The sequence below is a fragment of the Eschrichtius robustus genome, chromosome 2 (genome assembly GCF_028021215.1).
Source record: "Eschrichtius robustus isolate mEscRob2 chromosome 2, mEscRob2.pri, whole genome shotgun sequence".
Lineage (NCBI taxonomy): Eukaryota > Metazoa > Chordata > Mammalia > Artiodactyla > Eschrichtiidae > Eschrichtius > Eschrichtius robustus.
In genome coordinates, this window is record NC_090825.1 from 158,603,889 (window position 1) to 158,886,890 (window position 283,002).

The 283,002-nt window shown below is 43.4% G+C and overlaps 7 protein-coding genes, 3 non-coding genes and 1 pseudogene across 14 annotated transcripts; 6 read left to right on the forward strand and 5 right to left on the reverse strand.

The window, feature by feature from the left end:
- The first annotated feature begins 28,069 nt into the window (after positions 1–28,069).
- On the forward strand, positions 28,070–55,159 carry ZNF346 (zinc finger protein 346). 2 transcript variants are annotated; one of them, XM_068536426.1, is made up of 7 exons: positions 28,070–28,274; positions 37,965–38,068; positions 38,627–38,719; positions 40,455–40,599; positions 44,592–44,825; positions 51,299–51,392; positions 53,724–55,159. In XM_068536426.1, exons 1-7 carry the CDS (start codon positions 28,100–28,102, stop codon positions 53,809–53,811), a joined length of 933 nt encoding a protein of 310 aa, XP_068392527.1. In that variant the 5' UTR covers positions 28,070–28,099; the 3' UTR covers positions 53,812–55,159. The 2 variants fall into 2 exon arrangements, with proteins under 2 accessions (XP_068392527.1, XP_068392528.1); XM_068536427.1 differs by having other exon boundaries at positions 44,640–44,825.
- Positions 36,129–37,381, reverse strand: LOC137759804 (phosphoglycerate kinase 1 pseudogene; annotated as a pseudogene).
- A 17,893-nt stretch (positions 55,160–73,052) lies between the features above and the next one.
- Positions 73,053–85,293, forward strand: FGFR4 (fibroblast growth factor receptor 4). 2 transcript variants are annotated; one of them, XM_068536428.1, is made up of 20 exons: positions 73,053–73,093; positions 74,660–74,705; positions 75,413–75,556; positions 76,204–76,467; positions 76,557–76,637; positions 76,758–76,924; positions 77,475–77,598; positions 78,119–78,309; positions 78,440–78,578; positions 78,932–79,125; positions 79,233–79,378; positions 79,463–79,584; positions 81,113–81,223; positions 81,310–81,500; positions 81,893–82,015; positions 82,102–82,172; positions 82,406–82,543; positions 82,822–82,927; positions 84,820–84,900; positions 85,081–85,293. In XM_068536428.1, exons 3-20 carry the CDS (start codon positions 75,466–75,468, stop codon positions 85,147–85,149), a joined length of 2,409 nt encoding a protein of 802 aa, XP_068392529.1. In that variant the 5' UTR covers positions 73,053–73,093; positions 74,660–74,705; positions 75,413–75,465; the 3' UTR covers positions 85,150–85,293. The 2 variants fall into 2 exon arrangements, with proteins under 2 accessions (XP_068392529.1, XP_068392530.1); XM_068536429.1 differs by lacking the exons at positions 84,820–84,900; positions 85,081–85,293 and adding an exon at positions 83,026–83,726.
- Positions 85,294–102,610: 17,317 nt separating this feature from the next.
- Positions 102,611–102,716, forward strand: LOC137760309 (U6 spliceosomal RNA). The gene has a single exon (XR_011073273.1). It is a non-coding gene; the product is annotated as a U6 spliceosomal RNA (small nuclear RNA).
- A 5,917-nt stretch (positions 102,717–108,633) lies between these two features.
- Positions 108,634–110,056, reverse strand: LOC137758989 (proline-rich protein 2-like). Its single transcript, XM_068534923.1, has 2 exons — positions 109,369–110,056; positions 108,634–109,334 (listed from the first exon to the last, which is right to left on the reverse strand). Exons 1-2 carry the CDS (start codon positions 110,054–110,056, stop codon positions 108,634–108,636), a joined length of 1,389 nt encoding a protein of 462 aa, XP_068391024.1.
- Positions 109,491–243,451, forward strand: NSD1 (nuclear receptor binding SET domain protein 1). Of its 3 annotated transcripts, none has more exons than XM_068536432.1 (23): positions 109,491–109,571; positions 111,017–111,960; positions 162,714–162,849; positions 172,509–172,681; positions 174,934–177,505; positions 190,973–191,097; positions 192,867–193,137; positions 194,482–194,591; positions 199,277–199,352; positions 201,826–201,944; positions 202,884–203,027; positions 205,689–205,812; positions 212,259–212,459; positions 214,618–214,797; positions 221,590–221,746; positions 223,125–223,330; positions 226,281–226,393; positions 230,506–230,775; positions 232,408–232,524; positions 233,777–233,918; positions 238,261–238,367; positions 240,201–240,405; positions 241,534–243,451. In XM_068536432.1, exons 2-23 carry the CDS (start codon positions 111,034–111,036, stop codon positions 243,162–243,164), a joined length of 8,106 nt encoding a protein of 2,701 aa, XP_068392533.1. In that variant the 5' UTR covers positions 109,491–109,571; positions 111,017–111,033; the 3' UTR covers positions 243,165–243,451. The 3 variants fall into 3 exon arrangements, with proteins under 3 accessions (XP_068392533.1, XP_068392532.1, XP_068392534.1); XM_068536431.1 differs by lacking the exon at positions 109,491–109,571 and adding an exon at positions 109,713–109,889; XM_068536433.1 differs by lacking the exon at positions 109,491–109,571 and having other exon boundaries at positions 111,019–111,130; positions 111,871–111,960.
- On the reverse strand, positions 140,879–140,951 carry TRNAG-GCC (transfer RNA glycine (anticodon GCC)). The gene has a single exon. It is a non-coding gene; the product is annotated as a tRNA-Gly (tRNA).
- A 5,702-nt stretch (positions 243,452–249,153) lies between the features above and the next one.
- Positions 249,154–251,421, reverse strand: RAB24 (RAB24, member RAS oncogene family). Its single transcript, XM_068536436.1, has 8 exons — positions 250,915–251,421; positions 250,763–250,831; positions 250,475–250,553; positions 250,298–250,365; positions 250,110–250,209; positions 249,832–249,882; positions 249,632–249,694; positions 249,154–249,514 (listed from the first exon to the last, which is right to left on the reverse strand). The coding sequence occupies exons 1-8, from the start codon at positions 251,029–251,031 to the stop codon at positions 249,450–249,452; spliced, it is 612 nt and encodes a 203-aa protein (XP_068392537.1). The 5' UTR covers positions 251,032–251,421; the 3' UTR covers positions 249,154–249,449.
- Positions 251,422–251,636: 215 nt separating this feature from the next.
- On the forward strand, positions 251,637–254,901 carry PRELID1 (PRELI domain containing 1). The gene is made up of 5 exons (XM_068536434.1): positions 251,637–251,782; positions 252,356–252,581; positions 253,853–253,966; positions 254,080–254,158; positions 254,369–254,901. The coding sequence occupies exons 1-5, from the start codon at positions 251,691–251,693 to the stop codon at positions 254,515–254,517; spliced, it is 660 nt and encodes a 219-aa protein (XP_068392535.1). The 5' UTR covers positions 251,637–251,690; the 3' UTR covers positions 254,518–254,901.
- A 546-nt stretch (positions 254,902–255,447) lies between these two features.
- On the reverse strand, positions 255,448–259,804 carry MXD3 (MAX dimerization protein 3). Its single transcript, XM_068536435.1, has 6 exons — positions 259,652–259,804; positions 259,279–259,384; positions 258,594–258,623; positions 258,348–258,462; positions 255,730–255,913; positions 255,448–255,655 (listed from the first exon to the last, which is right to left on the reverse strand). Exons 1-6 carry the CDS (start codon positions 259,719–259,721, stop codon positions 255,540–255,542), a joined length of 621 nt encoding a protein of 206 aa, XP_068392536.1. The 5' UTR covers positions 259,722–259,804; the 3' UTR covers positions 255,448–255,539.
- A 13,543-nt stretch (positions 259,805–273,347) lies between these two features.
- Positions 273,348–273,454, forward strand: LOC137760410 (U6 spliceosomal RNA). Its single transcript, XR_011073354.1, has one exon. It is a non-coding gene; the product is annotated as a U6 spliceosomal RNA (small nuclear RNA).
- The last annotated feature ends 9,548 nt before the right edge of the window (positions 273,455–283,002 follow it).

A 283,002-nucleotide genomic window follows, 5' to 3' on the forward strand; every position in this document is an offset into this window, starting at 1 on the left:
ATGAATGAAAATCAAGACACAAAATACCAAAACTTATGAAATGCAACTAAAGCAGTACTTAGAGGGAAACTTACAGCTCTAATGGTGCTATTAAGAAAGGAGAGAGATCACAAATCAATAATCTAAACTTCCACCTCAACACACTGGAAGAAGATGAGTACAGTAAACCTAGAGCAAGCAGAAAGAAGAAAATAATAAAGAATACAGCAGAAATTAATAAAATAGAGGATATAAAAACAACAGAGAAAAGCAGTAAAAACCAAATGCTTGTTCTTTGAAAAGATCTACACAGTTGACAAACATTTAGCAATACTAATCAAGATTTTTAAAAATTCTTAAATTACCAGAATCATGGGACTTCCCTGGTGGTCTAGTGGTAAAGAATCCGCCTTCCAATGCTGGGGACTTGGGTTTGATCCCTGGTCGGGGAACTAAGATCCCACATGCCGCAAGGCAACTAAGCCCACATGCCACAACTACTGAGCTCGCCTGCCTCAATGAGAGAGCCTGCGTGCCGCAAACTACAGAGCCCATGTGCTCTGCAGCCCGCGCGCCACAACTAGAGAGAGAAAACCCGCATGCCACAACTAGAGAAGCCCAAGCACTGCAACGAAAAGACTGCGCCATAACAAAGATCCCTTGTGCCACAACTAAGACTTGATGCAGCCAAAAAAATAAGGAAAATAAATAAATACAATAAATAAATATTTTAAAAAATTACCAGAATCAGAAATAAAAGAAGGACATTACTATTGACCTTACAGAAATAAAAAAAGATCATAAAAGAATTCTGTGGGGCTTCCCTGGTGGCGCAGTGGTTGAGAATCTGCCTGCCAATGCAGGGGACACAGGTTCAAGCCCTGGTCTGGGAAGATCCCACATGCCGTGGAGCAACTAGGCCTGTGAGCCACAACTACTGAGCCTGCGCATCTGGAGCCTGTGCTCCGCAACAAGAGAGGCCGCGATGGTGAGAGGCCCGCGCACCGCGATGAAGAGTGGCCCCCACTTGCCACAACTAGAGAAAGCCCTCGCACAGAAAAGAAGACCCAACACAGCCAAAAATAAAAAATATTTTAAAAATAATAATAATAATAAATAAATAAATAAATAAAAGAATTCTATGAACAACTGTAGGCCAAAATTTTGATAAATTAGATGAAATGGACAAATTCCTAGAAAGACACAAACTAACAAAACTGGCTCCAGAAGAAATACACAATCTGAGTTTATCTACAGTAAGTGAAGAGATTGAAATAGTAATCAAAAAACTTCCCAGAGAGAAAAGTCCAGGCCCAGATGGCTTCATCACTGAATTCTACCAAACATTTAAAGAATTCATAACAATTCTTCAAAAATTATTCTAAAAAACAGAACAAGAAAAGGGAGGGGGGGAATTCCCTGGCGATCCAGTGGTTAGGGTTCTGCGCTTCCACTGCAGGGGGCATGGGTTCAATCCCTGGTCAGGGAACTAAGATCCCGTGTGCTGCGTGGCACGGCCAAAAAATTTTAAAAATAAATAAAATAATTTTTTAAATTAAAAAAATTAAAAATGGAAAACGAGAGAATATTTCCCAAGTCATTTCATGGGGCCAATATAACGCTTATGCCAAAAACAAAGACATCATAAGAAAAGGAAACTACAAACCAATATCTCTTATGTATATGATTGCAATAATCCTCAACAAAATACTAGCAAACAAAATACAGCATTTTATAAAAAGATTTGTTCACCATTACCAACTGGGATTTATTATGTTAATGCAAGGTTGGTTTAATATCTGAAAACCAATTAATATAATACATCACATCAATAATATAATACACCACATCTATTTCATGATAAAAAAAAAAACTCAACAAACTTGGAATATAAAGGAATTAACTCAACCTCATGAAGGACATTTATGAAAAATCCACAGCTAACATCGTACTTAATAGTAAAAAACTAGATGCTTTCCCACTAAGATTTGGAACAAGACAAGAATGTTCACTCTTGCTACCTCTATTCAAAATTACATTGGAGGTTCTAGCCAAGACAATTAGAAAGAAATAAAAGGGACTTCCCTGGTAGTGCAGTGGTTAAGAATCTGCCTGCCAATGCAGGGGACACGGGTTCGAGCCCTGGTCCAGGAAGATCCCACATGCTGCAGAGCAGCTAAGCCAGTGCACCACAACTACTGAGCCTGTGCTCTACAGCCCGTGAGCCACAACTACTGAGCCCGCGTGCCACAACTACTGAAGCCTGCGCGCCTAGAGCCTGTGCTCTGCAACAAGAGAAGCCACCTCACTGAGAAGCCCGCACACTGCAATGAAGAGTACACCCCGCTTGCCACAACTAGAGAAAGCCCATGCGCAGCAGTGAAGACCCAACGCAGCCAAAAATAAATAAATAAATTTATTTTAAAAAATGAAAAAGAAAAGAAAGAAAGAAAAGCCATCCAGATTGGAAAAGAAGAAGTAAAATGATCTCCATTTGCAGATGCAATGAACTTGAATATAGAAATTCCTAAGGGATCCACTAAAAAAATATTAGAACTAATAAATAAGTTCAGCAAAGTTGTAAAAGTTCGGTAAACAAAAATAAACTATACTTCTGTACATTTGCAATGAACAGTCTGAAAATGAAATTAAGAAAACAATTCCATTTACAATAGCATCATAAGGAATAAGATACTTAGGCATAACTTTAACAAAAGACATGTAGAACTTATACTCTGAAAACTGTAAAATGTTGTTGAAAGAAATTAAAGAAGATCTAAATAATTAGAAAAACATCCCATGTTCATGATCAGAAGACTTAACACTTAATATGGCAATGCTCCTAAATTGATCTACAGATTCAACACCATCTCTATCAGAATCCCAGTGGACTTCTTTGTAGAAATTGACAAGCTAATGCTAAAATTCATATAGAGAACCAAAAATAGCCAAAACAACACACCTTCCTATTTCAAACTTATTACACAGCAATGATAATCAAGACAGTGTGGTACTGGGAAAAGAACAGACACACAGATCAATGGAATAGAATTGAGAAGCCAAAAATAAAACCATATATCTATGATCAATTTTTTTTAATAAATTTATTTACTTATTTATCTATTTTTGGCAGCGTTGGGTCTTTGTTGCTGCACGTGGGCTTTAGTTGCGGCAAGCAGGGGCTACTCTTCGTTGTGGTGCGCAGGCTTCTTATTGCGGTGGCTTCTTTTGTTACGGAGCACGGGCTCTAGGCACATGGGCTTCAGTAGCTGTGGCACGCAGGTTCAGTAGTTGTGGCGCACAGGCTTAGCTGCTCCGCGGCATGTGGGATCTTCCCGGACCAGGGCTCAAACCCGTGTCCCCTGCATTGGCAGGCGGATTCTTAACCACGGTGCCACCAAGGAAGTCCCTCTATGAGCAATTTATTTCAACCCAGCCTTGGGACCAAAATTGGATGGTCCAAAGAAGATCACTGGGAAAAGAACAGTATTTTCAATAAATGGTGTAGGGACAACTGGTGTTGGACACTTACTTCACACAATATACAAAAATTAACTCAAAACTGATCAAAGATCCAAACTTAAGAGCTAAAACTATAAAACTCTTGGAAGACAACACAGGGGGGAATCTTCATGATCCTAGATTTGGCAAGGATACCTTGAATATGACATTGAAAGCACAGGCAACAAAAAATAAACTGACTTCATCAAAATTAAAAACTTTTGTGCATGAAAGGACACCATCAAGAGAGTAAGAAAACAACCCACAGAATGGGGAAAAAATTTTGCAATCTGATAAGGGATTAATGTCCAGAATACATATATAATTTAAACTCTTACATCTCAACGATGACAACACACACAAACAACCCAATCCAAAAATAGATGAAAGTCTTGAATAGACATTTCACCAACGATGATATACAAATGCCTAATATGCACATGGAAACATGTTCAACATTACTAGTCAAATCAAAACCACAGTGAAATACCACTTCACATCCATTAGGATGGTTGTTATAAAAAAAAATGGAAAATAACAAATGTTATCCAGGATATGTGGAGAAATTGGAGCCCTACTACATTGCTAGTGGGAATGTAAAATGGTATAGCCACTGTGGAAAACAGCTTGGTAGTCCCTCAAAAAGACAAACACAGAATTACCATACAATCTAGCAATTCCACTCCTTGGTGTACAACCCAAAGAATTGAAAGCAGGGACTCATGATATCCAACATATATAAAGAACTCACACAACTCAGTAGGAAAAAAGCAAACAATCCAATTTAAAAAATGGTCAGAATATCTGAAAAAACATTTTTCCAAAGAAGACATATGGCCAGCAAGTACTTGAAAAGGTGCTCAATATCACTAATCATCAGGGAAATGTAAATCAAACCCACAATGAGAGATCACCTCACATCTGTTAAAATGGCTCTTATCAAAAAGACAAGTGGTAAGTGTTGGTGAGGATGTGGATATATTGGAGCCCTGGTGTACTGTTGGTGGGAATGTAAAATGGTAATAACCACTGTGGAAAATAGTATCAAGATTCCTTAAAAAATTAAAAATAGTATTACCATATGATCCAGCAATTCCACTTCTAGGTATATACCCAAAAGAATTGAAAGCAAGGTCTCAAAGTGATATTTGTAAACCCATGTTCATAGACAGCATTATTTACAATAGCTAAAACATGAAAGCAACCCAAGTGTCCATTGACAGATGAATGGATAAGTAAAATGTAGTGTATACATACAATGGAGTATTATTCACCCTTAAAAAGGAAGGGAATCCTGACATACGCCACAACACGGATTAACCTTGAGGACATTATGCTGAGTTAAATAAGCCAGATACAAAAAGACAAATACTATATGATTCCACTTATATGAGGTACTTAAAGTAGTCAAAATCATAAACACAGAAAGTATAATGGTGATTGCTAGGGGCTAGGGGGAGGGGAAAATGGGAGGTTATTGTTTAATGGGTTTCAATTTTACAAGATGAAAAAAGATCTAGAAATGATGGTGATAATGATTACACAGTATGAATGTTCTCAATACCACTGAACTGGACACTTAAAAAGATAGGGGAATTCTCTGGCCGTCCAGTGGTTAGGACTCCATGTTCACTGCCAAGGGCCCAGGTTCAATCCCTGGTTGGGAACTAAGATCCCACAAGCCTCATGGCATGGCCAAAATAAATAAATAAAAATATTTTTTTTTAATGGTTAAGATAGGAAATTTTATGTTCTGTGTATTTTCCCACAATAAAAAAAAAGTTGGGAAAAAAACAAAAATTCATTGTCTTCACCTCTAAACCTGTAATATATTCCTAATATATTCCTTATCTCTGTTAATGGCTTTACATACTATCTACCTATTCCCTCAAACTATAAGCCTCCTGGGCCACCACCCTGGGCACATTCTATGGGTCATAGAATCTTGACTTTAGAAAGACACTTAGATCCGCTCCCTCCTTTGCCCCTGCCTTGGTTCAGGTCCCTCTCCTGTCATACCTGGAATACTGCAATAGCTTATGCACTATCACCAGCGTTATGTTCAAAACACTAATCCGATCCTATCATTTTTCTGCATAAAAACCTTTAATAACTCATCATTGCCCACAGAATAAGCACAGCTCTCTCAAAGTTTGCCCAGCATAACTTTCCAGGTTTAGCTCCTATCAATTCCTACACTAGGCTCCAGCTGCCGTTCCACAGTGTCACACATACTGACGCCTTACCATCTGTTACACATAGTTTTCCCATTATCTAAAATTAACTTTCTCTCCTCCATATAAAGAATTCTTAATCATCCTTCAAAGCTCAGAATCAACATCTCCTCCTCTTACAGAACCTCCCTGATTCTCCATTCTAAGACACTTGGTTACTTCTTCCATCAGTCAGTCAATAATAACTGAAGGCCAACTATGTGCCCTAATACAAGGTACTAAGGTTACAGTAAACAAGACAGACCCAGGCCCTAACAGTCTAGTAGGGAATAAAAAATAGTACAAAAAAAAATTACAAGCCTGTTAAATGCTATGAAGGCAAATTATGGGAAACTATGGAATATAAGCAGAGAACTTTGTCAGAAGCTATTAGGGAAGGTTTCCCTGAGGAAATATATTTAAGCTTTAAGCTGAAAGATAATCAGGAACCTAGAGCCAAACATCAGTTCTTACTCATCATCATTTACCCAATTAATTATATTGAGTGTCTACTATGGGCCAGATGCTTTGGACATATCAAGGATCAAGAATCAAAATTCCCTGCCTTCCTAGTGCTTGTATTTCATTGATTACATTCTAATTCCTTCATTCATTTACTCAACAAATTTCTATGGAGCATACACCGTCAGGCACTATGTCAAGTGGTAAGAATAAAATATGAACAATACACAAGTCCTTGCATAAGATTACTGTCAAGCTGATTCCAATTTTATATGGTGAATATAATTGCTAAGGCAATCTTGAAGAAGAAAAACAAAGCTTTAGGAAATATGCTACCAGACATTAGGATGTATTATAAAGCTATAATAATTAAGACAGTGTGGGGAATTCCCTGGCAGTCCAGTGGTTAGGACTCAGTGCTTTCACTGCTAGGGCCCAAGTTCAATCCCTGGTTGGGAAACTAAGATCCCCGCAAGCCTTGCGGCATGACCAAAAAAAAAAAAAAAAGACAGTGTGGTTTTGGCACAAAGGTAGACAAGCAGAATATTGGTACAGAACAGAGAATCTGGAAACATACCCACATATCTATGGACATCTGATATATGACGAAGTTGATACCTCAGTGCAGTGGAGAAAGAACGGTCTTTTCAATAAATGGTGCAGGATCAGATTAATATCCACATGGGAAAAAAAGTGAATCTTCCTTCCTACCTCACACCATACCCAAAAATCAATTCCAGGTGGTTTTTAGTCTGTGAAAGGTAAAATAATACATTTTTAGAAGAAAACATAGGATAATATTTTCAAAACTTCAGAGTAAGCAAATATTTCTTAAATAGGACACAAAGCGAGAGCCATAAAAAAATAGAAAAATGGACTATATTAAAATTAAGAACTTTTATTTGTAGGTCAATTATACTTCAAAAACAAACAAACAAACTTATAGAAAAAGAGATCAGATTTGTGGTTACCAGAGGCGGGGGTTGGGAGAGGGGGAATTGGATGAAGGCAGTCAAAAGGTACAAACTTCCAATTATAAGACAAATAAGTAGTAGGGATGTGATGTACAACATGATAAATAGAATTAACACTGCTGGATGCTATATGTCAAAGTTGTTAAGAGAGTAAAATCCAAGAGTTCTCAATACAAGGGAAAAAAATTTTTTTTATTTCTTTAATTTTGTATCTATATGAGATGACAGATGTTCACAAAACTTACTGTGCTAATCATTTCATGATGCATGTAAGTCAAACCATTATGCTGCATACCTTAAACTAATACAGTACTGCATGTCAATTATATCTCAACAAAGCTGGAAGACAAAAACTGCTATTCATCAAAATACATAATAGGACAGTGAAAAGTCAAGCAGCAGACTGGGAAAAGATATTTTACTGTGAAAATATATATATATATATATTCGCCCACAAAGTATTTGTTCACAGTGTCCTTCTCCTTGGGAGAAAGAAAAAGGCAGATAATCCAATAGAAAAATGGACAAAAGAGTTAAACATGTGCTTCACAAAACAGGATACCAAATGGCAAATAAACCTATGAAAGGGTAGTCAGCTGCATTAGTCACTATGTATGCAAATACTCCACCACAGGTAATTTTATTATATACCCACCATCATGACTAAAATGAAAAAGACAGACAATATCAAGTGTTGATGGGGATGTAGAACAATTGCTGCTAAGACTGTAAATTGGAAGAACTACTCTGGGAAACTATTTGGCAGTTTCTACTGAAGTTGAACATATGCATACCATATGACCCAGTGATTCCACTCCTAGGCGAATGAGCACAAAAGTTCACCAAAAGACACATACAAGAATATTCATAGGAGCAGTATACATAATAACCAAAAACTGGAAACAAATCAAATATCCATTTGTGGTATAATGCGTAATTTATTTGTGGAATATGATACAACAGAATACTATATAGTAATGAGAATGAACAAACTACAACTGTATGCAATAATACTGATTATTCTCACAAATATAATATTGGGAAAGAGAAAGCAGACATACACATACAAACATACTGTATGATTCCACTTATATAAAGTTCAAAACAGGCAAAATTAACCTATGGCGTTAGAAATCAGGATGGTCATTACCCTAGGGTGGTGAGGGAAGTATGAGAAGGTGACACAAGAAGGGCTTCTTTCGTGCTGGTAATGTTCTGTTTCTGGATCTGGGTTCTGGTTACACAAGAGCGTTCACTCTGTGAAAATTAATCATCATACATTTATGATTTGTGCACTTTTCTGTATGTATGTCATAATTCGATAAAAATTTACTTAAATGAGTAAAACAGGTATACATTTTTTTAAAACAGACATATATAGGGGCCTCCCAGGATATACTGCTAAGTAGAAAAGGCCAAATGCAAGTCAAGAGAGACACAGAATAGATCCGTGGTTGCCTAGAGCTGGGAGTGGAGTGGGAGTGACATAAAAGTATGCAAGGTTTCTTCTTGGGGTGATAGAAATGTTCTAAAATTATACTGCAGTGATGGTTGCACAATTCTGTGAATATACTAATAATCATTGAAGTGTATACTTTAAATGGTAAATGTTAAGGTATGTAAATTATGCCTCAATAAAGCTTTTTTAAAAGATCAGATATACATAGTTTGCTACATTTTATATATAAGAAAAAGTAGGAGAGAGTTAGAATATATATGTTTGCTTGTGTTTGCAAAAAATGATGAAAGGATAAATAAACAAAAATACATTTAAAGAATAGGACAAAGGGGTTGGAAGGAGGCAGGAATGGACAAAAGGCAGTTTTGACCTTTGCATTATTTATACGCTTCACCTAGTCAAAGAAAAACTTAGGTTTTTTAGGAGTTTGGGATCAACAGACACAAACTACTATGTGTAAAATAGATAAACAGGGGCTGCCCTGGTGGCGCAGTGGTTAGAATCTGCCTGCCAATGTAGGGGACACGGGTTTGAGCCCTGGTCTGGGAAGATCCCACATGCCACGGAGCAACTAAGCCCGTGCACCACAACTACTGAGCCTGTGCTCTAGAGCTTGCGAGCCACAACTACTGAAGCCCGCATGCCATAACTACTGAAGCCTGTGCGCCTAGAGCCTGTGCTCTGCAACAAGAGAAGCCACAGCAATGAGAAGCCTGCACACTGCAACGAAGAGTAGCCCCCGCTCACCGCAACTAGAGAAAGCCTGCACGCAGCAACGAAGACCCAACTCAGCCAATAAATAAATTAATTAATTTAATTTACTTAAATAAATAAATAAAATTTTAAAAATTAAACAGATAAACAACAAGGTCCTCCTGTACAGCACAGGGAACTATATTCAATATCCTGTAATAAACCATAATGGGAAATAAATAAATAAATAAGCTACAAGGATATATTGTACAACACAGGGAATATAGCCAATATTTTATAATAACTATAAATGGAGTATAACCTTTAAAAATTGTGAATCACTATGTTGTACACCTGTAACTTATATAATATTGTATATCAACTATATCTCAATTTTTTAAAATTCCATCCCCTGGGGGAAAAAGCCTAATTTTTAAAAATTTCTTAAATTGAAAATAAATAAAATTTAATAAAATAAACTGAGTTTTAAATTGGTAACTACATAAAGAAAGGATTACTTCAAAGACTTTACCACACAGTATTTTGACTGCACATCCTAAGTGGGACACAATCCAAGAACAAAAAGATCTACAAAGAAATTTTAAACTCCCCTCAGCAGTTTTATTGTTTGTAGTAATTTCAGATTTATCACTTTCGACTGTCTTTATATTGTAGGTTAAAGCAAAGAAATAATTATGTTAATGATATTAGGAATCAACATTTTCAATGAGAGAAATATACTATTTAAATTATATGTAATATATATAATTTAAAAATCAGGGACTTCCCTGGTGGCGGAGTGGTTAAGAATCTGCCTGCCAATGCAAGGGACATGGGTTTCAGCCCTGGTCCAGGAAGATCCCACATGCTGCGGAGGAACTAAGCCTGTGTGCCACAACTACTGAGCCTGCACTCTAGAGCCCATAAGCCACAAGCACCAAGCCCGCGTGCCTAGAGCCTGTGCTCCGCAACAAGAGAAGCCACCACAATGAGAAGCCTGCACACCGCAATGAAGAGTAGCTCCCACTCGCCACAATGAGAGAAAGCCCGCACACAGCAACAAAGACCCAATGCAGCCAAAAATAAATAAATAAATTTTTAAAAATAAATAAAAATAATAAATAAGGAAACCAAATAAAAATACCCTAATGTTAAAATTGAATGGATAATACCAATATGAACTAATTATTTTTAATGTGTATCTTTAAATTCTATCCACCAAAATGGACTAGAAGCAATGTCTCCACATTAACAAAAGGTTTTCTATCATCCAGATTGTGGTGTGTAATATCATTCCCCACTAAAACTGAACAAACAAACAAACAACACAGGGCTCCTTAAAAAAATGTCTGAATCAAAGTCTGGTACATGGAAGAGCACAAGATGAATCTGGAGCAAAAGAAAAAAAAAACTGTTGGAATGATGATCAATCAGAGGCCAGATTTATGAATGTTTGAGGCTCAAAAAGAATAATACCTTTTCCCTTCACCCTTTTCCATTCCATCCACCATCTTTCCCCTCCTTTCCTGAACAATTCAGTTCTAAAGCAATTAGTTGGTACAAAACAAGATAGGCATTTGTACCTGGGATGGGAAGAGCTACACTAACCAAGAACGTAATGATGGAGCCTTTGAAGGGGTAAGGAGAGCGTCCATGTGAGAGAGTTGCCAGGTGAGGAGAGGAGAATCCATAATGGGGTAAAAAGAACATCCTGGCAGAACAGCAGCCTAGAGCAAAGTATCAGAGCCTGACCAGTATGAGCAGTTTGTCCACACAGGGGGCCAGCCCAGCTTGAGATGTCAGAGCCTGACTGGAGTGAGGAAGTTTCCCCCAAAGAGGGGCAGCCCATTTGGGGATACAGAGTCTCAGCAGGGTAAGAAAAGGCGATACAACATGGGATGTGTTAGTGCCCTAGCTCTGTTTACTGAGAAGGCCAGGGAGCACCAACACCCTAATGACAATGAGCACTCCCAGTGCCCAGTCTGTGGCTATTAAATACCATTCTCCACGAAAATGATCTAAGATTCTTTGGAGAAATGGCTGACTCCATTCCATTATATGGCTGGAACAGGTAGGGTATGAGATGAGCCTGAAGCATCTTGTTATGCCAAAAAGCAAAAAATAATGAGGAAACTGTGAAAAGGACAAAGGAGCCAGCTCAAAGGGACTCCTACTGGCCAAATCTGGGAAAATCTGAGCATCAAAATAAATAATAGTAACTGATTATAACTCACTGAATAAAATAGGAAACCATGAGCCCATTTGCATATAAATGAATAAATGGAAAGTTTGATGAAGAACAGGATATTTATACATGGCTTCGAAGTAATTTCCCACAATATACTTATTGATTACAAGCAATACACTTATTGATTATAAATTACAAGACTAATTTTGCATCATCAGTAATAAGATGTATCAAGGTTGTATACGATGTGCAAGGATACAATGATAACACAGCATCACTTTTCTAATATTTCTACCAGAGATGCATAATCTGAGAAAATACCAAACTAAAACTGAAGAACATTCCATAAAATAACTGGCCTGTAATCTTCAAAAGTGTCAGGGTGATGAAACATAATGAAAGTCTAAGGAACTGTTTCAGAGGGTAAGAAATGAAACATATGACAACTAAAAGTAACACATGATTCTAAACTGGATCCTTTTGCTACAAAGGACATTATGAGGACATTTGGCAAAATTCAAATAGCTAATTTCCTGATTCTGATGGTTGTATTTTGGTTATTTGGGAGAATATCCTTGTTTGTATGAAATACCACCAAGGTTTTGAGAAGGATGAGACATCAGATCAGCAACTCCTCTCAATGGTTCAAGAAAGGTTCTTTGTACCATGCTTACAACTTTCCTACACATTTTGGATTGTATCAGAAGCGGGAGGGGATTAAATCAAGGATTCTGTTAATTAAAGATTAAAACACCTCGAATCAATGAAAAAAATCAATTATTCTCTAACAATACTTTTCAAAAAAAACAGAAAAAAACCCATTTCTGCCCAAAGTAGATGTTTAAAGAAGTTCTTACTTTAAAAATTAGTAATTAAAAGTAAAGAGTTAAGCATTTATACCCCTTTCACAGTAGGAAATACATTTCAGGGTAACTTAATAGTCCCAGTTCATGAAGGAAAGCTGTACCGCACAGTAGTATGCCAGCTAATAAAGCACAGAAGGAATAAAATATAACTTTACAAATCCTAATTAAATTATTGACTCAGCAAGGCTTATCAACTGATGTTTAAACCATTATGTGAATGGTTGCTAGAGAATTGTATAAGCATTGAATGCCAAAAAACACCACAAAGATACTTTCTGATCACAAGGGAGGAAAAAAGTACATAATGGAGAGATCAAACTGCTACCACCATAATCCAGTGGTCAATCTTAGCTTCACTATTGGTGAAATAACCAGATATTATGTTATTACATTTTTCAGATGTGATTCAACATGAATCATACAACATTTCCTAAGATGTAGTCTAGCCAGCATGTTTAACTTAAATACGCCAAGTGTTTAGATATAACTTACAGTTAAAGGAAAACAGAGCCAATAGAGATAAAAGCTACACATCACCACAAAAAAGCCACCAATGCATCTCAAACTATCTGTGACAGAGGACAAGATTTGTTTTGTTTGTTAATTTCCAACCCTTACAGCTTGGTCTTAGTGTGCATGACTAGTATGCAGCTTGTACCACATGTACTTCACCACAAAAGTCCAACAACATGTGAAATGGACTATATCCTGACAACCCACTGATTGTGCCACTGGATGCTGTGGCAACAGCAAATTTGCTAAAAAAGTCTTGTAGATGCTTCCCCTCAATTTCTGTACTTACTACCTTAGTATAGATTGTTAAGAAGAGCTCATGGACCATCACCACACCACAAACCATATATACTGATTTTTTTTTTTTTTTTTTGGCCTATGCACCACGTTGGCTTGTGGGATCTCAGTTCCCTGACCAGGGATTGAACCCGGGCCACAGCAGTGAAAGTGCAGAATCCTAACCACTAGACCATCAGGGAACTCCCTCACAAACCATATTTTTAGATAGACTGTTTTTTAGAACAGTTTAGATTCACTGAAGGATTGAGCAGAAAATAAAGAGATTACCAATCCATTTTTTTTTTTTTTTTTGGCCACACGGCATATGGGATCCTAGTTCCCCAACCAGGGATCAAACCCACGCCCCTTTCATTGGAAGCATGGAGTCTTAACCACTGGACTGCCAGGGAAGTCCCTACCAATCCATATTTTAAACAGCATTTTCCTAGGAGAAAGGGCAAAACTGAAGAAGACCAGTCCTAATACACAGTAAAACCAAGAATCCACAGCATCAAGGTAACATGCCAATATCTTATCTTCTTGCCAGGGAAAAATCTAAACCCTCTTGGGAGTAAGATAATATAAACAAAAACATCTCACATTTTTTTCCCCCACAATGTCCCGTACAATGAAAACTTATGAGACATGCTAAAAAAAAAAAGAATAAAACAAACACTAGAAATACATTTCTATTCAACAAGTGAGTCAGATAGGGAATTCCCAGGCAGTCCAGTGGCTAGGACTCCATGCTTTCACTGCCGAGGACCCAGGTTCAATCCCTGGTCGGGGAACTAAGATCCTGCAAGTCGAGCGGTACAACCAAAAACAAACACCAAGTGAGTCAGATATTGAGAATTGTCAGAAAGGGACTTTAAAATAACTATTATTAAAATGTTCAAGAGAATAGAAGAAATGGTGACAGATGGTAACTAGACTTATCATGGTGATCATTTTGAAATATATACCAAATATCAAATCACTGTGTTATATACTGGGAACTAATATAGTGCTATAGGTCAATTATACTATTGGCTATGTCTTAACAATAGCCATGTGTTGGCTATCGTAAATATACTATTTATGATAGCCAAGACGTGGAAACAACTTAAGTGTCCATCAGTAGATGAATGGATAAAGAAGATATGGTACATATATACAATGGAATACTAATCAGCCATAAAAAAATGAATGAAATAGTGCCATCTGCAGCAACATGGATAGACAGACCTAGAGATTATCATACTAAGTGAAGTAAGTCAGAAAGAGAAAGATAAATACCATATGATATCACCTATATGTGGAATCTAAAATATGACACAAATGAACTTATCTTCAAGACAGAAACAGACTCACAGACATAAAGAACAGACTTGTGGTTGCCAAGGGGGAGGTGGGGAGGGACGGATTGGGAGTATGGGATTAGCAGATGCAAACTATTATATAGAGAATGGATAAACAACAAGGTCCTATTGTATAGCACAGGGAACTGTACTCAATATCCTGTGATAAAACATAATGGAAAAGAACATGAAAAAGAATGTATATATATGTATAACTGAATCACTTTGCTGTACAGTAGAAATTAACACAACATTGTAAATCAACTATACTTCAATAAAATAATTTTTTTTCTAAATCTCAGAGAAAAAGAGATTGGCTTTGTGGTTACCAGAGGTGGAGGATGCAGGGAGGAGGAACTGGATGAAGGCAGTCAAAAGGTACAAACTTCCAGTTATAACAGAAGTAAGTACTAGGGATGTAATGTGCAATATGATAAATATAACACTACTATATGTTACAAATGAAAGTTGTTAAGAGTATATCCTAAGGGTTCTCAACACAAGGAAAAAAATTGTTTTCTTTATCTTAAATTTTTATCTATATGAGATGATGGATGTTTACTAGACTTATTGTGGTAACTATTTCATGGTATATTTAAGTCAAATCATTATGCTATACACCTTAAACTTGTACAGCCTGTATGTCAACAATATCTCAGTTATAAAAAGAAAGAAAATAGAATAAAAGTTGAGAAATTTCATCAGATATCAGGAGTCTAAAAATAGAAAATGGAAATTCTAAAACTAAAAATTGCTATATCCAAAACTAAAAATACCACAGGTGGACTTAATGTAGATTAAACATAGTAGGACAGAGGATTATTGAACTAGAAGAAATGACAGTAGAAAATATCCAGACAGAAGCACAGGAGAAAAATACTATGGAATATACTTAGCATGTAAGGGACTTACAGGACATGGTGAAAAGTTCAAATATATATGAGTAATAGGAGTCCTAGGAGGAGAGGAGACAATAGAAGAAAAATAAAATTTAAAGAAATACTGGATTTATTTAAATATTTTCTTTAAGAATTCACATATTTTTCAAAAATTTTCCTATACTACAAAAGATATCAAACCATAGATTCAAGGAGTTCTCTGAACCCCAATCAGGATAAATACAACAAAATAAATAAATATAATAAAATACAAGGACATATCATACCAAACTGCTAAAAGCAATGATAAACAGAAAATCTTAAAAGCAGCCATATATAAAAGATATATTATGATCAAAGGAACAAGAATAAGATTCATGACTAACATTTCAACAGAAACAATGGAAAACAGAAGTGGAATGCTTCAGAATGAAAAACAGCACTTTAAATTGATGGAAAAGGGACTTCCCTGGTGGCACAGTGGTTAAGAATCCGCCTGCCAATGCAGGGGACACAGGTTCCAATGTCTCCACATCTTTGTATTGCTTGTGGGAATAAAAAATGGTATACCTGCCGTAGAAAACAGTATGGCCATTCTTCAAAAAGATAAACATAGAATTTCTATATGATCCAGCAATTCCACTTCTAGGTATATACTTAAGAGAATTGAAAGCATGGATCCAAACAGATATTTGAACACCAGTGTTCACAGCAGCATTATTCACAATAGCCAAAAGGTAGAAGCAACCCAGTGTCCATTGATGAATGAATGGATGGATAAACAAAATGTGGTACATACGTACAATGGAATATTATTCAGCCTTAAGAAGGAAGGAAATTGTGATACATGACGCAATGTAAATGAACCTTAAAAACATCATGCCGGGACTTCCCTGGTGGTCCAGTGGTTAAGAATCTGCCTTCAAATGCAGGGGACATGGGTTCGATCCCTGGTGGGAACTAAGATCCCACATGCTGTGGGGCAACTAAGCCTGTGCACCACAACTGCTGAGCCCGCGTGCTCTGAAGCCCTCACGCCACAAGAGAGAAGCCCGCACGCAGCAAGGAAAGAACCCTCATACCGCAATGAAGATCCCGCGTGCTACAACTAGGACCTGACGCAGCCAAAATAAAAAAACAGGACAAAAAAAAATTATGCTAAGTGCAATAAGCCAAACACAGAAGAACAGATATTGTATGATTCTACCTATATGAAATACCTAGAATACTCAAATTCATAAAGACAGAAAGTAGAACAGTGATTACCAAGGGCTGAGAGTAGGGGATAATGGAGAGGTAAATGGGTGCAGAGTTTCAGTTTGGGATAATGAAAAAGTTCTGGAGATGGATAGTGGTGATGGTTGTACACAACATGAATGTGTTTAATGCCACTGAGCCGTACACTTAAAAATGATTAAAATAGTAAACTTTATGGTCTGTCTACTTTACCAGAATGAAAAATAATTTAAAAAGGCAAAAGAGGACATTTTCTGACAATAAAAGTTGAGAGAATTCCCATTTGCAACAACATGGATACACCTAGAGAGTATTATGTTTAGGGAAATAAGTCAGACAGAGAAAGACAAACACTGTATGTCATCACTTATATGTGGAATCTAAAAAATAAAACAAATAAATGTATATAGCAAACAGAAACAGACTCACAGATACAGAAAACAAATTAGTGGATACCAGTGGACAGAGGGAAGTGAGGCGGGGCAAGGTAGGGATATGGGATTAAGAAATACAAACTATTGTGTATAAAATAGATAAGCAACAAGGATACAGCACAGGGAATTATAGCCATTATGTTGTAATAACTTTAAGTGGAGTATAATCTATAAAAATACTGAATCACCATGCTGTTCACCTAAAACTAATATAATACTGTAAATCACCTATACTTCAAGTTAAATTGTTTAAAAATGTTAAAAAGCTGAAAGAATTCATCATGAGCAGACCTGCACTATAAGAAATACTAAATGAAATTCTTTAGTCTGAAGGAAAATAAGCCAGATGGAGACATGGAACTGCAAAATAGAATGAAGAACACCTGAAAGGGTGACTACGTAGGTAAATACAAATGAATATTGGAAATGAATATTGACAGTTTAAAACAACAAAGAAAATAATGTCTTGAGGAATTTAAAATATACACTGAAATAAAACATATAGCAACAATAGCACAGAAAGCACAAAGTGTTAAACTATTTTAAGTTTCTAGCATTGTTCAGGAAGTGTGAAAAATATTAATTTAGGGTAGATTGTAATGAGTTAAGAATGCATATTATAATCCCTAGAGTAACCACTAAAAGAGTTATCAAATAATAATCAAATATCTAAATAGTTAAATAATAATAAAAAAGAATAAAAAGTAGAATGATAAAAAATCATTGTTCAATACAAAAGAAGGCAAAAAAATGGAATGAAGGAACAAAGAACAGAAAGCACAAACAAAATAAATAGCAAAATGGTAGAAATAAACACACTGTATCAGTAATTAAATTAAATCAAAATGAACTAAAACACTAAATAAAAAACAAAGATTGTCAGACAGGATTTTAAAAATCCAACTACATGCTATTTACAAGTGACACACTTTAAATATAAGGTCATCACAGGGAGATCAGCTCTGTGCTTTGTGACCACCTAGAGGTGTGGGATAGGGAGGGCGGGAGGGAGGGAGATGCAAGAGGGAAGAGATATGGGAACATATGTATATGAATAACTGATTCACTTTGTTATAAAGCAGAAACTAACACACCATTGTAAAGCAATTATACTCCAATAAAGATGTTAAAAAAAAAGAAAAAAATAATAATAATAAATAAATAAATATAAGGTCATCAAGGTTAAAAGAACACAAAAGAACAGGATGAAAAAATAGGTGCCGTACAAATACAAACAAAAGAGAGCTGGCTTAGCTAAATTAATATCAGACAAAACAGACTTTAACATAAGAAGTATTACTAGAGATAAGGAGAGGCATTACACACTGATAAAAGTGTTTGTCTAGCTGAAAAATATGACTTTCCTATTAGTATATTTAGAAATTAAATATAAGAAGCAAGGGACTTCCCTGGTGGTCCACTGGTAAAGAATCCGCCTTCCAATGCAGGGGACGTGGGTTCAATCCCTGGTCAGGGAACTAAGATCCCACATGCCACGGGGCAACTAAGCCCACACACCTCAACTAGAGAGCCCATGTGCCATAAACCACAGAACCCATGCACTCTGGAGCCCGCATGCCACAACTACAGAGCCCACACACCCTGGAGCCCACCCGCCACAACTAAGACCCAACGCAGCCAAAAATAAGAAATAATTAATTTTAAAAAAATATATAAGAAGCAAAAAATAACAGAACCAAAAAGAAAAGTAGGGCTTCCCTGGTGGCGCAGTGGTTGGGAGTCCGTTTGCCAATGCAGGAGACAAGGGTTCGAGCCCTGGTCCGGGAGGATCCCACATGCTGCGGAGCGGCTAAGCCCGTGCACCACAACTACTGAGCCTGCGCTCTGGAGCCCGTGAGCCACAACTACTGAGCCCACGTGCCACAACTACTGAAGCTCATGTGTAGAGCACATGCTCTGCAACAGGAGAGGCCACTGCAATAAGAAGACCATGCACCGCAGCAAGGAGTGGCCCCCGCACGCCGCAACTAGAGAAAGACCACGCAGCTGCGAAGACCCAGCACAGCCAAATATAAATAAATAAAATAAATAAATTTATATAAAAAAAGAAAAGTAGAGAAATCCACAATCATTGCTAGAGACTTGAACACACACGCACGCCCCTCAGTAATTGATAGAACTAGTCAAAACTCAGTAAGGATATAGAAGATCTGAATACACTATCAATTACATTGACATAATTGAATATTATACAACACTATACCCATCAACTGCAAAATATGCATTCTTTTCAAATACAAATGAAATGTTCACCAAATCGATCATATGCTGGGCCGTAAAACAAATCTCAACAGTCTTCAAAAGACTTAAGTCTTATACAGTATGTTCTCTGATCACAATAAATTAAATAAGAAATTAACAAGAAATCAAGAGAGGAGACTTCCCTGGTGGTCCAGTGGGAACACTCCGAGCTCCCAATGCATGGGGCCTGGGTTCGATCCCTGGTCAGAGAACTAAGATCCCACAAGCCGCGTGATGTGGACAAAAAAAAAAGCATATAAAGAAAAAAGACACTAAATTCCCTAGTACCTAAGAAATATCTACTTCATGGAGGATGCTTAATAAATGTTTAATGAATTAAAAAAGTAGGGCAAAATGAAGGATAGAATGAGAAGGTGTAACATACTTCTAATACCATTTACACCAACTAGGTTGGCAAAAGCTAAAGAAGTCGGACAGTACCAAGAGCTGGAGAGAATGAAAATCAATGGAAACTCTTACAGTTTGCTGATGAGAATATAAATTGATACAACCACTTCAGAAAACAATTTGGCATTAGCTTATAAAGTATAACATTCACATACCCTACCACCTGACAATTCAACTCCTAGGTGTGAACCCTAAGAAGCTCCTGCCCAAGTGCCCCAGGAGATAATTATAAGAATGTTAATAGTAGCTCTGCTCACTATAGCAAAAACTGGAAACATCTCAAATGTCCATCAATAGTAGAAAAGATAAGGCTATTGTGGTATAACCACACAGTAAGATATTAACCCACAGCGAAAATGAATGAATCATAGTTGCTTGCAACAACATAGATCTTAGAAACTTAGTGTTGAATGAAAAAGGAAAATCACAGAAAAAAATACAAACAGTATGATACCATGCTTATGAAGCTCAAACACAAAATTAAACAATATGTTGTTTAGGCATACACGTAATTTTTTAAATTATTTATTTATTTATTTATTTATTTATTTTTGGCTGCACCGGGTCTTAGTTGCAGCAGGCGGGATCTTCTTTTTTTTTTTTTTTTTAACCTTTTGGGTTTATTTATTTATGGCTGTGTTTGGGTCTTCGTTTCTGTGCGAGGGCTTTCTCTAGTTGTGGCGAGCGGGGGCCACTCTTCATTGCGGTGCGCGGGCCTCTCACTATCGCGGCCTCTCTTGTTGGGAGCACAGGCTCCAGACGCGCAGGCTCAGTAATTGTGGCTCACAGGCCCAGCTGCTCCGCGGCATGTGGGATCCTCCCAGACCAGGGCCCGAACCCGTGTCCCCTGCATTAGCAGGCAGACTCTCAGCCACTGTGCCACCAGGGAAGCCCCCAGGCGGGATCTTCTTTGCGGCACGCAGACTCTTCGTTGCGGCATGCAGGCGGGATCTAGTTCCCCAACCAGGGATCAAACCCAGGCCCCCTGTATTGGGAGCACGGAGTCTTACCCACTGGACCACCAGGGAAGTCCCTATAATTTTTTTAAAGCAAGGAAATTATAAATACAAAATTCAAAATAATGGTTAGGAAGAGATGAGGTGATAGATAATGTTCTAACTCAGATTGGATGATGACTTCATGAATGTTCATTACATTTTCATTCTTTATAATTTATACGTAATGTTTTATATGTATTAAATATGAACTTAAAATATTTTTTAAATAAGGAAAAAGCAGTAGAAAGGGTGATAGGAGCATGGAGAAATGAGTTGTTTACTTCTTCCTAGAAGAGAGGAGAAGTTAAGGAGAATTTCATCTAGTAGGTGTGTCAGGGGTCCCCAGGTTCAGTGATTCACTAGAAGGCCTCACAGGACTCAGAGTATAATTGCACTCACAGCTATGATATATTATAGTCAAAAGATACAAATAAAAATCAGCGAAGGGAAAGGGGGCATGGGGCAAAGTCCAAAGGAAACCAGGCACAAACATCCAAGAGTCCCTTCCCAGTGGAGTCACATAGGATATAAATAATTCCTCCAGCATGACTATAATACCACTTGTGAAGTGTTGTCTACCAGTGAAACTTGCCAGAGCCTAGGAATCCAGGGTTTTTATCAGGGGTTAGTCGTGTAGGCACTCTCTGCCTACCATGTACCAAAATTTCAGACTCCCAGAAGGGAAGCAGGTGTTTAGCATAAACCATATTGCTAGCACAGTTTAGGCTCAGTGATCCACTCCTATATGTTAGGGTAGTTAGGAACCCTCCTGAAATCCAAATTCCCAGATGCTAGCCAAAGGCCAACCTTGAAAGCAGGACTTTCAAAGGATAGCACTCTCAGTCCTGCTTTATCAACTTTTTTCTGCACAGTTAAGTAATACTGTGGCTGATATTTGAGGTGAAACTTCAAGAAGTATGTCAAATGGACAAGGTAATATGGTGAAAGGGCATTAAAGGTAAAGGTAAAGAGGTGTGAAAAGATGCCCCAGTCGGGGAACAAACCACAGCGCTGAAGTCCTTTCAATATGGGTGGAGCACAAGGCACTTGGGAAAATATTAGAAGAAGGAAGTGGAGAGGGAAAGAGTCAGACTATAATGGGCCTCTTACACCACAGTGGGACATTTTAACTTTGTCCTGCAAGCGATGGGGAGTCATTAAAGTACTGTAGGTGAGAGAGTATAGTACAATGCCTGGCTGAAACAGACTGCTTGTGTCCTCCCAAAATTAAGATGCTGAAATCCTAAACCCCACTGTGATGGCATTAAGAGGTGGGCCCTTTGGGAGGCAAATAGGTGATGAGGGTGGTACCCTCATTAATGGGATTAGTGCCCTTATAAAAGAGACCCTAAGAGAGCTCCCTCACCCTCTCTGCTGTGTGAGGACGAAGGGAGATGGCTATCTATGAACCAGGAAGAAGGTCCCCACCAGACACCAGAGCTGCCAGCACTTCAATCTTGGACGTTCCAGCCTCCAGAACTATGAGAAATAAATGTTTGTCATTTAATCTACTCAATCTATGGTATTTTGTTATAGCAGCCCAAATGGACTAAGACACTGGCACATAATGTAGTAGGTCCTAAGTAAATCCTGTTGATTTCATGTGACTTAAACTACTATGCCAGTTCAATATCTATACAGATTTCTTGGCAATCCTTCAGTAGAGATGGTGGAACTTCATCGATCATTTTAGGCCACTCTAGATTTCCTTAGATACATTAAACTAGACTACATCACTCTGATCCATAATCAGATGCACAGACTATTAACTGAAACTGGTTCTAGGAATTGTGGGATCTAAAACTGGTTCTAAAAAAGCAGGATTTAGGGGGCTTCCCTGGTGGTGCAGTGGTTAAGAATCCGCCTGCCAATGCAGGGGACACGGGTTCGAGCCCTGGTCTGGGAAGATCCCACATGCCGCAGAGCAACTAAGCCCATGCACCACAACTACTGAGCCTGCACTCTAGAGTCTGCGAGCCACAAGCCCGTGCTCTGTGACAAAGAGAGGCCACCAAAAGGAGAAGCCCACACACTGCAACAAGGGGTAGCCCCCACTCGCCGCAACTAGAGAAAGCCCGCATGCAGCAATGAAGACCCAACACAGCCAAAAATAAATAAATAAAATAAATAAATTTTTTTTAAAGAAGCAGGATTTAGGTGATAGGGTCTTCACCAAGATGGAGACTAAAACGTAGTATCAATTTGTTAAATTACCAGGAAAATGTAGTTTTCCGAATAAACTGGTAACAACTACCATTTATTATGTGCCAGGCAACGTGCTAAGTAGTTTATGGAGATTGTTTTGGTTAATCTTCACAACCACCATTTAAGATGGGTATCATTTTCTCATTTACAGATGAAGAAGCAGACTCACAAATGTGAAATAATTTACCTACGGTCACATAGGTCATGGGTGCAGAATGGAGCAGTTGATGTCAAGCTGAGTACCTCACAGCTTTAACTGACTGCTTGTTTTTTTTCTCAGAGATTATTGGGGTTAATCCCCATCCTGCTTGCCTCAGACATCATCTGGGTCCAGAACATCATAGCCATCCGTTGCACCTCATATGGCTCTGAATATCCACCCCTCCTTCCCCAAGGCAACTTGGCAGGGCCTAAAATGGTTGAAATCCCTAGACTGCCACTAGAGTGATAAGAAGAAACAGTCTTATCTGTTTATTCTAACTTGCCATACAGATATGCTCATTTTTTAAGTGGGCTATGACATGGAAAAAGTTGGGAAGCTCTACTTGAATCCAGTCTAATCCTCCTCCTCTCAAAATCCTCTGGAAATCCCAATCTATGATCAGCAAACTCCACTATACCCTCAATCTGTCCTTGGAAAGTCACTTTATTAAAACTTGGCATTCCCTGAAGACACTGCTTCCCTGTATGCAGCCCTGAAGACACTGTAATAAAGATGACCCAGCCTGAGAAATAGACTAGGATTGTAGCAAAGATGTACCCCCGCAGAGTGAAGGCAAGTCGGTTTCTACAGGCAACTATTTTCCACAATTTCCCTCAGGAGCACCCATGCTGTTTTGGATTAATCTCAGGTTCGAATCGAATAACACTTGTTCATATCCTGTTAGTAAAACCTATCTATGGCCACTTGTAACAGCTGGAGATGTGTTTGCAGAGCTGAGAAGTAGAAAGCATCATATGGGGTAACCCAGAAACCATCATGATCCCCACAACTGTGGCTTCTTTGTCCCACCCTATGCACACTAGCCTTGGTTGTTGTATTACTCATGTTTTGTTTTGTTTTGTTTTAATTTTCTGTTTTATTTTATGATGCTTTGACATCTTGGGACCTTGCAGACCAGGATGGAACTGCCCCTCTCAGGGTTTGCTAATTCCTAGAGATAGAAAACCACCTGCCTTCAAGCACACCTTTCATATGCAAACCAACCAATCCAAACCAGTATCCCTAACCACCTCCTTTATGGACTCTCATACACCAAACCAATATTCTCACTACCCTAAATCACCCTAGGGCCAGGTACCAGAAACTAGGGACCACTCCTATGGCCCAGAGCCCTGTTGAAATTATTCAAACTAGTCAACCCAACCTCTTACCTTGCCTCACCCATTCCTTCCTGTGGAAACCACAATAAAGGCTCTGGGCAATGCTATCCCCTCACACCTTCTGCCTCCTGACCAACCTTAGTGCTTCCCCATATGGCCCCGCATGGGCCTCTTGGGAACTGCACATAATAAAACTTTCAATGGCATTGAACTCCTGTGTCATCACTCAGTCACCTCTATAAATTAAGTCCTGGGCACAATCAAAACACTTGTCACTTCCATTACAGCAGTTAACATATACTCTCTGGTATTATGTATAAGTAGATACTTTCATCTCCAGAATTTCATCTCTCTTAGAGTAGGAACCATATTTTACTAAAAAGCTCTGTAGGACTTGCCTGGTGGCACAATGGTTAAGAATCCGCCTGCCAATGCAGGGGACACGGGTTCGAGTCCTGGTCCGCGAAGATCCCACATGCCGAGGAGCAACTACACCCATGTGCCACAACTACTGATCCTGTGCTCTAGAGCCCACAAGCCACAACTACTGAGCCCACGTGCTGCAACTACTGAAGCCTGCGTGCCTAGAACAACAAGAGAAGCCACCACAATGAGAAGCCCGCGCACCGCAACGAAGAGTAGCCCCCGCTCATCGCAACTAGAGAAAAGCCTGCGCACAGCAACGAAGACCCAACACAGCCAAAAAAAAAAAAAAGGAATATAAAAAAATAAATAAAATAAAATTTTAAAAATAAATAACAAATAAAAAGCTCTGTAGTGTGGGTTTGCATGCCCAAGAACACACACAATCAGTGTTTATTCAACTGAAATGTTTGCTGAACTGTGGCCAATTCCTGTCCCTTCACAAAGCCATTTCCCTGGGATTGTTCTTCTCCCATAGCAACAATACACAGTAGAACATGTTGAGAAGTGGTTCTCATTTTCCACAGGGAAGAAATAAAAAAGCCAGCCCCACAAATACAAGGCATCACCTGCACTGCTGGGTCCCAATAAGGAGTGCAGGCCTGGACCAATATTAGAAGCATTTACACAAAGCAGAAAAATGGTGACACGGGCTGTTCAGACACTCGGTGCTGTAGCTCAGGACTCTGCCTCAGTGACACAGGAGACAAATCGTGACAGCATTCATTGAAGAATAAATGGAAATTATTTTGAGCATCTAACTGGATTGGGAGTGGGGAACTGGGGATTATTTATTATTATTTCCAATAATGTATAGCATCTTAAGTATCTCATTTTCAAGATTTGCTCCACTGTGCTTAAAAAAATACATATGCTTGAGTTCTGGGACTTTGACAAAAATGCCCTCTATCCCATGGTATTTCTACCTGAACAACTCATGCTATGCAAATATGAGTAACTAGAAATCTTCTTTAAGATAAATAAGTAACATATAGTCATTGGTTTTTAGGCTGGTCATCTGGTATTGGCAAAAAGACATGGATTTGCAGTCTGAAGACTGGTGTGTTCAAGCACACCAGTGACTGGGCTCTGTCACTAACTAGCTGTGTGACCCTGATAAAACCTTCACCTCTCTCAGTCTTTATTGTCAAATAAGAATCTATCATAAGAGAACCACACTGAGGATTAAACTTTATAATGTATGTTAAAGGTGCTTCATAAACTATAAAGCACTCACAAACATCAGTCATCTATTGCATTGGAAGCTCCAGAGCCTGGCATGAGGCCTGACACAGAGCTGGTGCTCAGTATTTGTAGTCTAAATGAGTAAATACCACTGATGAGCTGTGTGATCTCAGGCAAGAAAAATCTCTCTCCTCCTCCTCCCCTGATACCACTGTCCCCTTTGTTCACTGGACTACAGCCATACTGTCCTTTTTCCTGTTCCTCCTACACAGCAAGCTCAGTCCTGCCTCAGGGCCTCTGCTGTTTCCTCTGCCTGGAACACTCTTCCCCAGCTCTTTGCATGGCCATCCCCTTCTCATCAGTCAGGTCTCAGGCCAAATGTCATTTCTTTAGAGGCTTTCTCTTACCACCCTAATGTTCCTCCCCTATCATTCACCCAATATATACTCGTTTTATTTTCTCCTCCTGTTGACTTGTTTATTACACTCTCCTTCACTAGAATAAAAAACACTCTACTAGAGATTCCCTGTCTGTCTTGTTTACCTGTATTCCAATGCCTAAGACAACATCTAGCTCATAGAAAACTCTCAACAAAAGTTTGAATAAATGAGGTTGGAATAACTTAATATCAAAAGTTTCATTCATTCAACAAATGTTTTGTATGTACCTATGAGGATTCAGGCTCTATTTCAATGTGCTGGGGATTCAGCTGAGAACAAAACAGACAAAAATTCCCGCTTTCTTGGGGCTTGCCTTCCAGTGGGGAAACAAACAATAAAGATAAAAAGCGAAGTACAAACTATATCTGATGATAAGTGTTAAGGAGAAAAAAATAAATAAAGCAGTAAAGGAGGATATGAAGTGTGTTTGGAGGGGCACACAGAAATGCGAGACTGAGCCATGAGGCTATATGGGAGATATACATTCCAGAATGCCAGGGTAACTGGGACAGGAATGAAGGGGTTGGAGGCTAACAAAATAGAGGATGACGTCAGGGAGGTTAAGAGAAGTCAGATTGTATAGGGCCCTGTTGTCTAACCCAAGGACTTTGTCTTTTACAAAGAGTAAGATAGGGGTCCTTCCTGGTGTCTTTTACAAAGAGTAAGATAGGGGTCCTTCCTGGTGGCACAGTGGTTAAGAATCCGCCTGCCAATGCAGGGTACATGGGTTCGATCCCTGGTCCGGGGAGATCCCACATGCCGCAGATCAACTAAGCCCTTGTTTCACAACTACTGAGCCGGTGCTCTAGAGCTGGCGAGCCACAACTACTGAAGCCCACACGCCTAGAGCCCATTCTCCACAACAAGAGAAGCCACCGAGGGCTTCCCTGGTGGCGCAGTGGTTAAGAATCCACCTGCCAATGCAGGGGACACGGGTCCGCGCCCTGGTCCAGGAAGATCCCACATGCCGCGGAGCAACTAAGCCTGTGCGCCACAACTACGGAGCCTGCGCTCTACAGCCCACGAGCCACAACCACTGAAGCCCACGTGCCTAGAGCCCGTGCTCCGCAATGAGAGGCCACCTCAATGAGAAGCCCACGCACCGCAACGAAGAGTAGCCCCCCGCTCACCACAACTAGAGAAAGCCCACGTGCAGCAACAGACCCAACAATTAATAAATTTTTTTTTTTTTTTTTAAGTAAGATGGGAAAGTTTTGGAGAATCTGAGCACCGGGGTGTCATGATATGGCCTGTTATAAGAGGATCGCTGGGGCTGCTGTTTTGGGAATACCTGAAGGGTAAGCGAAGGGACCAGTAAGGATGCTACAATAACCACAGCCAAGACATAGTGGCTCCGGAAGACTGGGGAAGGAGCAGGTGCGGGGTTGGAAGATTAAATTTTGGCTTTTGACAGTTACCTTGGAGTGGAGTTTAGGGGGAGGTCTAGGCTGGGGGTCAGCGGCTGGAACTCAAATGGCAACAAATGTTGCCCTGCTAGTGAAATGAAGATATTCCCACATAACAGAGCCTTCATGCGAAAGAAATTAGGTGTCAAATGCTGACCGGAGCAACGTGAGAACCCTGAGCCAAGGACCGCACGAGCCTGTCCCGGAGGGAGGGGTATGCCGTGGAACCGGCGACCGACTTCCGAATCCACCGCACAAGCTCCGAGGTCCCAGCAGCGTCGAGGAAAAAGAACGGCCAGGGCCAGAACCGCAACGCAGCCTACGGTACTCAAACCTCGCGAGATTTGTTGGCCGGGCAAAGCCATCCTCCCACCCACATCTCGCGAGACCAAGGCTCATGAGCGGCTATCGGCCGGTTAGGGTTTGTGGGGAAGATGGAGTATTCCGCTTTGGGCACCGCGGAGGCCGCGGACAGCGGCGCGGCCCGGCCGTACAACAACTCGGAGGAGCGGGAGGGCCGGGAACCCGACGGGCTGCGCTTCGACCGCGAGAGGGCGCGCCGCCTCTGGGAAGCAGTGTCCGGGGCCCAACCAGTGGGGAGGGAGGAAGGTGAGTCCGGGTGCTTCAGAGGCAGGAAGACACTCGCCCGCCTGCTCCTTTCGCGGAGAGTGGCGAAAGCGCGGGGCGGGGACGCGGACCAGCCCCCGGGCCTACGGTCACACCCTCTGGCGCCCGGCCCGCCCCCTTGCGTGATGCGCCCCGGGACTCCCTGACTCGTGCACCTCACCAAGACTCGGGCGCCTTGTGCCAGCTCCCCTGAAAATCCAGGCCGTGCGCCACAGGATGCGCGCGCAAATGATCAAGGGCCTTCTCACGCTCTGGCCGCGTGGTTCTTTACCCCGCCTTCCTCACCCGCGAGAGCTTACCTCTTCCTCAACTTGAGGACTGGAATCCTCCGGGCGTGCCGTCCACGCCGTTTCGGAGACCCTCAGAACCTTCCCCGCCAGCCCCATAACCCCTTCACCATCCCAGTCTCCAGGTTGCCCCACCCCTAGTGTCTCTTGCCTCTCTTCTCTCATGCCCCACACTTCCGAGGGCTCTAGAAGGCCTTCTCCATACCTCAGTGTTCCTCCTGAACTTGGAGACTGAGCCCTGGCTTACCCCTGTTTCTTGATGTCACCTGTCTCCACCACTTGAATCCCTTTTCTAATATGGGGGCCAGGAGCCCGAGAGCCTGGCCGGGGTATACTATGGCTCCAGTTTGTTGTATCCCACGCTTGACCCAAGGTTGTGGAGAACAGGATAGCCAAGTGCGTCTAGGGGGGGCACTTGTGGGCCGAAGCTTCCCAGCTTGTTCTGCACTTGACCTAGCTCTGGGTAAGATGGAGATAGAAAGAGGAGGATGGAAAGAGCTGCTCTGTGACCCCCTTCACAGTCCTTAGCAGAGCTAGCTGCTTAACTCTAACCCAGAAGTACACAAACTGGGCTTTTGTGCTAATGCTGTCAGGTAATCTGCAGGGAAATCAGATTTCTGTAAAGGTTTGTTTGCTTGCTAAGCAGACTAATCTTGGAAAGTTAATATGTTGCTTGTCAACTGATTGTCCTGGGATAAAATGGAATTTTTGACCACATCCAAGGAAGATATGTTTAAATTTGGGGTGGTATACAGACCTGTACCCTGATGTATACTTCTCCGATTTAAAAACTAGTCTAGTCTGACTCCTAAATTAATAAGAGGCTCCTATCCCCCTCACCCTCATACTTTGAAACTTGTTTGGCACAAAGTTGCCTCTCCTCCGCCCTCCACCGCCCGCAATTTTCCTTTCATTAATTTGACCAACATTCACTAACGCCTGCTCTGTTCCCAGGATTGGCTGGGCATCAGAGCTACAGAGTTGAGAATAATACTGTCCTTGCCCTGGAGGGGCTTGTAGTCTAATCCAGGAAGCAGACACCAAGACAGTTGCAGTGTAATGTAGTGGGTGCAGTGAAGTGGGAAGTCTAAGAGTTGAGGGTACACAAAGAGGAAGCGACCTTTGTCCTTAGGGGATAGGGAAGGCATGCCCTGGACATTGAAGCAGAGAACACAGCAGCTGTGCTCTGGGAAGTGAACTGTTTATGTGTGTATGAACGCACACAGTCATTTAGAACCCAGTTCATTTCCCTGCTCTCCTCACTTTGTCCAATAATTTATTTGAGGTCTAGGTAGATACCTATAACACCAAGTCCTACTCACCTTGGTTTTTTATTTTCTCTTAGTTATAATTTTTGTTTTCTCATTGAGTTATAATTTACATACCATAAAATTCACCCATTGTAACTGTAAAATTCAATTAATTGTAGTAAAAGTATAGAGTTGTATAGCCCTAGTCCAGTTTAGAATATTTCCATCACTCCAATTTGTGCTCCTTTACATTAAATCCCCTCTCTTACCTCCTGCCCTTGGCAACCACTAATCTGTTTTCTGTCTCTATAAATTTGCCTTTTCTGGACCTTTCATGTAAATGGAATCCTATAATATATAGTCTTTTTCATTTGGCTTCTCTCACTCATCGTGTTTTTGAGGTTCAGCCAAATTGTAGTGTGTATTAATACATCATTCCTTTTTATTGCTAAATAGAATTCCATTGTATAAATCTTGCTTTTTTTTATTCTCTAATAATCTCTGCCTTTTGAGTGGGCTGTTTAAACTATTGACATTTAATTTAGTTGTTGATATGGCTAGACTTACTGTCCCTACTTCATGACCCTATGAAAATCAGCCCTCTATGTCACATTCTAGATCTCTCAGCCTCTGCCCGATACCTCTTCTGATTGTCTACAATATGGATACAAAATAAATCCTGCCAATCAGATGCCTTCTCATAAGATTTGGAAGGCAGAAATGCAGTGAAGATCATATTTCTACAGCTATTGTTACTGTCAAGAAAGGTCGTGGAACTATAAGATCTTCTTACATCAGTGTTCCAGCATCCATTCTCCAGCTTCATATGTTAAGAGGCATGTTCAATGACAATGGAAGCGTCTTACTTCCAGCAAGGCTGCAGTGGAGGCCTCAGAGATTGTAGCTCACCTGTTGGAACAGTTATGCATTGTTCCTAGAGACATTTCTGGAAGGCTCAACCTAGTACCTTCAGCCTTTCCAATGATTTTCTAAGCACCTAATTTCCTGTATCAAACCTGTCCCCTCTGGTAATTGGTAATTGGATTAGAATTGTATGTGGATATCTGGGAAACAGGGATTCACATTCAGGCCACCATCTCAGAATTCTGATAATTCATACAAGTTCTTTTTCCCTCTGTGGACCTTAGCTTCCTCCAACCTCATGAACCTCTCACAGATTTTGTGAGTCAGGAATTCAGGAAAGGGTTGGCTGGACAGTTCTGACTCAAGGTCTCTTATGCAGTTGCAGTCAGATAGTGGCTAGAGCTGAAACAGCAGTGGGATGGAACTTCTGGAGGCTGGCCGGGCATCTCTTTTTTCACATAGTTTCAGGGTCTCTCCATGTGATTTCATGCATGGAATAGTTTAGGCTTCCTCACAGCTTGGAATAAAATCACTTACATGGTAGCTGAAGACTTTAAGAGCAAATATTCCCAATTTGGTTCTTTTTTATAATTTCTGTCTTCCATGTGTCTATATGTTGCTTAGTAGTCAGCCAGTGATTCAGTAAACACCTGGAGCCAGTAAAGGCCTCGGTTGGATCTGTAGGTAGGTAGGAAAGTACATTCAAAGTTCAAGCCATTTTAAAGTCAGCCCTGGCTTTTACTTTCTGTCAGGGCCTTTTGCATCTCTTCTGTGCATGTGTACAACCTCAGAGTTGGCCAGGAGTATGTGGCTAACTTGGGCCGTCTTAGGTCCCCACTGCCACACAGTCTCAGCCACAAACATGACACAGCAAAGGCTATAGTAGAGCCTTTGGCCTTTCCTCCTCACCTACCTCTGAGACCATCACTTACACCAACATTATCACTAGATAGGGGCGTTGCCCACCACTCCAAATCAAGTGGTTTCCTCTTCCACAGGGAAGCTATTGGTTCTCACATCCTACCTCTTCCTGGTAGAACCTCTGCACTGACTGAGTGTGGGAGGGGATGAGAGCAGTCCCAGATTCCCGCTCTTCTCACCCGTAGTTCAGCAGATGTACAAGCATAAGTGCTTCCCAGATTGTTAAGTGCCTTTGGTCAATTTCCAGGGTACTGAAGGGATTGTTTTTGTCAGTTTTGTCCAGTGTTTTAGTTGCCTTGGGTGAAGAGGTTCTCCTCACTCTGCTATAGCCGAAGTCCCACCTCCTACTCATTTTATATTCAACTTCACTTCCTCTGCCTGACTTCTAAATTTGGAGGGTCCAAGACTCAGTCCTAGGAGTCTCAATTTGTATCTCCAGCTCTGACCTTTCCCTCAAGTTCTAGGCCTGAATCTCTAGCTGACTACTTGATATCTCTACCCATGTATGTGATAGACCACTCATGTTTAATATAGCCAAAGGAAAAGTCTTTAATTTCTCCTCCAAGGCTGTCTTCCTCCAGTTCTCATCTGTTAGTTGCTCAAATTCAAAACCTAGGAGTTATCCTTGAATGCTGTCCTACTTCACCCCCTACATCCAATCAAAGAAATTGGATGTCAGATCTACTTCCAGAACATAATTCCAAATCCATCAACTTTTCTCATCTCCACTGACAACCTGCCTAGTCCAAATTTCTATCATCTATTGCCTAGAAGACTGCAACAGCCTCTTCCCTGTTCTTCCTGTTTCCATTCCTATTCCCATACAATCTGCTGACACAACGAACAGACTAATCTTTTCAAAACATAAGCCATATCTTGTCACCTCTCATTGCACTAAGAATAAAATCTGTAGTTCATACCATGGTTTATGAGGCCTTATACTCATTCCAAATGATCTGGTAGGCCTCAGGCTCTCTCCAACTTTATTTCCTACCACTATTCTCTCATTCACCATACTCTATCCACACTGTCCTTCTCTTCATTCCCTGCATATGCCAATCTCATCCCTGCCTCAGAGACTTGACACTGTCTCAGGCTGGAAAAGTTTCCCCCAGACGTTCTTGTGGCTAACACCTCCCTAGCATGGTCTTCACTGACTATACTGCCCCATCGTTCTCTACCACTTACTTTGTTTGCTTGTTTTCATAATATTTCTCACTCTCTGTCACCATCTTGCTTATTTATTTACTTTGTACTCTCTCTTATTTGTTGACATGGCCCCAGCACTAAACCCATTGCTGGCACGTAGAAGGCATTCTGAATACATAATTGTGAACTGTGTGAGTGTATTCTCTGAGGCCAAAGAGGTGTATTTCATTTATTCAGCAGGTATTCACCAAGCCCCTCCTGTGGGTTAGGGATTTTATTTTTAATTTATTTTATTGAAGTATTTATTTATTGAAGTATTTATTTTTAATTTATTTTATTGAAGTATTGATTTACAATGTGTTAATTTCTGCTGTATAGCAAAGTGATTCAGTTTCACATATATACATACATATACACATATATTCTTTTTCATATTCTTTTCCATTATGGTTTATCACAGGATATTCAATATACTTCCCTGTGCTATACAGTAGGACCTTGTTGTTTAATCCATTCTATATATGATAGTTTGCATCTACTAATCCCAAACTCCCAATCCATCCCTCTCCCACCTCCCCCTTGGCAACCATGAGTCTGTTCTCTATGTCTGTGAGTCTGTTTCTGTTTTGTAGATAAGTTCATTTGTGTCATATGTTAGATTCCACATATAAGTGATATATGGTATTTGTCTTTCTCTTTTTTTAAAAAAAATATTTATTTTATTTATTTATTTGGTTGCGCCAGGTCTTAGTTGCAGCAGGTGGGCTCCTTAGTTGTGGCATGCGAACTCTTAGTTGGGGCATGCACGTGGGATCTAGTTCCCTGACCAGGGATCAAACCTGGGCCCCCTGCATTGGGAGTGCGGAGTCCCAACCACTGCGCCACCAGGGAAGTCCCTGTCTTTCTCTTTCTGACTTCACTTAGTATGATAATCTCTAGGTCCATCCTTGTTGCTGCAAATTACATTATTTCATTCTTTTTTTATGGCTGAGTAGTATTCCATTGTATATATGTACCACATCTTCTTTATCCATTCATCTATCAATGAACATTTAGGTTGTTTCCATGTTGTGGCTATTGTGAATAGTGCTGCTATGAACATAGGGGTGCATGTATCTTTTTGAATTATAATTTTGGCTGGATATATGCCCAGGAGTGGGATTGCTGGATCATCTGGCAACTCTATTTTTAGTTTTTTGAGGAACCTCCATACTGTTTTCCACAGTGGCTGCACCAATTTACATTCCCACCAACAGCGTAAGAGGATTCCCTTTTCTCCATACCATCTCCAGCATTTGTTATTTGTAGAGTTTTTAATGATGGCCATTCTGGGTCAGGCATTTTATTAGATACTGGGTATACAAAGTCATAAGTGACATGGTCCTTGCCCTGTTTAGTCTTTGGGAGTCAGATTCTGAATATCCTTGAAAGGGAACCCCGTCTCCTTTAATAAAACAAAATCCATCATCTCCAGGCGAGGAGAGAATGGCTCTATCCTGACTCCTGGGTAGCATTTTCCCTTTATGGGCTTTGCATTCTGAGGAGCCTCTCACCCTCCCTTTAAAAAGCTCTGGCCCAGATGTGTTCACAGACCCACTTCTGTTGGTTTCTCTGAGCACAGCTGAGGCAGCCACAGTCTTTCACAAAAATTTACCAAACACTGTAGGAGAAAAATAGGGAAATAAACAAAAGACCCTCAGGGTCAGAAATGTAGCCAGACAACAGCCCTTCTTCCCAAAAGGGCTGGCATAAATAAGCTTTATATCTTGTGGAGTAGGGAGAGGCACCTTAAAAGTTCCCCACCAAGAACCTCCCTCCAGGGAATCTTGCCCACTTTTGGGTCCACAGTAGAAGATAAAACACATGAATTTGCCATCCCCTCACGGTTTTCTAGATTCTACCCCTGCCTCAGATTATCGATGTCATGATAGAACTCATGCCTTGAGTGAGATTTTACTCCCTCCTCAAAAAGTAAAGCTTTGTTTTCCAGGCCCAACAATTAAGCACAGGTTAATACTGTAGTTTCCTATGGTGTGGAACTTGTGTGACACGTTAGGTAATTTGTTTTTTTGGCTGCATTGGGTCTTCGTTGCTGTGAGCAGGCTTTCTCTAGTTGCGGCGAGTGGTGGCTACCCTTCATTGCAGTGCACGGGCTTCTCATTGCGGTGACTTCTCTTGTTGCGCAACACAGGCTCTAGGCGTGCGGGCTTCAGTAGTTGTGGCTCATGGGCTCAGTAGTTGGGGTGCATGGGCTTAGTTGCTCCGCGGCATGTGGGATCTTCCCGGACCAGGGCTCGAACCCCTGTCCCCTGCATTGGCAGGCGGATTCTTAACCACTGCACCACCAGGGAAGTCCGTTAGGTAATTTTAGGTGTTTCAAAATCAGATCAAGAACAGTGAGAAGGGACTTCCCTGGTGGCGCAGTGGTTAAGAATCCGCCTGCCAATGCAGGGGACAGGGGTTCGAGCCCTGGTCCGGGAAGATCCCACATGCCGCGGAGCAACTAAGCCCATGCACCCCAACTACTGAGCCTGCGCTCTAGAGCCCATGAGCCACAACTTCTGAGCCTGCACGCCAGAACTACTGAAACCTGTGCCCCTAGAGCCCATGCCCCACAAGAGAAGCCACCGCAATGAAAAGCCTGTGCACTGCAATGAAGAGTAGCCCCTGCCTCTGCAACTAGAGAAAGCCCACACACAACGAAGACCCAACACAGCCAAAAATTAATTAATTAATTAATTTTTTAAAAAACGAACAGTGAGAAAATTATTCTCTTTTCAAGTCTTTCAATTCTTCCGATTCTGTCTGGGAAGTCATCTCAGTTGGGTGCTACGATATCTTAACACCTCTCCTCACAGTTGCCACTCTCTCTCTCTCTCTTTTTTTTTTTTCTAGTTTCAATGGATATTTTTTATTATTTATTTAATAGATCACCAACTTCTTCTTGCTCCCTACCAACAATTGGAATTTCATTTTGTTTCCATGCTGAGTGGTGAAACAATGACAAAGCTAATCAGCATAAGCTACTTCATAAAGAGAACTAAGCTAACACAGCTCATTTTCTTTTTTTTTTTTTTTTTTTTCATTTTCTTTTAACAGGCATAATATAAATATATGCACTCTAGAATGCACAATGGTTTAGTCTCTAAGAAATTCAAATAGGATCTTAAAGAATGTAGGCAAATCCAGGGTGCAGTAGATGTGAGCTGAGATGCCGTACAACTGTTTAAGGGTTCCTGGCGCTACATCTCTTGGCCACTAGCCGAATCTTGACGGGGGGAGATATTAGCTAATGCCAAGTGGAGATGAAGAAAGTGCTAAGTTGACTTAGAGGCTATGCACAGGAACCAAAAGGCAGGAAAGTACTAAACATTTCTGAGAGCATCCACCCCAGGAATCACTTTACCTTCCAGGAGCTCTAAACCGGCACCACCCCCAGTGCTCACATGTCTGACTTTATCCTCCGTGTTCCATTTGGCACAGCAAGTAGCAGTGTCTCCACCACCTATGATGGTGATGCAGCCCCTGGAAGTGGCTTTTACCACCTCATCCATGAAGGCTTTGGTTCCTCGGGCAAAAGCTTCCCATTCAAATACGCCCACGGGTCCATTCCACGCGATCTGCTTAGCCCGAGCATCAGCCTCAGCACACTCCTTGCTGCTCTCAGGACCACAGTCCAAGCACATCCAGCCAGCTGGTATGCCAGAGGCCACAGTGGCTTGGCCAGTCTTGGCATTCTCATCAAACTTATCAGCAGTGACAAAATCAACAGGCAAGGTAATCTTCACGCCATTCTTCTCAGCTTTGGACATCAGGTCTTTGAAAATCTTGGATCCCAAACAGAGAAGTGCCAGTCTCCATGTTGTTGAGCACCTTAAGGAAGGTAAAGGCCATTTCACCACCAATAATCATCTCACTGTCTTTGTCCAGCATATTATTGATCAGCTGGATCTTGTCCGTAACTTTAGCTCCGCCCATGATGGCCAGGAAGGGTCGCTCTGGGCTCTCCAAGGCCTTGCCAAGTAGTTCAGCTCCTTCTTCATCAAAAAACCTCTAGCCTTCTTTGGCAGATTTACTCCCACCATGGAGCTGTGGGCTTGGTGAGCAGTGCCAAAAACATCATTGACATACACATCGCCTAGCTTGGAAAGCGAAGCTCGGAAGGCTTCTGTTTTGGCTGGCTCAGCTTTAACCTTGTTCCCAGAAGCATCTTTTCCCTTCCCATCTTCCTCCACGTGAAAGCAAAGGTTCTCCAGCAGGATGACAGACCCAGCAGCTAGGTCAGCACAAGCTTTCTAGTCCTTCAAGAACAAAACATCCTTGCCCAGCAGAGATTTGAGTTCTACAGCAACTGGCTGCAAGGAGTACTTGTCAGGCATGGGGACACCATCAGGCCGGCCCAGATGGCTCATAAGAACAACTGACTTGGCTCCAATGTCCAAGCAGAATTTGGTGCTTGGAACGGCAGCCTTGATCCTCTGGTTGTTTGTTATCTTGTTGTTCTTCCTAGGAACATTGAAGTCCACTCTCATGATGACCCGCTTCCCCTTCACATCCAGCTTGTCCAGAGTCAGCTTGTTAGAAAGCGACATCTTGGCAATTCAGTGGCAGCAAGAGGCCGGGGGAAGAGACTGGGGCAGTGACAGCAGCAGAGACTGCGTTTGCCACTCTCTTAATGTTCTTTTTAGAGAGAACTGCAAGCCTCTCACACCAGTATCTGGCTAGAATTGTTTCATTTTTATTGTATTTATTTTTATTGGTATTTACTTGTTTATAATTTAAAGATTCCTTTTTAAAAGAATTTACTTAGTAAAGAAAGTTGGCATAGGGACTTCCCTGGCAGTCCAGTGGCTAAGACTCCACGCTTCCACTGCAGGGGGCATGGGTTCCATCCCTGGTCGGGGAACTAAGATCCCACATGCCATGTGGCACAGCCAAAAATAAATAAATAAATAATAATAATCATTTAAAAAGAAGAAAGAAAGAAAGTTGGCGTACATAAAAGTATAAAGTAAGTTACAGGTGAGGTGGCACGAGAATATAGCATGAGTCATGAAAGCAGTAGGGGAGGGGTGGCTGAGGTTTGCCGATTTAATAGTATGGCATTCCATTACTCAGTGCCTGCGTTTGAGGCAGGGTTCAAAGACAGTACTGTTGAGGCAGGTTTTTAACTCAAAGATTTTTTATTTTCCTCTCTGTAGTGGAACACATGATCCAGAAGAACCAGTGTCTCTTCACCAACACCCAGTGTAAGGTTTGCTGCGCCTTGCTAATTTCTGAGTCCCAGAAGCTGGCACACTACCAGGTATGCCCTTGTACCTTTAGTACTGCTTTATTTTTCCAGACCCAGTGTCAAACCCCCACTTCTCCCTGGCTTGTGCAGTGAATTCCTTTTTAGCCACCCAGGTGTTGCCTCCATGCATGTTGGCTGTGACTTGAAGATTGACTTAATTTTTCTGAGTCTCATTTCTTCCATCCAAATCAGGATCATTACACTTATATGTTCCCATGCAGCTTGGTACAGTAGAAAGTACATGCTTTGGCTTTAAATAGACCTGTGTTTGAATCACATCTCTGTTACTCATCTTGGGCAAGAAACGTCACTATCTTCAGCCTCAGTTTCCTCATCTATAAGATTGAGATGATGATAATTTTCTCATAAATTATTGTGAAGATTAGATTTGACAGCATTTAAGTACTTTTACAGAGTAGGAACTCAATAAACTAGGTTTCTTCCCCCACCCTCTCCTCCTCAAAAGTGTCTGTGAGGATGAATCAGATGAAAATCTAGTAAGTGTTTTTGAGTGCCTTAGACATGAAATGGCATTTAGCTATCTTTGATCTTTTTCCTGGGTTCTTGCAGAGCAAAAAACATGCCAACAAAGTGAAGAGATACCTAGCAATCCATGGAATGGAGACATTAAAGGGGGACACGAAGAAGCTAGACTCAGATCAGGTAATACAGCTGCCATGTTGAGACTGCTCACTTCCTGATGAAGCCAGCAGGCAGGTTGGTGTGGTGGAAGGAACATGGGCTTTGAGTCAGACTGACTTGGCTTCAAATCCTGGCCCTGTCGTGTGACTTGGGCAAGTCTTATTACTTCTCTGAGCCTTGATTTCTTCCTCTATAATAATAAGGATGCTAATGTCAACTACCTTTCAGGATTTTTCCAAACTAAAATGAAGGAAGGTTTATTAAAGCACCCAACACAGAGCCTGGCACATAGTAGGGGCTCAGTAAATGGAGCCATTGTCCGTGGTTTGTTAGAGTAGGACAGCTGTCCATTCCCTACTCAAGAAGAGAAAGTGGAAGAAAGCCAGGTTGCTTGCTTTCTTGAGATCTGGGGGAAAGAGCTGAGTTCAATACTTGAATATTTGGAATAAACAAGTGGAATAAACACTTTTCCAGCATGTTTGCTTTTTGCCTTAGAAATACTGTGAGAATTATGCTGAAACAACCCCAGTCCCTCAGGTGTACCATTATTTTTGTTCCATAGCAGGCTGTGCAAATGTCATGAGATGAAGTCAGCAGACTAGGGCCCAATACTAGCTCTACAACTTAACTGGTTGGGTGACTTTGGACAAGTCACTTAACCTCTCTGTACTTCACCCATAAAATGGAGATAATAGTTCCTACCTCTTAAGGGTATTGTGAGGTAAAATTCCAATTCCTAGTGGATGCTCAGTAAGAGCTTACACTACAAACTGTGCCTCCCTGTCATAGGGACCACAGGTTTGGAAGGGCCTTGCTCATCCCTTCTCCAAATTCACTGGCTCATCCCCTGGCTGCCCTTCTTGTGATTTAGGATCCAGAAAGACAAGATCAACTCTGTGACCCTGGGCAAGTCACTTCACCTCTTTATATCTCTGATCCTTCTACACTTGGAGTGGCCCAGTAGTTCTAATGAGATCAAGGGCCCCTCCCCGTCCAACAAAGAATTATCCAGCCCAAAATGTCAGTAGTACCAAGGTTGAAAAATGCTATATTAGAATGAATACTGTATTCAGAGAGAGGCTGGGAACTCTTAATATAGACTTGAAGTACATTGTTTTCTAGCCTAATCATAATCATGAAATAAAACCCAATGATCTGCTTGTTCATCAAACCCTGAACATCTGCTGTGTGCCAGACTCCAGCAGAGTGCTAAGGATAGGAAACAAAGAGGAATCCAACAGTCTTTGCCCAAATGTTGCACTTTAGTTCACAGAAAAGTCTCCTAAGCTGTGACACTGTCAGTTTGGGGTGACAAGCAAGTGGTATGATAGAGGTCTATTTAATGCACTCCAGGAGTACAGAGGAAGAACAAGATTAGTTCTTCCTGGAATAATCACACAAAGTGGCTTGATAATTGTTTACTGAGTAATTTTCTTGAGTAAAAGTCTCTCAGAAGAGGTAATATTTAATCTGGGCCTTGAAGGCTAAGCAGACATATGCCAGGCAGTAAAGAAAGGAAGATCATTCTAGGCAGCAGGAATGGCCCAAGTAAAACAAGGAAGTAGCAGAGAACAAAATGGGGAATGGTGAGTAGAGCGTGGGATGAAGTAGCTGGAAAAGAATCCAGAAAGGTAGGTTGGGGTTAGTGTGTGAAGGGGGCCTTGAATGCCCATTCTCCTATGGGCAGTGGGGAACCAGTGAAGATTTTCTGGCCGGGCAGTGGCGTGATCAGACCTGTGTTCTTTCTCCTAACCAGAAGAGCAGCAGAAGCAAAGACAAGAACCAGTGCTGCCCCATCTGTAACATGACCTTTTCCTCCCCTGTCGTGGCCCAGTCGCACTACCTGGGGAAGACCCACGCAAAGAACTTAAAGCTGAAGCAGCAATCCACTAAGGTGGAAGGTACTGGTTTTCCTGAGTGGTGCTATGTATCGGGACCCCTCCCGTCCTCAAGGCACCAATGCCAGGTGCTCCCAGAAATGCTCACTGGGGCCACAGACTTGAAGAGGTTGAACTGCTTTTGAGAGCCCTTAAAAATATCAAAGTAGACCCAGCTTCATTGAAATGCATCCTCAGAGTTGTACTCACCTAACCTCCCTTTCTTTGGTTACATCAGTTTTTCTCTATAGAAGCTTCTTAGCCCTGAGCTTTTGTCCTTACAAATAATTATAAGTCAGGAGTGCCAAAGTCCTCCAGGCTATGCACACCAGGAGAGCATTCTATCTCCTGCCTCTCTCACTTAAATTTTTCCCTCCTAGCATCCACCTGCCCTATTGCCATGCATTCCAAGTTAAAAGCTAAATCCTTGTCTTTTTCGTGTGCTCAGGTTATGCCCTGCTCACTTTAATCCTCAAAGCTGCCTGTTCTCCCCAAGACAGGGACTTGCCTTTCGAAGCTGAATACTTCAGTGCTGCCACTACTGCCCAGCAAACTGTATTTGCAACTGCCATGAATTCATTCCCAGTGCAGTGACTTCTAAAATAGCCCCCTTTATCTTGTCACCACTGGGGCTCAGCCTTCACTTTCATCTCATTAACTCCTGACTTTCTGGGATTTTAAACCTCTGCTAACTGCAGTTAGTCAAAACTGAAAGTTCTTTGATCTTTATTTTTTTCTTGGTAATTTTTGCTTCTGTCTTTATTTTGGACCAAGAAGTAGACTATACTATCTATAACACTTGTCCTTTTTTGAATTGCTGTATTATAAAAACAAGACAGTGATGTTTTGGAAGACTTTGAAGATAGGGGAAAAAAATCACTCATAATTATACTCTCTTATCACACCCAAATCTAGTATTCCTGCTATGAAACAAGAGATTAAGTCATGGATGCCCAAGTTTAAATCCTGGCACTGCTATTTACCATCTGTACGACTGAACTTCTTCATGCCTGAGTTTTCTCACCTATAAAATGTTGATAATACTACTTCATAGGTTTTGAGGATGAAATAAGGTATACAAGGAACCTAGGATGTAATAAACGCTCAGTAAATGACAGTTCTCTTTTTTTTTGGCCAAGTGGCCTGCAGGATCTTAGTTCCCCGACCAGGGATTGAACCCGGCCCAGTAGTGAAAACGCCAAGTCCTAATCACTGGACCGCCAGGGAATTTCCGACAGTTCTTATTGTTAGTATTATCACCATCATCAAGATAGCCAGTGAATGGAATCCCCACATAAAATGCAGTAGTTGATCAGGCATCCACCATCTGGAGCATGTCACTGGACTTGCTTATGGTTTGTTCATCATTAAGTTATACTAGTACTAATTGCTTTTGTTTAAAGTCAGTGTTGGTACCATTTATGGTACCAAAAAGATTAAACATTAGACCAAGGGAAATTAGCTTAAGAACAGAACTTTATATGGTCACTTATCTTTAGGTTTATATGAGCTTAACTTTCTATAAATGGGAAAATTCCCTGGAATATGCCCGGTCCAAAGATTCCATATTCAAGGGTTTATGTTTTATATTTACTTTTGGCCCTTGCCACATAACAGGTATGTTTTTATATAGTTATAATCATAGTGCATGTACCATTTTTATCCTGCTTTAACTTTTAATTTTGTAGTTTAAGCACATTTCCATGTTATTACATGAGTTTATAACTATATTTCTGAAATTAAACATTTTTCTAATGTAAAAGTAATACAAGCATGTTGTAGAAAATATGGAAAATATAGATAAATGGAAAGAAAAATACTCATAATTTTACCATTCAAAGGTAACCACTGTTAACATTTTGGAGTACTGTTTCTCCTATAATCTTTTGTTATGTGTATGTGTGTATATCTGTGCGTATATGTGTTTTATGTATGTCTAGATTATGTGTATAAACATAAAATAGTTTAACCTTATTGTTTTTATAAAAACAACGCATACTCATTATTGTTATTTCTAGTTCAAACAATGCAGAAGGTACAAAGAGGAAAGTAAAATACCACCCAAATCCTGCCATCAAGAGAGAAACACTGTTAATATGTTGGTAACATTTCAAAATACCAGTATACACATATAGATTGCACGTTACGTCTTTTAATAATGACATGATCGTATCGTGTATAATTTTCTTTTATGCTCTTTTCACTTAATATAACATTTGTATTTCCCCATGTTATTAAAAACTTTTTCATAAACATTTTTAATGACAATATCCCATCACAGCACATTTATTTAACCAGTCCTCTAATGGTGAACATTTACGTTTTCTCCCTCTCCTTTATTAATGTTTGTAAATAACACTACAGCAAACATTCCTGTAGAATTCTCTTTCCATATTTCAAGTTGTTTCCTGAGAGAAGACTCCTGTAGCTCTCATTTTTACTGGATGTCCATTAAGTGGTTCCTCCAACTTTACTTAACCATTCACCTCTGATGCTTCTCTTCAGTATCTTTTAAAGAAAGACCCTTATGTTTCAGTGATCATGATTATTTCTTTTCTGATATCAAGAATCTACATTCATTGTAGAAAAGTTGGAAAAGACTGAAAAGCACACTTTTACTCAATGCTTTTGGTCTTTTTTCCACACATCACCAGTATGGTTTTTGTTGTTTTACAGAACCGAGGACATAAGAACCAGTTTGCTGTATAGCCTGCTTTTTTTTTTTTTTTTTTAAACTCAACACCACATACTGAATATTTTCTCATATTATTGAATATTCTACAACATGTACCTTACTTTTCCAGTGACTTGCTGAAACAATGACTAAGGAAAATCAATAGCCAGGGAAATTGAGATTTTCTATACTGGAAAACCATTGTGGGAAAAGCCAGCAAGTTTCTTCTGGCTTGTTGAAAATCCTCAAAACTTCTCCCATTGAAGTGGTACAGAGATGAAAGAACATCTGTCTGTGAGTGCTGCTGAGGCCCACCTCTCCTCCACCTTTGGTGGGGGTTCTAGACCACATTTTTAAAGCAGTGGTTACTAGATTGACACCATTCCAGCCACGTGGACTCATTAGTGAGTCATGACATCCACTTTATAAAGCAGCAGTGCAGCCTGCAGTCAGCATCAGGACATTTGTTGGCCCACGGGAGGCTTACATATATGCCCATACCAGGCTCTGATTAACTGAATTCATGGACCACAGCCAGGGATGTTTTCTGAAGGTGAACACATGGACTGTAGCCTTCAGGTCTCCCTGCCACACTCTGGCAGCCTGGCATAGAGGAGAGGACATGGTCTTTAGGGTCACACAGACCTGTATTCACTCATTAGCTGGGTGATCTTGGGTAAGTCATTTCACCCATCTGAGCCTCGGTTTTTCTCTGTATTGTGGCAAAATGACACCTACCTCATGGTATAGTTCTGAGGACCAAAAGAGAAAATATATATACAAATCTCATAACTTAATGTCAATGTCATCCTCTGCTCCCCCACTCAGCCTAGAAGGCAGTGTAGCCTAAAAGGCCCCCCTAGTATAGTGCCTTTTCTAAATGACCCTCCAGGCCCTCAGGCCCTCAGTTTCTACATCTGTGCATTGACTTCCAGATCTATAACTGGGCTACTTTGAGGATGGGAATAAAACACCCAAACTTCTTGTCCCATTTGCTGTGAAGTTCTGGGGAATTCTGAGGGATGAGAAGATTGCAAGCATGTACATCTCTAATCTGTTGTAATTTGGCAACTTGATAGCAGAAGTGCAGAGCCCTCGGAATATAAGAAAATCAGGATTCATGTGCCTGAAGTAGTTAAAGCTGCCGAACAAAGTAGGTGGGCTTTGGGCTCCCCATGTCTTCTCAATTAGAGAAGATTTTCACTGTGTGATTCACACAGGCAGTGCCACACTTGCAGGTGTGATTAGCTAGTGACCCAGCCTTTCTTTGCATTCAGCATACACGAAAGCCTGGCACCTTCTGGGTTTTTTCATTGTTTCTGTTTGAACTCTCTCACCGCAGCTCTGTCGAAACGCCTTACAAACCCTTTCCTTGTGGCCTCCACCTTAGCCTTGCACCAGAATAGAGAGATGATAGACCCAGACAAGTTCTGCAGCCTCTGCCACGCGACTTTCAATGACCCTGTCATGGCTCAGCAACATTATATGGGCAAGAAACACAGGAAACAGGAGACAAAGCTCAAACTTATGGCACACTACGGGCGGCTGGCCGACCCTGCTGTCACTGACTCATCAGGTAAGGGGCCCAGCTCACACCCAGAGCTGGATCGGGGCTTGACTGCTGGGGTTCCCTGGACCACCAAGGCTATGCTTTTCCTCCTTAGGTCTTCTGAAGCAGGCATTGCAAACTCAAATGCCTGCAGAGGCTGGACAGGAAATTTCAATATGTGAAAGAGCGAGGAGGGGATATGATCAGCTGAGGGTATGTGCCTCTCCTAGACAGCTCCAGCCAGTTGTTACCATATCTTTCAGTTTTTCAAAAGAATCTAGAAGCCAGATTTGAATAAGAATTCTCCTGATTTTTAACTGTGCAACTAAATTTTTAAAAGTTTAAACCCTATGTGAGTCAAACCTGCCTGCAAGCCAGATTTGGGGCAAGGGCCACCAATTTGCAACCTCTGATTTAAACTCCCTGTCATCCACATTTCCTGTGTGAAGGCCTCAGCAGCCTCTGCCAGATTTTATAATGTCCTCAGAATCCCTCATCTCCCAGCAGCTAAGGCCCACCTGTGTCCCTGGGATAGCGTGGTGAAGGAGACCACTCTGACTCAGAACATTAGCTACTGCCCTGACCTCCACATACCAGTCAGCATCACAGGAGTGAGCATTCACAAAAAGTTAGGAGCCCTTCCCATCACAGTAGCTACTCACAGCCTATAGTAAGGGTGGGGAGGGGGAGGTTATTATTTTCTCTTTCAGTCAGCAAATATTTATTGAAAACCTGCTGCATTCTCTCATTGGGGTATAGTAGTGACCAAATCTGATACAGTCTCTGCCTTGTGGAGCCTACTTAAGCATTGGTGTGGGTCCCCAGGGCTTCTTCCCCAGGCCATGAAGATGCAGCACCAGACAGACAGCACCATGGCATCCAGGTGCAAGGAAGCTCTTGCTCAGAGCCATCTGTGCTCTTCCCACAATCCTGGAGAGGTGAACACCCAGATGCCATAGATGTTCCAGACCACATATGGGCAAGGGGAACGATCATGCCTCTCTAACAACCCCCCAAACCCCAATACTGACTGATGAGAAGGGTGCAAAGTGGTGGCTATGCAGCAAGGGGGAGATTCCTTTAGCAGGGTGCCAAGGATTGCCTTTCCAATGCCTTTGAAAGACCCTCTTTTAGAAACCTCTTCAAAATCAGAAAGGAATGACTAATATTTATTTACTCGTCCTACATATAGGCAGTGCCTTTCCCTTTAACAGGATCAATCCCATATGCTGAGGCATCTGGAAACTTCAGAACCAAGCTCTTCAGAGCCCTGCTTCACGATATAGCATCCAGCTAGCACAACCCAGTGTTCTCTTGCAGCTAACCCTCTTTTGCTCCAGTTCCTGCCCCAGCTTTACTCAGTCCTGCCCTGGTCGTTCCCTCATTATCTCTTTTCCACTGGCAGGACTGAGGCACTGCAGTGTTTCAGGCTGCTTATCTTAACTTGTGTCCATTCTTTTCTTTTGTCTCAAGCCAAAGCCTCCTTCTTGTATTTACCCTCCTCCATTTATCTAAGCTAAATTACCGTATTTAATCCTAGAACTGTATCCTGGATCCTTTTTTCTGGCTTAAATCATTTGACTTCATCACAGATCAACTAAATTCTTTCATGAAAATCTAGGTGGGGGGAAGGGGTATCACATCCCACTTTGATATTAGTATATACATTATAATTTGATCCCCATAGCATTCCTATAAAATAGTTGTGATTTTCCCACTTTACAATAAAGAAGATGAGACTCAGAGTGACTTGCTCAGGTCATACAGCTGATATGACCTGATGTTAATAAGTGACAGCATCAGTAGGGGTCTGTAGCTCTGTCTGGTTCCAAAACTTACACTCCTCCCTGCCTTCAGCTCTGAGTGTACTTGGCTGTAGGCTCTCCCGAGTCCAGGATGTCAGCAGAGACACTGAGCTCTCTCTGACCCCCTTCTTACTCACAGAGGTGGAATGTTGACCTAGGGTGTGCAAGCAGTGACTTCTGCTGACAGGGGTTCTGCCCTAGCAAAGGATTTAGGTTGTTAGCAGCTTGGTTTTTCCCTGCTGGCTTCAGTCGACCCTTGTTCATTCGTTCTTTCAGACAGTCAGTCATCCTGCACTTACCAATGGCTGCTGTAGTCCAGGCCTTAGGCTAGATGCTCTCACATTTAATTACCTGACTTAATCCACACAACAACTCTGTTGTGCACATTTGATTATCCCCATTTCACAAATGAGGACATTAGGATCAGAAAGATGAAATTGATTTGTTCTGGGTCCCACACTAGGCTGTGGCAGCCAGCATTGAAACCGAAGTCAGGTTCTGTGTTAGGTCCAGAGAATAGTTTCCATGGGGCTTCTGGCAAGTGTCTCATGACAAGTATGGGTCAAATGTGAGATGACCTAGAGTATCCAGATCTCTCCCACCAGGGGTGGATGCAGCATCTACCAAGCAGATTAAACAAGTCTTGGAGTTTGCTTTATACTCCAGGCTCACATTTCTCTCATTTACTCAAGAATGTCAAAAGTAAAACCTGCATATCATTCAGGTCGCCAAATCCTTGCAGCCACCAGAGCTCTCAGCATCCCCTCTGGGTTACATAAACAAGGCAGGTATTGTCCATATTCTTGTGGAGCTTAGAGTCTAGAAGAGAAAACAGGCATTGAGCAATGAACTACAAGTGTGGCAAGCTTTAGAAAAGGAAACAAACAGGATGCTATGAAGATAACTTAAGATGGGGGACCAGGGACAAGAGAGATAGTGTGGGGCAACATGATGCTGGGGAGATGAGCAAGTATCTAGTCATGGCATTGTGGGTCATGTTAGAGATTTGGACCTTTATCCTAAGAGCATTGGGAAGCTATTCACAGCTTCAGCATTATTAGATCGTTCTAGTTACAAAGTGGAGAATGGCTTGCAATTAGGGAGGAAGGGTAGTGGAGAGAGACCAGCAGTGAGACTATTGCAATAATTCATACTGGAGAATATGGGAGGCTGGACTAAGCAGTGGTAGCGGTAGACAGGAGTAGATGGATTCAAGAGGTAGGTAGGAAGTAGAATTGGCCATCCAATGTGAGAGATGAAGGAAAGGGAACAGTCAAGGATGGTGCCCAGGTTTAGTCTGAAGCCATTAGGTGGATAACCAGGTTTTGGCAGCTTGAGTTTAAGATGCCCACGAGATATCAAAGTAGAGATGTTCAAGAGGCAGTTGGATATATAGGTCTAGGCCTAAAAGAGAGGTCTGGGTTAGAGATATTGCCATGTTGGTAGGTCAGAAACTGTTAAATATTGGTAGTTTCATATGTTTTAAGCTAATAAATGGTCATTGAAGTCAGAGAAATAAAAGAGATCCCTTAGAGAGTTTAGAGAGAAAGGAGCAAAGGATCTAAGATTGAGCCCCCTGAAAATTCTGGCACATGCTACAAACATGGATGAACCTTGAGGACATTACTCACAGTGAAATAAGCCAGTCACAAAAAGACAAATCCTGTATGATTTCCTTTGTATGAGATATCAAGAGTAATCAGACTCATAGAAACAGAAAGAATGTGGTTGCCAGGGATTAGGGGGAGGGAGAAATGGGGAGTATAATGGGTGTAGGTTTTTAGTTTTGCAAAATGACAAAGTTCTGGAGATTGGTTACATGACAATGTGAAGATACTTAACATGATGAAAACACAAATTTCTCTAACCCAGAACTGTCCTTTACAATTACTGAATTGTACACTTAAAATGGATTAGATGGTAAATTTTCTGTTATTTGTATTTTACCACAATTTAAAATAATAAAAAGAAATTTAAAGAGAGAAAGAAAGAAAACCAAGATTGAGCCCTCTGGAACTGCCAGTATTAAATGGTGGAGGTCAAACATGAGACAGCAAAAGAAACTGAGAAGGAGCCACCAGAGAAGAAAAATCAAGAGTGCGGCATGCTGAAAGCCAAGGACGGGGAGACTTTGAAGAAGGAAGGAGTCACCAGTTCTGTCAGGTGCTGTTGAGAGGTCAAACATGAAGAGGCCACATAAGCATTCATTTTGTCCATTAAATTTAGATACAGGGAAGCCTCCACTGGCCTCGGAAAGAGGGCGTGTGTGTGTGTGTGTGTTTGTGTGTATAGGGGGATAGGTTGCAAAGTGAGAGACAAGGAGGTGGAGAAGCAGTTGTAGACAGGGCTTTCAAAAGTCTTGGCAGTAAAAGGGAGGAGATACAGGTGCTTTTCCAAATAAACCAGATGTTTAAAAATCAACTCTAGTGACTTATACTTCATAAAATCACAGGGGTAAACCAGAATATCAAACATGTAAAATGAAAATGGATGAGTGTGGGTATTGGACAAAGCTGGTTTTTTAGAAGCAACAATGAATTATTCACTTGCCCCAAATGATGATTTGAATCTAGCTTACAGATCAGTAAACTGTGTGCTGAGATGTACCTCGCATAGGAGAGTCCGGAGACCTGTGGTGCAGAGGGAAAAATGGGGGCTTCACAGACCAGAGGGCAAATCCCAGGTCTGACCCCAGGTCAACCACTTAACCTCCCTGAGCCTGTTTCCTGCTCTGAAAAATGGAGCTAATCACCTATCTTGCAGCACTGTTGTAAGAATCCAAGGGCATAAGTATCCAGAATTTTGGCATGGTGCTTGGTGCTTAATAGATGATAAGAGTGGGCTGTTGTAATCTGGGCATCAGTGACCCTTAACCATTGGTGGTTGTCACCCCCACACCAGCTTCAGGTTCAACTCCGGACCTTGTGGGGAGGGTGATCCTGCTAGTCCATTATGCATCTTTTCCCTGTTAGTATTGAACCATTAATTCTGGCCTTCAGTGTCTAAAAAAGACCTGAATTCTGATTGCAGTAATTTTCCCCTTAAATGCTTTAAAGGGATGTGTCTTCCAGGAAATACCTGAAGATACAAGAGAAACAGATGTAGCTGGGAATGTCTGCTAGCTTATTGGATTGAGGAGATCGTTGGTGTTCTCAGTAGCTGCAGCTGCCATGGAAGTCTGGTTAAAAGATACTCTCCACCTCTTTGCCAGCATCACTCATGGAACTCGTAAGAGTGATGATAAGCCAAAAGTTCACATTTATTGCATACTTACTATGTGCCAGTTGCTTTTATTTGAATCATTACAATAACCTTATGAGGTTGATACTAGTATTAACCTCATTGTATAGGTAAGGAACCTAAGTCTCAGAGAAGCCCCACTTTTACAAATGAGGAAACCAAATCCCAGAGAGATTAAGTAACTGGCCTGTGGTCCTACAAGTAAGAAATGATAGAGCTGGGATTTGAACCTAGGTGATCTCACTCCAGAGCTGTGAGACTTTAGGATGGCAGATGATTCAGAAGGTGTCAGAGGGGTGCTTCCCTGGTGGCGCAGTGGTTAAGAATCTGCCTGCTAATGCAGGGGACATGGGTTCAAGCCCTGGCCGGGGAGGATCCTACATGCCGCAGAGCAACTAAACCCATGCGCCACAGCTACTGAGCCTGTGCTCTAGACCCTGCTCGCCGCAACTAGAGAAAGCCCACGTGCAGCAACAAAGACCCAATGCAGCCAAAAATAAATACTTTTTTTTTTTTTAAAAAAAGGTGTCAGAGGACTCTTGAAGTCACGTGTACAGTCGCCTGTCTTGTGCAGCTAGACCTGGCATGCTGAATAAGTACAGCCTTGGCAGCCAGCCAAGCCTGCTTGCCATTTACTAACTCTGTGTTCTTAGACATGTAACCATGCTTTATTTTCCTCATCTATAAGAGAATAATGATAATGGTTTTCACAGAATAATTATGAGCACCAATCAAAATTATATGAAGTGCATGGCCTATATCAGGCACTTGGTAAACAATAGCTGCTTTTTATTGTAAGTATGATGGTTCTGGTATAATTGGTTTATTGTTGAGTAAAGCTGAGGATCAGAAAGGGGAAGGGATTTAGCCAAGGTCACGTGAATGCAGAGCCAGGAGTCCAGCCCCATATCTTGGTTCCTGGCCCATGCTCTCTCTGCTAGACCATGTGAAGAAAGGCCACTTTGTCATTGGAGCAGCCCTGGTAGTGAGACAGGGTGTCTGTGAGCCCCATGGTAGAGAGACAGATTGATTTTGCTAACAGGCCTCATTAATTACTGTTACTGCAAGCCCAAAGAGAGTGGCGCCTTCCCAGAGATCTCTTAGCTAAAGGCATCCTTAATGAGGCTACTTAGCACAGTCAAGGTGGAAAAGACAGTTACATCAAATGTCACCTCTTTGTTCTAGCAATCTTTTATTTACTCAACAGACAGCTACTCTGGACCAGGCTCAGTGCTGGGACTGAGGGCACAGAGGGGAACGAGGAGGTTCCCAGCCCCAGGCATACATGTGCCCCCTGAGCATTGAGGCCACTGGGATTCTTATCAGGGCCAATCACCTAACCTCACCCCACCCATCCATCCTCAGAAGGGCATTTGCACATGCTGTCAAAAGCAGCAGTCCCCAGGTCCCTTCTTATTGGATAACTAAGCATCTTGACTTTTATGTGTGTTTCAGCCGGGAAGGGCTACGCCTGCAAGACATGTAAGATAGTGCTGAACTCCATAGAACAGTACCAAGCTCATGTCAGCGGCTTCAAACACAAGAACCAGTGAGTAATCATACTTTGAAATTCAAGGGCCTGCAGCAGGAGCTCAGGGCTTTGGAAGCAGAACAAAGCCATGGTACTCCTTGGCTAAAAGGGAATCCTGGCAGTCTTTTCTGCCAGTCAACAGAAGCTCAATCAGTTAACAGAAAGTTCTTCTCCCATCAGCTTCTCCCCAGCCTTTACACCTGTTGGGCTGAAGGTTTTAGTAGAGAAACATAAACAATTCCCTTGGTGGTCTCCTAGATTTTTTGGCTGTTAGCAGTCTGACTAGGGAAGCTCCCCCACCCCCACTCACCACTGGCCTGAAGACCTTAGTCTTCACTGCCATCAATTATGTGACAAGAGCTCCCTCTACCGGTTATTACCAAATATGACCAGGTTCTTTCATCAAATATTGAACACCCTCTGAGCGGTAGCCAAGACAGACCCAGTCCCTACTCTTGTAACCTAACATTCTGATGGGAGGAGACAAACAATAAGCATGTAAACAACCAATAATTACAAATTGTGATAAGTTCTTTGAAGGGAAGAGATTAGCAGAGTCATCTGTTCATGATAATCTTGAAAATGACTAACATTCTTTGTTTGAGCTCCTGGTCTGTTGCAGGCCACATGCCAAGCAAATTCTCTCAGGTAATCCTCACAACAATCCTGGGAAGAAAGGGGTTATTACTCTGATTTTACAGATAGAGGCAACCACCGTTCAGAGTGGTATTATGAGGCAGAGCCATAATTCACACTGAGGCTCGTCTCGCTCACAGCATGCTCCTCCAGGGCATCATGCTGACAAGGGGGTTGTGGCGCCATATGATGTAAACAGGCGAGGTCCTGCCGGGGAGGGCCCACATGGTTCTGTCCCTGCCTCTCAGAAGGGAACTGTGTAGTGTGGACAGTGTGCCACAGCATAACCTTCTGAGATAGGAATTATCCCCGTTTTACAGATGAGGAAACAGTTTCAGGCAGGCAAGTCTGCCGAAATGATTGCTTTGACTTTGGTGATTGGTTCTGCATTGCTTACAGAGCCGAATGAATAAAATTGGTAGAAGCACAGAGTGTTGGGGTCAAAATATCCTTGGTCCTCTCTGCTCTGCCTGAAGTCTCCTCTCCCACACTGCGGCTTTATTGATAGATATGTCTTTAACTGGGAAGATTCTTGAGGGTCCTCTTAGATATGAACTTGAGACAAGCCCTAGCAACCTGGCCTGTGTCTCACTCCTGTTTCAGCATACCTCCCTTGCAGCTTGGCTGGTGGCAATTTTGTCAGACAACGTGGAACCAGTCTGAGCCCTACCCTGGGGCTACCCAGACTTGAAAATGCTAGTGTTGTTTACTGTTTTCTTCCTACACTTCCCAGCTGTGTGACCTTAGGTGAGTCAGTAAACCTCTTTGAGTCTCCAATTCCTTTTCTGTAAGATTATAGTACAATTTGTTGAACACCTAATTCAAGCTCATTAATTTGCACCAGCAGCTCCAAATTAGGACCCCACACACACACTTTACAACCCAAGGAAACCGAATGTCAGGTAGATTAAGTAACTTTGCCCAAAATCTCATGGTTACTTGGAGTCAGACCCAGGATTCAAACCTCTGACTTCAAAGCCCATTCATTTTGCTCTGCCATTTCCAAATGGAGCTCATTATCCTCACCTTATGGGATGATATAAGGGTTAGAGATAATATATGTGAAGTTCTAGTCCTGATAAGGGGAGCTGTTAGAGATAAGCTTTCCTGTTTTGAGCACTGGGGCTACAGTAGGAACCAAGCCCAATGCTGTTGCCTGATCCTTTGGATCCCCCTCTGGTGGTAGAAGCAGATCCTAAACAAGTCCATAAACATATAAGACAATATCAGGTGGTGCTAGTGGGATAGGGATAGAAGAGCCACTTCACATTTCATTCCATGTGATGGGGAGAATGGTCATTCTGTACCGTCTAGGTCATGTAGGGCCCTGTAGGCAGAATAAATGATTTGGTATAGAGGAAACACATGGGCTGCAGTCCTGAATCTACCACACTTAAAAAAAGCTTACTAAAAAAAAAAAAAAAAAGTTTACTGTGGGCAGGTCACTTATACTTTCTGAACTTTAGTTTCCTCATATGTAAAATGGGGATGCTGGTCCCCCCCTTGCAGAATTAGCATGAGAATGAAATAGGATACTGGAAGCAAGACACCCAGCCTTGTGCCTAGCATGCAGTGGCCCTCAGTAAAGGAGAGCTGCCCTGCTTATTACTCCATGCCCTGGAAGAGCTGTACTATCATTGGAATAAGCTACCTGGAATACCATCACAACCACTACAAACTAACCCTGTGCCTTTGTTCCTTCTCAAATTACAGGTCACCAAAAACAGTGGCATCACCTCTGGGCCAGATTCCCATGCAAAGGCAACCCATTCATAAAGACTCAACCACCTTGGAAAACTAGAGGTGTTTCTGTCCAGCACCCCAGGTTGAACCAGCCATGAGCCAACTTTCTGTGACTATGGTCAGCCCTTGGCTCCTTCTTCCTCCCTTCTTACGCCTGGAGAATACACAAGCCTGAGGCAGGAGTGGACCACAGAGAGCCTCTGATTGGTCCAGGCAAATCCACCCCTGCTCCTCCCCTTTGGAATGGGCCCTGTAGGTCAGGATAAGGGAAGCAGAGATCTTGACAGGACTTGGGGTCTCCCAGAATGGTAGTTTGGAGGATGACCTTTCCCCTTCCCCAGCTCCTCTGGGCTATATGTCATGAGGCCCCAGGCCTGTCTTTCCTTTGCAGGTCAGTTTTGGACCAGTCCCTGCAGCTGAAGAACTGAGCTCTCCCTGGGCTCTAGGTATCTCCAGGGAAACCTGGAGCTTTCACGCCAGACCTTGGCCTAGGCAGGAAAGGGCAGATGGAAGTGGCTGCCGCATGGAAACTTGAAGTTAATATGGCACTCCCTCTCCCCCAAAAGAGTGCAAGCTTTCCTGAGCCTGGGATCAGATGCTGGCCAGTTGTACAGATTTCTGCCGACTGTGAAGTCTCCTTCTAGAGCAATGACACAATCCTGGCAGAGCATTGCTATTCCTCTTACCACTCATTCTCCACAGTTCCTGAATGGTGCTAAGAATCTGCAGCAAGTAGGGACAAGCTAGAGCCGAAGGAGGCCTCAGTACCCAGTGGGATCATGGAAACCTCCAATAGAGGCCTTTCCCCTCCTCCATCAGAGGTGCTCTGACACAGGGTCATGTGGGAAGGTCCCCACATGCAAATTCCTTGATGGTTCTATACCCTTAAAAGTCAACTGCCTTGTGCCAGCCAGCTCAGAGGTTAATTGATGCCCTTCAGCCCTGCTAGCCCTCTCCTTCCCCTTGTGCAGCAGACCACCTGCCCAGGTTGCTGTGGTGCTAGTCCTCCCCCATCATCCACCAGGAGATTCTGGGGACCAAGGAGCAGGATGGGCCCCTAAGGGAAGAAAAGAGCTGGTGTAAGTTTCTGCAGTGAGGAAACATACGTTTCCCTGACCCCACACCTAGATTTCTCTAACACTGCTGTGTTTTATGGCCTGGGACTTCACTGGGAGTGGACTTTACCTTGTAGCTTTCAAACAGGAATTCCAGGGAGAGTTACCATCTGAGGTCCCTCTTCACTGGGTCAAAGAAGCCTGCAGCTGGTCTCGTGATCTCCTCCCCACACTTCCTGCCCCTTCGCCTGTAAATGCCTTTATGTATCGTGTTGGGGGGGGGAGGTGTGTGTGCTTATGCTCTATCTCTTGGTCACTGAAGCATCTAAATAAACAATTTCTCCAATGAGCCAGACTGCAACTTAACAGACCTGGGATTTGGATCTAGTTTGTGTGTCTTTACCTTCACCCTCACCCTGCTCAGACTTCCAGCACCCTAAATACTGATTTTAAGACTTGGGACAGAGACAGGCATCCCAGTTGCCTGGCAGCTCTGTAGAAAACTTCCAGATGCCCTAAATTCAATACAAGCTCACCTGCTCATCCACCTCCCCCCTGTCCTGGAGGGCCTCATAGAGGTCTTTAGAAGGTTTAAGCTGGGAGTCTACTTTGTTCGAGATGCTCATGTGGCTGCTGTGTGGAGAAGGAATGCAGGGGAGCAGGAAAGGAGACAGACACACAGGGAGGCCAGAATGGCAGCGTATCCAGTATGGCTCTTTCCAGGCTAACTCCTTCAGGACAGAGACCTAGCCTCATTCATCTCCATTCCCCTAATGTACAGAGTGGTGTGTCACACAGTTTGTTGAATGAAAGAATGAATGAGGATGCATAAGAAGAGATGGCCTTTTCCCGCTCAGCTAATACACAACAGTAGGTTTGTTCCATGGGACTTATCATAGCCCTGGTGATTCTTGGAAGAACCTTTTCCATGACCCAGAAATGAGCTGGGAAAGGAGTGCATGTGATGGAATCAGAAGCCCTTTGTACAATGTTTGTTCCAGACAGCCAAATTTGAGGAGGGTGCCCAGGCAGCCTCAGCTCCCATCCTTCACTCAGCAAACCGTTCTCGGGCACCTGCTCTTCACCAGCTGGGAGAGACCCTACGCAGCTCTCAGCTTCTAAAGCCTAGACTGCCTTAGCAATTTCCCCAGAGTCCTTCTACCCCACCCAAGATGTCACAGTCAGCCCCGTCTACCAGGCAAGGAAGTGAAGGGCAGAGAGGTGAGTGAACTGCCATACTATGAGCCCTTGACCTGCAGGACCTCTTAGTCTAATTTTTTTTTTCTTTTTTTTTGGCCATGCTGCCCATGGCATGTGGGATCTTAGTTCCCCGACAGGGATCGAACCTGTGCCCCCCGCATTGGAAGGGCGTAGTCGTAACACCTGGACAGCCAGGGAAGTCCCAGGACCTCTTAGTCTGGATTCAGGAGTCCCTGCCAGCTGTGTGCCCCGCCCTGTTGGCCTGGGGATGCAGAAATGAACACTCTCTTGCCCTTGGGGAGCTCATACGCTGTTAAAGATCATTATGGCAATAATTAGAGGGTTATACAGGGTGCTGTGGGAATGCATAAGATGCAGGCACTAACTTAGCCAAGGGTATGAAAAAACTGAAGAAGTTGGGAAACTAGCATTTGATCTGTATAACAACCTTTTGAGCTAGGTGATGATATTCCATTTTATAGGAAAGGAACAAAGCTCAAAGAGGTATACTGATTTGCCCAAGGTCTTGCCGCTAAGAAGCAACAACATAGAGAGTGGAATCTGGTTCTCTAGATTCCTAGTCAAGAACCCTTTACAGACAAGGACAGAGTACTTCCCACATGACCTCTGGGCCTGCCTCACTCATCTAGCATGGCCATGGTCTCACAGAGCAAGTAGCCACTTGGCAGGGGCAGCAGCAGAACCCACAAAACAGACTGGACAGGGCTCAATGGTTATTCTATATTCCAAGCCCCACACACACCTCTCATAATTTTACCCAAGATTCCTGGTATATTAGACTCTAGTTATAACTGTAAGAAACTTAGGACTATACTGGTGGCGCAGTGGTTAAGAATCTGCTTGCCAATGCAGGGGACACTGGTTCGAGCCCTGGTCCAGGAAGATCCCACATGCCACAGAGCAGCTAAGCCCGTGCACCACAACTACTGAGCCTGCATGCCTAGAACCCGTGCTCCACAGCAAGAGAAGCCACTGCAATGAGAAGCCCACGCACTGCAATGAAGAGTAGCCCCCGCTCGCTGCAACTAGAGAAAGCCCACGCACAGCAACAAAGACCCAACACAGCCAAAAATAAATAAATAAAATACATAAATTCAAAGAAAAAAAAGATAAACTCTAAAACAAAAAACATATACCAAAAAATAGGCCAAAAGCAGAGCACCAAAAATCAAAGAATATAGAAAAAGAAATATAGTGAATATAACAGAATCTAAGAAAATTCAACTCAAAGCTATATATAAGAGACTGTGTTATAATAAAGTGATCCAGAATGGCTGAAAATGAAAGGTCTAGAAGATAATGGTAATCACCTAAATCTGAATCTCTCCACGTATCATCCCAGAAAAAACCACAAGACCAACAAGGACCAGAAATAACACCATCTATTACCAATGCCTTCAGCATTATTAGGAGACAAAACATACCACAAACTTCAAATAACCAGCGAGCAGAGAAATAAACAACCAATCCTAACAGAGCTCCCACTGCTGCTGCAAGTCTGTGAGTACACAGAACAGAGAAAGGGAAGGCTTAAGAGACTCCATGAAAAATAAGAAAAAGAGATGAAAAACTTAAAGCACAGACAAAATCACCTTCAGAATTAGAATGTCCCACACCAAGTAGCCCCCACTGGCCGCAACTAGAGAAAGCCCGCGCATAGCAACGAAGACCCAACGCAGCCAAAAAATTTTTTTAACTTAAAAAAAAAAAACAAACTTAAAGCAGTTATCTAAAAAAGGAAATTTATTGATTCACCTAATGAAAAATCCTTGTACAGGGACGGCTTAGATTCAGGTTCTGACACTGTCATCAGGAAGAATTTAATCTCACTCTGCTTTCCTCTGTGTGGCCTCTTTCCTGGGCAGACTTTCTCCAGAAGGTGGAGATGGCCACTGGCAGCTTCAGGTTTATATCCTGATAGATTGGTAACTGCAGTGGAAAGAACATCTTTCTCTTGGTTCCAACAAAAAATTCTGGAATTGACTCATTAGCTGGTTTGGATCTGTTCCCATCCCTAAACCAATCGCTGCAGCTAGGGGAAATGGTGCTCTGATTTGGGGCCTGGGAAGGAGTATCCTCCACCTAAAACACATTGACTGAAAGAGGGAGAGATGTGCATCCCTAAAAGAAGAAAGTGTGGAGCTCCTTCTGTACTAAGGGAGAAGAGTGGATGTGGGTGGGCAAAAATAACTGTTGTCAGCCGTACTCAGTGATTATCTTTACTTGACCATTTCTTTAATTTTTTGAGATACAGCATACATTCAGTAATGTGAGCCAATTTTTAGAGTACAGTTTGATGAGTATAGTGTATACACCTGGGCAGTCGTCCTCCAGATCAAGATATAAAACATTGTCAGTTCCCCAGAAGTTTGCCTTGTTTCCCTTCCTAGTCAGTATCCCACAGAAATAAACACTGTCTTGACCTCTATCACCATAGATTAGTTTTGCTTGCTCTTGAATTTATAAAAAGGGACTCATACGTACATCCACTTTTGCTCAGTATTATGTCTGTGAGATTCTTCCGTGTTGTGTGTATCAGAAGTTCATTTTTTTTTAAAAAGTTCATTTCAGAGACTTCCCTGGTGGCGCAGTGGTTAAGAATCTGCCTGCCAACGAAGGGACACGGGTTCGGTCCCCGGTCCGGGAAGATCCTTTTCCCTCTGTGAGAACTCCCTTGGCCACAGAACCAACTACTGAGCCTGCGCTCTAGAACCCGCGAACCACAACTACTGAGCCCACGTGCCACAACTACTGAAGCCTGCGCACCCTAGAGCCCGTGCTCCGCAACAAGAGAAGCCACCACAACGAGAAGCCCGCACACCACAATGAAGAGTAGCCCCCGCTCGCCGCAACTAGAGAAAAGCTGCGCACCGCAATGAAGACCCAGCACGGCCAAAAAAAAAGTTCATTTCTTTCATGCTGTATAGTGTGCCATTATATGAATATACCACAATTTATCCACTCTACTGTTAATGGACAATTAGGTTGTTTCTAGTTTTGAACTATTATAAATAAAGCTATTGTAAAAAATTTTGTATGCGTCATTTGGTGTGTATGTGCACGCATATACCCAGGAGTGGAATTGCTGCATCATAGGGTAGGTATGTGTTTAGCTGAACTAGATAATGCTGAATACTTTTCCAAAGTGGTTCTACCAACTTACATTTCCACCTGCAGTGTAGGAGAGTTTGTGCTCCACATCCTTGTCAGCACTCCGTATTGTTGATCTTTCTAATTTTGACCATTCTGGTGGCACCCAGGAATTTGAATCCAAGGGTCTTGTCTTCATATCAGGACTCCTCTTACTCTGAGCACCCCTGAGATCAGGTTTGAATTTCTGTCGGCTGGAATGTTCTCCAGTGTGGCCCAGGACCCACAATACACAATCCAGAAGGTAAACATCAGAGGAAGCTCCTGCCCATGGTTCTGTGGCCAAGGGAGTTCTCACAGAGGGAAAGGCATCAGCCCTGGAGAGGCAGCCCAGTGCAGTGGCAAAGAACTCAGGCTCTGGAATGGGGCAGCCAAGGATCAGACCCCAGCTCTGCCACTGCAGGGCTGTGTGATCTTGGTTAGTTGATCTGTGCCTCAGGGTAAAACATTAGTACTTACCTACCTTATAAGGTTATTGAGAGAATTAAAAGAACAGATACATATGAAACAATTACAGTGACACATGAGAGATGCTATGTAAATGATGACTACTGTTTCTATCATTGGCCTGGGGAGGTAAGTCTATAGGCAGATGTCATCTGGCTCAGCCCCCTGTATTAAGACTCAGTGATTTATGAAATACCAGAACCTAATTCAGTCTGATTGAGGGAGGAAAAAAGGCAAAGGCGGTTGCCTTTTTGGTCAACATGTTGACCAAAGGCGGTTCTTCCCTGGGCTCCAGCAAGAAGTCATCTTCCACTGATACGGAACTTCGACTTATCTCAGGCACCCCAGGTGCTGCAGCCAATGACACCTGAGGAGAAGATGAAATGGAATCATGCAGTTAAAGCTCTTAGCTCAGAGCTGGATGCACAGCAAGTGCTGGCATGCAACTGCCCCTCAATGCAGATACAGAACTGTGTATGTACCCATATAGCTGCCAGGAGGAATGTCATGGAGGACATTGGTCTGGGATTCTGGATCCCTGGGCATTGGTCTGAGCCCTGTCACCAGCTTTATGTGACCTGAGGCCTAGGTATTTTCTTGTGAACTAGAAAGTGGAAGAAATCACAGTTCTCAGCCAAAGTCCTAAAGAGGTGGTGATGGGCAGGGGTTCTTCCCAGAGATGGTAAAGAAGAAAGACCTTCCCTCATAGCAGCCCCTGTCAGATGAGCTATTCCAACCCCTAACCAGGCCTTCTGATGGGCAGTCAATAGTGTCAAAAGAATAGGAAAAACAATTTCTCCCTCTCACCATCTGTCCACCTAACAACCTCACCTACTCTGCCCTGTGCCAAGCCCTTATTACAGAGAGGGCAGACACGGCCCTGCTCTGACACTCCCAGTCTCGTTGTTCTCCATTAATGCCGCTTCGTCCATCCAGGAGCTTCAAAACCCTGAAGAAACCTTATGGTTCTGTAAATGGGTCAACTCTATAGTGCAATGACCCCACCAGCCACTAGGTGGAGAAAGCTCCTTTTTTTTTGGTGGGACAAAGTAAACCAGCCTCAGGACCCTACTGTTTGTTTGTTTGTTTAATTTTGGCTGCATTGGGTCTTCGTTGCTGCGCGCAGGCTTTCTCTAGTTGCGGCGAGCGGGGGCTACTCTTTGTTGCGGTGCGTGGGCTTCTCATTATCGTGGCTTCTCTTGTTGTGGAGCATGGGCTCTAGGCATGCAGGCTTCAGTAGTTGTGGCACGTGGGCTTAGTAGTTGTGGCTTGCGGGCTCTAGAGCTCAGGCTCAGTAGTTGTGGCGCACAGGCTTAGTTGCTCCTCAGCATGTGGGATCTTCCCGGGCTAGGGCCCAAAACCGTGTCCCCTGCATTGGCAGGTGGATTCTTAACCACTGCACCACCAGGGAAGCCCCAGGACCTACTGTTTAAATTAATGCCAAAGAGCATAGGATGACTTTTCCTGAGCCCCTGTATTTGATATTTCATTTCGCTCTCAAGACTACTTGAAAAGGTTCACTTTAACAGGAGAAACTCAGAGGCAAAGTCTTGCAAAGCTTACACAACTAAGACATAGCATGGCGAGATAATGACCCCCCCATGCTCCCAAGTCTTAGCATAACTTACCAGGTGTCCCTCTGGAAGACACCTCCTCTGAGGACTGTAATTTAGTCACCTGCCTGGGAGTACACCTGATGTCTAGCCAGCTTATCAGCATTTCTTTTACTCTTTTCACTTGGGTAATATCTCTGCTCCATTCTTAGACCCTGTGGTTCTGAGAGACTAAACCTACTTCCTGTTTGCAGGGGTGAACCTGTGGCCCAGACCTGGGCAATCAGAATCATAAGTCTGGAGCTGTTAGTTGCCAACACATCAGGATAGTCTGCCTGATAATTAAGTAAGCACGGAGGAAAACAGAGCTGAGAGATGAGAAGAGACTGATTTCTAATGAGCACCTGGATCCAACCATGCCTGAAGCTAATACTCTTGGGACTTTTTAGTTATGGGTCAGTCAGTTTAAATTGACTTTCTATCAATACAACCGAGAGTTCTGCCTAATACACGCTCCAGCTCCCCTTATCAACCTAAAGATTTCTACTCATCCTGAGATTTTTCAACTCACCCCAAGGCTGTTGGCTGCCCTTCTGTGCTCCCAGATGCCCTGTGCCCCCTCTAGCATTACTTTTAATATTCTGTGTTATGATCTGTTTAATTCCCTGTCTCCTCTTTTTTTTTTTTTAATTAATTGATTGATTTATTTATGGCTGTGTTGGGTCTTCGTTTCTGTGCGAGGGCTTTCTCTAGTTGTGGCAAGCGGGGGCCACTCCTCATCGCGGTGCGCGGGCCTCTCACTATCGCAGCCTCTCTTGTTGCGGAGCACAGGCTCCGGACGCGCAGGCTCAGTAATTGTGGCTCACGGGCCCAGTTGCTCCACGGCATGTGGGATCTTCCTGGACCAGGGCTCGAACCCGTGTCCACTGCATTGGCAGGCAGATTCTCAACCACTGCGCCACCAGGGAAGCCCTCCCTGTCTCCTCTTTTAAACCAGAAACTCTCTGAGGTCAGGAACTGGGTCTTATGCATTACCCTGGGTCCCTGGTGCTCAGCATAGGACTGTGATTATCTTAATAACTGCTTGGTGATTGAGTAAATTAATGGATAAGTGAATAAAAGTGGATATGGGCTGGTGTGGACCATTGCTGGAATTTTCCACAAAGATTTTTTTTTTTTTTTTGGCTGCACGGGGTCTTGGTTGCGGCATGTGGTATCCAGTTCCCTGACCAGGGATCGAACCTGGGCCCCCTGCATTGGGAGCACAGAGACTTATCCACTGGACACCAGGCAAGTCCCTACACAAAGACTTCTTGAAAGAGCTGAGCCTCTAGTGATTATCAGGGTCAAAGGAACCAGGTTGCTGGGTGGGAAGAGAGTGAAAGGACATAGAAGTTATGGGTTATAGTAGATTGTTTCAATAATGGTCTCTCATGATTCTTTGCCTCCCTGGGTCTGTGCCCTTTTGCAATGTGACTTTGTCACTCTAGGCATCAACATAGGGAGTCCATTTCCCAACCCCTTGAATCTAGGCTGGTCTCGAGACTTGCTTTGCTCAGAGAATGCAGTAATGTGACATTGTGCAACTTTCAAGACTAGGACTTAGGCCTTGCAGCTTCCACTCGTGCCACCGTGCAAAGAAGTCTGGGCTAGACTGCGTGGAAGTGAGAGACCACGTGGAGAGAGAAGCCAGCAGTCTGTTCCACATATATGAAGGAGACCATCTTAGACTGTCCAGTCTAAGTGGAGCCACCAGCATAGGCGATCTCAGGAGGTACCAGCAGAACTGCCAAGCTGAGCCCAGCTAATCCACAGAATCATGAGGAATAATAATGTTTTAAATCACTAAGTTTTGGGATGGTTTATTGCACAGTAAAGGATCACAGAATCACCAAGTATCCATACCTTGTTTTGGCCTCCTCGTATCTATTTATCTGTCTTCCTATAATAGGATTTTCCTGGAGGAGCCTCACCCTCAGCTTCTGTGGTCTGGGTGGGGATGACCTCTACACTCCTGGCTTCTGCTAGAAGCTTTGGGAAAGAGTTGCCAAATAGGAGGGTCTTGAGCCCAGAGCTGTTGGTAACCTTCTTTGTCACCTCTTGGGGAGCATCTGCTGGAGAAAGGAGCCCTCAGGAAGAAAAGAGAAGAGAGAATGAGTCATGATCCAGCTGTTCCTGAAGACTGTCCACCCCTGGACTTTAAAATGCAAAAGCCAATCAATTCACTATTTTGCTTAAGCCCATTAGAGTTGGGATATCTGTAACTTGCACCTGAGGGCCAGGAAGTTGGATAGGAGCTGAGCAGTTCCTGGCAGAGGGCTGTTAGGGTAGGAGAGAGGTCTCTGGAGTGTATGGGAAAGGGAATTTATTTTTCCTCAGGGCCTACTGTATGCCAGGATCCTGGAATGAGACACAGTCTCTGTCCTAGAGGACCTAATGGGTTCAAGTGACTAATTACAATTGTGATAAAATACTGGGAAGGAAAATGCCCATACAGCCAGAGCATATATAGGGGGACTGAGTCTGGACTGGGGGTGGGGCAAGGGAGATCTCCCTGAGGAAGTGACATTCACACTGAGACTGGAAGGTTTGAATAGGAATTAGGCTGTGGGTGACAGGGGAGAGGTGCCGGGGAGGGGGACGTGATGTTCCAGGCAGAGGGAAGAGCATGTGCCAAGGCACTGAGGCAAGAAGATGCTTGTCACCTTGAAGGAGGGAGAGTGTGTCACCAGGTAAGGGGAGAGACTAGCAGGAGCCACGTCCCTGAGGATGTATCAAGATTTTCATCAGAAAGCAGCAAAAATAAACTCTAGCTAGTTTAAGTTCAAGGAACTACCAAGAGCACTAAAGAACTGGGCTCGAGCTATATAAACAGCATCCTGCCCGTATCACGTCACAGAACAGGTACAGAAAGGACAGCGTTGTCCCCACCAATACTAAGCACTGGACACTGCTGCCTGTGTCCCTAGTCCAGCTAGCTCAGACATAGGACAAGATTTCACTGCCCTGTGCCCAGGAGCTCAGTCTTGTCACCACAGCCCCCACCAGAGAACATTCCTCCTGGGCCTCCCAAGCCCCACTTGTGGGTATCACTGGCTCTCTGGAGTGGATGGCGCAAATTGGCAGAACCTGGGCCTTAGCTGGGAGAGAAACTGGGGGAATAGCTAGCATTTTCAGCTCCTGTTCTAAGAGGTGAACTCTGCCACAGAAAATGGGGGTATTGCCCAAACCTTAGAAAAGGGTTCAGATGACAAACACCAGAGTAAGATCTGATCTTATGGTGGTTCTAAAATATGTCCATGCTTTTTTAAAAATAGTCCTCTCGGGCTTCCCTGGTGGCGCAGTGGTTGAGAGTCTGCCTGCCAATGCAGGGGACGCGGGTTCGAGCCCTGGTCTGGGAAGATCCCACATGCCGCAGAGCGGCTGGGCCCGTGAGCCACAATTACTGAGCCTGCGTGTCTGGAGCCTGTGCTCCGCAACAAGAGAGGCCGCGACAGTGAGAGGCCCGCGCACCGCGATGAAGAGTGGACCCCGCTTGCCACAACTAGAGAAAGCCCTCGCACAGAAATGAAGACCCAACACAGCCCTAAATAAATAAATAAATAAATAAATAAAAATTTAAAAAAAAAAAAAATCTTCTTTAAAAAAAAAAAAAAAATAGTCCTCTCTTCAGGAAGTCAAGTTCAATTTCCTCTCCCCCACCCCACTCCCCACCCCAAGTGGGCTGTAATTAGTGACTAAATCCTGACAATTAGAATAACATAGGAATGACAAGAGTATGACTCTGAGAGTAAATCATAAAAGACATGCAGTCAGTCTTTCTTGGATCATCAGCCCTGAAGAAAACCAGCTGACATGTCCTGAGGACACTCAAGCAGCCCTGTGGAAAGGCTCACATGGAGAGAAGTGAAGGGCTCCTGCCAATAGTCAGCCAAATGTTTGTTATTTTAAGCCATTAAGTTTGGAGGTAATTTGTTATGCAGTCACAGATAACTAATACAGGTCTTTATTCTAAAAGTAATGGGAAACCATTGAAAGGTTTTAAAGAAATTGGAGCAGTGACATGAATTTGCTGACATGTAAACAGATGAGTAGTATGGCCTAAGAGCCAACAGAGGATGGTGGAGACACAAAAGAGAGAGGAGAAATTTCTACTGGGGAGGATATTTATTAGGAGCCTCTTATTTATAAAGAGTTTTGAGGAAAAAGAAGTCAAATTAGGGACTTCCCTGGTGGCACAGTGGTTAAGAATCACCTGCCAATGCAGGGGACATGTGATTGATCCCTGGCCTTGGAAGATCCTGCGTGCGGCGGAGCAACAAAGCCCATGCACCCCAACTAGTGAGTCCACGTGCCACAACTACTGAAGCCCACGTGCCTAGAGCCCATGCTCTGCAACAAGAGAAGCCACCACAATGAGAAGCACGCGCACCACAATGAAGAGTAGCCCCTGCTTGCCACAACTAGAGAAAGCCTGTGTACAGTAACGAAGACCCAACGCAGCCAAAAATAAATAAATAAAAGTAAATAAAATTTTTTTAAAAATCAAATTAACTTAAGAAAAAAAGTATTTGGCTCACATAAATGAAATGTTCAAAGAGGTAATGGCTTCAGGCATGGCTGGATCCAGGTACACTTCATCTTTTGGCCCTCTTGTTTCCTGTGTTGGCTTCACTCACAGGCAGGCTTACTCAAGCAGCTCTAGGCTTCCATATTCATACTTCAGTAACCTCTGAGAGTGTTAGTTTCCCATTAGTTCCAATAAAAGGCCCAGACTAGCTCTTACTGGCCCTGTTTGAGTCGCATGCATGCTCACCCCAACCCAGTCACAATAGGCTGGAGATGGAATATTCTCATTGTCCAGGTCCAGGGGCACATGCCCACCACAGGAGCCAGGAAGAAGTGTTGGCTCTACCCAAACATCTCATGAATTCAGAGTAAGAGAAGGCCAGGACCTCAAAGAAAATTAAGAGGCTGTTTCCAAAGAGAAGAAAAGGGTTTAAATGTCCAGATCAGCATGGTTAGGAACTGTCTCAGAGAAGAAGGAATGCTTGAGAGGAGTTCAGAAAGCTGAATGGCAGGCATCTGGTGGGATAGCTGGAGGGAGGGAAGGAGGGACAAGCAGGACTCAGGAAGGACAATCCCAGCAACAAGAACAGCAAGTGCAAAGGCACCAAGGTGTGAAAGATCGGGCCTGTTCAGGAGGGCCTGCCTGGAGCTCAGTGCAGCTGGAAAACAGAGAGGGGAGATGGGACAGGAGAGAGCAGTAGACACCAGTTTTGAAGGGTCCTGAGTGCCAGGCTGAGGAGCTGGGGATGCCAGTGGGTGATGAGGAGAGAGTAGTTGAAGCTGAGGAGTGACTTGGTTAGGTCTGTGTTTTAAATACGTCATTGTGGGGCTGATGAGGAAATTGGTGATACAGAGGCTATTATGTGCTTGCCCAATACTCAGGCACTCCTTCTTTTTAATAGACCCAGGTTTTGGGGGCTTCCCTGGTGGTGCAGTGGTTAAGAATCGCCTGCCAATGCAGGGGACACAGGTTCGAGCCCTGGTCCGGGAAGATCTCACATGCCGCGAAGTAACTAAGCCCGTGCACCACAACTACTGAGCTCGCGTGCCACAACTACTGAAGCCGGTGCGCCTAGAGCCTGTGCTCCGCAACAAGAGAAGCCACCGCAATGAGAAGCCCGTATACCGCAACAAAGAGTAGCCCCCGCTCGCCGCAACTAGAGAAAGCCAGCGTGCAGCAATGAAGAGCCAATGCAGCAAAAAATAAATAAAATAAAAATTTTTAAAAATATTTAAAAAATAAAATAGACCCAGGTTTTGTTAGGGGAGACAATGTGTCCACCAGAATGAATGTATGTACTTCCCAGCCTCCTTTGCAGCTAGGCATGGCCATGTGTCACTGTCTGGTCAAAGAGATAACATCAGAAGTTGCTGGGTGCAGATTCAACTCTTTGGGTCTTCTTCCTTCCTCCTGCCTGAACACAAATGTGATGGAAGGAGTTGAAGCTACCGTTTTGCAACCATGAGGGAAAAGTCTAGAGAATTGAAGAGACCACAATCCTAATGACTTCAGAACCACCTTCACCCACCTCCAGACTTGGGGCTAAGTGGGGGATGAATAAACCCTCATTTTGTTTAAGCCCTTGTCATTTAGGTTTTCTATTATTTGTGTCCAAACAAAATCCTACATGGTCTAGGTGGTAATCAGGCAAGGTAGGAAAGAGTGAGGGTCCCTCTGGGGCTTGTTTCCTAATTCCCTTCAGACCACCAACCCTCTAACCCTTCCTGCCCAGACTCTGCCACTTTCCAGCTATCCTGGCCTCCTCTTTTCTCCAAACAAATGTTCATGCCAAGACCCAGAGGGTGTACACCCAAGTCTGTAAAGACCTGAGTCTGGCAAACCATGAAAACTCCCAGACACTCCGTGTCTTAATAAGCCAGGACACAGGCTCACAGTATCTGAGACCAGGAATGAGGGACCAGGGGTGCTGCTGAGATTCTGGGAAGTAGCAGGACTAGCCCAGATAGAGCCTCAGATCCCTCGTAGCCCATTCCCCTCCATCGCACTTGGTCCAAGGGGGCCTTCCTGAGAGCACTCCCAGACTGCCAACATCAGGGGCAGGCTCCCTGCTTCCACCACCAAGGCCCTGGGCAGCCTGCAATTCCTGGCTTTGTTGTTGCCAGAGTAGAAGTTGGATGTAGATGTTCCCACTGGGTGGGGAATGAGGAGGTATGAGGGCTGGAGGAGAGGTGACCTTCACAGTCCCTCCCTTTTGGTCACAGGAGTGTATTTCCCATCCCTTGGAGTGGGTCCTATCTAGGCCCATAGTTGCGAGTATTAGTATTGGCTACTCTTTCCTGAATATAGGCTGTGTGCATGAGAGTTTAGACACATCGTTATCACACTGAGTCCTCACAGAAGAGCTGTTATTCCCATTTTATGGAAAATGAAACTGAGGCTTAATGTTAAGTGACTTATCCAAGGTCACAAAGTTTTCAGCATTCAAACCCTCATCTGTCTGGCTCTAACACCCAGCCTTTCACCACTCAGTTTCTCTCAGTGTCACCTCCATTTTGCAAGCCACGCCAGACCTCCCCAGAGCCTGTGGGAGAAACCAGAAGAGAAAAGGGTTGGAAAAAATGGCAAAATAATAATAATTGTCAATTCTGAGTAGCAACTGTATGCTATTACCCTGTGTACTTTTTCTATATTTTAAAACTTCCTCAAAATAAAAATTGTTTTAAAAGAAAGAAATGAAGGAAAGAAGAGCAGAAAGCACAGGACTGGGTCAGAGGCTGGGGCCAGGCCTGTGCTGGAGTGGGGCCTGGGCAGGGGCTCAGGGCAGCCCTTCTGCACAAGAGCCCCAGTGTTCACTGGGCCCGGCTGCCATCCAAGAACAACATGGTCAGCACCAGGCAGTGTCTACCCCCTCCCCACGACTCTGCTCCCAGGCAGGTGAGGGGTAGGGCCTGGCCTCAGGAGTCCCTCCTGGCCCAGCCTTGCAATCCAGGATTCCAGAGCCTGCCAACCCCTGCCTTGGGCCTGGTACTTCATAGGTGCCCCTTCAATACTTGGCCAAATGGGCAGAGGGAGCAACGCCCAGACCTATCCCCCACAAACACACTCACCTTCAGGTGAATCTCCACCTTTCTGGGCCACAGTTAAGGACGGGGGCAGAAAGTAGGCTGATGTGTTAGCACCTATCAGCCCAGCTCTGCAGAGAGTCACCCTGAGCTCTCCCTCCCCTTTTTGTTTCCAAAAGAGTAGGGTTCAAGTCTCACCTCCATTGTTCACTTGCTCTGTGACTTAGGGCAAATCATTCCATCTGCCTGAGCTTCTGTTTTCTCACCAGCAAAAGGGAGCTAAGGATTCCTACCCCCATTTGGCTTGACGGAAGGATAAAGATGCAATGAATGGATAACATCTAGCCTAGCATGTTTCCTGGCATACAGTGGGAACTCAGCCAAGGTGAGGACTTCTTCCTTACTTCCTGTTCTGGTGAAACCCATTCTCTTAACTCATTCATTTCCTCCAAAACCCCTGAGGAAAAAGAAGTAGGGGGACTTCCCTGGTGGCGCAGTGGTTAAGAATACGCCTGCCAATGCAGGGGACATGGGTTCGAGCCCTGGTTTGGGAAGATCCCACATGCTGCGGAGCAACTAAGCCCGTGCTCCACAACTACTGAGCCTGCGCTCTAGAGCCCACGAGGCACAACTACTGAAGCCCGCACACCTAGAGCCCGTGCTCCGCAGCAAGTGAAGCCACCACAATGAGAAGCCCGCGCACCGCAAGGAAGAGTAGCCCCCACTTGCCACAACTAGAGAAAGCCTGCACGCAGCAATGAAGACCCAACGCAGCCAAAAATTAATTAATTAACTAAAAAAAAAAAAAAAGAAGAAGTAGGGGTGAGCCCAATTTTCTGGATAAAGAAACTGAGGCAGAGACAGCTAAAGACAGGATCACAGGATGGCAGGCTCCTGGGCCCCTGTTAGGAGTGTGGTGTGTGTGTATGTGTGTTTGAAAGAGATTGTCTTTGAGAGAGATTGCAAATGTAACTGGTGAAAGATTGTTTGCAAGAGAGTGAGACCATGAAGGGGAGACAGGTTTGGATGTCTCTCCCAGACCCCCTCCTCATGTCTCCTTCTGTTCTTTGTTTACTTATCTATCTCTCCCCACTACAATGTCAGCCCCTTTATCCCCGGGACTTAGAGCAGTGTATGCCATAAAATGAACCTTCAATAAACGCTTGGTAAATGAGTGAATGAATGAATGAATGACCTTGTGAGAGAGTGTCAGACTCTGCAGAGGGTCAGAGTGAGAGGTTGTGTGTTTGGGAGGGGGGCTGGACAAATGTGTGCAGATGCGGGGGGTAGGGGCAGGATTGTCAGTCTAAAGGACTTGGGCATCTCAGGGGACAGAGATTGCACAACTTGGACTATGAAAGCCTTATTTTGCTTTTGGCTCAGGTAAACCTGGGAAGTGCCTGGAAGCTGAATGAAAGCTATGTGGGGTCCAGCTCCTGCTGGCAGCTCACCCCACCCCCCAACAACCACATTCACTGAGGAGCCAGCAGAGGACCAGCGGTGGGGAGCTGAGTCTCTCCAAGAGTCCGGGAGGTCTGGTGAGGCCCCCTCTGGGCAGGAGGCTCCCATTTGCTGGGCGTCCCCAGTGCCAGGAGCCTCATCTTTCCGGGGTGCTCCAGCAAGGAAGGACCCTGGATGAGGGGAATCAGGACAGTTTTTAAAAGATAACAAACTATTTTCTTGGAACTCTGCTCAGTATTCTGTAATAATCTAAATGGGAAAAAAATTTGAAAAAGAATCGATACATGTATATGTATAACTGAGTCACTTTGCTGTACACTTGAAACTAACACAACTTTGTTAATCAACTATGTTCCAATATAAAATAAAAATAAATAAAATAAAATAAAAATTAAAAGATAACCAACTATTTTCTGATTTATCTTTGGGAGGAGACCATTCTTTTGTTTGAGAAGGAAAAGGGAAAAAATAACTTTAATGGGCCTTTTAGTTATGCAAAGGAAAAGCCTCTGTCTCATTGGGAGTAAGGGCAGAGAGGGCTAGACTTCTCTGCATAACAAAGGGAAAGGAAGCTGCTTCCCCTAGGGCAGTGTCTCCACCAGCCAGAGCACTGACCAGGAGGCGTGCAAGAGACCCCAGTTGAAGGGTTTCCCTTCTCCTCCAGAAGCCTTCAGAGGAGCACAGGGCTTGGACTTAATGTGAGGGTTGGGTAGAGGTCAAGGGTCGGCTAACCTAGGACATGCTCAGCAGAGATGTGCGTGCAGGTGAGGCAGACCTGAGCCTAGAGGAGCTTGGTAGAGCTATTCCGGGTGCACCTATTGTGTACCAGTCACTTGAGATATAATGGTGTGGCCTGCAGGCAGTTCCTGCCTTCTATTTACAGAATTAACTGTTTAGTTACAATTTTGGAACATGTGATGAGGAATTAACAAGTCCTAAATAATCACAGCTAACATTACAAAGCAAGTGCTGTATGTCAGGTAGTGTTCTAAAGGCTTACACATAAGAACATGTCTACTTTTTTTTTCTTTTTATTGAGGTATAGTTGCTATACAATCTAATATATATATATGCCACATCTTTTTTATCCATTCATCTGTTGATGGACGATGCTTAGGTTGCTTCCATATCTTGGCAATTGTAAATAATGCTGCTATGATCACTGGGGTGCATGTACTTTTTCAAATTAGTATTTTCATTTTTTTCCATATACACCCAGGAGTAGAATTGCTGGGTCATATGGTAGTTCTATTTTTAGTTTTTTGAGAAATCTCCATACTGTTTTCCACAGTGGCTGCACCAATTTACATTCCCACCAACAGTGTGTGAGAAGAACATGTCTACTTTTTGCAACCACTTCTTGAGGATGATACTATCATTATACCTGTTTTACTGATGAGAAAATGAAGACACGGGGATGGAGTAACTTGACAAGGCCACGTGGGATGGTGCTGAGATATGAGTCCTGCAATTTGTGCTCTGAATCACTTCACTCTCTGCTTCTTTCCCCATGCTCACAGGAGAGGAAACGTGGAAGAGGAACTGGCAAGTTAAGAGGGCTTCTCTGGGGACATGAGCTGAGACCTAAGAATGAGGTGGAACTAACCAGACCTAGAGCGGAAAGCTCATCCCAGGAAGCGGAACCACATGTGCAAGGCCCAGAGGTAGGGTGGGAGCAAGGAAGAAGTGAATGAAGGCTTCATCTGGAGACGTGGGCGGGGCCAGGTCATGCTAAGAATCTTCTATAGGAAACTATTGGGAAGTTTTGTTTTTTTTTTTTTTTTTTAAAGCTCCCTAGACTCTCATCAACTTGCAGACCTCTCTATCCCTTTCATCCTTCCTCTTTTTTTTTTTTTTTTAAATTTTATTTATTTATTTATATATGGCTGTGTTCGGTCTTCGTTTCTGTGCGAGGGCTTTCTCCAGCTGTGGCAAGTGGGGGCCACTCCTCATCGCAGTGCGCGGGCCTCTCACTATCGCGGCCTCTCTTGTTGCGGAGCACATGCTCCAGACGCGCAGCCTCAGTAATTGTGGCTCACGGGCCCAGCTGCTCCGTGGCATGTGGGATCTTCCGGGACCAGGGCTCGAACCCATGTCCCCTGCATTGGCAGGCGGATTCTTAACCACTGCGCCACCAGGGAAGCCCCTATTGGGAAGTTTTGAAGAGATGGTTGTGGTTGGTACAGTCAGATTTGTATTTTAAATACCACTTTGAAGGTTGTGCGGAGAACGGATGGGGGTGGGGGCAGAGGGGTGGTCTGTATGACGATTGCGCAGAAGACAGAGGAGCCAGGTTAAGCCAAGGTCTGCGGAGGTGGCAGATCTGGACTGCTGGGTCTTGTCCCCTGGGAGGTGAAGAGCGGGGGATGGAGCGATGGACTAGAACTTGGAAGCCAGGCCTGGGTGGGGCAAAAGAGGCGGAGTCTGAAGGGGTGTGCCAGCCGGGATTGGGCTGGCCCCCTAGGGTGCTCGGCGCATTTGGGTTCGAGGAATGGTCTCCAGGTGGGCGGGACGCTGTGCCACCCGCTATCAGGAGCTGGTCTAGGTCAGGCGGGACCAGAGATGGGCGGGGCGCTGGGCCTTTGCAGGCCAAGCAGCTGTCAGGATAGAGCTGGTCCAGGAGGGGCGGGGCCCGAAGTAGGTGAAACCCGAGGTGGGCGGGGCGTTGGGCCGCCCGCGGCCACGCCGCTGTCGCGGGTGCATTCCTGGCTCTCCGGCCGGGGGCTGAGCAGCTCCCGAGCGGAGTCTTCGGTTCCCCTGGGCGCGGGGGTAGGGGCTGGCGGGAGCTGGGACCGGGGCCACGGAGGACCCGGGTGAGTCGGAAACTTGTGCCGGGAGCGGGGCCATCTGGAGGTTCGAGGTGAGCCGGGACCCTGTGCAGGCCCAGGCTGCGCTCCCAGCCGCCAGGGGGCGAGCGGCGGCGGGGCTCCGGGAGCTGACCCCTCCCAGCACTGGGAACCTGGGCGTCCGCTCGGCGAGGGGGTGAAGGGGACGGTAAATCAGTAACCCGCAGCGCACACAGGGCCTTTTGTCCCGCTCTGTCCAAAGAGCACCCAGGCCGCGGAGCTGGTTACTCATTGCCCACCGGGGCGGGGGCGGGCCAGCTGTCCCTGCAGCTCCCTTCAGGACCCGCTGACAGGCACTTCCCCTCAAGGTGGCCGGGTAGGTGTGGAGGAGGAAGAGCGCGCTGGTCCCTCTGCTGCTGGACCGTCTGCGCGCCCCGAATAGAGATGAGGAAGTTGAGGCTCCGAGAGGTGCAGTCATTTGCCCAGGCTCCCCAAGCGCTTGAGTGCGAGAGGCTGGAGAACACAGGACTACTTTATGCCAGAGTCAGGCCCTTCGACCCCACGTGCAGGGCAGTCGGTCGGTCAGCTGCGGCAGGTGACCCGACTAAGGTTCTGAGGTCAGGGTAGCCTGGGGGTGGGAATAAAATCCCTGGGCCTCCCACTCCACTCCCAACCCAGAGAGCTGCCCTCCCTGCAGAGCAGAGCAGAGTGAGGGGATTTCACAGAGACGGGGCAATGGAAACCGGGGGTGGGCACAGAGACAGTGGCATCTGAACCAGCTGGAGAAGTGGGGGCAGAGAGGTATGGGCAAGAGAGAAGACATGCCCGGTTTGGAAAGCCAATGGCTTCCCAGTGCTGAAGAAGCTGACTGTGCAGCCAATGAGATTGACAAGGGCAGGGAGGGAGGCCTTGGATGCTGGATAAACAGTGTGGACTGGATCCTGCTGCACACAGGCAGCCATTAAGGGCTTGTAAGCTGGTGGGTGTTGGGGGGTGGGGGGCGGAACATGGCAGACTTGTAATTTTTAAAACACTGCTGGAGAACCCAGGGAGACGTTTGCAAAGGCCCAAGCTAGAGATGACCATAGCGTGCTCTGGGTTCAGGCAGGGAAGGTGAGATGGACTAGAGAGGGATTGGACAGGTTGTGCTCCAGCTGCGGGGGCAACCCAGGGAAGAAGCAGTTCAAAGGGGGAGATAATGGCTTTGGCCAGGACAAGCTAAGTGTCCCCTGCCTCAGAACCAGAGCTGGACAGGGGGGCAGTGGCTGAGGAGAAAGGGTGCAGTGGAATTCCCGGGCAAGGTGGATCCAGAGACACCAGTGCCACCTGACTGTTACCCAGCCCCAGGTGACAGCCAGTGAGCCCCTGGGACTACACTAGTCACCCTCTTCCCCTGCCAGCTGAGGCTCAGTTTTGAGTGTTCCTTTCAGAGGATGGAGACATCGTTGGTGGCGTTTGGAGGAGGGTAACTAGGTGGGGAGGGAGTGTACATCACACCTGACAGGAACAGCACCCGCAGCGGAGGTGGCTGGCCGAGAGCAGACCAAGGGTGACAGTCATGGGGACGGGGAAGGGGAAGAAAACATTCCAAAATTCTGTGTGCCCAGCCCTACATACATTCTCTTTTCTCCTCAAAGCAGTCCTGTGAGGACAGCAGCCCAGAGAAGGACGGGGACTTGCAAGTTGGTAAGAGTCAGGATTTGAAGTTGGCTCTGTCAGACACTGGAGTCTACATTCTTTACAAGAGCTTGTGTGCCTCTGACGGAAGTGTGGGGACACAAAAAAACAGAGGTAACCCCAGAATGCAATTCTGGTTCAGAATGAGGAAGAACTTTTGCTTGCCATAGAATGTACTGCCTTGTTAGTAGTGAGCACCCTGCCACTGCAGGTATCCAAAGCTGGTCATGGAAATGTCAGCAATGCTGTAAGGAGCGGGGGTCAGATCAGATAACATCCAGATGCTGAAGTTTGGCCTTGTATTGTATTTCAGATTTTTTTTTCGGGGGGGGGGGTTGCTCTTCAGTAATAAATTCATTTATTCAGCAAAAAATAAATTATGTGTGCTGAGAGAGAGCAGAATACGTGTCTCCATTCTCTGCTTCCTTCTAAGGAAAGAATCCCAAGCCTGCCCTTTTTGTGAACTTGTGCCGGGGTCTCAGCAGGACCCAAGGAGAGCAGGAAGCCCAGCCCTGGCCCCGCACCACACAACCTACTGTGGGGAGGCCTTGGGCTCTGACAACAGCAGAGCTGGTTCTAGTCTCTGCCCTGACGCTGCCTAGCAGGGGCTTGGACAAGTTGGCATTTCTTGTCTCAGTTTCCTCATCTGCAAGATAGCGGCGTAGCGCCAACAAAGGTGCACGTCTAGCACGAGTTCTTCGCCCTCTCTGTTTCAGGAAGGCAGTCAGTGGGAGGCCCAGCCTGGGTCCCTGTGAGCAGCAGGAAGGAGATGCGGCTGCTGTTGGCCCTGTTGGGGGTCCTGCTGGGGGCACCTGGGGCTCCAGCTTTGTCCCTTGAGGCCTCTGAGGAAGCGGAGCTGGGTATGGCCTCTAAGATGGGAGAGGGTGGCAGGGGTGGGAAGAGTGGGCATCAGGAGGGGGCTGCTGGCTGAGCAAGACTGGAGAAGATCCTGGCCCAGGCTCTGAGGAGGTGGCAGCAGGCCAGGACCAACCACTGAGACTCAGTGTCTGGCTCCCAGCAAGCATCCACCTATCTCTGTGTCCACAAGAGAGACTGGCCTTGCAGGGTGCAGGGCCCTGAGGTGGGCCGCAGAGCTGGTGGTGAGCCCCTTGGCTGTGTGTGTGTGCGTGTGTTGTGTGTGTGTGTTCTGTGCGCTGGGTGTGTGGCTTGGGAGGCCCAGCCAGCATGTGTGGTGTATGCACTATGAGTGTGATGTGCCCCAGAGGTGTTATATGTGGCACCTGTAGCATGTGCCTTGTGTGTATATGTGTGTTTCTTGGACGGTGGCATGTCCTGTCCAGCATGTGTGCTACGCACCGTGTGTGTGAAATGCACCAGAGGCGTGGCATTTGCCCTGCACATACCGTCTGTAGCATGTGGTTGTGTGTATGTGGAGGAGCAGCGGTGTCCAGCATGTGTCGAGGGGTGCTCCTGCCATGAGTGTGCAGCATGTTCTCTGTATGCAGGGGGCTGACTCAGCTTACTGACCTCTGCCCTCGGCCCACAGAGCCCTGCCTGGCCCCCAGCCCGGAGCAGCAAGAGCAGGAGCTGACTGTGGCCCTTGGGCAGCCTGTGCGGTTATGCTGTGGGTGGGCTGAGCGCAGTGGCCACTGGTACAAGGAGGGCAGTCGCCTGGCACCTGCTGGCCGGGTACGAGGCTGGAGAGGCCGCTTGGAGATCGCCAGCTTCCTACCCAAAGACGCTGGCCGATACCTCTGCCTGACACGAGGCTCCATGCTTGTCCTGCACAATGTCACCTTGGTTGTGGATGGTAAGGGGGTCTGGCAGTGGCTAAGGGGTCCCTGGGGAGAGAAACTCTCTGTCCTGGGCCTCAAATGCCTCCCTCTGTCCCTGACATAGACTCCATGACCTCCAGCAATGGTGATGAGGACCCCAAGACCCACAGAGGCCCCTCGAATGAGCACATTTACCCCCAGCAAGGTCAGTGCGACTCCTCAAGGACTCATTCCCCTGCCTTCCAACTGGTCACTGAGAAGAGATCTGTGTGTAAACAGGTGGTCCTCCTGAGGGCACTGAGTTCTCCCTTCCCCTCCCCGCCAGCACCCTACTGGACACACCCACAGCGCATGGAGAAGAAACTGCATGCAGTGCCTGCCGGGAACACCATCAAATTCCGCTGTCCAGCTGCAGGCAACCCCACGCCCACCATCCGCTGGCTCAAGGATGGACAGGACTTCCATGGGGAGCATCGCATTGGAGGCATTCGGGTGAGTCTCCGGGTTCCCCCACCGGTCCCCTCAAGTCAAACCCACAGTTCTTTCTCTACTGAGGAAGGCAGCTGCAGGGCCCCAGAAGGAGCACTAGACTGTGGACTTGGACAGCTCTGGTTCAAGTTCCCACTCTGCCACTCTCTGGCAAGTGACTTAACCTCTCGACCTTAGCAACTCCATGTGTAAAGTGGGAAGGATCACTGACCAGCAGGTATTAATATGCTTTAGCAGCTCATTCTCATGATGAGACCCTACAGGGTCAGTTCCAGGCTCTAGTCTCAGAGGAAGCTGAGACTCAGAGAGGGCAAAAACTGGTTCAAGGTGGCACAGCTCAGAAGTAGAGCTAAAACTCAAGGACTCGAACTCACGGCTCAGATACTTCTTGGGGCCTTCTCCTTTGTTCCAAGGTCCCTAGCCTTGGCGTGGCCTCCCCAGGGCCTAGAGAGCTTGAGAAGACCCCCGCGGGCAGAATATAGCCTCCTCATGCTCTGGTCCCCTGGATGGGCATGGTTCGGTGGCCCCTCATGGACACTTCTCCTGCTCCCAGCTGCGCCACCAGCACTGGAGCCTGGTGATGGAAAGCGTGGTGCCCTCGGACCGTGGCACATACACCTGCCTTGTGGAGAACTCTTTGGGCAGCATCCGCTACAGCTATCTGCTGGACGTGCTGGGTGAGCGGGCAGGCAAGGCGGTGTCAGGGTGGGAGCCCTGACCCTGCCCTCAGGTGGGACCCAGTCTGGCAGGCAAGATGGACTTTTAGATGACTCACTCAAGCTACTCAAATTGCCCAGGTGGGTCCAAGAGAAGCACAGGGGATAATGTGGGCTTGGAGGAGCAGGGCTCGGCTGAGGGGAAACATGGGAAAGACATCTAGGCAGAGAGCACAGGCTGAGTAAAGGCCATAGGCATAAAGAACACAATGCATTTGTGCGGACGTATATGCCTGGGGTGTGGCATTTAAGCAGAGAGCCAGGCCTGGAGGGTTTTTGAGTGCTAGGCTGAGAAGTTGTCCTTGACCCCAAAGGCAATGGGGAACCATGGAAGGTTTAAACAGTGTAAGAAGGGGATGAACAAGGTCTGAGCTGAGTATCAGGAAGGTCCCTCCCTTGAGCTGGGTGGGAGGCTGGAGGCAGGTGACCAGGGTGCTTCTGTGGGTGCCTGGTCAGGGCTGACGGCCCGGCCCCGCCCCAGAGCGGTCCCCGCACCGGCCCATCCTGCAGGCGGGGCTCCCAGCCAACACCACAGCTGTGGTGGGCAGCGACGTGGAGCTGCTCTGCAAGGTGTACAGCGACGCCCAGCCCCACATCCAGTGGCTGAAACACATTGTCATCAACGGCAGCAGCTTCGGTGCCGATGGCTTCCCCTATGTGCAAGTCTTAAAGGTCCAGTCCCTGCCGGCACCTGACTCTACCATTCTCCCACGGGTGGTAGGGAGTGGTCCCCAGCTCCCTTCCTGGCCGCAGTGTGGCCCCAGGCCCTGCTGTGACCCCTGAATGTGTCCCCCTTCCCCAGACAGCAGACATCAATAGCTCGGAGGTGGAGGTCCTATACCTTCGGAATGTGTCTGCTGAGGATGCAGGCGAGTACACCTGCCTGGCGGGCAACTCCATCGGCCTTTCCTACCAGTCAGCCTGGCTCACGGTGCTGACAGGTGAGCTCCTGAGGGGGCCAGGAGAGGCTGCGGGATTCTGCTGTGGTTCCACAGGGCTGTGACCTGTTGGGTAGATAGTCTTCCTTGGCCTGTGGGGTCTGGATTTGGGATGTGGTGTGTGGATTTGTGTGTTTGATTCTGCTTGTAGCGGTCCCTCTATGCGTGTCCACGTGTGACTGTCCGTGTGACTCTCTGGGGTGTGGGTATGCGGGACGGGGTGTAAATGCAGTTTTCTTGGTGTGTGTCCCTATGTATGTTGGGAGCCATGAGGGCCTCAGTTAGAGGGAGTGGGGCCAGCCATCTGATCACTGACTGGTCAGTTTCTGTCTGTGTGTATGTCTCTCTGTGGGCAGAGGAGGATCTCATGTGGACGGCAACAGCGCCTGAGGGCAGGTACACGGACATCATCCTGTACACATCAGGCTCTCTGGCTTTGATGGTGCTTCTGCTTCTGGCCGGGCTGTATCGCAGGCAGGTGCTCCTCGGCCGGCACCCCCGGCAGCCTGCCACTGTGCAGAAATTGTCCCGCTTCCCTCTGGCCCGACAGGTACCAACCATGCTGTCCCCACCTCTGTGTCCCCGTAGTGAGGCTCTGGGCCAGCTTTCCTGCCTCAGCTTGGCTTCAGCAGACAGACCAGGTCTCTCACTTTGCAGTTCTCCCTGGAGTCAGGCTCCTCAGCCAAGTCAAGCTCGTCCCTGGTGCGGGGTGTCCGTCTCTCCTCCAGTGGCCCCCCCTTGCTTGCGGGCCTCGTGAATCTAGACCTACCTCTCGACCCACTGTGGGAGTTCCCCCGGGACAGGTATGCGGTGCCGAGTGAGGGTGGGGCTCAGACTCTGGGCAGGAATGATGCCCTGATGGCGGAGGCCGCGTCTCTCATCTGCAGGCTGGTCCTGGGAAAGCCCCTGGGCGAGGGCTGCTTCGGGCAGGTGGTGTGTGCAGAGGCCTTTGGTATGGACCCCATCCGGCCTGACCAAGCCAGCACTGTGGCCGTCAAGATGCTTAAAGGTGAGTTTGGCAGCCTGGGGGAGATCCGGTGGCCTTGGGAGTAACAGACGGGGCTCTCAGTGCTAGCGGGTGAGCACTGAGGGCCAAGAGAGGCTATCCGATCCCACCCGTGGGCCTGGGGCCCAACTCTGCTGCTGAGCCTGGCAAGTCATTTCTGAGCTTCAGTTTCCTCACGTGTCACATTGGGTAAATAATAGTCCCTGCCTCCCAGCGCAAGGTTTGTGGAAAGTGCCTGGTGCCTAAAGTCTTAACCATTGGGATGATGATGACTACAAGGGTTTAGGGTGATGGGTTTGATACCCCGTGTCAGCCTTGGCCTCAAATAACCTTATCAGCCTTGAAGGCCTCCACCTCATTCCCCCATGATTCCCCCGCAAATCACACCCTCAGCCTCCCCCAGGCCCTTCCCAGGTCTGTCCCCCTGTGTTCACCACTGTCTTGGAGGACAGCCCAGGCAGCAACCCCAAGGGGCTCAGAGCACACCTGGGACCCACCATCGGGGCCTCTTGCTGCTGTTCCCCAGCCCCCTCTTTAAGAGCAGCCCAAACTGCTGTTCTGCTCCCCCCGGCCCCTCCTCTCTGCACAGCTGGGGCCACCTGGCACTTTCTGGGAGGCAGGGATTGAGAAATGTGCATTGTGAGGTCTGGTGGGGAGGGTATGTCATTGGCCCAGGGCCACAGGTCAGCCCTGGGGGCTCAGCCCCTGGTCCTTAGCCTTCTCAAAAGAAGCTGGAGCAGTGCCTTCCTGGCCTCCCCATCTGCGCCCCACTGGCAGCTCCCTGAATTCCCAGGCCAGATGGACGCCAGGCCTTGGTCAGACAGACCTCAGGTCGCCAGCCCGCTTCCCGCCCCCGGGAGTTCTCACCCCATTCAGGGAGTAACACCAAGCCCTCCAGACAGAGCTTCCTTCCTGTTCAGAGCTCTTCCCTCTCTCTCCTGTTTCCTGGTCCCACTCACTGGCAGGCCTACCACTTTTACAGTTTTTTTGTTTTTTGTTTTATTTATTTATTTATTTATTTTTGGCTGTGTTGGGTCTTCGTTTCTGTGCGAGGGCTTTCTCCAGTTGCGGCAAGCGGGGGCCACTCTTCATCGCGGTGCGTGGGCGTCTCACTGTAGCGGCCTCTCCGGTTGCGGAGCACAGGCTCCAGACGCGCAGCCTCAGTAGTTGTGGCTCACGGGCCCAGTTGCTCCGCGGCATGTGGGATCTTCCCAGACCAGGGCTCGAACCCATGTCCGCTGCATTAGCAGGCAGATTCTCAACCACTGCACCACCAGGGAAGCCCCCCTACCACTTTTAGATCCTTGATCTTGTTGCATCCTTGCAACTGCTATGAGAGTAGGGCACGATCCATTGTCCCGTTTCATACAGGATGATCCTGAGGTTCAGAGAGGTTAAGAGATTGTTTCAAGGCCACACAGCCTAGCAGGAATTCAGGCCCAGACCTTCCTGACTCTGAGTCCAGGGCTCCGTGTCCTGTCCCCAACCCAAAGTCTCGCTTATGTAGTCACCCTGGCTGTCATCCTTACAGACAATGCCTCCGACAAGGATTTGGCAGACCTGGTCTCTGAGATGGAGGTGATGAAGCTGATTGGCCGACACAAGAACATTATCAACCTGCTGGGTGTCTGCACCCAGGAAGGTGGGGTGGGGCAGGGCTAGGGACGGGGACGGTTGGGATGCGGAGCCACAGCCTCAGTAGCTTCCCTGTACCCCTCGCCTCTGTAGGGCCCCTGTATGTGATTGTGGAGTGTGCCGCCAAGGGAAACCTGCGGGAGTTCCTGCGAGCCCGCCGCCCCCCAGGCCCTGACCTCAGCCCTGACGGGCCTCGGAGCAGCGAGGGGCCGCTCTCCTTCCCTGCCCTGGTCTCCTGCGCCTACCAGGTGGCCCGGGGCATGCAGTACCTGGAGTCGCGGAAGGTACAGGCAGCGGGCAGCACTCTGGACCACACCAACTGCCCCATCCCCACACTTTCCTGCCCTGCATTAAATGCCCCAACTTCTCCCTCCCCTTTTTCATTACCCTGTGTTCCTGAGTCCTTCTGTAACCCCTCAGTCCTTCTGTACACAGTTGACACCGCATATCCCCATTCCTTCCTCACATACTCCCTACCACACAGGTAGGAAGAGGCAGTGCAGGAGAGAGGCTGTGGGCCCTGAAGTTAGTTGGCTTAGGTTTCCCCTCTGTGAATCTTGACTTCCTCATCTGTAAAATGGGTGGATGATCCCTACCCCCAGGGTTACTGTGAGGTCCTGTGTGCCTAGCTTCCAGCTGTGCCCTCATAAACCTAAGATCCCTGCCCTGCCCCCAGTGCATCCACCGGGATCTGGCTGCCCGCAACGTGCTGGTGACCGAGGACAATGTGATGAAGATCGCTGACTTTGGGCTGGCCCGTGGCATCCACCACATTGACTACTACAAGAAAACTAGCAATGTAAGGGAGGCAGGGCAGAACTCAGTAGGGGCGGGGCACCGGGACCTGTGGGACTTAGCAGCAATGTGCACTCTTCTCCCCTCCAGGGCCGCCTGCCTGTCAAGTGGATGGCACCTGAGGCCTTGTTTGACAGAGTCTACACACACCAGAGTGACGTGTGGGTCCTAGAAGCTGGGGCCTGGGGTGTCTGCAGGCGATCATTATCCTACCCCACAGAAAGGGCAAAGCTCTTGCCCAGGGTCACACAGCCCTGGGACCTGAATGCGACTAGACTCTAAAAGAAACCTTAATCCCAACCCCCATGGTGGATCATAGCTGTGGGGTCCGCCATCCTAGTCCCAGGGGTAGGGAGTGAAGCTGTGCCCTGCTGAGCCTGGGTTCTGCCTCCAGGTGGTCATTTGGGATCCTGCTGTGGGAGATCTGTACCCTCGGGGGCTCCCCGTACCCTGGCATCCCAGTGGAGGAGCTGTTCTCGCTGCTACGGGAGGGGCATCGGATGGACCGGCCCCCACACTGCCCCCCAGAGCTGTGAGGCCTCACCCCACTCTACCCCGCTTTCCAGTCCTTCGCCTCTGCCCTGACCTTGACCTCAGGGCCTGGCCATAGAGAGTGGTTAGCACTAACTCACTGTCACCACCTCCTCCTCAGCCCAGCAGGGAGGTCCTGGCCTGGTACCCTTCCACTGAATGGCCTCACTTACCCCACGTCAAACCCTACCCCTTCCTCACACCCCCCACCCAGGGCCGTGAGGTCCCCGCTCACCCAGGCCTGAGGCTCCTTCTGACGCTCCCCCACACCTCTCCCAGGTACGGGCTGATGCGTGAGTGCTGGCACGCAGCACCCTCTCAGAGGCCCACTTTCAAGCAGCTGGTGGAGGCACTGGACAAGGTCCTGCTGGCCGTCTCTGAGGAGGTACTGTGCCCCTGTTGTCCCAGGACCCCCCTGTGCCCACTGCCCTCTGGGCCTTGTCCCACCTGACCACCAGGGCTGACCAGCACTGTTCCCCGTAGTACCTCGACCTCCGCCTAACCTTTGGACCCTACTCCCCTGCTGGCGGGGACGCCAGCAGCACCTGCTCCTCCAGCGACTCTGTCTTCAGCCACGACCCCCTGCCCCTGGGACCCAGCCCCTTCTCCTTCCCTGGGGTGCAGACATGAGCAGAGGCACAAAGTTGTATGGGCAGGCCGGCCAGCAGCCTTGGGCCTCCTGGCTGAGCCGCAAGCTGGTGGTGCTTGACCTTGGCACCCGAGGCCCTGACCTAAAGGTACTGTCCCAGATCTCTGGTTCTGCTTTGGGGAGGTCTGTCTTTGGTCCTGGGGTCCCTAGTTGAGACTCCTGCTCTGGCCTCTGGGTCTCAAGCCAGAGTTCAACCCCAGTCTCAAGGCCTTGCCCTTGCCTTGGAATCATGGCCCCAGTGTTCTAATGGCTTGTTAAAGTTCTGCTTGGCCTCCTGGGCCTTGGCACTCGGTCCTTGTTACAGGGCTTTGGTTGGACCTGGCTGTAAGGCTGTCCTAAATTTCCCCACTTCCCTACACCAAGAAAGGTCTTGGGCCTCTGAACCCCATTTCCCCAGGCCTCCCCTGCCTCCCCTCTGCTGCTTATCCCAGCATCTCGGTGGAAAGAGCACTGGCCCCTTTGCTAGCTGAGAGGCTGGAAGCCTGCCAAAACACAGAAGCAAATGGCCTTTTATAAATTATTTTCTTTTTTGCAATAAACCACTGTGTGCCTGCCTGGTGTCTTCCCTGCAGCGGGTGGAGGGGGAACAGGGTGGAGAGATCCCCGAGCTGGGAGTTTTGCCTGGGTGACACAGACTGAGGGCTCCATGCCCGGCCGTGGGTTTACATCCACCTCCAGCTGCCTCAGGGTGGACCCAGGAGCCTGTGTGAACCTCTGTCTTAGTCTGTCTTACCAGCACCATCTTGTATATGTGATAGTGTGAACGAGTGCTAACGGGCAGAGGAGTCCACGCGGCACCACCCACTTGGCAGGACTCCTGTACCCTCTGCATATGTGTATGTGTGTGCGTACCCTGGGACTGTCCCCAAGGGAGCTGGCAGCACCCCTCCCCCATCTGCTCAGCATTAACCAAGCTGACCGTTAACACAGCGTGAAAGCCTGAAACTCAGCTTCGAGGCTGCTGCCCGCTCCCACGCTCTGCGGCTCAGGCTGGGGGCTTGTGGAGGCTGTGCCCGCCCCGTCCCACCCTGGCCAGTTTCCCAGGCAACAGCTGGTTGCCGCCTGGCTGGGCTGCAGCTGTCTCTGCCTGCCTGGTCCTCGCCTGGGGAGGCCATCATGGCCCTGTTCTCAAACACCCTCTTGGGGGTGGAGGGATCAGCTTCCCAGGGCTCTGAGCCTGGAACCTTCTCCAGCTCCATCCCAGTGGTTACTGCTGCTCTTCAGCCCCTGAATCACAAGGAGATAACAGACCCAGTGCCTGGTGCTCTTTTCTGCTCTGCCGGAACAGGGGTGCCCATCCAGGACACATCATTTGTGGAAGCTGCCTGGATTGCCCCCATGGCCTCCCAGGGGGTGGTGGCTGAAAGTACATACAGGGTCAGAAGGGACTGGATTTAAGGATTTGGGACTGGGGCCATCCTGGAAGACTGAGCAGCAGCTCATGGCCATGCTTCTCTTCCTACTCCAGGTCTCCTGACACACCCACTGTGCCCTCTCTGCTTCACCGTGTCCCAAATTGAACTACTCATTTTCCCCCCAAAACTGTACCTCCTCCAGGATGCCCCATCTCAGAGAAAGCACCAGGCCTAAACCCAGGGAGTCATCCCTGACCTCTTCCTTTCCCTTAGGAGCCCTGTTCCCTAATGGATGGAGACAACACTGGACTTGGAGCCAGGAAGTTCAAAGCCTGCCACTTCCAGTGCGCCAAGGCCAGTGCTCTCACTTCTTTGAGTGTCACTTTCTTTGCCTATATGAATGGGGTGCTCCTGCCTTGCCTACCTCCCACGGCTTAGGGTTTAGGATGAAATAGGTCTTGGATGAGCACATGCTTGGGGAAGGACGCCCTGCAGAGTTCACACGGGTCATGCCAAGTGTTTCGCTAAGAACAGGTGCTTGGGGCTTCCCTGGTGATGCAGTGGTTAAGAATCCTCCTGCCAATGAAGGGGACACGGGTCTGAGCCCTGGTCCAGGAAGATCCCACGTGCTGCGGAGCAGCTAAGCCCGTGCGCCACAACTACTGAAGCCCGTGTGCCTAGAGCCCATGCTATGCAACAAGAGAAGCCACCGCAATGAGAAGCCCGCGCACTGCAACGGAGACCCAACGCAGCCAAAAATAATTTAATTAATTCATTAATTAAAAAAAAAACAAAACAGGTGCTTGGCCTTTGCGGTGGCCCTGAGTGTCCCCCTCCCCGCCCAAGGTCTCCTCCATCCCCTTCCCTCCCATTCCCTTGCAGGTGGCTCTACAGGCAGCTTCCAGCTCTTGGCTTATGCTCCCCCTGCACTCAAGAACCCCCTCTGGCTCCCTGGAGTCCCCCCAAACTTTCTGACTGAGCCCCAATTCCCACTGGGGTCACTGGCCAGTGACTGTGTCCTTCACCAGCCTAGCCAATCACGGGAGAGGCCGATCCCTCAGAGCCTGCCTGGGGAAGAAAAGGGTTGGGAGGCTAAGAGCAGTGTGTAAGGACAAGAGGGTGACAAATGAGAACCCCCACTTTCCACTTTCCCACCGTGAGGCCACTGCTGTGCCAGGCTCAGCCACCCACCACTCTCCCTCACCACAGCCTCGCCAGATAAAGATTAGTATCCCCAGTTTAATGGTAGAGAAACTGAAGATGTGATGGGCACAGGGTCACAAGGATTAGGGTCTAAGGAAGGAGATGAGTTGATCTCCCCACCCCAGGTTCCCGGCAGGTCCTGTATACATGGGAGACTCATCAGAGTGACAGGGGCAGCTGCCGCCTGGTAGATCCTGGGGTCCAAGAGGGGCTCAGCTGCCCACCCTGTGCCCCCTCCCTGCTAGCATCCCTGGCAGGCACGTGCTTACTGGGGCCTTTCCACATTCCTCACAGCCCATGTCAGAATGAGACAGATGCTACTAATTCCCCCGTGCAAGCTTTGCTGCTCCATCTCCCCTCCCCCAAGCCTGCTCTGGGCATCATGGCAGCATGTGGAGCCCGACCCCCTTGGTCTGCCTGGGTTCTGAGCAGCTTCCTAGCTAGTGACGCCCGCCTCAGGAGCCTTTCCGAAAAGCACTGGGTCACATCCGGACTCTACCACTTGCTGGCTGCTTGTGTCAGTCAAGGCTCTGGTGGGAGAAACAGATAGACAGCCACTCAGATGTCAGAAGCCAGAGCCAAGGGGCAAGAGGCTGCTGGGAGGGAATCAGCGCCTGGGAGGGAGGGGCAAGCTGGCCACAGTGTGTGTGTGTGTGTTGCTGTGACTGAAGTTACCCTCTCTGAGCCTGAAACACAGGAACAACAACATGCCTTGGGGAGTGGTTGTAAATGTTCAGTCAAAAATGGCTGTTGCATGGGGATTAGGAGGGAATGGCCCCCAGGCCTGGGTTGCCATGATCTCATGCCCTCTTTGTGGCAGCCCTTCCCAGGAAAGCATTCTTGTCCCCATTGCCCAGATGAGGACACTGAGGCTCAGCAGGAAGTGACTGGCCCAAGGTTACATGGGGGCAAATGGGAGAGTTGGTGCTTGGGACCAGGTGCCTGTCCCACTGCAAGGATCATTCCCAGAGCCCTGGTGGCCCAGCCATTCCGAGGACCAGGAGAGGCTCTGGATTTCCATGAAGAAGAGGATACCTGTTAATGGAATATCCATGCACACTGGTGGATGGTCATTCATGACACCCAAGCACAGAGGTGCTGGGCCCAGCACTTTGAGCTCCAGCCCTATGGCCTCCATCCCTGCCACCTCAGGGCCCTCACATGGGCTGTTCCTTCTGGGGGACACTCCTCTTCCTCCCCTCACCCGGCCAAGCCCCACCTGCCCTTTAGATCTCACTTAAACCTCATTTCTTGGGGCAGCCTCCCAAGGACCCCTTCCAAGTTGGGCACCCCCTTCGTGCTGAGCCCTCCTATTCAGAGGCTCTCATTGCTATAGAGAAGGATGCCCACAAGAGTCTCCTTCCCCCAAAGTGTGATCCCCAGGAAGCAAGCACTGTTTTGGTAGTTTTGTTTGTTTGTTTGTTTGTTTTATAAATTTATTTACTTTATTTATTTATTTTTGCCCGCGTTGGGTCTTCGTTGCTGTGTGCGGGCTTTCTCTAGTTGTGGCAAGTGGGGCCTACTCTTCGTTGTGGTGCACAGGATTCCCATTGCAATGGCTTCTCTTGTTGGGAGCACGGGCTCTAGGCGCACGGGCTTCAGTAGTTGTGGCACACACGCTCAGTAGTTGTGGCTCATGGGCTCTAGAGTGCAGGCTCAGTAGTTGTGGTGCACGGACTTAGTTGCTCCACGGCATGTGGGATCTTCCCAGACCAGGCCTCGAACCTGTGTCCCCTGCATTGACAGGCGATTCTTAACCACTGAGCCACCAGGGAAGCCCGCTTTGGTAGTTTTTAAATCAGTAGTTCTAAAATTTTAGCATGTATCGGAATTACCTGGAGGGGTTGGATTGCTGGGTCCCACCCCAGAATTTTGTATTTGGTAGGTATGAGGTAAAGCCTGGAAATCTGCATTTCTAGCAAGTTCCCAGGGGATGCAAATGCTGCTGGGCTGGGGCCACACTTTGAGAACCACGTTTTAAGGAGGCATTCCGTGTTCATGGTTTAAATAACTGAAACAAAAACTTCAATGGCACAAAAGGTTTTCAGTGAAAAACTACCCCCTTGTACCTACTCTCTCTGCTCCCCAGGGAAAACTGCCTCCATTTTCCAAGTCATCTGGCATTGCCCCCTTCCCCTGCCTATGTTCATGTAGCCCTTGATCCAGGTTAGCGGCTACTGTCCTTGCCCTCCCAACTCCCACCCAGGGCAGCACCAGGCAAAAGTGAGGCAAAGTAAAGAGTTGAACAAAGGGAGGGATGGAGGAGACCCACTCTCAGGTACAGACACACTCAGGTGTGCGCCGCCACTGCCCGCCCCTTCCCACACTCCGGGACCCTAACTGGGAGCCCCCCTCCCACCCTGCCACCTGCTGTCGGATTTAGCCTAATCCCAGAGTATGTGTGTGAGGCAGCTGCAGCTCTCTCTGGGGGGAGAGGGCCCCCCTCCAGAGGAAATCTCCTTTTATTCTCTTGCTACCGAAATCTGACCTTCATCGGCACCTGGGCCCCAAGGCTGGGGCCTGTCCCCAAGAAGTGGCTGAGGAGATGGCGTGAAATTGCCAACAGCTGAATTCACCCTGCCTTTCCCTGCTTCCTCTCCTACCCAGTCTCAGCTCACATGCCACAGCACCAGCCCCTTCCAGGCCCCCTAGTGCCAACCTCATGTTCTTGTGCTGGTACTTGGGGCCCAGCCTGACCTGGCCCTACTGATCGCACCCGCTGACCCTGCAGCATATGGCTGTGGGCTTCTCGCAGCTCTCGAACCTCCAGACCATCTTTGTTCCCTTCAGGGCTTGGCTCAGCTATCACCTCCTCCAGGAAGTCCACGCTAATCTCACAGCACAGCCTAGGCATTCTGCCTCTATGCACAACTGGAACAACCCATTTATGGCTCTCTCTGTCTCACTCAGGGCAGGAGCCTCATGGACTCCCCCTCTAAGTCAGGTCCAGTGCAGGGCAGGCCCACAAAGGTTTGTCAAACGACTGAATGACCTGGTAAGGGCAATGATAAGGCTCCTGGTCAGAGAGGCCCTTTCCTTTAACACCTGAGACCCCTATGAAATCAGGTCACAGGAGAGGAGGGAGCCCTTGGATCCTGGGGGACTGAGATTATTATAATTGCTGGGGGACCCACTGCGTGTGCTGAGGAAGGCTTCACCTCACATAGCTGAGCTTCCGCCTCTATGGCGTGGTCCCTTCCAAGCCACCCCTGAAGGCAGACAGGCTAGAAATAAATGATGGATAGCATGGAATTCTCTAGAGCAGCACTGTCCAGGAGAACCGTCTGCAGTGATGGAAATAGTCTCTATCTGTGCTGTCCAATACGGTAGCCACTGGCCATGCGTGGCTACTGAGCACTTGAAATGTGGCTTGTGTGACTGAGGGATTGATTATTTTATTGTAATTAATTTAAATATAAGTTTAAAGAGCTGTGTATTGACAGGACAGCTCTAGAGCCTTCACAAAGGGGCTCTAAGTGTTCTGACGGGGAATTTGCTCTGCGTTACACTGCTGAGGGGAAAATTCAAGATGAAGCAGCACACGCATGTCCCTGTGAAACATGTACCTGCAGTTGTAGGGATGCAATCGCTTGGGAAGGGTGGGCAGGTGGTCACCATGGCTGCTTCTGGGGAGGGGAACTAGGTGGCTGGGGTCAAGGAGGGAGGAGACCTTTGTTTCTTTTGATTTTTGTACCTGATATGTGTATTATTTATTTACAAAAATTGAAAATTGAAATTTTTTTGAAAAAAAAAGAAAAGAGGGAATTCCCTGGCAGTCCTGTGGTTAGGACTCTGTGCTTTCACTGCTGTGGGCCCAGTTTCCATCCCTGGTTGGGGAACTAATATCCCACAAGTTGCACGGCGTAGCCAAAAAAATAAATTAATTAAAAGAAAAGAAAAGAGAAAATACCAGAGAAGAAAAGTATCCCCTCTGAGTACACACCAGTTTCCAAGGCTGCCTGGCCCAAACCTCAGGCTGCCCCAGAGCCAGTTTCAGAGCTTCCAGGGCCCAGCGCCCTCCTACAGAGCCACACTGTCCTCTTGCCACTTCACACACCAGTCCAGGCTGAACCCAGGCCCACGGGACGAAGCCTGAACTGACCCCTGCCCACTCCCCAAACTCCTTGCATACCCCTCCCCCATCGAGTCTCCAGCTCCAGTGAACTTCTTTCTGTTTTTCCACCACCCCAAGTTCATGAGAACCTCAGGGCCTTTTACTTGCGGGTCTCTGCTTGGAATGCTAGTCCACTGGTGCTTCTGGCTGGCTGTCAGAACAAAGGTCATCAGGACTTCGCTGGTGGTCCAGTGGTAAAGAATCCGTCTTCCAATGCAGGGGACGCGGGTTTGATCCCTGGTCAGGGAACTAAGATCCCACATGCCGTGGGGCAACTTACCCTGCGCGCCACAACTACTGAGCTCTTGAACCTCAACTGGAGAGCCTGTGTGCCACAGCTACAGAGCCCACATGCCCTGGAGCCTGTGCGCCACAGCTAGAGAAGAGAAAACCTGCATGCCACAACTAGAGAGAAGCCTGCATGCCTCAACGAAGAGCTCGCACACTGCAACGAAATATTCCGCATGCCTCATCGAAGATCCTGCGTGCCGCAACTAAGACCCGACACAGCCAAAAATAAATAAATAAATAAATAAATAAACAAACTTTTTTAAAAAGTCAAACACAAAAAAGTGATATAGGGCTTCCCTGGTGGCACAGTGGTTGAGAATCCGCCTGCCAATGCAGGGGACACGGGTTCGAGCCCTGGTCCGGGAAAATCCCACATGCTGCAGAGCAACTAAGCCCATGCACCACAACTACGGAGCCTGCGCTCTAGAGCCTGAGAGCCACAACTACTGAGCCCGTGTGCCGCAACTACTGAAGCTTGCATGCCTAGAGCTTGTGCTTCGCAACAAGAGAAGCCACCACGATGAGAAGCCCGTGCACTGCAACGAAGAGTAGCCCCGCTCGCCGCAACCAGAGAAAGCCCACGCGCAGCAACAAAGACCCAACGCAGCCAAAAATAAATAAAATAAAAATAAATAAATATTTTTAAAAGTGATATAAATTATTAAAAAAAAAAAAGAATGAAAGTCATCTCCTAAGAGTGGACTCTCCTGACTGCTCTGGCCAAAGTACCCCCCTCTGTTATTCCATATTTTAGCCCCTTGTTTGTTTTCTTCTGTAATTATCTTATTTGCTCACTCTTTACTAGCTGCCACCTCACTAGAAGGCGAGCTCTGAGAAGCCGAGGGACTGTCCCGTTCACAGTTGTACCTGAATGTCGACAACGGGGTCTGGCGCATGGTAAGTGCTCCCTAAATGTTCACGGAATGAATACGTGTTGAATAAATTTCTCAGATTCAAAATTTAAATTCCAGGCTGGTGAGCTGATCTCAAAGAGGCTTCCCAGCCCCTTTAGGAGCTAAGACAGTGCCCCCCAAAATACACACATAGTCTTGGACCACAGTGATGAGCCCTACAGTATCCACCAAGGGATGGTCGACCCTCCTCTCACCCTCTGATGTGGTGCTGGGAACCCCAAGAGGGCTCAGGACCATCACTGCCCTTACAGCACCTAGGCTCAGGGTGTCTGCCTGTAAGCCAGCATTCTCCCATGCTGTGTCAGGACAGCATGGGGCATCTAAGGAGGGCCTGCAAATCCACAAGGAAAAGACACCTCAAAATACTACAGGGACTTCCCAGGTGGTCCAGCGGTTAAGACTCTGTGGTTCCACTGACCAGGTTCAATCCCTGGTCAGAGAACTAAGATCCCGGTGGCCGTGCGGTGTGGCCAAAAATTAAAAAAAAAAAAAAAAAAAATGCTATGGTGAGGGTATGATGAGGTGATTGAATGACAAGGAAATCAGAGGTTAGCAAGCTTATGAAGAGACCCTGAAACTCAAGAATTATGCAAGAGATGCTCTCACTTTGCACTTATCAGACTGGCAAAAGTTAGCAAGCTACAGAATGCCAGGTGTTGACAGGGATATGGGGGGCCCACCTGGACTGTGGGTGCAGCTATCCCAGAGCCACCTGGGAGCTTTCAGCTAATTATATAAACGAATGTTCTATGATCTAGCAATTTTTCCCTGAATATATACCACCCCCTTCCCCAAATCCTCACACAGGACCACATGGAGAAGTTTGGAGGAGGGGTTGGAGGCAATCTGGAGGCAATCTGGCAATCACTGGGAGATGGATGGATTACACGTGCAGAGGACCCAGTGGATGCACAGCCATGTGAAGGGACCTCAGAAGCCTAGTGCTGAGTGGAAAGGGTAAGAAATGTAGTGAGCTCAAAAGCATAAAGCCATTTGCACAAAAGAAATGAGACAGAGAACACACACAAATGACACAGAGAACACACATGTTACAAGAACACACACAAAACCATTAGCACGGCTGCCTGGGGCGCAGGGAGATAAGAGTGGGGAATGAGGCCCAAAGGGAATTGAAAAGCAAACAAAGGAATGAAGCCCAGGAATGAAGCCCAGGAGCAACGTACACCCAGGGCAGGGGTCAGTGATGCTTTCCAGAGGAGGTGACGTGGGTGACCAAGTTGAAGAAGAAACCACAGAAGAGGGCCGGAAGGCACAGTAAATCAACAAACGTTTATTGAGCACCTACTATATACCAGGTGCCATTCTAGTCGGTGGTTATACCCTGTGATGAAGACAAGCCCCTGCCCTGAGGAGCTGGAAATCTAGAGGTGGGGACAGACATTAAATAAACACCCAGGAAAGCGTTGACTATAATTAACACAGACTCTGAAGATCGATTGGCTGCAGCTGTGAATGTCTACCATGGGGACTGATCCTGATCCGACCTAGGGAAGGGCTCCACGAGGAAGTGATATGTGAGTTGAGGGAGGGGAGCACTTGGCCTTGTGATGACTGGGCAGAAAAGCATTCCAGGCAGAGGGAACTGTCTGCACAGAGGTCTGGAGGCAGGCAGGAGTGGGGAGAATCTGAGCCACTCCAGTTCGGCCAGTGGACAGAGCACACACAGAGTTAGGGAGGACATGCTGCCGGATGAGGCCACACCACAGAGTGCCTTGCAGGCTTCAGATATCACTCCCAGAGGAGTGAAGAGACCAGAGAGTGAGGGGCTACTAGCGCAGATGTGGGGAGATGGGCGAGGGGACTTTTTTAGTGTCTGGTTAGAGCTGGAAACTGGGACAGCACCCCCAAAGGACACATGTGGTCTCCCAAGGTGATGGAAGTAATGAGTCCCAGAGCATCCACAGAGGGACTGTCCATTTCCCCTCCCATCCTCTGGCCTGGGACCAGCACCGTCCTGCACAGCCACATTGCAGGCCCCCATGGTGGCCAGGCGATGGAAAGAAGTGAAAATTGAAGGATGTCTTTAGAATAAGAGGGCTTGCTAATGGTGGCGGGGGGGAGAGGAAGGTGGTCAAGAACTTGGAGGTTCTTGGGCAATGGCCAGGAGCTGGGTAAACAGGCTGGGTCCCTGTGAGTGTTTCAGGGGCCTGACGATGGGCTGCATGGAAGAGGGTGAGGCACACAATGGTGAAAATCTAAGTCAGAATGATGTAACCTGCTTGACCCTGAAAAAATCAAATGGGAGCCAGTACCACCCCAACTCCCCCGTCCTGTGACTTGCATCCCAACCACCCCTTGGGCCCTTGGCCTCCTCCTCTCCTTCCCTCACTCACCTCTTCTTTCCTCTTTGGTCTCTGCACCCTGGGAGGGGTCTCCAGAGCAGGGAACAGGGTGGAGGGGACACGCTGGGGTGATGGTGCCACCTCCTGGAGGCCACAAGAAATGTAGCATCCCGCTTCAGCCTCATGTTGGGTGTGGCTGGGGCCTTAGACTGTACCCATAGAGGTTTTAGGTGGGGATCCTGTGAAGAGATGTCTTTCCTTGCTGGTGATCACGTCATTCCTGGAGGACTGTTCAGTTCTGGGTGCTCCATTTTTCAGAGCGGTGCTGATATGCCCTCTCTACCCTACCCAGGGGAACTGCTGTAACCACCCCTGCTCAAAACCCTCCCACTGCCCTCGGAACTGGGGTCCAAGCTCTTTAGCACAGCACGTAAGGATTTGACCCTGGCCTTAGGCATGCCTTGTTCCTATTAGCTTCAATCCCTACCTGTCCCCCTCCCCCAACACATGCAGCTCCATCCCTTTACACAGGTTGTTCTCTCTTCCCTACCAGTTTTCCAAACTCTACTCCTCTTTCAGGTCTCAAATTCTCCATTCCTCTCCCCAACCCTTAGACCTTCCAGCACCTCCACATTAACTACGCAAAGAGAGGAGGGAAGAGTGTTTCAGTCTATGGGAACAGCATTTGCAAAGGTCTAAGGTGGCTTCGAGGAGATGGGAAGGGCCAGAGACCAGAGAAGGTGACAGAGCTGGTAGGGCTATAGCAACTGACCACACATGGCTCACGGGCAGTGGTGAGGGGCTGAGTCCCCAGCGAGCAGTGGGAGGACAAGATCTTCAGCAGCAAAGGACATGATCAGATGTGTGTTTGGAAAGGCCAACACGAGGTTGCCCAGTGGGAAAGGCACTGGAAAGGCTAGGGTGGGTGTTAGGAGAACAGGTAGGGGCTACATAGGTGATAGTTGATGGGAGCTTGGACCCCTGAGCCCCTACTTTTTGCTGGCCAGGTCCTGAGCTGGGGCTCCCAGTCATTGATTCCAGCCTCCCTAATGGGACCCCAACTTACCCCAGTTGTGTTCCATACCAGCTCTGACTGCCAGCCGTGATACCCTCCCCACTTCTCATCCCTGGTGTTATGTCCCCAAACACTGCCTGCCCCGTGGAGCCAGCACCTATGCCTTGTGGGGGCTGCCATCTCATTTAGAGGAAGACAGGATGCTTGAGCTCAAAGTTGGGAAGTCAGTAGTGAGCAACAGAGGTGGGATTTGAAGTGAGGTCTGTCTGCCTTCTCCACCATACTAGGTGTCCTAGCAGTTATAGGCAGGGCTCTGTCACCTGATGGCTGTGCGACTTTGGGTGGGTCACTTTACCTTTCTCTGCTTCAGTGTCCTCTTCTACAAAATAGGGGCAATCATAGCAAACTGCCTAGCAGGATTTGTGAAGAGTATACGGAATAAATGCCCATAAGGGGTCCAGCACAGCACCAGACACACAGCAGGTGATCAGTACATGGTTGCTGTTCACGTGAATACAGTCGCAGGAACTTAACATGCTTCCTGGGGAAATGTACTTCAGGGTCCCGAATCAGGGGGAGGACAAAGGGAGCTCAGGAGAGGTGGGAAGGGAGGAGAAAACAGAGGGAGCATCTCGAGTCAGGTCTGGAGCTAGATGGCCCTGATTTCCAAGCACAGAGCAGGTGTCAAGGGTACCAGCTCTGAAAAGGCTTGAATGACACAGTGCAGAACCACCAAAAGTTCTACAGTTAGAAAAGGCACAGCCAGTGCCCTAAACCTGGGTGGGATGATTTCTCCTCCACAGGTGATAGCACTGACACTGGAGGCCTGAGGGAGCCTAGACAGCAGAGAGTGCTGGCAGCCGGGAGCAAATTCTCAGGTTTCAGAAAGCCCAAGTCTAGGTAGCCCTTTTCAGGCCAAAGAACCTCCCTTATGTAATTTCCCATCTCGTCACACGATGGCGATAGTGCACCACTGGGAAAATCATCTTTACCTGCTGTCTCTCAGTCAAAACAATAGCTAAGTACCAATGCCTGCTAGGTGCCTCTAAGAGCTCTGGGAAAATCCCTACAAATCTCTATGAGGTAGAGTCTATTCATATCTCCAACTTACAGGTGGAAATGTGGGCTCACAGAAGTCCAGTAGGACCCATATGATCACCCGACCAGGATTTGAACTCTGGTCTGTATGTCTCCCAGTCGGCCTGCAGCATCTGCCTGTCCTAGAATGGCAGCTCCAGGTTCTCTCTCCTGCCCCATCACTGAGCAGTGCTGCCTTTGTGGAGTAGACTGCCCTGGGAGTAGAATATTAGACAGGACAAGGAGGACTTTCACTTCAGCTTTTTCTTGTTTACCTTGTTTATCTCACTTATGTAGCTTTTGCATTGAAGGTGAGGTGATGGGACAGTTCCCATCCCTGGCATAGAGAGGATCTGGGCTGAGGGATGAGGCAACTAACACTGAGCACCTCCTTTGTGCCAGGCACTATGCCAACATTCATTCCTACATGAATTCAGCACACAGTAATGAAGAACCCACTGTGTGCTGGTTACAGGTGACACAGTACTCCCAAGCTTTTGGCACACAGCAGTAAATACTTACATATTTATTTTATATGTAAAGATATGTTTTTAAATATTTATACTGTAAATGAACCCTCAGCTTAACAAATATTTATTGAATGAAACACCTACCTTCAGCCTTAGGTACCAGTGAGACATTCAGGTAGCAAGTTTGGAGCTGCAGGACAAATCCAAGCTAGAGACTGAGGCTCAGAAATTACTGGCATTTAGGAGGTGCCAGTGACCAGACGAGATCCCTCAGGGAGTCTGGGTAAACAATCAGCAAAGACAGGAAAAAGGGGAGGCATGCCCATGATGGGGCGGCACAGAGAAGGGCTTAGGAAAGAGGTAGGAAGGGACCAGACAAGAGTGGGAGCTCCAGGAAATCTTGTCGGTTCCAAAAGGGTCAACAGAGTCAAATGCTGCAAAGTGGAGCAACAAAGATTATGAAATACCACCGGTTTTGGCCAGAGTGGGACTGCTGGTGATCTGAAGCCAGACTTAAGTGGGATGAGGAGGGAGATGAGAAAGGGAGGCCAGGGTCAGTGGAGGGGAAAAGAGGCAGAGCCTGGCTGTAGAGGCGTTGAAATCTTTCTCTTAACAGGGGAAGAGACTACACGATTTGTGGGCTGCCTGGAAGGAGCAAAAAGACAGGAAGGCTTGGAGCTCCAGGGGAGCGAAAGGAGAAAGATGCACAAAAGCGGGAGGAAGCATTAGGGCGGGACCCAAAGCCCAAGAGGAAGGCTGGTCTAGTCTTCTTTTGTATCTCTGAGCGATGGGGCAGGGCTAGTGGCAAATTTTGATAAATAGGCGTAAAGGGCAACCGCTGGCTGGAACTGGGGCATGCCAGACATCGACAGCCTTTTCCCAGCGCGGCCTCACGCATAAGACATCCTTTTCTGAGGCTCCACGCAGGCAGAGCAGATGGCCCAGCCCACCTCCTTGCCTCCTGCTGATTGGCCCGCGGGAGCCACCTGACAGAGCCAGCCAATCAGAGGCGCTCTCCCAGGAATGAGGACCCACGTGTGGTGCAGGGCGGAAGATGAGCTGTTGTGGGACTCCGGGGCTGTGCGGGTGGCGTGGGTACAGCCGTTCTCAACCTCTGCGGAACTTAGAAGCTGAGGCCCGGCCTCCCCCAACCCCGCCCGGTTCCTGCCTATCCGGCTGCTACGACCCCAAGTCCTTTTTGCTAAATCTCCTTCTCTCCTGCCAGCTACTGCGGCTAAGCCGCGCTATGTTCATCCCTGTACCACTGCCTTGACTGGTCCAAAGTGGTGATTTGGCGGAAGACAGACCCAAGTTCCAGTTATCATGTGACCTACGACAGGTGTTTAACATTGCTGAGGCTCATCTGTAAAATGGGATTCTTAATGCCTACTGAGGTGTTTTTGTGAGGATTGTAAAGCCCAGTGCCTGTACACCGTGAGCTCCCAAAAACATTGGTTATATTTTTTATGATTGTTGATATTCCTACCTTTCAGGAATTCACAATCCTCATTACACATGACCTTGTGTTAAGGCTATTTTTTATTCCTCTTCTCTTATTAGAATGTAAACTGCTTGTCCACGGGAATGTGCCTGTATGCCTTTTTAGTCTTCCAACTCCATTATCCCTTCACTTGGTCTGACAAGGGTAAATTTAACCTACAGAAACAGTAGCGGGACAGAGTATACAAAATCATGGAATATATAGCACGGAAAATATCAGCAGTTAGCTGGGGATATTCATAATGCAACAGTGATGTACTGGAAAACAACATCTTAGAAAACTGCCAAGTACCAGCCCTGTGAGCTCAGGCAGATCTTGACCTCTCTGAGCCTCGTGAGAACAATAATCATGACTGTAACAACTGCAGGACTCACCATGTGCTAGACACTATTTGAAGCTCATATTAACATTTCAACAACATCACTTGACAGAGGACACACAGGCACAGAGAGGTTCTATTACTTGCTTAAGTTCACACAGCTATTAAGCGGTAGAGCAGTGGTTCAAGCGAGGCTTCTGGGCCAGAGGCCGTACCCATAACTTCACTGTGTGCTACCTCTTGGGCACCAGCACAGGCAGCTGGCACACTGAAGATCCACTACACAGAACTATGGAGAGGGCTAGGGCTAACAGGGCAAAGTCTTCTGCATCCAGAAACCAAAGGAGGCCAGTATGGCTGAAGGGTGGAGAGGCAGGGGAACAGGGTAGACAATGAGCCTGGACTTGCAGGCAGGTCCACATCTTGCATGGTGTTCTAGGCCACAGTGAGGAGCTGGTGTCAGCACAGTGGAAGCATGTGACTAGGTGTTCCGAGGGCATTTCAGACCCCTTGTTGCCACAGACCTGGGATGCAGAAGGCAACAAGGGCCTCTCTCTTACTGTTAGCTTCAGTCCCTGCCCAGCCTGGAGATCCAGGGCCTATCATATCCCTAAGTCACCTGGCTGTCCCCCAGGGTCCCCTCCCTGGGCAGGGCTAGAGATGCCACTACCTTGAGGCCCCCTCAGCTCCTCCTCTCTGGTCTCTTAATTGCCTTAGGCTCATTAATATGACTAATTAGATAGGCCTTCTGAAATCACCTGCATCCTCCCATTGGCTACTATACAAACCCTGAGATGCCCTATTATTTAAGGCCTCTGCAAGTATCCCTGGGGCTTATTATGAACTCTAGACACATCAACTGACTCTCCAGACAAGGGGCCCAGGATTTGCGGGAGCAGGGAAGCGCTTTTGTTGACTGTCATGCCTTAGTTGTTCATCTCATTGGTCCTGTCTTATCACTAACTCCTCTGGAAACTCCCTGGCATTCTCTTCAGAAAATGTTGCCTGTGGTCATGGGCCCTGTGCTATGGCTTCTCCCCTGCCTCTGCCAGCCTGGGGCCCAAGGCCAACTTCACATGCACCCTCTCTAGCACTTCCCCCCTTGACCTTTCATCTGATAACCTTTTCACCTTAGAACCCTGGAGGGGATCCAATCATGAGTGGAGGGTGCCCACTGGTTAGGCCCAAGCCTGGGCTCCAGACCCAAGGTCACTCAGCTGTCCTCAGCTTCCTTGAGCCTGCAGCCTCTCCCTTCCCTCTCACTTCCTATCTCTGGAGAAAACAGAGGTACTGGGTGGGACCTCTCTCAGTTTCCTTCGCTTCCCACGTAAAACATAGCTGAGGCCCCTTGCCTTTCCCTACGTGTCCTCTGCTCTGTGGCCCATCCATCCACCTATGACCCCATTCATACACCCTGCACCTCCTTGACCTTGGCCCATCCATCCACCTATGACCCCATTCATACACCCTGCACCTCCTTGACCTCAGTGACTTCTCATTATTGTACCCTCAACTTTCCCCTCTCAACTGGCTTCTTCCCAAAAGCATTGTACTTATTTGAGGATTTATTCATTCAATCCACAAATATTTATCAAGCATCTACTCTGCACCAGGCCTTGTTCTGGGCATTGGGAACACCGCAGTGAACAAGTCCTAACTTCTTGGTACTTCCATTCTAGACAGTGAGAAAGATGGAGGTGTGGACCAAAAAAAAAAAAAAAAAAAAAAAATCAGGCAATTAAGACTTTGTAAGTTGGGGGGAGGGATATATTGGGGGTTTGGGATTGACATGTACACACTGCTATATTTAAAATAAAATGCCTCTCCATAAAAAAAAAGAAAAGACTTTGTAGTACTGGCATAAAGATAGATCTATTGATCAATGGAATAGATTGAGAATTAAAAAAGAAACCCATGCTTCTATGATCAATTGATTTTTCGACAAGGGTGCCAAGACCATTATTCAAGAGGAAGAGATGGTCTCTTAAAAAAATGGTGCTGGAACAACTGGATATCCACATGCAAAAGAATGAAGTTGGATCCCTACCTCACACTATAGTAAATTAACTCAAAATAGACCAAAGTCCTAAATGTAGGGGCTAAAACTATAAAAGTTTAAGGAGAAAGCATAGGGATAAATTTTCATGACCTGGGTTAAGCAATGGTTTCTAAGATATTACCAAAAGCACAGCAACAAAAGAAAAAAATAGATAAATTGGACTTCATCAAAATTAAAAGCCTTTGTATTTCAAAGGATACTATCAAGAAAGTGAAAACACAACCTACAGAATGGGAAAAAATATTTGTAAATCTTATATCCAAAAAGGACTTGTATCCAGAATACGTAAAGCATCCTTATAACTCAACAACCAAAAAAGACATTACCCAATTTTAAAAATGCACAAAGAGGGGACTTCCCTGGTGATCCAGTGGTTAAGAATCCACCTTCCAGTGCAAGGGATGTGGGTTTGATCCCTGATCAGGGAACTAAGATCCCACATGCGGTGGGGCAACTCAGCCCACGTGCCGCAGCTACTGAGCACACAGGCCACAACTAGAGAGAAGCCTGCGCACGGCAATGAGGAGCCCGTGCTCCGCAGCAGAGGATCCCACAAGCCGCAACAAAGATCCCTCATGCCGCAACCAAGACCCAACACAGCCAAAATTTTTTTAAAAATGGGTTCTGTTTAAAAAATAATAATAAAAGATCAAAAAATGTGCAAAGAATCTGGATAGACATGTCTTTTTTTAAAATTAATTAATTTTTTTTGGCTGCGGTTGGGTCTTTGTTGCTGCACGTGGGCTTCCTCTAGTTGCAGCAAGCGGGGGCTACTCTTCATTGCGGTGCACGTGCTTCTCATTGTGGCGGCTTCTCTTGTTGCAGAGCTCTGGCTCTAGGTGCGCGGGCTTCAGTAGTTGTGATGCGTGGGCTCAGTAGTTGTGGCGCACCGGCTTAGTTGCTCCACGGCATGTGGGATATTCCTGGACCGGGGCTCGATTCTGTGTCCCCTGCATTGGCAGGCAGATTCTTAACCACTGTGCCACCAAGGAAGTCCCTGGATAGACATGTCTTAAAAGAAGATATACAAATGGCCAATAAACACAAGAAAATGTGCTCAACATCACTAGTTGTTAGGAAATGCACACTGACTGCTAATGGGTACAATGTTTCTCTTTAAATGATGAAAATGCTCTGGAATTAGATAGTGGTGATGGCTGCACAACTTTGTGAGTATATTAGAAACCACTGGGGAATTCCCTGGCAGTCCAGTGGTTAGGACTCTGTCCATGAAATAATTTGTACACAAATGTTCATAGCAACATTGTTCATAGTAGCCCCAAAGTGAAACCATCACTGATAAACAAAACATCAACTGATAAATGAAATGTGGTATATCCATGGAATGGAGTATTATTCAGCCATAAAAAGGAATGCAATACTGCTACATGCCACAACATGGATGAGTCTGGAAAACATCATGCTCAGTGAAAGAAACCAGACATAAAAGACCGCATACTGTATGATTCCATGTATATGACATAGCCAAAACAGGCAGATCTGTAGAGACAGAGAGTAGATGAGTGGTTGTCAGGGCCTGGGGGGAGGGAGAGAATGGGGAATGACTGACTGCTAATGGGCACAAGGTTTCTCTTTAAGTGATGAAAATGCTCTGGAATTAGATAGTGGTGATGGCTGCACAACTTTGTGAGTATATTAGAAACCACTGGGGAATTCCCTGGTGGTCCAGTGGTTAGGACTCTGCCCTCTCACTGCTAAGGGCCTGGGGTTCGCTCCCTGGTCTGGGAACTAAGATCCCACCAGTGTAAGGTGTGGCCAAAAAAAAAAACTTTTTTTAATTAATTAAAAAAAAAGAAAGAAACCACTGGATTGTACATTTAATTTTACTTTTTAAATTTTATTTTTTGGCTGCACCACATGGCTCGTGGGATCTTAGTTCCCCGACCAGGGATTGAACCCCGGCCCCCTGCGGTGGAAGCTCAGAGTCCTAACCACTGAATCGCCAGGGAATTCCCGGATTGTACACTTTAGAAGGGCGAAGTTCATGGTATGTGAATTATATCTCAATAAAAAGAAAATAAAGAAATAAGTAGGGAAAAATCAGATAATTTCAGAGAATGGTAATTGCTATAAGTTACCTCAACAGGAAGATGTAATAGAGTGAACTTGGGTCAATCAGGGGGTCCTCAAGGTGAGGGAGAAGCCAGGTGAACCTGTCTGAAGAGGCACTCTTGAACTGATAGATGGAAAGAGCCCTGGCAGAGCTGGGAGCGGAATCTTCCAGACACAGGAACACAGGCCCTGAGGTGGAATGGTTTACACAAGACCAAGTCCCTTCTGCCTTTAAAAAAAGCCCTCCCTCCTAGCCCCTCTCCAACAGTTGCTGCCTCCTGTTCTACACAGATACGTGTTTTCCAGTCATGGTTTTTGCCTAAGGTCTTCACCTGATGTGAAATCTTTCCAGATTGTTCCGAGCATAGTTGGAGTTAAGGGTACAAATTCCCAGACCTTTAACTTTCATCTGAACTCCTTGCTCTGCCTGAGAAAACACCTCTCTCTAGTTCTTTCAGATGGCTTCCCACTCATGAGAGAAAAGCCACATCTCACCCAGATGAATCTCCCTGAATGGGCACCTCTGGAGAGGAAGGTGCTGGAGAGCCCTCAGAGCTTCCCAAGGACTTACTTCACCCAGTAAACTCAGGGCAAGGCTTTGGCCTTGTCTGTCAGTCCTACAATTAGAACCCAGCAGGGGGATGGTTGTCATGGGGATGCATATTAACATGCTGGTTTTAATTGAGAAGTGGAGTCAAATCTTTTCCGATTGAAAGTCAGTCTGAGTGCTGCTTCAGCAACACATATACTAAAATTGGAACACTACAGAGAAGATTAGCATGGCCTTTGTGCAAGGATGATATGCAAATTCATAAAGCATTCCATATTCTTATATTAAAAAAAAAGTCAGTCAGTTGGCTGAGGGATTTGATGATGGGGCCTGGTTTTGGCATTTCAGACACATGAGAGACGTTTTCTATAAATTGAATCTACAGCCCCAAGGTTTTGATTAAGATGTATTTAAAGCACACATATAGTACACCAAAAATTATATTATTTGTAATATATGACTTAAAATTAGATACCGACTTTCAAAGATGAGTGGGTATATACATATTCTCTTGAAATTCTTTTCTTATAAATTTATTTATTTATTTTTGGCTGCGTTGGGTCTCTGTTGCTGCGCGCAGGCTTTCTCTAGTTGCAGCGAGCGGGGGCTACTCTTTGTTGCGGTGCGTGGGCTTCCCGTTATGGTGTCTTCTCTTGTCGTGGAGCACGGGCTCTAGGCACGCAGGCTTCAGTAGTTGTGGCACGTGGGCTCAGTAGTTGTGGCGCACGGGCTTAGTTGCTCCGTGGCATGTGGGATCTTCCCCGACCAGGGCTTGAACCCGTGTCCCCTGCATTGGCAGGCAGATTCTTAACCATTGTGCCACCAGGGAAGCCCCTCTTGAAATTCTTTAAAGGGGTACTTGATTAAAAAATTTGGAAGACTGGGCAGTCCAGTGGTTAAGACTCTGCACTTCCACTGCAGGGGGCCCAGGTTCGATCCCTGGTTGGGGAACTAAGATCCCTCATGCTGCTCCGCACGGCCGAAAAAAAAAAAAAATTGGAAGACCATCCACTTTACTAAACCCTTACCCCAGAGTCTCGTCCCTGCCTTTATATTACCTGACCTCCTTTTAGTGTTTATTGAATGACTGCTGGGTATAAACTCTGAGCCACCCCATCACTTGCCAGAGCAGGACCTTTTATAAGCCACTGCTTCTTTCTCAGCCTCTGTTTTCATCTGTAAAATAGGATAATATCCTCTTTTTGCAGGGAGAAGATGGGTGGTTGGGTGTAAAATGGTAACCCGTAGGCAGGCAGAAGGTAGAGCCACTCTCCCGGCCACAGGCTGCAGACCTCCCCCTTCCTCTGACTGCATCCCCCCAGAGCCCAGCATTCTTCAACTTCCCCTTCTTCCCCTGGGAATCAGTACGTTCAGAAGTGGTCCTCTGGAGGCTAAGTGTACATCTGAAAAATCAAGTGCCCAGAGAAGGAGAGGTTTGGGGTGGGGGAGGGAGACTGACGTGTTGGGCTGGGAAGCCTGGTGGCATCTGAAGGAGGTGTCTTGTGAGCAGCTGCTCTGTGCAGGCCCTGTCTACATTCACATATTTAATCTGCACAACCACCCCATTTGTGAGGCTCAGGGAGAGGAAAGGACTTGCTGGTAAGTGGCCCCGGCTGCAATTTGAACTGACATCTATCTAAGTCCAGATCCTATAGGCTCTCTTACACTTTCTGAAAGTGTTGTCTGGCACAGAGACTTGTGTGTTCCCCAAACATCCCTGAATCCTTTTAGGGATGGTTTTGCACAATCATTTAGTCCACAATTTGAGCTATAATTCTTCTGTCTTTTGGAGACACAGACTTAGAGAAGAGGGGAGGGGATAGATGAAGCATTAGGAAATGTTTCCCAGCACTTACTCCGATCCTCACAGTCCTGGGCTTGGTCACTGGAGGTCAGAGAAGCATATGCGCTCTGTCTTGTATAAGGGGCTCACCAACTGGCTGGGACCAGAAATGTAAAGCCAATAGCTACTGCAGGGGCTCATTCAGGGAAAAATGACTGCCTGTAAGGGTGGAATCAGTGGAGACTGCCAGGAGGAGGAATCTTCTAAACTGGGCTCTGAAGGATGAGTAGGAGTTTGCATGACAGGGGAAAAAGCAGAGGGACCAGCATGAGTGCAGGCTGGATGGGATGTGGCCTGTCCTGGCACAGTGAGTATACTGGGCAGCCGGGGAAGTGATGAGGGCAGGAGGGCAGGGATTAGTGGGCACTACACACAGGGCTTTCAGAAAAGAATGTTTGAGAGACAGAACAGTTGAAGGTGAAAATTTGAGTCCCTGGGGTGGGGGCTAGGGCTGGGGCTACAGGGTCAGGTTAGCTGACAGAAACTGGCATTTTGGGTAGGAAGGAAACTACTGGAGGGCTGCATGGCTTCAAATGTGGCCTAATCTTCCTCGATCTTAAGTTCCTGATCCAGTTCTGGGGAAACCACTTGGTGAGAGAGAAAGAAAACAATTCTTGGACCCATCACAGGGATGGTTGTGGTGTTCACCAGCAGCGTTTGGGACTAATCACCAAAGGCCTCCAAACCTGGCTGTTTCATCAGAAAGCAGATGCTCCTCCTGTCCAGTGGGGATGAAGAGCTTGCACTGGGAGTTGGGGTTGGGAGTCTGACTTTGAATAGGTCCCGCTTTCTATCTGGAATATGGGGGTCACAAGAGTGCCCATCTCAGGATTAAATGAGAGAGTGTCTTACAGAGTAGCTGGCACAGAAGAGAAGCCACACTGTTATTGTAACCTAACAGTCCTAGCGTATCCCAAGGCAAGGCCCTTGTGTTTCTAGAGGAGGTATCAATCTCTTCTGGACACTGCTGGCAGAGTGAGCTTTCAACTGCACAAATGAGATTCTTAACCTGCTTCTTAACCTTCCATGGCTCCCTGCTGCCTTCCAGATAAAGCCTGAATTCTTTAACTTGACCAAGAAAGCTCTGCACTGTCAGGCCCCTGTGGCTTTCCCCATCTTCATCTGAGGCCTCTTATTGCACTCATCTTATTGAACTACTGCTGCCGCCACGCACTACCCTCTGGCCACACTGAACTGTGGTCAATTCCTCCAAAGCCCGGTATTTCTCTGGGCTCTTCTGCTGGAATCTCTAGCTCATCCCCTCCTTTCTAAGCTATTCCTGTGAGTCCTTCTGGACTCCCTCTGGATGTCACTTCTGTGGAAGACCTTCCCTGTCCCTGAGGCCACCCCAGCTCCCCCAGCTCCCCCAGCACCTCTGGCTTCTCTCTCAGTACTCAGCTCTCTACCTTGTTACTTCTTCTCTGCCTTTCCCACAAGGCTCTGAGGGGGAGCTCAATAATTATCTGCTGAATTAATGAATGAAAGGGGGGGGCAGTTGTAAGAAAAAAGAAGTACACTGGTGGAATGTCTCGACAGGTATCTCTTTCAGCAGGTTAGGAGTAACAGTAATTTACAGATGAAGAAACTGAGGCTAAGGTAATCTCACTTTGCCTGCCACTCAAATTCCTGAGCACCTGTGGGCAAGACACTGTGCTGGGCCTTCTCACAGACAGTACCTGGAAGGCGTGCTGGCTAAGAGCAAGGGATGTGAGGCTGATCACACCAGGTGATAGGACTCTGAGACCTTGCAGAAGGGCTTAATCTTTTGGACCTCATTTCTTCACAGGGCTGCTAAAGGGTTAAAAGAACTCATGCGTGTCAAGTGCCCAGCATGATGTCCAGTACACAGCATAGACTCAGAGAGTAGTTATTGATGCTAGTCTCTGTCTTAAGGATGGGAGGCACAGGCCCAGAAAAGTTCCCTGTGCTGAGACAAGGAGGGCCAGCCACAGCCCTATCCCTCCTTCCCCCACTTCAGAAGCCAGTGTCCTTGTGAGAATATTGGGTCCTGTGGGTTGCCCCAGCCCAGATCTGGCACACATGAGGTGGTTGGCCAGTGCCTGCTAGATAGGAAGGCTCCAGTGGGGGCTACTGTGAATGAGACCTCTGCAGCCATATTCCACTCTAAGAGGCAGGAAGGGACACGAGTCATTCCAGGAAAGTCCAAGAGATTTTCTCTGGGATTCCAGTCTTTTCCCCGAGACCATCAGTAAGCTGTTCATCCCCAGCTGCCTGTCCCCCTTTAGCCCCTACTCCTATTCCGTGGGGCCTGGGAGGTTGGAGAGCGGGGTTCCTCTAGGGCAGGGATGTGTAGAGGTCAGCCCTGGGGGGAACCACTGTCCCGGCCCCTCTTCACACCTTAGCACCTTTATTTAACTGTTTCTTCCTAAGGCCTGGGGCTTCCTAAGGCAGGCATCTCATCCTTTGTTTACCCAGCACCCAGCAATACTGCCTGGAATGCAGGAAATGGTTGCTGAATGAAGCGGTGAAACACATTTCAGCATTCATCAAGTGCTTAGTCTGTATAGGCCCCTAACACTTACTTTCACCTTGCAAGGATCCTCACAGCCACCCTGTGCATTGGAAGCCACAGGTGAGGAAACTGAGGCCTGGGGCTGTTAATCGACAGGCTCAAGGCCATACAGTGGCAGCTCACAGGCCCTCAGGATGGTCGTGGGAAAGTAAAGGGTTGAGAGTAACCTTGAGGAATTGGGGCAACTGGCAGGGGGTAACTGTCAGTCAGAAATGATTGGCTCAAATTATTAGGTGGGAAGAAGGAACCAGTCAGAGCTCCCCCACTGAACTGCCTAGAAGGGATTAGCAGGAGTCACTCCTTAGTAGAACAAAGGGCAGGTCCCTGTAGGGCAGTACCCTGGGGTGTAGACCCAGCTCTTCTCTGGCTGGTCCTAGCACACAGAACACTGCCAACCTGACTTTGCACCTGGGAACAGTCAGGGTACCTCATTCTCTTCAACAGAAGGAGGCCCTCTGGGGTCACGGTGCTCCCCTCATCACTCTGGTTCCAGGGGGCACCTTCCTTCGGAGACAGCCTGCTGCTCTCTTGGCAGGGACTGCATCCCAGCACTTAGGTGTGGTAAGGACCTGTTGTGTATCTCCTTGGCTGGGCTGTGGGCCTTGGAGGGCAGGAGGCTAAGGGTATCCTGAGCTCCAAGACAACTGGGGCCAGTTTTGGGGTGAAGGTTGGAGAAGGCCGAAGGATGAAATTTAGGGAGCTCCGCGCCAAAGCCAATACCGCGCAGAGCAACGCCAAAAGTGGCCTTTCTCCCAGGTGGGCTCACGGTTAACAGATAGAAGGATGGCGGGTAAACACTCCACTGGGGCAATAATTATGCACATTTACTAAGCCCTGGGAGGAATGGTAGTCACGTGGCTCTCGAGGGCGGCGCCCTCAGCTTTGAGATGGAGTTAACTCTAATCACAGAAGGCTTTCTGGAGGAGGCGGAATTTTTATGGCGGTCGATTGTGGTTTTCTCTGAACAGCGAGGATGAGCTTAGCACTCTAGGGACCAGATAGGTCCCGAGGTGAGCTTTTTGTCGGGGAGCAAGCCCGGGGCGGGGGTCGGAGTTGGATCGGGTTAGGGGAAGGGCCTGGGGGGGTCGGCGTCGCGGGGTCAGGTTGTTTGGGTTCCCCCGCTTGCCTTCACGTTGTCTTTGGTGATTGGACGCGCTGCAGCCGCGCTAGGCCGGTGCTGCGGGGCCCCAGGCACTGGGTGCAGGCCTCGAGGTGCCAGGCGCCCGAGAGCAGAGCGCCCCAGGCCAAGGATTAGGCCAGCAGGCTTGGCGGGGCCAGCCCGGCGATCCGCCCTCCCAGCGCTGTTCCGCCGGGGTCCCGATGCCCAGCCCGCAGGGGTGAGGCGCGCGCTCCCCGGGGAGCAGGGTTGCTGAGCAGGCGGCCTGCGCCGGGCGGAGGTGGCACGAGAGGGCCATCTGCCTGGGTGCAGAGAACTGCAGCATCCCCGGTGCGAAGCGCGACCCCTCCGGGCCCCCAGCTCGTGTCCACTGCCCCGCGCGCACTCACCTACTGACGCCCGCCCGCGCCCCCGGCCCAAGTCCCGGTGCCAGGCCCAGACCCGGACTAGGCGCGGGAGGCGGTGCAGGGATTGATTAGTGGACCCCTCCCCCAGCACTCCCCTCGCCCCGCCCGAGGCTGCGAGGACCCCTGGGCCCGGGGGTGGTGAGGGAGCTTCGTCCCCGCGGTGCCCGGGCTGGGGACTCGATCTCACTGGGCGGGGGCCGCACCGCGGCAGGCCGAGGTGCGGGCGCGCTGTCAGACTGCTGCCCGGCTCGGGTGCGGGGGGGGGGGGGGGTGGGCTCAGCGCGGGGGTCGCCCGGCTTCATCCCCCCTGCCGAGGCCACGGCTGGGCGGGCAGTGCCCGGGCCGGTAACCCGACCCGACCCAGCTCCCGGGAGCCGCTCACCCCGCACGGCCGGGCAGGGGGAGGGAGAGGAATGGGGGGGAGGGGGAAGGGAAGGGGTGGTGGGTGAGGGGCTGTGGGGACCGCAGGGCCGAGTCCCCGGCCTGTCTGCGCTGCTCTAGGGTGGCTGCCTTTGGTGCCTGGACGAGCCAGCCCCCTGCCTCGCGGGCGTCGGGCCTGCGGCAGGAGGGAGCCCTGGGGCTGTACAGGCTTGGCTCGGGGAGGCAGACCCGAGCTGCTGCCTCCATTTTGTTTCCTGCTCAGCTTGGTCTGTAGTGGTGGTGGTGTGGGCTTGGGGTGCGGCCGGGCAGGGGGTTCACCTGCGGCCGCGCCTGCTCGGGGTTTGAGGCCTCGAAGACCCCAGCCCCAGCCCCCAGGTGAGCCCCGCGGTAGGAGGGGGGTTGCCTTGGCCTCGGGCCGAGAGGAGCGGGCTGAGGGCAGGTGCCCAGTGGATGGGGAACCAGGGCTGTAACCTAAGATGGAGGCCGGGACTGACGCGGGCCCGAGCGGGGCTGGCGGGGCGGTCGGACAGGCCTCAGCCCGGCCAGGTGCCGCCGGGGCTGGGGCTCGAGACCGGTAGGGTGCTGGAACCGTGTGCAGCCCGGGGCCGGCGCAGCTCCCTGAGGTAGGTGAGGGGATCGGAATGCCACCCACGACGCCCGCAGGCCCCGACACTCCGGGGAGGCGCGCGAGGCCCCTGGGGAGCCCGCCTCAGGCCCCGCCCGGGCAGCCGGGCCGGCCCGTAGGCCCGGGCCGCGAGCTGGCGCGCAGGGGGAGGGGAGGGGGCGGCAGCGGCGGCTCCGCTGATTGGGCGGCGCGCTCGCGAGCCCGACTTCACCCGCCCTGAACCCCGAAGAGTGAGGCAAAGGAGCGCGCGCCGTGGGGGAAGGGGTGCGCGCGCACTCGGGGCCCCAGCCGCACGCGGGCCGGCGCGAAGCGCTCGGTCGCTCGCGCCGCCGCGGGGGCGCGCGCGGTGGGGGTGTGAGGAGGAGGAGGAGGCGGCGGCGGAATAGGCCGGGGCAGGTCGCACTCGCTGCCTTCTCCCCTGAAGAGAGACGCGGGGGGAGGGGGGTGCGGCGAGCGGCTCCGCGCTCTCCCCACCGCTCCGCTCGCGCCCCAGTGTAATGAGGGTCACCCCCTCCCCCCAGCCGGCCCGGGAGGGGGCGCGGGGCACGGTAACTAGTGCGCTGGGGTGGGCGGCGGGCAGGCGCGAGCGGAGGGGGGAGGCGGCCGGGCGGGGAAGATGGTGGTGGCCGTGAGGTGAGGGGCGCGGGGGAGGGCCGGGCGCGGCACAGGGTTGGTGGCCGGCGGCGTTGCAGCCGCAGGCCCCCTCCCCCTCCATCACTACCAGCCGGGCTCAGGCCTAGCCGGCCGGGCCGCCGCGAACTTCCTCCCCGCGCGGCCAGTGCCCCGCCGGCCTCCCGCGCGCACCTCGGCCTCCGCCTCCCTTCAGGTAGCCGGCTGGGGGGCACGGGGCCGGCTGCCCTCCTGCAGCAAACTTTGCTTGGTGCTGAATATTGATGAGTGAGATCGGCTGGGCCAGGAGGTGCTGCCGGCGCTGCGGGAAGGAGCGCGGCCCGGGCAGGCGGCGGCGGCGTCGGCAGCAGCCATGTTTGTCAAGCTGTAGCAGCTGCTGCTGCCCTGACTCGGCTTCACTGGCTGCCTCCGTTTCTCCCCCTGCCGCGTTCCAGCCTCTGGGCCCTGCAGCCGTGGACCGAGCAGGCCTGCAGTCAGAAAGGCGAGCTTCGGGGTGCACCCGCTTCGGCCGACTCGCCTGCGGCCAGAGCACGGCCGCTGCAAAGGCTCCGGCGCCGGCTGGGGCGCAGGGTGCAGCGCTATTGTGACCGCTGCGCCCGAGCGAGCCAGAAAGGATGGGGGGGATAACCTTTTTGTGCAGCGTCCCGGAGCCCCCTTCGAACCCTACAGCCCTCTCCCTTCGGGAGATCCGGCCACAGGACCCTCAGCGGGGGAAGGGAAGGACTATTGCTGTTTGAGATTTGGAAATTTCTACTGCCAAAGGGATTTTAATTTTAGATCAGCCCAACTGTCCACCAGTCTGCAGTGCAGAAAAAAGGGACGGCTGTTTCCATGTGGCAAGATCTGCCCATCTCCGGGAAGATGGAGTTTGCGGAGTCTCTCCGAGGCCATTTTTCCATCGTCAGCTGGGGAACTTTTTCCGCCCATGGAAGTGCAGTAGAACTAGGCTTCGAGGCCACTAGGCCTTGAGAAGTGGCTGCCATTTTGAAGATAAGAGTCAAATGGCCTATTAACTCAGATTAATTGCTGTGTTTTTGGATTCCAGGTTGATGCTGGCCCAGGATGGATCAGACCTGTGAACTACCTAGAAGAAATTGTCTGCTGCCCTTTTCCAATCCAGTGAATTTAGATGCCCCTGAAGACAAGGACAGCCCTTTCGGTAATGGTCAATCCAATTTTTCTGAGCCACTTAATGGGTGTACTATGCAGTTATCGACTGCCAGTGGAACATCCCAAAATGCTTATGGACAAGATTCTCCATCTTGTTACATTCCACTGCGGAGACTACAGGATTTGGCCTCCATGATCAATGTAGAGTATTTAAATGGGTCTGCTGATGGATCAGAATCCTTTCAAGACCCTGAAAAAAGTGATTCAAGAGCTCAGTCGCCAATTGTTTGCACTTCCTTGAGTCCTGGTGGTCCAACAGCACTTGCTATGAAACAGGAACCCTCTTGTAATAACTCCCCTGAACTCCAGGTAAAAGTAACAAAGACTATCAAGAATGGCTTTCTGCACTTTGAGAATTTTACTTGTGTGGACGATGCAGATGTAGATTCTGAAATGGACCCAGAACAGCCAGTCACAGAGGATGAGAGTATAGAGGAGATCTTTGAGGAAACTCAGACCAATGCCACCTGCAATTATGAGCCTAAATCAGAGAATGGTGTAGACGTGGCCATGGGAAATGAACAAGACAGCACACCAGACAGTAGACACGGTGCAGTCAAATCGCCATTCTTGCCATTAGCTCCTCAAACTGAAACACAGAAAAATAAGCAAAGAAATGAAGTGGACGGCAGCAATGAAAAAGCAGCCCTTCTCCCAGCCCCCCTTTCACTAGGAGATACAACCATTACCATAGAAGAGCAATTAAACTCAATAAATTTATCTTTTCAGGATGATCCAGACTCCAGTACCAGTACATTAGGAAACATGCTAGAATTACCTGGAACTTCATCATCATCTACTTCACAGGAATTGCCATTTGTAAGCAGTTTTTGGTACAACTTAAATATATACATAAATGTATATATACAGGCAACTTAAAGGGAAACTATAAAAACCAATTATAACTAATTGGTTTTTTGTTGTTTATCAGTTCACAGATGAAAGCCTATTGCTAATGATAAGCTCTTTGGGGAAATTTTACTTTGATTTAAAAAATCTTCCTCTATTATATGAGTTTGGTTCTTTTTTGATTTTTCCCAATTAACTCTCCATTGAGGACTGGCTAAGAGTTAAACTTAAAGGGCATTTGATTGCGTTCAGATTTAAATGTTCAAGATGGAGGTATACATTTGTTTAGCTTTTTCTTTTTTAAGTGAGCTTGGCTTTGGCTTGCTGGTATCATGAGTACAGGTGAACCAGTTAATTACCTGGAGTCCTGTTTCTGCGTAAGGCATGGCTTATATTTTTAGTTGATGGGGTGACTTTTGCTGCAGGTTGAAGTGCATTTGGGGTAAACATTCAGAGTAGCTAAGATGAGAAGGCCTTCTTGGACATCAGTCAGAATTTAAATTGGGCTGATTTTCCTGAACTACCTGTTGTGCAGCATCCTATGCTTCAGGTAACTGCCACCATTAAAACTTTTCCTAGTTTTAAATTTTGAAGTGTATGTAAATGTGTGGTATGGGTGTATGTGTATAGCAATGGAAAAAAATGTAATTTGAGTTACTCAATAGTGCTACATACTATTGTTAGACTGTGGTAAATGATGAAGTTTTTTTAAAAGTTTGATCTTACGCAGAATTTTTTGACTGTTCCTAGTTAGCTAAATGATCAGTTGACTTCTCTTAGCCTCAGTTTAATCACCTTTAAAATCTGATTGTTTTAACTTGATTGTTAAAAGATTCCTTTCAGCTTTAAATATTTGATTCTGATTTTGTTTTTGTTCAGACACATTGTCATGGTCACCTGTAATGTCACTAAAGAGGATCCCATTTCCTCCCAACATACCGCTGAAATACTATGTAAAGATTTAATCAGAGAAAATTTTATGGTGTGTGATGATAGTTACGAGTGCATTAAACATTCATTTTACTGTATAGCCCTGCTGTTCTTTAAAGTTAGAGTGAGAATGTGGGTGTGTCACTTTTGTTTCTGTTGATTCATATCTTAAATATGCTTTAGTACTCCTTGATTTCTTAGCTTGCAGTTGCAGATTTAAAAAATTTGTTTTGGTAGTAATCTAGAGTCTGTATTGTCCGAGGTATTTTTCAGCGTGGATAGGCTGTATTGGCAGCCTATTGGCAGCTCAGACAAATCCTTCTTCGTGGGTTCACATTGAAATTTATTTTACAGGTATATAGTTTTGTCTTTTTAACTACATAAAAACTTAGATCTGAAGGTGGAGATACATGTTTCTTTAGAAGCATACAAATATAAATGTAAATCTATGTGCTTCTTATCAAAGAAATGTCAGTGGAGTATTGGTTCTATTAAAAACAATTGAAAATACTGGAGCCTATAGAAAGTATGTTATGCATCTAAAATGAGAGTTAACAAACTTGTATAAATGTAGAAAAACTTATTTCAGGTAGAAAATCTAAATCGCTCAAAGATTATGGACTTGAAGAAGCAAGTATCTTTATTCTTTTTTTTTTTTTGCCCCCGCAACCCGGCTGTGCTGCTCGTGGCTTGCAAGAGCTTAGTTCCCGGACCAGGGACTGAACCGGGCCACGGCAGTGAAAGCGCCAAGTCCTAACCACTGGACCGCCAGGGAATTCCCATCTTTATTCTTTCATTCCGGTTGTAGATGAAATCTGTTGCTTTCATTTTCGCCTTTGATGTGTGTATATATATATTTTTTGCCTTTGATATTTTTTAACTAAGGATTTAAAGTGAAGTCAATCTCAAAATGCAAATGTAGTTGAACAATAAGCCTGGGAAAGGTGTAACTAAAAATAACTCTATATAGCCACACACTATTGATGCTTTGAGACTATTCACAGTTGATTGGTTGATGCAGCCGGTATAGAGTGCTTACTCTATTAGATCCTGTGCTCAGGGCTAGAAATTAGAATATCTTTTGCAAATGCTATTTGTCTTTTTTTCTGTTTGTAATATTGTGATAGAATGAGATTCTCCTGGCGAGATTAAGAGTAGTTATTAGGGTTTTAAGCCCTCTGTCTGGAATTAGGGAAAGACACATAATTCAGCATCATATTGCCAGTTGTTTTGTACAACTAGCTATCAGCAGACTTTTTGCCTTCTGTCATAAATGAGCAGCCTCTTCAGTTTACCCTCATGTTCTTCAGTTTTTTCTGTGTACAGTGATGTGAAATGGTTGTCATTACAGTTAATAATCCTGACCTGGTGCTTTTATATTTAATTGGGTTGATACTGTCTAATTTCTGCCAGTGTACATATACAATGTACAGTGCTTTGTACATTGTAGATACTTGAAAAAAATCTTCAAGGAAGGTTGGTCCCCGGAGCTCCAAGTTAAAGCAGTCAGTAACTTACAGTTTATTAAGTGCTTTGGTCTGTATTATCTTATTGGGTCTTCATAGCCTTGTAGTAAAAACAGATGTCATAGAAGACATAGATCAACCTTCAAGGCGCTGGACGTTATTTGAGACAAGACTGAAACCCTTGAAACCATAGAATTATCTGAGTACTCTTGGTTTTCTTTAGTGACTTTTGAAGGTCTCTGACACTCTTACCTGGGCCTGAAGTAACTCCTGGTTTTCTCACTAGGCTGATTGCAGCAGTTGTTTATTTGCTACTCTTCCCCACTTAGATATTTTATGGAGATAAATATAAATAGAGTTAATTTATGCTATGGTGGTATTCATGAATTTGGGGATCCTCAAAGTTCTTAGGATGTAGCCAGCCTCCAGGGTGGTCTGACATACATTTTATATTAGTGATCCTCTTTATCTAAAGAAGAGTGCTAAAAATGAATACACTTAAAATGAGGACTAAAATTTCATAAGTAAATAAGGAGAAAAAGGATTATTTAGGATTTTATATTGAAAAGTAAGATTAAGAATTATAAAAGTAAGTTTTATTTATTTATTTTTGAAAAGACACTTCTATTTTTTTTTTTAAATTAATTAATTAATTAATTTATAGCTGTGTTGGATCTTCGTTTCTGTGCGAGGGCTTTCTCTAGTTGTGGCGAGTGGAGGCCACTCTTCATTGCGGTGCGCGGGCCTCTCACTATCGCGGCCTCTCTTGTTGCGGAACACAGGCTCCAGACGCGCAGGCTCAGTAATTGTGGCTCATGGGCCTAGTTGCTCCGCGGCATGTGGGATCTTCCCAGACCAGGGCTCGAACCCGTGTCCCCTGCATTGGCAGGCAGATTCTCAACCACTGCGCCACCAGGGAAGCCCGACACTTCTATTTTTTTTAATTTTATTTTTTATTTATTTATTTTTGGCTGCCTCGGGTTTTCGTTGCTGCGCGCGGGCTTTCTCTAGTTGCGGCGAGCGGGGGCTGCTCTGCTTGCGGTGTGCGGGCTTCTTATTGCGGTGGCTTCTCGTTGCGGAGCACGGGCTCTAGGCACGTGGGCTTCAGTAGTTGTGGCACGTGGGCTCAGTAGTTGTGGCTCGCGGGCTCTAGAGTGCAAGCTCAGTAGTTGTGGTGCACGGGCTTAGTTGCTCTGCAGCATGTGGGATCTTCCTGGACCAGGGCTCGGACCCGTGTCCCCTGCATTGGCAGGCGGATTCCCAACCACTGCGCCACCAGGGAAGTCCCTAAAAGTAAGTTTTAAACCTTTATCAAAATTTTGATTATGGGACTTCCCTGGTGGTCCAGTGGCTAAGACTCCGTGCTCCCAATGCAGGGGGCCTGGGTTCGATCCCTGACTAGATCCCACATGCTGCAACTAAGAGTCCGCACATGGCAACGAAAATCCCACATGCTGCAATTAAGACCTGGTGCGGCCAAATAAATAAATATTAAAAAAAAATTTTTTTTATTATGATGGCAACTATTTGTTATAATAAGGCAAGAATCAAATAGATTTTTAAAAATTTTGTCCAGCAAAATTGTACCATAGGAGATGGCATACTTTATTTTGCTTCATTTTCTCATTATGATCATAAGGAGGATAAATTTTTGTAAAATATTTAAGGACTTAATCAGTCTTACTGACGTTTTCGTTTTAAAAATATCCACTATGGAAAATTTCAGGTGTATACCGAAGAAGAGAAAATAGTTGAATTTCCATGTACTCCTCACCTAGCTTCAAGAATTACTGATATTGGGACTTCCCTGGTGGATCAGTGGTTAAGACTCCACGCTTCCGCTGCAGGCGGTACAGGTTTAATCCCTGGTTGGGGAAGTTACACATCCCGTGAGGTGCAGCTACTCCCCACCCCCCACAATAAAAAAGAATCACTGATATTTTGCCAGTCTTGTTTTATCCTCTCTCCACTGTGTCATTCACTAACATTTCTTAACCCTTTGATGTTCATATCACTCTTTGAAGCTCCTGTCCTGTATCCTTGTCAGTTGTCACTTGTTTACTGGTTGACCTAGATCAACTTTTCCTTGCCTGTAATTGGGGTGATTCTTCTTTATTATTTACCTTGACTTTAAGGAACACAGCATCTTTTTGCCAGATTTGTTTGCAATTTTACCTTGTAATTGGTTTGCAATGTAATACTAGTTAGTGCTTCATTAGGTAATGACAGACACTGTATTGTACATGGGATGGATGTTTGAATAGAGTCTTTTTCTTGGCCACTTAAAAATAGATATCTTGGGACTTCCCTGGCGGTTCAGTGGTTAAGAATCCGAGCTTCCACTGCAGGGGGCATGGGTTCGATCCCTGGTTGGGGAACTAAGATCCCGCATGCTGCGTGGTGCGGCCAAAAAAAAAGAGATATCTTGGTGTTGTAACAATATACCCCGGTACAATCTTGGAGATCCAGAAAATACTCACAAACCACTCCCTGTACTAAGTTCTGTGCTATGGATGTTTACGTGGTTAAGGAGATCAATGGAGAGATGAATGAAACTTAGAGCTTCAAGGAAGAAGTGGGATTTGAATTGGTCTTGACTGGGTTAGGTTTGGTTAGGTTTAGAAGGGTACTTTGGATAAAGAGAACTAAATGAACATAGTATTTTCAGAAGGTTGGGTAGGATGGGTGTCCTCAGGTAATAAGGCCTAGAAATCCAGACTGTGGCATTTGGTATTGATGTGATAGGAACTGGGATCCAGTGAGGAATTTCAGCTGAGAGGTGATTCGATGAAATCTGTGTTTGGAAAACTTTGGCTGGGAGAGAGTAGAGGCAATGTTAGGATGTAGGAGTCTGTTGCAGTAGTAATTAAAAATTAGAATTGATCAGAGTCAGTAGTAGAAAGAAAGGGGGTAAATCCAAAAGATTATTTCAGAGGAGGGAAAATTGGCAGCCCTTTTAGGGTTGCCTGGATTGGAGGCAAAATTGGAGCCTGGATTTGAGGAATGAAGGAAAGAGATAAGTGCAGACGATGTCCAAGGCTTGTCGTGTTGGTGCCTGAGACAAAAATGATTCCTCAGGGGTTTTCTCCTCTTCCCTTCTCATCATCCCAGCAATTTTCTACTCCCTCCTTTCCTGTCTCCACACGTCTCTGTTTCTGCTCTTTATCTGACTCTGTCCTTGCTGGAGGCCCTGGTTTTATTCATTACTCTTTCCTCTTTCCCTCTGGGATCTTTATTCTCAACCTTCACTGCATCACTTTTTCTGCCTAAAAAGAGAGTGACATCTTCCTATTCTTTTTACTTTTTTTTTTTTTTTTTTTAAACATCTTTATTGAAGTATAATTGCCTTACAATGGTGTGTTAGCTTCTGCTTTATAACAAAGTGAATCAGTTATACATATACAATATGTTCCCATTTCTCTTCCCTCTTGTATCTTCCTATTCTAAAGGAATCTTCCTTTATCCTGTAACCCCTCTGATTATCTTTCCTCTTTACTGGTGAATTTCTTGAAAAAGTTGTCTACTTTGTTTACGTCTCCTTAAGCTCTGTGAATTGGCTTCTGTACTCTGTTGAAACTGTTCTTTTCAGAGTCACAAATGACACCTCCATACTTATCCTACTAGATGTGCAGCATTTTGACCACGACTCCTTTTATGACTGCTTGTTCTCTTTTCTTCATTCTCTGCAGCCTCATCCGCTTTCATTGATTAACTTTACTGCTTCTCTACTGTGTGAAAACTCTCTCAATCTGACTTCTGAGCTTCAGACCAAGAAACTCAAATTGCCACCCGAGTTTCTCTTCCACCTGTATCATACTCACTTTTTTTTTTAAAGCTTTTTAAAATAATTATTGACACTGCTTTTTAATTTTTATTTGTTTATCTATTTATTTGGCTGCATTGGGGCTTCTTTGCTGCGCATGGGCTTTCTCTAGTTGTGAGGATCAGGGGCTCCTTTTTGTTGCGGTGCACGGGCTTCTCGTTGCGGTGGCTTCTCTTGTTGCGGAGCATGGGCTCTGGGTGTGCGGGCTTCAGTAGTTGTGGCTTGCGGGCTCTAGAGTGCAGGCTGAGTAGTTGTGGCGCAGGGGCTTAGTTGCATTCGCGGCATGTGGGATCTTCCTGGACCAGGGCTCGAACTCGTGTCCCCTGCGTTGGCAGACGGATTCTTAACCACTGCGCCACCAGGGAAGTCCCCATACTTACTCAACTTTTGACCCTCTCTCTTTTATTGCCAAACATGCTTTTCCTTCTGTCTTAATGATGGCATCATCCTCCAGTTCTTCTCAAGGCTGGAAACCTTGGAGTCACTTACTTGTTTATATGATCAAAATGCATTTGAGTGCCTCCTCTGTGCTAGGCACTGCTAGTATTAAAAAAGGGAAAGACGTAGACTTGCTTTTAAGGAACTTTACTGTGGAAAACAAGTGTAAACAATGGCAATACAGAATGCCACATGGTCTGATAGGTGTTATAGGTACTATGGGAGTGTGGAGGAAGGCATGCCTGGAGTAATCTGGAAGAACTTCACAGAGGGTTATATGTAATTTGAGCAGAGACATGCCAGTAAGTAAGAAGGAATAGCATATGCAAGTGGCAAGAAATTCTTTGATAGGAGGAATCTGAGAGGAGTGGGGTTGTCAGGAGATAAAGTGTAAATATAGGCCTTGTATTCCATGCTGTAGGGTTGAATTTTTATGCTATTTCCATTCTACTATGATGTCTTTATTACTGGTCTTCATATAGTTTTTCTCTCCAGTCTGTCTGGAGAGACAGACAAAATTACCTCTGACCTCCAAAATGAGAAAACTAGGTCTCTGGTTAAAGCTTTACCTTCAGTGCCTCACTCCTCTCCCCATTTGCCTAACAAATAAGCCCAAATTCAGTTGTCCTCTGTGATAGGACCTCATCCCGACTTTCCCAAATCTCATATGCTACACCCAGGGAATCCTGGCTGGGTTCAGCCAGGCTGAACTGTTAGCCTTTGTCTCCCTGGTGTGATTCATCTTTTTGCATCTTAACAATGTGTAGCATGGTGCCTTCTTTGTAGTAGACACTCATATATTTATGGAGTAAAAGAATGAATGGTGCTAGTACAGAGATACAAGTTGGGAATGGGAGTAAATTTTAGGTAGGAAGGTGATGAGTGGACTGTGAATGCTCATCCTCAATGTACCAAATTTCCAAACTTCACTGATTTTTTTGACTTTATCTCCTCATGCATTTAATTTCTAAGGGCTTTGAATTTGTGCTCCCTGTATCTCAAGCATTCATTTTTCTCTCCATTCTCACATTTAATCTCTTAACTAAAGATATTAAATCATAATAGTTTTAAGTTGGATAGATCCCTTGACAGTGTACTGTGCTACCTGTTTAGTAGAAGTCCCTTTAATCTCTCTGAGGCCCAGTTCCTCATCTCTAAATGGGGCGAATACTGTGTAGCCTACACATTTGAAAGGATGCAACAAGATAATTTATCTGAAGCAGCTAGCACACTGCTAGTTCTGAAGTGTAGGTGCTCAGTTAAGTGATGCCTATTATTACTGTATACCAAGAGCCAAATGGACATTTGGAAGAGTTAGTTGTGAATTTTGAGAAACATATCTTTGCACTTTTGCTTTTTTCTCTGTTCTTCTAAACTCTTCTTGCTTAATTGCTAAGATAAAGGCACTAAGTATTTTTTCTGTTTTTGTTTAATAATCAGGAGAATTTGATCCATTTTTTGTTTGGTAATCAGGAGAATTTAGCTTGGGCCATAGGATCAGTATCTCTCTGCACTCCAGCTATTAAGTAGTTTAACTTTATTACATTGTTGCTTTTTGCTGGTTGTCTTTTGTCATGGATATAAATGTTTCATTTCCACCCCCTGGTTTTCAGGAGAGCCCACCTCTTTTCTGGTGGTGGGTTTGATTGTCATTGAATGATCATTTCTGAAACTTTTTTAATGATCTCAAAATGTGGCCTTTTGAGGAAATTGCTATGAATATTTTTAGTTAGAAAAGTAATATAAATTCATGGTAAAAGTGAAAAATGGAATATTAAAAAAAAAGGAACTTTATTTCTGTCACCCCTCATATGCTCCCTCTTTTTGGGGGGCGGGGGCGGGACCTGCACTATGCAGCTTGTGGGATCCCAGTTCCCTGACCAGGGATTGAACCCTGGCCCTCTGCCATGAAAGCACAGAGTCCTAACCACTGGACCACCGGGGAATTCTCAGTTGTCCCTCATTTTCATTCTTTATATTTTATTAGGATTTTCTTTGTATCTATGTACCTTTTTTATCTTTTGGTAACACAAGTGGCCTGATATACATATTATTGAATACCTAATACGTTGAGGATATCTATTCATATGAGCATGTAGGTAGATCTCCATTTTTTTTTAATGATTGAAATTTTTATTGAAATCACTGTAAGTTCACATGCTGTTAGTTGTGAGAAATAATACAGAGAGATCCCATGTATGTTTTGCTTGATTTTGCAATGATAATGTTTTGCAAAAACATCTAATATCACAACCAGGATACTGACATTGGGATAATCCACCAATCTTATTCAGGTGTCCCAGTTTATGTTTTTCATATTTTTTTTTAAAGAAAATTCTACAGTTCTATAAGGACATATTCCAGATGTCCCTGGTTTTACTTGCACTTGTTTGTGTGTATGTACTATGTTAAGTTCGCTGCATTTTTATCACCTGAGTGGGTTTGTATGTGCACTACCACACTCAAGATGTTGAACAGTTTCAGTGCCACCAGGATATCTTCTGTGGCCCTTTTATATCACACCCATCTTCTTCCTGGCAGTTCCTCCTCCAACTTTTGCCAACTACTAATCTGTCCTTTGTTTCTAAAATTTTGTCATTTCAAAAATGTCCGTAAATGGAATCATGCAGTATATATATAGCCTTTTGGGATTGGGTTTTTTTCACTTAAAATTCCCTGGAGAGTCATCCAAGTTATTGAGTGTATCAATATTTTATACCTTTTTATTACTAAGTAGTATTCCGTGATAGGTATCTACCACAGTTTGTTTAACCATTCACCTGTTGAAGGACATCTGGGTTTATTCTAGCTTTTGGCTATTAGAAGTGCTGTGAACGTTCATATACAGGTTTTGTGTGAACATAAGTTTTCATTTCTCTGGGATAAATGCCCAAGAGTACCATTGCTGAATCATATGGTACTGTATGTTTACTTTTATAAGAAACTGCCAAGCTGATTTCCAGAGTAACTGTACTATTTACATTCTCACCAGTAGTGTATGAGTGATCCAGTTTCTCTTCCTCCTCACCATCATTTAGTGTTTTCACTATTTTTGTTTTAACTGTTTTGATAGTTATGTAATGATATCTCATTATGGTTTTTGTTTTTTGTTTTTAATTTATTTATTTTACTTTCTTTTTTGGCTGTGTTGGGTCTTTGTTGCTACACATAGGCTTTCTTTAGTTGCAGTGAGCGGGGGCTTCTCTTATTGCGGAACACAGGCTCTAGGCATGCGGCCTTCAGTAGTTGTGGCTTGCGGGCTCTAGAGCGCAGGCTCAGTAGTTGTGGTGCATGGGCTTAACTGCTCTGCGGCATGTGGGATCTTCCTGGACCAGGGCTCGAACCCGTCCCCTGCATTGGCAGGCAGATTCTTAACCACTGCGCCACCAGGGAAGCCCTCATTATGGTTTTTATTTGCATTTCCCTGATAGCTAATGATGTTGAACATCTTTCTGTGTGTTTATTTCCCATCTGTATATCCTCTTTGGTGAAATACATTCATGTCTTTTGCCCATTTTCTAATTGGATTGTTTGATTTTAATTGTTTAGTTTTGAGAGTTCTTTATGTATTCTAGATGATCTACATTCTTTATAATGCCTGTATACAAGTCATAATTTTTAAGCATTGTTTCTACTTTTAGATAACTTAATTAAAGAAACAATAAAGTCATACAAACTTGTTTCCCCTTAATAAATTGGAACAGATTTTAGTGTTTTTTACTGTTATTAGATGAAATTACTTTATTAAGGCCTCTAAAGTTCTTTTCACATGTCCAGTGACCTTACATAAAATATCAATACCATAGTACTGTGTTAAAGATTGCTGGAAGGATAAAACCCATTTTGGAGGATGAACAATTATATTTACACATTAGATTAAATTAAAAATAATTACTGGTTATATGATATCCCCTCATATACCAGGCAGAATCTGAAGGTAGTCTTTCTTTGTAAATTACTGAGGGTATATTCCTCTTGGTATCTCTAATTTCTCTTGATGCGGTAATTGGAGTTGTTGGGGATCCCTGGTGAAACTCGGCAATGTGCAAGTTTTATCTATACCCAGTAAAAATAATAGACATCAATGCCATGCTAATTGCCATTGGAATTTTATATCCAAAGGCATTTTTTTAACATTGCAGTTGGTTCAGTGGACAATGTATTGAATCTATTTTTATAATCAGCATATGAAGAAAAAACACTTCCACCATGCCATGATCTGTAAAGAATTGCAGAGCAGTTGAGAGGTAATACAGTTCTGCATTTGAAGTGCTTCCTTTTTTTTTTTTTTTTTTTTTAAATATAGTAGAGCTTTGAGGCAGAAGTGTTATAGTGCAGGTAATTAAACCACTGAAATTAGTTCTTTGGTGGAGTAGATATTAGAGTTTTAAGTAAAGTCTTGGTAGGTACCTTATTAATTTCATAGTAATGTCTGTGGAATTATTTCCTAAGGATAAACTGCTGATAGGGGAATTATCAGGGCAATGGGTTAAATTTTTTGTCTCAGATGTACCTACTTCTGTATGGCTTTCCAAAAGGAGTGTACCATTTCACACAGTTCTAAATAGTGTATATACGAGTACAGCATTTTCCTCCCTTTGATAGCATGCCAACTTTGATAGCATTGATGTTTTAAGTTTTTTACTTCATTAAATAGGTGCATACTTCTACCGCAAGTTTGATTTAATTAATATTGTTGAAAATGATTTCTTTGTTTCTTGTTTGTATTTCTCCTGTGGCCTTTGCTGTCCATATCCTTTGCTGACTTATCTGTCTGGGTTGTAGTGTTTTATAGCTATTATCCTTTTATCTTACAGACATAAATATTTCTTCTCAATCTGTTTTTCATTTTAGTTAATTTTCTATAGTTGTAGAGTCGAAGTTTCATTTTTCATGTATCCAGATCTGTTTGGAGTAGTTTCTTTTATCGATTCGAAACTTCTGTATGTTCGATAAACCAATTTTACACACTTGTAAAAATTTTAAAAAATTCTGTCTGCTAAAGCCTTAAATTGATCTAATAGGGATTTTATTTTAATATCTAGCACTGTGCTGATGATAATTTTTATAGAGTCTTTAATTTTCTTTTTGAAAACAAATTCTTATAGCTGTGGAAGGAATGTTTCCCTTTGTATTAGTTATCTTTTTTTTAAAAAAAATTTATTTATTTGGCGGAGCTGGGTCTTAGTTGCAGCACGCAGGATCTTTTCTAGTTGTGGCATGCAGGCTCTTAGTTGCGGCATGTGAGATCTAGTTCCCTGACCAGGGATCGAACCCAGGCCCCCTGCATTGGGAGTGCGGAGTCTTAACCACTGGACCACCAGGGAAATCCTGTATTAGTTATCTCTTCTGCCTAACAAATTACCCTCAAACTGAGCAGTCTAAAATAATAAACATTTCTCTCACACAGGGTTAGGAATCAGGGAGTGGCTTAGCTGGATGGTTCTGGCTCAGTCTCTCACGAGATTACAAGCAAGATGTCCATCACTGCTGCAGTCATCTGAAGGCTGTAGGATCCTTGTCCAGTATGGCTCACTCATATGGCTGTTGGCTGAAGGAGGCCTCAGTTCCTTGCTATGAGCGCCTCTCCATAGGGCTGCTCACAGTATGTAGCTGGCTTCCCCCCTAGAGTGAGTTGTCCAAGAGAGGAGAGACCTAGCAAGGAGATCCAAGGAGATACAATGTGGGAGGGGAATACCCTGAAGTGTGGATCACTGGGGACCATCTAGGGCGACTGGTTACCACGCCCACCCAATAAGAAATAAGTAGTTTTAAAGGAGAAAGCTTAAGTATACAAAGTAGTGACACTTAAAAAAACTTATTTATTTATTTATTATTTATTTATTTATTTTTGGCTGCGCCGGGTCTTAGTTGCGGCATGCGTGATCTTCGTTGTGGCATGCAGGAACTTTAGTTGTGGCATGAGGACTCTTACTTGGCAGCATTCGAACTCTTAGTTGTGGCATGCATGTGGGATCTAGTTCCCTGACGGGGGATTGAACCTGGGCCCCTTGCATTGGGAGCATGGAATCTTACCCACTGGACCACCAGGGAAGTCCCATTAACTTAAAAAAAAAAAAAAAAAAATTAATTAATTAATTTTTATTTTTGGCTGCGTTGGGTCTTCGTTATTGCACAGGGGCTTTCTCTAGTTGTGGCGAGCAGTGGCTACTCTTCGTTGCAGTGTGCGGGCTTCTCGTTATGGTGGCTTCTTTTGTTGCGGAGCATGCGCTCTAGGTGCGTGGGCTTCAGTAGTTGTGGCATGCGGGCTCAGTAGTTGTGGTGCACAGGCTCAGTTGCTCCGCGGCATGTGGGATCTTCCCGGACCAGGGCTCGAACCTGCATCCCCCCTGCATTAGCAGGCGGATTCTTAACCACTGCGCCACCAGGGAAGTCCTATTTTTAATTTTGATAAAATATACATAGCGTAAAATTTACCATTCTAACTTTTTTTTTTTTTTGGCCGTGCCATGTGGCTTGCAGGATCTCAGATCCCCGACCAGGGATTGAACCTGGGGCCATGGCAGTGAAAGTCCGGCATCCTAACCCTAGGCCACCAGGGAACTCTCCATCCTAACTATTTTGACGTGTACAGTTAAATAACATTAAGTGTGTTCACATTTCGTGCAGCCATTCTCCATAACTCTTTCCATCTTAGAAAACTTACCAATTGAACGACTTGCCACTTCCCCTTCCTCCCAGCCCCTGGTAACCACCATTCTGCTTTCTCTCTCTGAATTTGACTGCTCTGAATACCTCATGTAGAATTATACAGTATTTATCTTTTTTGTGATTGCCTTATTTTACTTAATGTAATGTCCTCAAGAGTTCACCCATGTTGTAGGCCGTGTCAGAATTTTCTTCCTTTTTAAAGATATTCTGCTGTATACCACATTTTCTTTATCCATTTATCAGTCGATGGCCACCTTTTGGCTATTGTGAATAATGCTGATATGAACATAGGTGTACAAATACCTCTCCTGGATTCAGTGGGGATTCTTTTTTTTTTTCTGGGCGCATCATGCAGCTTGTGGGATCTTAGTTTCCCACCCAGGGATTGAGCCTGTGCCCTCAGCAGTGAAAGTGTGGAGTCCCAACCCCACGGGACTGTTTAACATTTTGAGGAACAGCCAGACTGTTTTTGCACAGTGGCTGCACCATTTTACAGTTGTGATTTCTTCATATTCTTGCCAACACTTGCTTTTTTTTGTTTTAAGCCATCCTGGTGAGTGTTACATGTTATCTCATTGTGGTTTTGATTTATATTTTCCTGATGATGTTGAGCATCCATTTATGTGCTTTTTGGGCATTTGTATAGCTACTTTGGAGTCTGTGTTGTTAATCCTTTGCACATTTTTTAAAAATTGGGCTTTTTTATTGCTGAGTTATAGTTCCTTATATATTCTGGATTAAGTCCCTTATCAGATATGATTTGCAAATATTTTCTTCCATTCTGTGGGGTTTTTCATTTTCTTGATGGTATCCTTGAAGCACAAAATTTGTTTTTGTTTTCTTGTTTTTTTAATGTTTTTGTATTTGGCCATGCCGTGCAGCTTCTGGGATCCTAGTTCCCTGTTCAGGGATCGAACCCTGGCCCTCAGCAGTGAAAGCACAGAGTCCACTGGGCCGCCAGGGACGTTCCAAAGGTTTTTAATCTTGATGAAGTCCAATATATCTATTTTTTTTCTTTGCCTTGTGGTGTCATATCTAAGAAACCATTGCCTAATTCAAGATGAAGATTTACTCCTATGTTTTCTCCTAAAAGTTATATTCTTACCTCTTACACGTAGGTCTTTGATGCATTTTGAATTTTTGTATATGATGTGAGGTAGGGGGCCAGACATCTTTTGCATGTGGGTACCCAGTTGTCCCAGCACCATTTGTTGAAAAGACTATTCTTTCCCTATTGAATGGTCTTGGCACCCTTGTTGAAAACAGATATAGATTTATCTCTGGGCTCTTAATTCTGTTCTGTCAATTTATATGTCTATCCTTTTTTTTTTTTAAGATTTATTTATTTATTTCGCTACACTGAGTCTTAGTTGTGGCACGTGAGATCTTCATTGTCGCGTGCGGAATCTTTTTTTTTTAATAAATTTTTATTTACTTAATTAATTAATTTATTGTTGGCTGTGTTGGGTCTTCATTGCTGTGTGCAGGCTTTCTCCAGTTGTGGCAAGCGGGGGCTACTCTTCGTTGCCGCGGTGGCTTCTCTTGTTGTGGAGCACAGGCTCTAGGCGTGCAGGCTTCAGTAGTTGTGGCATGTGGGCTCAGTAGCTGTGGCTCGCGGGCTCTAGAGCGCAGGCTCAGTAGCTGTGGCACATGGGCTTAGTTGCTCTATGGCATGTGGAATCTCTCTGGACCAGGGCTCGAACCCATGTCCCCTGCATTGGCAGGTGGATCCTTAACCACTGCGCCACCAGGGAAGTCCCATGTGCGGGATCTTTAGTTGCGGCATGCAGGATCTAATTCCCTGACTAGGGATTGAACCTGGATCCCTTGCATTGGGAGCGTGGAGTCTTAACCAGTGGACCACCAAGGAAGTGCCTATATGTCTAACCTTATTCCAGCACCACACATTTTTGATTGATGTCGTTTTGTAGTAAGTTTTGAAGTCAGGAAGTGTTGAGTCTTATAAGTTTGTTGTTCTTTTTTTTTTTTTTCTTTTTTTGGCCATGCCACGCAGCTTGTGGGATCTCAGTTCCCCTACCAGGAATTGAACTTCCGTGGCAGTGAAAGTGCCGAATCCTAACCACTAGACCACCAGGGAATTCCCTCTTTCTCATTTTCAAGATTGTTTTAGATATTCTGTGTCCCTTGCATTTTCATACAAATTTTAGGATAACTTATCAATTTCTGCAAAAAAGGGAACTGGAAGTTTGATATTTTGTTCAGTCTGTAGATCATTTTGGAGTTTATCAGCATCTTAGCAACACTGTCTCCAATGTGAAAATGGGGTATCTTTCCATTTATTTAGGTCTTGTTTAATATCTTTCAGTGGTGTTTTGTAGTTTTGAGTGTACAATTCTTATACTCCTTTTTATTTTTTATTTTATTTTTAAAAATTTAATTTTTTTTTTTTTGGCTGTACCACGCAGCATGCGAGATCTTAGTTCCCCGACCCTTTATGTGATTATTTTTATAGTAGGAGTTACTTTCTAAGTTTTCAATTAAAAGCGACTTCCCTGGCTGTCCAGTGGTTAAGACTTCGCCTTCCAGTGCCGGGGGTGAAGGGTTCGATCCCTGGTCGGGTAGCTAAGATCCCATATGCCTCGCCTTGCAGACAAAAAACCAAAACATAAAACAGAAGCAACGTTGTAACAAATTCAATAAAGACTTTAAAAATGGTCCACATCAAAAAATCTTTAAAAAAAAAAAGGTGACTTTTTACCAAGTACATTTTATTGTAACTTTGCATTTCGAAAATTGCTAACATTAATTGAGACAGCACATTCTTCATTCATCACTCAGTTGTTTTTTAGGTGCCATGCATTTGTAAGATGGGAATATGGTGGAAGTTGGGGTAGGACAGCTGTGCTGGGCAGAGAGGAGTATGATTTAGGATTCCAAGGATTGAAATAGCTGCTGCTTTGGGAGAATAAGGAGTTGATTATGGCATGATTTAGGCGGGGAGGATGGGGTAGGAAGGGATGATATTGAAGTTGGGGTAGTTAGGGTCTAGGTCTTTCCCTAAATTCTCCTTTTTTTTTTTTTTTTGTTTAAATGATTGAAATGATATTTTTTTCTGCTTGTATTTGACTTTTGTATCTATTGTTAACCTGTTTCTGTTTCTTAATTTTGACTGCTGCTCACTACGAAAAAGCATAGATAAAATGCCATTAAAAGAAGTCATAAGAACTTTTCTTTATATAGAAAGGGAGTTTGGGATTGTAGAAAGAATGTGGGGGGAGCAGTCCCTTAGAATTACCTGAGAGGCTGTGTCCCGGGCATAAGTTCTCAGTTATGTTCACCAAATAAAACATAACTCTCAACTTAAAAAAAAAAAAAATGTGGGCTTTGGAGTTGGACAGATCTCCCTTTGAGACCAGACTGACTCCTTTGATTACCTTGGACAAGTGACTCTTCACCCTTAGTTTCTTAATCTGTAAGCTGTTTTGAAAATTAACTCCTAGCACAGTGTATTGCACATGGTGTGTATTTGCTGCTGTTAATTATCATAGTTAACATACATTGAGTACTGTCTGCCAGGCAGCTAGTCTCTGTACTAAGCACTTAATGAGTATTGATATTATCTCATTTAATCCTCAGAACAAGCCCACTAAGTTGATAGACAACCATTATTTCAGGTTTATACATTAGGAAATAGAAGCTTAGGGAGATTTAAGTGGTTTCCCAAGTGATGGTGCTGGTATTCTGGCCAAGGCCGTCTGGCTTCAGAGTGTTTTCTCTCTGCTGTGTTGCCTCCCCTGTTGCAAAGGACTAAGGGCACCTTTCATTACATAATGTTATTTTTAGTGGTCTTGTTGGCAGTGGGAGATTAAAATGAGAGGCAGAAATTTGATAGTTTTTCTCAAGTCTGCATGTCAATTTGGCCTGAAAACTTGAATAGAAAGACAGGTGTCATCAGCAAATCTGTCCTATCCTGTACTTCAAAGCCAAATGCAACTTCTATCTAGTATGAGGATTTATTTCTGTCTGACTTCTGAGTTACCTCTGCTTACTAACAAATAACCACAATGTAAGTGTAACTGTGCAGTAATGAAATATTCTTTCAGTTTATCATACCAGATGTGAATGTTCCATTTAAAAAATAGTTTAAGGAAGCTAGACACTTTTTTAAGAATTGAGATAAAATTTAAATAACTTAAAATTGACCATTTAAACCGTTTTAAAGTGTACAATTCAGTGGCATTTTTTACATTTACAGTGTTGTGTAACCATTACTGCTATGTAATTCCAGACCATTCTTATCACTCCAAGAAGAAACTACTTAATCATTAAGCAGTCACTCCCCATTTGCCCTTTCCCCTAGTCCTTGGCAACCACTGATCTTTCAGTCTTTATGAGGGCCTATTCTAGACATTTTGTATAAGAGGAATCAAAGTATGTGGCCTTTTTTGTCTGGTTCCTTTCGCTTAACCATCATGCTTTCAAAGTTTATCCATATTGTAGCACATATCAGCACTTTATTCCTTTTTATGGCTGAATAATATTCCATGGTGTGGATATACCACAGTTTGTTTATCTTTCATCAGTTGGTGGGAATTTGGATTATTTCCACTTTTTGGTTATGATGAATTAATTATGCTGCTGTCAATAGTTGTGTACAAGTTTTTGCTTGAACATCTGTGTTTAAATCTCAGGTATATACCCACTAGTGGAATTGCTGGGTCATATGGTAATTTTGTTTAACTTTTTTTCCCCTTTTATTATTATTTTTTTTGAGGCATGATTGACATATGGAAAACCTGTACATATTTAATGTGTATATCTTGATGAATTTGAAGATAAGTATACACCTGTGAAACTGTCACCATATATAATGCCATATATAATACCATACACTTAACCATAAGATGTAATCACTTAACAGATTTTAAGTATATAATACAGTATTGTTGACCATATGCGCTATACAGTAGATCTCTCAGACTTATTCATCTTGCATAAGTGGAACTATGTACCTTTTGACTAACATGTCCCCGATTCCCCCTCCTCCCAGCCCCAGTAACCTCCTAGCCCCTGATAACCACCCTTCCACTTTGTGCTTCTATGAATTTGACTATTTTGGATTCCTGATATAAGTGGGATCATGTAGAATTTGTTCTTCTGTGTGTGGCTTATTTCCCTTAGTATAATGTCCTCCATGTTCATGTTGTAGCAAGTTGCAGGACTTTCTTCTTAAAAAGAAGGCTCAGTGATATTCCATTGTATGTATATACCACATTTTCTTTATACACTCATTTGTTGACGGACATTTAGGTTGTTTCCATGTCTTTGCTATTGTAAGTAATGTGACAACAAACATGGGTGTGCAGAAAACTATTTGAGATCCTAATTTAAATTATTTTGGATATGTATGGCAGAGTGGGATTATAACTATATGATAGTTATAGTTTTAATTTTTTGAGGAACCTCCACATAGATTTCCACGGTACCCATTTACATTCCCACCAACAGTATACAAGGGTTCCCTTTTCTTTCTGTATTCTCACCAACACTTGTGGATGTTATTTATGTGTTCTGGATACGAGATGTTTATCAGATATTTGATTTGCAAATATTTGTTCCCATTCCATGAGTGTCTTCCCACTCTTGATAGTGTCCTCTTCTACGCAAAGAATTTTAATTTTGATGATGTCCAATTTAACCTATTTTTTCCTTTTGTTGTTTGTACTTTTGGTGTTCTTCCTATGAATCCGTAGCCAAATACTAGGTCATGAAGATTTACTGCTGTGTTTTCTCTAAGATTTTTATAGTTTTAGCTCCTACATTTAGATCTTTGATATATTTGAGTTAATTTTTGTATATGGTGGGAGGTAAGGGGTTCAACTTCATGTTTTAACTAAAAAAATTTTAACAACTTTATTGTGGTATAATCCACATACCATACATATATCCATTTAAAATATAATGTAGTGATTTTTAGTATATTCATTGAGTTGCACATCCGTCACTACAATCTAACTGTAAAAAATTTTTATCACTCCATTAGCAGTCATTCTCCTCAGCCCTAGGCAACCAGCAGTTTATGTTCTTTCTTTATGGATTTTCCTATTCTGGACATTTCATATAAATTAAATCATATAATATATGGTCTTTTGTGATTGAGTTCTTTAACTTAGTGTAATATTTTCAAGGTTCATCCATGTTGTAGCATGTATCAGTACCCCAGTCCTTTTTGTGGTTGAGTAATATTCCATTGCATAGATATATATACCACATTTTGCTATCCATTCATCAGTTAATGGATCTTTGGTTTGTTTCCACATTTTGGCTGTTATGAATGCTGGTGTGAAGATTCATGTAAAAGTTTTTGTGTGGATGTGTGTTTTCTTTTCTTTACTTTTAAAAAAAAAATAATATTTATTTATTTGGCTGCACTGGGTCTTAGTTGTGGCACGTGGGTCTTTGTTGCCGCGTGTGGGATCTTAGTTGCTGCATGCAGGATCTAGTTCCCTGACCAGGGATCGAACCTGAGCCCCTTGCATTGGGAGCGCGGAGTCTTAACCACTGGACCACCTGGGAAGGCCCTCAATATTTCTTTTTTTTTTTTTTTTTCTTTGCCCCTGTGTTTGTGCGCAATGCCTGCAGATGGACACACAGGTGTGTGGACACACAGGTGCATGCCTGCCTGTGTACACACAAATCTGGGTAAATGGCATGTGGCCAAGGACCCCTGGCCATTCATGGTGGACCCTCAGCCATGCACTTACTGAGCACCTACTGTGTGCCTGTCACTTTCCAAGCCCACCATGTGGGTAAGCTCATTGATTGCAATGATTTTCTCCACTTTCCAGACGGAAAAGGTGAGGTCCCAGGAGGACAAGAAACTTGCTTTAGGTCCCACCTGCTGGGCAGGGGTGGAGTTGGGATTTGATCCCAGGCAGCTGGGTCTGCTGTAGACATTGGGGACACAGAGAGAACCCATCTTTGCCCTCCAGGGGATGACATTGTAATGGCAGAGACAGACACTACACAGGTCAATCAGTCAGTAACAAAATGGGAGGTAGTGATAAGTACCCTGAATTTACACAAAGCAAGAAAGAGAGAGAGTGAATTGGGGAGGGGGTGTGGTCATTCAGACTTGGGGTCAGAGGAAGCCTTTCTGAGGAGGTGACTTTGAGGAGAGACCTGAAGGAGATGACGGAGGGAGGTGTGCTGACATCTGGGGGAAGAGTGTTCCAGGCAGAGGGAATAGCCTGTGCAAAGGTCCTGAGGCAAGACCGTGCCTAGTGTGTTGGAGGAAGAGTGAGGAGGCCCGTGTGGCTGAATCAGAGAGAGTGATGTGGAGAGAGGGAGGAGGGGAGGGCAAGGAGGGGATGGGGCAGGTGGTACAGGGCCTCATGGGCCTTGGGGAAGTCTTGGGCTTTTAACTCAATACTTCTTTTAGGATGGGTTTAGTATTGCTGTATTCTTTTAGTATTTGCTTGTCTGAGAAATTCTTTATCTCACCTATTCTAAATGATAATCTTGCTGGGTAGAGTATTCTAGGTTGCAGATTTTTTCCTTTCAGGACTTTTGACTATATTTTGCCACTCCCTTCTGGCCTGTAACGTTTCTGTAGAGAAATCAAGCTGATAGCCTTATGGGAGTTCCCTTGTAATTAATTCTTTGTTTTTCTCTTGCTGCCTTTAGAATCCTCTCTTTAACTTCAGTAGTTGTGGCACATGGGCTCAGTAGTTGTGGCTCGCAGGCTCTGTAGTTGTGGTGCACAGGCTTAGTTGCTCCGCGGCATGTGGGATCTTCCTGGACCAGGGCTTAAACCCGTGTCCCCTGCATTGGCAGGCGGATTCTTAACCACTGCTCCACCAGGGAAACCCTGGCAGGCGGATTCTTAACCACTGCGCCACCAGGGAAGTCCCTGTCATTTTAATTATAATATGTCTTGGTATAGATTTGTTTGGGTTCATCTTGTTTGGGTCCCTCTGTGTTTCTTGTACCTGGATATCTGTTTCCTTCTTGAGGTTTGGGAAGTGTTCAGCCATAATTTCTTCAGGTATACTTTTGATCCCCTTTCCTCTTTCTTCTCCTTCTGGAATCTCTGTTATGTTTAGATTAGCACGCTTTATATTATCATAGGTTTCTTATATTGCTTTCAGTTTTTTTCATCTGGCTTTCTGTCTGCTGTTCTGATTGGGTGATTTCCATTATTCTATCTTCTGCATTATTCAGTCTGCTGTTCATTGCCTTTAGCTGAGGTTTTATCCAGCAAATGAGTTTTCTAATTTTTCTTGGCTCCTCTTTATAGTTTCTAGTTCCTTTTTACAGTAATCTACATTTCTATCGATAGCCTTTTTTTTTAATTGAAGTATGGTTGATTTACAATGTTGTGCTTTGATAGCCTTTCTTAATTCCTTTAGTATTTTCATTACCTCTTTTTTGAACTCGGTGTCTATTAGACTGAAGAGATCTGTTTCATTGTTCCTACTTTCAGGAGAATGCTCTTGATCTTTTAATTGGTAGTGGTTCTTTTGCTTCTCCATTTAACTTATATTTCCCTTGCTCTATGAGTTTAGGAAAACAGTTGTCTACTGTGGTCTCAGAGGGGTATTTTTATGTGGGAGTGTCCCTGTGTAGCCTGCATGGGTTTAGTATTTTTTGGTGCGAGGGCTGTTTTTAGTATGGATGCCTGCCACCTCTTTCCTCAGTGTGTGCTGGCCGATATCCCCTTGATAGGGGGTGTAACTGGTGTTGTGGTGGCCAGAGCCCACACTGGAAGTTGAGCGGGGCCTCCTTTTTGCTCTGTGGTTGTCACAGCCCTGTTAGGGGCAGAATCTGCTCCTTAGTTTTTGGAGTAGAAGGTCCCAGATCTGTTTCTAAGCTGCTGTGTGAGGTCGGCAGGATTGGAGCGCTTCCACTGGGAGAGGAGCCACTGAGTATTCCTCCGCTGGAGCTGTCCACCAGGGAGCGCGCTCTGTGGTGTCTCCTGAAACCCATTGTGTGGGCTCACAAAGTACACTGTTGTTGGCACTGTCCTTGTTCCCGGCTCAATCGTAGGAATGCTGGCAACAGGCCCTGGTGACCCTCAGGCGCTGTGTTTACAAAGCCACCAGCGCAGATCCACCAGCTCAGATCCAGAGAAGTCAGGTACCAGGACTGGAGTAGTCGCGCCATGTGAGCTATGGAAGCAGCCCGGACCCCGGCCCAGCCTTCGCGTGCACACTCCCACACAGCCCACAGCTGCTAAGGCCAAACCTGTCCCAGCCTCGGGGGTACCTGTTGTCTACACAACCTGTTGTCCCACAGGCTCCGAGTTTACAAAACCAGCAGCCTTGCCCTTTTCTTTTTTTTTTAACATCTTTTTTGGGGTATACTTGCTTTACAGTGGTGTGTTAGTTTCTGCTTTATAACAAAGTAAATCAGCTATACATATACATATATCCCCATATCTCCTCCCTCTTGCATCTCCCTCCCATCCTCCCTATCCCACCCCTCTAGCTGGTCACAAAGCACCAAGATGATCTCCCTGTGCTATGTGGCTGCTTCCCACTAGCTATCTATCCTTGCCCTTTTCTTTCTTTCTTTTTTAAAAATAAATAAATTTATTTATTTTATTTATTTATTTTTGGCTGCGTTGGGTCTTTGTTGCTGCACGCGGACTTTCTCTAGTTGCGGTGAGCAGGGGCTACTCTTTGTTGCAGTGCACGGGCTTCTCATTGCGGTGGCTTCTCTTGTTGCGGAGCATGGGCTCTAGGCACGTGGGCTTCAGTAGTTGCGGCACGTGGGCTCAGTAGTTGTGGCTCACGGGCTCTAGAGCACCTCAGTAGTTGTGGCGCACAGGCTTAGTTGCTCTGCGGCATGTGGGATCTTCCCGGACCAGGGCTCGAACCTGTGTCCCCTGCATTGGCAGGCAGATTCTTAACTACTGCGCCACCAGGGAAGCCCCTCTTTGCCCTTTTCTTGATTAGGCATTTGCTTGGTTGTTCCAGACCTTTTTAGTAGTTTCCCCAGTTCTCATAGTTTTTTGTGTAGTTGTTCGTGATAGTTTTTCCCTTGTTCATCTGCTATTTTTGTGGAGGTACTGGCCCTTGAAGTTCCCTATTCCCTCATTTCTTCTGATGTCACTTGAGACACATTTGACTGTTAGAACCTTTCCTCAAAATAGTTTTGGAGTTTATTTTTTGTAATAGTCTTCAGACCTTGTTTTTATTAGGGAAAATCAAGTAAGGATTGAATCTGGTGAAGAAGTTAAACTAATAGATCGCAGTTTAGGTTCTACATGTGGTTTGGAATTAACATGAAAGGTTTTTATCATGTAATACGTAGAATTGACTTGTTAGTGGTAGTTTTTGACAAACTGCAGATAAATCTGGCCACCACCTGTGTTTGTAACAGCCCATGAGCCAAGAATAGTTTTTATGTTTTTGAATGGATGAGACAAAATCAAAAGGAAGATATTTGATAACATGTTAAACTAATATGAAATTCAAATTTCAGTGACCATGTATGAAGGTCTGTTGGAACGTAGCTCTTTTATGTGTTGTCTATGGCTACTTAATGTGCTATGATGGGGGAGTTGAGTAGTTGGGAAAAAGACCATGAAATATTTACTTGTTTGGCCCTTAACAGAAAAAGTTTATCACTCTACTGTGTATATTATCCTACGAGTTATTAAATGGTCTTGTAAGGACAATACTTGTTTACAAGTTCTGGTGTGTATGTCAAAATATTATTTTGTTCATAAGCACATCTCATATTTTAAGTTTTAATGAATGAAAACAGTAATTCACTAGTTAAATTAACTACAAATACAACTTTTCTGGTTAATCGGAAGGCTGTTCATAGGTAGTCTGATATTCATATTGTCATTTGGTTAGCATTTCTTCCTACTCTCTTAATACTTTTCCTTGGTTTTCAGAAAAGTGGATAAAAAGTTCTGTGTTCCCATAATACTGTTACAGCATTTTTCATAATATGTTTTGATTATTGTTCTGTCCTGTATCCCCGAGTAAACTTACAACTTCAAGCTTGGGATTGTGTTGTCTTTATTTTGTATCCTTGAGTCCTACTACAGTTTCTCATAAGTAGGTAAGCAACAAATATTTTTAGGAGGAAAGAATGAGTATTGTTAGAGAAATATCTAGGTCATTTCTCATCTTGATCCTCCTGCAGAGAGGAAAGCTAGGTTTATACTTTAGAGATATAAATTAAAATAAGTAGGGACTTGCCAGAGACTGAGTCAGTTGTAGGAAATTATTATACATTCAAGGCACCAATAGCCAAAACGGTTATCTGGTTTTTAACTCATCAACGTATAGCTTGTACATATTTATTATTTTATTGATTTTGCTTTTGGGCTGTGTCATCAACTGTATGGTCACAAAAGATGAGGATTAGTTTTCTGTGGTGAGTAGAAAGATAATTTGAATGCATATATGTTATAGAAAGTAATAGCATTTAAAAAGTCTTATTCAGGGCTAATTCTTGGAAGGGCAAATAATCTTAAAGCTTTGACAATAATATGTAGTATATCATTTAAACCACGTGGAAAAGGATATTTTGTATGTCATTTAAAATAATAGGCAGGGTAAAGTTTTAAAAAAGTTAATCTCCAGAATGGCAAGTGATATATCCTGTCTGCATTTTACAGTAAAGCTTATTTGCGCCGTGAACATTCAAATTAGAAAATTCTACTTTTTCTTCATTTCAGTGTCTTCAAACTCAGTGTTTTGAAATTGAAGTGTTAAAAACTAAATTATTCTTTTAGGTTTTATCATTGCAAATCCAGAACACTGTCTGCATTTACCTGAAATGTTTAAAATAGGTTTTGTCATTACTTTTCCTGATTAGTACAGTATAAATCTAAAAGGATTGTCTTGGAAGAGCTTATAACAACTTAAAAATGTTTAAAAATGTTTATTTTGCAAAAAATGCTCTGGTGATGAGCTCAGGATTCTTTAACTCCAGAACTTAAGTCCAGAGCCCAGGCCCAACTTTTTGCATAGAGCAAGATGGTGGGTACCCAAACTTTGGGGATCAGTCAGAATTGAGCTTGGCAATTAATGGTGTCACATTGGAAATTTTGTTTTGGGTTTCTCAGTAGTAAATGGAGGTAATACCCACCTATTAGCATTTTTTGTAATTCCATTTATATTACACGTAAAAAGGCTTGGCACATGGTTGAAGGTTCTAAGAAATGTTTTTTTCCTCTAAACCTGAGATTCAACTTGGTCCCAGTTATTAAAATGTCAAGATTTTTCTTTAAAAATTCAAATACTGGCCCACAAACATTGGGTTTTCAAGTTATGAATGTTACCTATTGGCTCAACATACTAACTTGACTCAGTAGACATAAGACCTTTGGGCTCTTCCTTCATCATTCAAATTGGTGTTTGAGCCTATTTGTTCACCAGAAACTTTGGATACACAGTTTCCATAAATCCAACAGGTTTAGCTTTGAGAATCTAAGAAACATGCATAAAGTGTGAAACTTGTTTTCTTTTCCCTTCATATTTGTATCAGGAGCGTCTTAGCACATGCTATGGCTTTCTTTTCTCAACTGCTCTTTGTATTTTGTTATTCCTATTTCTTTGTGGGAGTCAAACCATACACCACTGAAGGAGATTAGTTAAATTTCTGGAATATTCCTAGTAGACTACTGGCAACTGGAGGAGAAAGTGCACACTGGCTATGGTTTTTAAATGTGTGTGACACTTCAGCAGATGCTTTGCACCTTTGTGCATTCAGACTTTTCCTTTGCATTGCATGCTCTGTTTTCCCACCTACATATAATTACGACTTAAAGTTGCTTTATGTTGCAAGGACTGAAGTGGAAGATAAAAACTTTTACAGTATCTCATTATTTTTTTGATCTTTCATTTATTCGTTCATTATTCAACAAATATTGAGCATTAACAATGTGCCAGACAGTGTTTTAAGCACTGGGAATACAGTGATCCTCATGGATCTTCGAGTCCTGTGGGGAAGACAAACAGTTAACAAGGTACTCCACAATACTTATGTAACAGCAGTTAAACTGAGGATTAGGAAGAAGAGAAGTAGGGAATTTCCTGGTGCTCCAGTGGTTAGGACTCCGAGCTTCCACTCCCAGGGGCCCTGGTTCAATCCCTGGTTGGGGAGCTAAGATCCCTCAAGCCGCACCACGGGAGTGGGGGCGTGGGGGGAGGAAGAGGAGAAGTGTAGGGAACTTGTAGCATGCATCCTGGGGAGGCTTGACCTAGTTTGGTGCTCAGGGAGTCTTCCCTAAGAAAGTGATGTGGAGACTGGGAATCCAAAGATTAAGTAAGAGTTAACTGGGACATAAAAGGGGCTGGGAGGGTGGTGATGAGAGTAGGAGAGAGGAATTTTTATTCTTTGCATGCGTTAATATCTTTTAATTTTTATTGAAATATAGTTGATTTATAATGTTTCAGATGTACAGCAAAGTGATTCAGTTATACATGTATTCTTTTTTTAGATTCTTTCCCATTATAGGTTATTACAAGATAGTTCCCTGTGCTTGTTGGTTATCTATTTTATATGTAGTAGTGTATGTGTTTTAATTCCAAACTCCTAATTTATCCCCACCTCCCTTTCCACTTTGGTAACCATAAGTTTGTTTTCTATGTCTGTGAGTCTGTTTCTGTTTTGTAAATAAGTTCATTTGTATCATTTTTTTTTTTAGATTCCACATATACAGGATATCATACAATTGTCTTTCTCTGCCTGACTTCACTAGTATAATAATTTCTAGGTCCATCCATGTTGCTGCAAGTGGCATTATTTCATTCTTTTTTATAGGGGAGAAAGGAATTTAAAGAGCATGTTAGGCAGAGGAACCAGCTTGAGTAAAGGCTACAGTAGTTTTAGTAATTGTGCAAAGTCTGTGAGCTTGTGATTGAATCCTGGGTATCCTGAGGGTCTGCCATTCAGGTTTCCTTTCTTCTCTTCTCCTTCTTTTTTTAAATTCAGTATTAGATTGTGCATTCACACTGACCAGGGTAAGAGGAAACTTTATACGAATGCCCAGATTTTCCTCTCTGCTCTAATTAGACTGTCTCTCAAGATGCCTTCCAAAGAAATATTTATTTCAGTTAAGATTTTAGAGCCATTCTTTTTTGTTTCCTGCTTGAAAATGGCATTACTTATTACATTTGTAACACTTACATGTTTTGTTTATTTTATTTTTTAAAAGATTTTTAAAATTTTATTTATTTATTTATTTTGTCTGCTCTGGGTCTTCGTGGCGGCACGTGGGATCTTTAGTTGCAACATGTGAACTGTTAGTTGCGGCATGTGGGATCTAGTTCCCTGACCAGGGGTCGAACTCAGGCCCCCTGCATTGGGAGTGCAGAGTCTTAGCCACTGGACCACCAGGGAAGTCCCTAAAGATTTTTTTTTTTGGATGTGGACCGTTTTTATAAATTTATTTTTATGTATTTATTTTTGGATGCATTGGGTCTTTGTTGCTGCGTGCAGGCTTTCTCTAGTTGTGGCGAGTGGGGGCTACTCTTCTTTGCAGTGTGCAGGCTTCTCATTGCCGTGGCTTCTCTTGTTGTAGAGCATGGGCTCTAGGTGCGTGGGCTTCAGTAGTTGTGGCACGTGGGCTCAGTAGTTGTGGCTCCCGGGCTGTAGAGCACAGGTGAAGTAGTTGTGGTACACGGGCTTAGTTGCTCCGCGGCATGTGGGATCTTCGTGTACCAGGGCTCGAACCTGTGTCCCCTGCATTGGGAGGCGGATTCTTAATCACTGTGCCACCAAGGAAGTCCCTGTGGATCATTTTTAAAGTCTTTATTGAATTTGTTACAAATATTGCTTCCGTTTTATGTTTTGATTTTTTGGCCCCAAGGCATGTGGGGTCTTAGCTCCCTGACCAGGGATCGAACCCACTCCCCCTGCATTGGAAGGCGAAGTCTTAACCACTGCACCACCAGGGAAGTCCCAACACTTATATGCTTTAAATTTTAAAAGATTTATAATGAAAAGTATTTAAATCAGCCAGTTCCTCTCGCTGGTAATCAGTTATCAGTTCTTGTGTGTTATCCTTTGAAATACTTTATACATATGCAAGCAAATGCATATAATATCCACCCTAGTGTTTTTTTTTGTTTTTTGTTTTTAAATAGTGGTAGTGCTTCCCTGGTGTCACAGTGGTTGGGAGTCCGCCTGCCAATGCAGGGGACACAGGTTCGAGCCCCGGTCCAGGAAGATCCCACATGCTGTGGAGCAACTAAGCCCGTATGGCATGGCTGCTGAGCCTGCACTCTAGAACCCACAAGCCACAACTACTGAAGCCTGTGCACCTAGAGCCCGTGCTTTGCAACAAGAGAAGCCACCACAGTGAGAGGCCCACGTACCACAGCGAAGAGTAGCCCTGGCTCACCACAACTAGAGAAAGCCCGCGCGCAGCAACGAAGACCCAATGCAGCCAAAAATAAAATAAGCAATAATAAAAAAAAATAAGATAAATAGTGGTAGTGCACTATATTATCTTTTTTTCCCCTTTAATTAATTAATTAATTTGGTTGCACTGGGTCTTAGTTGCAGCAGGTGGGTTCCTTAGTTGTGGCATGTGAACTCTTACTTGAGGCATGTGTGTGGGATATAGTTCCCTGACCAGGGATTGAACCCGGGCCCCCTGCATTGGCAGTGCGGAGTCTTAACCACTGCACCACCAGGGAAGTCCCCCTACCTTTTTTTTTTTTTTTTTTAAATTTTATTTAATTTATATTTTTTATACAGCAGGTTCTTATTAGTTATCCATTTTATACATATTAGGGTATACATGTCAATCCCAATCTCCCAATTCATCACCCCCCTCCCCCCCTGCCACTTTCCCCCATTGGTGTCCATACGTTTGTTCTCTACATCTGTGTCTGTATTTCTGCCCTGCAAACCAGTTCATTTGTACCATTTTTCTAGGTTCCACATAGACGCGTTAATATATGATATTTGTTTTAATCTTTCTGACTTACTTCACTCTGTATGACAGTCTATAGATCCATCCACGTCTCTATGAATGACCCAATTTCATTCCCTTTTACGGCTGAGTAATATTCCATTGTATATATGTACCATATCTTCTTTATCCATTCATCTGTAGATGGACATTTAGGTTGCTTCCATGTACTGGCTGTTGTAAATAGTGCTGCAATGAACATTTGGGTGCATGTGTCTTTTTGAATTATGGTTTTCTCTGTGTATATGGCCAGCAGTGGGATTGCTGGGTCATATGGTAATTCTATTTTTAGTTTTTTAAGGGACCTCCATACTGTTCTCCTTAGTTGGCTGTATCAATTTACATTCCCACCAGCACTGCAAGAGGGTTCCCTTTTCTCCACACCCTCTCCAGTATTTGTTGTTTGTAGATTTTCTGATGATGCCCATTCTAACTGGTGTGAGGTGATACCTCACTGTAGTTTTGATTTGCATTTCTCTAATAATTTGCGATGTTGAGCAGCTTTTCATGTGCTTCTTGGCCATCTGTATGTCTTTGGAGAAATGTCTATTTAGGTCTTCTGCCCATTTTTTGATTGGGTTGTTTGCTTTTTAATATTGAGCTGCATGAGCTGTTTTTATATTTTGGAGATTAATCCTTTGTCCATTGATTCGTTTGCAAATATTTTCTCCCATTCTGAGGGTTGTTGTTTCTTCTTTTTTTTTTTTTAAAGCATATTTTATTTTATTTTATTTTTTTACACACACACACACACACACACACTGTATTTTATTTTTACAAGAGATAGACTGACATCAAGCATTGTACATGGATGACCACAACAAAAGCAACAATGATTGCAATTACCAAACACGAAACACACTCATACTATGTCATAATATTGACATTCAGTCCAGTAATCCTCCACTGTAACAGCTCCTTTACTTTGCAGTGAAAATTGATTTGTATATTCTTTGCCTCTGAGTCCTTGTGGGATTTTTTTTTTTTAATTCAAACAGAAAGTCACAAAAATTATACTCATCCTTATCAGTTCACTCAGTCCCATGTAATTAATTTTTTTTTTCATCTTGATCTTTTGTTAGCACTTTTATGAGTTCATCAGTTTTTCATTAGAGTTCTGAAAATGCTTATTCATTCAGTTCAGCAGTACAGTCAGTTACCAGAAACCTGTACTTGTCAGAGTCTTTTCCATGAATTCCTTGAAGATGAAACCCTTTTATAGGAACATATTTGCAAAAGCATCAGAGTACACCCAGAACTGTCTGTAAATGACAAAAGACTTAAAAATGACCACGGTTAAAGATTTGATGAAAGTTCATAATAATGCAGTTGACAAGAAAATTAGTTATTTCTGAGATATACATTTTAAAGTAATAACTAGGATTATGACTTATAACATTATACCAGAACATATAAGATTTTTAGAAATTTCATGTAATGTCTGAAACATTTATATTAACATATTTCCATACAAATAACCCAATGAAAGTTTAGTATTAGTTGTTTTGTTTGTTTGTTTTTTTATACTGCAGGTTCTTATTAGTCATCAATTTTATACACATCAGTGTATACATGTCAATCCCAATGGCCCAATTCAGCACACCACCATCCCCACCCCACCGCAGTTGTCCCCCCTTGGTTTCCATATGTCTGTTCTCTACATCTGTGTCTCAACTTCTGACCTGCAAACCGGCTCATCTGTACCATTTTTCTAGGTTCCACATACATGCATTAATATACGATATTTGTTTTTCTCTTTCTGACTTACTTCACTCTGTATGACAGTCTCTAGGTCCATCCACATCTCAACAAATGACTCAATTTCGTTCCTTTTTATGGCTGAGTAATATTCCATTGTATATATGTACCACAACTTCTTTATCCATTTGTCTGTTGATGGGCATTTAGGTTGCTTCCATGACCTGGCTATTGTAAATAGTGCTGCAATGAACATTCGGGTGCATGTGTCTTTTTGAATTAAGGTTTTCTCTGGGTATATGCCCAGTAGTGGGATTGCTGGGTCATATGGTAATTCTATTTTTAGTTTTTTAAGGAACCTCCATATTGTTCTCCATAGTGGCTGTATCAATTTACATTCCCACCAGCACTGCAAGAGGGTTCCCTTTTCTCCACACCCTCTCCAGCATTTGTTGTTTGTAGATTTTCTGATGATGCCCATTCTAACTGGTGTGAGGTGATACCTCATTGTAGTTTTGATTTGCATTTCTCTAATAATTAGTGATGTTGAGCAGCTTTTCATGTGCTTCATGGCCGTCTGTATGTCTTCTTTGGAGAAATGTCTATTTAGGTCTTCTGCCCATTTTTGGATTGGGTTGTTTGTTTCTTTAACATTGAGCTGAATGAGCTGTTTTTATATTTTGGAGATTAATCCTTTGTCCGTTGATTTGTTTGCAAATATTTTCTCCCATTCTGAGGGTTGTTGTTTCTTCTTGTTTGTAGTTTCCTTTGCTTTGCAAAAGCTTTTAAGTTTCATTAGGCCCCATTTGTTTATTTTTGTTTTTATTACCATTACTCTAGGAGGTGGATCAAAAAAGATCTTGCTGTGATTTATGTCAAAGAGAGTTCTTCTATGTTTTCCTCTAACAGTTCTATAGTGTCTGGTCTTACATTTAGGTCTCTAATCCATTTTGAGTTTATTTTTGTGTATGGTGTTAGGGAGTGTTCTAATTTCATTCTTTTACATGTAGCTGCCCAGTTTTCCCAGCACCACTTATTGAAGAGACTGTCTTTTCTCCATTGTATATCCTTGCCTCCTTTGTCATAGATTAGTTGACGATAGGTGCGTGGGTTTACCTCTGGGCTTTCTATCCTGTTCCATTGATCTATATTTCTGTTTTTGTGCCAGTACCATATTGTTTTGATTACTGTAGCTTTGTAGTATAGTCTGAAGTCAGGGAGTCTGATTCCTCCAGCTCTGTTTTTTTCCCTCAAGACTGCTTTGGCTATTCGGGGTCTTTTGTGTCTCCATACAAATTTTAAGATTTTTTTGTTCTAGTTCTGTATAAAATGCCATTGGTAATTTGATAGGGATTGCATTGAATCTGTAGATTGCTTTGGGTAGTACAGTCATTTTCACAATATTGATTCTTCCAATCCAAGAACATGGTATATCTCTCCATCTGTTGGTATCATCTTTAATTTCTTTCATCAGTGTCTTATAGTTTTCTGCATACAGGTCTTTTGTCTTCCTAGGTAGGTTTATTCCTAGGTATTTTATTCTTTTTGTTGCAGTGGTAAATGGGAGTGTTTCCTTAATTTCTCTTTCAGATTTTTCATCATTAGTGTATAGGAATGCAAGAGATTTCTGTGCATTAATTTTGTATCCTGCAACTTTACCAAATTCGTAGATTAGCTCTAGTAGTTTTCTGGTGGCATCTTTAGGATTCTCTATGTGTGGTATCATGTCATCTGCAAACAGTGACAGTTTTACTTCTTCTTTTCTGATTTGGATTCCTTTTATTTCTTTTTCTTCTCTGATTGCTGTGACTAAAACTTCCAAAAAAACTATGTTGAATAATAGTGGTGAGAGTGGACATCCTTGTCTCGTTCCTGATCTTAGAGGAAATGCTTTCAGTTTTTCACCATTGAGAATGATGTTTGCTGTGGGTTTGTCATATATGGCCTTTATTATGTTGAGGTAGGTTCCCTCTATGCCCAGTTTCTGGAGAGTTTTTATCATAAATTGGTGTTGAATTCTGTCAAAAGCTTTTTCTGCATCTATTTAGATGATCATATGGGTTTTATCCTTCAATTTGTTAATATGGTGTATCACATTGATTGATTTGCATATACTGAAGAATCCTTGCATCCCTGGGATAAATCCCACTTGATCGTGGTGTATGATCCTTTTAATGTGTTGTTGGATTCTGTTTGCTAGTATTTTGTTGAGAATTTTTGCATCTATATTCATCAGTGATATTGGTCTGTAATTTTCTTTTTTTGTAGTATCTTTGTCTGGTTTTGATATCAAGGTGATGGTGGTCTCATAGAATGAGTTTGGGAGTGTTCCTTCCTCTGCAATTGTTTGGAAGAGTTTGAGAAGGATGGGTGTTAGTTCTTCTCTAAATGTTTGATAGAATTCACCTGTGAAGCCATCTGGTCCTGGACTTTTGTTTGTTGGAAGATTTTTAATCACAGTTTCAATTTCAGTACTTGTGATTGGTCTGTTCATATTTTCTATTTCTTCCTGGTTCAGTCTTGGAAGGTTATACCTTTCTAAGAATTTGTCCGTTCCTTCCAGGTTGTCCATTTTATTGGCATAGAGTTGCTTGTAGTAGTCTCTTAGGATGCTTTGTATTTCTGCAGTGTCTGTTGTAACTTCTTTTTCTGAAAAATTTATTTATTTCATTATTTTATTTATTTATTGTTTCTGGCTGCGTCAGGTCTTTGTTGCTCTGTGCAGGCTTTTCTCTGGTTGTGGTGAGTGGGGGTTTCTCACTGTGGTAGCTTCTCTTGTTGCGGAGCACGGGCTCTAAGTGCACGGGCTTCAGTAGTTGTGGCTCGCGGGTTCTAGCGCGCAGGCTCAGTAGTTGTGGCGCACAGGCTTAGTCGCTCCATGGCATGTGGGATCTTCCTGGACCAGAGCTTGAACCCGTGTCCCCTTCACTGGCAGGCAGATTCTGAACCACTGCGCCACCAGGGAAACCTGTAATTTCTCCTTTTTCGTTTCTAATTTTATTGATTTGAGTCCTCTCCCTCTTTTTCTTGATGAGTCTGGCTAATGGCTTATCAATTTTGTTTATCTTCTCAAAGAACCAGCTTTTCTTTTTATTGATTTTTGCTATTGTTTTCTTTGTTTCTATTTCATTTATTTCTGCTCTGATCTTTATGATTTCTTTCCTTCTACTAACTTTGGGTTTTGTTTGTTCTTTCTCTAGTTCCTTTAGGTGTCAGGTTAGATTGTTTATTTCAGATTTTTCTTGTTTCTTGAGGTAGGCTTGTATTGCTATGAACTTCTTTCCTCTTAGAACTGCTTTTGCTGCATCCCATAGGTTTTGGATCATCGTGTCTTCGTTGTCATTTGTCTGTAGGTATTTTTTGATTTCCTCTTTGATTTCTTCAGTGATCTCTTGGTTATTTAGTAATGTATTGTTTAGTATCCATGTGTTTGTGTTTTTTTTTTTTTTTTTCCTTTTAATTGACTTCTAATCTCATAGTGTTGTGGTCAGAAAAGATGCTTGATATGATTTCAATTTTCTTAAATTTACTGAGGCTTGATTTGTGACCCAAGATGTGATCTATCCTGGAGAATGTTCCATGTGCACTTGAGAAGAAAGTGTAATCTGCTGTGTTTGGATGGAATGTCCTATAAATATCAATTAAATCTGTCTGGTCTGTTGTGTCATTTAAAGCTTGTGTTTCCTTATTAATTTTCTGTTTGGATGATCTGTCCATTGGTGTAAGTGAGGAGTTAAAGTCCCCCACTATTATTGTGTTACTGTCGATTTCCTGTTTTATAGCTGTTAGCAGTTGCCTTATGTATTGAGGTGCTCCTATGTTGGGTGCATGTATATTTGTAATTGTTATATCTTCTTCTTGGATTGATCCCTTGATCATTATGTAGTGTCCTTCCTTGTCCCTTGTAGCATTCTTTATTTTAAACTCTATTTTATCTGATATGAATATTGCTACTCCAGCTTTCTTTTGATTTCCATTTGCATGGAATATCTTTTTCCATCCCCTCACTTTCAGTCTGTATGTGTCCCTAGGTCTGAAGTGGGTCTCTTGTAGACAGCATATATATGGTCTTGTTTTTGTATCCATTCAAGCAAGCCTGTGTCTTTTGGTTGGAGCATTTAATCCTTTCACGTTTAAGGTAATTATCGATATGTATGTTCCTATTACCATTTTCTTTATTGTTATGGGTTTGTTTTTGTAGGTCCTTTTCTTCTCTGTGTTTCCCACTTAGAGAAGTTCCTTTAGCATTTGTTGTAGAGCTAGTTTGGTGGTGCTGAATTCTCTTAGCTTTTGCTTGTCTGTAAAGCTTTTGATTTCTCCGTCAAATCTGAATGAGATCCTTGCTCGGTAGAGTAATCTTGGTTGTAGATTCTTCCCTTTCATCACTTTAAATATATCATGCCACTCCCTTCTGGCTTGTAGAGTTTCTGCTGAGAAATCAGCTGTTAACCTTATGGGAGTTCCCTTGTATGTTATTTGTCGTTTTTCCCTTGTTGCTTTCAATAATTTTTCTTTGTCTTTGATTTTTGTCAATTTGATTACTGTGTGTCTTGGCATGTTTCTCCTTGCATTTATCCTGCCTCGGACTCGCTGTGCTTTCCTTTCCCATGTTAGGGAAGTTTTCGACTATAATCTCTTCAAATGTTTTCTCTGGTCCTTTCTCTGTCTCTTCTCCTTCTGGGACCCCTATAATGAGAATTTTGTTGCGTTTAATGTTGTCCCAGAGGTCTCTTAGGCTGTCTTCATTTCTTTTCATTCTTTTTTCTTTATTCTGTTCCACGGCAGAGAATTCCACCATTCTGTCTTCCAGGTCACTTATCCTTTCTTCTGCCTCAGATATTCTGCTATTGATTCCTTCTAGTGTATTTTTCATTTCAGTTATTGTATTGTTCATCTCTGTTTGTTTGTTCTTTAATTCTTCTAGGTGTTTTTAAACATTTCTTGCATCTTCTTTGTCTTTGCCTCCATTCTTTTTCCCAGGTCCTGGATCATCTTCACTATCATTTTTCTGAATTCTTTTACTGGAAGGTTTCCTATCTCCCCTTCATTTAGTTGTTTTCTGGGGTTTTATCTTGTTCCTTCATCTGGTCTGTAGCCCTCTGCCTTTTCATCTTGTCTGTCTTTCTGTGAATGTGGTTTTTGTTCCACAAGCTGCAGGACTGTAGTTCTTCTTTCTTCTGCTGTCTGCCCTCTGGTGGATGAGGCTATCTAAGAGGCTTGTCCCCCTGCCTTTTTTTAATACAAAAAGATTTTATAACTGGATTTTTAAAAAAATGTATTTTATATTGGAGTGGAGTTGATAAACAATGTTGTGATTCAGTTATACATATACATGTATCTATTCTTTTTCAAATTCTTTTCCCATTTAGGTTATTACAGAGCACTGAGCAGAGTTCCCTGTGCTATACAGTAGGTCCTTGTTGGTAATCTATTTCTTTTTTTTTTTTTTTTTCCTGCACTGCACGGCTTATGGTATCTTAGTTCCCAGACCAGGGATTGAACCTGGGCCCTCAGCAGTGAGAGCAGAGTTCTAACCATTGGACTGCCAGGGAATTCCCTATCTATTTTATTTTATTTTTAACAAAATATTTATTTATTTATTTGGCTGTGCCGGGTCTTATTTGCGGCGTGCAGGCTCTCTCGTTGAGGTGCGTGGGCTCAGTAGTTGCAGCACTCAGGCTTAGTTGCCCTGCGGCATGTGGGATCTTAGTTCCCCGACCAAGGATCGAACCCACATCCCCTGCATTGGAAGGCAGATTCTTCACCACTGGACCACCAGGGAAGTCCCTTGGACTTGGTTTTGTGTTTTTTACTTTTAAGCTTCAAATGGACTCTCATACAGAACACCAGTATAGAACAGAAAAAAGATGGAGCTGCTTTAATTTGGTATAGAGAGCAGGCAGGTTTTCTTCTCACTCTCTTGGGCAGCCCCTGAGGGGACCCTCCAGGACACTCTTTCTGAGGAGCACAATGGAAACTACCTTTGGGATGGAGTTTCTTTCTTTCTTCTTTTTTTTCTCTTTTTAAAATACTTATTTATTTATTTATTTGGCGGTGTCGGGACTTAGTTGCAGCACACGGGGTCTTCGTTGCAGCGTGCAGGCTTCTCTCTAGTTGTGGCAGAGTGCATGGGCTCAGTAGTTGCGGCATGAGGGCTCTGTAGATGTGGTGTAAGGGCTTAGTTGCCCCCGCAGCATGTGGGATCTTAGTTCCCATACCAGGGATCGAACCTGTGTCCCCTGCATTGGAAGGCAGATTCTTAACCCCTGGACCACCAGGGAAGTCCCTGGGATGGAGTTTCAACAGAAGGATTTTGAGAAGTCCAGTGGGAGAGATCACCTAAACCAATAAATGTAAAATACATTGTTAGAGGGGGAGAAAGCTTGGTGTCACATGTGGAGGAGGCAAGGGGGAAGGAAGCCACTTACCTATGTTTGGGCTGTCCTGAAATTATTTCTGTTCTTTAGAATAGTCTAGTAGTAGATAATTAATGTTAATTAAAAGTTTCTTTGGAGATACATACTGAAATATTATGAATGATATCTGGGGATTTGCTTCAAAATAATCCAGGTATGAGGTCTGTAGGTCACCACAGCCTGTACCAAAATTCTTGCATCCTGGGCTCTCCATTGTATGAGACGGATGGGGTTGTATGATACTAAGACTGGAAAGACAACGTGGCTTTAGGGAAAAGACACTAGAATAGAAGGCCAGATGTTCTAGTCTTTTTGTTGTCTTGAGGAAATCACTTAGGTGTGGCAAAGAGCTTTTTTTTTCTCTTAAGGTACATGTAAAGTTTAGAGTGAGTAAAAATTGCTCTTGTTTTAATTGCAAAAGACTGTATACAAATAGTTTTACTGTGTTTTCTGAAGGCATCTTTGTTTTAAACATGAGCTAACTCTAGACTTAAGTTTAGTATTCTCTGTTGGTGACTTGCCTTTTAACAGCATTGATTAGTTTTGACCCAGGTAAAGAAGTACAATAAGGAGCATAGATGTATGTGATGTGTCTGGTTTTTTTGAAGAGACTGAGGCATCTTCCGTTAATTGAATTATACTGTAAAGGTGTTGTGAGGAACATTTGCCTGGTGAGAGTTTATGAGCAGAATTCCCTTATTGAATGAAGAGAGTAAGGTCACTAATTGTGTTGAGGTTAAGTACAGTTACCAATACTAAAGGCTGATGTTTTTATTTATTTTTCTGTGTTGTGACCTAGTGTAAAGAGCACAGGCGATTAAACAGAGCACAGACATGGCTCTGTTTGGTAATTGGCCAGCTCACTTCCCATTTCTGAGCCTCAGATTCTACACCTATAACAAGGATATAGTAATTAATACCTGCCTCATTGTCAGTATGAGGTATAAAAGAAAAACAAAATATATAGATATTCTTAGCAGTTTCTGGTACTTGGGGTATCAGATAAATCCTTCCTTTTTCCTGTGTGACTATTGAAATTATATAGTCAGTTACCTCTTGCTTGTGTCAGGATACCTCTTTTTTTATTATCCTGTCTTACCTCTTCTCTCCCCAAAAACAAACTCACTCAGGCCTGTAATTACAATAAAATACTAACTAGCTATATGATGCATTTGTTTTCAACCCTGGCCGTTCATCAGAATCACCTGTGGAGCTTTTTTAAAAAAATTAGTTGCCAAGAGCCTCTCCCCATACATACTGAATCAGAATCTCCAGGCCTGTGGGTGGGTAGGAGGTTCTGTATTTTATAACTCCTCAGGTGATTCTGATGTACAGCCGGGGTTGAGAACCATTGATCTGCTTCCTCTAGCACTCAGAAACAAATCCCTGAAAGGCTCAGACTAAAGCAGAAGTCAGAGGAAAAATAAGCCCCAGGTCATACCCAACAGTTATATAATGTAATGATAAATGAGAATTGCTGGGTGCATAGTAGATTCTCAAACATTGAAAGAAAAATTTATGGCCAGAAAGACTATGCAGAATAAAATTGATTTATGTTGGAGTGATTTGGCACTAGATTTTCTGTTGTAGGGAAAAGGCCTATGGTCAGTGTTTTGAAATTCTCCAGATTAAGAGCCCAAGGATAGCCCCAAACTAATGTTTAAATCATTCAGTTCCAGTATAACATACAGGCATAACAGCATACAACAATTTCTTTTGTTGTGTCAGGCCAGAGAGTACAACTCTCCTCCCTGCTTTAAGCCTTCTGGGGTTGTAGAGGGCTGCATCCTTTCAGGCCTGTGTTCTGCACTGTCACCAAGCCTGTTTTCTTGTGGGTCTGAAAATTCTTATGGCATAAAGCCAAAGGCCTGGGCTAGCAGGAAAGCCTTGGCCTGCATGTTTGTGTTCTACCTCTTGAGCAGGCTGCCCTCTGTGAGCAGCTTCATGCTACATCCAGGCTGGGCTTTCACTAATAGTCTCCTTAGCCTCAACCTTACCGTGTGGTCCTCAGTACACCAGTTTCCATGACCAACCTAGCAGCTGCTCTGCTTTCCAGCTTTCATTGGACCAATTCCCTGCTTTTACGCCGTCCTTTTCCAAGACTTCAGTGATCCCTTTGATCTATTGTCCATGCTTTCTCTTTGATATATTGTTCCTGGATGTAGCCAATAAGCAAGGGTCATTTCTTAGTAACAATTAAGTTTTACACAATAATCTTTAGTCTTTTGCCTTAGCTTGCTGCAGGCTAAAATTGTAATGCTGCCAGAAACCATTTATCTAACTACTCGTTGCTAGATTTTCTTACCTCAGTCTCAGATCCCCCTTTCTTCTCAGTGCAAGTTAATAGACCTAGCTCTGACTCCCATCTACCAGGTAGAGAGGATTGGTGGGAGGAGACTTCAAGTACTCTAGTTCACTCTTTTGTTCTGTGGTTGGTGTGGTGGAGTAGGGTTCAGAAGATGCTGGCCTCTAATCCCTGCCTTTTCTTAAAGGCCTCTAGACTTCTGACAGGGTCACTCTGAGCCTCTGTTTCCTTGTCTGCTGTAAATATGGGATAATAAAATCTGTGCTGCCTACCTTACTTGGTTGTTTTTGAGATTCATATGATATAATGGATGTTAAAAGATCTTTGACAACTAGAATACACACATGCATTTATTAGGCTATGTGGCTGTGAGTGAGGTGGGAGTAATGCAAATGCTTAAAATAGTATTTTACTTTTTATACTATTCTGTAGTTGAATATTTCTTTTGCAGTTTTGGGTTGAGACCGGGAAAGGAAATCACAATTCTTGTAAGGTAGAAGAATTGTAATCACTGACTAAAAATAGCTATCATTTATTTACTTAAATTATTTATTTATTTATTTTATTTATTTATGGCTGTGTCAGGTCTTAGTTGCGGCACTCGGGATCTTTCGTTGTGGCGCGCAGGCGTCTCTCTAGTTGAGGTACATGGGCTGTGTAGCTGTGGCACGTGAGCTTGGTTGCCCTGTGGCATGTGGGGTTTTAGTTCCCCGACCAGGGATCGAACCCGCGTCCCCTGCATTGGAAGGCAGATTCTTAATCACTGGACCCCCATAGCTATCACTTATTTTTGATAATTTGTACTCGATTAAAAATAGAGTTGTTCAGTTGAAACAGCCTGCTACAAAATTGGGGCATTATTATACTACTTTCACAGGCAAAGAAACAAGCTCAGAGAGGTAAAGTAACTGTCCAGAGTCTCACAGGTGGTTTAAGAGCATAGCAGAAATTAAGCCCATGCATTTCTCTATTCTGGCAGTGTGTGTAATTCCTCATTTAATTATAAGCAAATGTAATGTATATAAGGGATTAAGACTTTAAAGACTTAGTGAATTGCAAATGCACAGAATAGTATAGGTATTTATCTTCTTACCCTGCTTTATCTCATAGTCTTGGACAAGTCATTTGGTCCCTCTGTCTTTCACATTCTGTTTGGGAATAGTTTATCCCTCAGAGAGGACATTCATTTTTAATGTTATAATACCATATAAATCATGTAACAGCATTGGAATTGTGTTACTATTTAAATATTTCTAGGTCAGTTATTTGGAAATTGAAATATTTTTGTAAACATAGTGTTAAATGGAGGTTAAGTGCCTATACTGCCATATTAATCCTTAAAGTAGTTTAAATAAATGTACCTTTTCAAAGAAATACAGTGAATATTACAGCAGCTGCTTTTTGAGTTGTAACTATGTGTTAGGCGCTTTATAACTTTATGAAGTATGATTTCAGAGAGCCTAGGTTTTTAAACATTACACTGTGCTCTTAAAATGATACCTTTATACTAATAATTAACATAAAAAAATAAATAGAACCCTTAAATGTTGCAACTTAGGGTAGAATCAGGTTTGAATAGAGGAGGAAGAACAAGTTTCTGATATCAGGGTTTTGAAATAATGTAAGTTAACACCTATAGTGCTAACACATTACCAGCTACTGGTACTTAACATATTAATAATGTTTACATATTAGCTTATTCAGTACTTCCAGGAGCCCTATGAAGTAGGCAATATTAATTGTCCCCATTTTACAGATGATACAAATTAGGCACAGAGACAAAGCACTTTCAGATTTTTTTCAAGGCAGGCAGTTCAGAGGATTATAATGCTTATTTCTTTGGTGCACTTTTCTCACTGTGGTAGGAAATTCTGTCTTGCTGCATTTCTATACATTTTTATTTTTCCCTTCAAAGGAAATGTGTGTTAAAATTTACTTTAAAATATTATGCAACATATACTAAAAACCATGAAATTGGATACTTTAAAGTGGTTAAAAAGGTGGTTTTGTGATATGTATTATCTCATTAAAAAAAACTGTGCACATAATACATGTTCAGTGTACAAAAATTAGAAAATGTAGATAAGCCAAAAATCACTTGACAGTATCCACAGACCCATTTATCATTCTGACCTCTATCCTTCCAGACATTTTTTGTGTATGTTTGTGTATGAAAATGTATCTCTGTAAGATTTGAGATCATTGTATTACATGCCTTTTCCCTTAATATATATGTATAAAATTTCAGTATAGCATTCAAACGTATAGGTGTTCTGTAATTAGCCAAGTCTGTATCCAACATCTAAATTATTTCCGTTTCTTCCATCATTTAAAAAGTGAAGAGATTAAGTTACATTTAAAGTACTGTTTTTCTAAAGTATGCCATGTTCTCTCAAATCATTTCTGAGGTTTTTTTTCTTTTCTTTTTTTTTAATTGAAGTATAGTTGCTTGTTTCTGAGATTTTAGTCACTGCCCTCCATGGCTGAAGAAAAGGCTCTTGGCAAACCAGAAAATGTGTTGACAGCTGCAGAACAGCTTCAGTGGCTTTGCTTGTGTGAATAGACTTTTTAAAGTTAGTTAATGTGTGTGTGTGTTTGTTTGTTTGTTTTTTTGGCCCCGCTGTGCAGCTTGTGGAATCTTGCTAGTTCCCTGACTAGGGATTGAACCCGGGTCCTGGCAGTGACAGCCCCGAGTCCTAACCACTGGACCACCAGGAAATTCCCTTAAGTTAGTTGTTCTTGATAGGGGAATATTGGATTTCCAAAATATTTGGGGGGATGTGAGTTATATTTAAATATTGTGGAAATTCATATGTAAAGTGTAGAATCCTGTGTAAAGAAAATTCTTGTTTATCTTCTGGGAATAGACTGGTGCAATGTTAAAAGCATTTTTATTGGAGTCAGGTTTGATTCCCTGCATTGAAATTTTAGTACTAGTTTTGTGAACCTGGGCAAATGACTTAATTTCTGCCTCAGTTTTTGCATGCATGATATGGAGAAAAACACACTCCTACTCTATTCTTAGAAGCTACTGTGACATCAGAGATAATTCAGTATTAAGTGTTCAGCAAAGTGCCTGAGTTTTATTGTGACCAAATGTAGCTGGCTAGATCACTATACTTAGTACAGTTATTTTACTTAGCAGTTACTCAGTGTGTGATGTGGTTGAGATGCACTTTTAACCCTCTTCAATTCTGACTTGAATGAAATACTGTTGTGAGACTGGGTTGGAGAGTTATTTTGGTTTTTTTTTTAAACTATCTTTGAAGAGGGCTGGGGACCTGAGAATGATTTTGAGCACTCACACATGACTATGAATGCTTCAATTGAAAATAGCTGGGGGGGCTTCCCTGGTGGCGCAGTGGTTAAGAATCTGCCTGCCAATGCAAGGGACATGGGTTCAAGCCCTGGCCCGGGAAGATCCCACATGCCGCAGAGCAACTAAACCTGTGTGCCACAACTACTGAGTCTGCACTCAAGAGCCCGCAGGTCACAACTACTGAGCCCACGTGCCACAATTACTGAAGCCTGCGCGCGTAGAGCCCGTGCTCTGCAACAGGAGAAGCCACGACAATGAGAAGCCCGCGCACTGCAACAAAGAGTAGCCGCGGCTCGCCGCAACGAAGACCCAACACAGCCAAAAATAAAAACAAAAACAAACAAACAAACAATTAAAAAAAAAAAGAAAATAGCTGGGGATGTTTCTAACACACAGTAATAAAACATTAAAAGTGGGTTCCATTTTCACTTGTGCTTAGAAAGGTTGAAGGCAGAGCCAGGGGAGGCAGAGAGGAAGGTTGGTCTGTGACCCTTCCCTAGAACCTAGGGTTAACTCCATAGCTTTCATGAAACCAAATTTGTTAGTGTACCCAGTTTCTGAATAGACTAACAGTTCATGACACCATGATGGATAAATGTTGGGGGAAGAGACACTTCCATTGTAGCAGAATATTTGTTTCGAATAGCCAAAGTGTACCCCCTTTCAAAAATCTGGATATGTGGGAGATTAACTGGTAATCTGAAAGTTGCTTAGAGGACTACAGCTTTTTTTTTTTTTTTTTTTAAGAACTATAGCTTTGAAATGTAATACTCTGTGACTAAATTCTGAGATGCTATCCTTGTCCCAAATTTAGTGCCCATTCCCAAGCCAGGGAGTTTTGGAGAATCTGTTGGCCAAGCAATTCTAGCAGAGCTTAAAAAGAATCCTTACCTGTTTCTACCCCTCAGGACTTAGTCCTCAGGCACCTTTCTCTACTATACTCACTTTTAAAAAAATAATTAATTACTTAATTTATATTTTTGGCTGTGTTAGGTCTTTGTTGCTGTGCACAGGCTTTCTCTAGTTGTGGCGAGCAGGGACTCCTCTTTGTTGCAGCACACAGGCTTCTCGTTGCAGTGGCTTCCCTTGTTCTGGAGCACGGGCTCTAGGTGCGCGGGCTTTAGTAGTTGTGGTTCGCGGGCTCAGTAGTTGTGGCGCGTGGGCTTAGTTGCTCCGCAGCATGTGGAATCTTCACAGACCAGGGATCGAACCCGTGTCCCCTGCACTGGCAGGCGGATTCTTAACCACTGCGCCACCAGAGAAGTCCCAGGTAGTTTTCTTCTAATCCTAGTTTGTTGAGTATTTTTTTATCATGAATGAGCATTGAATTTTATTAAATGCCTTTTCTGCATCAGTGGTGATGATCATGTGATTTTTATCCTTCATTCTGTGAATGTGGTGTATTAAATTTATCTGTTTTCATGTGTTGAACAGTCCTGTGTTACAGTAATAAATCCCACTTTGTCATGGTGTTTTGTTTTGGTTGTTTTTTTTTAATTGAGATATAATGACATAATAGCATTATATTAGTTTCAGCTGTTCAAAATAGTGATTGATATTTATATTATGGATTTTTAATATGATGTTCAACTTGTTTTGCTGAATTTTGTTGAGGATTTTTGCATCAGTCTTTATAAAGGATATTGGTCTAGGACTTCCTTGGTGGCTCAGTGGTTAAGAATCCGCCTGCCAGTGCAGGGGACACGGGCTCGAGCCCTGGTCCGGGAAGGTCCCACGTGCCGCGGAGCAGCTAAGCCAGTGTGCCTCAACTACTGAGCCTGCACTCTGGAGCCCGCGAGCTGCAACTACTGAAACCTGAATGCCTGGAGCCTGTACTCTGCAGCAAAGGCCACTGCAATGAGAAGCCCACGCACTGCAACGAACAGTAGCCCCCACTCACTGCAACTAGAGAAAGCCTGAGCGCAGCAATGAACACCCAACATAGCCAAAAATAAATAAATAAATAAAAATACTTATAAAAAAGGATATTGGTCTATAGCTTTTTCTTTGTCTGACTTTGGTATCAGTAATGCGGTCCTCAAGGAGTAAGTTAGAGAGTTTATTCCTCTTTAGATTTTTTCGAAAAGTTTGAGGAGTGGTGTTAGTTCTTCTTTAAATGTTTGGTACAATTTACCAGGGAAGCCACTGGGTCCAGGGCTTTTTTTTTTTTTTTGGCCACGCCTGACGGCATGCGGGACCATAGTTTCCGGACCAGGGATTTAACCTGCGCCCCCTGCATTAGAAGCACAGAACCTTAACCACTGGACCACCAGGGAAGTCCCTACAGGGCTTTTCTTTGTGGGGAGATTTTTTGATTACTCACAACTGATCAGTCTCCTTACTAGTTATAGGTCTATTCACATATTCTGTTTCTATGTCATTTAGTCTTGGTAGGTTTTGTGTTTTTAGGACTTGGTCTGTTTCATCCGAGTTATCCTATTTGTTGGTGTACAACTGTTGCTACTGCTCTCATAATCCTTTTTATTAGTATAGAATCAGTAGTAATGTCCCCACTTTTATTACTTCCTTCCGTGTGTTACTGTTGGCATGTTATTTCTTTTTCATCCCCTTACTTTCAGTCCCTTTTTTGAATTTGATCTGCAGTGTGTCTTCTAGACAGTGTAGTTGTGTAATTTTTTTTTAATCTTTTCTGTCAATTTCTGCCTTTGAATTTTAAATCCATATACATTTTATGTAAATAATGATAAGGTAGGATTGATATCCGTCATTTTGCTCTTTGTTTTTTATGTCTTGTATTTTTGTTCCTCTAATCCTTTGTTACTGCCTTCTTTTGTGTTAAATATTTTCTAGTGTAACATTTTTTTTTTTAATTTTAATTTTTTTATAATTTGTTTTTTGGCTACGCCCCGCAGATATACGGGATCTTAGTTCCCCGACCAGGGAGTTAGCACCAATATGTTTCATCTAACTGGACATAGAGATATTAGGGAAAGCTGTTCTGAAATGTGCCTATCCGGCCAGTCTAAGCTCAGATGACATTTCTTCACTCTAGTCTTCCCTGATATTCTCCAAGTGCCTTAGGATCAGGAATTCATCTTTGTGTTTCTTGTTGAGCTTTGTATGCAGGTGTTTAGTTGAATTATGGGCTTTACAAGGAGTTATTTTGGAGTTTTTCTTTCCCGGGTGAGATTTTAAGCTCTTCTGAAGAGAAGAGTCATATTGCTTTTTTTTCCACCTTTAATTTTCCCTTGTTGTTATTTTCTCTATTTTCATGTTTGGAAGCCTCACTTTGGTCTGGACTTCTTGCCTGTTTCTAATTTTTTATATATCAAGGTCACTTGGATTTGGATGTTGCTCTTCATTAATAATATGTATTTGTATAGACATTTTTCCCCAATAGGTTTGTATATATTGTTTTATTTGGTCATCCTGGTAAATGAATTACATAGTAAGGAGGAAATTAATGTCTCAGGTTTATGAAAATCTTTACCCATTATACCTTTAATTTAATGAAACTATTTTTTATTTGTGTTTCTCAGTGACTTTATTTTTTTTATCATAGTTTTGGCATAGTTTCTAAATAGTTGGTATATCATATGTGTGGCTGTGTATTACATTTTCAATATTCCATAACTTCATCTGCACTTTGCATATTTCATGGAGTTTTCAGCATAATTTGTTTAACAGGTCCCTTGTTGGATGTTAACTTTTTTAAAAAAATTGAAGTATAGGTGATTTACAATGTTGTGTTTCTGGTGTACAGCAAAGTGATACAGTTATACACAAACACACATTCTTTTTCTGATTCTTTTCTAATTTAGTTTATTACAAGGTATTGAATATAGTTCCCTGTGCTATACAGTATGACCTTGTTTATCTATTTTATATACAGTAGTTTGTATCTGCTAATCCCAAACTTCTAATTTATCCACCCCCCCCTTTCCCCTTTGGTGACCATAAGTTTGTTTTCTATGTCTGTGAGTCTGTTTCTGTTTTGTAAATAAGTTCATTTGTATCATTTTTTAGATTCCACATATAAGTGATATCATATGATATTTGTCTTTCTCTAGGTCCATCCAGATTGCTGCAAATGGCATTACTTCATTCTTTTTTATGGCTGAATGGAATTCCATTTTATATGTGTACCGCATCTTTATCCGTTCATCTGTCGACGGACATTTAGGTTGCTTCCATGTCTTGGCTATTGTAAATAGTGCTGCAGTGAACACTGAGGTGCATATATCTTTTGAAATTGGAGTTTTCTCCGGATATTTGCCCAGGAGTGGGATTGCTGGATCATATGGCAACTGTATTTTGAGTTTTTTGAGAAACCTTCATAGTGTTTTCCATAGTGGCTGCACCAATTTACATTCCCACCAACAGTGTAGGAGGGTTGTTCCCTTTTCTCCACACCCTCTCCAGCATTTACTATTTGTAGACTATTTACTTATTTGTTTGTTTACTATTTATTTATTTATGGCTACGTTGGGTCTTTGTTGCTGCACGCAGGCTTTCTCTAGTTGCAGTGAGTGGGGGCTACTCTTTGTTGCAGTGCATGGGCTTCTCATTGTGGTGGCTTTTCTTTGTTGTGGAGCACAAGCTCTAGGTGTGTGGGCTTTAGTAGTTGTGGCTCCCGGGCTCTATAGCACAGGCTCAGTAGTTGTGGCGCATGGGCTTAGTTGCTCCGCGGCATGTGGGATCTTCCTGGACCAGGGCTTGAACCTGTGTCCCCTGCATTGGCAGGCATATTATTATTATTTTTTTATGTAGAATCTGATCCATTCTTTTTTTTCCTTCCAATTTTTAATTTTATTTTTATTTATTTATTTTTGGTTGCGTTGGGTCTTCATTGCTGTGTGTGGGCTTTCTCTACTTGCGGCAAGCGGGGGCTGCTCTTCGTTGTGGTAAGCAGGCTTCTCGTTGCGGTGGCTTTTCTTGTTGTGGAGGTGCAGAGCATGGGCTCTAGGCACGTGGGCTTCAGTAGTTGTGTCACGCGAGCTCAGTGGTTGTGGCTCGCGGGCTCTAGAGTGCAGGCTCAGTAGTTGTGGCGCACGGGCTTAGTTGCTCTGCGGCATGTGGGATCTTCCCGGACCAGGGATCGAACCCTTGTCCCCTGCGTTGGCAGGCAGATTGTTAACCACTGCGCCACCAGGGAAGTCCCTGTAGACTTTTTAATGATGGCCATTCTGACTGGTGTGAGATAGTACGTCATTGTAGTTTTGATTTGCATTTCTCTAATAATTAGTGATGTTGAGCATTTTTTCATGTGCCTGTTGGCCATCTGTATGTCTTTGGAGAAATGTCTATTTAGATCTTCTGCCCATTTTTTGTTTTTTGTCATTGAGTTGTAGGAGCTGTTTGTATATTTTGGAATATAGAGTCACATTGTTTGCAAATATTTTCTCTCATTCCATAGGTTGTCTAGGATGTTAACTTTTTGTTGTCATAAATAACTGCTTTAGATATCTTTTTACAGTTCTTTTACTTTTTTGGATTATTTCCTTTGGGTTAAAATATTAGGAGTAGAATTAATAGTTATTTTCATTTTCATGGTTCATGGTAGAGCAAGTGTTTCTTTCCTGGTTTTATTATGTCTTAGGGTGCTGATGCTGAATTAACTGACTTGTTTAAGGTGGCACAATTTGTGATAGAGTCAGAAGACAACTCATTACTGCTTTGTGTGGTTGTGTGATTCTGGCTTCTGGCTTTAAGCGGTACCACTCGTGGTCTTTCTTATCCATGTATTATTGAAGCCTTGAGTTTTATGGCTTTACTTCCTGATCACTGATATATTCCTGATATATTACTACTACAGTCACTTTGTAGTAGTAATATATGGCAAAGACAGAACCAGTATCATGTTATAGATTGATTATGGCTGAATTTATCATAAAGCATGTAATAATCATGGGGTTTTATTGTTATTGGATAGTAGTTGAGAGTTTGGGATCCTGAGTTGGACTGCCCAGGTTTGAATCCTATCTCTGCCACCTACTACATAACTATATGACTATAGGTATATAGTAACATAGGAGTAATAATATAGTATCGACCTTAAGAGGATTAAAGGAGGAACAGTGCCTGGTATATAGCAAACATCAAGTAAATGGTAGTATATTTAAAGTCGTTTAGGACTCAGATAAATAAGTCCATATTTATCAATGATTGCCAAGTAAATGATTACAAATCAGATTATATCAGAAATTTATGGGAACCTACTCATATTGTAGTTTTCAGTACAGGGGCATGTAAAAGATTTTTCTATCCCATCTTGGTATCATGGTTTTAAAGTTTCAAAGCCAACTAGCTTTGAAGTAATTTTTTTTTCTGATAACTTACAGAATGATAACAGGCAAAAATGGCCCCTTGGGGCTTGCTTTTCAAAAAAAATGTTTTAAAAGTTGTAGTTTCTGTCTCATTTCCTAGTAACTCTATATACATGAAGAACTAATGACACTATTTTTTCAGTAAGGGTATTCTGTGAGATTTACTTCTCTCTGAATGCACAGTCTTAAAGTTGAATGGTAACTTACAAATCATTGAATTGAGCCCAATACTTTGATATCCTTGAGCCCCAGCTATTACTCATCACTTTTATTTGAATGATTTCAGTCAATTCATTCAGCATATTCTTTATTGGACGCTTAATATGTACTAGGTGGTACTGTTTTGGGCATTAAGGAGGGACGACTGGGTCTGAGGGAGGAACTCACCAAGCCTTTTTCAGGACATGGCATTTATAGAAAATCATAATATTTGTATGCCCCCTTGGAGTAAATGGAGTAGGTTGTCCTTTGTCCAAGTACCTTAGGTGCTGCTTTTAGCTACCCAGAAACAGCTCAGCACATGTGAACTCCTTTGTGTGCTTTATGGGTTGGGGGGAGCTCAGTCCTACTAAACACAAAGCCATCTTCCTCTCAGGGCAGGAGACCTCTGTATTGTTGATGCGGTGTTAAAGGCATGGGTATGGGTTTAGAGCTGAGATGGAAGCATTTGGATTGCAGATTAATTAGGTATTATTTTTGGAGAAAAGATGCAGCCAGGGTCTCTGCATTGGATATGTCCAGGGAGCTTGATTCATATTGTATTGTGCTTGAATGGTATTCCTTGGAGTTGGGCAGTGGACTGTTCTGGATGCAGCCTCTCTTGCATGTCCTGGGAAAAATATAAGTCAGTTGTGCTGACTTTGCAAGAATCTAGCCTGTAGCTTTCAGGATTATTTCAGTAGGCCATTATTGTTAATTAATTAATAAGAATGTCTGTGTTTGAGAAGGATGTAGAGTATCACCTGCAGAAGGGACCACAGTCTCCCCCTCCCCCAGTTTATTGAGATAAAGTTGGCATATAACACTAGTGGGATCAGTCTCTTGACATTGTTAAATTTCTTCCCCTCCCAACCCCCCCACCCCCCCACTCCTGTTGTGTTGTGATCCAAGGACTTGGGCAAAGATATCTTTTCCTTGGGATGATTCTGTTTATCTATTATTTCAATTTTTAGCTCTTTAAAAATTTGAAATAGCTTATTTATTTTCCTAGAATGTAGGTAGTTTACTTATGTAAAGCAAATGTAAATTGAGAGCTACTACTGACTGTATAAAGGGCTGTGTTATAAATAGTTAAGACAAAGTAATTTTTAATTGTACTTATTTTGTAATTGTGGTTAAGCTGGAGTGTTTTTATCTAGTATTCATTGGTAATGCTTTCTCAGAAGGCTAGTGGAAAGATGATATGTTGTTTCAAAAGGTTCTGATTTTTATTGATGCCCCATGTTTTGTCTGTCTCAAGTGTCAGCCCAAGAAAAAGGCTACGCCGCTGAAGTATGAAGTTGGAGATCTCATCTGGGCAAAATTCAAGAGACGCCCTTGGTGGCCCTGCAGGATTTGTTCTGATCCGTTGATTAACACACACTCAAAAATGAAAGGTAATACTTGCAGTTGATTATACATGATAAAATACAGTATGGAATTATCAACTTGCAGTTTCCGTTAGTAATAATTCTTTTTTACCTTTGAGCATTTCGTTAATGAATTGTTATTATGTATTTTATCTTTTCTGGATTTTTTTTTTTTTAATTTATTTTTGGCTGTGTTGGGTCTTCGTTTCTGTGCGAGGGCTTTCTCCAGTTGCGGCTAGCGGGGGCCACTCTTCATTGCGGTGCGTGGGCCTATCACTGTCGCGGCCTCTCTTGTTGCGGAGCACAGGCTCCAGACGCGCAGGCTCAGTAGTTGTGGCCCACAGGCCTAGTTGCTCCGCGGCATGTGGGATCTTCCCAGACCAGGGCTCGAACCCGTGTCCCATGCATTGGCACGCGGATTCTCAACCACTGCGCCACCAGGGAAGCCTAATTTTTATTTTTGGCTGTGTTGGCTCTTCATTGGGCTTTCTCTAGTTGCGGTGGGTGGGGGCTATTCTTTGTTGCCGTGCGCGGGCTTCTCATTGTGGTGGCTTCTGTTGTTGCAGAGCTCGGGCTCTAGGCGCGTGGGCTTAAGTAGTTGTGGCTCACGGGCTCTAGAGCGCAGGCTCAATAGTTGTGGCACATGGGCTTAGTTGCTCCACAGCATATGGGATCTTCCTGGACCAGGGCTCGAACCCGTGTCCCCCGCATTGGCAGGCGGATTCTTAACCCCTGTGCCACCAGGGAAGCCCCTGTTCTACAGTTTTTTCACTTCTTGGAGATTTTTCCATTGAAAACTTTTTTTTTTTTTTAAACAGCTCCATAATTTTCCTCTTTTTGAATATGGTGTACTTTATATAACCATTCCCCTGTTGATGGATATTTAGGTTGTTTCTAATCTTGTGTTAGAAAGATTATACATAAAATATATACGTATATACATACACGTGTGTGTGCGTACAAAACAGTGCTATAAAGAATAACTATGTGTTTCATGTATTCATGTCTATTTATCTGTAGGATAACTTGCTACAAGTAGTATGTTGGATTTTATTTTATATTTTGAATATTAATAGTGACGTGCCCAAAGACCTTTATAGCTCACTGTTTAAAGAAAATGATATCAAACTTCGTGACGTGTTTGGACATTTAAATTCTACTAGTAGAAAATTCTTTTAGTCCTCCCCCTCTACCCTTCCTATGCCTGTGAGACTGATGGTTTCTTACTCATTGTGGTATTCTTTATATGCACTAGTTGGGTCTATGCCATTTGTTCAACAAGTAATAAGTACATTCTATAGGTACTATGCTAGGTATTGGGATCCAGCAATTGGCAAAACATTTTGCTTCCCTTTGTGTATAATTAGAGTCCAGTTAAAGGGTGAAGGCACCAGCAAGTAATCAGACAAATAGATAATTAGTTAACTGAGAGGTGTGTTCAAGGCAGAATATTGATGTACAGTCAGTGATATTAGTGGGGGTACCTAACCTGGACTTTTGGTTCACGGGTAGTCAGGGCCAATTTTGCTAGTAAAATTATCTTTGATCTGAGACCTGATAGGACAAGTAGGAATTAACCAGGGAAAAAAGCAGATGGTTCCAAGCACAGAAAGTAGTATATGTTCAACCCCTGAAAAGGCTGCAGCCCATAGAGTGATGGAAGGTGGTACAGTATGAGGCTGGAGAAATAGATATAGGTCAAATCATGCAGCATTTTGTAGACTTCATTAACAATTTTGTATTTTTTCCTAAGAATAATAGGATACTATTGAAGAGCTATGAGCAGAGGGAGATGTGATCTGATTTGTGTTTTTTAAAGTTCACTGTGAGTGCAGTGTGGAAAATGATTTGGAGGGGGACACAAATAAATCAGAGGAGATAATCAAAAGGGTCATTGCAGGGATTATGGTGAGATTATAGTTGTGAATAGGGAATGAACAACTATTTAGGAGATAAAATCTATATGATTTGCTAATGGACAGATAATGGGGAGTGAGGGAGAATGAAGTCTAAGGTTTCTATATCTCAGGCTGGTTCGCAAGTTTTTAGCTTTACCAGTACATACATAGTGTTCTCATTTACTGAGAGCACTGGAACATCTATAAGTTAGAGGTGACATCTGCTTGTTGATATTAGTCAAAGCCACGGGTAGGGCATGGATGAGATGGCCTTGGGATAAAATATACGGTGAGAAAAAAGGTGGCTCTGAGGAAGCCAACATTTGAGGTCTGTAAGGAGGAGACGTGAGTGTGCGAAAGAGATGGGAGAAAATCAGAGATGGAAGAGAGATCCCAGGAGAATATGGTATTGATGGTGACTAGAGTGTTGTTGTTGTTGTTGTTTTTTGGCGCTGTGTGAGGCATGTGGGATCTTAGTTCCCTGACCAGGGATGGAGCCCACGCCCCCTCCAGTGGCAGTGTGGAATCTTAACCACTGGACCACCAGGGAATTCCCTAATAATAGTTTTTAAAAAGATTCTTCTTAACTTGGTTTATTAGAGCATAGAATTAGTGTAGCTCTTTATAGTACTGAAGGGAACTAATATTTGAATAAACCTATTTGTCCTAAAATTCCTACCCATGACTCTGTCTTCCTCACACCTTCCCTTCATAACCACTCTTGGAGGAATCATCAACTTTCTCCACTTCCAGATGGCCACTCATTTCTGAACGCACTGAAATTTCTCATTCTCTCTTTTTATTCCACTAACCGTGTTCTAAGCAGAGTCATTAGTGACCTGGTAATACAGTGGATACTAGTTTTTAATTTTATGGTTGTCTGGTGCAGGAAAATTCTTCCTTGTAGTAACTATCTATCTTGTTCTTTTATTGATTGATTGATTGATTGATTGATTGATTGATTGGCTTGTGTTGGGTCTTCGTTTCTGTGCGAGGGCTTTCTCCAGTTGCGGCAAGCGGGGGCCACTCTTCGTCGCGGTGCGCGGGCCTCTCACTGTTGTGGCCTCTCTTGTTGCGGAGCACAGGCTCCAGACGCGCAGGCTCAGCAGTTGTGGCTCACGGGCCTAGTAGCTCTGCGGCATGTGGGATCTTCCCAGACCAGGGCTCGAACCCGTGTTCCCTGCATTGGCAGGCAGATTCTCAACCACTGCGCCACCAGGGAAGCCCTCTATCTTGTTCTTGACTTTCATGTTCTCTTCTCCTCCTTCTCCTTTTCCTTCTCCTCCTTCTTTCCATCCTTATTAACTCTTGAGTTTTAACTGTCATCAGTAAACTGAATTCATATCCACAGTGCTAGTATTTCCCCAGGCTTCAGATCTGCATCCCAACTCTATACTTGAAGCTTTCACCAGGAGGTCCTTTAGGCAGTTAAGGTCAGCTTGTTTAAAACTGACCTAGGGCTTCCCTGGTGGTGCAGTGGTTGAGAATCTGCCTGCCAATGCAGGGGACACGGGTTCGAGCCCTGGTCTGGGAAGATCCCACATGCTGCAGAGCAGCTAGGCCCGTGAGCCACAATTACTGAGCCTGCACGTCTGGAGCCTGTGCTCCGCAACAAGAGAGGCCACGACAGAGGCCTGCGCACTGCGATGAAGAGTGGCCCCCGCTTGCCACAACTAGAGAAAGCCCTCGCACAGAAACAAAGACCCAACACAGCCATAAATAAATAAATAAATAAATTAAAAAAAAAGAAAACTGACCTAATTATTTTCCTCCTCAAACCAGTACTTTCTCTTTCATTTCCTGCCTTAGTGAATAAATTACTGCCACTTAGTCACTTAAGGCAAATACCAAGTAGTTACCCTTTCTTCCTTCTTGTGTCCTATACCATTAAGTCTTTTTTCTTTTTTTAAAACAGCTTTATTGAGATGTAATTCATATAGCATACAATTCACCCCTTTAAAGTATACAATTAAGTGGTTTTGGTAAGTCACAGAGTTGTGTAACCAGTAAATTTTAGAACATTTTCACCACCCCAGAAAGAACCCCTTGGGGACTTCCCTGGTGGTCCAGTGGGTAAGACTCCACGCTCCCAATGCAGGGGGCCGGGTTCGATCCCTGGTGGGGGAAATAGATCCCGCATGCATGCCACAACTAAGAAGTCCGCATGCCGCAACTAAAAGATCCCACGTGCCACAATTATGAGCTGCATACCGCAACAAAGATCCCGAGTGCCGCAACTAAGACCTGGCACAGCCAAATAAATAAATATTTTTTAAAAAAAAAAAAGAGGAGGAGGAAAAGAAAACCCATGTCCTTTACCTACCTTCCCCCTAATCTTTTTACCTCCTGTACCTTTGGCCCTAAGCAACCAGTAGTCGACTTTCTGTCTCTATAGATTTGCCTATTCTGGATATTTAATATAAATGGAATCATATAATATGTCCTTTGTGACTACTTTTTTTTACTCAACATAATGTTTTCAAGATCTATCCATGTATCAGTACTGCATTCCTTTTTTTTTTTTTGGCTGCGTTGGGTCTTAGTTGCGGCACATGGGATCTTCCTTGAGGCACGTGGGATCTGTTGTTGCAGCAGCGTGCGGGCTTCTCTCTAGTTGTGGCCTGCGGGTTTTTCTCTCTCTAGTTGTGGCGCGCGGGCTCCAGGGCGCATGGGCTCCGTAGCTGTGGTGCGCAGGGTACAGAGCACGTGGGCTCTCCATTGTATGAAATATTATACATGTTTTATTTATAAATTTATCACTTGATGGGCATTTGGACTGTTTCCATCTTTTAGCTATTATGAACAGTGCTGCTGTGCGTATTCATGTATAAGTGTTTATGTGGACATATATTTCCTATCTTTTGGGTTTATACCCAGGAGTGGACTTGCTGGCACTAATGGTAACTCTGTTTGACTTTCTGAGGTACTGCCTGACTACCCCCCGTCTCCCTGCCCCGGCCGCACCAGCTTGTGGGATCTTACTTAGTTCCCCAACCAGGGGTGTAATCCGGACCCTGGCAGTGAGAGTGCCGAGTCCTAACCACCGGGCCATCAGGGAATTCCCTGACTTTTTAAAAAAATTTATATTTATTTATTTTTGGCTGTGTTGGGTCTGTGTTGCTGCACACGGGCTTTCTCTAGTTGCGGCGAAGTGGGGGCTACTCTTCCTTGCGGTGCGCGGGTTTCTCATTGCCGTGGCTTCTCTTGTTGCAGAGCACGGGCTCTAGGCGCACAGGCTCTAGAGCGCAGGCTCAGTAGTTGTAGCACGCGGGCACAGTAGTTGTGGCTCACGGGCCCTAGAGCGCAGGCTCAGTAGTTGTGGTGTCCGGGCTTAGTTGCTCCGCGGCATGTGGGATCTTCCTGGACCAGGGCTCAAACCCGTGTCCCCTGCATTGGCAGATGGATTCTTAACCACTGCGCCAGCAGGGAAGCCCCCTGACTTTTTTTTTTAATTTAAATTTTTTATATAAATTTCAGGTGTACAGCACCACAAGTCTAATTACCATCCATCACCATACAGTCTCCCCTGTTAACCCATTTTGCCCAGCCCCCTTCCCCTCTGGTAATCATTAATTTGATCTCTGTATATGTGAGTTTTTGTTTGTTCACTTGTTATGTTTTTTAGATACCACATATGAGTGAAATCATATGGTATTTATCTTTCTCTGTCTGATTTATTTCAGTTGGCAAAATACCTTCAAGGTCCATCAGTATCGCAAATGGCAGGATTTCATTCTTTTGTGGCTGAGTAATACTCCATTGTGTATATATACCATATCTTCTTTATCCGTTCATCCATCAGTGGATACTTGGGTTGTTTCCATATCTTGGCTGTTATAAATAACGCTTCAGTGAACATAGGGGTGCATATATCTTTTTAAAAATAATTAATTAGTTAATTTTTGGCTGTGTTAGGTCTTTGTTGCTGCACATGGGCTTTCTCTAGTTGCAGTGTGCGGGCTTCTCATTGCGGTGGCTTCTTTTGTTGCAGAGCATGGGCTCTAGGCACATGGGCTTCAGTAGTTGTGGCGCGTGGGCTCAGTAGTTGTGGCGTGTGGGCTCTAGAGCTTAGGCTCGGTAGTTGGGGTGCATGGGCTTAGTTGTTCCACGGCATGTGGGATCTTCCCGGACCAGGGCTCGAACCTGTGTCCCCTGCATTGGCAGGTGGATTCTTAACCACTGCACCACCAGGGAAGCCGACATATATCTTCTTGAATTAGGGTTTTTATGTTCTTCAGATAAATACCTGGGAGTGGAAGAGCTAGGTCTGCCAGACTGTTTTGAAAAGCTACTGTACCATTTTACATTCTCATCAGCAGCGGATGAGGGTTTTAATCTCTCTATATCCTTACCACCAATTGTTATCTGACTTTTTTTTGTGGTAAAAAATATATGTAACATAATTTTATCATTTTTAAGTTTATAGTTTAGTGGCATTAAGTACATTCACATTTTTGTGCAATTACTACCACTATCCATCTCCAGAACTTTTTCGTATTTCTAAACTGAAACTCTGTTAACAATTTAACAATAACCTTCAGTCCCTGGTAAATACTATTCTGCTTTATCTATGGATTTGACTATTCTAGGTACTTCATATAAGTGGAATCATGCAGTATTTGTCCGTTTGTGTCTGGCCTATTTCACTTAGCATGATGTCTTTAAGGTTCATCCATGTTGTATTACGTGTATCACCCATTTGTAAGGCTCAATAATGTTCCATTGATGTATAATGTTCAGTAATGTTCCATTTTGTTCATCCTTTCATCCTTCAGTGGACATTTGGGTTGCTTTCACCTTTTGGCTATTGTGAATAATGCTGCTATGAACATTGGTGTTCAAGTATCTTTTCTATCTGACTTTTTTTTTTTTTTACATTTAATTTAATTTTATTATTATTATTTTTTAACATCTTTATTGGAGTATAATTGCTCTACAGTAGTGTGCTAGTTTCTGCTTTATAACAAAGTGAATCAGCTACACATATACATATGTTCCCATATCTCTTCCCTCTTGAGTCTCCCCACCCTCCCTATCCCACCCCTCTAGGTGGTCATATTCTATCTGACTTTTAATTAATATCTAGTCCTTTTGATTTGTCTTCTTAAAAAAAAATCTTTCATATTTTGTTCTTTTAATTCCCATTGCTACCACCTTAGTTTAAGTTTTAGTCATCTTGAGTATATACTATTTTGGTAATCTCTGGTCTCCTGAGTTTCCTCTCTGTTTCCTGTTAAATGTGTTATTCAGAGGTCAAGGAGATTTATCTTTCTAAGATGCAAAACTGAGCCTGTGGTTCCATAGTTTAAATGAGGTTCAGGGCCAACAGGATAATGGTCAAACTGTTAACATGGAGGGTCTTAGTGCGGCATGTGGGATCTCAGTTCCCCGACCAGGGATCGAACCTGTGCCCCCTGTGTTGGAAGCACAGAGTCTTAACCACCGACCACCAGGGAAGTCCCAGCGGTCAAACTTTTAACATGGTATCCAAGCTATTCAGGTCTGGCCACTGCTTACCTGCTTAGTTTCCCTTTCCTTCCACTTTATGATTTAGTGTTCTGAACTACTTGCAGTTCCTAGCTATTTCATTCGTTTTATTCATTCATGTCTTTGAGGGTTCTGGGCCCTTGTATAGGAATTCTCCCCTCAACAAACTGTTTACCTTTAAATTTTCTGCTCAGGTGTCCCATTTGTCCTCTAGTTAATGATTTTTCACTTTTAAAAAAGTGAATGTTAACAACTAAGTGTCCATCAATAGATGAATAGGTAATGAAAATGTGGTATATATACACAATTGAATATTATTCAGCTATACAAAAGAATGAAACCTTGCCTTTTGTGACAACATGGATGTACCTGGTGGGCATTTTACTAAGTGAAATAAATCAGACAGAGAAAATATAAATAATGTATGATCTTACTTATATGTGGAATCTAAAAAAACCAAAATTGAAAAAACAAAACCAAGTTCATAGATACAGAGAACAGACTGGAGGAGCAAAATGGGTGAAGGGGGTCAAAAGTTATAAACTTCCAGTTATAAAAGAAATAAGTCACATGGATGTAATGTACAGCATGGCAACTGTAGTTAATACTGTATCGTATATTTGAAAGTTGCTAAGAGAGTAGATCTTAAAAGATCTCATCACAAGAAAAAATCTTTTTATAACTACGTATGGTGACGGATGTTGACTAGACATTGTGGGGGTCATTTTGCAATATATATAAATACCGAATCATTATGTTGTATACCTGAAACTAATGTTATCCGTCAGTTATATCTCAATTTAAAAAAATGCCATCACCAGTAGATACTATCAAATGATAAAATGTAGTGTACTCAAGACATACTTGAAAAATTTTTTAAAAAAGTGAATGTTCATGTTATCGCAATTAACATGCTTGTTTTACCATAATCTCTTTATAATGTACATCTCTTACCCACCAGGCAATGAGTTCTTTTCAGTCCTCTGTATAGTGCTGGCACGTCATAAATGTTCAGTCTGTGTTAGTTGAATTTACTTATTTATAGGAGAATGATTTACTTTTCAGACTGACTTTAAGAACCTCTGTGTGTGTGTGTGTGTATGTATGTGTATATATACACATACACACATTTAATCCCCCTTTATAGGTGGTTTCTATTGAAGTGTTTAGTAGGTAGAGACTAAGGAGTTCAGGTTTTTTTGTTTGTTTTTTTTACAGAACTTGTTTTTAAAATGTACAGTAAAACAAAATTTTACCAGGTTGTAATTCAGTGTGAGTTAAAGTGAATTTTTATATAAAATGATTTCCTTTTCTAAATAGAGACAAATCATTACACCTGTGTAGCCCTGGCTATATTTCTTTTGTGACATTTTTTACTGGTATGAAAAATGCAAAGATGGTAAGTGTGTAGAAGATAACATATACTAGGTAAATTTGATTATAATCTTTTCTGGATGAGATTTGTATTGTTTTTATTTTTGGTAATTGTCTGCATAGAACTTTGGACAGCCAAGAAACTATAGAATAAGTGGATTTTTTGGGGGGAGGGGGCTGTTGAGATTTCCTTTTTTAAAAAAAATTTCTGCAGTTTGAAATATCAAGTTCCACTTTCTCTGCAAAACCAGTGTGTCACTCTGAATTTGCCCTCTCTGAAGTCGTTGGATTTATTATTCTGTCTATAAAATGGAGATTATACTACTTATTTTTTGGAGTTCATTGTTGTGAAGAATACATGCAAAGCACCTAGTGTAGTACCTTGCCCAGAGTAACTATGCCATAAATGTTAGCACATCATATGTGACATGGTGTTGAAACATTTCTTCCTCCTTATATTTTAGCATAATGTTTTAAGAGTTTATTTGGTGGTTAGTTCTTGTTGATTATTATATTTGCGATGCTGTGGCTTATCATATGCCTTTTGTGATTTCTGGTAATGAGGGTATAAAATTTTATAGATTGATGGTAGAAAAAACTTAGTTGTTATATTAATTTGTTATATGATTAGCTAATCAACCTCCAACTGGTTTGGAATATATAGCATATCATCAGACCAAACCACTAAATTCTTTAATTACACTCTTAACCATTTTCTTGTCACATAAATTGAAAATTGAAAATTTACCTTCTATCTGACCTACTTCAGAGTTTCTTGTTCTGTAGGTTTTTTAGCTTGTTGAGTTTTTATTTTATTTTAGTTTTAAGTGAAAAGAGGCTTCTTTGGCCACTGCGATGTGGCTGTTCTCTTGATGATGAATATCAATTTTTTAAAGCAATGACACTGTGGTTTTTATTTTTATCTAGTTTCTAACCGGAGGCCCTATCGACAGTACTACGTGGAGGCTTTTGGAGATCCTTCTGAGAGAGCCTGGGTGGCTGGAAAAGCAATCGTCATGTTTGAAGGCAGACATCAATTTGAAGAGCTACCTGTCCTTAGGAGAAGAGGGAAGCAGAAAGAAAAAGGATATAGGCATAAGGTATTTAAAAAAAAAAAACAAACCTCTCAAATTATCTTCTTGGGGGTAGGTAGGGAGGGTTTACAGGATCAATCAAAGGAAGAAGTATTATATTTTTGGAATATAAGTTATTTCCTTTGGTAGTAGGATATTGGTGAGAAAATTGGCAGAAAGCAAGTTTTTTTGCAGGGATGACATGGGGCTAGCCTTCCAAATATTTATACTCAATTTTTTGAGAAAGGATTTCAGTTAACTTCTGCCATGTCACTTAGATGTGATAGTACAAAAAGGCATGACCAGTCATCTTTGGTTATATCTGATGTATGAAGAAAATGATCATCAAAATGAAATATTCTACTTCTCACTCTCTGGATTAATTATTTCTCTTAAAAATGAGAAAGATAAGACTTTAAACATTTTTGTTTTGTTTGTTGTTTTGGTTTTTGTGTGTAGTTGTTAAGGCTTAAGCAGTTTCAAACCTGGTTATGTTTTAATAAAGAACGTGATGTTTTTGTTTCATATGCTTGATGTGTTAAAGTTTTGACTGTTTCTTTTGATACTCCTTTATAGTCTTATTCTAGAAGGGGAAATAGTTCCTCTTAGATTTGTGTTTCAGACTTTTAGACTATTTTATAAGAATCACAGTTAGGATAATTTTTAGTCAGTATGCAGTCCCTGCTATTTCCAACTGGAGTTCCTTCCTCTCTAAAACTAATGTAATAATATGTACCTTGTCAAACTGTTGTGAGGATTAGAAATAAATATTTTATATGTCATACATCTGATGCTCTGAAACAACTAGTGTGTGCTATTGTTAGGATAGAATAGAAGAGGATAACTTCATCCTTTCTAATACTTTGGGTAGTTGGTGGTGGGGAGGTGTCAGAGTTTTTGTGTCAAGCCTTTAACTATGTAGATTAACCAACCCCCTTTTCAGAGGAGTTCTCTAGGGCTTTCAGGTCCTGGAAAATTGATTTACTATGGTCATTGGTAGAAAGTCAATGGGTGTGTGTTTGTGTGTAAAGTAAACCAGATGATCAGTTTATTGCTTTATAAGAGGAGGCTTCCTGTCTAGTGGCCTTAATTTTTACATGGTCAGCAGAACATGACCTTTCACAAGTATTAAAGTGTTTGTGAACACTAACTGATAGAACCTTGACTGACATTTATTGTATGAAGCCAGGGAGGGAAATAAGAGTCTTGAAAATTAGGTATATTTCACAGAGCCTCATTGTCCTTATGCTGTGAGGAATCAACAAAAGAGCAAGTGTAACTTGTCATATATCCAGGGTGTATTGGTGTCTCTGGACTACATGATTAAGCCCAGGACACTGCTTGGTTATAATCCAGATTTAAAAGAAAATTAATTAACTAATTAATTTTTTTTGCTGTGTTGGGTCTTTGTTGCTGTGCGCGGGCTTTCTCTAGTTGCGGCGAGCGGGGGCTACTCTTTGTTGCGGTGTGCGGGCTTCTCACTGCGGTGGCTTCTTTTGTTGCAGAGCACAGGCTCTAGGTCCGCGGGCTTCAGTAGTTGTGGCATGCGGGCTTAGTAGTTGTGGCGCATGGGCTTAGTTGCTCCGCAACATGGGGGATCTTCCAGGACCAGGGATCGAACCCCTGTCCCCTGCATTGGCAGGCGGATTCTTAACCACTGCACCACCAGGGAAGTCCCTATAATCCAGATTGTATGTAACATGTATAGAAGGATCTTGATTAGCCAAGGGCCTGGTGATAACCAGAGTTCCAAATTTCAGTTCTTCTAGGGCAGGTCTGACTTACTCATTTCTCCAGTCCTAGTTTTTCCACATGCACCTCCTTTCTTTAGCCGTTTGCTTTCTCTTTTATGTAACTGAGCAAGTGCTTGGCCTTCATAAGTCAGGAAGGAAATCTTTATTCTAAGGTTGGAGGGGTAAGTAGGAGTGGTCTGGTTATTCCTTGATTTAGTAATATAATGTTGATTAGTAATGTAATGTTGTAGTGTAATTTATGGTCCACTCTTTTGTGCTTTTAATGGTAAGGGGAGTGGAGGGTTTACGGGATCAATCTTTCTCCAGTGATAGATCTTAGTGGTAGAAGTAGTGTTGAGGAATCCCCATTAGCTAAGTTCTGGGTGAACTGTGGGTGTTAACCACCTGGCAGTCCCATAAAAGAGCCTTGAGGAAGCACAACAAGGCTTGGAAAAGCTTCTGATTTGAGAGGTATTCACTGATCATCTCCCTGTTTCCCCTTCTATTTCTTAGACTAGTGATAATCTTTTTCTCTTTAAATTTAAGGTTCCTCAGAAAATTTTGAGTAAATGGGAAGCCAGTGTTGGTCTTGCTGAGCAGTATGATGTTCCCAAAGGGTCGAAGAACCGAAAATGTGTCACCAGTTCACTCAAGTTGGACAGTGAGGAGGATATGCCGTTTGAGGACTGTACAAATGACCCTGAATCAGAACATGACCTGTTGCTTAATGGCTGCTTGAAATCTCTGGCTTTTGACTCTGAACATTCTGCAGATGAGAAGGAAAAACCTTGTGCTAAGTCTCTAGCCAGAAAGAGCTCTGATAATCCAAAAAGGACTAGTGTGAAAAAGGGCCACATGCAATTTGAAGCACATAAGGAAGAACGGAGGGGAAAGATTCCAGAGAACCTTGGCCTAAACTTTATTTCTGGGGATGTATCTGATAAGCAGGCCTCTAATGAACTTTCCCGGATAGCAAACAGCCTCACAGGGCCCAGCTCTGCCCCAGGAAGTTTCCTATTTTCTTCTTGTGCAAAAAACACTGCAAAGAAAGAATTTGAGACTTCAAATTGTGACTCTTTACTGGGCTTGTCTGAGGGTGCCTTGCTCTCTAAACGTTCTGGGGAGAAGAAGAAACTCCAGCGAGGTCTGGTGTGTAGTTCAAAAGTGCAGCTCTGCTATATTGGAGCAGGTGATGAAGAAAAGCGAAGTGATTCCATTAGTATCTGTACCACTTCTGATGATGATGGAAGCAGTGATCTGGATCCCATAGATCATAGTTCAGAGTCTGATAACAGTGTCCTTGAAATTACAGATGCTTTCGATAGAACAGAGAACATGTTACCTGTGCAGAAAAATGAAAAGGTAAAGTATTCTAGGTATCCTGCCACAAACACTAAGGTAAAAGCAAAGCAGAAGACCCTCATTACTAACTCACACACAGACCACTTGATGGATTGTACCAAGACAGTAGAGCCTGGAACTGAGACGTCTCAGGTTAATCTCTCTGATCTTAAAGTGTCAACTCTTGTCCGAAAACCCCAATCAGATTTTAGAAATGATGGTCTTTCTCCAAAATTTAACACACCATCAAGCATTTCCAGTGAGAACTCAATAATAAAAGGTGGGGCTACAAATCAAGCTCTGTTACATTCGAAAAGCAAACAGCCCAAGATCCGAAGTATCAAGTGCAAACATAAAGAAAACCCAGTTGTAGTAGAACCGCCTGTTGCAGATGAGGACTGCAGTTTGAAATGCTGCTCTTCTGATACCAAAGGCTCTCCTTTGGCCAGCATTTCCAAAAGTGGGAAAGTGGATGGGCTAAAACTACTGAGCAACATGCATGAGAAAACCAGGGATTCGAGTGACATAGAAACAGCAGTGGTGAAACACGTTCTGTCAGAGTTGAAAGAACTCTCTTATAGATCCTTAAGTGAAGATGTCAGTGACTCCGGAATGTCAAAGCCATCAAAACCATTACTTTTTTCTTCTGCCTCTGGTCAGAATCATATACCTATTGAACCAGACTACAAATTCAGTACATTACTAATGATGTTGAAAGATATGCATGATAGTAAGACCAAGGAGCAACGGTTAATGACTGCTCAGAACTTGGTCTCGTATCGGAGTCCTGGTCTTGGGGACTGTTCTACCAGTAGTCCTGTGGGGGCTTCTAAGGTCTTGGTTTCAGGAGGCTCCACTCACAATTCAGAAAAAAATGGAGATGGCACTCAGGATCCAGTCCGTCCTAGCCCTAGTGGGGGTGACTCTGCACTGTCTGGGGAGCTATCTACCTCTCTACCTGGCTTGGTGTCCGATAAAAGAGACCTCCCTGCTTCTGGCAAAAATCGTTCAAACTGTGTTACTAGGCGCAACTGTGGTCGATCAAAGCCATCCAAATTACGAGATGGTTTTTCAACCCAGATGGGAAAGAACACAGTGAACCGTAAAGCCTTAAAGACAGAGCGCAAAAGAAAACTGAACCAGCTTCCAGCTGTGACTCTTGAGGCTGCACTGCAGGGAGACAGAGAGAGTAGGGGTTCAGAGAATAGCTCCTCCAGAGGTGAGGCAGAAGACCCTGGTAAAGAAGAACCCCTTCAATTAATGGGCCATTTAACAAGTGAAGATGGTACCCATTTTTCCAGTGTTAATTTTGATAATAAAGTCAACCAGTCCGACCCTGATAAAATTCCTGAAAAAGACCCCTCTTTTGAAAACAGAAAAGGGACAGAGCTGGAGTCTGAAATGATTAGTGAGAATGATGAACCCACTAGTGTAAATCAAGTGGTGCCTAAAAAGCGGTGGCAGCGTTTAAACCAAAGGCGCACTAAACCTCGTAAGCGCACTAACAGATTTAGGGAGAAAGAAAACTCTGAGGGTGCCTTTGGGGTCTTGCTTCCTGCTGACCCTGTAAAGAAGGGAGATGAGTTCCCAGAACAGAGACCTCCTCCTTCGACGAACATACTAGAGGATGCACTGACAGATCCAAATCATGCCGACTGCTTAGATTCAGCTGGGCCACGGTTGAAAGTTTGTGATAAATCCAGTGCCAGCAATGAAGAGGTGGAAAAGGAGCCAGGAATTCCCAGTTTGACCCCTCAGCCTGAGCTCCCTGAACCAGGTAAGGACTCCTGACTGTGAAAGAAAGGGACTAGAGGAAGTGATGATAATGATACCCTTCTGAAGTTGGTCTGTTTTCATGGAAGGCCTAAGTGTAAGTTGGGAGGGAAGGATTATCACTTGAAGTGAAGAAAGGGCTTTATGTAGAAGGGTCTGAATTTTGAGGACCAAGTTTCCATATACTTTCAGAAATTGTTTTACCAAGAAGCTCTTTTTTCTTTTGCTTTTTGTAAGTCTCAAGAACATTTTGTTTCTGCTCCCCATTTCCTACCTTTTTAAATCTGTGAACTTTTGGGGACTCAATTTGGTATTGTAAGTATTTGAGAGGCTCTGAACCTAAGACTAAAATCTAGTTAGTTTACAGAAAGCAAATAGATTTTATTGAACGTCAGGCTCTCTTGGACTACAACTTAAGGAAGGTCCTCCTGTTGCGTAGACAAAGGGGACGTGCTTTTGACAATATGTAAGTGTTCTGTAGTACTTATCTGAAGGCCTTAGATGTCTTGCATCCCTTCTGGAATGAGGTTTGAGAATAAATTTTTAAAAATCTGAAGTACCAGGGTATCCTTCCTTAGCAGCAGAAGGAAAACAGCAGGAGTCTTTCAAAATATAATATTATACAATATTGTTATTGAGGATAAAACTGACTTTCCTTAAACATAAGAGTTTTCAATGTTGTTTACCGTAGTAGATTCCAACAGCTTTATTGAAACATAGTTCACTGACCATAAAATTCACCTGTTGAAAGTTTATACTTCAGTGGTTTTTTAGTATACTCAGAGACTTGTGCATCCATAAACATGATTAATTTTGGAACATTTGCATCACCCCAGAAAGAAACCTTGTACCCTTTATCAATCTCCCTTCATTTCTCCCCAGTCTATAGATTTGCCTGTTCTGTACATTTCATGTAAATGGAATCATACAATATGTGGTACTTTGTTTTTTTACTTAGCATGTGTATCAACGCTTTATTTTTATTGTGGTAAAAAACACATGAATTCACCCTCTGAACAAGTTTAAAGTGTATATTACAGTATTAACTGTATGCACATTGTTGTATAGCACCATTTATTGAAGAGACTATCTTTTCCGCATTGTATAGTCTTAGCACCCGTGTCAAAGATAATTTGACCATACATATAAGGGTTCGTTTCTGGGCTCTCTGTTTTGTTCCATTATCTATATGTTTGTCTTTATGGTAATATCATATTGTTTTTAATTACATTTATTTATTTATTTAATATCTTTGGCTGTGTTGGGTCTTTCTTGCTGCGTGCAGGCTTTTCTCTAGTTGCAGCGAGCAGGGGCTACTCTTCGTTGCGGTGCATGGGCTTCTCATTGGGTGGCTTCTTGTTGCAGAGCATGGGCTCTAGGCGCATAGGCTTCAGTAGTTGTGGCTCACAGGCTCTAGAGCACAGGCTCAGTAGTTGTGGCGCATGGGCTTAGTTGCTCCGCAGCATGTGGGATCTTCCCGGACCAGGGCTCGAACCTGTGTCCCCTGCATTGGCAGGTGGATTCTTAACCACTGCACCACCAGGGAAGTCCTATCATATTGTTTTGATTACTGTAGCTTTGTAACGTGTTTTGAAAACACAGTGTGTGAGTCCTCCATCTTTGTTCTTTGTCAAGATTATTTTGACTATTTGGGGTCCTTTGAGATTTCATGTGAATTTTAGGATGTCTTTTTTCTATTTCTGCAAAAAATGCCATTGGGATTTTGATAGAGCAGTGACTCTGAAGATCACTTGAGTAGTATGGACATTTTGTTAATGTTAAGTCTTTGAATCCATGAACACAGGATGTCTTTCCATTTATTTGTGTTTTTAATTTCTTTCAGCAGTGTTTTATTGTTTAAGTGCCCAACTCTTTCACTTCCTTGGTTAAGTTTATTCCTAAGTGTTTTTATTCTTTTTTATGCTCTTATAAGTGGGATTGTTTTCTTAATTTCCTTTTTGAATTGTTCATTATTAGTGTATAGAAACACAACTGATTTCTAAAATAAATTTATTTATTTATTTATTTATTTATGGCTGCGTTGGGTCTCCGTTGCTGTGCGTGGGCTGTCTCTAGTTGCGGTGAGCAGGGGCCACTCTTCGTTGAGGTACGCGGGCTTCTCATTGCGCTGGTTTCTCTTGTTGCGGAGCATGGGCTCTAGGTGCGTGGGCTTCAGTAGTTGTGACATGTGGGCTCAGTAGTTGTGGCTTGTGGGCTCTAGAGTACATGCTCAGTAGTTGTGGCAGACGGGCTTAGTTGCTCCGCGGCATGTGGAATCTTCCCAGACCAGGGCTCGAACCTGTGTCCCCTGCATTGGCAGGCAGATTTTTAACCACTGTGGAAGTCCCACAAGTGATTTTTGAATGTTGATTTTTCTATCTTGCAGCTTTACTGAATTCATTTATTATTCTTACAGCTTTTTTGTGGAATCTTTAGGGTTTTCTTTATATTAGGTCATGCCATCTATGAACAGAGATCATTTTACTTTTCCCTTTCCAATTTGGATGCCTTTTATTTCTAGTTCTTGCCTAGTTGGACTTCTAGTATTGTATTAAATAGAAGTGTCAAGAATGGGCATTCTAGCCTTGTTCCTGATCTTAGAGAGAAAGCTTTCAGTCTTTCACCATGGACTGTCATGTTAGCTGTGGGATTTTCATAAATGACCTTTATTTTAGATTATTTCCTTCTGTTCCTAGTTGAGTGTTTTTTATCAGGAAAATGTGTTGAATTTTAGTCAAGCCTTTCTGCATCAATTGAGATGATCATGTGATTTTCTTCCTTCTTTTAATGTGTTGTATTACATTTATTGATTTTTGTATGTTGAACCATCCTTCAATCCCAGGAATAAGTCCCACTTGGTCATGGTGTATAATCCTTTTTAAGCTATCCCAGGAATAAGTCCCACTTGGTCATGGTGTATAATCCTTTTTAAGTGCTGCTGTTGAATTCAGTTTGCTAATTTGGTGAGAATTTTTGCATAAGTGTTCATAAGGGATATTGGTATGTCTTTTTTTTTTTTTCCTCTTATTAGCATGTATTTGTCTGGCTCCCCCCTCTTCCATTTTTTGGAAGAGTTTGAGAAGGCTCGGCATTAATTCTTACTTAAATGCTTGGTAGAATTCTCTAGTGGAGGCATCTGATCCTGGGGCTCTTCTTTCTTGGGAAGTTTTTGATGACTGATTTAATCTCCTTACTACAGGTTTTCTATTTCTTCATGATGAGTGTGGGTGGATTGCATGTTTCTAGAAATTTATCCAACTCTTGTAGGTTATCCAATTTGTTAGCATATAATTGTTCATAGTAGTCTCTTAAAATTCTGTTTCTGTGGCTACCATTGAAATGTCTTCTCTAATTTCTGGTTTTCATTATTTGTGTCTCCCTCGCTCTCTCCATCTAGCTAAAGGCTTGTCAATTTTGTTGATCTTTAAAAAACAAACTCTCAGTTTTGTTTGTATTTTTAAAAAATTCTATTTTGTTTATTTCTGCTCTAATATTTATTACTTCTTTCCTTTTGCAAATAAATTTTGTGCTTATTCTTTTTCTTATTCCTTGAGTGTAAAGTTAGGTTGTTGATTTGAGATCTTTCTTTTTTCTTTATGTATGCACTTCATGCTGTAAACTTCCCTTTTAGTACTTCTTTTTGCTACATCCCATAAGTTTTAGTATATTGTGTTATTGTTTCCATTTGTCTCAGAGTATGTTCTAATTTGAGGGAGGAGATTTCTTCTCTGACCAATTTGTTGTTCAAGAGTGTTAATTTCCACATATTTGTGAATTTTTTATTTCCCAACTGCTATTCATTTTTAATTTCATTCCATTGTGATTGGAAAAGATACTTGGTATGATTTCAGTATTTTTAAATTTGTTAAGACTTGTTTTGTGATCTATTATGTGATCTATCCTGGAAAATGTTCCCTGTGTGTTTGAGAAGAATGTGTATTCTGCTGCTATAAGATTGAGTGTTCTGTATTTGTCTGTTAGGTCGGGTTGGTCTACAGTGATGTTCAAGTTCTCTGTTTTTTAATGTATTTTTATTTATTTATTTTTGGCTGTGTTGGGTCTTCATTTCTGTGCGAGGGCCTTCTCCAGTTGCAGCAAGCGGGGGACACTCTTCATCGTGGTGCGCGGGCTTCTCACTATCGCGGGCTCTCTTGTTGTGGAGCACAGGCTCCAGATGCGCAGGCTCAGTAGTTGTGGCTCACGGGCCCAGTTGCTCCGCAGCATGTGGGATCCTCCCAGACCAGGGCTCGAACCCGTGTCCCCTGCATTGGCAGGCAGATTCTCAACCACTGCGCCACCAGGGAAGCCCCGATTGTTATCTTTTAAAATATGTTTATAATTGTTTATTTTCGTGGTAAATTGATTCTTTTATCATTATATAATGTCCTTATTAGCCTGTAGAGATAGTATTGGCTCAAGTCTATTTTGTCCAATTATGGCTACCTCTGCTCTCGTTTGCATGTAATATCCTTCATCCTTTTGGTTTCAGTCTACATATGTCTTTACATCTAAGGTGATGTTATCTTGTAGAACGAATATAGTTGCATCTTGTTTTTTCAGTCCATTTAGCCACGCTGTGTCTTTTAATTGAGCAGTTTAACCCATTTACATTCAAAGAAATTATTGACAGGGAAGGACTTATTGCCATTTTAATTGTTTTCTGTCTTGCAGCTAATTTGTCCCTCTATCTCTCTTGCAGCCCTCCTTTGTATTTCTTTGATTTTTTTATATTGATATACTTTGATTTGTTTCTGATTTTATCTTCTGTAGGCATTTTCTTTGTGGTTACCATGGGGCTTACATAAAACATTTTATAGTTACAGCAGACTGTTTGGAGCTGGTAACAATGTAACTTCAATTGTGTACAAAAACTCTACTCTTTTACCTCTCCCCATTCCCACTTTGTTATTGATGTCACAAATTACGTGTATTCATTAACATAGTTTTATAATTATAGTTATTTCTTATGTTTTTGTCTTTTAAATTCAGTACCAGACTTAAAAGTGCTTTATATGCCACCATTATAGTATTACAATATTGTATTGGTCTATGTATTTACCTTTGTCAGCTATTTTTATTTTATATGCCTTGGTGTTGCTGCCTAATGGCCTTTTGTTTCAACTTTTAGGACTCCGTTTAGCATTTTTTGTAAAGCAGATCTAGTGGTTATGAACTCAGCTTTTGTTTTACATTTTTTAAAAAAAAATATTTATTTATTTAATTTATAGTTTTGGCTGTATCAGGTCCTTTTTTTTTTTTTTTTTTGGTTTTTTGTGTTTTTTTTTTTTTTTAATTTTTATTTATTTATTTATTTATTTATGGCTGTGTTGGGTCTTCGTTTCTGTGCGAGGGCTTTCTCTATTTGCGGCAAGTGGGGACCACTCTTCATCGCGGTGCACGGGCCTCTCATTATCGCGGCCTCTCTTGTTGCGGAGCACAGGCTCCAGACGCGCAGGCTCAGTAATTGTGGCTCACGGGCCTAGTTGCTCCGTGGCATGTGGGATCTTCCCAGACCAGGGCTCGAACCCGTGTCCCCTGCATTGGCAGGCAGATTCTCAAACACTGCGCCACCAGGGAAGCCCAGGTCCTTTTTTTTAAAAAAATAAATTTATTTATTTTATTTTTTGGCGGCTCTGGGTCTTTGTTGCTGCGCGCAGGCTTTCTCTAATTGTGGCGAGCGGGGGCTACTCTTCATTGTGGTGTGAAGGCTTATTGCAGTGGCTTCTCTTGTTGCAGAGCACGGGCTCTAGGCGTGCGGGCTTCAGTAGTTGTGGCACGTGGGCTCAGTAGTTGTGGCACACGGGCTTAGTTGCTCCGTGGCATGTGGGATCTTCCCGCAACAGGGCTCGAATCTGTGTCTCCTGCATTGGCAGGTGGATTCTTAACCACTGCGCCACCAGGGAAGTTCGCGTCAGGTCTTAGTTGTGGCATGCAGGGTCTTCGTTGAGGCATGTGAGATCTTTAGTTGTGGCACGCAGGCTCTTCGTTGCGGCACCGGACTTCTGTCTAGTTGTGGTGTGTGGGTTTTCTCTCTCTAGTTGTGGTGCGTGGGCTCTGTAGTTGCGGCATATGGGCTCTCTCGTTGTGCTCGAGCTCAGTAGTTGTGATGCGTGGGCTTAGTTGCCCTGCAGCATGTGGGATCCTAGTTCCCTGACCAGGAGTCGAACCTGTGTCCCCTGCAGTGGAAGGCGGATTCTTTACCACTGGACCACCAGGGAAGTCCCAGCGTTTGCTTTAGAAAATTCATTTCATCTTCATTTTTGAAGGACAGTTTTCCAGATTATAGTAATCTTGGTTGAAAGTTTTTAAATTTTAGCACTTTGAATATATCACGCCACTCTTTTCTGGCCTGTAAGGTTTCCACTGGTAATCTAATGTGAGTTCCCTTGTCCTTGACTAGTTGCTTTTCTCACTTCTTTCAAGATTCTCTCTTTGTCTTTGTCTTTTGATAGTTTGATTATAATGTGTCTCACTGTGGGCCTCTTTGAGTTCATCCTGGCTGGAGATCTTCAGCTTCTGATATGGGATGCCCCACTTCCTTTTTCAGATTTGGGAAAATTTTGACCATAATTTATTCAAATTCTCTCCTCCTTTTGGAACTCTCATAACGTGTGTATTGGTTTGCTTCATTCTTTTTTCTTTTTTCTTGTCTGACTTGATAGTTCAAATGACTTGTGTTTGAGTTTGCTGATTCTGTCCTGTGCTTAAGTCTATTGTTTAATCTCTCTATTGAATTTTTCAATTCAGTTATTATGTCCTTTCGTTCCAGAATTTCTGTTTGGTTCCTTTTTATAGTTTCTGTCTTGTTGATACTCTCAGTTGTTCATGTTACTGTTTTCATGGTTTCTTTTAGTTATCCGTGTTTTCTTGTAGATCACTGAGCTTCCTTAATACAGTTATTTTGAATTCTTTCCCATAATTCATAGGTCTCTGTTAGTTTCTGGAGATCTATTTTGATCCTTTGGGCCATGTTCCCTAGTTTCTTCATGTACTTCATGAGTTTTTTCCCTTGAGTTTTTTGGTTTTTGTTTTTGGCCATGCCGTGCAGCATGCAGGAATCTTAGTTCAACCAGGGATTGAACTTGTGCCCCCTGTAGTGGAAGCACGGAGTCTCAACCACTTGACCACCAGGGAAGTCCCCTTCCCCTGAGTTTTATGCGTTTGACACTGGCTTCATACAGGGGAAGACTCACCAATCAGCTTGGCTAGAGATTCTGGGGACCTCTGGAACCTTTTTTGGAGGATGGGCTTCTCTGGGCTTATGTGTGTGATTTCCTAATTAGAGAGGTTTGTCCATTTCTTTTTCAGGAGCTGTAATCTCTTGCTTTTTCTAGTGTTTTTCTGCAGTACTGCAGGTTAGCCATTGCTACTGCAACAAGCTTTCTCACTCTCTTTAATTCTCAGTGGTCCCTAGGTATCTGAAGCATGTTGGCTCTCTATCAGCTCCCAGAAGCAGGCAAAACAGATACTAGGCCCTTGGGCAGTTTTCTAAAAATCTGGATTGCCAAATGCTCCCTTCTTTCCCTCCCTTTGTAGAGAGAAGGCAAGAGTTGAGTGCCTTCTCCCAATCTTACCAAGCCCTGCTGGCCTCCATCTGTGTCACTACAGGCCCTCTGGTTCCACAACATGCTGCCCACTCTTTCATTTGTTTTCAGTGCCCCCGGGAGTCCAAACTGTGTGGCTTCTGTTTGTGCCTCCCAGTCAGGTTAGACAGAAACTGGCCCCTTGGGCGGCCCTATGAAAAGCTGGAATGTTGAACATCCCCACCTCCACTCCCCAGCTTTGAGGGGGAGCTCAGCTGTGCTTGCTTTCTGAGCGGTAATCTCAGATAAAGTGAATTGGCTCTTGTAATCCATTTCAGTGCTATTGTTCTTGGCTTTGCACTTGCCCTGGGGTATTGTAACTTCTTAACTGATTTCTAGAGTACTCATAAAGGTATTTTGATGCATATATTGTTAGTTTGGTATCTCTGTGAGGGAAATAATGTGGGGGGGGCTTTCTATTCTGCCAGCTTGCCGTTGTCTGCTCTTGCTTCATGCCTTTTTAATGCCAAATAATATTCCAGTGTACAAATAAGCCATATTTTATTTATTCTTTCATCAACTGATGAACATTTGGATTGTTTTTACTTTTTGGCCTTTATGAATAATACTGTTATGAACATTCGTGTGCAGTGTTTTGTGTGGATATGTTTTTATTTTTACTGTATACCTAGGAGTGGAATTCCTGGGTCATTTGGTAATTATATGTATAGGTTTTGAGGAACTGCCAGAATGTTCAGTAGTTGTGGCACATGGACTCAGTAGTTGTGGTGCTTGTGCTTAGTTGCTCCACAGCATGTGGGATCTTCCCAGACCAGGGATCAAACCCGTGCCCCCTGCATTGGCAGGCGGATTCTTAATCACTGCACCACCAGGGTAGTCCTCTTTGCTTGTTTTTAAATTGGGCTATTTGTCTTTTTATTATTGAATTGTAAGAATTCTTTACATGGTCTAGATATAAGTCCATTATTAGATACGATTTGCATATACTTTTCTCCTGTTTTGTGGGTTTACCTTTTATATTCTTGATTATATGTTTTGAAGCACAAAAGTTCTTAATTTTGATGAAGTCTGGTTTGTCTATTTTTTCTTTGGTTCCTTGTGCTTTTGGTGTCATACCTAAGTACCCATTGCCTAATCCAGTTGTCTAAGCACCATTTGTAGAAAAGGGTATTCTTTCCCCATTGAATGGTCATGGCACCCTATTTGAAAATCTTTTGACCATAAATGTGATGGTTTATTTCTGGGCTCTCAGTTATTTTTTTATTGATGTGTATGTGTGTCTTTATGCCAGTACCACAAAGTCTTAATCTTTGTAGTAATTAATTATTGTAGCTTTGAAATCAGAAAGTTCAAGTCCTCCAACTTTATCTTTTTTCAAGATTGTTTCGGCTCAAGATTGTTTTGACTTTGCATTTCTGTATTTATTTTAGGAGTTTCTTATCATTTCTGCCAAAAAGCCAGATGGAATTTAGATAGGGGTTGTGCTGAATCTGTAGGTCAGTTTGGGCAGCGTTGGCACTGTAACAATGTTAAGTTTTCCGAACTATCAACAAGGGATGGCTCTTCATTAATTTAGGCTGTCTTTGATCTCTTTCAACAGTGTTTTGTAGTTTTCAGTGTAGAAGTCTTGCACTTCTTTTGTTCATTTTATTCCTAAGTATTTTAACCTTTTTTGATGCTATTATAAATAAAATTGTTTTTTTAATTTCATTTTTGGATTTCCCATTGCTAGTATATAGAAATACAGTTGATTTTTATATATTGATCTTAGGTGTTGCAACCTTGCTGAACTCATATTTTAGCTCTAATCATTTTATTGTGAATTCCTTAGGATTTTCTATGTGCATGATCATGCCATCAGCCAAAAGAGATAGTTTTACTTCATCCTTTCTAATCTGGATGGCTTTTATTTCTTTTTCTTGCCTGATTGCCCTAGCTAGATCCTTCAGTGCATTGTTGAGGGTAAGTAGAGTGAACAGACATCCTTTTGTTGCTCCTGATCTTAGGGGGAAAGCAGCTGGTTTTTCACAATTTAACTGTGATATTAACTGTGATTTTGATAGGTGGCCTTTCAGGTTGAGAAAGTTCCCTTCTGTACCTAGTTTGTTTAGTTTTTCAGATGTTTTTTCTATGCCTGTTGAGATGATTATTCCTGTTTATTCTATTAACATGATGTATTAATTTACAGTTTTCTTATGGGGGCTTGAATTTTCCTGGCCCATCAGGCTGCAGATCCACAGGAGGACCAGTCACAATTTCTCAAGGACTTGTTCTCACTCCTGCTCCCCTTTTACTTTGTGCCGAGGCACCTTTCCTTGTGGTCTCCTGGGGGTTGCAACATGGTTTACTTCTGTTTCACCGTAATTCTGAGGATAGAGCCCTTTGAGGCCAAAGTTTAGTCTCCCTTAAACTTCTGCCTCCTAACAGGATGGCCGAAAAGCCCTCAGGACAAAATCAGTTTCAGGGCTCTACTTGTGTCCCTGGGTTATTACTTTCCATTAGTTTTTGGTTTGTAGTTCTTTACAATTTTTTCAGTTTTTTGCTTCTTTTAAGGTGGTTTTTAATTTTTATTTATTTATTTATTTATGGCCGCATTGGGTCTTCATTGCTGCGTGCAGGCTTTCTCTAGTTGTGGTGAGCAGGGGCTAATCTTCGTTGTGGTGCGCTGGCTTCTCATTGCGGTGGCTTCTCTTGTTGTGGAGCACGGGGTCTAGTGCACGGGCTTCAGTAGTTGTGGCACATGAGCTCAGTAGTTGTGGCTCACGGGCTCTAGAGCGCAGGCTCAGCAGTTGTGGTGCACGGGCTTAGTTGATCCACGGCATGTGAGATCTTCCTGGACCAAGGCTTGAACCCGTGTCCCCTGCATTGGCAGGCGGATTCTTAACCACTGTGCCACCAGGAAGTCCCTAAGGTGGTTTTTTTAAAGACTTTATACAGCATTTTTATTTGCTTTCAACAGGAAATTTGGGCTGAGTAACTTGCCATTATTATGAAGAGTTGTTTGGGTTTTTGCCTTTTTCCCCCCCCTTAAGTTCTTTTGCCTCTGAGGTCCCAGAACTAGGGGAGTAGAGGTATGACAGGGGCTAGTCTCGTTTTCTGGGAAACATCACTGTTTTGAAGAAAAGAAGAAAACTTACTCAAGGTATAATTTACGTACCACAAAATTCACACACTTCAAGTGTTCAGCAAATGGTTTTCAGTAAATTTACTGAGTTGTGCATCCATCCCCATAAATCAGTTTTAGAATATTACACCACTCCCATAAGATCACGCTATCTCATTTATAGTTAGTCCCAGACAACCACTAGTCTACTCTCTATCTCTGTAGATTTGCTTTTTCTGGACGTTTCATATTAATGTAATCATACAGTGTGTGATCTTTTGTGTCTTGGTCTTTTCAGTTAGCATAATGTGTCTGTGGTCTATTTATATCATGACATGTGGCAGTATCTTGTTCTTTATGGCCATGTGCCCAGCACCATACGGGTTGGTACCCATGTCCCAGATGTCATACTTCTTATTCCCAGGGTGCTCCTCACTTTGCACATCCTACCTTGTACTTCGGGACTCCCATGCCAAGCATGCCTTGTGCCTTCGATACCCCATGTCCTGTGCATCCTGTGCCTGGGCACCCCACCTTTCTCTGCACCCCGTGCCAGAAAATCCCACCTCCAGGGTGCCCCATGCCTAGAACACCCCACTTTCTGACTCCCTGTGTCTTCGGGACCCTATATTCTGTGCACCTAGCACCTTGGGCACCCTGGCCTCAGACATGGATGGCTCTGCTTACCTGTCCCCTGGTCCCCAACCCTTGCCTTCCTTTAGTTGCGCCCAGTGTCTTGGGCTCCCACGCTGACTACCCTGGGTGCTGCACTCCTCCACCCTTAACTGTCCCCAGTGCTCTGAGTCCTTTACCTCAGGCCTAGCTCCCTTGGTCCTGGGTATCCTGTGTCAGGCTCTTTAGTTCCTGTGTGCTGGACCAGACCCTGTAACATATACGAGGTAAGGCAAGAGCTAGGGGTGGGGAATTTTATTTTTATATATATATACACACACGTGTGTGTGTGTGTAGAGAGAGGGAGAGAGAGAGGGAGTTCTTATTGTTGAATAGTATTCCAGTGTGTGGATATACCACATGTTACTTACCCGCTTATCAGTTGGTGAACGTTTGGGGTTGATTCAGCTTTTTGGATATTTTATTATTTTAACTGGTATGTGTGCACTCTGTAGTCTAAAGCTATTGCTAGACTTGTCCTATATGAACAATTCATCTCCATTCTGCACAGTAGGTCCTGGTTCTGTGCTTGGAATTGATGTGTATTTGCCAAGAAAGTTAGTGGTGGTGTATTTCAGCTCCTGTTCGGTTTCATGTTTGCTGCGTACCATATATTGAGGTTTGAATGATCTCCTCGTTCCATTGGCTTTTGTAATTTTCTAGCTTTTAATATTCCCTTCCAGTATCAAAAAGGCCATATTCTTTTGTTTCTGATATTCCTTACCTTAGCTTGGCAACCACTTTATGTAGTCTCCATAGTTTTGCCTTTTCCAGAATGTCATATAGTTGGAATCCTACAGTATCTAAACTTTTAGATTGGCTTTTTACACTTGGTTATACGCATTTAAGGTTCCTCCATGTCTTTTCATGACTTGATAGCTCATTTCTTTTCAGTGCTGAATAATGATCTATTGTCTGAATGTACCAGAGTGTATTTATCCATTCACCTACATCTTGGTTGCTTCCAAGTTTTGACAGTTTTGAATAAAGCTGCTATAAAGATCCACGTTCAGGTTTTTATGTGGTTCTAAGTTTTCACCTCCTTTTACATTAACTTGAAATAAACTAAATGATGTGTTACTACTGTTTACTAATGTGAAATTACAGCAGTTAGAATTAGTAAAAAATTCTTTTCCACATCTTGTCCTAATGAAGGTTTTATGGCTTGTTTCCATATGTGCTAGGGAGTAAGAGCCTTTGCCAAGCTTGCTGAGCCTGTGACCTTTCCTTTTTGGTCTCTACTTTTGTGTTTCTTTTATTGAGAGAACACCAGTATTGCCACATTCAAATGAGGCAGGAATAGCTTTCTCTAAGGTCATCATATGATGAAATACTCCTGCCCTCTTGAGTAGATTGTATCCTGCGTTCTGTAGGCATTACGCTCTGTTCTCAAAGAGTTTACAGTATAGTAAAATGATTATAGCATGTTAAGTATATTAAAACTGGGATGAAGTTTTATAGGGAAATTAATAATAGATATTTGTTTCACCATTAATTCAAGGAAAAATGGCATGATACTTTGATATTTTGATCATAAAACATGACAAGAGTTGTTTTTCTGTTTGTTTTTTGTTTTATTTTAAGAAAGTATCCGAAATTCTATATTCTATTTTATCTTTTCTGCCTTTGGCATACATGGCATACATTTTTTAATGTTATTGAGATAATGGTATACATATTATTAATTATATATTTTTGATGTTTCTAATGTGAAACTCACTATAACCATGATATAAAGTATATGTAAAATGCTTTTGAAATTCATGTGGTAGTGCTGATTAGGTAAATATTCTATCATCTATTCATCCAGTATTCTGCATAGTCCAGAGAGATGTTATTTAAAATGTTAATTCATTGTGTTTTTTATGAATTTACCTGATTTAGAATCCATATTTTAATGTTAGCTTTGTCACTGTAGGACACTAGTTTCAGTTTAATTTCGTTAACATTGGATGGGCTGTGTGTGTGTGGATAAGGCAACAAAAGTCTCCTTTCTCCCAAATTTTGCATAGGATAAACCATAGCAAATAGCCATAGTGTTTTTGTGAGTTTCCTATTTCTGTACCTTTGGAAGTACAGAGATAGTTGCATGAAAACGTTGGGTTTCCCTCTGACTTTTTGGTTAATACTGAACTTGTTTCTCCTCTTTTAGCTGTGCGGTCAGAGAAGAAACGCCTTAGGAAGCCAAGCAAGTGGCTTCTGGAATATACAGAAGAATATGATCAGATATTTGCTCCTAAGAAAAAACAAAAGAAGGTACAGGAACAGGTGCACAAGGTACATTCCACCATTTCAACAACCTTTCATCAGTCCTTTTAGGATACTGCAATTTCCCCTTCAATATCATATTTTATCTTCATGGGACAATAATTTCCTTGACTGGGATCTTGTTTTTCAGTTTTTTATTTCCAGCTTCTGGCACAGTACTTAGCCTGTACTAGTTATACAGGAAATGTAAATGAGTCTATGTACTATGTGTGTATAGTGTGTGTATATATAGTATATTTTCCCCCTTTGCTTTCAAAATGTATTTAATGATTTAGGAATATTGTTATGATAAAATGTTTAGTAAAAAATACAGGGTATTAAAAAGAATAGTATGATCCTAATTCTGTAAACAAATGTTATAATACCTTATATGCTTTATTTTTAAATTCAATTTCTTTAAACTCAAAGTATTTTAAAGTAAATTAGAGATATTTTGACTCCATGTCCCTAAATAACATGCACCTCTAAGAAACAACATTTTTCTTCACAACCAGTTTATCATGGTCATATCTATTAAGGTCAGTTTATCTAATAACAAATCCATGTTCAGATTTCCCCAATTATTTCGTAACCTTTACATTTAATTTATCCAAACCAAGATCCAGTCTAGGACTACACATTATATCTGGTTGTTACATTTCTTAAATCACCTTAAATCCAGGACAGTCCCCCCTTTTCATGACCGTATGTAAGCAATGAGAGCAACACATTTAGAGTATCTGCCTTCTTGATTTGTGTGATTGCGTCTGTGTTCCCTTTTAGGTAGTAATTATAAGTAACAATTTGATAGATTCAAGTTAAACATTTTTGGCTAGATTACATGGTAGGTGTCATATGTTGCATGACATTGGAAGGTATTTAACCTCCAGTAGTTCACCGCGGTGACTAACTGATTTCTGTCTTTTGAGTTATGTTTTACCTCTTTTGATCAAGCAGCAGTATATGTATAATTACTTTGGCTCCAAGAGAATGTCCTGTTCCCCATCAGCCATTTCCCTGATGTTTTTTAAAAAATATCAATTGTAGATCCTTTTCTATATGAATAATTTCATTTGGGGTTACAAAATGAAGATTTTCAGATTTTATTATTTCTTCTACTTATATTATCTATCAATCTGTCATTTTATAGTACTGAAATACATGAAAGGCATGTATTGCTTTCCCATTAATTTACCAACTCAACTTTGGAAGTTTATTATTAGCTGCTTTTATCGATGGTACATTAGGGAATCTTTTTTTCTTTTTCTTAGATTATCACTATGGCTTTAATGAATTTTTATAGCTTCAGTGTATCTCAATCCAATGACATTTTTACCCTTTTAAAAAATTATAGTAAAATATATATAACATAAAATTTACAACTTTAACCATTTTTTAGTGTACAGTTCTGTGGCATTCAGTACACCCACATCATTATGCAACCACTACCATTATCACCACTACCCATTATCTTCAGAAATTTTTCATGTCCCCAAACTGAAACTCTGTGTCTATTAAAAAATAACTTCCCACTTCCCCATACCTTTAGCCCCTAACAAGCACCATTCTGTTTTCTGTCTATATGAATTTTACTATTCTAGGTACCTCATACAAGTGGAATCATACAATATTTGTCCTTTTGTGTCTGGCTTATTTCAGTTAGTGTAATGTTGTCTTCAAGTTTCATCCATTTGTAGCACGTGTCAGAATTTCATTCCTTTATAAGTACATTATTCTTTTTGACACTTAAATTATAATGACTTTGGCCTATGGATTCCACGTTTATCTTTTGCCCTTAGGTAAGTTCCCGCCGTGAAGAGGAAAGCCTTTTAGCCCGGTGTCGATCTAGTGCTCAGAACAAACAGGTGGATGAGAATTCTTTGATTTCAACCAAAGAAGAGCCTCCAGTTCTTGAAAGGGAGGCTCCGTTTTTGGAAGGGCCCTTGGCTCAGTCAGAACTTGGAGGTGGACATGCTGAGTTGCCACAGCTGACCTTGTCTGTGCCTGTGGCTCCGGAAGTCTCTCCACGGCCTGCCCTTGAGTCTGAGGAATTGCTAGTTAAAACACCAGGTAAGATGGGGATGGGTCTCAGTATGTAAGTGTGTATAATTAGAGGAAGCAGGAGATTTTAGTATGTTTTGATGGAAAGCCAGTAGTGTATTTCTGTACAGCAAACTACCCACTTTGATTCTGGGAAATCCCTAATACTGGCTAATTGGATATAGTTAATGACCATGAATTGGTGTACTGGCAGGAAGACATATTTTTAAAAAACTACTTTCTTTACAGTGTTATTGCTCTTCATGATTATTGATCAACCACAGTGTGAATCAACACCCAGGATAACAGGGTTTGGGGGAGGGGCACTGCATACTAGTGGAGTAAACACATAAAAATTATACTTCAGAAACTGACTTTACCAATCTTCGTGTTACTTGGGTAGTTGTTTAACCTCTGAACTTGTTTCCTCGATATATAAAATGGAGACTGTGATGCAATGTATAAAGAAATTTACCTGACACATAGCAAGCAGCTGAGTGTAAATACTCCCTTGAAGTTAATTACCAATTTCTTTTCACTTTATCATTCTGTATAAACATGTCACCTGGTGAGAATTGGATCTAAACGTACTGTCTCTAATTCGCCTTCTGACATTTTTCATTTCTTTTTTTTTTTTTTTATATTGGAGTAACCTTCTGACGAGTATTGTAGTCAGCCAAGGAAAATTTTGGATGTAACTTTTTTACATTCCCAACAGTAGCTTGTGATGTTATTCTTTAAAAAGGGATTCCAAGTGTGCATAATCAAGGCAGAATCAAAAAGAATAATAAAGATAGTTACCACCTCATTGCCCATTATGTGCCAAACTCTGTTATTAGGCTCTTTTATATAATTCATAAGAGCAGTCCTACAAAGTAAACAAGTGTCTTTTACTTATTTAGGAGCAGAACAAAAATTCTAATCCTGGTCTATTTATGCCCAGAATTCAGGCTCTACTTTACCTCACTTCTCCTTTTGTTCTTATCACCAATTGATTGCTCTAAAGGGAGTTTTGCCCTTTTGATTTCTCCCTTAGTTCATTTGTGATTTTTAAAAAATGTATCAACATATATGGTTTTTAGTAAGTGTGTATACACACACACACACACACACACACACTCTGACATAACATCCTCACATTAGTTTGTGTCTGTATTGAGAAATATTTTCTTGTTTTATGTTAACTAGTATTTTAGAATAAATAAATTTTTACCATGTCCCTCCCCACAAGATGATGAGAAAAATATTAAAAAATGACTAATCTTTCTGTGAGAGATATATATATATATATATATATATATATATATATGTTTTTTAAAAATTAGCTTGTGCCCAGTTTCTAAATCATCTAATGAAAAGATACATGCATTTCAGGAAATTATGAAAGTAAGCGTCAGAGAAAACCAACTAAGAAACTTCTTGAATCCAATGATTTAGACCCTGGATTTATGCCCAAGAAAGGGGAACTTGGCCTTACTAAAAAGGTATGTTATTTTAGTCAATTCTAAAATAGGGTTGAATCCAGGAAATAGGGTATTTTAAAAACAAATCTTTTAGTAATACTTATGACATCAATGCGCATATACATAGAAATTATAGAATGTCAGAGTACACTTGGTGATCTGAGAGATCCTACATTAAGAGGCTGTTTTGCATTTGTACGGACATGTGTATCACTTGATTTTAGATTTTCTTTTCAAGTGAAAATGAAAAAAGCTTTTACAGTTGAGTAAAGTTTGTGTTTGTTGTAATTTCTTTTCTGGGCTCAAAACCTCTTACCTGATTTCTACTTCACTTCTGTCTCTACAAGCCACTAACCTACTCTTATGCCATTGCCCTGTCTGCATAATACCTCAGAAAAGACCTAGCTCAGCTATAATCCAGGCAGAAACACTTGATCTTCAGTTTTGCAAACTTGGTTTCCATTAGCCAAGAAGGCATCATTAAATTGTAGTTGGAAATAGAAAATGATTTTCTAATTCTATAATGGATGATAACTGGATATTGATTCCTTAGGATACATCCTGCTCTCTTTGTATTTGAGGAGTAACTCAGTGTATATGTTACAAATTCAGTTGTAGGTTGCACAGATTTCCTATTTTAAAAAATTCTTTTTCTTTAAAGAAAAAATGCAGATTGTAATCAAATCATAAATAGAGTTTTTGGAATTCTTTCCTTAGCTGTAGCAAACTTCTATCCTTTAATCCTATATTAAGGCCCCTAGTTTTTAGTCACTCATCTGTAAATGTAAAATTTAATTTATTTGTGTTTTTATACCTTACTTAAAGAGTCACATTATGTACTTTAGTTCCTTTGTTCTTCTCAAAGCAGTTTTATGCCATGGACTTTTCGGTTGTTCTTAGACTCATCTCCTGCCCTCCGAACTCTCTCTGCAGTTTGTGCAACCTTCAGTGACAATGTGTCTCTAACTCACTATCCTCTCATTGTGCCCCACACTCTAGTAAGGCTGTGGTCATCTCCTTCTGCAGTGCTTTCTCTCCTGGATTTATATTATTCAAATCTTAGCCACTGCACAAGATTGTTGGCAGAGGTAGATGGGAAGGGCCAGGGAAACTGGGATTCAGTTGAATGTTTTGAGCGTGGAAGTGACATTTGCAATCAGATGATAAATTTAATGGTATTGTACAAGGTGAGTCATTGGAGGCTGTTGTCTTACTGCTAGAGGTGAGGTGCTGCAAATGTCATTGAAAGTAAGAATTCAGGCGAGTTAAGTGAATGACTCCCCGCCCCCTTTATGGAGCTATAATTGGCATATATAAGTTAATGATTTGAAGGAATAAGATGAATTTTGAATCCTCAATGTTTTTGAGACAGGGTTACTTAAAAAATAGTGTTAATTTGTTTTATAATAACTGTAAATGGAGTATAACCTTTAAAATTGTATAAAAAATTTAAAAATATAGTGTTAATTTGTATGACCTTGCTCTGCCAAGTGCAGTTTTCTAATCTGAAATTTAACTTGTTGTGTTTGTGGGTTAATTTTTTCCCTAAGGGGATAAAAAGCATGATTTAGTTGATAATTTTAATTTATATAGGTGAAAGTGTCCCAGAACTCTTTGAGATTTAATTTACACCAATAAAATGCACAGATCTTAATTGTTCTGTTTGATGGCTCTAGCAGTTGTATATACCATGTTAAGTACCACCCAAACTAAGTATGCTCTATATCTGTCACCCCTGGAAGTTCTCTTGTGCCCCTTTTCACTCAACTCCCCATTCTCATCTCTTCAAGAGGCAAAATTTTCTAACTTCCGTTACCATAGATTAGTTTTGCTTGTTCTCGAATGTCGTATATGTTGTTTTGTTTTTGTTAACTGGCTTCTTTTATTCAACACATGTATTTGAGATACATCCACAAGGATGCTATTTCAATAGTAATTCAAGTACAATTTGCTTGTCCTTTCTCCTGTTGATGCACATTTGCATTTTTTCATTTGAGGGCTATTAATCATAAGACTGGTATGAATATTCTGAGTCTGTTTGTGTACATATATTTTCATTTTTCTTGGTGGTGTAAATACTTAGGGGTGGGATTGCTGGCTCATGAATATATCCCTTTTAAAGAAACTGCCAAACACTTCTCCAGAGTGGTTGTACAACTTCACGTTCCCGCCAGCGGTATATCAGAGTCCCAGTTGCTCCATATCTTTAATAGCATTTGGATTGTCAGTCATTTTAAGTTTAGCCGTTCTAGTGGATATGAAATGATATCTAATCATGTTTTTAATTTGTATTCCCTAATGATTATTGATTTTGAGCCCCTTAGTATGTGCTTACTGGCCATTCCTATATCTTATCAAACAACTGTTCAAGCACACTTACATTTTTGATTGGGCTGTTCATTGTTTTTATGGTTGCTTTTTTAGGAGTGCCTTTATATTTGGGATACAAGTCTTTTGTCAGATATATGTGCTTCAAATACTTTTTCCCAGTCTGATGCTTGCCTATTCATTTCCTTAGTCTTTCATGAGAAAGAATTTTTAAAAGTTTGTTTTTTTGTTTATGATTTATGTTTTGTGTCTATTTCAAGAAATCTTTGCCTACCACATCGACACAGAGATGCACTTTCTGTGTTTTCTTTTAGGAGTTTTCTGGTTTTGATTTATATACAGTTCTTCATTTTTTGAGATGGAGTTTTGAAGTGGATGTCCAATTGTTTTAGCACCATTAGTTAAAAATCTGTTAGCTATCCAATTCTCTGTCTCTCAATATTTTTGGTCTCTTTAAGCATTAGATATAATAACTGTCACTGTTGAATTTCAGCTTTTTTTGGTAGGGAGATAGGCATCATATTTGGTGCTAGAACAAGAGAAAACCAGAATTATTGGTGATGGCTAGACCTGGACCCTGGAGAAAAGTGACCTCTTTTCTGTTTTAGAAGTGAGTTCTGCTATCTGACCTAGTCAACTTCACAGTTAAGGTCCTGCTTACCGTGAGGTATATTTTGCCATCAGGTTGAAACCGTGATTCAGCTCCATCTTGGGACTACACCATGGGTTACCAGGCAGGCTACACCTTGTCTTTGGATGGATCAATCAGTGGGTTAGAGAAAGAGGGATTGTCTGTTGAGGTAGTGGTAACTTAAGAGTGCACAGACTTAATGCATATCCTACCAGATTATGCATAAAGTAAGTTACTGGCATCTTTGACATGTCCTCCAAGGCACTTAACAGAGTTCTGTGGGTTTTTTAAAAAATATATTTTATTATTATCATTATTTTTCAGCCACGCCTCGCGGCACGTGGGATCTTAATAAAAGCACAGAGTCTTAATTACTGGACCACCAGGGAAGTCCCTTTTTTTATTCTAAGCAGAGCAGATGGATTTTTATTCATGTAGTGTAGTGTGTGTGGGGGTGTGTGTGCGTGTGTGCGTGTGCATGCTGTTATTTCTATTTTGGCTTACAAAATTGTTGACATCAGAAATGAGAATTTTTTCTGCATCATTCTCTGACTGTAGTTTTGGGAACATTCTGATTGTTTTTGCATCACAGCTTTTGGGTGAGTGTTAAACGATGAAGTATAAATTGGTTATCTAAGTAATATAGATGGTAGTTTTCTTTAAATTATGCAGTCTGTTTTGTGGGTTTGTCTACTAGTGTTTTGTTCCATTTAACTAGGTACCTAACATTTGCTCCTTCATTTTATTTGACTTCATAAGACTCTGATCTACATTGAACATGAGGAACATTCTTATGATTTATTAATGTATATAATAAGTGTTCAGAAATTCACAGCTGCATTTTATCTTGTTTTAACCTCAGACTTTGGGAACTTCATAGCAAGAATAGCATCCATTATATTGACTTTTGTGGCCACTAAATTTTGTTTTACAGTCATGATGAAGAATATTATTCTTGTAGGAGAAGACATTTTCTTGGAATAGAACTAATTGATACAAGCATTAGTAGTAGGGGAATAAAATGTATAGTGAATTACTCTTGATGTTTAAAGTTTTTCTTGTTGTTTTTTGTTTGTTTGTTTGTTTTTGGCCATGCCACGTGGCTTGTGGAATCCTAGTTAGTTCCCTGACCAGGGGCCCTTGGCAGTGAAAGCGTGGAGTCCCAACCGCTGGACCGCCAGGGAATTCCTGATGTTAAGTGTTTTGTTTTTAGTTTCAGTGTTGCTTTAATTTATATTAATCTGCAGCAACTTAAATTAGAAAGACCTTCCATGATTCAGAGCTTTTTAATATTTAGAATTCATCAGGTAAATAAGTCTGTGTAAAATCCAGTGGCTGTAAGTATAACATTAAGAAGGAAGATTTTAAATACACGGTGGTGTGGAACAGAATTGAGCTGGTGGGTCTATAAGCACATACTTTTTCTCTTTCTCTCCCACTTTAATCAGAGCAGTGTTCTATATCTGCTTTATATATTGGGAGTCTCTGAATAAGCCAGTCGTTGTCCGTAGTCCCCCCACCGGAGTATGTGGTGGTTTTGAGTTTTAGAGCATGAAAAAAAAACCAAATCTGATGCTTTTCCCAAAAAGTTTCTGTTCAACCCTTTACTATTATACTGTTCCTTTAATTGTTAAAAACAGCCAAGATTCTGTATCTTTGGCAATAGACAGTTCAGCTTTTGGCACATAGTATAAAGGGTTTATTTTCTATTCCTTTGTAAAACATGATACATTTTACTTATTTGTAGTGTTATGAAGCTGGTCACTTGGAGAATGAAATTACTGAATCATGTGCTGCATCTCGTTCTAAAGAGTTTGGTGGAGGTGAGTGTTTTTGAGATTTAAGAACTGTATTGCAAAAATAAGTGTGAAGTACCCTGTCAGTTAACGAGAAAAGTTACTAAGCAGGACTAGTAAGGTTGCAAGTTCTAAGACTTGTTTGCCCAATATATGCTTCCTAAAACTACGTATGACACTAGAAAATTGTATTGATTCATTTCCAACTTTATACTGAAATTAGTTAAATGGAATTAGAATTATATTAGTGTTAAGGAAATGTTGGGAACAATAAAGAAAAATCAGCTCCTTAATTTTCTTATTAGATAATTCTCCATACTGCATCATTACTTTCTTGGCTTTGATTCCTATAGGACAGAAAATACAGAATTTGAGTTGAGGGGGAAATTGCAAATCATCTTAAACAAGTCTTTCATAGTCTTACTTTCTTATATCACACCTGTGACCTTTGGTCAATGAACATATGCTTGAAAAAGAGAGCTTACATTTGAGCCTAGTCTATTATGGTTGCTTTCAAAGGCCTTGGGAATCTTCTAGATTAAATTGGAATCTGTTTCCTGGAACCTCTGCTTGGTCATCTTATTTCTGCCCACAGCAGGAATGGGCAGCCCTTCATTCAATAACAGATAAAATAATCATAGTTTAAGTATCTACTCTACCAGTTTCTTTGGGTAAGGACTGTTACCTCTGATCAATCTAAAGCATTACAACGAATTAGGATATTATTCATATTATCCCTATCTTGTAGAATAAGCATGAAGATGAAAGAGGTTGGAAGGGCTGGGGAACTATATCCAGACGTGACCAAATTTATTGCCACACTGCTGTCTCATTATCCACCCTGTGTTTCTCCATAGCAATTCTTTCTATCCCTTTGATCATTTTGTCTGCCTATGCCATTTATTGATTGGTGTCATTCCTGAAATATTAGCTTAGATTTGAGCATGCTACATCAGATATGATCTATCAGCAAAGGGTATTATGGGGAGATTATATTTTACGTGGTCTTAAACGTACACTTCTTTGAATGTGATCTGTGATTATTAAGTTTTTTAGCAAGTAAATTAAGCAATATGTTAACTTATTTTAACCCTGTATGCAATTATAATATAGGTTGGTCAACTTGTTTGCTTGATTTAAAAAAAAAAACTAAAAAACTGCTTTCAAAATAATATCAGCTCTTTCCCTATACATTTGTACTTTAGTTTTCTGTAAAACCTACAACCTGCACTTTATCCTCTGTAAATTTCATCTAAATGTTTCAACTTGTGAGAATTTTGACGCTTTATTCTGCCACCATCTTAACTCTTCCCTTTTAGTCTTAGGCTGTCAGCAGCTTTGATAGCAGAGCTCCATCTCGATCAGGCAGATCAAGAAGAGAGCCCTAAAGCAGTCTTCCAAAGTATTTGATACCTAGCTTAAATATCCTGGAACATTTTACAAAATATCTCTTTAAAGATTCCTCTTAATGTTTCTATAACAAAGAGTTGAAATATGTATAATAAAAAATGAGTGAGAGACTAAATTCCATTTTCTAAATATGCCAAGATTAGGCATTCATATTCAAGGTTATAGTACCGCTGCATGAATACCCTTTTTTTTTTTAATTAAAAAAAAACGTTTATTTGTTTATTTATTTTTGGCTGTGTTGGGTCTTCGTTGCTGTGCGCGGGCTTTCTCTAGTTGCAGTGAGCGGGGGCTATTCTTCCTTGTAGTGTGTAGGCTTCTCATCGCGGTGGCTTCTCTTGTTGCAGAGCATGGGCTCTAGGCGCATGGGTTCAGTAGTTGTGGCACACGGGCTCAGTAGTTGTGGCTCACGGGCTCTAGAGCACAGGCTCAGTAGTTGTGGCGCATGGGCTTAGTTGCTCTGTGGCATGTGGGATCTTCCCGGACCAGGGCTCGAACCCGTGTCCCCTGCATTTGCAGGCGGATTCTTAAAACACTGCGCCACCAGGGAAGTCCCTGCATGAATATCCTTTTGGCCAATAAATGTATTGGTTGGGGGAGGGAGGTATTTTTCTCTCCTGTAAGTCAGATCTTATGTATTTCATGTTTTTGTCTTAATCCTTAAATCATAGAGTGATATAATTTATTGTCTTTAATCTTGGAGGCCAGGTTTTAGTATCTTTTCCTGACTACTAAATGCATTTCCTCCCCATCTGTAGGATATTAAAGTCCTTTGTGGAACTAGAAAGTCTTTCATTTCAATCATATAAAGTGAAATTGCTTTAATAACCTGTATGTTTACTATTTAATCCATATGAGGCAGAATTTATATATATGTATCCATTTCCCCAACTAGTTATATACTAATGGGTAAGTCGTTTTTTTTCCTCTGCTCTTGTTTTCCTAATCTGCAAAGTTAGAGAATTAAAATTAAAATTAAGGTTGGTGTTTACTCTAACATTCCATAATTCTATGAGGTCCCTTTAGTTGAGGATAGGAGTTCTTGGACATGCATGTTATCAGCCAGCAGGTAACACCTGTTTTCCTGTCCTAGGCACCACCAAGCTGTTTGATAAACCAAGGAAGCGAAAACGACAGAGACATGCTACAGCCAAGGTGCATTGTAAAAAAGTGAAAAATGACAGCTCATCAAAAGAAACTCCAAGCTCCGAGGTATTATGCAGTTCTTCATCTTTTGACCTTCCAAAGCGAAGCTGCTTTTCACAGTAGAGGCCACATCCCTTTTCCCTTTGAGTTTACCTAAAAATAGTATTCTGTTGAAACAGCTAGTAGTGATGAGGAATCCTGGAGAAAAAGATGAATCTGATTCTAGTAGAAATAAGTCAAAGCACTATGGCAACTGTGGGTGTGACCTTTTTAAAAGATCACACCCCCCATGCTCTAGGTGTCAGATGAAATGCATAACTGTTTCATCAGGAAGTAAACTTGTTCTAAAACCAGAGAGCACAATATCAAGTAACTGTATAATCCAGATGAACTTGGTATTGCCCTTTAAAAGTTGAGACTGCAGTTAGGGGAAAAACTCATTTGCTTATTTATTGAGACCACCAACTGCTGAAATTTAGAGTAATGTTTGTAAACAGCGACTTTTAGGAAACAGATTTAAAGCCATTTTCTTGAAGAGCATCAGTGCAGCTATTGATGCTATCCCTAGCTTTCCAGTTCAGGTTAAAAGAGAATTAGAACAAGTCAGGTCAGCATCACATATTATGATACAGAGTGTTTCTTTCCAGGACAATTTGAATAGAATGCCCAAGGGGGGCATTATTTAGGAAACACTGATCTTGGAAGGACAAATAAGTAATCAAATAAACTTAAGAATGTTTTCTCTCCCTTAGTGAAACCTTAAAATGGAACAGCTCAAAAAGTTCCAGTGGAACAGCCTCAGAGCAGTTAGTGGCAGGGCATGAGGCGCCCACTACCCGCCCAATCACAGCAGGGTTAGAACTAACATTGCATGCAGTCCGCCCACGTGATTGGCTGAACATCTGTAAGTGCTTAATGGCTAGACAAATAGCAGCCCAGAGGGAGGGGGTCAGATGGAGGAGACATCAATAATATAGATGTGGGACGTTATTTTTTCTCTGCAAGGGAGAACTGATGACACACAGGACAGCTGCAAGCCCCAAGGAGACCGTTGAGGAGGGTGTAGAAAATGACCACGGAATGCCTGTATCTAAAAAACTGCAGGGTGAACGAGGAGGAGGAGCTGCACTCAAGGAGAATGTTTGTCAGGTAGAGAATGTTTGCCCACTTGCATTTGAATTGCATGCTTATCTTTTAAGAGAAGTCCTCTCCCTTTCTCTTGATGACCTAGTCATGGTTAGAATAAAAATTCTCTTGGATGATTCCAGTGGAATCACTTACTTTAAGGATTTAACTCTTCTCTCTTCCCACAAAAAAAGAAGAGAAATATTTAGTGTTGCCCCTGGGTAGATACCCTGAAGTAGGTCTGAGATGGAAGGGGTGAAATCTGTGGTTGCTCAGCCAAAGATAATTTTCCTGCACCTCTCATGGTGTGAGAATGTTTGGGTTTCTAAGGAATTTTTCAAGGAGAATTTTCAACATAGATTGTTGGGTTTGTGTGTGTGTGTGTGTGTGTTTTGTTTGTTTTTGTTGTTGTTTTTGGGGTTTTTTTCTGCTTTAAAGTAGTGACTTTAGAGAACCTACCACCTGTATTTTTCTATTTATTTAATAAACATTTATGCAGTGGTTTTTTACTATGTGTCAAGTGTTTTTCCAGTCACTTTGTAAATATTACATCATTTAGTTATCATAACAATCTCATAAGATAGAGGATCATTATTATCCTTGTTTTATAGATAAGAAAATTGAGGTACAGGGAGGTTAAATAGCTTGCTTGTAGTCACTCAGTGAAGCCAGGATTCAAACCCAGGCAATCTGGGTTTTGAGTCTTAACCACTATGTTGTCTTGCTTCTCTGTGAAATGTGGCTCCACTTTAATGTCAAATGCCTTTATCTTACTTGGGAGTAGAGTCAATTAAATGGATGCATTGGTTATATTCTCTTTTCATGGTCTTGATTTAACCTTGTAAATACTTAAAAACTAGCATATAAAAAGTTGAAAATATTAGTTTGTGTTTTTTTTCTAATTGAAACTGCTAAAAAATAAAATTTCCCCAGGCCTAGAATATTATTATGGCCAGTATAATTTCAACTCAGTTTCTGTGTCTCTTCATTTCACTGCTATATAAAGAAGGTTGATTATATTCAGACCTGCTCCCAAACAGTGTTACTCCTCAGAGACTGTTAGGCCCACAAAGATTGTCATATAAGAAGGTATTGTAACCCATGGTCCTGGTTTGTTTGGATCAGTCTTTGTTTAAATCTGTTGTGCTTGTATAATTTATTAATAGCACCTCCTTTCATGCTCAAGTGTCCTAGTTTGAAGGATGAATTACATGGTCATCCCAATTAAAGGGTTAGTCTGTAACATTTGGTTAATTTGAAAAATTTATTCCTCAGTACCTACTATAATTGAAGTTTTCCTGTTTAAGTGATGAAGGCGAATTTGTTTATCGTACAGGAAAGCTGATGTTGCTGGCACTCTGAATATACAAAACAAAACATGTAACATTTATGGCATTTGTCAATTTTTGGTTATGAATAGTAGATCATGGGAGAGCCAAACATGAAAGACTAGCTCAGAATCCCTTGGGGTCCCCTCTTAATCCCTGGCTGCCTCTGGCCTTTTATTCCCAAAGCTCTCCTACTCGTTTGCTTATTTAAGCTTTGATGTTACGTGGCCAAGACCTGTTCTGTTTCTTTGGGTTCTTGACGATATTAGACTTGCCTGGCCATCTTTCCCCCTTTCTTGTCTTACAGAATAAGTATAAGAGTTTTTTCATTTTTATCATTTTTCTGTTAATCACTATGGGGAAACAAGTCAGGATATTAGAGGGGTGAAAAGTAACAAATGTTGGGAATGTGCAGAATTTTCATAAATCATACAATGTTTTCAAAAGCAACAGATCCCGATCTTTGTTTCCTAAGGCTGTATCATCATTGACACCCTGTTTTAGTGAGATTGTCTCAGAAAGGTGATCTTTCTGATTTTAATATGGTTCTGGGTGTATCTCAAGGATTGTTCAAATCTTAATCAGGGCCCTTCTGGACTGTTATGACCCAAGTCCCAGCTGGCCAGTATCTCTTGCTTGAACCATTGCAGTAACCTCTTTGATTATCTCTGCTTCTCATCTCACCTTTTTACTCTTGAAATTTTTCATGTAGCAGTCATAGGGATCTGTTTTTAGATGAATACCTGATTTCAGCCTTCCCTTGGTATAGCGCTCATTATAATGGCACACCTTTGCAATTAGAATAAAATCTGAAACTCTGTACCGTAATCTGTAAGGCCACACAGTCAGGCCCTTGCTTGCCTTTTTCTTACTTCATTTCTACCACTTCTAACTTTTGTTCACTTTTGTCCAATGACACTGGCTTTCATTGTGATTCATAGGAATGCCATGATTTTTCCTGTCTGTGGGCTTTCTGTACTTTCTGCCTTCTTGGTCCCTTCTTCAGATCATGTGGCTGACTTGTCATTCGGAGCCCAGTCTAAGAAGTCATTCCTAATCACCCAATCCAAAGTTGTTGTTTGAGTGCTCTACCCAAATACTTAACATTTTCTGATATCTTTTGTTTGTTTAATTGTTTACTTGTATCTCTGTATCCTTAGAATATAAGAATGATGGGAGCCAGGGACCTGTGGTACCTGGCATAGAGGAGGTAATCATTAAATACTAGCTGAATGAATGGTGGGATTTTTTGTTTCTGGCAAAGCTGCTTCTTAACTTTTGCTTTAATGAAGACCTTCTGCTTGGGATTTTTAAAAATCTTTTTCTATAGACAGATCTGTTTTCTTTCTCTTAACAGAACTGTGAGAAACTGGGTGAGCTGCTATTATGTGAGGCTCAGTGCTGTGGGGCTTTCCACCTGGAGTGCCTTGGATTAACTGAAATGCCCAGAGGAAAATTTATCTGCAATGAATGTCGCACAGGTAAAGTAGTTAGAGAAAGGTCTTCTTCCAAGGAAGGTTTGAGTTTCAAGTTTTCTAGGAAAAAATCATTTATTGGAGACATTTTTTTTGTGGCAATACTGGGCTAATTCCTGCAGACATAGAGATAGGTGCTCTGTGGTCTTTGCCTTCAAAAAACTCAAGTGAATAATGAATGTATAGTATAATATAGTGCAAAAAGTGTTGTTGTGAGTGTTAAAGTGCTGTGTGAATGAAGATGCACCAGTGCTGCAGAGGAAGATATCTGAGTTTGGTTTTAAGAGAGAAATAGAAATTGGTGTGTGGAGGGGAAGGATAGAAGGTCCAGTAAAGAAAGTATGAAATATTTGGGGAACAGGAAGCATATAGGTCAGTATGTTTGGCGTTTAAGATATTTTAAGATATTTTAGGGAAGAGGTGAGGCATAGGCAGTGATGAGGAGGACTTCTGGGTTACTGATGATATTTTATGTTTCTTGATCTGAGTGGTGATCAAGAAATGTGTTCACTTCATGATTATTTGTGAACTTAGAGTGTGTGCACTTTTCTGTGTATATTATACATCAGTAAAACTGTTTAGCAAAAAAAAGAGAGCTATTTCGTGAGAGTTACAATATACGGATTGGGTCAGAAACTAGGAATGGTCAGGTGAGACCAGCCTGTAAAGCACCTCACAGCTGTGCTAAGGAGATGGCTGTTTTTTCAGCATTATGAATGGATGTTACAGTATGAAAGTAGTAAAGAAATTAGGGTTGACAGTAAAGATTTTATGCTCATAAGTCATTAAAACCGTAGGTGTGCATGATGCTGCCCAAAGAGAAAACGTCTGTAGAGTGAGAAGAGGGCTAATGACACTACTGGGGGATACCCACTTAAAAGGGGCTACTGGAGGGTGAGGAGGAGCTGCTCAAGAAAGAATGTCTGTGAAGCCATTGGAATGGGGTGTCATCAGCAGAGGCAGATGGGGCAAACAGACCAAGGAGGTTCTAGAGTGAAAAGAGGATCTATTGTATTTGGCAGTGAGAGAATGCCTTACTAAACCAGACTGAATGATGAATGGGTAGCAGTATACACTGTTTCTTACAGAAGCTTGACTTCAGTGGAAAAGGGAGCAGTAGCTGAAGGGAGGATGTTAGAGGGTCAGGAGGAAGAACATCTTGAGTAGGATGAAGGTTAAGAATTGTGTAGGGAAATAAATTTCCGTAACAGGAGGGGGAATAACTGGAGTACAGTCACAGAGACAGGAGAGGATAGGCTTGAAGAGATAAAAAGATTAAAAGGGAATGTACCATGTAATTGTGAGGGAGATGAACACTGAAGTTTTTCCTTGGCTTGGTGAGAATGGTGGAAAAAGGTAATTGTTTATAACCTGAAGGGAAGAGTGTAGGCTTAGACTAGCCCCTGTGGGAAATAAGAGATGAAATTAACTTGTGTCTGTAAATAGATGGCCATGTCAGATTGAGTTATTTCATCTTTCTGCTACCACTTTCAGCAGTGTAGGAACAAAAGGTGGAAGACAAGATAGTTGTGGGGTTATTTTGCCTTCTACACACGTTGGGCTTTTGATCATTATGTGCCATATGGTGTCCCGGCCCTGTAAATAAAATTTAGAAACAAATTTTAGATATGTGCATATCTCTGTTGCCCTAATTTTCTTAGAAAGATCTTCTTCTTCTTTTTTTAAAAAAATTTTTTTTAACTTCTTATTTTATATTTGAGTATAGTTGATTAACAATGTTGTGTTATATCAGTTGTACAGCAAAGTGATTCAGTTATACATATACATGTATCTATTCTTTTTCAAATTTTAAATATAGCAGTGAGTACAGTGTCAATCCCAAACTCCCTAACTATCCGTCCCCCCAACTCTTCCCTCCTGGTAACCATAAGTTCCTTCTTTAAGTCTGTGAGTCTGTTTCTGTTTTGTAAATAAGTTCATTTGTATCATTTTTTTTAGATTCCGCATATAAGCGTTATCATATGATATTTGTCTTTCTCTGTCTGACTTCACTCAGTATGACAATTTCTAAGTCCATCCATGTTGCTGCAAATGGCATTATTTCATTCTTTTTAATGGCTGAGTAATATTCCATTGTATATATGTACCACATCTTCTTTATCCATTCTTCTGTTAATGGACATTTAGGTTGCTTCCATGTCTTGGCTATCACTGCTAGTGCTGCAGTGAAGATTGGGGTGCATGTATACTTTCAGACCTTGTTTTCTCCAGATACATGCCCAGGAGTGGGATTGCAGGATGATATGGTGGTTCTAGTTTTAGTTTTTAAGGAACCTTTGTATTGTTCTCCATAGTGGCTGTACCAATTTACATTCCCACCAACAGTGTAGGAGGGTTCCCTTCTCTCCACACCCTCTCCAGCGTTTATTGTTTGTGGATTTTTTGATGATAACCATTTAGAGAGATCTTCTTGCCTTTTGTACCAGTGATCCAGTTTTGCTAGTCTCGTCTTTATTATGATGTGGTATTCTCTGAACCAGGCTAATCTAAGGCAGAACTATTTTTTTAAAAAATCAACTTAATTAGAGGGTAATTTGCCTACTGTAAATGTACCCCTTTTAATGTATGTTTTGATAGGTTTCAATAAAATGTATACACCCACACCAGAAAGTTCCCTTGTGATCAGACCCAGTCAGTCTTTTTGCACCTCACCCCTTCATCCCCATCATCAATTTCAGGTTAAACAGTGATCTGCTTTCTGTTCAGAGCACATTAGATTTACCTTTTTTTTAGAGTTTGTGTCTAGCTCAGCATAATGTTTTTGAGACTCATCTGTGTTGATGTGTGTATCAGTAATTCATTCTCTTTCTTAAAACAGCTTTATTGAGGTGTAATTGATATACAGTAAACTACACAAAGTGTACACTTTGATGACGTTTGGGTGTGTGTGTGTGTACATACACCTTTGAAACCATCACTCAGCATAGTTACTTTGAGATCAAACAACATTGTTGCAGGTATTGAGAATTCATTCTTTTTATTGCCAAGTGGTATTCCATTGTATGGATATAAGAGTTTGTTTATCCACTCATCTATTGATGTACATTTGGATAGTTCTCAGGTTCGGCTATTATAAATAAAGCACTGTGTATCCTTTGTATGGATACACTTTCTTTTCTGTTGTGTCAATATCTAACAGCAGAATGGCTGCATATGGTAGGCTTAACTTTTTAAGGAACATCCAAAGTGCTTGTACCATTTTATATTTCCATCAGCAGTGTGTGAGAGTTTTAATTCTGCCACATCTTCATCAACATTTGGTATTGTCAGTCTTTTTAATTTTAGCCATTCTGACAGATGTGTAGTGGTATTTTATTGTGGTTTTAATGTGCATTTCACTAATGATGAATGATGTTGCACATCTTTTTATGTGCTTATTTTTCTTATGTGCTTTTTATGTGCTTATTTTTCTTTATGTGCTTATTTTTCTGTCTTTGAGGAAGAGTGTTCAAAATTTTCTTTTAATTTGGGTTTTTTCCCCCCCTATAAATTTATTTATTTATTTATGGCTGTGTTGGGTCTTCGTTGCTGTGCGTGGGCTTTCTCTAGTTGGCGAGCGGGGGCTGCTCACTCTTCATTGCGGTGTGCGGGCTTCTCATTGTGGTGTTTTCTCTTGTTGCGGAGCACGGGCTCTAGGCGCGCGGGCTTCAGTAGTTGTGGCTCGCGGGCTCTAGAGGGCAGGCTCAGTAGTTTTGGTGCATGGGCTTAGCTGCTCCGTTGCATGTGGGATCTTCCCGGACCAGCGCTCGAACCCGTGTCCCCTGCATTGGCAGACGCATTCTTAACCACTGCACCACCAGGGAAGTCCTGGGTTGTTTTCTTACTGTTGAGTTTTAAGAGTTCTTTATATGTATTCTGGCTACAAGTCCTTTATCAGATATATACTTTCCAAATTATTCTCCCAATCTGTGGCTTGTTTTTTAATTTTCTTAATGGTATCTTTTGAAGAGCAGAAGTTTTTAATTTTGATGAAGTCTAGTTTATCAAATTTTTTTTAATGGTCTTTCTTAAGCAAGAAATCTTGCTTAACCCAATGTCACAAAGATTTTGTTTTCTTCTGAAAATTTTTTAATTTTAGGTTTCACATTTAGGTCTGTGATCTATATTGAATTAAGTTTTATATATTATGTGAGGTAAAGAGAGGTTATTATTTTTGAGGGTAGAAAATTTTACCCTAGTTTTAGTAAAGATGTATAGAGTAAGAATAAAGGAGTCATTCCTTATTTCTTCTGGGTCACCCTGTTTTCCTATAGTAGGATGACCACACCATAATTTAGGCTACTCCAGTTAAGTATTGGCTGCCAGTTATTCAGTATCAGGCAAGTAGATTGCTTCTTTTCAAATACTTATTTTAAATTTTTTTCTAAAATTATTATTAGTTGGTGATCTCACTGTTTATAAAGATGAGGTGGATTATTTTACTGTGTTCCTATTTCCAGCAGGTGCCAAAGGCAGGATTCGTGTTCAGGTCTGTCTGTCTCTCAAGCCTGGGCTCTTTCCTTTACATTGTTTTGCTTCCCAGCGAGAGGTAGATTTTTTTTTTTTCTCTTAAACTTTTTATTACAGAAATCGTCAGACATATACAGAAGTAGAGAGAACAGTATAAAGAATCTCAACATATTCATCACTTAGCTTCAGTAGTTATCAACTTCTTGCCTCATTTTACTCATATAGTTCAAAATATATGTAACTAGCATATTTTTTTAACACTTTAAAAATATATATCCATTGTATACAGTGACTCCTATGTGTCCTCAACTACCCAGTCCCACTTTCAAATTTTCCCACTTTGTCTCAAAATATATTGTTTTATAGTGTTTTGAATCAAGATCCAAATAATGTCCCTGTATTGTATTTTTTAATAAAAAAATTCATCTCTTAAACTTCTCTTAATCTACAGCAGTACTATTCCCCTCACCCAATTTTTTTTGTTTTTTTACAACAAAATATGTTTTATTTAACCCAGTATATTCAAAATATGTCAGCATATAATTAATATGAAAATGACTGAAATTTTTTACATTCTTTTTTATGTGCTAGGTCTTCAAACTCCAACGTGTGTTGACACTGACTACACATCTCAATTTAGACAAGTGCCATTTTAAGTGCTCAGTATCCAAGTGTGGTTTCCCTACTGGGCCTGTGCTAAATCAAACCTTACTTGTCACCCCTACATGACAAACCTTATTGCTGGATCCCAATAACTGCACATATTTGAGGGACCCCTCACCCAATTTTTTAATGTTCTTTATTTCTTGAGACAATGGTCATTTGTCTGCCAAGTTTTCTACATTCTAAATTTGGCTGATTGCATCCTTGAGGTGTCCCTTTAACTTGTTCCTCTGTCCTCCGTATTTCCTGGAAACTTGTAGTTAGATCTAGAGGCTGGATCAGGTCAAGTCAATTTTCCTTTGGCAAGAATACTTTGTGGGGGATGTCTACTTCCTATAGCATCACATCAGCAAGCATGTATTAAATTTCCCACTTAATAGGGATATTAAGATTGTTCAGTAGGTTCGTGTTGTCATACTGATCAGTCTATTGTAATGTTCTTCACTATGATATTGTGATTTTTAATAAATATATATTTGGTCTTTGTCCAGTTTCTGGCGCAGAGCTCCTGAAACCCTTGAAATTTCCTAAGTGATGAGGGCTATAAAGATGTATGTCTTTTTTTATGTTAATGAGAGATGACTTTTGGAACTAGCTAAGGATGGGAGCTGGTTGCCAGGAGAACCAACCCATGTGATTAGAGGGTTCCATCTCCCCCTGGCCTTTTTGGAGGGGAGAGTGCTGGAGGTTGGATTAGTCCTCAATTGCCAGTGATTTAATCAATCATGCCTATGTAATGTGGCCTCCATTAAAACCCAAAAGGATGGGGTTTGGAGAGCTTCTGGGTTGGTGAACACATGGAGATTAGGGGAGAGTGGCGTGCTTGGAGAGGCCCTGGAAGCTCTGAGCTCTTTCCCCATACCTTACTCTATGCATTTCTTTTAACTAGCTGTTCCTGAACTACATCATTTTTTTAGTAAACTGATGATCTAGTAAGTAAAGTGTTTCTCTGAGTTCTGTGACCCACTCTTGCAAGTTAATTGAACCCAACCTCTGATTTATAGCCAGTTGGTCAGAAGTACAAATGACAAGCTTGACTTACAACTGGTAAGGGTTGGGGTGGGAGGCAGTCTTGTGGGACTGAACCCTTACTTAATCTGTGGGATCTGATATTATCTCCAAGTAGATAGTGTCAGAATTGAGTTGAATTGTAGGATACCAGCTGGTATCAGAGAATTGCTTTGTGGTGTGGGCACCCTCCACCCCCACCCCATGTTGGAATTTGGTGCAGAATTGTTTACTCACTAACTTTTCACCTAATGGTTTAGCATTGAGTGAATTCTTGAGTTAGTATTAATTTGTTTCTTCCTGTTTCCTAGGAATACATACCTGTTTTGTATGCAAGCAGAGTGGGGAAGATGTTAAAAGGTGCCTTCTGCCCTTATGTGGAAAGTTTTACCATGAAGAGTGTGTCCAGAGATATCCACCCACTGTCTTGCAGAACAAGGGCTTCCGGTGCTCCCTCCACATATGTATAACCTGCCATGCTGCTAATCCAGCCAGTGTTTCCGCATCTAAAGGTATGGGTTTCTTGTGTAGACCAATCTAATTATAGAACCTCGGTCTCATTGGCAATGGATGTTTCAGATGCTATCTGGCATATCTCTTCATAGCCTCTAGCTTTTTTCAGAGTACCAGCATTTTATGTGAGAGATAAGAGAGTAATGGACAAATTTAGCAGTCACCACATTTTTACATGTGCTTTATGCAACCCCCGGCATTATGTGGTAGTTTTAAATATTTGGAATTCATGTGACATTTAGTTTGAAAAGGTGTTCTGCTGGACATCTTGTTTTGTTTTGCTCTGTTCTGCGCCACGCCATGTGGCTTGTGAGATCTTAGTTCTCCAAACAGGGATTGAACCCGCGCCCTCTGCAGTGAAAGCACAGCATCCTAACCACTGGTCCACCAGGGACTTCCCTCTGCTGGATGTCTTCCTTCATCAGAATAAAGTGTATTCTTCTTCTGTGGGCCCTTATATGTATGGTTATCAAATGTGATATCATTCAGACATGCATATAGGGCAGAACTGAGGTTTTTGTTTTGTGCTGATTTGTTTTATTTTTTAAAATGGAAATTCCTATCCAGAAAATTTTTTCCTGCTTCATGGTGAGCTTGAGAGCTGAGGTTTCCAAAACTATTATGTGGGTGCAGATAAAGTCAAGTTTCTAAATCCATTCCCAGTGAGAAAACAATCATTTCTTTCTTTTTCTTTTTTTTAAAAATAAATTTATTGATTTTATTTATTTATTTTATTTTTGGCTGCGTTGGGTCTTCGTTGCTGCGTGCAGGCTTTCTCTAGTTGCGGCGAGCGGGGGCTACTCTTCCTTGCGGTGTGCAGGCTTCTCATTGCAGTGGCTTCTCTTGTTGTGGAGCACGGGGTGTAGGCGCGTGGGCTAAATAGTTGTGCGCAGGGACTTAGTTGCTCCTCAGCATGTGGGATCTTCCCAGACCAGGGCTCGAACCCCTGTCCCCTGCATTGGCAGGCGGATTCTATCTATCTATCTGTTTATCTATCTATCTATTTATCTATCTGTCTATTTCTGCGTTGGGTCTTTGTTGCTGCGTGTGGGCTTTCTCTAGTTGTGGCGAGCGGGGGCTGCTCTTCATTGTGGTGCGTGAGCTTCTCATTGCGGTGGCTTCTCTTACTGCGGAGCACAGGCTCTAGGCGCACACAGGCTTCAGTAGTTGTGGCACGCAGGCTCAGTAGTTGTGGCATGTGGGCTCTAGAGAGCAAGCTCAGTAGTTGTGGCGCACGGGCTTAGTTGCTCTGCAGCAAGGGGGGGTCTTCCCGGACCAAGGCCTGACCTCTTGTCCCCTGCATTGGCAGGTGGATTCTTAACCACTGCGTCACTAGGGAAGCCCCAATCATTTCTTTCTGCTCAGTACTAGTGGGTCTCTTACTGATTTCTCTGAAAGCCAAATATTGTATCTCTACTATTAAATGCTTGTATGCCCAAAGAACCCACTTCTCCCAAAGGGGATTGGGCAAGAAAAATGTGGCAGTTTTGACTTTTCTTTTAATCAGACTGGTGATATCTTCTGTAAGATGATTTCCTGGCACTATAGATCTTGTCAGTCTTAAGTACAGTAACATGCTTGATCAAAATTGCAGCTTAACCATCAGCTACCTTCTCCTTTTCAGTTGCTATTGTAGGTAGCATTGGGGTGGTTTGGTAGTGGTTTTTAGTTGGTAAAGTATGTTAGAGGATACATCTCATGGGGGGTGGAGGTAGAGGGGTTTATTCATTCACCTAAAAGGCTTTAAGAATCACAGAGTACCAGCCAAGGAAAGCAAGCATTAGTGAGTGTTTCTCCCATCTGGTCTTTTAATCTGATTGTACACACACACCACCCCCCACCCCAACCCCCACTGTTTCGTCTGCAGCTGATTCTGTTTTCCAGTCAGGACAGTGGTTTGAGTGAGGCTTATTCTTGTTGAGGTAGACTCACTTACTGTTGTGGGATCGGACTCCTTAAGGCCATTTATCATATAGCTCCCATCTGAGTTTTTCTTAGGGAATTGGGTGTTTAAGGTCTCTTGATCTAGTAGTGCTTCCATTTGTTTATGGCATTTTCCCAGTGCTAGCAAATAAACTTGAATAACTCACATCGTTTTTATGTTTAATCCCTTTTTCTTTTGTCTCTCCCTGGTTTTTCTGCTTCTCTTATTTTTAGGTCGACTGATGCGCTGTGTCCGCTGCCCAGTGGCATACCATGCCAATGACTTTTGCCTGGCTGCTGGGTCAAAGATCCTTGCATCCAATAGCATCATCTGCCCTAATCACTTTACCCCCAGACGTGGCTGCCGAAATCATGAGCATGTTAATGTTAGCTGGTGTTTTGTATGCTCAGAAGGTAAGACATGACTTCTTGATGTATGGATAGTCTAAAAAGAGGTGAATGCAGTATTTTAATTGAAACAAAAGTATAGTTTTCTTCACATTGCCATTAGAAGAAATACTGGGAAGTGATGTCCTTAATTATTGATAACATAACAGGACAGTGGTTTTGTTCCCCAATAGAGAGGGTTTTATTTTTGTTATTTTGAATAATGATTTAATTTTAACAAAATGATAAACAATTGAAGCAATTTAAAGAAAAGAGAAAGGAAACAAAATTGTTCTTAGAAAATGGGGGAATGTGGTCAAATGGTACAAACTTCCAGTTATAAGATGAATAAATTTGGGGGATGTAATACACAGCATGGTGACTATAGTTAACAATACTGTATTGTATATTTGAAAGTTGCTGTGAGAGTAGATCTTCAAAGTTCTCTCTCTCTCTCTCTCTCTCTCTCACACACACACACACACACACACACACACACACAGCCCTTAAGATTGTAAGTATGTGAGTTGTTGAATATGTTACCTAATCTTATTGTGGTGATCACTTCACAGTACATACACATATCAAGTACATATATGTTGTACACTTTAAGTTTACACAATATTATATGTTAATTATATCTCAATAAAGCTGGGGAAAAAAGTAAAAAATAAACTGGAGGTAAAAAATAAAATAAGAAAGAAATTTTGAAAACCCTAAATAACCCCAAGTCCTACATCAGAAAAAACCATTGCTTAATATTAAGTGATAATACTCCAGACATATGTGCATATAAGCAGATAGAAGGGGTAGATATCTGGATAGGAACAAGTCTAGAAGATGTTGTTATCAGGTAATTGTGTGTGGTTTTTCTAAAATCAATTTTATATTAGTTTAAAGGGAATAAACAAAGTGAAAGTAAAAGAATTTATGAACTTCTGTTAAATATTTCCTCACTGTAAGGGATAATAGTTCCTACAAGGTCTTCAGTGGAGGACAAATAAATTTTATGTCTTTATCTGTATCTCCCCCCTCTCCAACCCCTACTTAAAACATACTTCTCCTAATTTAGAGCAAAGTCAATATTATCCTTCTTAAACATTTTCTTTCCTTTCCATTCCTCACAGCCTGATTTTTGCTGTTTTGTTAAGTGGAGGATTTAGTACTCCACCAGTCTATTTACTGTGGTGCTTGTAGTTCTGAATTCCTTATTTAAATTTTTCTCTTGGTTGGCTGAACTTCTGAGAAACACCCACAGGTCCTACATTTCTCTGCTTGAGACTGTTCTTCATTTGCCTCTGTTCTAGAAGCACACGTTGGGTTACCCTGTTTTCTAGTGTTGAGGGTGACACCAGTTCTCTTATACAGTTTTTTCATTTCCTTTTCAAATTGACTAAATTTTGTTGATTAGTAATTTGGGGGAAACAATTTCCTTGACTTTTCGGTTTTTTAAGATCTACTTATTGGTGATGCAATTTCACGAAAATTTGGCTGGTTATGAACATTCCGAAGGACTAATTTTAAAAAGAGTCAACATGTGTAATTGAATTAGCATCCCTTTTGAGAAATTGGGATATACTAAATAGTTCTAAAGCCATAAAGGAAGTTTTATGACTCCTTTATATGATTGAAAATGGTCAATCGGGACTTTTTTGTTGTTGTTGCTGTTGTTGCTCTTAAGATTTATGTAACATGACTAGAGTTTGCATCAGGACATAGTTGTAATCCTCAAACTATGGTACTAATATAGAATAAATAAAATAGAGTATTAAGTGCAATCATGTGGGTGGGATTTTGATGTAGTTAGGGATGTTTTAGTGCACAAAGTACTGTGCTGTTTTTGGTTTTAGATATGTTAGCTTTGTGATTCTCCTGTATCGTACATTCTTTTTTGCTTTTATAATATCTGTTCCTTATAAAACTGTGGTGAACACTGCTGCCTGTTTATCATTATACCACCTGTCTTTTGTTTAGAAGAAAGTTAAAGACAATTTTGATATTTAATAGCATTTAAATACAACATTCTAAAATTCTGCTCTTAGAATGAAAATAGATGTCTGGGAGGCTGAAATGTAGGCTCTAAAAATTTTACATGTTTTGTGAAGATGGGGAGATGAAACAGTTTCAGCATTAGACTGTTTTTCATTCCACAGTGGAATGAGATGGTTTCAGAGTAGAGGTTCCTTTGTCTTGGCAGTCCAAACTTGTGGCATAATAATGGATACTCATAATGAAAACTTAGTCCCCAAGAAAACTTAGTAGCTGCAGCAGTGACTCTCAGAATGTGACCTATCAATCTTTGGGAAGTGGAGAAGATCCAGAGACCCTTCAGGAGCCTCCATGAGATCATAACTCTTTTCATAATAATACCAAGATGTTACTTGCCTTTTTTCTTTGTTGACATTTGCACAGATGGTGCAAAGCCAATAGTGAGTAAAACTGCTAGCACCTTAGTGCAAATCAAGGTGATGGCTCTAAACTGTGCAAGTAATAGCAGTCATTGAATTCTGTGTCACCACACACTTGCAGTAAAAACATGGACGTTTCACATAACAGTGTCCTCGATTTTAAAAAGTAAGTAAAATGTATTAAATCTCAACTGTCATGTGAACATTGTTTTAATATTCAGTGTGATAAAATGGGAAGTATACATAACACAGTTCTGTTGCATACTGGTGGTTATCTTAAGTTAAAGCACTCGTGCAATTGAGTTGCAATCTGAACTGGCTACCTTGTTCATGGAACACCATTTTTAGGCTTAAATATTACTAAAAATGTAAATCAACTGTACTCCAATAAAAATAAATTAATTTAAAAAATTACTAAAAAACTATGGCTCTTCATACTTGGATATTCGTCAGACATTTCTTGAAAATGGATAAAAAGGAGCCTGTCAATTCAAGGAAAAACAACTGGCAAATTGTTGCCAATGATAAAATTTGAGTTCTTAAGTAAAAATTAGAATTTTGGAAAACTGTCATCTACCCACCCTGAGCTTAACTGCTTCCTAGTATTTACTGATGAAATCATGGGGATATTAATAAATGTGACATTTTTTTGTATTACATAACGAAATAGATCAACATTTGGAAGATTACCAGACTCAGCAAACCAATATTTTCCACATGAACAATGCATGATGTTAAAAACCATGCATATGTAAAAGATCCATTCAAAGTGCAAGACAGATTAAAGAATTTTAATGTAATAGTTACATTAGTAACTATTAGTAACATATCAATAGTATATTGATACAGTTTCAGATTAGACATTGCAAGTAGGGTTTACCCTGTGAGGTTTTAGTGTATAGTATCAAAGAATATGTAGTTATTGAACAGGTTATTAAAATATTCCTTTTTCCAACTGTTTATCTGTGAGAGACCAGATTTTCTTCATACACATCAACCAGACAACATTTTACAACAGATTTAAGTAAAAATATTTGCAAAAAAATATGGTCACTCTGACACTGGTCAGAATGGCCATCATCAAAAAGTCGGCAAATAACAAGTGCTGAAGAGGGTGTGGAGAAAAGGGAACCCTCCTACACTGTTGGTAGGAATGTAAATTGGTGCAGCCACTATGGAGAACAGTATGGAGGTTCCTTAAAAAAACTAAAAATAAAGTTACCATATGATCCAGCAATCCCACTCCTGGGCACATGTCCAAAAAAGATGAAAATTCTAATTCAAAAAGATACATGCACCCCAGTGTTCATAGCACTATTTACAATAGCCAAGATGTGGAAGCAACTTAAGTGTCCATCGACAGATGAATGGAGAAGGAAGATGTGTGTCTGTGTGTGTGTGTGTGTGTGTGTATACGTACGTACACACACACACACAATGGAATATTACTCAGCCATAAAAAATAATGAATAATGCCATTTGCAGCAACATGAATAGACCTAGAGATAGATTATCATACTAAGTGAAGTCAGTCAGTCAGAGAAAGACAAATATCATATGATATCACTAATACGGGGAGTCTAAAAAAATGATACAAATGAGCCTGTTTACAAAACAGAAATAGACTCACAGACATAGAAAACAATCTTACGGTTACCAAAGGGGAAAGGGAGGGAAGGGATAAACTGGGAATTTTGGATTAACAGGTACACATATATGAAATAGATAAACAACAAGTTCCTACTGTATATCACAGGGAACTATATTCAGTATTTTGTAATAACCTATAATGGAAAAGAATCTGATAAAGAATAGATATGTGTGTGTGTGTATATATGTATAAGTGAATCACTTTGCTGTACCCCTGAAATACTCTAAATCAACTACACTTCAATTTAAAAGAAAGAACAAAAATAAAATGTAAAACACTGAGCTTATTAAAAAACGTTCATTTTGGAAAATATAGTTATTCATAAAAATGTGATTTATGTTAACATAATAGATTTATTGTTACTTTTAAATGAATTAATCAATATTTTTAGCCCATAAAAACAAAAGTTCTCTGGGAATCTCCTTATTTTTCAAAACTATAAAGTGTTCGTGAGGCCAAAAAGCCTAAGAACTGTTGATCCCACTATCTAGGATTATCCTGCTGTTAGAAGACAAGGAAAGAGTAGAGTCTTGGGACATTTGTTTGTTCATGTAAAGGAGAAAACTGAAGGTAGTTATCAGAGTCTTATAGTAATAGTATGGTAAATCGCTAAATTGAAAATAATCGGTTCCTAGAATTCAACAATATGTTTAAACTCTATTTTCTCTTACTGTTTTCTACCAAATGTCACCTTTTCATCTTTTGGTTTCATATGATGGTTCATGTGGTTTTCCCTCTTTTCGTCTTCCTGTCTTTCTCCTATATGTTTCCTTTACTCCCACCAGACAGACCCTCCTGCCTGCCTCCCACTCATCACCCAGACTAATCCTGTCACTTTCTTTCTTCATATTCTCCCTTAGCTCATCCCATTATGTCCTTCCCTGCAAAACTGTTGTGCTTGCCACCATTGACCGTTCTTCACTGGTTATTCTTCTGTCCAGATTTCTTTTCATGCCTTCTTTGAAGGCCTAATTCAAATGCCTTATTGTACATGACATATTTCTAGTTGTCATGAATGTCAGCTTAGTAAAAGGAAGATTTTTCTACCAAGGCCATGTAGTTGGCAAATTGTTATTAATCAAATTTTGACCCAGCAGATAACTAAGCATAGAGAGGAATGTTGTAGAAGGTATCCCATTATTGAGGCAGTCACTTATGTGACTCTGTGTCACTCTATGTCCCATGCGAAGATTGTTTACCTCGTCCACAAAATGCACAAGAATAGCAAAATATGACTTTGAAAGCATAGAGTACAGGCTATATGTATTGAGTAAACAAGTTCTTGGAACTTGTAGCAACAGACCTTCTTCCCAAATGAAACCTCACTCTGAATCTGAGATGTACAACACAGGTAAAAGGAGAGCTTCTCTAGTTGAAGCAGGAGTTGGGTCTCAAAAGCACATCCCTGTCCCCAACAAAACAAACACCACAAAGCTTGTTTTAAGAGCCTGCTCTCGATTATTGAGAAAAAGAAAAGGCACGGTAGAAATCGTTTAAGGATGGGGTGTCAGAAAATTAAGTTTTTGGTAGGTTTTTATGAGGAAAGAGAAGCACAGTGAAACCAAGAAGATGGACATGAGTATATACCTTGCTTATGACTTTATCCCTCCCTATCTCTTCAGGGTGAAACTTGGAATTACATGCTTGAGTCTAGCATGTTTGAAGCATGCTCATTTCTGGCATAAGATAAATAAGGCATTTATTGTATTCCTTAAATGTGAAACCTCTTTACCTGAAATTCTTTATTATCTGCAACCATGAGGATTTCAGATTCAGATATGTAAATTGAGGCACTTTGAGTAAAAATCTTTTAAGAAGTGAAAATTCATCATCACTGCAATACATGTAATTAATCTGGTATCTGAAAACTTGGATGGAGAGGGTAGATCTTGTACCTAGCTGAAGTTTAGGCTACAAAGAACATTAGTACCTGTGATTTTTGTCACCAGTAAATTTTGTTGTACATATCTTGAAGTCTTGTTTCTAATCATTACTACTGCTACATCTTCTTATTTGTGCATTACAAGGAAACATATATAACTCTAATCTCTCGTTCTAACATTCTGAGCATTTTAATCTACGTTCTTTTGTGTATTATGTTTATGCATTTGTAAATGTTATTCTGCAGAGGGCCCTTAGGTGTTGTGAGAGTGCCATACAAAAAAGATTAAAATGTAATTTAAAAAGAGGGAAGGAACTGGCCTTGTGGAGACTACTTACATGTCAGACACTACTACGCAATTTATTTGCTTATTTAGTTCTCAAGCAGGTGTGATTATTGTTCATTGTAGAAAATACCTTACCACTGAAGAAATTAAAACTCAGCAAAGAAAGTGAATTCCCCAAAGCCATATGATCTTAGAGCTCAAGTCTGACATCAGTTAAAGCTTGTGCTCTTTATACTCTGGCATTGTGTATCATTGATACTCTCTTTATAGTGTGTTGTCTCTTAATGAAGAGGAAGAAGTGTGTGTGGGGTGTGTGTGTGTGTGTACATATATGACTTTTAGAGGTTTACTTCTGCCCTCATTGCCCTAACCTAATTTTGTCAATAAGGGTAAAATCTGACAAACCCCCAGGGGTGGGGTTCAAGTACATTGGAGAGGGAATACTCTTGTAGAAAAGTCTTTCTGAATAATTAAATTACTAAGCCCTTGGCTGGGAGATAAATAATTGGTTAGGAGCTGAGCAAGAGCTGTTTCAGCTGGATCCTTATATGCAGCCTTGTGATGCTAGTGCCAGATTTTTTGATTCCCACAGGAGGCAGCCTTCTGTGCTGTGATTCTTGCCCTGCTGCTTTTCATCGTGAATGCCTGAACATTGATATCCCTGAAGGAAACTGGTATTGCAATGACTGTAAGGCAGGCAAAAAGCCACATTACAGGGAAATTGTCTGGGTAAAAGTTGGACGATACAGGTAAGTAAGCATGAAGGAGACTGGCACTTAGTTCTTTTACCAGCCTCTGTTTCTTGTGCTTAACTTTTTTTAAAAAATGGTCTGATTAAACAAGGTTCACCCCCTCCCCCATTAATTTTCCACTATAGAAGAAAAAAACTTTGCTTTATGTTTTGCAATTATAGGAATATCCATTATAGAAGAAAAAGACTTTGCTTTATGTTTTGCAATTATAGGAATAATATATATCCTCTGTAGGAACTTTATGAATGAAAACAAACCCATAATCTCACAAACAAGGAAGATACATCACTAACATTTTGGCATATTTACTTGCAGACACACCAATACATGCACCTTCAACATAATTGATTAGCCTTATCGTTGTTTGTACCCAGTTTTGTTTCTTGCTTTTTCTTTTTAAAATTATTTTTATTGGATATGGAATGTACAAAAAATGTTATAACATGCTTGATTTTAAAGAAACACTTGTGTATGTACCTCCCAGTTAAAAAAAACAGTACTTTACTGGCACCTTGTACTGCATTTTGTGCTTTTTATTTCTTTGCCTGGTTATATAGGTTTACCACATGTGTGTTTTGTTCTGTATGTTTTAGATCTTTATATAAAGGAATTGTTGCTGTATTTTCCTGCAGCTTGCTTTTTTCATTCACTGTTAGGCTCCTGAGATTTATTATGGTTAGTGCAGCGCTCTAGCTCATTTGTACTTCACTGTTCTACGGTGTTCCTTTATATAGTCATACAGTGTGGTGTAGTTATTTATCCATTCTCACATTCATGTTTGGACTATGAATATTTTGTCAGTATTTCATGGTGTACATGCATGGGAGCTTCTCTAGGCCATTCTCAGGATAGAATAGCAGGGTCAGGGTTTCCAGCTTTAATAGCTAATGCCAAATTGTCTTCCTAAAAGTCGTTGTAGTAGTTTTCCTTCTCAAAGGCCAATTTGTATTTCATTGTATAGCGTCTGTCATTCCCTTACTGTTGAACATTTAAAATTTTTCCGGGTTTTCATTCTTACAGATAATACTTCAGTGGACATTATAGTCATAAAGTTTTGTTCCTATCTCTAATTATTTCCTTTTATAGATTCCTTGAAGTAGAACAACAGTCTAAGGGAGTGTGTGTGTGTGTGTGTGTGTGTGTGTGTGTGTGTGTGTGTGTGTGTATTTGAGCACGTGCGTGAGGGTGGGCATCTTCAGCCTTTTGGCACATACTGCTTGTTTCTTCTCTAGTTAGATTGTAAGAATGCCCTGGGTCGGACATTAATGTGGGTTAGAGAGACATTGCTTTTCCTTATTCCTGTCCCAAAAGTAGGATTCTTTTTCGTTCCTTGCAGCCTTCTAGAGGCTTCCTTCCTTCTTTTCACCTTTCCCAGGTGGTGGCCAGCTGAGATCTGCCATCCTCGAGCTGTACCTTCCAATATTGACAAGATGAGACATGATGTGGGCGAGTTCCCTGTGCTCTTCTTTGGGTCTAATGACTATCTGTGGACTCACCAGGCCCGAGTCTTTCCCTACATGGAGGGGGATGTGAGCAGCAAGGATAAGATGGGCAAAGGAGTGGACGGTACATATAAAAAAGGTAACTTTATCTATCCTTTTTGTTTCCCAGGCCAACACAGACCTCTGTTGCCCGCGTATCTGCTCTCTGTTAGAATTGTATGTTTTAGAATTCATACATGCTCCGTTAGCAGCTATGTTCTGCCCTCTGGGGCAGTATGTGGCTGTGGCTACAGGATTTTGCAGAGAAGTTGACCCATGTAGTTCATTAGTTTTGAACCTAACCTTTACTTAACTAGAATTTCCTTAAGGGAAGTTCCTTATCTTACCAATTCTGTTTTGTCAGCGTCTCGTCAGGTAAGTACCAGAGCTTTGGAACTGTTTTGTAGAATAAACACTACAGTTTGCTAGGCAAGGGCTACAATATCTAGCAGAGCCACATTTGTTCCAAGGAGGTGTTCGTTTGTTTGTTTAGTTTGTTGAGAAGAAATAAAATTCACCCAAAATTATAGAGCAACATAATAAGATGGTGAAGGTGCATAAATGTTCTAATCAAAGACGTTTTTGTAAGCTGGCCTAGCAGTGAAGGAGAGGGGGTATTTGAGGCCAGGAGGGGTTGGCAGCGTTCTCTCTGCCTATATAATGAGTAAGGGTTGCTTTGAGAATTCAATGAGATAATACAAAAATCATCCTGAAGGGCATATAGTTGGTATCCCATCAATGATAATTAGCTTCTTCCTTTAGCTGTCCTTTGAAAGGCAATACAGGTATCTCTTGTTATTTGAATATATTTGGACATTGAAGTATAAGATTTTGTTTGCATGGTGAGGTGAAGAGGGGATTTTAAGCAAGTTAAACTTCCTGGTGAGGTGCGATAAAATTCTAAGCAGGTGAAACTTCCTGGATGGGGAATGAGAATGATGTCCATAAGGAATAAGTTCAACAGAGGTTTTGTTTCCCTCATGTTATTTCAGGGGCCCTCACTTACCTGTTGGCAGTGTGCTTTCTGTGCAGATATGCACTATCAGTACTAATACTACAAGAGTTGGGGTCTTGAGTCTTATAGTCTCAGATGGTCAGGGACCAAGTGACCAACATCTTTGCACAGAGCTGGCCACCATCAAGGCTGGGGACGAAGGTAGAGTGTAGGCAATATCGCAAGTCTGAGCCTGCTGAAGCTCTGCGATTCTGCTCTTTCTGTACCTTGACCTTAGGCTGGCTGGATGCCTCTGCCTTCAAGGAACACATAGTTTTGTGGGGGAATTGGACACAGATACCGGTAGTCAAAATGCCATTCTTTGAGAGTGCTGTGACAGAAGTGTGCATGGTATGCTGTGGGAGCAGGCCAAGAGGAAGCAAAACAGTGCTGGGGATCAAAGTTTGGAAGTCATGGATGGCTCCTTTCTTAAGTGATACTTTGAAGAAGAACTATAGTAACAGTTACCATTTGTTGATTGCCAGGCCCTGTTCAAAGTTTGTTTTCTGCTTTAAGTCTTTGCAGCAACCCTATAAGTTAGATGCCATTATCTTTATCTTATAGATGAGGAAATTGAGGCACATAAAAATTAAATTTGGGGAATTCCCTGGTGGTCCAGTGGTTAGGACTCCGTGCTTTCACTGCCAGGGGCCCGGGTTCAATCCCTAGTCAGGACACTAAGATCCCGAAAGCTGCGTGGCATGGCCAAAAAAAAAAAGTTAAATTTGTTGCACAAGGTTCCAGTGCCAGTAAGTGACAGAGGAAGGTTTCAAACTCTAGTATAGTTGGGCTCCAGAATCCAAACTCTTAACCCCTACACTGACTGTGAGGAAGTTAACAACTTAAAATGTTGTAACAAAAAGACAGCATATGTGAAAGCACACATTGAGTCGAACATGATGAGTTAGTGACCTCCAAGTATTTGCTGTGGTTTAAGCACGGGGTTGGGGGAACACTGGACTGTTTTACTGAAGAGGTGTCTAAGTTACATGGTCAGAGCAGAGTTTTAGAAATCTCGGTCTGACTAGAATGTCAGGACCATAGAAAGTGAGAGGTTGTAGCCAGGAATGTCAGCGAGATGGCTGTTTTAGTAATTTCAGGCAGAGATAATGAGACTGTCACAGAGAATAGTGCATGGACTCGAGAGGATGATGGGTACTAGATAGACATTAAGTAGATAAACTAGGTAGGACATGCTGAATAATAGGATGAATGAAGGAGGGAACAACTCCAGGCAACATCAAGTCCACTAGATGGTGACAAGGAAATGGAGAAAAGGGTGTGGATTAGAGGGGAGATTTTCTTTAAAGAATTGGCAGAGCTTGGGGAAAACTACAGAGAGGAAAGTGGGAAAATTTGGAATTCTTTAAAGAGTTTTTAACCTGAGTCAAGAATAATGAATTAAAATTTTGTTTTAAGTGGAGAAGAATGAGATTAAGATTTTTTTCAGACTTTTCAGGCACTACAATCTTTTAAACATATGAAAGTTCAGGACTTGAATGCAGAATAGCTGCAAAGATCTATCTTTGTATTAGGCTAATAACTGATATTTACAGAATGAGCTTTAGGAGGAGAGTAGGATAGGTGCTCCAGAGAATAGGGAAGAAGGAAAGGAAAACTTCAAATTTTAATTTCTTCCAGAGGAACACAGCATGTTACCTGGACACCTAGGAGACACATTATTTGTGGAAGCAGAAAACTCAGAACTGAGGAAAAAAGCCTGAAGGCAGTGACTTTGCTGAGCAGATGCAGTCTAGTTATTGTTAGGAGATGTTATATGTGGACTTTTTCAAATTATTTAGCTGTGTTTTTGTTTTTTGTTTTAAGTTTTCCTCTGACACTGGTAGTCTGTATAGTGCCATTTAATGATGGATTATGTTTTATTTTAATGCCATATATGAACACTCTGGGGACTATAACTTACGAGAAAATAGAAATCATATATATGTCTTAGGTTTTTGTCTAAAACATGAATTTTCTCCAACTTAAAAGGGGGAAAAAGTGAAATAAGTAACACTACCCAGAGATTAAGTGACTGTGCTGTATGTTTTCTTAGCTCTTCAGGAAGCTGCAGCAAGGTTTGAGGAGTTAAAGACCCAAAAAGAGCTAAGACAGCTACAGGAAGATCGAAAGAATGACAAGAAGCCACCGCCTTATAAGCATATAAAGGTGAGAAAAGACCTCAGGAGAGACCCTGTAATAGCTTGCCTGCTTCCCACTCTGTTCATGAGGAGATCTGGAAGCACAAGCACAGTTGCTTTTAGGTAGAGGTATGAGCTTGAAAGAAGATAAGAACAAAGTGCCAGAGCACCATTTCTAGCACATTGTGTGCACTTTATAAAATTAGTTGTGTGTTGATACAGTGTTGTTCCTGTTGCTTTCGAAAGTCTTTTCATAAAGTGGGTTGGAATAGATTCTGTTCACAGTCAACACCTTGTGGTTTGAAAGGGAAAAAAGAGCCTTGATAAAAAATGATAAATGGCCCTGAGATAGTGTGAATAATACACATGGTAAGTCTTCTTGCAATGGCTGATAGTAAAGATATTTTAGGTGGCCAGTATGACTAGGATTCCCAAGGTCACAAGAATACATGTTAAGTGTACCTGATGCTAGTGTACCTGGTAAAACAGTCATCATCATTTATCATCTGGGTCCAGTAGACCCTTTATATTTTTATATTGTTAAGTCATTTTTATAAATACTTTACAGAAGTAAAAATAAAGGAATAGTGAGGAACAAACTTATTAGGAATTTTAGTAAGTATTTACTGAAACCTCTTTTTTAAAAACCTTTTAATCAAGTTAGTTTTGGTGCTCAAATATCAGACCACATGAAAGAATACTATAAGCTCTATTAACAAAATGAGATCGCCCAAGTTCTTGTTGCAAGATATTTGTGATGATGTCATTCCTGGATGGGAAGACCATATGTATATATTTTTTGTCATTAGAGAAGCATTATTCGTGTATTCATTGATTTTTTTTTTCTTTTTTTTTTTGAGTTTCTGAAGTCTGAGATTTTCACTTAGAGATCAATTTTTAGAGTCTAGTGTGTATAAGTATGTCCCAAGTATTCCATGGGACATACTTAAACTAAAAAACGATTTGTTTTTTTATCTGAAATTCAAATTCAGTTGGGTATCCTGGATTTTTACTTGCTAAATCTAGCAACCCTACTAAAAGTAGACTGAAAGATGTTATCTCCAGTCTTTTATACTTTCTGGAAAGATGATGTAGTACTTTGGGTAATGCAGTGCAGAAACTAAACTGTGACTGTTTCACCGTTGCATCATGTTTTTATGATTCTGTCATTCCACTTATTATTTTTGTCTTTTTTAGCATAGTTGGCAATCATCGATGAGTAACAAAGAGTGATGATGAAATAGTAAAGAATTATGAGATACAGGAAAAGTAAGAACACTAAAACTCCATAATAAAGGTTACATTTATAAAGGTCTAATGGACCTGCCTAGTAGTTGCGATATAGAATGAGTTTTTTAATAAGTAAAGTTTCTTCTTGATTTTTGAAAGACCTCTGAGAAAGTGTCATAAAATATAAAATATCAGTCCTTTCAAGTAGCTAAAACTGTTGGGAAAAAAACTAAACAAAACCTAAAATTGGGTCTAAATGGACCCCGATGGTAGAACTGAGAGTTAAATGGAGTTACTGTGCATGGAGACATAACACTGAGGTGTAGTTCATCCTCAGAAAAAGGGAAAGTAATTTCTGTTTCCACAGTCGTAGAGGTCACACATAGCAGAAGTTAGGCACTTCAGAGTAGCATGTCAACCGTATTGAACCTGTATATTGAGAAACCAACTAACGTCCCATACATGATCTAATCACAGAATTTAGACACCAGCTTCTTTCCTCCACCTTTAAAACAAAAACGTATTTCCAGGAAAAAGATTTAGAATAGGGGTTGGCAAACTATGGTCCATGGGCCAAATCTGGCCTACTATGTATGGTTGGGAAAATTTGTTTTTTACAGACTATTTCCTGACATATGAAGATTTTATAAAATTCAAATATTAGTGTCCATAGTTAAAGTTTTATTGACACACAGCTATGCTTGTTCATTTACATATTGTCTATTGCTGCTTTCGAGCTATAGTGGCAGAGTTGAGCAACATGCACCAGAGATCTATGGCTTGCAAAACATAAAATATTTACTGTCTGGCCCTTTACAGAAAAAGTTTGTCAATCCCTGATCTAGAGCAAGTGTAAATACTACAATTACATATCTGTGTTGTTCTTAGTTAACCACGTGTGGGGTTTTGTTTTTGCTTTATGTTGTGTTAGGCAAGAAACTTATTTGGGGTTAATAACAGGTTAGATCATATGTCAAGGAGGAATGATTGAAACATACCTTTATAGAGAGAAAAGGAGTAGGATGAAACTTTTTTTGGTTGGGGGTGTGTCAGTCAGGTAAAGATATTCACCTTGAATCAGAGGTGAATATTCAGATGCCTTATGTAGGACCTGTAGTTTCAGGTGATTGAGCTCAGCCCTTGTCTATGCCTTAGAATTTGCCTTACTCAGTAGGTTTGTGACTTCCAGTTGCATATGGTGAGGGTGTTCCTCCATTAACAAGTTTATACTGTTTATCAGTATTTTAAAGAAGCTGGGAAGAGATCTGGCAGTGAGACTTACATCATTTTAAGTTGTTCTGGAGAACGTTTGAAGGCAGTATACTTCTACAAACAGATTATTCCCCACAACAGTCTTGCAAGTAAAAGTGACTTGTCAAAATCATGCAATTCCTGAGGAGTCAAATTTTATGTGTAGGATGGGTTTTTGAAGACTCGTGGTTTGACTGTTCCCACTGAAATAATATCAAGTAGGGGAGACTCATTTTTATTTTATTTTATTGAAGTATAGTTGATTTACAATGTTGTGTTAATTTCTGCTGTACAGCAAAATGAGTCAGTTATACACATATATATATTCCTTTTAATTATGGTTTATCATAGGATATTGAATACAGTTCCCTGTGCTATACAGTAGGACCTTGTTATTATCCACTCTATATATAATAGTTTGCATCTGCTAACCCCGAACTCCCACTCCCCAGCCCCCCCACCACACTCTCTCCCTCCCTCCCCCTCTCTCTGTCTCTCTCTCTCTCTCTCTCCCTCCCTCCCTCTCCCTCTCTCCCCCCACCCCTCCCCAAGTAGGGGAGACCATTGTTATAGTGCACAAATCCATCTCTGTTGTGGAACATCTATTTTTTTTTTCTCCACATTGTTGTTAGTATTTGTGAAAATTCTAATGGCTTCAGAATCACAGAAATTGTTTGGCCTCTATGTTTTACCACACTGGATTTTCAAGGTGGTTTTCAGTACTAGCACCACTAAAAATGAATGCCTGGGTGACATTGCTGTAGTCTATTAAAAAGATTTCAAGTTATGATAGGCAATATTAAAATACATCTTCACAAATAGGACTCCAATTGCTCAGAGACCTTTTCATGTTAAATATTTACTGGTTGAGAATGGTGATTTTTTATTTTTTAATGTAGCAGCTAAAGTGGCGCCACCATGTGGCAATAGCAGAAACTCATTTTACAATTTGCTTGGCTTCCCAGCCTTGAAATTATGATTTTTTTTTAGAAATGAATTTTTAAAATTTGTGGTATTTACATTTTGTGTATCAAGTGAGACTTTATTTTTATGTCAAATTGCCTAAATCTTTATTTCCTCCAGTTTTTTAATTGTGGTAAAATACAGATAACATAAAATTTTTGATCTTACCATATTTAAGTATACAGTTCAGTGGTATTAAATGCGTTCATAACGTTTTGCAACCGTTGCCACCATCCATCTCTAGAACTCTTTACATTTTGTAAAACTGAAATCTATACCCCAATAAACAGTGGCTTCCCATTTTCCCCTCCTCTCAGCCCCTGGCAACTATTATTCTACTTTCTGTCTCTTTGTATCTAAGTAGAATCAGTATTTGTCTGTTTTGACTGGCTTATTTCATTTAACATAATGTCCTCCGGGTTCATCCATGTTGTATATCGTGTGTCAAAATTTCCTCCCTTTTTAGGTTGAATGAGATTCCATTATTTTTGCCACATTTTGCTTATTCATTTGTCGGTGGACACTTGTGTTGTTGCCACATTTTAGCTATTGTGAATAATCCTGCTGAATCTTGATAATTCAAAATCATGTAAAATGTGGCATGCGACTTTAAAGGAAAGAAATCTGCCTTTCATAGGTCCTAAATTGTCTTGTGTTGACTTGCCTGCTATACTATAGTATGTGTTTCTTCTCCAGGTGAACCGTCCTATTGGCAGGGTACAGATCTTCACTGCAGACTTGTCTGAAATTCCCCGTTGCAACTGTAAAGCTACTGATGAGAACCCCTGTGGGATAGACTCCGAGTGCATCAACCGCATGCTGCTCTATGAGTGTCACCCCACAGTATGTCCTGCTGGAGGGCGCTGCCAAAACCAGTGCTTTACTAAGCGCCAGTATCCAGAGGTTGAAATTTTTCGCACATTACAGAGGGGCTGGGGTCTCCGGACAAAAACAGATATCAAAAAGGTGAAGAAACCTATTCTTAATTTTCAGATTTTTTTTCTTCTTTGCAGTTGCTTAATATGAGTAATTGTTCTTGATGAATATGAGAAAATTGATCATGGAGGAAAATAATATAGTGTGAGGATTAACCTTACTATTATGTCTTGCCAGTCCTTCCAGAAATTAGAGGCTTGAGAATAGATGGTCTCCTTTATTTCTAAAGTTCAAGGATTTATCATGTTCACTATGTATGAGGATGAAAAAAATGAGAGAAATTCATAGAGATACTGTGGCCTTGTCTGCTCGTTTGTGGAAATCCTGGAACCTGTAGTTAAGAGAGAGAATAGTGAGAGCATGATACAGAGGTGTTAATCACCAACTAATAAAATAAAATCTATTTTTACTGAGAGAAAAATAGGTTTGGGTTCATGGAACATGAAGGAGAAGAGGATTAGGTCTTCTCTAATGAAAATGCAGTAACATCTTCAACTTGAAACTTGGAAGGACCTGCAGGTTTCTAATAAATAGATGGTATTGTACAGTCTTTGAGTAAAATAAATTATATTTGACATTTTAATAGAATAAACCTTACTCTGGTTATACATTTTGAAGAATTTTATTGAAGTTTGTGTCTAGGAAAGGAAGTGAATATGGGTTGGTCTATTTTAGTCATTTGCTAAGTAACTATTATATATTGTCTGTGTGTCAGGCATGTTGCTGTGTGATGCAGTGCTCAGTAAGAGAGACATGGTCCATGCTTTCATGCAGTTTACATTCTAGATGCGGAGAGACATTGAAAAAGTAATCACCCAATGTGGAAACACAAAGGGTTCTGGAGGCATGTGGCAAAGGGCCTGAAACTAGCTTGTCTCTGAGAATTTTAATTTTGTTGTTGTTGTTGTGCTGGGTCTTAGTTGCAGCAGGCAGGCTCCTTAGTTGCAGCTCAAGGGCTCCTTAGTTGTGTCACGTGGGCTCCTTAGTTGTGGCATGCGAACTCTTAGTTGCGGCATGCATGTGGGAATCTAGTTCCCTGACCAGGGATCAAACCCGGGCCCCCTGCATTGGGAGTGTGGAGTCTTAACCACTGCACCACCAGGGAAGTCCCTGAGAATATTTTAAATTGAGACTTGAAAGCTAAGTAATTGTTGGCTTAGGCTGGTTGAGTGTTCAGGCATTTCAGGTAGAGGGGATAGCATGAGAGAAAGCCAGTATGACTATTGTATAGTGAGTCAGGAGGACAGTGATGTGAAATGTGGAAGGGCAGTAGGCAGGGCATGCTGCAAGGAAAAAGAGGATAGTTTAGCGAAATTGACTTTTAGGTTCTTGGACAGGTAAAGGGATCGACTATCCATATCACCATTATAGTGGAACTTTAGTTTACTTACTTTCATTTTGGTTGATCTTAAGGTGTATCCCAAGTTTTCTGCTGTTGGCTGTGGTAGGAGTGGGGAGATGGTTCATATTTTCAAATAGTTGAAGCATCATATTTATATTATGTGGTTTCTTGAATAATAAACCTTTGTTAAAGTGACTAGTTAAATGTGCATGAATTGCTTTGGAGAATCTGTTGTTTTCATTAATTTTTTAAAATAAGGTATACCTGTGAACACAGTTATGCTTTTTGCCACTTAAGTCAAGAGCTATTTCTTGTTCCAGGGTGAATTTGTCAATGAATATGTGGGTGAGCTAATAGATGAAGAAGAGTGCAGAGCTCGAATCCGTTATGCCCAAGAACACGATATCACTAATTTCTATATGCTCACTTTAGACAAAGTAAGTAATGAAAAGTGTTATTTCCACTGTTGTAAGATTGTGAATTAGTGTTGTCCCAGCTATAGTGTTTATAGGCATGTCATACACTGTCCAAAACAGTGTCTTTCCCCCATATTCATAGGGATTGCTTGATCAGGGTCCTGGAGTTAGGTAAGGTTGCTCATTTCTAGCTGTACATCCATGGCAAAAGGCAATACAGCTGCTTTTAGCATTATTTTTCAGTGTCCAACGTAAGTTCGGGATTATGTCTTTTAGTGTTTTTCCTATAAGATTAAAACTTGAAGCCAGAGAAATAAATAATAATTCTTTTACTTTTTATTTTACAGATTGAGACACTGATTTGTTCATATTTAATTAGTGCATTTGGAATTTCTGATGAGTTACATTTCCCTGGTGTCTAGAATTATATTTGGGATTTCTTTTTTTGTATGTGTGTTTCCAACATGTTTTATTTTATTTATTTTTTGTTTTTTAATATTTTATAGAAGTATATTTCGTTTACAATGTTGTATGTATTTCTGCTGTACAGCAAAGTGATTCAGTTATACATATGTATATTCTTTTTCATATTCTTTTGCATTATGATTTATCACCAAATATTGAATATAGTTCCCTGTGCTATACAGTAGGACCTTGTTGTTTATGGGATTTATTTCTAATTCCAGCATCCTAATGTGTTTCGTTTCTGTGTATACTGAGATTCCTCTTTGTACCTGAGTATTACGGTCTGCTAGGTTCCTCTCCCCCACCCCCCTTTAACTTTTATAATAGACCTTTCTTGGTGTGAAACTTTGTATTTACCGAGTTGTACTTTTATGGATTGTGAGATTCTCACCTCAAGATACTCTGATCTTCGTTTGGGATGGGGTCTTGATGTCATTATTAAAATCTTAGGTGATTTCTGATGTGTAGCCAGGGTTCAGGACTACCTGATTAAGAGAATGGAACAAGCTACTACTTCTAGGACGGTGGTCCTCAAACTTTAGTATATATCATAATCACCTAGTGGGCTTAACACAGATTGCTGGGCCTCAGGGTTTCTGCTTTAGTATATCTGGGGTGCAACCCAAGAACTTGCATTTCCAACGGATTCCGAGTTGGTGATACTAGTGCTGGTCAAGGGACTACACTCTGAGACCACCCCTCTGGAAGAATCAAACTTTACAAATAGAAACTCCAGCTTATTTATTATTACTCTAATTTTAATCAATAATAGTAGAGGTCTGCTGAACAGCATCTCTTGGAATTCTAGGATCGTATTATTGATGCTGGTCCCAAAGGAAACTATGCTCGATTCATGAATCATTGCTGCCAGCCCAACTGTGAAACACAGAAGTGGTCTGTGAATGGAGATACCCGTGTTGGCCTTTTTGCCTTGAGTGACATTAAAGCAGGTAAGAATCATTTAAGGATTCTGGAGCTAGGAATGGGATTTCAGTTTTTATTATCTAAAAATCCCATATGTTCTATAATCCAAAATGAGGTTGCAAACTCCCACGGATACATAAAAGACTTTCCAGGTGGTACTTGGCATGTACCAGGTATTTTTTTTGTTGGTGGTGGTATGGTAAAATACACGTTACATAAAATTTACCATTTTAGCCATTTTTAAGTGTACGGTTCAGTGGCATTAAGTCCATTCGCATTGTTTTGCAACGATCACCACCATCTATCTCCAGAACTTTTTTATCTTCTCCAACTGAAGATACCCATTAACCAATAACTCCCTAATTTCCCCCCTCCCCGAGCCCCGGGCAACCACCATTTTATCTTCTGTCTCTGTGATTTTTTTTAGCTACTCTAGGAATCTCATGGAAGTGCAGTCATACAATATTTGTTTTGTTGTGGCTAGCTCATTTTTACTTAGCATGATGTCTTCAAGGTTTGGGCATGGATGTTTGGTGTTTTTTTTGTTTGTTTGTTTTTTTCTGGCCGTGCCACACGGCTTGTGGAATCTTAGTTCCCCGACCAGGGATTGAACCAGGGGCCACCACAGTGAAAGCACCGAGTCCTAACCACTGGACCACCAGGGAATTCCCTGGATCGTTTTAAAGGAATAAATTTCCAGACCTTTTCCATAGCTTTTATATGAACTCCTTAAAAATTGGTCTGCCTTAGGACTTCCCTGGTGGCACAGTGGTTAAGAATCCGCCTGCCAATGCAGGGAACACGGGTTCGATCCCTGGTCCGGGAAGATCCCACATGCCGCGGAGCAACTAAGCCCATGTGTCACAACTACTGAACCCGCGTGCCACAACTACTGAAGCCTGCATGCCTAGAGCCTGTGCTCCGCCACAAGAGAAGCCACCGCAATGAGAAGCCCGTGCACCACAACGAAGAGTAGCCCCCGCTCGCCGCAACTAGAGGAAGCCTGTGCGCAGCAATGAAGACCCAACGCAGCCAGAAATAAATAGATAAAATAAATAAATTTATTTTTTAAAAAAACTGGTCTGCCTTAGAAAGTGTCAACAGTCCAGGTCTCCTTTTACAGTTGCCCTTCATCCACTTTATAAACCAAATATCCACCTCTTACCCATCTGAATTTTATGGTTTATGAGCCCAAGGCTAAGAAAAACAAAAACCCTCACCTCTTGGGTCTCAAAGAACTGGACATTTGGAGAATGCACAGCTATGTTGTGGCATGCCTGGATGCCTATTATGTCTCTGAGAATTCAGAGTGTAGAAGTGAGGTAGTTGTAATCAGCACGATATTAAGATGTTTATTTGAATTGAAAGTAAACCTGATAGGGCTAAGAGGTTTGAAAGTAAAGTTATATGATGGATATTTTCCATCAATTAAAGGAGCTTAAAATTTAGTGTCAAGGTTTTGATGAAAAAATTGTAAGCATATCGTATATACATATGACACCCTCTAAATTGCATGATTTTTAAAAATATTTAGACTTGTATAAGTTTGAATGTATAAGGACGTATAATATAATTTTTCAAAATAAGTTTTGCAGGAATACTAGGAAAGCATTTTCATATCACTCTCCTAACTCAAAATGAGATCAGACTGGCCTGGGTAGTTTGTAATTGACAGTAGCGTAGTCCAATGACTTTCAAAGCAGAAATCCCATATGAGCATTTTGCTTTGCCCAGTCAGTGTCATTTACCTCAGGAAACACTAATCAAGATAAAGTAATTAAAGAGCAATTTTGTCAGCTTTTTGTCTGTTGCCTTTTCTTTTTTCAATCTGTGGATAACACCCAACACCCCCCCCCCCCAATATATCTATTTCTCTATAATTTAAATATACTGCTGCCCAGGAGTCTTTTAGGCTCTTTAGAATTTTAAAGGCTCTGACAGTTTTCATATTTTAAAAATTGAGCCACTGGTTCCTTTTTCCTGTTTTGCATTGCTTCACATAAAGTGTTTAATGATGAAAGTAACAATGCTTGAGCATCACTGTGCACTGTACTCTGTTGGACTAAATGATAGTGATTTTTAAAATCAGTAACTTGTATCAAGTTTTTGGAATGGATGGCTTCAGAGTAAATCGGGTAGATTTCTGCTTTGTAACAGGAATTATCAAGTGAGTGCTGTAAGAGCTACCATTTATCCAATGCCAGACACTGTTCCAAGCATATTGTCTCATTTAATCCTTACAAAAGTACTGTAAAGTATTTGGTAGCATATCTATGTTACTTGGATTCTTGGATCTGATATATCTCTCATTCTTTTCTCCATTTTTCTCTCTAACCACACTGGGGGAGGGAGGGGCAGTGTTCCTCTGTATTAATTACTCAAATGTTAGCCATGTGACTTCAGTTCTTATCTCTGTCCTGACTGCTTTTAGTACCACACTTCTACTTTGAAGTTTAGTCTGTGTCCGTGGGGATGGCCTCTTCTACCATGTCTAGCCACAAATTTCTCTTCTCCCATATTCATTCAGCTCAGGTAGAATGGTGTGGGAATTGACAGACCTTATTCCTGTCCTCCCAGTCTGCAAGGGTGGGATGGGGGAATTGAGACAGAATGTGCTCATTGCCATGCAGAGTGCCCATAGGAGCTTTAGCCTTGCGAATGGAATCAGAACTTTCAGCTTGCTCTCCTCCTCGCACATCCAACCTCATGGGCTCTTCACATACCTGTTACTTTCTGTCTTCAATGTGTCATACTCACTCCTTGTTTATCTCTTCTCCAGTGCCATTTGCCATCCCCCCAGATTGCAGATTATTGTATTTTAGACTGTGTTCTGGAACGGCTTTCCTGTATGCATACTGATACCTTTCTGATTATCCCCTTGTGTGGTTCAGCAAGTTATGCCAAGTGTCTTGCTATCTTGTGGTTGAGTTGCATTGTAAGCACATTAAATATATGAAAATTCAGCTATATGCTCATAAATTTTTAAATAAGATTAGTGTGAATAGAATTACCCATCATTCAGTCCAGTAAGTTCACAGTGGGGAGGGGAGATGTGACCCTGCTGTTACCTTGGTCAGTCTTGGTTCCTACAGGCTCCTCACAATGTGAGCTTCTTACCAGGCCACAAGTGATTCTAGCATTTGTACCATATGGACTCCTAAATATAAGCCAGCTGCTTTATAATTTGCTCAACCAAATTAAAAAATAATTATGTTTCCAATATTAGATGAAAAACTGTATATATTAATTAGTCTCACTGATAGAAGATTTGTCATTCTGCAAAGGGAAATCTTCCTAAGTTTTGACAGTTTTGACTGAACAATTATCACTTTGTACATTAACGGTAAGCCATTACCCCCACCCAGAGATAACCTCTTTGTATGTCTGTATAAAATTCTTCTATTTGTTAGGCTTTCCCTAACACGCTTTGAGTTTGAATGTGTGATTTATTTGCTCTCAGTTTTGATGAAATGCACTTGTGACAGAAAGGGGACTTTTTATACCTTAAATTTGTACATCTCCTATTAAAGTTTACAAATTTCTGCTATGTACATTATGTCATTCTCAGTAAGTTCGTGAGATTGTTATCTGCATTTAACAAATGGACTCTTGGGCTCAAATCAGCCAGCTAGATTGTGGTGTAACTTGGGATGTATAGCCAGGGCTTAGGTCTTGTGGTCTAGAGTTCTCTGGTATTATTCTGTATTGACATGTCTGTCTCCCTTGAGTGCTGCCTGGTAAGATGTACTCACCTTGGCACAGATGACAGGTTTCCTTCATACTTGCTTTCCCAGTGCCTGGCACATCAGTGCACAATAAGTTGCTGTTTGTCTGTTTTTGGTAATGAATTAATATATTTTGAATCTGAATGGTTAGAAAAAAATAAAAAACAATTTGGGATTAACACATCTATAGTAAAAGTTACTTTAAATATTACTTGTTGGGACTTCCCTGGCGGTCCAGTGGTTAAGACTTCGCCTTCCAGTGCAGGGGGTGCAGGTTCGATCCCTGGTCAGGGAGCTAAGATCCCACATGCCTCGCAGCCAGGAAACCAAAAAGTAAAACAGAAGCAATATTGTAACAAATTCAATAAAGACTTTAAAAATGGTCCACATCAAAAAAAATCTTTAAAAAAATTACTTGTGAAGTCATATAAGTTTTTCTGTTACTAAGTTATATTAGCTCATTAATAATGTTATAGGATTAGGATTTATTAGTATGTTAATAATATAGTGCGATTAGAGTTAAATCCTTTTAATCCTCTTTTAAAAATTAATCTGTTCTCTTGGAAGTCTGCCTTTTGTCATTAATACAGAAATAATGTAATTAAAGCCATAGATATTAATATTTTCATGGTCTTTTATTCAGGCACTGAACTTACCTTCAACTACAACCTAGAATGTCTTGGGAATGGAAAGACTGTTTGCAAATGTGGAGCTCCGAACTGCAGTGGCTTTTTGGGTGTAAGGCCAAAGGTACCTTTTAAACGTTTGCATCAGGGATAGTGGTGTGGTCCTCCCTCCCTAACCTGTGGCAGGACTGAGTCTTCATTTTAAGAAGATGTCTTTTTGAAATAATGACATTGAATAGTTGTCAGTAGGGACGCTGGCAATTTAACTAAGCATTCTGCTGATCAGTTTGGTACACTAGAGAGGGTCTTTGGATATTGTTGAAGTGTTTTGAACAATCTGACTTCTAATTAGTGATACCTTTCTAGCTAAAAAAGCTGTAAAATAGGAATCTGTAAAGTAGGTTACTTCCCATGTCCTTTATTGGTCTTAGTTGATCTTACTTACATTTCCTAAGAAAGAGTCTCAGTCTCTGTCTCTGTGTCTCTTTTTGCCTTTTTAAAGATATCAAAGAATCTGATATTGAATTTAAGATTCTAAATGTAGTATAAGACTGTAGATAAACATAGGACTTTTTTTTTTTTTTTTTAAGGACCCTTAATCTTAACCATGTACCATGTAACAGTATAAACTTTGTTTTATCTTACTTCCTGGTTTTTTTATGTGTACTTTAACTGAATTACAGTTCTATAACTGTTAAGAATTGTTTATAATTCTTAAATATTATACAACATTTTTTCCTTGCTGTTACATAATTTTCACAACCATCATTTTTAGTGACTGTTTAAATTTTTATATAATGGATGAACCATAATAGATGAACATCTGGATGCTTCCAGATTTCTCTATTGTAAGTAACAGCATGCTGAAAATTGAAGTTTAATTTTGATGCAAAGTAGACTACACAGTGACTCCAATTGGGTATTTCCCATTATGCTTGTTTGATTGTGAAGTCAACATTAAGAACTGAAAAATGCAAATTAGCATGGAAACCACTAGCTAAAGAGGGTAATCATTTTGAGCTATAATAAACGAAGAACACCCAGTGATTATTCTTTTATCTATTAAATAAGAAAATTTATATTGGATTTTGTATTTTGTTTAGTTAGTTGGTTAAATAGTCTTGTTCCTTAAGATGTGCAGTTGACTTAGTCCCTATAAATTAAAACAGTAACAGAGTTTAATGGTGTTAGGTGCACTAGGGATGTCAGTTTCTGTATCTTTAGGGTCTTTGTAGCATTTCACACATGAATCAGTGAAAGGGAAATTCAGGAGCAGAAGTTTAGAAATGGGAGGAGATCACTGTGGGCTGGCAATAAATTGGATTGGTCCTGGATGTTCCTAGGCCGAGATAAATAATGCGATGAAAACCATGCATTTTGGTGACCAAGTGTGGTCTGCAGGGAGCACAGAGTAGACCTGCGGGCTGCACCAGGGTCTGTCTTGGGGAGTGGTGGACATGAACCTAAACTGACTTAGGTAAAGATGCATAGCTTGTCAAGGGCAAGGGCCACAAATTAGTTTTCTGTGTCTTCCTAACACATGGCTCATACTAAGATACTAAGTGCTCAGTGAAGGTTTGTTCAATAAGTTAAGAAATGTGTGTTGACACACACACCCAGAGAATTCTTCCTTAGTTTTGAAATTAGACAAATATAAGAATAAAAATAAAACTTATTGTTAAAGGATGACCTTTAATACCAGTCTTGTGTGTCAACAAAAAGCAGCACATTTCTCTCTTACTTCGCTCAAGTGGTAGGAATAGTTGATACCAGATAAAATTCGTGCTACCATTTATTGGGTACCTATGATATGCCCAGTGCTTCTCCTGTATTTTCTCTTAACTTCACAATAGTCTATGAGGACTGTGTCTTTCCAGAGGAGAGTCTGAAGCTCAGAGAGGATAGTTAACCTGGTCAAGATCATACAACTAATGTGTCGACAATATTTGACCTCTAGAATCAACCCATTGCCACAGAGGAAAAGTCAAAGAAATTCAAGAAGAAGCAACAGGGGAAGCGCAGGACCCAGGGTGAAATCACAAAGGAGCGAGAGGATGAGTGTTTCAGCTGTGGGGATGCTGGCCAGCTCGTCTCCTGTAAGAAGCCAGGCTGCCCCAAAGTTTACCATGCAGACTGTCTCAATCTAACCAAGCGACCAGCAGGTTGGTGCCAAAATCCATTTAGAGTTCTCCTTGTTCTCTGCCAGAATTCTCAGAGCCCTTTGGTCTTCCCATGCATAGTGTTGAGAGGTGTCAAAATAAATGACAACAAAGGCTTAGAATCCTAGGTTATAGAGAAGGGAACAGAAACTCACTCGCTCTGTCAAGCATTTTATGTTATTTTATCCTCCCAGCAACCCATAAAGAAGGGTGGGAGTGAGAGGAGTTTGTCCCCAAATTAGCTTTCCTTCAATATGTGGTTGCCAGGGTAATGAAATAATAGAAACTAAGGTAGTGTAGGGGCAAGGCCATAACACTGACCTCAGTGCCAGGAAATGGATGGAAATGGGGAATTGTTTCAGAAGCAATTACTCAGGGCCGTAGCTGGCACAGGTTGTGATAGAACTGATCTTGCCTATGAGCCAGGAGTGAGCTCTAGCATAGTTTACTTGGAAAGAGCTGGGACGGAACACTGTCCATGGCAGAGATTCGGGTATCATGAAATGAGGGGAAAAGAGAGCAGCTTGGGTTGGCTTTGGGTCTTTCCTGCTGATACTGTGTGGACAACACAGGTAAAGTTTGTGCTAGTTTCCAGACTTAACATTGAGCAAAGGTAAATCTGCTTCCATTTTTCACCTTTGTGTATCTGCTCCCTGTTCCTAGTAATAACCAAATAAGCAGTTTAATTGGCTGAGATTTTCCCCATAGAGTTGAATATTTAAAGGCTGTACAGCACAAATGGAGTTTGTAAAAATATGAAAGTAATATCTTCACATTCCATCTAAGGGGAGCTTTGGGTTTTGTTTTATTGTTGTTGTTGCTTTTCTCCTTGTTGGAAATAGTTGTAGAAGTCAGGGTTTACTCCTGCTTGGGTTTTTTTTGTTGTTGTTTTTTACTCCTGCTTGGGTTTTAATTGATATTCAGTTACTACTTGATACTTGGCTGTTATTTTTACGCATTTTGCAGAAAGTAAAGCTGAGATCCCGGGGGAGGGGAGGTGGGCAAGTGGCATGAGCTCTCTGCAGAAGGCAGCAGTTTGAAATCACTCCTTTGACTTAGTTCCAGAGCCATGACCCATCTCATATGCATGTCTTGTTTTCCTAAGCCTTTGTTTCACATCTGTGTTTTCAGGGAAGTGGGAGTGTCCTTGGCATCAGTGTGACATCTGCGGAAAGGAAGCAGCCTCCTTCTGTGAGATGTGTCCCAGCTCCTTTTGTAAGCAGCATCGGGAAGGGATGCTCTTTATCTCCAAACTGGATGGGCGTCTGTCTTGTACTGAGCATGACCCCTGTGGGCCCAACCCTCTGGAACCTGGGGAGATCCGTGAGTATGTACCTCCTACAGTACCGCTGCCTCCAGGCCCAAGCACTCACCTGGCAGAGCAATCATCAGGAGTAGCTGCTCAGGGGCCCAAGATGTCGGACAAGCCATCTGCTGACACCAACCAGACGCTGTCGCTGTCCAAAAAAGCTCTGGCAGGGACTTGTCAGAGGCCACCGCTGCCTGAAAGGCCTCCTGATAGAACTGACTCCAGGCCCCAGCCTGTAGATAGGGTCAGGGACCTTGCTGGGTCAGGGACCAAATCCCAATCCTTGGTATCCAGCCAGAAGCCATTGGACAGGCCACCTGCAATGGCAGGACCAAGACCCCAACTATCTGACAGACCCTCTCCAGTGACCGGCCCAAGCTCCTCACCCTCAGTCAGGTCACAACCACTGGAAAGACCTCTGGGGACAGCTGACCCAAGGCTGGATAAATCCATAGGTGCTGCCAGCCCAAGGCCCCAGTCACTGGAGAAAACCCCTGTCCCTACTGGCCTGAGACTTCCACAGCCAGACAAACTGCTAGTCACCAGCGGTCCCAAACCCCAGACTGCAGACAGGCCCCCCGACAAATCCCATGCCTCTTTGTCCCAGAGACTCCCACCTCCTGACAAAGTACTGTCAGCTGTGGTCCAGACCCTGGTAGCTAAAGAAAAAGCACTGAGGCCTGTGGACCAGAATACTCAGTCAAAAAACAGAGCTGCTTTGGTGATGGATCTCATAGACCTAACTCCTCGCCAGAAGGAACGGGCAGCTTCTCCCCATGAGATCACACCACAGGTTGATGAGAAGATGCCAGTGTTGGAGTCGAGCTCGTGGCCTGCCAGCAAAGGTCTGGGACAGATGTCACGAGCCATTGAGAGAGGCATTGTGTCAGATCCTGTCCTTCAGCCACCGGGCAAAGCAGCGGCCCCTTCAGAGCACTCCTGGCAAGCTGTTAAATCACTCACCCAGGCCAGACTTCTTTCTCAGCCCCCTGCCAAGGCTTTTTTGTATGAGCCAGCAACTCAGGCCTCAGGAAGAGCACCTGCAGGGGCTGAGCAGACCCCAGGGCCGCCCAGCCAAGCACCAGGCCTGGTGAAGCAGGTGAAGCAGATGGCCGGAGGCCAGCAACTACCTGGACTTGCTGCCAAGAGTGGGCAGTCCTTCAGGCCTCTTGGGAAGGCCCCATCCTCCCTCTCCACTGAAGAGAAGAAGTTGGCAACCACAGAGCAGAGTCCCTGGGCCTTGGGCAAGGCCTCACCAGGGCCAGGGCTTTGGCCCATGGTGGCTGGACAGACACTGGCACAGTCTTGCTGGTCCTCTGGGAGCACACAGACATTGGCACAGACTTGCTGGTCTCTTGGAAGAGGGCAAGACCCTAAATCAGAGCAAAATACCCTTCCAGCTCTTAACCAGGCTCCTTCCAGTCACAAGTGTGCAGAGTCAGAACAGAAATAATACCGGTAAATGCCACATGACCAGACCAGCTGCCCCCAGGGTTCTTGGGGAAGGGAAAAATCTTCTTTTTCCCTCTTAAAAAACAGACCCCCAACACTTTGCCACTGTTATTCTCTCCTTATATCCCAACATTCAGAACTCTTGCGACGTTAGCCAGTGGGGGCTTGTGGTTGTGTGAACCAAGTATGGAAATCCAAGTGGGCCCCAGCCAAGGAGACAGACAGACTCGGGTCTCTTTCCCCCAACCTTTACTCATGGTGAACTTGAAATAAAAAGTCCACTCTGGAGTCAAGCATGGGATTCAATTCCGCTGGTCAGGTTGAAGGCAGAGGGGCTCTCAAAGCTATTTCTCTAGCCCTACCAAGCCCCACTGAGGGTACCTGATGAACCCTTGGGAGGAACTGATACCCATTCAAATCGGTGGTGATTTCTTAAACATTCATGTGTGCTAGGCCTGGTGCTAGTCACTGGCAGGAGATACAGAGATAAGTAAGACCTGATCCCTGTGAGCCTAACATGCTTGCCTGGGTTCCCAGGTTATTTTTAAAGAACCTTTGACCAGGAAATAGCAGGATGTTTGAGGGGCCCTGGGACTCCGGGCTCATTTTGTCATGTCCTTTGTGGCCCCGGAAGTGGTTGTTTTGAGTGTCTCCTGGTCAGGTGTGCCTGTGTGTATGTGCATGTGTGCACACTCATGCGGAGGTCTCCTCTATAGGCAGGTAGAGCCTGTTGGCTGGGCAGCCTCTGCTGCTGCTGTCTGGGCTCTGGAGAGTCTAAAGATCTGTCCTTGGTGGAGCAGTTGGTTGGGGGGCTGGGCTCTGTGAGGACACAGCTTTCCCTCAGTGTAAGAAAGCAATTGGCAAGCTTACCTTTCTTTTCTACAGATTTTCCTCCTTTTACATCAACCCACCCCATGCCTGTCCCCCAAACACTCAGGTGCTTTCAGATTTCAGAGTCTCGGGCAGTAGACCTAGGGAATCTCTGGCAAGCTCTGGGCTAGATCCACCACCAGCTCAGGGAGAGTGCCAGATCCTGGCAAGAAATTACTTCTCTCCTGATCCTTTGCCCTCCTACCTGAATGGAGGGAGTCTTCTTCACTAGTGGATTCTACCACCCTCTCCCTGAGAAATGCTGTGCTCTGTATTGAGAGCACCTGCCTGCTGACTTAGCTCAAAGGCAAGCCAGAACCCTTCCCCATGACTGGCAAGATGTGGCGTTTAGAGCAATGTCCAGTCCAAGAGCTGACTCCTCATAACTGCTGATTATCTGTTACTGCTGCCCTGAGCTGGGGCCCAAGGGCTGGGAAATCTGTTGGTGCTACCCTGCCCTACCATTCACCCAGCTCACTGACTGCCAACAGGAAGTGCTGTTTGGCCAGTTCCTTCTCATTCACCTACCCCCTCTTTGTCCCTAGACCAAACATGTTTACCTCTCTGCTTTGCCAACTTAGCCAGCAGCTTTAGCCAACAGGCCATCTCCTGGCCCCAAGGTCTCCTGGCCATTTCTGTCTCAGTTATGGCTTTTACACCCTCAACAGGATTCTGTATTTTGTCCCAATTTCCTCCTCCTGAGTTTCTATTGAGGTTACTCCCATACTTCTAAGGAGGGAACAACTGTTGTTATAGAAGCATTTGCGCTTTATATAAAGATTTAAAAAAGAATTTGCTTTTATTTCCCAAAGTCTGTCTCTGGGGTTGAGACATTTGAACTCAGGCAGAGGCATGAGGCTGGGCAGGGCTGCCCTGAGTTTAGGGGCCTATTCTTGCATCTCACTTAGACCTCGGACTCTCCTCTGTAAATTCCACCTGCCTAGTTCTCCTGTCATCCTGTCTCTCTTCCCACATCATCAGAGAGGAAAAGCTCTTTGTTTTAGAGGAAGAGAAAACAAAGCATCTTATTTTCTTTTAAAAAAATTTTAAACCATGGAAAAGATATTTTTAAAGAAATCCACCCAGAACATTAAAGTTCATTATATTAAGTATTTATCATGTGTGAGAATAATAAGTATATAACTGCAGCTAGTAGGTCCCTTTCCCTAATCTCTTAGGTTGTATGAGTAGGATTTGCTTGGTGCCAGTCCTGTGCCCTCTTTTTCTCCTGTCATCTGTAGTTGTGATCAGAAAAAGATATACGCACTGCGCTGTCAGAATCTCTTTCCACTGTGTTGTGTGTTAAATTACCGTAGCTCTTTGTTTCATGAAATAAACTGTGAATTTTGTTGGGGGGGGGGTGTGCAGGCTATGTAAAATTTTTAAGTGGAGAAGTTTGATCCTGAAGGAGCTTCTCTGATGTAGGCTTTGGTAGGTAATTGACTTGACAGCCACTCTAGATATGTCTCACAGGACAGGAAGGAGTGAGGGAAAGGTGGGCCACTTTGTGGTTTTGTTTCAGTTTTTTCCATTCTCCTATTCACTGGAAAGCTTCCTTCCAGACCTGCGTAGGAAACAGCTTCTGAAGCTGTTTATTTAAATGGATGAACAGCCAGCCGGGCTTTCATGAGGGCCATTTTAAGACTCTCTTAGGTTGATTGGAAATTAGATGTTCAACTCTCAGGCCCACTGATAGCATTTGATACTAGATTGTTAACATCATGAAAGCAGTCACTATACAATTAGAAGCAGAGTCGGAAGGACTTTTGGGAAGTGAGACTCTTGCGTGACCCGTTGGGGTAGGTGACCTTGCCATCCTTTGGGGATTCTCCTGGAACCTATACTGAGACCTTTTCTCCAGGGGGTGTGACTTGGCAGTTAAAAGGAAATCTTTACTCTTAGAAACTCCTGATCTTTGTGTAGGATGGTATTTTGGCATTTGGCCAAGTGCTTGTAAATCAGGATCTCAATAGAGCGTCTGCCTCTAAGCCAGTTCCCCAGGAAGCCTTTCTGAGGGGGAAGCCATAGCTTCCATAGGTAGTTAGAGAACTAATACCTGTCCTAGCCCTGTTAAGTCAGAAAAAATTATGGAAAGTGTTGAAATTTGAATTCAAAGCCTCATTTGCTTCTCTACTGGAACAAACCCATTCTAATAGCAAAATAGTTGTCATTGCTACAAAAACATCCAAGTTTTTAAATGTCTGCTTCCCCCTGAAGTTACTGAGTTTGAAGTGATTTAAATCACCGTGTTGATCCTCTTCTGAACAACTACCAAATCTACATCTTTAGCATTGATGAAAATAATTATTTTATTCTTTACATCCTCCACCCCACACTACAGTCAGGGCATGAAGTGCATCAGCGATCCTTTTCCAGGCTTGGCAGCGTCTGCTCACAGGAGCTGGACTCCCAGGTTGCCTTGTGAGAACAGTGGCAGGAAGGAAGTCTGGTTCTGGCAGCTTCCCCTGTGGAGAAGAATCAGGAGAGCACTAAATGTGGATGGATTTTTTTTTTTTTTTTTTTTCCGTCAGCTCCTATAAAGCGGGTTTTCTCCTAAGGCTTTTTGGGGGGACATTGTCATCCTCTTGGGGTCTGTCAGGAGGTCAGAGTAGCCCAGTGTCCTCACTTCTCTGAGATCATGGCAGGAAAGGAGCTGCCACAAGCCCCTTTTCCTGCTGAATAATGCTTGGGCTGTTCCATGTGTTAGACATTCCAGATCATTAGAGCTGGGTAGCTGCTGCACGAGACTTTCCTTGGCTGTGGACAGTTAGCTCTCAGCTGAGCTTCCTAGAGTTAGTGCAGCAGGGCCAGAGGTTGCTGTAGTATAAATTGAAAAAAAGAATAGGTAATTGCTTTGTACACACACAAAAAATGCAATGATGGTGCTAATTTCCTGGTATAAGTAAGCACTGCCAAGGGTTGAGGGACTGGTGACTTGAGAAACCCAGATTCCTGTTTGGGAAGAAGAGATGTTATGTAGTTTCCTTGAGGCTTTATTAGAGGAGGGGAAGGTAGAGCCTTGGTGAATCTTGCACCTGACCCTGAAATAGTCCAGTGCAGTCCAGAGGTGGAAGAGATGCTGTTTCCAGATGAGGGTGGCCATTGAGTTTCTCAGGGCTGGTGTCACCTTGTCCAGAGCCTCTGTCCACACTGCCTGAACAGGTTGGTAGAGAGCTCCAAGTGTGGGGTCTCCCTCAGCTACCTTCTGCCCCTCTCTACCTCTTCCACTCTCATGGGAGCACCTCTATTGCTTATGAAGATTAAGGGTAATATTTCTTAAGGAAGTGGAAAGAGTTTATTTTAATTAGAAATCCACAGCCTGGGGAGAAATGTTTCCTATCAACATAAGCAAAAATAGCACATGTTAAACTCATATGGTCCCTTTTCTAGAGCTACTTTCCCATGACTCTCAAAACATCAGGCTGTTGAGGGCTTCAGGTGTAACACCCTGGAAATCGAGCAAAGCTTTTTGGACAGGAGGTGAGCCTAGGGAGTTAGGAGCAGAAATGAGTGGTTCTGGTGCTTTGGACTTCCAGGGTAGGGGCAGAGAACAGGTGGTCTCTAGGTCTGAGGTGGGTGCTGCCTGTGTGTGCATGTAGGTGAGAGTGTTGAAGACGGGCGAGTGCAGCACACAGGAGCTCATGGAAGAGCAGCTAAGTCTTGGCAAAAAAACAAGCTGACAATAGAGATCTATCTTTATATTTTTAAGAAAGGGGCAGAGGGGGTGTCAGCTGAGGTCCATCACTTTTTTGCCCCCCTTCACCCCAATAGATTGTCAGTGATAAGTGGAACTCTTTAGTGAAAAAGAGGGGAGCCCTGTGCTAGGAGTCCCCATAAACATGTACTGTAATTCTTTGTATATAGAAAAAAATTACTGTAAAGTAAAGTTTAACTTTACTCTTATGGCCCTTGCCCTGTGTTTTGTTTTGTTGTCCGTGGGGAGATGTAGCCTAACAGGAGGGAGGATGGGTTTGGGGTGAGAGCAGAAGCCAGCCCCTGAGGTAGTTCCCAGGGACACGGAACTGAGCCCTTCCTCCAAGCACCTCATGGGAGTGGTGTGGGTTTCCTCCCAGTAGCCACAGCTGTCGGAATGTCTTTCTGCTGCTTTTGGGAGTGGCTGGCATCAGTTTCAGTCCCTACACAGGAAGCCTCCATCACCCACGAAGGAAGGGTATTTTGAGGTTTTTAAAAAGGAAGTGGAACCAAAGCACTTTCTGAGTGTGAGTCTAGACATCTTGGCCAAGTTTTTAGTTTTTTAGAGCAGCTGCTGGGCACTGCAGAGGACTCGGCCTAGGCCTAAAATGGTAAAGTGAGGCAAAGGGGCTGAGCATCCCATAACAGAAAAGGCTGCCATATGCTTCCTTTTGGTTGAAGGGTTGGTCCTGTCTGCAGTAACATCTGATTCTTCAGAAATATCTGGACGTCCGAGGCCCAAAAATACACTTTCAGGAAACCCTGGGAATCTGCTTCCCTTCTGACTTAGTCCTGAACGTCTGCCCCAGGGAAGAGTGTGGGAAGACAAGCATTTAGTCCTACAGTTACTTTTCACTCATGATCTTCATAGTCCTGAACTGGGTAGTGGTCATTTCATTTTACAGATGAGAAACACAGGCCAAGTTTAAGTCCCTTTTCTGAGTAGCTGAGTTGGATCCCAATCTGGATCCATAAAACCTTTCTAAGTCTTGCAAAACCTATGATTTTTCTACCGTTAAGCCACATTATAGGGTGTTGCTAGGAAGCTTAGGATCTGAGCCACAGGCATGACTCGGACTTAGACATGACAGAGGTGCAGTAGAGCCAGCGAGTCTGAGGTAGAAGTGCTTGACCCTTTGATCTCTGGATACTACTTCAGTGCCTTCCTTGCTCTTCTTAGCACCAAGAAGGAAGTGTGAGCTTTGCACTGCCCCAACCCCAGCTTCTCGCCCTATCTTTGACGCCACTAAAGAATAGGAAAGGGCCCTTCTGCTTCTCCATTATCTCAGCTGCAACCCTGGGGTGAAGTCAGTTGGTTTCCAAAGAGCTAAGAGGAGCCTTGATATAGGAAGCGAGGGCAGCCAGGTGGCCCCAGAAAGTACTAGGTATCTTGACACCCAATCCACACAGCAGGGAAAGGGGTTGAGTGTGATTCACAGTGCATTGATTTTATTTACAAATCAGAAGCCACTTAAATAATCTGTAGACACAAGTGCTGTCCAGGGCAGAAGCCTGGGGTCCAAATCAGCCCTTACCCTCCTTGTGCCCATCAGTCAGCCCAAATGCTGCCTCCGTTCCATGGGCCAGCACAGGCAGGTGCCACCTCTGCTGCCATGGGGACCCGGGGTAGCTCAGACGTGTGATCACCCAAGCCCAGACAAAAGCTAGGTCCAGCCTCTCTGGGGGAATTCCTTTAATTCCCCCAGGCCAGGTGAGTGGTGACTCAGTGATGACAACAGCTGTAGAAGTAGGGGTTTGCCTTCTGGCCCAGGTCCACGCCCTTGTCCTCTGTCAGAGAGAGAGGTGGCAGCTCAGCATCATTCTATTGAGGGATCAGGTAACATGAAGGGGGCCAGATGCTGTGGGCCTAGAGGAAGTCTCCACAGGAGCTAGGGAAGGACACACCTGTCATCACCTGGAAGGCGGCCACACTGATGTAATCCTCTGCTACTTTCTGGAAGAGCTCATCTGGCAGGAAAAAGGGTGATAGGTGAGGATCAAATGCCAGTGGCCCTGGGATCGCCCAGTAACCAGCCCTCTAGGCTTTTCTCTGTCTCCCTTGTTGCCCTTGTGTGTTCTGCCATGAGGCCCAGGACAGCACTCACCCACACTCTGGCCTGTCTTGCTGGAAGTTTCAAAGAGCTGAGCTTTGATATCTGTAAAGAGAAGTGTCTAAAGCCTCATACCTGAGAATTAGGTGGACACAGACAAAAGGGAAGGCTACCAGTACAGGGAATCTTCTGAACCCCACAGATTCAGGGAGGCCAGAGAAAGTCTTCCCATGGGGGATCTTGCCATGGTAGCCAAGGCAGTCCCTATTTTCTGTGACCCACCCAAGTAGCCACTTCCCTCCCCCAGCCCCAGGGAGCTAAGGAGCAGCTACTGTCTGCATAGTCCTGGACGTCGTGGAAGTCCACACGTCGGCGCCGCCTGTCCTCCTCCAGCAGGTCACTCTTGGTGCCACACAAGTAGATCTTACAGCCCTGGAGCAGAAGACAAGGTGAGGGTCACCCCCCTCGGGCCACCAGATCCCCAGCCCGTCTCGTCTTTTGGTGAGGTCAGGCCACCTACCTCCTCTAGGTTGCGCAGTTCCTTCACCCAGAACTTTGCCCGTTCAAAGCTGCTGCTGTCTGTCAGGTCTTGGTGTGGGACACGCAGGAAACACAACCAAGGGTGAGAAGCTGTTCTGTAAGGCCAGCCTGGCACCCTCCCCTTCTTGTTTGAGAAACAGGCCAAAACCATCCTTACCATAGCAGACGATGGCAGCCTTGGCGCCCCGATAGTAGATTCGGCTCATGGCCTCATAGCGCTCAGAGCCTGCTGTGTCCTGAAGGGCAGGGGGAGGCTCAGCCCTGGCCTGAGTTGCTGAGCTACTCCCCAAAACTGCAAACTAATACCACGTTCTCCAGACCCCGTTTTTAAATTGTGGTCTAGAGAATAGAAATGGCCTCTATGAGGCTACAAGTCAGCCAGTAATAGGCAGGACCTACGCCTCCTCAGGAATGGGTTTTCCCAGGACTTGCCCAGAGAACTTACCCAAATACCCAAAGTCACCGTCCGGTCTCCGACGGACATCACCTTGGCCACGAAGGCGGCCCCAATGGTCTGCAACCAAGGGGAAGCAATCAGGGCCTCGGATGCGGGTTAGCCCCCTCCCACCCGTGCTGGGCCGCGCCGGGCGCACTCACGTTCTGATAGGGCCCCACCAGGAAGCGATCGTGCACGTATCGCTCCACCAGGCTCGTTTTGCCCACGTACTCCTTGCCCAGCATCACCACCTTGACGTCCACACGCTGCCCGCTCATGCTCCCGGGGCTGCCTCACCCGCGTCAGGGTCCTGAGCGGGGGCGGGAGGCAAACCGGATCTCCACTCCGGCAGGCAGCGCCCAAGCCTCAGTCCCCGACCCCAGGAGCTAACCTAAGGCTCCAGACGCCGCGACGAGCTTGAGCTACAGCAACGCCTCCGTCCGCCCCCGCTCTTCGGCCCCGGGTGCTGATCCTCTTTCTGAGAGCCCAGGACCCGGGGCGGCCTGGGAGCGTGCGGGGAAGCGCACTCAACGCCGGCGCCCGGCTCGCTCGCTCGTTCCGCTACTCGCTCGCCCGCCCGGCTTAGGGGCCGCTCCGGCGCGGTTTCTCCACAGAGCCTGGGAGGGGTCCCTCCAACCTGGCTCCGGCCCGGAGCACCGCGACTCCCGCGGTGGGGAGGAGGTAGAGGCCGAGGAGGCGGGGCCGCCCGGTCATGTGGGCAGGCGCCGGAAGAGGTGGGCAGTGCGCGGCTGCGCCGGAAGTGGCGCGCGGCCAGGCAAATCCTCATGGCGGCGGTGGCGGCTGTTAGGGTGCGGCGCTGGAGTGACTGAGCTGCTAGCCTGGCGGCCGAGCGTCGAGCTCCAGCCCGGCCTCCGCGTGCCCCCCGGGCTCCGCACCCCTGATGTTGCGCGGGCGCTGAGCCCGCCCGGCCGGGACAATGGTGAAGTATTTCCTGGGCCAGAGCGTGCTCCGGAGTTCCTGGGACCAAGTGTTCGCTGCCTTCTGGCAGCGGTACCCGAATCCCTATAGGTACGTGGCCCTGGAAAGAGCAACCCTCCCACCTCGCTGTTTGGAGATCGGAGTGTGGGGGCCGGGAAAGACTCGACTTCGAGTGGGGGGAATCGCCGGAGCCGTGGCCACGTTTAGGACGAGAGGAACTATCGGGGAAGCGGCCAGGCTAGTACTGGAAGGAGGCTGGGTCTGGGCAATAGTTTACTTGAGGCCCTAGTAAAAGGTTCTCTCATCTCAGGGTGGTGAGACAGGAAGAGGCGGCGGCACAGGAGCTGGGGAGGGATCTTGGGGTTGGAAATCCGGGCGCTTGTCTACTTCTCTGCCGTGACGCTCTCCAGTGGTGCAATAAATCATGAGGTGCAGCCCTGCTGGAAGGCCTAGGAATCCAGGTCAGCGAGGAGGCGGGAGTTGGAATTTGCCCTGGGTTAGGCTCAAGGGACTCTAGTTCAGGTCTGAGCCACAACACAGATCACTCTGCAAGTTTGGGGAAAGGCATGGCCATTCTGGGCCTGGAGGCTCCAGATGGGAACCCCAACAGGCAGTCTCTTAGGGCCCGGCTCCTGAGGGTCACCTTCACCCTGACACCTGCAGCAAACATGTCTTGACGGAAGACATAGTGCACCGGGAGGTGACCCCTGACCAGAAGCTCCTGTCCCGGCGACTCCTGACCAAGACGAACAGGATGCCCCGCTGGGCTGAGCGACTATTTCCTGCCAATGTTGCTCACTCAGTGTACATCCTGGAGGATTCTATTGTGGACCCACAGAACCAGACCATGACCACCTTCACCTGGAACATCAACCATGCCCGGCTGATGGTGAGACCCCTCCCTCTTGGTTCCCCCAAAACTAGAGAGCTCCAGGTACATGTGGCTAGGGAGCCATGAGGGAGCTTCTATGATCCAAGCAGATCTGAGGAGTGTTGGCTCTAGAGTACAAACTCAGATGATCTCTTCAGCTGGTCATCTTCTCTGGACCTGTGTTTTGACTCATTCATACAGCGGTGGAGGGGTTACCTGTTTTACAGAGTCGTTGTAAGTACTAAATGCAGAGCACTCACACTGTGCCTGGCACGTGTGTAGGTTGGGCCACAGACATGATGCTGAGGGACGGAGGGAGGCAGTGGTTTTCAAACAGGAATCTGTCAAGCCATAAAGGGTACCTTGGATGTACCTTAGAGGGGGAGGACCTGGGCCCCTTGCCCCAGTTTGATTAGAGTCTTTTATCTGTCTTATGTAATGGATTTCTGCCTGAGATTTCAGGGGAAAAGGGTTCCACATACCCTTGCTTTAAAAAAAAAAAAAAAAAAAAGGCTTGAAAACCCATGGTTTGGTTTAAGGAACATCCTACAGTATCTTCCCACCTGTGAGTACCCTAAAAGCTTCCAGAGAACTGTTATTTTCTTTCTCAGTTAATCTTCACAATAACACAGGGAGGTGGGTATTACTCTCTATTGTGCAAAGAGGAAAGTGAAGTTCAGAGCGGGGAAGTCACAGAGTGAGTAGGCAGCTTAATGCTCTGTCCCAGAGTTATCAGAGGGCCTCACAGCTGACTGCCCTGAGGGCACTACAGCTGTGTTTTGTAAATTACCAAGAAAAGATCCAGCTCTAAGAAATGTCTTTCAGTCCAGCTGTGACAGGTGTCTTAAGTGTTTCTCTTGGAAGTACAGGTCCACTTTCTCCTCTCTGATAATGAGCTGTGGTGATTGCCGGATTTTTCTTTTTTTTTTTTTTGGATTGCCAGGAGCTCAAGGGCCAAAGTGGGTGGAAGGCAGGTTGAAAACACCACACATGTCTAGATGTAAAGGTGCAAAACATCCAGGATGGAGCTGGAAGGCCCTCTGCTGATCTCAAGAGTCCATGTGCCTTTTAGTTTGAAGGGTCAGAAGAGAGGTTTTTAGAGAGCAACATGACTTTTTTTCATCTTCTTACTCTTCCCAAAGTGCAGCTTGGGAATGCAGTAAGGGAAAGGAATCGGTTTTCATTTTATTGCTTCCCCTCGTGAAAAGAGGCAGGGAATCAAATTTATGTGCAAGCTGGCAAAGTGAAGGACTCCCACACGATTGTGGTTGGCTTGACTGCCTGCACAGGTGGTAGAGGAACGATGTGTTTACCGTGTGAACTCTGATAACAGCGGCTGGACCGAAATCCGCCGGGAAGCCTGGGTCTCCTCTAGCTTGTTCGGCGTCTCCAGAGCTGTCCAGGTGAGCAGCGTTGTTGTGGTGCTGGGGCTCTGGGGCCCAGGGCATGTAACGTAGAGTCCGGGCTGGGGTTCAGTGGGCAGCTCAGAATCCTTCCCGTTCTCATCTTTTGCCAGGAATTTGGTCTCGCCCGGTTCAAAAGCAACGTGACCAAGACTATGAAGGGTTTTGAATACATCTTGGCCAAGCTGCAAGGTGAGGGCTCTGCACACAGGCAGAGGCTGAGTCAAGTCCTAACTGCCCTGCCTGGGCTGGAGCCTGGAGCTGTCACCACCCTACTCTGAGCAACTCATCTGTACCCTGGGTATTTCCTTCAGGGCCTGGCGCACAGGAGATGAATGTCCTGGGAGGTGATTTAGGTGGGTCTTGGCATTCTTTGATACCAGCCCCCACCCTTTGCTCCAGGTGAGGCCCCTCCCAAAACCCTTGTTGAAACAGCCAAGGAAGCCAAGGAGAAGGCCAAGGAAACGGCACTGGCAGCTACAGAGAAGGCCAAGGACCTTGCCAGCAAGGCAGCCACCAAGAAGCAGCAGCAACAGCAGCAGTTTGTGTAGCCAGCCCAGGCCCTGGGGCCGCAGCACAGCAGACCACTTGCTCCAGTCCCTGTGCTCTTTCCTCCTTGTACTTTATTATTAAAAGTCAGCTTCCAGCCCTGTCTACTGTCTGGGTGGTGGGCTGGGGGTGGGTGTGTTGTTTGGCCTCTCCAGCACACCAGGCCGTTACCCATGTCTGAGCTGAGCCTGCTTATTCCTGCATCAGGTGGCTGAGGATAGAGGTACAGTGACTTGCCCAGGGTCACGTCCAGGTGAAGTGGTCATAAACGCTAGACTGTAAGCTCCATGAGGGCAGGGACCTTTGTTTTATTTTCTGATGTGTCCCAAGTACCTGAAACAAAATCTTGCACATAACAGGCACTCAATAAATACTTGTTGAATTCAGTCGGCCCCAGCTCTGGCGTCAGAAAGCTTTGGTTCAAATCTTGACTCACCTGTTTCCTGGCTTTGGACCTCAGGCAGGTCACGTCACTCAGCCTCAGTCCTACTGCGACAGACAGGGACTGAGGCTTCCGAGCTGTGAGGAGTAAAGGGGCACTGCCCGGTGTGGACAGCAGTGTTTGTGGTGGTTACGGATCTCATTTCCTCTTTTCCAGTTTGTCTGTGGCTGGGAGTTCCCCCATTTTCACCAGGCAAGACCATGGACAGGAAGTTAAGAAAGAGGCTTTTAATGAAAATATAGTATGCGGAGGGCAAAGGCCAGGGGCCCTTGTTTAAGAAGGAACATGAGGACCCAAGAGGCTTCCTGCCCCTGTGGACAGCAGAGCCAAGTGCTACAAAAAACGCCCGGAAGGGTGGCCTGGGCCCAAGCTGCCTGCCCTGCAGGGCTCTGGGGGGCTCAGCACCCCATCCTAGGTGGGACTGCCAGCAGCCAGCAGCAAGGTACGGGGAGCACCTGTTCCCACACCGTCCTTTTAGTCCATTACAACAGTACTCTGAGCAGCCCTGGAGGCTTGGTGAGGGCTCCAGCCTGGCAGAGCAGAGGGTGGGCTGAGGGCAGAGGTCGCTCCAGGAGGCGAGGGTCATAGCCAGGTGCTGCAGCTGTGTGAGTAGCTGTGCTCCTGGCCCGCGCTGAAGCCCCGCAGCAGCTCAGCCTCGCCCCCGAACACCAGGCTCTCCACGTCCACCTCCAGCTCCTCTGCACAGGGAGCAGGCCAGTCAGGGGACCTGGGCCACTCAGCCCACTCGATCCCTCCGCTTAAGGGCACTTACCTTGGTCTGAGTCGGAGCGCTCAGAGGAGAGGCCCGAGGAGTCCAGGCTGTCTGCTCGCAGCCGCTCGCGCTCGCCAGCCCCGGCCAGCCCCCGGAGCTGCTCCAGCTGCTGCTGCAGGCTCTGCTGCTTGCTGCGCAGCTTCTCCTTGAGCCGCCGGGCCCGCTGCTCCTGCTCCTCCAGCTTCTGCAGATCCGAGGGAGCGAGGGGCTGGGGTCAGCTACCTGGGGTCTTGGGCCTCACCCCAACACCACTCAACGGCGGACCGTGGCCACGTGGTGACTGCTTGCTCCAGACGGGCTCACTAGATCTGGGCCCCAGAGGGTTGCTCCCACATCCTGCAGGAAGCTAGGCCCTCCTGCCCTTCTGTCCCATGTAAATGGCCCAGGAGTTCTGTCCAGATGGGTGGGGGAGGGAGGGCACCACAATCTCAAAGGCCCTTGGGGCCCAGTCAAGTGATGTGAAGGAGTGGAGTGTCTGGTGTCAGGCAACAGGGACTGCAGGGGACTGGGGCACACCAGTGAGTGCATACTAAGGCTCGAGGCAGTGGCCCAGGCCAATTACTGCCACATGGAAACAGGCCCAATGTTGCCAGATCTCCCAGTTTTTTAAAGAGAAGCAGGGAAATCACATCTTTTCATGTCAAATGTCCTTTTAAGTGCTGCCAACTAATTTAAATTTTTAGAAAACTACAGACCAAACAAAGGCTACCAGTTTGTAACTCCTCAAGACCCTCCCAGGAGTCCTAAGTCTTCAGCATTAGTCCCCTCCTGCTGCCCCCACGCAAGCTCTGCCAGCCCTGAGTTCCAGGGACTGGAGGACCAAGGGTTCTCCCATCAGGGTCCTCAATGGACGGAAGCCTGCATTCAGTCAGCAAGAAGGGGAGAATTGGGTGAGGGGGCATTTGGACTGGGAGTAGATGAATGAATAAGAGCTGCCCAGGCAAAGATAGGGGAGGAAGAAGCATCCAGGCATAGGGAAAATGGGAAAAGCATGGAGAGTTCAGCTTTTTCGGTGAGGAAAGGGGAAAGATGAGACCAGTGGCAAGGCCTGTGTTGTGAAGGGCCTTGAGTTTCACAGGAAGTAAGAAACTGAAACTGTCCTGTCAGGAGCCATGGAAGGTTTTCAGCAGGAGGCAGACCTGGACAGATCTATGTGGTGCAAAGAACATTCTAGGGCAAGGTGGGGAGGACAGCCAGGTGGAGGCAAAACAGGAAGCAGGGAGTCCAGGAGAGGGGTGATGGGGCTTCAAGGAAGGAGCAATCCCTAGGTCCTGCCCACGGGCCAGCCAGCACCCAAGGTCACACATCATCCCTCTGAGAACCAAGTCAGCAACTCCATGTGAGAAACTGGAGCCGGCTATCTGGCCAGGGTGTTATTCAGCCACAGTGAGGAGAACGCAGGCACCTATGGGACAGTGCTGACAGTTTCCACACCACGATTTATTTGCTGCATGGAACCTCCATCTGTCTCTGCCACTGCCCCCTGTGCCCACAACAGGGACTGGCAGAGCAGGTGCTCACTTGTTGAAGAAAAGAATGCAAGTCAGGGGCTTCCCTGGTGGCGCAGCGGTTGGGAGTCTGCCTGCTAGGGCAGGGGACGCGGGTTCGCGCCCTGGTCTGGGAGGATCCCACGTGCCGCGGGGCAGCTGGGCCCGTGGGCCACAGCTGCTGAGCCTGCGCGTCTGGAGCCTGTGCTCCGCAACGGGAGAGGCCGCGGTGGTGAGAGGCCCGCGCACCGCGATGAGGAGTGGCCCCCGCTTGCCGCAACTACAGGAAGCCCTAGCACAGAAACGAAGACCCAACATAGTAATGAATCAATCAATAAATAAATCTTAAAAAAAAAAAAAAAAAAAAAAGAATGCAAGTCAGGAGACCTAGGCTTCGGTTCTGAATCTGCCTCTCATCAGCCGGCTCTGCCTCCATTTCTTCCTCTGTCAAAAGGGCCAGGAGAGCAGGAAGAGGCCTCTATTGTTTCCAAGTCCCTTCTAAACCCCACTCTGTGGAGCTGCCTTGTGCTTGAGTCAGCACACCCCACTCCCATCCACCAGGGGGCGCTGAGCTCAGCCCGGGCATCAGCAAGAGCCCTGGGAGGGTGGCTCACTGGTGTCCTCTTGGTACTTTCCCCCTCCTGGCCTCTGGAGCTGCCTCCCAAAGCAGCGTCAGGACACCCCCTCCCCCGCACCCCCCTCCACCCGCCGAGAACAGGAGGCCTTCAAGGATGGGGGAGAGGAAGAGCAAGAAACAGCGCTCTCCAGTCCAAGGGACCCTTACACATGACCCCTCACAGAATGCCCCCCATACAGAGGAGGAAATGAAGTCCAGAGAGACTACATAACTCGCTCAGGGTCTCACAGTTGGGATCCAAGTAATAATTGCTGTAATAACAAGTGAACTTTTATTGGAAGAACTTGCTTAAAGCCTCAGAACAATCCTGAGTTATTTTCTGCTTTTCTTCCTACTTAACGAATTTGGCAACTAAAAGCACAGAGAACTGTCCAATGTCAGGCAGTTGGGCTATCACTTCAGACCTCTCTCCCCAGTTCCACCCAGCCCCTCCCTACTACCCCTCTCCAAGCATCCTGGCAAGCTGGCCCTGGGGCGCCAGAGTAGCTTCTTACCTGGATGTGCATCCTGGCCCTGCGCAGAAGGCTCAGTGTGGTGTATCGGGCACAGTCAGCCCCCAGGGGCATCTGCTGCTTCAGCTGCTCCAGGCACCGCTTCAGCTGGGCCCTCCTGTCGGGGAAGGGGTCTAGAGGGCAGTGCCAGCCCAGGCTTGCTGGCCAGATGAGGGACGGCAGGGGAGGGAAGGCCAGAGGGAGGCAGTTCCTGGGGCCTGGTGCTATCAGGGCAGGGTTGGGACTCACCTGCGCTTCTCCAGCTCGTTGTGCACAGACCTGCCAATGCCAGGGAGGATTGGGTGAGGGGGGCATCAGCTACTGCCCACACCTTCAGTCCCAGGGCTCCCAGGGCCTCAAAATTCACTACAGATGTGTGTCCCAAACTAGCCCACTGTGGGGACCTTGTGCTGGCCTCAGGCACCTGAGTCCCAGGCAGAGGCAGAGACAGTAAGGAGGCCTGCCCAGGTGACTGTGGGGTCCAAAGGAGGCCCCCTAGCAGCAATCAAGAAGAGCTTCCTGAACAGGTGACATTTGAGCTGAGCCCAGCAACACAAGTTACCCAAAATGGGTAGTGGGGGGAGAGGCATTCAAACTGGGGGGAACAGTGTGCAAAGCGTTGAGAGGAGGAGAGAAAAGGAGAAAGCCTGTGGGGGAAAGCGAGTGGTTTGATATGTGCAGTATTAGGAGTGAGTGGAAGCAGGACCCAGAACTATTCACCGTTCCAAACACATCAGGAGTGCTCGAGAAATAGTCCTTGAACGAAGAGTGTGTGTTTGGGGGATGGGGAGACGGCAGGACATGTCTGAATGCCTTCAGAGCAGGGTACCTGGCCCAGAAGATGCGAGCAATAAGGAGGAAGTTGGCAGTGGAGGGGCCCGATGAAGGACGGCGCCCATCCCCCCCATTCCCCGCTGCCCCAGGCCCTCCTCACCGCCCACTGTCCAGCGCGCCAGGAGCTTGGGGAGACCGCTTCCTCCTCCTGTGGACTGGGCCCGGACTTCGGTGTGGGCACAGGGACGCATAGCCATGCTCTGCCTCTGCGAGAGACAGCCCCCGCTTGCGTCAGGCTGGGGCTAGTTCCAGCTGGGGCCCCTGGCACGGCACGGTCAGGGAGGGGCTTTTGGCTACAGGGCCATTTCCCCAACCCCTCCAGCCCCACTGCCCGCGGACCCCTAAATTGAGGGCGGGGGTGCCCCAGGACTACTGTCCTAAGGCCATGCATCTTTCAAGTTGGGAGCCAAGTCCAGCCCAGGCCAGTGTCAGCGAGGTCGCCGCCTGGAGTCCGACCAAGGGTTCTTCCTCACCTCTCTCGCGGCGCTCCAGGAACTCCGCCGCCTGCAGCAAGACCTGGATGTTGCTGGCCACGGGTTCCATGTCGGCGACAGCTGGCTGCGGGCGGGCCTAGGGTGCTGGCCGGAGCAGCGGCTGCACCACTTTTGTTACAGTGTAACTGACACGGTGCAACAAACACAGACGCCCGGCCCGCCCCCGGAACGCCCCGCCCCGGGACAGCCCAGCTCTTGGCCCCGCCCCTGGAACGCGCCTGGGAACCGCAGCCCACCCTCCGCGAGCCAGCCCGCCCGCCCTCTAGGACTCCCGTAGTGCTTCTACGGGCGCCGGCTCCAGGACCGGCCCTTGGGCGAACTCCCGGGCTGGGTGTGGGGGTGGGGGCGGGGCTGTGCTGCGTCTTGCCGCTTCGCTCAGCGACCCAGCGCCCGTTACTTGGCTTTTCTGGGCCTCAGTCTCCAGCCCCGTACTGGTGGCGAGAGGCCCGCACACTGAGTGGTGCTCTGGGGGCCGGTGGTCCCGGGGAGGCCCCTGGCTCCGCCGCTGCACGTGGGCGCCACGGAGGCGGGGCCGGCGGGCACCCTAGCCCATTTGCTCTTTGCCTCTTGAGGCTCGCGGACGTCACCTTGGGGGGCGGGGCAGGAGGGCCTCTCAGGCACTATTGGCTGCGTGCGGCTCCGCCCTCTCCCGCTGCTGGTCAACACGTTCGGGCGGGAAAAGGAGCAGGTTTCAAATTTGAAAACCCTGGCGATGGGGGCGGGGTTGAGCGGGGAACGGGGCCCAGTGCGCAAGCGCCGGGGGAGGGGGCGCGGACCTGACTCCTGCGCTCCAGGGTCTGTGCCCTTGCCTGCTTGCCATCTGCCCCCGTAGCCCCCGCTGGGCTCCTCCTCCTCATCTGCAGGGAAGCTATTGTTGCTACGAAAACGTCAGAAGGGTAGCAACTTGAGAACTGGCTTGCTTCAGAGTCCTGGGTTCTGGAGCCAACAGAGTTGAGTTCCTCTCCTGTCACCGCTACTTCTCAGCTGTGTGACTCGGGAAGTGCCCTCCCTCCTGTAAGCTCGGGAAGCCCTGAGACAGCGTCGTTGAAAGATCAGAGCCCACGCCTATGCCGTGCATTTCCAAGGCCTGTTGGAACCTCACGCAGGCTTCTTGCTCCCACAGAGCCCCTGGTTGCCTTACTCAGAGTCCATGAGCCCTTCTTTTTTTTTTTCAATATTTATTTGTTTATTTAGCTGCGCCGGGTCTTAGTTGCAGCGTGCGGGATCTCGCTCCCTGACCGGGGATGGAACCCGGGCCCCTTGCACTGGGAGCGTGGAGTCTTAACCAATGGACCACCAGGGAAGTCCCCATGAACCCTTCTTTAACGTGACTTTCTAGCCTCCCGAAGAAGATGATGCGGTGATTTCTAGGGGCAGCACCAGTAGGTGTAGCCACACCTTTGGGGACAGTGACAGTCTAAGGGTGGAGACCGGAAGATGAAAGCAGCTGTTACAGGGTGGAGCATTACTGCCAGGCTGGGGCTGAATCTGTGACCTGGAAAAGGAGAGGAGGGAGAAGGAGGAACTAGATTCTCTATAAAGAGACAGTCCTGGGTAAACACATGGCACATGGCAGTCAGTCCTCAGTTCCTTGGAAAAAAACCTTTGAGTTTCTCTAAGAGTCAGTTCCAGAGGAATCACTGACATGCTCAGCCAGAACTGCTGCCTGGGACTATCCACCCCTTCACCCACCCATTCACTCATGAAATATTTGCTGAGCACTTGCTGGACCTTAGGCACTGTGCTGGGAGCTGGAGAATACAAGCATGGGCAAAACCAGACAGGGTTCTTGCCTCTGCAGAGCTCTCAGGTGAGGGGCAGAGAGACCGACATAGTAATCACACAGTAGAGATACACTCTGACACGTCCTCACAGGAAAAGACACAATGTAAGGGCACGTCCTAAGGAGCATTTGACCTAATCAGGGAGGTCAAAGAAGGTTTTTCTGGGGAAGTGGATGAGTAGGTTTTATCTATGTATAGGAGGAATGTAGAATTCCAGACACACTAACAGCAGGTGCAAAGTCCCTGAGGCTGAAAGGAATGTATGCAGATGGAAAGAAAGCCAATGTGGCCAGCATAGAGAGATCAAAGAGCATGGAGCAGGCTGACACTGGAGAGGCTGGCAGGGCCCAGAACAGGCTGAAGTGTTCCCCAAACCCCCACCTGCAATTAGTTATGTCTGAAGAAAGGAGTCACAAGACTTGTGAATGAATTTCCAATTTTATTTCACTAAAGTCAGCACCCACACAGTGTAGGCACAAACCCACTAGTCAGATATCTGGGACCCAGGTGGCCCAGCCTTGGAGCAGGGGTAGGATTGGGGCAGGGTTGCGGGGGAGTGTCTGAAGGAGGAGAGTTCCCAGCAGAGGGAGGGAGCTCTTAAAGAGTTAGGGCTGTTCCAGCTGGAGGCTGTGGAAGTGAGGCAGGGGCTGCAAGGGGGGCTGGAGTAACCACATTGAGTTTGGACTTCATGCTAGGAGGGTAGGATTCGAGCTAGGGAACAACATGGCCTCAGGCCTCCCATGAATTGGGCCAGGGCCACTGACCAGAGGAGCATGAAGCAATCCTTCCCAGGGAGCAGGCAGGTGGGGAGGATGGGGCTCCTGCCCCAAGCCCTTGGATGCCCTTCTGGGCCCCTCTGAGAAAATGCTAGTGCTAGTGCCATCTGCACAGGGCTGGGCAGAGGCCTCCAGGGCTCTTGCCCCCTCAGCAGTGACTGGTCTTAGAACCTCTTCCCCAGACCCCCAGGTCCTGCATGGTCCAGCCTGCACACTGCAGCCTGTAGCCTCCCTGCTGGCTCCCCACCCCTTGGCCCTGCCTGCCTACAGTCATTGTGGCTATGCTGCCTGCACTTCTGTGCAGGTGTTGTCAGAAACCAGTATCCTCTGGGCTCCAAGGGACAGTGCCTGCCTCTGTGCCCTGAGTGGGAGAGGAGAAAGAGACCCCTACCCTGCTGCCTTGCCCCAGGAGGACTCCTTGAAGAGGGCAGGTTGCAGGGCCTTGGCGCCAGGCTCACCATCCTCTCCCACCCTAAGGACAGGATGCCTGAGGAGATGGCTCCTGCTGTTCCCCTAGAACCCTTTCACTTCGTTCTCCGAAGCTGAGAGTAACAGCAGGAGGGGAGGTGGGGGTTGGGGCAGTATTGGAGCTAGGGCCTGGCTCAGACCCCGGACCATGCCCAGCCCCCTCCCTATGCTCCCTGCCCCAGCCTCTCCCACTTCACTCATCCTCCCCTTTTCCCAGAGAGTAGCATTGTACTCCTGCTGAAAGGCCCACCAGGAATCCCTCGGCCCTCAGGACAAAGTTCAAGCTGGGCTGTGCCCCTCCTCCTGCCATGTCAGGCCACACACCCTGCCCTTGCCCATTTCCCTGCCTCCGCCAGCTTGGCTTAAATGTCACTTCCTCCAGGAAGTTTTCAGGCCTCCAGTTTTCAGAGCACCCGTCTGAAAGCAGCAGTGGCCCTGTGTCCCTCAGGGTCAGCCTCCTCTGTCTGACTATAACCACGGTGATAGAGGAAGCCAGTGTTAAGAAAGGGGCTTGGCCAAGCTATAGTGGGGGAGCAGGGGGCGGTGGGCCTTGGTGGGCCTGGGTCTCTATGTGCACAAGAGGCTGGTGGTGTAGCAGTCAACAGGCCCCCAACTTGGAGGCCACAGTTGGAATGCCACCCTCCCAGGCATGTTGTCAGGGGCTGCACAACACAATGATTGACAGAGTCAGGGAGGCTAGCTGCTCCCTCTTTAAGTGCAGCGGAATAGGCCATGAGGCCAGGCCTGGCTAGACTACAGTCCCAGCTACCCTGGATGGGGTCACCGGGAAAAGGTCTCTGTAGGACCTGTAGTATGTCCACTACTTTATTCCTGATATAGGTAGCTTCTCTCTCTCCCCGCGGCCCGTCTTTCTGAGAGTCTGTCAATTTTGTTAATTTGTTTAAAGAATCAACTTTGGATTTCTTTTGCTCCTTTGTTTCTAGTTCCTTAAGATGGAAATGTACATAATTCACTTTATTCCTTTCTTCTTTTCTGCACATTGCTTTCACTGCATCCCCAAAACTTTGATGTGTTATAGTTTTGTTTTATTTTGTTTTTCATTCACATAGAGATATTTTCAGAATTTTTCTTTGACCTGAGACCTGTGGGTAATCTGAAGTGTTTTCCATAATGTCCAAATATTTGGAAATTTTCTAGATGTCTTTTTGTTATTGGTTTGTAATTTAATTCTATGGTGGTTAGAGAATATACTCTTATGATTTTGATCATTTGAAATTTATCAAGGATTGTATGGTCCAGTATATGATCCATCTTGATGAAGGATCATAGGCATGTAAAAATAACGTGCATCCTCCGGTTGTTATGTGTAGTGTTCTCAAAGTGTCAAATTAAGTTGGTTGGACTTCCCTGGTGGCGCAGTGGTTAAGAATCCACCTGCCAATGCAGGGGACACGGGTCCGATTCCTGGTCTGGGAAGATCCCACACGCCGCGGAGCAACTAAGCCCATGCACCACAACTACTGAAGCCCGTGCGCCCTAGAGCCCATGCTCCGCAACAAAAGAAGCCACCGCGATGAGAAGCCCGCGCACAGCAATGAAGAGTAGCCCCCGCTCACCACAACTAGAGAAAGCCCACATGCAGCAACAAAGACCCAACACAACCAAAAAATTAAATTTAATTAGAAAAAAATTAAGTTGGTTCATTGTGTTGCAAAAAAGAAAAAAAGTTTATATCCTTACTGATTTTGTCTTGTCTACTAGTTCTATCAAGTACTAAGAGATAAGTTTTAAAAATCTCCAAATTTAATTGTGGAATTGTCTATTTATCTCTCTAGTTCTGTCACATTTTACTTTATATGTTGTGAAACTCTAGGTGCATATGCATTTATGATTGTTATATCTTCTTGTTGACCTAATTATTTTTGTATTCTGAAAAATCCCTCTTTATCTTTGGCAATCTTCCTTTCTTTAATACTATTTTGATATTAATATAGTCACAACAGCTTTTGATTAGTGTTCTCATAGTGTGTTTTTTCCCCATCTTTTTACCCTTAACCTAACAGTGTCAGTATTTAATATGTTTATCTTGCAAATAGCGTATGATTGGGGAGTTCCCCCCCGTGGTCTGATAATCCCTGCCTTTGAATTGTGTTTAATAAAATTATTTTGACATAGTTGATTTTAAGGTCTATCATTTTGATTTTTATTTTGTATTTGTCCCATCTGTCCTTTTCCCCTTTTCCCTCCCTTTCTGACTGCTTTTGGATTATTTGAGTCTTTATCAGACTTCCATTGTATATCTACGATTGACTTCTTATCATTACCTCTTTCAAGTGGTCTTTCAAGTGTTCACTTTAAGAACTATAATAATATATATCTTGGGACTTCCCTGGTGGTCCAGTGGGTAAGAATCCGTGCTCCCAATGCAGGCGACCCAGGTTCGATCCCTGGTCAGGAAACTAGATCCCACATGCATGCTGCAACTCAAGATCCTGCACGCCACAGCGAAGATCCCGAGTGCTGCAACTAAGACATGGCACAGCCAAAATTAATGAATTAAAAAAAAAAGAACTATAATAATATATGTCTTTAAATTATCACAGTCTACCTTTAATTATTATACAATTTTAAACATAATGTAAGAAGCATAACCATTATGCTCCCTTCTACTCTCTACCATCATTTTTACTACTGTTGTTATATATTTTATTTCTATATGTATTAAAATTCCTAAAACATTGCTATAATCCTGCTTTAAACAGTCAATTGACTTTTTAAAAAGTAAGAATAAGCAATCTTTTATATTTCATCACACTTTACCATTTCCAGCATTCTTCATTCTGTCCTGTAGAGCTGAGTTTAACCTGGTACTGTTTTCCTTCAACCAAAGGAACTGCCTTTGGCGTTTCTTATAGTGTGGGACTTTTAACAACACATTCTACCAGCTTTTGTTGAAAAGCATTGAAAATGTATTATTTCATCTTCATTTTGGAAGCATATTTACACTACATATAAGATTCTAGGTTGACTGCCTTTCAGCACTTTAGTTATGTCACTCATTTGCCTTCTGACTAGTATTTCTTTTCCAAGTCAGCTGGAGTTCTTATCACTCTCCCACCACATATGTAATGTGTCTTTTTCCTCTATTTCTTTTTTTTTTTTTTGCAGATTCAAAGAGTATATTTTTATTTTACCATGTAAATAATTTTGGAAATATGACAGTACATTCAATATAAGCAATTTTAATACTGCCATCTTATATGTGAGAGAGGCAGTAGGGAAGAGTATCACGGATATTTTTACTACAGAGAAATAGTTTACCACAGTCCTCAAGAAGGTACATGGGGAGTCACCATGAGGAAAGAAGTTGGAAAAAAACATCATTCCTGCAGCTCTGAGAATCCTTGGGTGGGACCTGTGGAGGCAGGAGGTGGCTGTGGAGATGGACAGCAGACTGCAGAGGTGCACCATGGCCTGTTGCTGCCATCTTTCTTTGGTCTTATATCCACATTGCCACCATGATTCTCTCATACTATGATATTTGAGAACATCCCAAGATAAGAAGTGATAACCATTTAATATGTTCTTAAATGCTTTAGCTTCTTTCAGCTTCTCTAAGAGTTTCTGCTTGGTGCTTCTATTACCTCCAGAGTTGAATGCCACTCCAAACTCACTGTCACATCCTCATCTGCATACTAGGGCCTCTTGTGGGTCATGTGCTGTCAGGGACCAGCGAGTCTGTAAAGATCTATTTTGTTTTAATATTTTCTCTTTATCTTTGACTTTCAGCTGTTGGATATGATACACCTGCATGTGGTTTTCTTTGTGTTTGTCTTGCTTGGTGTGTTTTGAGCTTCTGGAAAGTTTTTCAATCTTTATTTCTTCAAATATTTTTTCCTCCCCTATTCTGTCTCTCATCTCTTTGACCCCAATTTCATGTATGTTTCCCAGTTTCATAGTATATCAAGGGTAATTGATGCTGTTAATGTTTTTATGTGTTTTTTTTACTCTCTTCTTCAATGTGGATAAGTTCTATTTACTTGTCTTCAAGTTTGCTTATCCTTTATTCTATAACATCCAATTTGGTATTTAGCCCATCCACTGTAGTTTTTATTTCAGCTATCGTATTTTTCAGATCTAGAATTTCCACTTAGTCATTTTTTGAAAGTTTTCTATCCATATCCCAGAATATCTCATTATTCCACGTGTTGATTTCCTAGGGCTTCCATAACAAAGTATTATAACTGAGTGGCTTACAAAAACAGCAATTTGTTCTCTCACAGTTCTGGAGAAGTCCAAACTCCAGGTGTCAACAGGGTTGGTTCCCTCCTGAGGGAGCATCTGTCTCAGGCCTCTCTCCTCACCTCTGGGGCTGCCAGCAATCCTTGGTTTTCCTTGGCTTGCAGATGCATCACTTCAGTCTCTGCCTCCATCTTCACAAGGCATTCTCCCCTGTGTCTCTCTGTGTCCAAACTTCCCTCTTCTTTTTTTTTTTTTTAAATATTTATTTATTTATTTAGGCTGCACTGGGTCTTAGTTGTGGCACATGGGATCTTTAGTTGCGGCATGCGGGTTTCTTAGTTGCAGCAATGTTGACTTCTTAGTTGTGGCATGCAAACTCTTAGTTGCGGCATGCATGCAGGATCTAGTTCCCCGATCAGGGATCAAACCCAGGCCCCCTGCATTGGGAGCGTGAACTCTTACCCACTGGACCACCAGGGAAGTCCCAAACTTCCCTCTTCTTATAAGGACACCAGTCACTGGATTAGGGCCCAAGCTGACCTTATTTTATAACCATATCTGTAAGGACCCTATTTCCAAATTAGGTCACATTCAAAGGCTCTGGGTGAACATGAAATTTTTTTTTTTTTTAAAGAAATTCACGTTCTTTTATTTATTTATTTATTTATTTATTTATGACTGTGTTGAGTCTTCGTTTCTGTGCGAGGGCTTGCTCTAGTTGCGGCAAGTGGGGACCACTCTTCATCGCGGTGCGCGGGCCTCTCACCATCGCAGCCTCTCTTGTTGCGGAGCACAGGCTCCAGACGCGCAGGCTCAGTAATTGTGGCTCACGGGCCCAGTTGCTCCGAGGCATGTGGGATCTTCCCAGACCAGGGCTCGAACCCGTGTCCCCTGCATTGGCAGGCAGATTCTCAACCACTGCGCCACCAGGGAAGCCCTGAACATGAATTTTTGAGGGACACTATTCAACTCATTATTCCCCCTTCTCTATCCCAATTTTTGTTATTTTCCCATTAAGTATTTTATACATTTATAATAGTTGTTGTATGTCCTTGTCTGCTAATTCCAATAACTTGGCGTTTTTTTATGTGGAGGGGACTTCTTCTATTGACTCTGTTTTCTATTTAAAATTAAAGTACATTTTATTGCTTCTTCTCATGTCTTATAATTTTTTTACTGATTCTAGAATATAAAAGTGAGGGAAAATATAATGGAGTATAACCATATTGAGGTATATATTGTTTTGCTTTGTTTTGGTTATTTTCTTAAGAGTGCAAGTCCTTACCTATCTGGCAGTCAGAGGGAGAGGCCCATCATTCAGATTCCTCTTGAGCTGAGCTTTGTGAGAAGTTTAGCAAACTGTACAGTTAGAAGGAACACACTCCACACGAGACCACCATCACTTCTGACCCTAACTGCAAGTTCAGGGGTTTCTCAAAACCACTGTTGGGGATGGCAGTTTGCTGGGACTCACAGAACCCACTCAAAGCTATTATACTCACTATATACACTGTATTATACAGTTTCTTGCAGGGAAGGGATACAGATTAAGATTAGCCAAGGGAAGAAGCTCATGAGTCTGGGGAAGTATGAAATGTGGGACTTGGGACTTCCCTAGTGGTGCAGTGGTTAAGAATCCGCCTGCCAATGCAGGGGACACGGGTTCGAGCCCTGGTCCAGGAAGATCCACATGCCGTGGAGCAACTAAGCCCGTGCTCCACAACTACTGAACCTGCGCTCTAGAGCCCGCAAGCCACAACTACTGAGCCCACGTGCCACAACTACTGAAGCCCGCGCGCCTAGAGCCCGTGCTCCACAAGAGAAGCCACCGCAATGAGAAACCTGTGCACCACAATGAAGAGTAGCCCCCGCCGGCCATAACTAGAGAGAGCCCGTGTGCAGCAACGAAGACCCAATGCAACCAAAAATAAATAAATAAAAATTAAATTAAATTAAAAATTAAAAAAAAAGAAATGTGGGACTTCTGCTCCTTCTTTCTGTGTAGTCAGGACATATTACTTTCCCAGTATCAACATGTGACAATATACACAGACTACTGTGAACTAGGGAGGCTCTTCTGAGCCTCAGTATTCAGTTTTAGGGGCTCCATTACTTAGGCACGATTGATTGGTTAATCTCAGTCTCCAGATCAACTGATACTATGTAACCCTAAATCACGTGTGTGGTCTTTCTGGTGTGAACTGTCCCCACCCTAAGGTGTCGTCAGCACCCACCCTAAATTATACCTTATTCTCTGGCTAGCCCAAGGCCCCCAGAGAATAAGGCATAATTTAGGGGAAACAAAGATATCACCCAGAACCTGAGGGCAAAATCCAGACCTCTTCTGGGGCAAAGTTAAATTCCTTAGGACACAGGCCACCCCTTGCTTTTGGCCAAGACTCTTACAGCAAAATGATCCTATTGCCTAAGAGTTGGGGGGCCAGTGTTGGGATAGGGATAGACTTAAAGAAACAACTATCTGTCCTATGAAGCCAGTACATACATTTTCATGTTTTTGTACTAATTCAATTATTCATTTTCCCCTTTGTATTTTATGATAAACTTGTGCAGAACTATTTAGCATAGCAATTAGCTGATGATTAGGTAAATACAGTTCTTCCTCAGCACAGTCATTTTCCACCTGTTTTACTTCCTTAGGGGGTTTTAACTCAATTTCCCAATACATTTGACTATGAATATCAGTATTATAACAAGGCCAGTGTTATACCCTATCCTCATTGTGGCAGCAGACGTGACCTGAAAAGCTCTGGCACATGACCAGAGTCCCACCTGGCCGTTAACAATTATTCCAGTGATGGAAATGTCTCCCAGAGTGATGGATGTCATTCAGGTTTGCAGACTTCCATTCAATTCTTTTAGGCTCCAAAAGCAGGAGTGGTCTCAGCAACATGTCATCATCCTTTCAAGCATCTGGTGTAATTGAGCTAAGAGACAATAACGTCTCACTCTGAGCCTCTCCCGAGGCACCAATGTAATATTGGATTTCTCTCATTGCAAAAACCATTAAACTTTACGCTCAGCTACCATTCCTCCTCCTCCTCTCCATTCATACCCTAACTTTCCCACTTTGGGAGGGGGCGTTAGGGGTGGCCACTGTGCTGGTCCAGATTGCCAGCAGCAATACAAGTCTATGGGACTTCCCTGGTGGCACAGTGGTTGGGAGTCCGCCTGCCAATGCAGGGGACAAGGGTTCGAGCCCTGGTCCGTGAGGACCCCACATGCTGTGGAGCAACTAAGCCTGTGTGCCACAACTACTGAGCCTGAGCTCTGGAGCCCGTGAGCTACAACTGCTGAGCCCGCATGCCACAATTACTGAGCCTGCGCGCTGCAACTACTGGGGCCCGTGCACCTGGAGCCCGTGCTCTGCAGCAAGGGAAGCCATTGCAACGAGAAGCCCGCGCACCGCAACGAGGAGTGGCCCCCGCTCGCTGCAACTGGAGAAAGCCCGCACACAGCAGCAAAGACCCAATGCAGCCAAAAATAAATAAATTAATTAATTTTAAAAAAAGACAAGTCTAGTCTAGCACTTGCCCTCCCACAGGCCACTCTCACTCCTGTGGGGTAGGGTTAAAAGGGTACAGAACTGGTGGGCAGTCCCAATTACTAAGCAATATAGCTGCATTCACTGTCAGCGCCAATTTTGTCAGCTGGGGTGAAGGCACAACACACACCATCAGATCCTTAGGAATCTGATATAAAGGTTTAAAGGTATAGTGACAGTTTCTTAGGGATCATATCTGCTTCCAGCACCTGCAGTTGCAGCCCTTGCCCCGGGACCACTGCATCAGGTAGGACAAAAGAGGTTGAGGTGATGTGAGGAAAAAAGAAAAAAAGTATAGTTATACCAGCATCCTTCCCACCTCCTCTTCCCCAAGTACCACTCCCCCAGAAGCAGAGGATCTATCTAGTGGGGACTATCCCTTGGCCCCCCCATGTTGAGTGTGAGTGCACACTCATAATGGTGTATAAACCAGCTCTTCATGCCTTTATTTCTTCGTGTTTTACACACACACACAGAAAAGTTTCACATTGCTAATTAGAGAAATGAAAATCAAAACCACAGTGAGGTATCACCTCACACCAGTCAGAATGTCCATCTCAGAAAGTCTACAAATAATAAATGCTGGAGAAGGTGTGGAAAAAAGGGAACCCTCCTACACTGTTAGTGGGAATGTAAATGGGACTGCCACTATGGAGAACAGTATGGAGGTTCCTTAAAAACTAAAAATAGAGTTATCATATGATCCAGCAATCCCACTCCTGGGCATACACCCGGAGAAAACTCTAATTCGAAAAGATACACACACCCCAATGTTCATAGTAGCGTTATGTACAATAGCCAAGACATGGAAGCAACCTAACTGCCCATTGACAGATGAATGGATAAAGAAGATGTGGTACATATATACAGTGGAATATTACTCAGCCATAAAAAAGAATGAAATATTGCCATTTGCAGCAACATGGATAGACCTAGAGATTATCATACTAAGTGAAGTAAGCCAGAGAAAGACAAATACCGTATGATATCACTTACATGTGGAATCTAAAACAGTGATACAAATGAACGTATTTATGAAACACAGAAACAGACTCACAGACATAGAAAACAAGTTTATGGTTACCAAAGAAGAAAGGGGGTGGGGAGGGATAAATTAAGAGTTTGGGATTAACAGATACACACTACTTTACATAAAATAGGTAAACAACAAGGTCCTACTGTATAGCACAGGGAATTGTATTCAGTATCTTATAATAACCTCTAATGGAAAATAATCTGAAGAGGAATATATATATATATTCCTCTTCAGATTATTTTAGTTTTATATATATATATATATATATATATATATATATATATATATATATATATAACTGAATCACTTTTCTGTGCACCTGAAACTAACACAACATTGTAAATCAACTATACTTCAATTTAAAAAACAGTTTGAATTGTCTGTTCATTTCTCCATCAAACTTACTCTGAGGATGACATCCCTGTCCACCCACTTCATGGACCCAGGTGGCCACCTCAAGTGAGCACCCCAGGAAACCTACTTGTTAATTCAAATCATCTTCCAAACCTGGAAGGGGTTCTTCTGTTGGGCATCACATGTCCTATTTTAATGTACCCCTCAAATTCCCATAGTGGTTTCCACAGGGCTGTGCCCCATATGGTCATCCTGTTAATAGGCCAGTTTTCCATTGTCCTCTGCCTGACCATACGGCCAGGCCATTGGCCCCTGTCTGTGAGTCGGTAAAAACCCAAATATAGGGGCTTTTTACTATTGTCCAATTCTTCCATCACTGCTAGGAAAAAAGCAATCTGGCTCCCTGAGTTGATTTGCTTTGATTTTCTTCTATCAAAGTGGTGGCCTTCCAAACAGGAAGCTGTCCACTCACCGTGGAACTGCCATCCACAAACCAAGCAGCTCTTTGGTGGTCAGGGGAGGGCTGTTCATAAGGCACTGCCCAAGTATCCTGTGGCCATAGGATCCAGCAGCTCTTCAGGTGGTTCCAGAGTCAGCACTGGAGGAAAAGAGTGAGTACCCCCTTGCCTTCTCTGGTAGCACGTTCCTGTACCATTTCTATTGTATGATGGGACACTCCTGGGCATTGCCCTCCCCATTAGAGCATTTCTCCAACATCACCCAAGGAATTGTGGGTATTTCCGGTTTCAAGGTTATTTTATGTCCCTCAGTCATAGGGGAAATCTCAGAGTCCAAAAGCAAGCTAGTTAGTACTGATTTTCTCTCAAATGCAAATATTCTGGTCCCAATTCCCAGAAGTTGCCACTAGGTGGCACTCACAGGCTTTTGCTGTAAACTACAGTCTGCACTCCACACCGGGCTTTGGTACAGCAAATTAACAAACCTGTTGGGCTCAGGCAATCTCACCGGTTCCCACTTAGCGTGTCCAATCAATACTGGAGGAAGGGTAGATTTCCACGCCTTCTGATTTACAACGCTGGTAGCGGAAGCTTTCCCCAGTCAGACACAATATCCATCCCCATAATACATTCAGGTAAAGAAGACGCAACCACTTCACATAGTCTGTTCACACCTTCAGTTTTCATCCAAACTTTCACCTTTATCCCATCAACCACTGCATTCCTATATCCTCCCAATCTAGCTATAGCACTGTTAGGACTTCACATACAGATTTTGGAATACAGTGCATGGGGGGGTCGCATAACAAGGAGTCCCAGAAAAGTCTCTTCAGCATCCTCTGACCATTTTACTCATTCAAGTTCATATGGCTTTGGGCCTCCAGCAGGGGACAGTCCTTATCTTGATTATATTGCCGGGCCATTGCCCCAGGTAATTGGAGGTCTCTAGCCATCTTTGCCTTCCAGCTTTTAAAATTCCTCCATACAAGGGTAAATAAAGCAGACTTATTTACGGCCCTTCATTATTGGGGCTCGTGCTCGCTTCAGCAGCACATATACTAAAATTGGAACGATACAGAGAAGATTAACATGGCCCCTGCACAAGGATGACATGCAAATTCGTGAAGCATTCTATATTTAAATAAATAAATGAATATATATATATATATATATCAGGGCTCTCATCAGTCCACAAAACTTCCAAGAGTGCTGGATTATGACCTTTGTTTTGACCCCATAAAGGTCTGCCTTATTCATCCCATTTCTAAATAATAATTGACAGATTTCCATGCCGCTAAGATGCGTCCCATGACCCTCCCTTTGTTTTTCCCCAGTCCCTCGTGACTCATTCCAACCATCTTCACTGTTTGTTGTTTCAGTATCATTTTTCCCTTCGATAGTGGCCCTAAGACTACTGTCTATAGCTCAGACCAGCTGTAATCCAAGCTTGGCCCAGTCTCAGGATCTGCCTCAACACTCTCTTTTGCTATTTTAGCAAATTACAGATAACTATAACCAAGGCAGAGTGTATTTCGCTTATTTCTTGTTACTTTGCATTTCCCTATGCATCCAGTGAACCAACTCCTTGGGAGTGGATTCTATCATTTCTAACTTCCATTATTGACTTTTGCCTCCAGTAACTGATCATGGCATAGCTGCAGTTCTGTACCATGGTGAACACATGGCCCTCCAGGAATGAAAGCTTCATCATACCCCACCCTCTCTCCCAATTTCTAGAGATAGTGAGCGACTCATCTGTGAGCACGCCTTTCATACTCAAACCAACCAATCTGGAGCCCACACCACCCCCCTTACACTCTGGGTCACCCTCCCCCTTCCCTGATCACCCCCCGCTTCCCTGATCACCCCAGAGCCAGTTAACTGACAGTGCTGGACAGCCCACTGAAATTATTCAAATTAGCCAATTCTAAGCCTACTTACCCCACCTCACCCATTCCCTCCTGCAGAAACCGCAATACAGGCTTTTGCCCATTATTTCCCCCTCTCCCTCCCTCTGCCTCCTGACCAAGGAGGGAATGCTTCCCAATCCATTTTAGGAGACTGAAACCACCTGAAGTTTAACCCCGTGTGGCCCTTCATGGCCTGGCGTGCCTCCAGTTTCTAGGGACTCTGAGTATAAACTTCTCCCTTCATGACGGTCATTTCCAGTCCGTGTGTCTTACAGTACTTGATTAAAACAAATCCCAGGAACTCTAACAATTGGAGCAGGATAGTTACAAACTGCTCTTGGCTTACTAACTGGATCCAACAGGCAGCAGCAGTTGCCAGGAAGGCACTGCTGGTTGTTGGTGTGCCTGCCTCTTGTTGGCTGTGGCATCATGTTGGTTTTTGTGGGGTGCTGCTAAGGAATCCCAACCTAAATTGTGGATCATGAAAAGCTGAGCTCTCCCTGAGCTGCTGCATAGGCTACAGTGTCAAGTGTCTGAGACTGAGTGCCGAGGGGCATCTTTCTTCATGTAGGCAAAGCACCCAGGGTCCAGGACAGGGTGCCTGGAGGTGTACAGGTAACTAGCTACATTAGTTTCTCAAAAAGGTCCCTACAGAGGACAAGGAGTGACTGCCCTCCTGGTGCCATGAGATGTCTGATCCACTGACCAGGCAGCACTGACCATCGGTCGGGCTGACTGTGTCATTTATAGGAAGTGCCTAGTGTCTGGGATGTTATATGCTCCTGGGGCACTTGATAAACCACCACCCCCTTTCCCTTTGAACTTTGCTGAGTCAAAATTCTGGCCTGTTCTGTGGAGTAGTAGGAGAGTACTCCACTGCCTGCTCTCTCATGTGTCACGGGCCATTCGTGGAGTCAGTGTGAGAGTATCCTCCTCAAGGGACCGTGGCACCCTACAAACGTCATTGTTCAGGTGGCAAACCTTTTTGCCATTGTCTGCTTGTTACTGTCACCATTCGTCCCCTGACTCAGTGGGATGTCAGGGGCCATCCCGGGAGACCAGTGGCTCAACGTTTAATGAAACAGGAACATCTGGGTCCGGCTCTCCCCAAGCCCTTGAGAATGGAGTCCAATTAATGTTCACAGGCAGCAAGACTGGCCTGAGAAAGGTGTGATTATCAGGAATCCAGATCTCTCAGAAATGAGGGTTTGGGTTACATCACCAGATAAGCCACCAAGACCTGTTAAGGTGATAGCTGAGGATGAGGAAAATTTACAGTGGATACTGGAAGAAGGTGAGGATGGAAACTAGCTGCAGCCCTGAGACCAACTGCAGGCAATGGTGAGTGTAGTTTGTTTCACTAACCTTCCTTTTCTAAGTTATCCTCTTGCAAGACAAGAGGCCAACAGGACCCATGGAGGAGGTCCTTCCTGAGCCTGGAGATCTGTGTGGTGCAACAGGTGGACTGTCGTGGCTGTGAGTGTATGTTGGTTGGAGGGTGTGAAAATGGTCCCTGCCTCTCCCCCTCCGGACCCACTGCCAAGCTTTCACTAGAGCCGCACACCCCGAGCCAAAGCCTGACCACAAGGCTTTGGGTAGAAAGGCAGGCCCATTCAGGCAAGATGTAGGAGTCTCCCTTTTGGCTTAAGAACTCCTCTGATGCTTGACTGAACCTTTCTTGGAACCGTGCTGCAGTCTGAGACCTTCCCACCCGGTTCTTCATTCTTCCCTCTCTCTGCGCACCGGTGTCTGTCCTGCATCTTGGTCTGAAGGCTCTCCCCACCTTCTCCTGCTCCCTGCACTAAAAAATCTCCAGCTCATCTGAGCCAGTCTTGGCATGTTCTTCTCATGTGGTGACCCAAACAAATGCAGATGTGTTCCCTCCTTCTGATGCAGGATACTGGGGACTGCCATTGTACTGTGATCTCCACCTGGTTTCTGTGGTCACCTCACAACTTATTCCACACTCAGACAGTGTAAAGGGGCATAATTTTTTAATGTATTTTTTTAAGTCTTTATTGAATTTGTTACAATATTGCTTCTGTTTTATGTTTTGTTTTTTTGGCCATGAGGCATGCGGGATCTTAGTTCCCCGACCAGGGATCGAACCCACACCCCCTGCATTGGAAGGCAAAGTCTTAACCACTGGACTACCAGGGAAGTCCTTAAGTGGGCATTATTTGTTGGACTCTCCAACCTCAACAATATTTAAGGAAGTTTAAAATTTTTAATACTTTTTGCTATAAAGTTCTTGTGCATTTTTTGGTTAGATGTTATGATTTTTTTGCTGCTGTTATTATTGTATTATCTTTTCTAGTTGATTATTGCTAGTGTTGAGAAATGCTTTTGGCATTTAGAAATTTATCTTGTAACTGGCAACTCTCTTATGAATTCCATGACTGTATTTTATGTTTTCTATATTGTCGACCATATCATTTGCAAATAGGATATGTAAATAATGACAGTTTTATTTTTCCGTTTCCATACTTTTTTACTACTAATTTCCTTCTCTTGTCTTCTTATGTTGGCCAGAACTTCCGCTACCATGTTGATCAGTCTTGGTATTGCTGGCATCCTTTTTTATTCCCAGCCTACTAAGAATGACTCTGGGTTTGTTAAACATGATGTTTGCTATAGGTTTTTAAATAGCCTTTGCAACGTTAAGGAAATTCCTCTCCATTTCTTCTTTTTGTTTGTTTTTTAAAAATAAAAACTTTTTTTCTGCAATCAAAGAAGAAAAAGTACATTTTCTCCTTTAGGTCACTGATTTAGTGAATTACATGGATACACGTCTGCTCAAGATACACTGTTGTTATGAACACACTACATGATTTAGATAATGTGTCAGAGACAGCTAGCTCGTCCTTTAAATTTATTTTCTCTTTCTTCTGTAGGAATATGACCCCCCAAATTTTGGGGGCATGAATGAATTCCCCTAAGGAAAACTATTTCCCACTTTCCCTCACAGCTAGATATGGCCATGTGACTAAGTTCCAGCCAATTGAATGTGAGTGGAGATGAGGTAGGCAACTTCTAGATCAGGCCTTTCTAAAAGGAAAGTGTGATTCCTGTTGCTCCTTCACCTCCTTCTGTTGGCTGGAGTGTGGATGTAGTGGACAATGGGGATACCCTAGGGACCCTAGAGCCAAAATGTAGGAGCCTGGAACCAGGCCAGTCCTAGACTATTATGTGAGAGAGAGATACATTTCTATCTTGTTTACAGCATTGGGTGGAAGGGGAGGAGAGTCTGTTTCAGCATCCAAACTTGTATCCCAAATAAAACAGCCAAAACGGTTCTCTAATATTTTGCTTGGGGGTTTTTCATCTATATTCATAAGTTGTACGGACTTAATAACTTTTACACACTCCTTACCTGGGTTAAACTTCAGGTTGTCTCTGTCTCCTAAAATGGATTGGGAAGCATTCCCTCCTCGGGCAGGGTGCTGTCGGGTGGGTGATCTACACGCACCCCACCTCCCTCTCAGGGCGCCTTGCTGCACCGCCCAGGCTAGAAACGCAGACCTTCTTGCAGCCAGAGCTCTGTCTGTGACACAGGTTTGCAGTGAGATATGTCCAACAGGACCACAGGAGTGGAGGCCCTGCTTCCGCTGCTCTGGGTGGTAAGCACTCAAATGCCCGATAACGAGTTTGGCGGGTGTGAAGTAGCTGTGGGACATCAAATTTCTGTAGGTGCAGATCTGGCAGCCTCATGGCGCTGGAGCAGATGACTGCAGCAAAAGTGCCTTAATATTTGCCCTTTTCTGGATTATCTGGGTTTACTCTCTTGACCTTTTTTGAGTTGTTTCTTTTTTAATTTAATTTGAACACAGTTCATTTCTCTTTCTCATTTTCTTGTAATTTCATTTAAAACAAAATTTCCCTCTAGGTTCTGCTTTAGCTGTGTCCCACAGCTTTCCTCTATTAGTGTAGGGCTTTCATTATGATTCTTCTCTACTCGAAGTGTTATTTAATGGTTTGTTTCTAGTTTTCAGATACAAAGACTATTTAAAGCTACCTTTTTGTTGTTTTCCATGTATATTCTCCCTATTTCTTCATTTCTCTTTAAGAATGTCCATCTCTTTATCTTCTCCCAAGGTCTTCTAGGATGCTTCTGATAAAAGAAATATTCACATATTAAGGTATGGGGAAGTCATTCTGGCTTATACATGACTTAACTTGAATTTTATGCTAACTAGAACAGCCTGTCGGTGGCCTATCAAATATACTTATAAATCTGCTTTAATTATTAAAGAAAAGGGTGCATTGACCAGAACTAAAGACTGTCCATGTTAAAAATAAAGATTAAGTGCCACCCTTCCTGGGACGCCAATGCTGGTACTCCTTCAATGATAAGACCACTTCCCAGGTGCCAAAGCCATACTGACTCAATGTATACATGCTGATCTGATTTTTTTTTAAACCTTCAAGGAGCGTATCCCTGATTTTTTGATGTTCTTTGCTCTGACAAGACATAAAACTGTGCTAAAAACCATGGTTCTCCAGAGCCGTTCCTCAGATTAATCTGTGAGGCTGTCTTCCGGGCTATAGTCCTCAGTTTGGCTCAAATAAAACTCTTTTCTATTCCTATTATAGATTGTTTATTGATTATTTTTGTCCACAGCTCTTTGATTTTATCTTTCGACTTGCTAATTTGTTGAATCCACATTGTTACTCAACCCATCTACCGAGTTCCTTATGTCAACAATGACAAGTTTCAGGCCCTGTATCTCCAGTTGGTTCTTTCTAACTGCTTGTTCTTTCTTCATATGTCCGGGATCCTCCCTGGTTTGAGGAAATCCTTTTTACTCTGGCAGTCCTACGTGGTCGGCTTCACTAGCACAAGTTGTTCCGATTTCCTCTTTGCAGTTCCCCGCGTCTCAGGTCCCTGAGAACCCACCCCCACCCCCGGCCCAGGGTCATGGCAGATCCCACCTGCCTGGGAAAGGGGGCCCACGTGAGCCTACTGTCAGCTTTGCCCTGATGGTGACCCTGCTGTGGAGGAGACCACACCTCAGGACCGAGGGTCTGTCCGGTACATTCCAATCATTCCCCATTTTCTCACCCGCCCTTCCCTTGCCAGAATTCATCTTCTCTGAGACCTACTACGTGACTCACTCCCAGCTTCCTCCCTGCTCTCACTGCTGTGATTGACCTATTGTGTCTGCAAGCCCTGAGATCACTCAAGGTCAAGGAATTGAAAATTCAAATGCCTAACTTTAAAAATTCATTTTTCCTATTGGAATTTCCCTCAGTGTTTTCTCTCTTGAAAAAAATTTAAACCTATAGAAGAGGTGAAAGAATAACATAATAAACGTCCATATACTCTTTTTTTTTTTTGGCCATGTCACGCAGCTTGCGGGGATCTTAGTTCCCCGACCAGGGATTGAACCCCAGACCCTCAGCAGTGAAAGTGTCAAGTCCTAACCATTGGACCGCCAGGGAATTCCAGCACCCATATGCTCTTGATTCAGATTCATTGATTATTAAACTTATGCAGGTGGTTATCTGGGGAGAGTGGCGCTCCTGGAGAGGACACGGATTCTGCTCGTCCTTCCCCTGCACCTTGCCCTAAGGATCTCTTCCCTCTGGCTGTTCCTGAGTTATATCCTTTTATAATAAACCAGTGATCTAGTAAGTAAAAAAATAAAATAAAATAAACAAAAAAATAAATAAACTTATGTGACATGATCCCCTCACCCCTGCTTATACAAAAGATAGCTTACTATACACTTTCTTTTGAACCTTGCTTTAGTTGGATAAATAAATACTAGAAATCACCCCATATCAACTTACAGAGATCTTCCTCACTTACACACACACACATATATATAATACATATTATATATATAATCTTCTGTTCCATGAGTTCAATTAATCTACACTTACTAATATAACTGATACTTTGGCATCAACTCTCTTATACCATGTCATATTCACTCTATATTGTCTTATTTTTATATCATTTCATTCTCTGTATGATTGATTGGTTTGCTTTTGTTTTTGTATTTCTTTTGGAAGTGAGGGGGTTTGTATTTCGGTTCTAGTGGTTATTTTTCAGTTAATTACTTCTACGAGGCCCTCAGGCCCTTGTCCTTATTTGGGTTTCTGCTATTTCATTGGCCAGCTCTGAATGCCATCTTTGGATGCCCACCTGTTCTGTCTGTGAGAATCAGTGAGCTCACTGTGCTTTTCCCTTGCTCTTCCCATCCCCTACTGTTCAGTTACTGTCATACAAGGTTTACATACATTTTCTCCACACTTCATCCCTTTTTTGTTTTACAGTTTGACCCACAAATAACATATTCCAGGCATCAAGAGTTCTTTTGCCAGTTTCTCAAATCATCTCTCTGTTGAATCAAGCTCATCCTCAAGAAGGACCTGTGAATACAGTATTCCCTGTTTCTGTATTTTTAAAGCTTTTTTTTTTCTCTAGGATCTTAATATTTAAAGGATAACCTGGCTGCATATAAAGTCATTGGTTTACACTCTCGTACACTGAATTTCTTAAAAATGTTGCTCCCATTTGTCTTGCTTTGTATGATATTCCCAAGAAGTCTTTGTCTAACCCCAAAATCACAAAGATTTTCTTCTAGACATTTTATAGTTTTAGGTTGATAATCCATATACAAAATTATGTTTATATATTGATCATCAATCTAAATGTAAAGCTGTGTGGATGTCCAGTTGTTCCAGCACCGTTTGTAAAAAGACTATCCATTCTCCATTAAATTACTCTTGTACCTTTGTCAAAAATCAATTGGTCACATATGTGTGGATCTATTTCTAGATTCTATTGTCTTCCACTATATGTCCATCCTTTAGCCAATACCACAGTGTCTACTATGGCTACTACTATAGCTTTAGAATAAGTCTTGAAATCAGGGGCAATGAGTGCTCCAACTTTGTTCTTATTTTTCAAAATTGTTTGGGCTGTTCTAGGTCTTTACTGTTCCATTTCAACTTTAGAAGCAGCTTTTTAATTTCTACAAATAAAATTGCTGAATTTTTTGGTGAGATTGTATGCATCTATAGATCAATTTACAAAGAATTGAAATCTTAACAATATTGAGTTTTCTCATTCATGAATACTATATATCTCTTCATATATTGAGCATTTCTTTGATTAGTCCCACAGATATTTTGTAGTTTTCAGCATACAATTCTTACATATATTTTGATAGATTTTTTCCTAAGTATCTTACAATTTTCAGCACTATTATAAATAGTACTGGTTTTTATTTTAAAATTCAATTTCCAAATGTTTGTTGCTAGTGTGTATAAATACAAATGATTTTTTTTGTATATTGACCGTGTAACCTGTAACTTTGCTAAACTCACATTGATTTTGGTAATTTTTTGTAGAGTCCTTAGGGTTTTCTAGGTAGGACTACAATCATGTAGTCTGTTTTGTATCTTACTTTATAATCTATGTCAGTGGTCCCCAACCTTTTTGGCACCAGGGACCAGTTTCGCGGAAGACAATTTTTCCATGGATGTGGTGGGCGGGCAGGGGGGAAAGGTGGGGATGGTTTGGTTCAAGTGGTAATGCGAGCGATGGTTCAGGCAGTAATGCGAGCGATAGGGAGCGGCAGATGAAGCTTCACTCGCTGGCCAGCTGCTCACCTCCTGCTGTGCAGCCTGGTTCCTAACCTGTGGACCGGTAGCGGTCCGCGGCCTGGGGGTTGGGGACCCCTGATCTATATGACTTTATTTTTTCTTGCCTTATTACATTAGTTAGTACTCCCGGTACAGTGCTGAATAAAAGTCATGAGACTGGACATCCTTGCTTTGTCCCTGAACTTAGTAGAGAAGCATCCAGTCTTTCACCATTAAGTATGATGTAGCTGTAGAAATTTCATAGATTCCTTTATCAGGTTGAAGAAGATCTCTTGTTTCTAGTTTGCTTAGTTTTTTAATCACAAATCGTAATGAATTTTGTCAAATGCATTTTCTGCAGCTTTTGACATCATATGATTTTTATTCTTTGGTCTGTTGATATAGCAAGTTACAGTAACTGATTTTATAATGTTGAACCAACCTTGCATTTTTGGGATAACTGCCTTCTTCCTTTGGTCATAATGTATTATCCTTTTTATACATTGCTGCATTTGTTATTTAGAAGCTTCCATGTTTATTCAGAAGTTTTTTTAAATTTCCAAATGTTGGGGAATTTTCCAGATATTTTTCTGTGAATTATTTCTAATTCATTTCCTTTGTGGCCATAGACCATATTTTCATGATTTAAATTCTTTGTTTCACGGCCCAGCAGTCTATCTTGGTAAATGTTCCACATGTACCTGTTTTCAGAATATGTATTCTGCTGTTTTCAGGAAAGTGTTCTATAAATGTTAGGCCAAGTTGATAGTGTTGTTCAGGTCTTCTTTATTATTACTCTGGGTTTTTTCTGTTTAATTTATAAGAGTGTCTTCAAGTATAATTGTGAATTTCTCTATTTCTCCTTTGAATTCTATCAGTTTTGCGTCATGTGTTTTGAAGGTTCATATACACATAGGATTGTTATGACTTCTTGATAAATTGATCATCTTGGGCTTCCCTGGTGGCACAGTGGTTAAGAATCCGCCTGCCAATGCAGGGGACACGGGTTCGAGCCCTGGTCCAGGAAGATCCCACATGCCACGGGGCAACTAAGCCCGTGTGCCACAACTACTAAGTCTGTGCTCTAGAGCCTGCGAGCCACAACTACTGAGCCCACGTGCCACAACTACTGAAGCCCACATGCCTAGAGCCCCTCCTCCGCAACAAGAGAAGCCACCGGAAT

Excerpts from the sequence above, each read along its gene's own strand:
- RAB24 (XM_068536436.1), bottom strand. The coding sequence starts at position 251,031 with ATGAGCGGGCAGCGTGTGGACGTCAAGGTGGTGATGCTGGGCAAGGAG. Across the intron at positions 250,210-250,297 it reads AACTGCGCAACCTAGAGGAG|GGCTGTAAGATCTACTTGTG; the intron begins GTAGGTGGCCTG and ends CTTCTGCTCCAG. Across the intron at positions 249,515-249,631 it reads CGCCTTCCAGGTGATGACAG|AGGACAAGGGCGTGGACCTG; the intron begins GTGTGTCCTTCC and ends TCTCTCTGACAG.
- FGFR4 (XM_068536428.1), top strand. The coding sequence starts at position 75,466 with ATGCGGCTGCTGTTGGCCCTGTTGGGGGTCCTGCTGGGGGCACCTGGG. Across the intron at positions 82,544-82,821 it reads CCACACTGCCCCCCAGAGCT|GTACGGGCTGATGCGTGAGT; the intron begins GTGAGGCCTCAC and ends CACCTCTCCCAG. Across the intron at positions 84,901-85,080 it reads GCCACTTCCAGTGCGCCAAG|GTGCTTGGGGCTTCCCTGGT; the intron begins GCCAGTGCTCTC and ends CGCTAAGAACAG.
- PRELID1 (XM_068536434.1), top strand. The coding sequence starts at position 251,691 with ATGGTGAAGTATTTCCTGGGCCAGAGCGTGCTCCGGAGTTCCTGGGAC. Across the intron at positions 251,783-252,355 it reads CGGTACCCGAATCCCTATAG|CAAACATGTCTTGACGGAAG; the intron begins GTACGTGGCCCT and ends TGACACCTGCAG. Across the intron at positions 254,159-254,368 it reads CATCTTGGCCAAGCTGCAAG|GTGAGGCCCCTCCCAAAACC; the intron begins GTGAGGGCTCTG and ends CCTTTGCTCCAG.
- LOC137758989 (XM_068534923.1), bottom strand. The coding sequence starts at position 110,056 with ATGGAGGGGGAGGGGGCCTGCGGCTGCAACGCCGCCGGCCACCAACCC. Across the intron at positions 109,335-109,368 it reads TGTCGGGGCCTGCGGGCGTC|GGAGCTGCGCCGGCCCCGGG; the intron begins GTGGGTGGCATT and ends CACCTACCTCAG.
- MXD3 (XM_068536435.1), bottom strand. The coding sequence starts at position 259,721 with ATGGAACCCGTGGCCAGCAACATCCAGGTCTTGCTGCAGGCGGCGGAG. Across the intron at positions 258,624-259,278 it reads GGCGCGCTGGACAGTGGGCG|GTCTGTGCACAACGAGCTGG; the intron begins GTGAGGAGGGCC and ends TGGCATTGGCAG. Across the intron at positions 255,914-258,347 it reads GGGCCAGGATGCACATCCAG|AAGCTGGAGGAGCAGGAGCA; the intron begins GTAAGAAGCTAC and ends TCGGATCTGCAG.
- ZNF346 (XM_068536426.1), top strand. The coding sequence starts at position 28,100 with ATGGAGTATTCCGCTTTGGGCACCGCGGAGGCCGCGGACAGCGGCGCG. Across the intron at positions 28,275-37,964 it reads ACCAGTGGGGAGGGAGGAAG|TGGAACACATGATCCAGAAG; the intron begins GTGAGTCCGGGT and ends TCCTCTCTGTAG. Across the intron at positions 40,600-44,591 it reads GCAATCCACTAAGGTGGAAG|CTCTGTCGAAACGCCTTACA; the intron begins GTACTGGTTTTC and ends CTCTCACCGCAG.
- NSD1 (XM_068536432.1), top strand. The coding sequence starts at position 111,034 with ATGGATCAGACCTGTGAACTACCTAGAAGAAATTGTCTGCTGCCCTTT. Across the intron at positions 214,798-221,589 it reads GTGTTTTGTATGCTCAGAAG|GAGGCAGCCTTCTGTGCTGT; the intron begins GTAAGACATGAC and ends TGATTCCCACAG. Across the intron at positions 230,776-232,407 it reads CAAAAACAGATATCAAAAAG|GGTGAATTTGTCAATGAATA; the intron begins GTGAAGAAACCT and ends TTCTTGTTCCAG.